At 54.1% G+C, this 218,263-nt stretch overlaps 3 protein-coding genes across 28 annotated transcripts; 2 read left to right on the plus strand and 1 right to left on the minus strand.

Annotated features, from left to right (window-relative positions):
- The first annotated feature begins 11,601 nt into the window (after positions 1-11,601).
- On the plus strand, positions 11,602-31,859 carry CDC25A (cell division cycle 25A). 4 transcript variants are annotated; one of them, XR_013960950.1, is made up of 16 exons: positions 11,602-12,196; positions 13,123-13,196; positions 15,162-15,204; positions 16,249-16,285; positions 16,720-16,821; positions 18,586-18,696; positions 21,515-21,649; positions 21,998-22,072; positions 23,912-24,085; positions 25,650-25,748; positions 26,215-26,277; positions 26,373-26,471; positions 27,132-27,262; positions 29,693-29,761; positions 29,847-29,958; positions 30,178-30,762. XR_013960950.1 is itself a non-coding variant. In XM_080675355.1 (15 exons), the coding sequence occupies exons 1-15, from the start codon at positions 12,024-12,026 to the stop codon at positions 30,316-30,318; spliced, it is 1,569 nt and encodes a 522-aa protein (XP_080531481.1). In that variant the 5' UTR covers positions 11,602-12,023; the 3' UTR covers positions 30,319-31,859. The 4 variants fall into 4 exon arrangements, 3 of the variants coding, with proteins under 3 accessions (XP_080531481.1, XP_080531483.1, XP_080531482.1); XM_080675355.1 differs by lacking the exon at positions 29,693-29,761 and having other exon boundaries at positions 30,178-31,859; XM_080675357.1 differs by lacking the exon at positions 29,693-29,761 and having other exon boundaries at positions 29,847-29,926; positions 30,178-31,859.
- Positions 31,860-68,106: 36,247 nt separating this feature from the next.
- On the plus strand, positions 68,107-188,362 carry MAP4 (microtubule associated protein 4). 21 transcript variants are annotated; one of them, XM_080676131.1, is made up of 19 exons: positions 68,107-68,237; positions 111,319-111,560; positions 119,103-119,171; positions 143,143-143,265; positions 144,446-144,559; positions 147,100-147,231; positions 147,993-149,075; positions 150,001-150,123; positions 171,437-171,558; positions 172,540-172,755; positions 174,667-174,850; positions 175,414-175,473; positions 175,583-175,875; positions 177,274-177,387; positions 178,936-179,028; positions 183,998-184,079; positions 185,394-185,506; positions 186,684-186,873; positions 186,996-188,362. In XM_080676131.1, exons 2-19 carry the CDS (start codon positions 111,338-111,340, stop codon positions 187,001-187,003), a joined length of 3,342 nt encoding a protein of 1,113 aa, XP_080532257.1. In that variant the 5' UTR covers positions 68,107-68,237; positions 111,319-111,337; the 3' UTR covers positions 187,004-188,362. The 21 variants fall into 21 exon arrangements, with proteins under 21 accessions (XP_080532257.1, XP_080532261.1, XP_080532260.1 ...); XM_080676135.1 differs by having other exon boundaries at positions 68,234-68,345; XM_080676134.1 differs by lacking the exon at positions 68,107-68,237 and adding an exon at positions 93,579-93,719.
- A 1,092-nt stretch (positions 188,363-189,454) lies between these two features.
- DHX30 (DExH-box helicase 30) lies at positions 189,455-213,012 on the minus strand. Of its 3 annotated transcripts, XM_080676113.1 has the most exons (23): positions 212,906-213,012; positions 211,016-211,110; positions 208,948-209,002; positions 205,670-205,765; positions 204,700-204,728; positions 199,846-199,976; positions 199,277-199,387; positions 196,532-196,818; positions 196,079-196,199; positions 195,411-195,560; positions 193,592-193,744; positions 192,546-193,379; positions 192,297-192,372; positions 192,066-192,170; positions 191,660-191,835; positions 191,253-191,459; positions 191,054-191,135; positions 190,786-190,979; positions 190,523-190,682; positions 190,284-190,441; positions 190,093-190,196; positions 189,874-190,013; positions 189,455-189,778 (listed from the first exon to the last, which is right to left on the minus strand). In XM_080676113.1, the coding sequence occupies exons 5-23, from the start codon at positions 204,704-204,706 to the stop codon at positions 189,525-189,527; spliced, it is 3,450 nt and encodes a 1,149-aa protein (XP_080532239.1). In that variant the 5' UTR covers positions 204,707-204,728; positions 205,670-205,765; positions 208,948-209,002; positions 211,016-211,110; positions 212,906-213,012; the 3' UTR covers positions 189,455-189,524. The 3 variants fall into 3 exon arrangements, with proteins under 3 accessions (XP_080532239.1, XP_080532238.1, XP_080532240.1); XM_080676112.1 differs by lacking the exon at positions 204,700-204,728; XM_080676114.1 differs by lacking the exons at positions 204,700-204,728; positions 205,670-205,765; positions 208,948-209,002; positions 211,016-211,110; positions 212,906-213,012 and adding an exon at positions 201,495-201,740.
- Between the last annotated feature and the right edge of the window lie 5,251 nt (positions 213,013-218,263).

The raw sequence follows: 218,263 nt of genomic DNA on the forward strand, positions 1-218,263 counted from the left end.
GCACAAAGAAGTGTGAGGGTCAAGGCCAAGGCCAAGACCACAGACGCATCGGAGCTGCGAGACACCAGCTCGGAGAGTAAGGAAAGGCTCAGAGAGGTGACCCGATAGCTCAGGGCCACCTAGGAAGACACCAGCCCGCGGGCGTGGCTCAGCGGTGGAGCGTCAGCCCAGGAACCAGGAGGTTCCATTCCTGCAGGGCACATGCCCGGGTTACGGGCTCAATTCCCCCGCAGGGGGCGTGCAGGAGGCAGCGGGTCCATGATTCTCATCATTATGGTTTCTATTTTTGTTTTGTTTTTAAATTTATCTTTATTGTTGAACGTATTACAGAGGTCCCCCTTTTTCCCCACTGACCCCTTCTGGCCTGACCCCACCCCCCCCACCCCAGCCTTCACCACACCGCTGTGTCCAGGGGTTACGCAGATACACATTTAAGTTCTTCGGTTAATCTCTTTTTTTTTTTTTTTAATATATTTTATTTTATTTTTTTTTTTTTAAAATATATTTTATTGATTTTTTACAGAGAGGAAGGGAGAGGGATAGAGAGCTAGAAACATCGATGAGAGAGAAACATCGATCAGCTGCCTCCTGCACGCCCCCCACTGGGGATGTGCCCGCAACCAAGGTACATGCCCTTCATCGGAATCGAACCCGGGACCCTTCAGTCCGCAGGCCGACGCTCTATCCACTGAGCCACACCGGTTTCGGCTTCGGTTAATCTCTTACCACCCACCCCCACCCTCCCTCTGAGGCTGTTTTTCACCGTTATTGTTTCTCTCTCCCTCTCCCTTCCTCTCTGAAATCAATAAAATCATTACATTTAAAGGAATAAAAGGGTGAGCTCTCACACCATGCACCAAGGAGTTCCATTCCGGGGTGTTCACTGTCAAGTGCTGAGAGCGTCCGTCCACACCCGTGGTCGGCAAACTGCGGCTCGAGAGCCACAGGCGGCTCTTTGGCCCCTTGAGTGTGGCTCTTCCACAAAATACCACGGCCTGGGCGAGTCTATGTTGAAGAAGTGGCGTTAGAAGAAGTTTACGTTTTAAAAATGTGGCTCTCCAAAGAAATTTCAATCGTTGTCCTGTTGATATGTGGCTCTGTGGACTCATGAGTTTGCCGACCGCTGGTCCACACAAGCACCGTGCAAGGATGTGCGTAGCAGCTCTGCGGGAGGCAGTCAGACCCCGCGGCTCCTCGGACCGGCCAGCCACGCCGGTTCCTGGAATGCTGCTTAACCAGGGAAACGCACCAGCTGTGGGCGTCCGGTCTCCGGTGACGCTGGCAAACACGAGGCCAAGTGCCAGCAGGCAGGGGCCACACGGCAGGATCGTGGGGTTCTGCTCCTGTGAGGTCTCCGAGAAGGCAGGGCTGCAGGGAGAGGAGGTGGACCCGTGGCCGCCAGCGGCCGGGCAAGGCCGGGGTTCATTGCAAAGGGCCCACGTTTTGGGGAAATGGAAGCATCCCGCATCTCGGCGGCGGCGGTGACACAACTGCCTGCACCCGTCGGCGCACGTAGGGACACTGGAGATGGAGGGTTTTGTGGTGGATGCAATGCCTGTGGTCCAGGTTGCAGAGCGGTGGCCACATGTGGGCAAGTCTTTCCCCAACTCCGCGACCTGAGGGGGGTCCAGGGGTCACGGGGTCACGAAGGCGGGGGTGAGGGGTGAGGGAAAGGAGGAGCCCTCTGCGGGGCGCTCTGAGTGTGCCCAGGGAAAGGAGGCCGGCCCGCGCTCAGGAGCCCCCCAACAGGGACCGGGCCAAGCCCTTCTGTCCTGTTTCCTTGTCTGTGAAGAGTGTGGGGCCTCATTGGAGAAGAAGTGGGGGGCACTTCTCAGACGGGCCTCTCTTCACAGAACACACAGGCACCCAAAGGCCCAGGCTTGCCTCTGTTGACGTAAAAAAAACCACGGAAACCTGTAAAGAATTTCTGTGAGTTTATTTGAGCCAAACTGTCGACATATGCCGGGAAGCAGAACCTCAAGGAATTGAGATAATGCTCCGGAGATTGGCGGGTTACATCTGTATTTATACATTGCAATCAAAGGCGGGACATAGGTGGGTGACATGAAATTCATTGGGGAGGTGGGATAAAGCAAAGTGGGGGGGAAACCCCTGGGATTGGATAAAAAGTAAAATGATGGACACACACTTAGGTGGGTGCAGGAACAATTAACATGACAATGAGGGGATCTGTGGTCTCTGTCCTGGGGCCCAGCACATTAGGCTGTGCCCCAGGGGCTCCAGAAAAAGGGAAGTTACAACTTACCCAGACATTTCAAGGGTGTGTTGTCATAGATGCAAAAAGACAGCCAGGCTCCATGAAGGTAAAGGTTGACCTTGTCAGGGAAGATACCGGCCTAGGATGGAACCACCCTCCATCACTGCGTTTAAAGTTTAATTTCAGACCATCCTGTGGGGTGACGTTAGGTCTCTGAGTTTGCAAGACGGCCACGCAGGCCTCCCCTGAGCTGTCAGGTCAGCGTGTGGCCCCTTCCGTCCACACCTCGGAGTTTGGGTTTCAGGCTGGAAGGATTGCAATGGGTCCAGCCCTGACGCCCTCGAGGGCAGGCGTTACCGTGGCTGAACAGGGTTCAGGCCTGGAAACCAAGACCCCCCCCAGCCCCCACCCCGGCATCTTGCCTAATGGGGGCCTTTGTCAACCCGCTAACAGGCGGCTGGTGCAAGAGGCTATAACTCAACCCCAGGAGCAAGGTTACCGGGAGGCCCGGGTGGAGGAAGTCTGGGCGGGCACTGACACCACAGGCCCACCCTGCTGGCCTCCAGCCCCTCCCAGCCCCCGCACAAGGTTCTCTTTCCTCCCAGGACCTTCTGGGGTGGGGGGCCAGCACCCCAGTGCAAAGGATAAGGAGGCGCAGCTGCTGTCCAGGACCTCTGACCTCCAGAGGGAGCACCCCAAGAAACCTCACAGGAAAATGTGACCCTTTGGAGTGCAACGTGCGCCCTGCTCCAGAGCCTGCTGTGGCTCCCCATTGCTCCAGTGGCTGCCCTGCCCGGCCCTCTGCCTCTGCCCTGATTCAGCCTCATCACCTCCACCTGCTAGGGAATCCCCTCTCCCAGAATGCCCAGCGCGGGCACTCACTCGCTGTAGGGTACAGCGAGCAGTGTGGCCCACTCAGCAGCCACGGGGCCACAGGGCCAGGGCCAGCGCGAGGGCCAGCGAGGACCGGCCACCTCACGTTTCTCCACTTTATTTCAAACTTCCAGAAAGTGCCTACACACGTGCTCTGTTCTCTCTGCCCACGCCTCTGGGTGGTAGGCTGGTGAGGGGTCCTTCCTCCCATTTCCTTGAGGGGTAAAACTGAGAACAAGTGTGGTCGGTCCAGAAGCTGACATGTGAGAAAAGGGTCAGCGAAGGAGATTAACAACAGGGGTTGGGGGCCCCGGCCCTGAGCACGCCCCACCCTGCAAAAGGCTCTAGAAACAGATCCCGACACGTGTGTGTGTGGGGGCCACACTCCGTTTTTCCTTTTTAAAAAAATATTCCTTAAAATTGATTTCAGAGCCGAAACCGGTTTGGCTCAGTGGATAGAGCGTCGGCCTGCGGACTGAAGGGTCCCGGGTTCGATTCCGGTCAAGGGCATGTACCTTGGTTGCAGGCACATCCCCAGTGGGAGGTGTGCAGGAGGCAGCTGATCGATGTTTCTCTCTCATCGATGTTTCTAACTCTCTATCCCTCTCCCTTCCTCTCTGTAAAATACCAATAAAAATATATTTTAAAAAATTGATTTCAGAGAGGAAGGGAGAGGGAGCAAGAGAGAGAAACATCCATGATGAGAATCATCGATCGGCTGCCTCCTGCACCACACACACAGGGGATCCAGCTTGCAAATTGGGCAGGTGCCCTGCCTGGGCATTGCACCGTGACCTCCTGGTTCACAGGTCGACGCTCAGCGACTGAGCCACGCTGGCCGGCTAGTTTTTTAATTGCAGCTGACATACCATATTATATTCGTGTCAGGTGCGCAGCGCCGTGGACGAGACATTCATGGACCTTACGAAGCGATCGCCCCAATCATTCCAGGACGCCGTCTGACGCCACAGAGTCGTGACGTTACTGAGTGTGAAGACTGTGAAGACTGTGAGGTCCAGCGTGTTGCCCTCTGCTCCTCTGTCTCTACTCCCAGCAAACCTGTCTTCCCCACGAACATTCTGCTGGGAGACCAGTGCCCTCTGGCGGCCTCCTTGGGGACAGCCAATGCCCACGGGGGCGGGGCGGGGCGGGGGAGCCGCAGAAGAGTCCTGGACTTACTAGAATTGTTTTGTGATATATTTTTATTGATTTCAGAGAGGAAGGGAGAGGAGAGAGAGAGAAACATTAATGATGAGCCCTAACCGGTGTGGCTCAGTGGATAGAGCGTCGGCCTGCGGACTGAAGGGCCCCAGGTTCGATTCCAGTCAAGGGCATGGACCTTGGGTGCAGGCACATCCCCAGTAGGGGGTGTGCAGGAGGCAGCTGATGGATGTTTCTAACTCTCTATCCCCTCTCTGTAAAAAAAAAAAAAAAAAAAAAAAAAAAATCAATAAAATATATATTTTTAAAAAATGAAAAGAAAAAAAAAAAGAAACATCAATGATGAGAGAGAATCATGGATCGGCTGCCTCCTGCACGCCCCTACTGGGGATCGAGCCCTCAACCCGGGCCTGTGCCCTGACCAGAATCGAACCTGGGACCCTTCAGTCTGCGGGTGGATGCTCTAGCCACTGAGCCAGGCCGGCCAGGGCAGGACTCTTCCTTTTAAAACTCGATGTCCAGGGGATGGAGTGGCATGTGCTTTCGGTGTCTGGCTTATGTGGAACACCAGTCCGTCCGTCCGTCCGTCCGTAGCTGTAGACCGGTCTCTGCTTGGGGCTGAAGTGAATGCTCAGAGGCGCTCGGGGCACTTAGGAACCAACTGCACCTTCTGGGTCCCAGAGCGCGCCCACGGCCATTTCCTCCCTCTGACCTCTCCCACCCTCTCTACACGACCTCCGTGGGGCACCCTCAGGGCTCCCTTCCTGGGGGTGGGGACCTCGGACCGGCCACACCCCCCTCCGGTTCCTTCCCCAGAACCACCCCCGGGGCCTCTGCTACACCCAGGCTTGCGTGCTGGCGCCCCCCCCCCCCACCCTAGGACACTGCACACCCTCAGGGGACAGCCCCGCCCCGGGTAACGACCCCGAGTCTCTCTCCCGAGCGCCTGCCCCTCGCAGCAGCAAGCACAGAGCTGAGCTCCTTCGGCGCCTCCGGGAGGATGGCCACCCGACGGGTGCTGACGTCCTCCGCCAGCATCCTCCCAGGCCCCCTCCCGCCCCAGCCTCGCCTCAGCTCCGCACTAGCAGCAGGCGAACTCGCTGTAACGGGACACCCCAGGGGTCCGGCGGCCGGTCACGGCTCCAGCCAATGCGGCAGAGACAGGGTGGAATCCTGCCGGCAGCATGGGGGAGCAGCAGGTCACCCACGAAAATCTGCCCCTAACACTGCCTCCCCGCCCGCCCCCCAATCCCTCCCTTCCTCCAGTGGTTACCCCCCACCCCCCGCACTGTTTGCACAGCCCCCACCTCTTCCTGGGAGGCAGTTCTGATCCCATTACCACACCCTCTCCACACCCTTCACTACGGGGTGAGGCCAAGCCCTTGGGGAAGTTCTAAGTCCGCCAAGAACTGGCCCCTGCTCCCCCTCCCAGGGGCCCAGGACTCAGAAGAAGCTTCCAGGAAGCGCTGGTCTGCCTCCCTGGCCTCCCGGGGCTCCTTCCTCTCCCTACAAAGCACCCACCTCTTTCAAACAAGCGAAGGAAAATGAAGGAAAAAAAGACAGACAGGCAAGCACCCCACCCCAACCCGAGTTCCCTTTCCCAGCAACCTGGGCCCGGGAGATTCAGCAGCTTTAATCCCCTTTTGGAAATTGCCTCCCCCCACCCCCAGCATTCCCAGTCTCTATCTCCCGCCCCTCCTCCAGGTCCCAGCAACCCTGCAGGTGGCCCCGCAATTACCATCCATTAAAGGAATGTTCCCCACGCAGCGATGGGCAGAGGTGAGCGCCTGAGGGTAGGCATTGTGGGGTTTGGATCCAGCACTTGGGTTTGTTGTGAGCCATGAAGAAGCAGTCGTTGAATGGATGCCTGCAAGAACAGGGATGTTGAGTCCAGTATTGAAGGACCTGCCCGTGCCCTAGCTGGTGTGGCTCAGTGGATAGAGCGTCAGCCCGAGGACTGAAGGGTCCTGGGTTCGATTCCAGTTAAGGGCACGCACCTCCATCTCCTGCCCTTGTCGGGGAGAGTGCAGGAGACAACCAAACATTGTGTCTCTCTCACATCAATGTCTTTCTCTCTCTCTGTCTCTCCCCCTCCCTTCCACTCGCTCTGAAAATCAATGCACATATCCTGGGGCGAGGATGAACAAAAATAGAGATAAATTAAAGGAGAGGGGAAGTTTACAGTCAAACTGTGTGACCAGGCGCCTGAGAGCCAATTCATTAGGAGTCCTTCATTGAGCACGGCCCAGAGGGAAGTGTCTCTTCCAAACCTCTGAGCACCGCATCCAGGAAGTGTCCCCTATTTATAAAGCCTCTTTGTTTGCAGGTATTACACAGGGCTCGTGTGAGTTATCCTTACAGACAGTTGTAACCTTGAATACATAATGAGTTTGTACTTGGCATTATTATCAGTATTAGTCTATTTTAGTCTATTACATTGGATGGCTACCTTGCAAGGTCAGACAGTTAAGTTTATCTTTTTCTATTATTTTTTTAAAATATATTTTATTGATTTTTTTAACAGAGAGGAAGGAAGAGGGATAGAGAGTTAGAAACATCCATCAGCTGCCTCCTGCACACCCCCTACTGGGGATGTGCCCACAACCAAGGTACATGCATGCCCTTGACCGGAATCGAACCTGGGACCCTTGAGTCTGCAGGCAGACCCTCTATCCACTGAGCCAAACCAGTTAGGGCTCTTTTTCTATTATTTAAACTAAAAAACAGCCCTGACCGGTTTGGCTCAGTGGATAGAGCATTCGATTCTGGTCAAGGGCATGTACCTTGGTTGCGGACACATCCCCAGTGGGGGGTGTGCAGGAGGCAGCTGATGGATCTTTCTCTCTCACCGATGTTTCTCTCTCTCCCTCTCCCTTCCTCTCTGTAAAAAAAAAAAAAAAAAAAAAAAAAAAAAAAATCAATAAAAAATATATTTAAAAAATAAACTAAAAAAACAAAGTCATTTTACAGAACAGCAGACTCTCTTAGAGTGACAGAGTTTGTAATGACAGAGTTTATAGTGACTAGGGACTATCTAACAATAGCAGAGAGTTTCAAACAGCAGGTTTTTATACAAGATGGAGGTTACTGTGCTTCAAAACCTCGCTGCAAGACCGTCTCCCATCTCGCACAATTTCGGCTCTCAGTTGTCTTCACAGAAAAATGTCTCGGTTGTCGACCAAAACTTCAGTTTTCCATCTGGCAACCCTCTTCTCTCGGGGAACAAACCAAGGAGAGAAAGCTTTCGTTGCTGACAATTTTAAACCACAAAGAGACCATCAAGAGTGCTCTTGTCGCTAAGGATGTGAACGTGCTCGCAAAACAGCAATCGAGGGGCACGGGCGAGGTAGAAAAATTGATTGGATAAATGAAGAGCAGTTAGCCCGTGATCGAATTTCAGAGGCAGTGATGTTTGCAAAATCCCCTTAAGGCTAGTAGGGGGTGGTCTGATAAATATAAGAAATGTTTATTTGTGCCCTGACCTGTGTGGCTCAGTGGATAGAGCATCGGCCTGCGGACTGAAGGGTCCCAGGTTCGATTCCGGTCAAGGGCACATACCTTGATTGTGGGCACATCCCCAGTGGGGGGTGTGCAGGAGGCAGCTGATTGATGTTTCTCTCTCATCCATGTTTCTAACTCTTTCTCCCTCTCCCTTCTTCTCTGTAAAAAATCAATAAAATATATTTTTTAAAAAAGAGAAATGTTTGCCGAAACCGGTTTGGCTCAGTGGATGGAGTGTCGGCCTGCGGACTGAAGGGGCCCGGGTTCGATTCCGGTCAAGGGCATGTACCTTGGTTGCGGGCACATCCCCAGTGGGAGGTGTGCAGGAGGCAGCTGATCGATGTTTCTCTCTCATCGATGTTTCTAGCTCTCTATCCCTCTCCCTTCCTCTCTGTAAAATATCAATAAAATATATTTAAAAAAAAAAGAGAGAGAAATGTTTATTTGTGAATTAAACAGCACATTAGCCATGTACTGCATGTAAGAAAAGTTAAAACGGCGTCATCAGAAGCGCATTAGTTCAATTGACATTATTTCTACTGGGAGAAAGGGTTCTGTTTCCGAACAAATCGCTTCTCGAATTATGTTTGAGAAGTGAGGCTCCATGGCACGTATGTATCATGTATAGTTATTTATTTTTGCTTTTGTTTTTAACGAGGGGAATCCCTTCTCCAAACAGAAGGTACGGGGCATGGAATGCAGATGTAAAAGCCACGTTTTATGTTGGTGGCCAAGGAGTGGCAGGGAGGAGCCAGGAGCCGGCCGGCCGGGTATCTTACTGAGAAGCACAGTGGAGTCCAGCTCTCTCACCCCCACAGGGGGGACCTGAGGCCTCCTTTCCCCTCTGCACCGTCCCGTCCCCTCCCTAGTTCGTAGAGGACCATGGATGCCCTCCAAAGGGGTCCCCCAGCTCTACCCATTGCTGCTCTCCACGCCACTCTCCACCCTGGAATCAGGGTTACCTTTTAAAATGTAAACATCAGCTTTTCCACCGTTTCCCATTGCCCTGGAGAGAGAAAAGTCCCAGTTCCGGCGTGTGGTCTGCCAGCCCCTGGGGCAGCCGTGGGCAAACTACGGCCCGCGGGCCGGATCTGGCTGTTCTATCCGGTTCTCTTGCTCTCCCCTCCGCTCCTTTACTTTGAATTTATATTAGTTCACACAAACACTCCATCCATGCTTTTGTTCCGGCCCTCCGGCCCAGTTTAAGAACCCATTGTGGCCCTTGAGTCAAAAAGTTTGCCCACCCCTGCGTCTGGGGTCTCCTAGACCAGTGGTCGGCAAACTCATTAGTCCACAGAGCCAAATATCAACAGTACAATGATTGCAATTTCTTTTGAGAGCCAGGTTTTGTTTTTTTTAATATATTTTATTGATTTTTTACAGAGAGGAAGGAAGAGTGATAGATAGTCAGAAACATCGATGAGAGAGAAACATCAACCAGCTGCCTCCTGCACACCTCCCACTGGGGATGTGCCCGCAACCAAGTTACATGCCCTTGACCGGAATCGAACCTGGGACCTTTCAGTCCGCAGGCTGACGCTCTATCCACTGAGCCAAACCGGTTTTGGCAAGAGAGCCAGATTTTTTAAACTTAAACTTCTTCTAACGCCACTTCTTCAAAATAGACTCACCCAGGCCGTGGTATTTTGTGGAAGAGCCACACTCAAGGGGCCAAAGAGCCGCATGTGGCTCGCGAGCCGCAGTTTGCCGACCACTGTCCTAGACTCAGAGCCTGAACAGTCTTTCCTCCCCACCCCAAGGATTGGACCCACCGCTTCTCAGAATTCCTGACATACCAGATCAGGTTCCCGTTTTAAACACTCAGAGCACTCACACCTTTTCTTTGCGGTAAGCATTCCGTCTCCATGTCCCGAGGGGTCCCCTGACCCAGGCGGGCCCTGGGGTGGTACTGAGTCGAGAAAGGGAAAGGCAGGGCCCCTACCCTTTTGAGTTTGCAGTCATTGGGTGAACAACCCCGGTGAAATAATCACGGAAACAAAAGTGGAGCCTGTGGCCCCTGGAAGGCAGACGATAACGGGAATGTGTCTGTCAGGGCGTCGGAGCAGAGATGTCCCGGGAAGCTCAGGGGTGTGGGCAGGGGCGTGAGGGGGTTCTTCCAGCATTTTCCAAGGACGTGTTGACCTAGTCGGTCTGGATCTAGCAAAGTGGTGGGCTCTCGGTAGAGACTGAATGAAAGAGCAACTGACCTGCCCCAGAGCAGAATCCAGTAACTCAAACCTCCCCATTCACAGGGCAAGGCCCTTCCGCCCCTCCTGCTGCTCAGGGCTTGGGCGAGCAGACCTACATGAATGGGGAGGATGTGGCTAAAGTATGCTTTATTAAAAAATATATATATATCTTGCCAAAACCGGTTTGGCTCAGTGGATAGAGCCTCGGCCTGCGGACTGAAAGGTCCCGGGTTCGATTCCGGTCAAGGGCATGTACCTTGGTTGCGGGCACATCCCCAGTAGGAGGTGTGCAAGAGGCAGCTGATTGATGTTTCTCTCTCTCATCGATGTTTCTGACTATCTATCCTTCTTCCTTCCTCTCTGTAAAAAATCAATAAAAAAAAAAGTATGGCTCTGTCTTAAAATATATATATATATATATATATATATATATATATATATATATATATATATATCTTTATTGATTTCAGAGAGGAAGGGAGAGGGAAAGGGAGATAGAAACATCAATGATGAGAGAGAATCATGGATCGGCTGCCTCCTGCACGTCCCCCCATAGGGATCAAGCCCACAACCCAGGCATGTGCCCTTGACCGGAATCGAACCTGGGGACCCTTCAGTCCGCAGGCCGACGCTATATCCACCAAGCCACACCGGCCAGGACTAAATTATGCTTTTCCTTTTGCTCCCGTTCACCATTGAAGATGGCCCAACATTATAAAAAATCACCCTCAACACTGGCGTCAACCTTTAAAAAGAAAATAATAATAATAATAATAATAATAATAATAATAATACAGATAACGCACTTGGAAGAGTGCCTGGCAGCGAGGCACGGCACGTGTCAGCCACGATGACAGCGATGGCGTGGCTAGGAGCTCCCCATCGGGGAAGAAAGGGTGGACGAGAAGGAAGTGAATCTCAGAAAACATAGAGCTAAGATGGAGGCGAGCAAAGGATGCTGAGGCCCACAGCCCACGCCTTTCTGCAGGGTCAGCTCAGCCGCAGGGTGTGGGACGGGGGGCTGGGCCCTGGGGTTGGGAGGGCAGCGCCCAGTCCAGGGGTCATTCGGTTCCCTCCCTCGTTATCAAATATAACACCGGGGCGTGGAGGCCCGTGCGGCAGCGAGGGGCCCGCAGTACTGCCGGGCTGGGCTCGGCCTGGCCTTCAAGGGCCCGGAAGGCCGCCTCCAGCCCGCCCCCCGCCCGAGCTCAGGGGGTGGGGTGCCGAGCCCCGGGGCGAAGCCTCTGCAGCCCAAGCCGGGCAGGTAGCAACCGGACGGCCGCGCGGGCTGAGAACTACGCTCCCCAGCATGCAACGGGCCAAAAGAGCGGCCATTCCGTCCCGACGGCGCCTCGCAAGGTGCTGCTGGGACTTTTCATTGACCTCGGAGCTCGCTCCCGTTCGGATCCGCTCGGGTCTCCCCGAGGCCCCGCCCCTTTCGGCGAGCACGTGACCTCGCTGGGTCCCGCGAGCTGCGTCCTTTGCCCCCTCTCCGTGGTTCAGCCCGGCTGCCAGTCGGGAGCCAGGGGGCAGGGCTGCTCACTGATTGGTGGGCTCCGTTTGGCGCCAACTAGGAAAGGGGGCGGGGCGGGGCGGAGGCGGGTCCTAGGGAGCAGCTATTAGCGCGAAAGGGCTGAGCGCCGCGACAGTCCACGAGCGAGGAGGCAGGCGGCAGGTCGCTCCGAGGTCCGGGCGGGCGAGGGGCTGAGGACGAAGCGAAGGCAGGGGTGGGCCCGGGCGGAGGCCTCTCCGCTCAGGCCGCTCTCCCTCGCCGGCCCCCGCCGCGTTTGTTTGGATTTAACCTTCAGGTTGCCGGCGCCCGCCCGCCCGCCGGCCTCGCGGGGTGAGCGGGAAGCACCCGTGCGTGGGGGTGGCGCCTGCTGGGGCCGGACACCCGCCCGCCCGCCCGTCCGCGCCGCTTCTTCCGCGGCAGCCGCGTCCCTGAACCGCGGGGTCGTGTTTGTGTTTGAGCCGAGGGCACCGACGGCGGGGCGCGCGGCCCAGGCCAGTGCCGGCGGGGCGGACGGGCGCCGCGGAGGCAGAGGGAGCCGGAGTCCCTCCCTGGGCGGCCGGGCGCGGCCATGGAACTGGGCCCGGAGCCCCCGCACCGCCGCCGCCTGCTCTTCGCCTGCAGCCCCCCTCCCGGGCCGCCGCCCGTCGTGAAGGCGCTTTTCAGCGGCGAGCCGGCCGCCGGGGGCCTGTCGCCTGTCACCAACCTGACGGCCACCATGGACCAGCTGCAGGGACTGGGCAGGTGAGGAGGGGCGGGCGGGGGGGCTCCCAGGCGGCTCTCGGGGTGATCGGGCCGCAGGAAGGGCCAGACCTGTCGCCGTCCGGGGGCGGCCCTGCCTGGCGGGGGCTCGCCATGTGCACCCTTCCCCCCCAGGCGGAATGCTGGGCGGGAGAGGCCGTTCGGACCCTCCCGGGCCGCCGTCAGCCCTGAGCCAGGCCCGGCAGGGTGTGGGGGCGGCCTGCCCCCCCCCCGCCCCCCGACCTTCGCTGCTCTGGCCTTTCGGATTGCCCTGCCTTGCCCGCTTCCGTCCTGGTCCCAGGAGGCTGTTTGGGGACCCCCCCCCCACGCCAGGACCCCCCCCTGGGCAAAGACAGGCCCTCCGAGGCCCCACTTGCACCCTTGGCCGCACCATCTGGCAGGATCCTCCGTTCCTGTGAGCTTCGTTCCTTCTCAACAAAGGAACGTGGCGTTTTCTCTCTCTCGGGGTTTTGTGCAAAACCCTGGCGGGGGGTCCCTCGCCCCCTGCACATCCCTGATGTCCACCCGCATGCGTGCGGAGAGCCAGGCCTTTATACTCAACTTCCTGTACTCAGTTCTCTGGGCTTCTCGGAGGAAAAAATAAATTTAAAAAAGGATCCCACGGTGTTTGCACGGAGCTGCTTTCCCTGCGACCTGGGACGTGGCGCTTCCTAAGGAAGCACGTGTCCTGCAGGTTTGTTTTCCTGTGCGTTTCACGGCTGCTCCTAGCTCTGTGTTTGCCCACAACACAGCTCTCACTGCCGGAAGCACTCCACATTCATCCTGGTCCTCCTGTCCTGCACCGGCCCCTTCCTCATCCTTCCTGTCCCTGAGCTCTGCGGTGTGAGGCTGCTAAGGCCCTCGTGGCCGCTCTGGAGGTAACCCGCAGCTGTGGCCGAGAGACACACAGATTTTCCTCTTGGTTTCAGTGCGGGCGAGCAGCCGGCGGAGGCGAAGAACAGCAGTCTTCAGAGAATGGGCTCCTCCGAGTCAACAGATTCAGGTACTCGTCCTTGCGGCCCGTTCATCCTGTGCCGCTTGTGTGGGGAGCGGCCTCGCTGGAACCTGCGCTTCCACCTGGCAGCGGCCTGCACGGCGCGGTGGCAAGGGAGAACACCAGTCAGGCGCCGGCACCCAGCTGCCTGGCGGGTCCCTGGGATCCGCCACGGTTGCTGGGCGCCGTCCGCTTGTCCGTGCGTTCAGTGGTTGCTTCCCCCTGACCCGGGATCCGACCCAGCAACCGATGGATGCCTAGGGAAGGGGAACCACAAACCCACCTCTGGCTCTCTGAAGTAGATACGTAAATAAATAATCAATGAATCCGCACCCCAGGACACACGTAGAGAGAGGAAAGGCTGCTAGGCAGGCTGCTGATCCGGGCCGTGCAGGGCAGTGGTCCCACCTGCTGCCTCTGAGGAGGTGGGCACCTCCCTGGGTGGTGACTTGTTGAAGGCAGTAAGTGCCTGACTTTGTCACATGCCATGGCTGTGCTTCCCGAACCCCCGAGTTATGCATAACGATCTGACAAGATAAGGTATTTGAAATCAAAACTATGCCAGGCCCAGCCGGTGTAGCTCAGCGGTTGAGCGTTGACCTATGAACCAGGAGGTCACGGTTCGATTCCGGGTCAGGGCGTGTGCCCGGGTTGTGGGCTCGATCCCCAGTAGGGGGGGTGCAGGAGGCAGCCGATGAATGATTCTCTCCCATCGTGGATGTTTCTATCTCCCTTTCCATTCCTCTCTAAAATCAATTAAAATATATTTAAAAAAAAAAACAAAAAAAACTATGCCAGAACATTGGTGCTGGAATATTCTCTCCAGGGGTTGGAACTCCCAGAAAGTTACTGGGTAACTTTCCAAATAACCACAAAGTGATGAGAGGGTTCGGGCTAATTCATGCCCTCCTCAAATCCCATCTTCCTTGATGGTATTTGCAAATAGGCCAGGGGGACTAGTAGATATACCATGAAAATGTGAAGTTTCTGACAATCATACTAGTATAAAGACCCGACAAAAAACTAAAAATGGAACTCGCATTTGGCCCAGTGATCGCACTTCTAGAAACTAGAAACAGGAATCAGAAAGGATATATGCACCCCTATGTTCATAGCAGCACCATTCACCATAGCTATAAGATTTAGAAACAGCCTAAGTGCCCATCAGCAGAGAGTGGATTAAAAAATCTGTGGTACATCTACACAATGGAATACTACGCTGCAGTAAAAAAGGAGTTCTTACCATTTGCAACAGCGTGGATGGGGATGGAGAGCATTATGCTAAGTGAAATAAGCCAGGCAGAGAAAGATATCACATGATCTCACTCATTTGTGGAAAATAATGAACAACATAACCTGATGAACAAAAATAGATCCAGAGACAGAGAAACATCGATCAGACCATCAAACCTCAGGGAAGGTAGGGGACGGTGGGGGTAAGGGGGAGAGATCAACCAAAGGACTTAAATGCATGCATGTAAGCCTAACCAATGGACACAGACAACAGAGGGGTGGGGGCATGAATGGGAGGTGGGGGGTAATGGGGGAATAAGGACACATGTAATTCCTTAGTCAATAAAGAAATTAAAAAAAAAAAAAAGACTCGATTTTATTTTTGGCATAAAGTCCAGGCCGTCTTTGTGGACTGGTCTAAAACAGTACTAGGGAGTCTTACTTTTATTTTTTTTAAAGATATGTTTTATTGATTTTTTTACAGAGAGGAAGGGAGAGAGATAGTTAGAAACATCGATGAGAGAGAAACATCAACCAGCTGCCTCCTGCACACCCCCCACTGGGGATGTGCCCACAACCAAGGTACATGCCCTTGACTGGAATCGAACCTGGGACCTTTCAGTCCGTAGGCTGACGCTCTATCCACTGAGCCAAACCAGTTAGGGCTAGGGAGTCTTATTTTAATGACAAATGGTATTTTGTGTACTCGTTCCTAAAAGATACATTTTTTATCTCCCACAGGCTTCTGTCTGGACTCTCCTGGGCCCTTGGACAGTAAAGAAAAGTATGTATTCACTGCTTTTAAATGTTAGTGCTTAGAAAAAACTTCCCTTAATGTTTTGATGAAATTGGTCATGCTCTGGATTTAGCTGTCCCTAGTAAGACTCCTCCTGGATCCTATGAACAGTCTGGTATCTTACCATTATTATTATTATTATTATTATTATTATTATTACTACTGTTATTTTTTAAATCCTCACCCAATGCCCTGGTGGGGATAGCTCAGTTGGTTAGAGCATTTTCCCAATACACCAAGGTTGCTGGGTTCAATCCCGGGTCATGGTGAAGCAACCAATGAATGCATAAATAAGTGGAACAACAAACCTCTCTCTCTAAAATACATAAATAAATAATCAATAAGTTGTCACCCAAGGATATGTCCATAGAGAGGAAAGGAGGGGAAGAGAGAGAGAAACATGGATGTGACAGAGAAGCATCTGTCGGTTGCTTCCTGTATGTGCCCAATCCCGGAAATGCAGACCACGGCCTAGGTATGTGCCCTGACCGGGAACCCAGCCCTTGACCTTTTTGGGGTATGGGACGACGCTCCAACCAACTGAGCCACCGGGCCAGGGCAACAGTCTGTTTTTGTTTTTTTTTTAAAATATATTTTATTGATTTTTTACAGAGAGGAAGGGAGAGGGATAGAGAGCCAGAAACATCGATGAGAGAGAAACATCGATCAGCTGCCTCCTGCACACTCCCCACCGGATATGTGCCTGCAACCAAGGTACATGCCCTTGACTGGAATCGAACCTGGGACCCTTGAGTCCGCAGGCCGACGCTCTATCCACTGAGCCAAACCGGTTAGGGCAACAGTCTGGTTTTTTATTTAAATATTTTTTATTGATTTCAGAGAGAGAGAAACATCAGTGATGAGAGAGAACCACTGACCAGCTGCCTCCTGCACGCCCCACATTGGGGATCGAGCCTGTATCCTGGGCATGTGCCTTTGACCAGAATCGGACCCAGGACCCTTCTGTCCACAGTCCTGATATGCCTGCCTCTTTACTTTATTCTCATGATTTACCTTCTGGTTTCATTGCAGTCTTGAAAATTCCATGAGGAGGATAAATTCCCTGCCCGTAAGTTAGTCCTCTAGTATATTTCTATAACTGATACCTGTTTCCTCCCCCCCATGCTCTTAATCGTAGATGTGAATTTAGACCATGAAGTCCCTTTTCCTTAGTTTCAAAAGCGTTCAGACATTCCTAAAAGCTACTTCACATCTGCCTCTTTTCCCTCCACCTCTCATTATCAGAGCTTTATGGAATCGGGAGGGGTTCTTCTTGTGCAAACGATGTTACTGGGAAAGGGTGATTTGTCAAACCTAAATGCCTGCCGAGGGCTGTGGACCTTCGGGGAGCACACGTAAAGCCACGTAGAGGGAACTCAGGTTCTGGCCACGTTACTGCAGTGAGGGTGGGTGCCCCACGCAGCTCCCTTGTCCTGTCCTTTGAGAGCTGAGCTGCCGTTGCCTTTTCACGTACGTACCTCACTCCCTCTTCCACTTGGGCAGCCGAAGCTTTTGGGATGTAGCCCAGCTCTGAAGAGGAGCCATTCAGATTCCCTGGACCGCGGTGCCTTTCAGCTGGTGGACCCGGAGGAGAATAAGGAAAACGTGAGTGCCGCTCCGGGGACTGAGGTGGAGCAGAAGCAGAGCCCACGGGCAGCGGCTTCGGGACGGGCTGGGCTGCTTCCCGGGAGAAGGCCCGGCGGGCTTGGGCGGCAGAAACGGGGCTTGCATCCTGCCGTGCGCGTTCTTTCTTCCCGTAGGTTTTGTCTTTGTGCGTAGGAACAGCAGGGTCCCGTGGGGCTGTTGTGGGAACTCGGTGCGATGACACAGAGGGCCTTCCGATGGTTCAGGAAAGCAGGCATTGCTCTGCCGGGAGCTCTTAGGAGTGTTACATCCGTGAAGAGCTTATCTGGGAGGGTCTGCCCAGGCCTTCCTTTCCTCCGCGTGTGCTGATCCCGGCCTGGGCTGGCGGTCGCCTTAGGAAGAGCGACCTGACAGCGTTTGAAAGAAGAGAGCGGGCGAGTCCAGGGAGTTTCAGTCACTGGAACGGCAGCTCAGAGGCTGAGCTGTGCTTGCCGTCCAGAAGTCCAGGCTTCTAGCTGTATTTCCCCATCTCCTCTCCCCTTCTCCTCTCCCCGCTAAACTGCCAGTCCGTCCTCCTTACAACCTTACAGACTCAGTGGGAGACCTACGGCTTTCACGAGCTCTCCCGTGATGCCTTGGCCAGCTTGTGAGAGATCGGGAAGAGAATGAGTTCCTGCCTTCAGTGCCTGCCAGGCTGCAGCCTCGGAGTGGCTTCTACCTGGACCAGGCGCAGACCTGGACCAGGCCTGGTGTCCGGGTCCCCCTCTCCCTCCCAGCCTTGGCTTCTCCCAGGGTGGCCTGCTTGGAGCCTCGTTCTAGAAGGGAAACAGCATAGGTTAGTGTTGTCCTGGCTGGCTGTGAAGCCAGATTTCAGGCACATCACAGCCTGTAAGGTCTCGTCCAATCGAAGGGGGACAATCGGGTTGTAGTTGATGGTTGGTGAGCTGATGCACAGACAGCACTTGGTCCAGTGCTGGCACCCGAGGCCTCTGGTGTTAGCTGTCACTGCCCTGAGCGCGGGAACAAGCTGTTAAGTGGGCACGTTAGGAAAGGGTTATGAGTGCTTTCAGATGTGCAGTAAACGGAACCACACCGTGTGTGTTCTACCACTTCCGACTTCCTTCCCGCAGCATTTTGTGAGATTTGTCGTTTGGTTTCCCCCCCCCCATTGCTTTTAGTACGGAATACAATAATTTTATATTTAAATGCGTTTTTATTGATTTTAGAGAGAGAAACATGGTTCAGCTGCCCCCTGCATGCTCCCTACTGGGGATCAAGCCCCCAACCTGGGTATGTGCCCCAACTGGGAATCGATGGTCAACTGACTGAGCCACTCTGTCCAGGGCTGGAATGCAGTAATTTTACGCAGGGGAAAAAATTATCTCGGGAGGAAGAAGGTGGGAAATGTAAAGCTCTCAAACAGATGTGCAGTGAAGAGCTTTGGCTCCATGTACAGGCATGTTGACTTGGCTTTAGATTTTAAAAATGGTTGACTAGCTTATAAGTCAGTGTTTTGTGGACTTGGCAGTGACGTGCTTGTTAGGAAATTCAGCCTGGTGAGAAAAGCAACGCTGTGTTAGAAGTCAGCTGTCGACAGCCTTTGAAATTCTTAGCTACACAGACCCAGTGTTGGAGTTAGATCGGAAATGTGACAGTCCTTAGTTTGGAGGCTTTTACAGAAGTGACCAGGGCCCACTCCCTTGTCCGTCTCGCCTGAGGTCTAGCGGAGGCCCTAGCGCTGGTGCCATAGACCGTGGAAGATGTCTCGACTGTACTGTCTTGCAGGAAGCCTTTGAGTTTAAGAAGCCAATAAGACCCGCATCTCGTGGCTGCCTGCGACGTGAGGAGGGTAAAGATCTCTTCACCCAGAGGCAGAGCTCTGCCCCAGCCCGGATGGTACGTGCTCTGGCTCAGGGACGTTTCCCACGGGAAGAGAATTCAAGCACCTTAACCCGGAATGGAAGACACTGCAGCAGCTCTTGTCTTTACTCGGACCTTGTCTTTGGAAACTAGGTGGCCACATTTTTTGGTGTTTTCACTGTGTCTGGAGAGGAGACAGGCAGAAAGCTGAGTGAGAGGTGGTCTGTTTGAAATATTGGACTTGAGCAAAGGCTATTGGACCTGGTCAGTTCTGGGAAGATAATGTGCAGGCTTCCTGGGTCATTCTGTCTGTGGGGGGTTACACGTCTCACGTAAAACCTGCTCTTTCCCCGGGCATCCTGGTGCGAAGAGGCACTGACTGCTGTTTGGGGGGAGACCTGAGCTTCTGGCTGGGTGAGTTGTGGGTTTCGGGAAACCCCTGTCTCTGGGCTGCTGGATAGGGAGGGGCCGCCGGCCCCAGGGGCACTTGTTTGCCAGACAGAAACTGCCATCACTTCCGAGGTTTTCGCCTGGTGGTCTGACTGCTGTGGACGAGAGGCCGGACGTGGACAGATGATCACATTTAGTTTCCGGGTTTTGCTGGGAACGTGCTTCTGAGAATACAGCTCTCCACACTGGCTTGTGGTCTCAGGAATGTGTTCAGCCAGTATTGCTGTGTCTGGCACTAGCACAAAGCGTTTTTAAACATGTTTTTATTGATCTGAGAGAGAGGAAGGGGCGGGGCGGGGGAGAGAAACATTGACTGGCTGCCTCCTTCACGCCCCTTCCTGGGGATCAAGCCCACAACCCGGACATGTGCCCTGACTGGGAATCGAACCGGTCATCTCTCAACTGTGCCACACGGGCCAGGGCAGCGCAGAGCACTTTTATGTTTTGTCTGTTTGTTTTTCCAAATTATAAGAGAAAGTTTACTTGAAAGTTAGAGGTGGTAGAAGCGAGCCCGTTGGGCTGCGGAGGCTCAGGAGACAAGGTACAGAGCAGAAGGGCCCCTGGAGCTTAGGCGGGAGAAAGGGAACGTGCTGGGGGGACCGAAGGGGAGGGAAAGGCATGGCGCCCGCTGAGGGAGAAGGGCCTCTTCTCACCTTCATCTCACCAGTCTGGGAAGTAGCTGGCCTGCCGTGGTACGCATTGGGAGAGTGGTCAGGGCGTTAGGTGATTTGCCAAGGGACACGGTAACCCTTTGAGAGCTGGGTATCCAAACTGAACATGCTTCGTGTGCGTGCATGCGTGTGCGTGCGTGTTTGAAGCCAGCATTTCCTGTGACCACCTGGCTGCCCCTAATTGCAGCCACTGCGGTGTAAGCACAAGGACAGGCAGTGCTAATCTCACGGGGTGGGTTTTGCTCGTGTTGGAGGGTGTTTGCTGTGTACCCTTTTAGTCTGCGAGCACGGCTGTCTCCTCGGATGGTGGAGGAATCGTGGAGGAAGAGGATCTGTCCAGAGATTTGTGTGCCGTTTTCTGTAGCACATCTGCACCTGGGGAGTCAGGAACCTAGGTTGCAAAAACTGGTGTTACACCCAATGTGAGCATCAAAGGGTGTTGTCCGTGGTCGGTTCCTACCCTGCGTTCTGCTGGGTGAGACCCTGCAGTGTGCCCGGGGTGCTCAGGTGCACCTGTAACTGGTGTTACACCCAATGTGAGCATCAAAGGGTGTTGTCCGTGGTCGGTACCTACCCTGCGTTCTGCTGGGTGAGGCCCTGCAGTGTGCCCGGGGTGCTCAGTGTGGGCGACCAGAGAGCGCCAGGACTGGTTTATGTTGAGAAGCAAAGCGAGGGCCAGGACAGCAGGCTGCTGCAGAGGATGCTGGGAGTGATCTGCCCGGGGCCACTGGAGGATCGCATGCCCCAAAGGGATGTGGATCTTAACGATACTTGTAGGGCTGATGTGGGGACCGCCTTGTTCCCGCGGAGGAAAACATGTCTGAGCTACTTCCCTGGCTTTGGAAAGCACGTAGAAGAGAAGTAAAGTGTCCGCAGTGCTTGCAGAGCGGCTTAAATTTCCTGTGTCTAATACACGGGTTGCCTATGAGATGCCCCGTGTTCACTCCAAGAGGTCTCTTTCCTAGGGAGGGGTGGTGGGGACCGAGTGAGCCCTGTGACCTTTAACCTGCGTACGCATTGCTCTCCTGGTTGGTTAAGTAAAAGGGAGGCTCGCCTTAGAGTGCTGGAGCCTTAACTGGGAACGTGCAGTGAGGATAAGACTCCTCTGTGGGACTGGCCTTACCGAAGCCTTTGCCGGGCCACTTGGTCTTGGTGAGACGGCACCTTCTCGCCTTCCTCATTCCGGCCGGTTGTCATCTGGTCACAGCCCTCACGGTGCTCTGTTCACTGGTTACAGCGCTGATGAGCCTTGTCCTCCCCAAAGCCTATCCCTGGGCCCTGCTGTCGGGAATTGCTTCGGGGAAGGGTTCTTTGTGGAGGCTACTTGGCCTCACACCACTTAGTACTGTATGTGGACATCGAATCGTTATTTTTTCAAATATATTTTTATTGATTTCAGAGACGAAGGGAGAGAGAGAAACAGTGATGAGAGAGAATCATTGGTCAGCTGTCTCCTGCACGCCCCCTACTAGGGATGGAGCCCGCCACCCAGGCATGTGCCTTGACAGGAACTGAACCCGGGACCCTTCAGTCCATAGGCCGATCGATGCTCTATCCACTGAGCCAAACCAGCTAGGGTGACATCAGATTTATAACCTGGGGTTCATATTCCTTTGATGAGTAGTGCTAAAATTTTACTTAAATATATATACTGTGTTTTTCTCATAACTAATGACCCATCCGAGGAGATCAGAGCTGATCGCTTACTAACAGGCATGACTTCTGTCTTGTAGCTTTCCTCCAACGAAAGAGAGAACAGCGAGCCAGGGACCTTCATTCCTCTCTTCATGCCCCAGTCACCCGTGACTGCCACTCTGTCTGACGAAGATGATGGCTTCATGGACCTTCTTGATGGAGAGAATCTGAAGGTACTGTGTGTGTTTTCCTGTCCGTTCCACTAACTACCCCGGGAGAACTCGTGTGAAAGAGTATGGTGGGGGAAAAGGTCCAGCGATTCCCCAGGGCTTGAATGAGCTGATGTTTTGTTTATTTGGTGAGGATTTGAAATGTCCTTCCAGATTAAATTCCGTACCTCCTCCTGCATGGATGGGGGGCGCTGTGTTCAGATGACTGAACTCTAAAATGTGATCCTCTTCTCACTGTAAAATGTCGGGGAGTGGGGAAAAGAACAGTAGATGGTATGTAGGCAAAGTCACACGAGCATTGAAACCAGTGCTCATCTCTGCGGCCCTTGGTCACACGTTCTCTCTCTTTAGAACGATGAAGAAACCTCCTCCTGCATGGCAAGTCTCTGGACGGCTCCCCTTGTCATGAGAAGAACCACAAACATGGTGAGTGATTCTGGTGGGTCTGAGGGGCCCTGAGTCGTTGGGCTTCTGACAGCTGGACTGGAGCAAACAGGAAGTTAACCCTTCTGCTCACAGCACCACAGGAATCAAAAATCGCTTCATTTGAGATCTGTTTTGGGGTCTCTGGCCCTTGACTGGTCACTAGTCTTTTCTCGTGTTAATGCGCTCTGCCTTTTACCTCCCTTCACGTTGTTTGTCCTCATTAATGTGTGAGGAGTATCAGTAATGTGTGTGCTTACAGTTCTTGTTTTATAATTTCTCCTTCATCCCAACCATTCTTGGTCAGCTAATACCCTTTCTGTACAACCCTGACCTCTGAACTCCGTGTGAACTAAGATACTGGATGTTATCTGGAAAATATCTGCTAAATCGCACTTAAGAAATCAGTTGTTCTTAAACGACATAAGATGGTATTGGCTTGGATTTTTTTTTTTTTTTAAATATATTTTATTGATTTTTTACAGAGAGGAAGGAAGAGTGATAGATAGTCAGAAACATCGATGAGAGAGAAACATCGATCAGCTGCCTCCTGCACACCTCCCACTGGGGATGTGCCCGCAACCAAGCTACATGCCCTTGACCGGAATCGAACCCGGGACCCTTCAGTCCGCAGGCTGACGCTCTATCCACTGAGCCAAACCGGTTTTGGCTGGCTTGGATTTTAATTGAAAGCTTTCTGAGTGAGTAACTTGTCAGCAGCAAGAATAGAAAGACTCCAGCACAGACACCATCCACACCCCCTCCCCCAGCCGTGAGCCGCAGCCACAGCTCCTCCTCCTCGGAGAGCCCTGGTCCAGCAGAGATGATGCAGCCTTGCCCTGTTTCATTAGGAGGGAGGGCCTGCTGGACTGCCACGTGCTTTCCTGTCCACGGAACGTGGGAAGACGGGAGCACAGCCAGGACACTACGGACACTCAGCCATGAGCGATGGGGTGGGCTGACGGGTGACGGGTTGGGACAGGGCTGCATTGGAAGAGGAGTGAGGCTGTTCCTCCTGCAGAAAAAGAGCAGCTGGTGCGGAGCCACAAGGCTTAGCAGAGCGAGGGGCTGGCCTGCAGGAGCTGGCAGGGCTGTTCGTGTTGAGCGGGAAGATGAGCTGAGGCATGGAGAGTCAGGGCGCCTCACGGTGGGGAGGGGAGGCTGGCGGTCATCCAGGAAGGAGTGCTGGAGACGGGGACCAAGTATCGGCTGAGGTTCCGCCCAGCGACAGTGATGCATGGCCCTCAGCACCAGCTGTGGGTGCGGGTGGGAGTGGAGGGGTGGCCCTGCGGAGCCGTGTTCACGGGCGGTGGCCCTGGTCAGCCTCAGAGCAGCTTTTCCCCAGGAGCGCAGAGGAGCCGGCCCCTCGGGCACTCAGCTCTCGGGGCCGCCGCTGTCTTCTGTCCTGGGGTCTCTGGGACCTTTTTTTTTTTTTAACCCTCATCCAGGGAGGGAAGATACGTTTCCATTGACTTAGTGGAAAGGAGGGCGGAGAGGGAGAAAGAGCGAAATATTGATGTGAGAGACACAGTGATTGGTTGCCTCCCGCACCCGTCCCAGCCAGCGTCCCAGCCAGCAGCAGGGATCGAACCTGAGACGCTCTGGTGTGCAGGCCGGGGCTCTAACCACTGAGCAGCAGCCAGAGCTCCTGGGCGTTGTGTCCAGGCTTTTCCACATTAGCACAATCGGCCCAGCGTCTGGAACACGGCTTATCTCTGTTTTGTCTCAGGGGTTCTGTTTTCCTTCTAGGTGTCCCACCTGGAGCTGAGTCAGGACAGCTGTGGAGCGTGAGGTGCTGGGAGCAGGGCCTGTGGATAATGGGGTTTATGTGTTTTCCCAAAGGGCAACCGATGCCAGCTGTTTGACTCCACTCCCACGGGCAGCCCCGCCCTGCGCTCCGTGCTGAAAAGACCAGACCGATCCCGAGAGCCGTCCCCACCTGGAAACACGAAGCGGAGGAAGAGTGTGCTCAGGGCCAGGCCCGGGGCGGCGGCCAGTCCGGAGAGGCCCGGGGAGGTGGGTGCTGCAGGGAGCGCGACGCTGTCCTTCGGTCCTGAGGCTCCCGCTGGGCTCTCTGCTGAGGCCTGCCTGCTTCTCACCCGCTGGAGTGTTCGTAATCGCCTCCTGACGCGTTCGGGTGCCGCTGCTTTAAAGTCTTTCTCAGACGCTTCCAGCATCCATCATGGTGCTGGCTGCTGTTGGTTGCCTTTCCTATTCAAGTGGAGGTTTCCTGGTACTTGCTCTGACAAGTGATTTTTCAGTTGCATCTGTGTATTTTGGGTGTTTTGGCAGGTCTCCTCTGACAGTGCGGGGAAGGTGGGATGGACGTTCAGGTTGAAGTCACTGCCCCAGCTCGGCCTCTGGGCATGGTGTGGGGGGTGGAGAAGCCTCATTCTGCTGGGCAGGGGTGGGATTGACCTCCCTGCTGGCCTCCACTGACACCATCCAGTGGAGGGGAGATTGGGCCACTTCCTTACAGCTCGGCAAAGGCACAGCTCTAAGCTGCTGTCAATCCTCGCCCGGGGCACTTTTCCTTGATTTTAAAGAGGGTGGACGGGAGAGGGAGAGACACATCGATGGTTGCCTCCCGCAGGCTCCCTGGCCGGGCCGGGGATCGAACCTGCAACTGAGGTAACCTTGACCGGAATCAAACCCAGGACCCTTCAGTCTGCGGGCTGACAGTCTGTCCCCAGTCAAACTGACGAGGGCTCATCCTTTCTTCTGACCGCCAGCCACGCCTTTGGACGAGTGACCTGTCTCCAGAGTCCTGGCTCCCCGGGCAGTGAGGCCTCTGCACCCTGCGTCCCTCACTGTTTCCTCCGTGAGCTAAGCCTTGGGGACGGGATTGCATCCCAGCTGGGAGCACTCCATTTTCAGCGGCCGTTTATATATGTCGGCTTCATAGATTTCCTGGTTTTAAAGCCATTTTTCTTCCTGAAACGTCATGTTTGGCTTACTCCCAATTGCTTTTGTGTGTACAACTTCCCTGCATTGCACTGTCCTACAGGTTTTGATATTAGCGTTAGACAGTAAGCTGGGGAAGAGCCTGTGTTTTCTGGAGCGTGAAAAGGTTTGACTCAGTAGCCGTCGTCTGAAAGGCTCTATCGCAGGCATGGGAACATCTAGGCCGATGCCTGTATTTCATAATTACTCTCTTTACTGAAGTTTGTTTTTTCTAATTGAAAGCGGAATTCCAGGTTAAAGGGCACGAACGTTTATGAAACTTTGTGTTGTATACATGTCAACAAATTGCCTTTGTCTTTCAAATCTGGATCTAAAGAAGGTCTGTACGTTGCAGTTGGTTGAGAGGCCTCTTATCTAGACCCAACCTTACTTTTATTCCTGCTTGGGGGAGGGGCAAGGAAAACGTAGTTTCGGGGAAATTCAGTTAGACGCTGAAAAAAATAGACCTAGTTAGTGGGCCTTCTTTTTTCACTCCAGATTCAGTCAAATACGAAAAACCTTCATTTGCTAAGTATGAACATGAACATTCCAGTCTCCTTGTGACATGTTCCGGGGAGTGTTCTCAGAAGTCCTGTTTAAAACCCTGGCCTCACTTCCCACCTTTGATTTGTTACAGATTCTACATCTGTCTCCAGCCTTGGCATCTCCCCCAAAAGGCACCATTGAGAATATTTTGGATAATGACCCACGGGACCTCATAGGAGACTTCTCCAAGGTAATGGCAAGCCTCTAGCTATGATGCAGGGTGGATGGGGTTACCCCCCCGCCTCCCCCCTGCACCTTCCTCCCTCTCTGAGGTGGCTCCTGGGGTGTCCCCAAGGGGACACAGCTTGAAATTGTTAAAGGTCTCTGGGACGGTAGACCTCACTGGTGCTGATCAGAGTCTAAGCAGGAGCCGTTCTCCAACCCCAGGGCAGGCTCTCGGGGCTGTGCTGCTTATTATAGACAGAAATGCGGAAAAGTGTAAGCAAGCAGAACTCTAGCCTCACCACAGATCTGTGTCAAAAGGTTTTTAAAAGGTCCAGGATTAAAACGGAAATTCTCACCTGGACATGTGCCCTGACCAGGAATCGAGCCATGGCCACCGCTCCACACTGGCCGGGCGAGGTAGTGTTTTAAAGCTGCCTCTTCCAGGCAGGTGCGCAGCGTGAACGTGTGCTGAGTGTCTCTCTCTCTTGAAGGGTTATCTCTTCCACACGGTCGCTGGGAAGCATCAGGATCTAAAGTACATCTCTCCAGAAATTGTAAGTCATGCTTTTGGAACCTGCCTCGCGTGAACTGTTTGGTTCTCGTTATTTCCAGCAGCCAACGCTGATTCTCCTGGCCTTTCCCTCCACAGATGGCATCTGTTTTGAATGGCAAGTTTGCCAACCTCATTAAAGAGTTTGTTATCATTGACTGCCGGTACCCCTACGAATATGAGGGCGGCCACATCAAGGTAAGGGTTCCTGAGGCTGGGGGTGAGCCCTGCTGTCGTGGGAGGCATAAAAGGGGCCCTTGGCAGCATCTGTGGGGACCCCTGGCTGCTTGTGAGCTCACAGGCTGGTGCAGAATTGAGAGGCTGCTGTGGAAAAGGCACTTGCCTCCCGGGTGCTCACAGGCTGTTCTGGTCTGCACGGCTGCCACCTCGTGCAGCAGGCGCTCCGTCACCCGCACGGCACGTTCGGGCGGTGCCCACTGCTCTCGGAGCCAGGCCTGCAGACCCCGGGCCTGGCACAGGGCTGTTAGGCCACCTGGTGGGAAGGGGTATGGGGACACACTTTCCTGGAAAGAAAGTGACTGCTTGTGCACTTCAGTCTTTTAACCAATAAAACGGTGTTGAAATGTGGTGCGGGTGCTTTAAAAACGCTGTTCGTGTTTGTCACTGTCGGTGGCTTTGGAAAGTCCCCAAATTCACGCAGCGCTCGGGAAGCACGCGCAGTCGTAGCACAGGGAGGCCCGTGTGAGAGCCTGCGTGTGGAGTCGGCGCGCCGTGTGAGGCGGTGCTGAGCCTGTGTCTCCGCAGGGCGCGGTGAACCTGCACATGGAGGCCCGTGTGAGAGCCTGCGTGTGGGGTCGGCACGCCGTGTGCGGCGGTGCTGAGCCTGTGTCTCCGCAGGGCGCGGTGAACCTGCACATGGAGGACGAGGTGGAGGACTTCCTGCTCAAGAAGCCCATCTGCCCCGCCGACGGCAAGCGCGTCATCGTGGTGTTCCACTGCGAGTTCTCCTCCGAGCGGGGCCCGCGCATGTAAGTCCGCCCGGGCCGCCCCGGGCGTGGTGGCGTGTGCTCGCCGCAGCCCGAGTGCCGGCCCCAGGTCATGTCCAGGCCTTGGCGGGCACCCTGGCATGGGGCTAGGGCAGCGGTCGGCAAACTCATTCGTCCACAGAGCCACATACCAACAGTATGACTGAAATTTCTTTGGAGAGCCACTTTTTTTTTTTTTTTTTTTTTAATATATTTTATTGATTTTTTTTTTTACAGAGAGGAAGAGAGAGGGATAGAGAGTTAGAAACACCGATGAGAGAGAAACATCGATCAGCTGCCTCCTGCACATCTCCCACTGGGGATGTGCCCGCAACCAAGGTACATGCCCTTGACCGGAATCGAACCTGGGACCTTTCAATTTGCAGGCCGACGCTCTATCCACTGAGCGACACCAGTTAGGGCAAGAGAGCCACATTTTTTATTTATTTATTTTTTATTTTATTTTATTTTATTATTATTTTTTTTTTTTGAGAGCCACATTTTTTAAACTTAAACTTCTTCTAACGCCACTTCTTCAACATAGACTCGCCCAGGCCGTGGTATTTTGTGGAAGAGCCGCACTCCAGGGGCCAAAGAGCCGCATGTGGCTCACGAGCCGCAGTTTGCCGACCCCGGGGCTAGGGGTTCTGTGAGGTGAGAGCACAGAGCCCCTGCCCGTGTGGTAGGTGTTCTCTGGAATGCTTCCCCGCTCAGCAGCCATTTGATGCCACGAGCAGCTTCCTGGTGCGGAGCGAGTGGGCGTGGCCTGGCCGTCCGGTGCAGGGGCTTCTCCAGGGGCTTCTCCGGTCCCGCTGCCTCTGATGCTGGAGGTGCCCCTGCATCTCCCCGGGGCCTGGCCGCTGCCGGCACCCCACTCCTGAGAGTCCCTGTCACTTGAGGTGTGGCTCACTGCTCAGCTTCCTTCACATGGAGGTCGACCCCCGCCTTCCTGTGTCCCCGCTGTCCTTCCTTCCACCCTGAGGTGCAGTGTGGTGGCTCTGGGTTCACATGCCAGGAAAGCGGGGCGTCCTCCCTCGGAACTGGATGTGCTGCTTGAAACTCTTTTTTTTTTTTTTTTTTTTAATATATTTTATTGATTTTTTACAGAGAGGAAGGAAGAGGGACAGATAGTCAGAAACATCGATGAGAGAGAAACATCGATCAGCTGCCTCCTGCACACCTCCCACTGGGGATGTGCCCGCAACCAAGTTACATGCCCTTGACCGGAATCGAACCTGGGACCCTTGAGTCCGCAGGCCAACGCTCTATCCACTGAGCCAAACCGGTTTTGGCTGCTTGAAACTCTTGTCCAGTCCGTGCTTACGAAGGAGTGGGCTGTATGCTCGCACATTATTGCCACATTAGGGGGAGGGGCGAAATGCCCCACACATCCCCCTCATTAGCACACACTTCCGTTGGGGCTTTGGTGTCTAAGGCCCTGTTGTTACCAAAGCATCTTTCATGCCAAAATAGGTGAAAGTGTGGTTACAATAGAGCAACATTCACTTGAGGTTTGAAGTAATATCGGACGCTCACAGCATTCTCCGCACTCGCTAACGGAGCAGGGCTGTGCTGGAACGGCCCGAGGTGCTGCTGTTGAAAGGTGGGGGAGGGGCAGGCAGCTGCCCAGCCATCGTCCATGTCCCTTCCAGAGGACTGGGACGGGCCAGGTGCACGGTGGCAGTGAGCAGGTCTGACGGGACCCGCTGCAGGGCGCCCCAGTAGGGAGACAGGATGACAAGGGCTGACAGATGAGCGGTGGTGGCAGGGCGTGCAGCTCGGCGAGGAGGTTCCGGGAGACTTGTAGCGCCATGGTCTTGGCCACCTTTTTATCTCGGACCATTGCAAAGCCCCAAAGGGTATTCCTGCCCGAGGTTCACCTGATCTCGTCAGCTGCTAACATGTCCATGCATTTGCACACACAGAACCACTCACACAACCACAAGAACTTGGCAGGTGTGACCGTCTTCCTAAGTCTGTCAGCAGCTGTCTCCTGGGGGGGGGGGGGTGGGGGGCTTTGCCGTGCAGCACACAAAACCAGGGTCACCCACAGCGATGGCAGTTAGCAGACCTGACGCTCCTCCGAGCGGGGTTCTGCACTGCAGGTCCTTGCTGTTCCCTCTCCGGTGCTGTTCACGTGTGGGAGGTAGCAGCGACAGGACAGCCCCTGCCTTTAAGGAGCCCGCGTTTCAGGATAGTCAGGGACCAGTCAGCATCATAAATGTGTGAACTGTGCCATCCTTAGGAAGTGCTTCTGGGAACAAGAAGAGCAGAGGCGGGGCTCCCGGCTGTTGGGGCAGCAGCGAGGGGGCCGCAGTGGCGGAGGGGAGGGGAGGGGAGGTGGAGGCCAGTGGCCGAGGCGCGAGGCGAGGCTGGGCGTGCTGGGCTGTGTCACTCGGAGAAAGGAAGTGGGAAGACGTGTCTGCCTTCCAGTGTGAAGCAGTGGCACTGGCTGTGACACTCGGAGCTCCCACACGGAGGCCAGGATCGCGCTCGGCACTGGTGAGTGCTGCGGCCCCGCCTGCTTTGCCAGGGAGCGGCTCCCGTTCTCTGCTGGAGGCGCTGACCTGCGCCTTCTCCTTTGCAGGTGCCGCTACGTGAGAGAGAGAGACCGGCTCAGCAACGAGTACCCCAAACTCCACTACCCGGAGCTGTACATCCTCAAGGGCGGCTACAAGGAGTTCTTCCTGAAGTGCCAGGTGAGCTGGGCGCAGGGCGGCCCCTGGCCGGCGGGGCGGTGGGATCTGCCCGGGGGTCAGGGCCGGTTTGCCGGGGTCTGGGGATTTGCCTGGCGCAAGAGGGGTCCTAGAACCCACTGGCCAGCTGCATTGGCGCTCAGTCTCGCAGCCCCCGGGGGGGAGGGAGCAGGGTTAGGAGAGGGGCAGATGTTCCCTGACCTCGCCCGCCCTGTGCCCTAGTCTCACTGCGAGCCCCCCAGCTACCGGCCCATGCACCACGAGGACTTCAGAGAAGACCTGAAGAAGTTCCGCACCAAGAGCCGGACCTGGGCCGGGGAAAAGAGCAAGAGAGAGATGTACAGCCGCCTCAAGAAGCTCTGAGTGGCGGCCGGCGCCTGCTCCGTCTTCGCTGCAGAGAAACGAGCGAAGGAGCCAGCGAGGGCTGTTGGGAGCGAGGCCCGGGCTTCCTCCGTACCTTCCACACTCCCGAGGATGGAGCCAGAGCACCCTGCTGGCTGCGCCTTCTCTGTCCCTGCGTCAGGACCGTCTCCCGGGCTGTCACAGGCCCAGCTCTGCCTCTTGGTCCCACAGCTGGAGGAGCACCGGGACCTTACTGGGCCTGGACCCCTCAGGAGGGGAGGGGAGGGGGAGGGGAGTGGGGAGAAGTAAGACCACGGAAGCTGCTGGCCCAACTCCAAAGGCAGCTGGGAAGGGATACCCACGTCTTAATTTATTCAGCCTCATCAATCACTTTATTGTTACTCTTAACTCCTGGAGACGTACTGAACTGCTTCTTTAAGTCACAATACTGCCATTTATCATCCCAAGACTACCTCTGCTTCTAATTAAGAAAGGAAAGGAGGGGAAGGAGAGGCAGCGGTGAGTGCGGGCCGGAACTCACTCTGTCACCAGGAGGCACTGCGGTCCTGGGCTGCTGCTATTTAAAGCCAAAGACTGAGATGCGGTGGGAGCGGGCACTGGACTCAGCCTTGGCCACGGGGCGTACGCTAACCCGCCGGACCTACCTCGCGGGCCACAGATCTCCTTGGGGGTGGCCCTGCCCTTGCCCCAGCTCCCGGGACGTTGCCTGGTCTGGGCGTCGATCAGGAAAGCACTTCAGGCAGCCTCCACCGGCACCCCTGGTTCGTGTGGAACATGGTAGCAAAAGTACCCCAAAGTGGGGGGCAGGGAGGGGGGCTCTGGGACGGGGCGGGGTGGATACTGAGTGTCTTCCTTCTGGCACTCGGGTAGCTTTGAACTTTCTAAAAAGAGTCATTTTATGAGTCAAGGAATATCAAATCAGTGTTAGTGGGCCCCCCGAGGGTGGCAGCGGGCTGGAGCCCTGGCATTGAGGAGGGCGTGGGTGCCGGCGTGCGATGACTGGAATGTTTCTCAGGCGGTATGGTGGGGTGGAAGGTGGAACTCGGAGTTTATCATGTTTTCCTGAGGGGCAGGGAGTGAGTGATGGGCCGCATCGCCAGCTGCCTCCTCATCCAGCCCCATGGAATGGGGGTCTCCAAGGAACACGCCCGTCCTCGGAGCTGGGCCGGCTGACGGTTCTGGACAGGCCCGTTCGGCTCCTGCTGGTGCCCGCCCTCAGACGCCAGCCCCTCACCTCCTCCCTCAGGGTGCAGCCAGGTTTCTTCTACACGAGTCACCCCTCTGCCTCGGCTGCCTGTGGGGGGGAGGGAACCAGTGGTGCTGGGGTGGCTGGTGTGTTCTGGGTTTGAGTTGTGTTTGACTGTAAAACAATCTTGTTAGAAAAGTGGGGAGCAGGAGGGGAGACCTCCACTTGGTCTCTGGTCTTGTTCTGGGGATTCTGTTGGTTGAGTGCCTGGGCGGAGGTGGTGGCCTTCAGGTTGTACGGCGTGGCCAGCACCGCTAACCAGCCATCACAGGCTCTAAAGTAAAACCAATCTTGAACCCACGCTCGGCTTCGTGGTTTTTTTGCCTAATCGGTTCAAAGGGAATTATTTGCCTTTAAGTTTCGGGGACTCCACGGGACTAAACCAGTGGCTGGACAGCCACCTTCCTCGAGGCCACAGGGCTCTGCTCCAGTTAGGCCCCGAGTCCAAAAACAAACAGGTTGAGGTTGCATGGCCTGACGAACAGGGACAGGGCAGCTGACCGCAGGCGCTCCCCACGAAACCCGTACCTGTGGAGGAAGCAGCAGCCAAAGGGCTTACAGAAGAGGGTTTTGACCTTTTGTTGTTGGCCAGAGGCCTGATGCATGAGAATTCATGCACTGGATGGGGTCCCTCAGCCCGGCCCGCCCCCTCACCGTCCGGGAGCCCACAGGGGCGGGAGGCGATCCGGCGGTCAGGGGAAGGCGATGCCCCATCACACCTCTGCTGCTGCCACTGCCAGCAGTGCAAGCCTTGGCCGGCCCTGGTTACCTGAGCCTCAGGCAGCCCTGGGCAGCTGAGGGCTGAGGGGAGTGGGGGACTCTAGAGCAGGGGTGGGCAAACTTTTTGACTCGAGGGCCACAATGGGTTCTTAAACTGGACCGGAGGGCCGGAACAAAAGCCTGGATGGAGTGTTTGTGTGAACTAATATAAATTCAAAGTAAAGGAGCGGAGGGGAGAGCAAGAGAACCGGATAGAACAGCCGGATCCGGCCCGCAGGCCGGTTTGCCCACGGCTGCTCTATAGGCAGGCGCGCACCTGCCACCCTGGTGAGGCTGAGGGGACTGGGCGCCGCCATCTTTGAGGGTGGGGCAGTCAATTAGTGTACTCCTTCCTTATTGGCTGTGGGTGCCACCATCTTGAGGGCGGGACAGTCAATTAGCATGTTCCCTCCTTATGGGCTGTGGATGCGACAGCATGAGGGTCCATTAGCACATCCCCTCTTTATTAGATAGGACAGTGTTACAGGTCCCTCCTGTTTCCCCCTGGAGTTTTGACTTCCTCATGGACCAGGGAGGATACAGAGTGAACTAGGACAGATGGTAAGTCATGGGCCCCCATGCAATGTTGGGCGTGATGGCCAAGAAGGATAAACGCTGGAGCAAAAGTTACAGAATAGTGACGCCTGCCCGGGATGGAAAAGAACGATTTTTAAATCTTACGTACATGTAGCAAGTGCTAAAATCTAAGCTATTTCACTCGGCTTAACGGAGACAGTGTGCTCCCTTCTGATTTGTAGGAATAGTAGAATAATAGACGCATTATTCCACCCTTAAAACGTATAACATGTAAGGAAAGGAAGTCCTTGTAATACCAGCCAGTCTCCAGGGAGTGTCACTGTTAACGAGTTTCTATGTGAGGAAGACGGAGGAGAGAGCAAGGCCACAGAGGACCACAGGGACGCTGCTCTCCCTGGCACCCCGATTCCTCTCCCAGATGGTTTTCTAACCCAAAGGGACACCGCGTGGCGGAGCACCCCCACCCTGCTCTCCATGCCGTTCTTGCCACTAAATTTGGAAGTGCAGAGACTGGTATAGAGATGCCTTTGAACGGCACATAACCATTTGGCCATGCCAGCTGGTAGCTCAGTTGGTCAGACCATGGTCCTGGTACGCCAAGGTTGTGGGTTTGATCCCTGGTCAGGGCACATGCCCAGATTGTGGGCTCGATCCCCAGTAGGGGGTGTGTCTCTCTCATGGATGTTTCTCTCACTCTTCCTCTCCCTCTCTAAAAGTCAATAAAATCATTAAAAAGAGAATCAGCCAGTGAATGCATAAATAAGTGGAACAACAAATCAACCTCTCTCTAAAGTCAATAAATAAAAATAACTTGGAAAAAAAACATATGGCTGTACTCTAACCCATCCCATATTAGCACACCTTCCCAAAGACAAGATTCCATATCCCTAACGAGAAGATTTAAGAGTTTTAATTAGGCCTGGCCAGTGTGGCTCCGTGGATAGAGCGTCGGCCTGCAGATCGAAGGGTCCCAGGTTCGATTCCGGTCAAGGGCACGTACTTTGGTTGTGGGCTCCAGCCCCGGTTGGGGCGCATGCAGGAGGAAGCCACTTGATGTGTTTCTCTCACGTCGATGTTTGTCTCTCCCTCTCCCACTCTTTCTAAAAATCAATGGAAAAATATCCTCGGGTGAGGATTAACAAAACAGAAAGGTTTTGATTAATTTAACCACATAAAACTCTGTCTTATGGTGGAAATAGCCAAATATCTACTTACGATTAATATCTGTACATGTTTGAAAGCACATATAAGATGTTAATTTAAACATGCTGCTTAAATCTGTCGTGTAAGTGTCTATGATTTCTGCAAGATCACTGTTTTTTTTTTTTTTAAATATATTTTTATTGATTTTTTACAGAGAGGAAGGGAGAGGGATAGAGAGCTAGAAACATAGATGAGAGAGAAACATCGATCAGCTGCCTCCTGCACACCTCCTACTGGGGATGTGTCCGCAACCAAGGTACATGCCCTTGACCGGAATTGAACCTGGGACCCTTCAGTCCGCAGGCCGACTCTCTATCCACTTAGCCAAACCAGTTAGGGCAAGATCACTGCTTTTTTAATCATGGGGAACTTCAAACATTGTGGATGAGAAAGCAGTGCTGTGATCATAAATTCCCCAGTGGGCACGTCATGATGGACAGTCCCGCCCCGGCCTGCAATTTCTTCGGTGAAGGTTCTAAGCAAGCCCTGCCATTGTTCTCACACATCCAGGTCAACACGCCTTGGAAATGCTGGAAGTGAAACCTCATGCAGGCAGATCACAGAATCTTAAAACCCTGTAATCCGCCCTAACCGGTGTGGCTCAGTGGATAGAGCGTCGGCCTGGGGACTCAAGGGTCCCAGGTTCGATTCCGGTCAAGGGCATGTACCCTGGTTGCGGGCACATCCCCAGTAGGGGGTGTGCAAGAGGCAACTGATCGATGTTTATCTCTCATCGATGTTTCTGGCTCTCTGTCCCTCTCCCTTCCTCTCTGTAAAAAAATCAATAAAATATATTAAAAAAAAAAAAAACACAAAATCCTGTAATCCAGCGATTTTCAACCTTTCTCATCCCATGGCACACATAAACTAATTCCTAAAATTCTGTGGCACACCAAAAATCTATTTTTTAACATATTTTTTTTATTGATTTCAGAGAGAAAGGGAGAGGGAGAGAAACATCAATGATGAGAGGATCATGGATCGGCCGCCTCCTGCACGCCCCCTACTGGGGATCGAGCCTGAAATCCAGGCATGTGCCCTTGACCGGAATCAAACCCGGGACCCTTTTGTCTGCAGGCTGATGCTCTATCCACTGAGCCACACCGGCCAGGGTGGCTGTTGTTATTTTTTATTTATTTATTTATTTATTTTTATTGATTTTTTTTTTTTTTACAGAGAAGAAAGGAGAGGGATAGAGAGTTAGAAACATGGATGAGAGAGAAACATCGATCAGCTGCCTCCTGCACACCTCCTACTGGGGATTTGCCCGCAACCAAGGTACATGCCCTTGACCGGAATCGAACCCGGGACCTTTCAGTCCGCAGGCCGACGCTGTATCCACTGAGCCAAACCAGCCAGGGCTGTTGTTATTTTTTAAATTTGACAATCTAATGTAGCGGTCGGCAAACTCATTAGTCAACAGAGCCAAATATCAACAGTACAACGATTGAAATTTCTCTTGAGAGCCAAATTTTTTAAGCTTAAACTATATAGGTAGGTACATTGTTATTAACTTAATTAGGGTACATGGTATTTTTTTAAAATATATTTTATTGATTTTTTTACAGAGAGGAAGGGAGAGGGATAGAGAGTTAGAAACATCGATGAGTGAGAAGCATCGATCAGCTGCCTCCTGCACACCTCCCACTGGGGATGTGCCCGCAACCAAGGTACATGCCCTTGACTGGAATCGAACCTGGGACCCTTCAGTCCGCAGGCCGACGCTCTATCCATTGAGCCAAACCGGTTTCGGCATGGGTACGTGGTATTTTGTGGAAGAGCCACACTCAAGGGGCCAAAGAGCCGCATGTGCTCGTGAGCCGCGGTTTGCCGACCCCTAACTAAGGGGAAAGAGATCAGTGCCCCCGACTAAGTAGTCAGGTGTTGCGTGTTGTCCAGGTCCCCGCCGCACACCGGCTGGGAATCGCCGCAATCCAGCCCGCGCCTTGCTTGCTCCCACCTGCCCGCAGCCTCCCCGCGTCCCCTCCTGACGGCAGATGCATCAAGGAAGCTGCCGGTGCATTCCTCGGAGCAGCTGAGTGCTCGCTCCTCGGCGTGTCATCCGTTTGGAATCCTCTGCAGGTTTGGACGTTTCTGGCTTTTATTTTTTTCACTTTTAGAGCGGGAGAGGGAGCGAGAGAGGAACATCAACGATGAGAGAGAATCGTGGATCGGCTGCCTCCTGCACGCCTCACACGGGGGGTGGAGCCCACAACCTGGGCCCGTGCCCCGACTGGGAATCCAACGGTGACCTGGTTCATAGGTCAACGCTCAACCCCTGAGCCACACCGGCTGGGTGGCTTCGACTTTTCTTATGTCGACATTGTACTAGGCCCGTGGTCGGCAAACCGCGGCGCGCGAGCCACAGGCGGCTCTTTGGCCCCTTGAGTGTGGCTCTTCCACAAAATGCCACGGCCTGGGCGAGTCTATGTTGAAGATGTGGCGTTAGAAGAAGTTTAAGTTTAAAAAAATGTGGCTCTCCAAAGAAATTTCAATCGTTGTCCTGTTGATATTTGGCTCTGCTGACGAATGAGTTTGCCGACCGCTGGGCTAGACAAAGAGAGGCTGGGAAACTGGTCCCGGGTACAGGAGACTTTAGGCACGTGATAACCAGCCGGGAGTGGGGGAGGGCAACGTGATACATTCAACAATCAAGATAAAAATAAAAAAAGACACGACAGCTAACTGAAATAAGGATCCTAGACCAAGATTAACAACAACAACAACGCTATGAAAGACATTTTGTCTCAGTGTTGAATTTTCTGAATTTGGTAATTATATAAAGCGAATAAAAATACCCTTATTCTCAGGAAAGGCACTGAAGTGAAGGTGAAGGACTTTTATGTAACGTGTGTGCACCTGCACCTTAATGATGAGAGAATCCCTGAGCGGCTGTAAGAGAGAGACAGGAGAAAGCAAATGGAGGGAATGCTAAAGAATGAATGACTCTTGCCCTGACCGGTTTGGCTCAGTGGATAGAGCGTCAGCCTGCGGACTGAAAGGTCCCAGGTTCAATTCCGGTCAAGGGCATGTACCTGGGTTGTGGGCACATCCCCAGTAGGGGGTGTGCAGGAGGCAGCTGATCCATGTCTCTCTCTCACCGATGTTTCTAACTTTCTATCCCTCTCTCTTCCTCTCTGTAAAAAATCAATAAAATATATTAAAAAAAAAAAAAAAGAATGAATGAGTCTTGCCCTAGCCCAGGCGTCCTCAAACTATGGCCCGCGGGCCACATGCAGCCCGCCGAGGACATTGATCCGGCCCGCCGGGTGCCGCTGCCTGTCCTGCTTAGCAGCCGACTCTTCCCGGGCCCGCAGTGCACATAGGAATTTGTTCATAGTTGTTTTTTTTTTTAACTATAGTCCGGCCCTCCAACGGTCTGTGGGACAGTGAACTGGCCCCCTGTTTAAAAAGTGTGAGGACCTGCCCTGACCGGTTTGGCTCAGTGGATAGAGCATCAGCCTGCGGACTGAAGGGTCCCAGGTTCGATTCCGGTCAAGGGCATGTACCTTGGCCCTAACTGGTTTGGCTCAGTGGATAGAGCGTTGTCCTGCGGACTCCAGGGTCCCAGGTTCGATTCCAGTCAAGGGCATGTATGTTGGTTGTGGGCACATCCCCAGTAGGGGGTGTGCAGGAGGCAGCTGATCGATGTTTCTCTCTTATCGATGTTTCTAACTCTCTATCCCTCTCCCTTCCTCTCTGTAAAATATCAATAAAATATATTTAAAAAAAAAAAAAAATAAAAGGGCATGTACCTTGGTTTCGGGCACATCCCCAGTGGGGGGTGTGCAGGAGGCAGCTGCTTGATGTTTCTCTCTCATCGATGTTTCTGACTCTCTATCCCTCTCCCTTCCTCTCTGTAAAACATCAATAAAATATATTAAAAAATATTAAAAAAAAAAAAGTGTGAGGACCCCTGCAGCCGGTTTGGCTCCATGAACTGAGTGTCGGCCTGTGTACTGATGAAGGGTCCCAGGTTTGATTCCCTGGTTCTGGGCTCAATCCCCAGTAGGGGGCGTGCAGGAGGCAGCCAATCAGTGATTCTCATCATGGGTGTTTCTCTCCCTCTCCCTTCCTCTCTGAAAAAAAAAAAAAAAAAAAAAAAAAATATATATATATATATATATATATATACATTTTTTTTTTTTTAAAGAAAGGACAGTGTTCCTCAGTGCACAAACTGATGAATCTCATTCATTCATTTAAAAAATTAATGACTCTTGGTCAAGGGTACAAGGGAGTTCCTTGTACTATTCTCGCAATTTTCTGTAAATGAGATTATTTCAAAAGAAAGCCATCGGAGAGGAGGCTGCTGCATGCGGAGCTCCTGCAGGGGCGGAGGACTGTGCGGATGCCTGGGCTCCGGGAGGGACCCGGGTGCTCGGAGGAACAGCCAGGCTGGCGGCAGCAACTAGCTCCAAGTTTCCCACACGGCAGTTCAAGGGGCAGCTGTAGGCGAGGCCCTGGGTGGAGGCCAAGGGCAAAGGCCGGCAGCCGGGCAGGGCAGGCCGGACAGGGCAGGGAGGGAGCCGAGCGCAGGGAGGCAGGAGAAGGTGAAGGTCGCTGCCTGTGGCCGGAGGTCACTGGTGACCTTGGAGAACAAAGGCTTCCCGAGCTGGCGGGCGGAGGAGGGACCGAGAGGGAGGCCGAGCCCGCGGCAGGGCGAGCCGGGTGGCCCAGCAGTCCTCAGCTCTGTGGCTGACCTGGCCCGCAGTGTGGGGCGGGGGGTTTACCGTGAAGATTCTAAAATGTTAGGACCCGGGCCATTCTGGTTTCTAAGTGATGGAGCCTGGAGTCGTGTCCACCCAGCCCCCGGCTCCTGCTTGTACACTCCCAGCAGGCAGCGCCTTCCAGGGGCGCCCAGGGCCGGTCAGCTCTTCCTGGGCCAAAGTCAGACGCCCGGCCTGGCCCAGGCCACAGGCCTCCTTTGTTCTCCGCCGGGCCGGGTGGGGCTTGCTGCCGGGACCGCTGCCATGGCCGGGCCCGCCGCCAGGTGGCAATGGTGTCCCGGGTCCGTCCCCTCCAGCATTCGCCTTCCAGCTTCTCTTCCCCAGAACGGGAACCGGGAGGACCGGGAACCGGGAGGAGCTGGGGCTGGGGCTGGAGCTGCGGGAGCCCCACGCCCCTGGCTCCCAGCTGCATTTCAGGGCGCCCGCCTGTCCCGAGTGACTCTCCCCTGTTCGGGCCTCGACCAAGCATGTGCTTCAGGGACCTTGATTGGAATCGAACCCAGGACCCTTCAGTCCACAGGCTGACGCTCTACCCACCGAGCAAAATCGACAAGGGTGTCAGTGTATGTTTTTAATAAACGCACGGCCGGCCGGCGTGGCTCCGTGGTTGAGGGTCCACCTGTGAACCAGGAGGTCACCGTTCGATTCCCAGTCAGGGGCGCGTGCCCGGGTTGCAGGCTCCATCCCTGGCGGGAGGCGTGCAGGAGGCAGCCAATCGATGGTTCTCTCTCGTCATTGATGTTTCTCTCTCTTTCTCTCCCTTCCTCTCTGAAATCAGTAAAAATATATTAAAAATATGTGTATATTGCCGAAACCGGTTTGGCTCAGTGGATAGAGCGTCGGCCTGCGGACTGAGGGGTCACAGGTTCGATTCCGGTCAAGGGCATGTACCTTGGTTGCAGGCACATCCCCAGTAGGAGGTGTGCAGGAGGCAGCTGATCGATGTTTCTCTCTCATCGATGTTTCTGACTATCCCTCTCCCTTCCTCTCTGTAAAATATCAATAAAATATATTAAAAAAATAAAATAAAATAAAAAAATAAAAATATGTGTATATATGGAAAAGAATGCCTGACGGCCCCGGGGTGACTCGGTCGGTTGGGTGTCCTCCTGAGAGCACCTAAAGGTGGCCGGTTGGCTTCTGGTCCGGGCACATGCCTGGGTTTCCAGCTCCATCCCCAGGGGGCCCTGGTGGGCACGCAGGAGGCAGCGATTGGTGCTTCTCCCTCTCCCTTCCCCTCTCTCTAAAAATCAATTCAAAAATCTTAGGAAGGAAGGAAGGAAGGAAGGAAGGAAGGAAGGAAGGAAGGAAGGAAGGAGGAAGGGAGGAAGGAGGAAGGAAGGAAGGAGGAAGGAAGGAGGAAGGAAGGAAGGAGGAAGAAAGGAAGGAAGGAGGAAGGAAGGAAGAAGGAAGGAAGGAAGGAAGGAGGAAGGAAGGAAGGAAGGAAGGAAGGAAGGAGGGAGGGAGGAAGGAAGGAAGGAAGGAAGGAAGGAAGGAGGAAGGAAGGAAGGAAGGAAGGAAGGAACGAAAGGCCTAATGAAAAGCTTGAAGTCACAAAATCCGCAAAGACCCCTTGAATCTTGAGCAAAGTAAACGAGAGAAAGTCCTGGGCAGCACAGAACGAGGGAGACACGGGCTCGGGCGCAGGCTGAGCAGAGGACGTCTCCTCCCTCAGCACAAAGCAGCCCCGAGAGGGGGGGAGGTCAGGGGGGGAAGACAGAAGCTGGCGGCGGCTGACCCCCTCCTGCCCCCCCGGGGACCGGGACAGGCCGCCCCTCCGGGCCCTCAGTCCTGGACCTGGATGTCAGGTGTGAGCCCAGCAGCCTCCTCTGGGTGCCTGCAACGTGGCTGACGCCCCAGGAGACCTGCTGCCCCAAGTGAGGCCGGGAAGCAGTGTTCCCTCTCTTTCCCGGCTCCTGCTGGCTGCCGGGTGAATGGTCCCAACGGGGGTGGGACCTTGGACTGAGTTGGAAGAGGGAGGTAAGCTGCCCCTGGCTACTCAGGTCCCAAGGAAGCCACGTCTCTCCCTGGGCACCTGGACTCCACAGGCATTCCGCTCCCCGAGCCCGTTCCAGGTGAGTGATGCTCAGATTCGGCGGCAGGCCAGCCCGGCAGCTCTGAGCCAGGGTGACCCCTTCCTCTCCCCTACCCTGCCCCACGCCCACCCTGCACGGTGAGGGTGCGGCCAGTTGGGCCAGTGGAGGTGGCACCTGTCAGCACCCAGACTCCTGGGCGTGTGTGTGTGGGGGGAAGAATGACAAGCCTCTTCTTGGGAAGGTGGCCAGGCAGGCCGGGCTGAAGCAGGGTGCGTGTCGGGTCTGCAGGCTTCAGGCCTGCCCAGACGTCGGGCTGCCTCAGGAGGACGGGCGTGCTGACAGCTGTGGGCTGACCCCAGGCCCAGGGGCTGAGCGCCGGTGACCACAGAACTTGGCAGACAGTGGAGTGGATGAGGGATGGGTGGGGGACCCTCGGGCATAGCCTGCTCGCTGCGGGTAACAGCAGGGTGGTTTGAGAACGAGATGACATCAGGTGAGGGACTCGGTTCGGTGAGAACCCAGCAATCCCAGGTATGACTCACATGAGCCCAGCCCGCAGGGAACAGCTGTTCCACGTCCGGTCCGGCTGTCTCCCACGTCAGCACAAAAACAGCAAAACCAACAGCAGCAAAGATCAGCTCCACCGAGTCCTCCAAGCCCGGCGAGGCAGGGGCCCTTGTTGAGCCGTCTGGTAGGTGGGTGAACGGGCACCGAGGGGCTGGCTCACCAGGAACAGTGTGCCGGCTGCTGGTGGCCGCCTGTGGAGAGCAGCTACAGCGTTCAGACAGGTTCAAGCCTCGGACTAAGGAGAGGGCACGATCCTCTTGTGGCAAAGCCACCTGCAAGTCCCAGCACAGTTACAGCCAAAGGCTATGGTCGTACGCTTGACCTCATGGTCCTAACCCAGGGGTGGGCAAACTTTTTGACTCGAGGGCCACAATGGGTTCTTAAACTGGACCGGAGGGCCGGAACAAAAGCATGGATGGAGTGTTTGTGTGAACTAATATAAATTCAAAGTAAAGGAGCGGAGGGGAGAGCAAGAGAACCGGATAGAACAGCTGGATCCGGCCTGCGGGCCGTAGTTTGCCCAAGGCTGTCCTAACCTGTGGTCCCACGTGGCTGAGTAATGTGGGCTGTGGGAGATGCAGCAAGTAAACAAAGCTTGATCAGGTGCATGTAATTGAGTAGATTGGAACCAGCGAGAATGTTGTAAACATCTTGACTGCGCCCTTCCTGTGCCTCGTGGGATCTGGCTATAAAATAAGGACTCAGCTTGCAGGCCGTGGCGCTGTCTCTCCGTCAGAGAGCAGTGTCCCACCGAGTCCTAGCTTTCTTCTCTTGTCTGTCTTTTCTCAGTCCCTCCCGCCCCCTCTCGGGCTCACTGAACCTGGCCAAGCTGGCACAGCACAGATGGCGCCCAACGTGGGGCTGAGAATGCCATGGCCATGCCGGCTCGCCACAGCCGCCCAGCGCGGACGGGCACCCCTGGCTCAGGCTGAGCTGTTCCTTTCCTCCCTCCACCATCCCGCCCCCCTCCCCTCCCTCAGAAGCCTGCTGAGGCAGGTACCCGACCTGCTTTCCCAGACAGAGAAACAGCACTGAGTGGCCTGCCCAGGGCCCAGGCTACCTCCCACCCCCTGCTCTCCTTCGCCCCCCTGCTCCCCTTCACCCCCTCCTGGCTGAGGCCCCTGGAGAAGGCTCTTGGGAGGTGGGTGCCGCCCCTCTGCCTCCGCAGGACGTGGGTGAACCGGAGAGACTGGGAGTTGCTGCCTGAAGGTGTTGGCCTGAGCCAGGGGACACGGAATGAAGGAGGTACAGGATGCACCCGACCAGCCGTCATAGCCCCCGGCCAGGCCCCAGGCCCAGGCTCGGTCAGTCAGCAGCTCGGTCAGCGCTGGGTGTCGTGCCTGGAGCTATGGCGACCCAGAGAGGGCAGGGCTCGGCTCTTCAGATCAGAAGAGACAACTTCTAAGAAGCTCCATCTCGTTTCCTTCCATGTAAGGGGTCAGCCTCCAGAGGCTGGTGGCTCTGCGGTCCCTCCCGTCCTGGCCCTGCTCACACGGGCGCAGACCTGTGGGAAACCGTGGCTGCGGCCCCGCCCCTGCCGGCAACACGTGCACCTGGTGTGATGCGGACAGAAGGCCGCCGGGCAGCGATGGCGCTCCACATGCAGCTTCGTCTCGGCACACACGCTGGCTTCCCTGTCTTTCTGAAAGCTTTAAAATCGATTTTAGAGATTGAGGAGGGGGGCGGGGAGAGAGAGAGGGGTTCTTAAAGAAAACGTGTGTTTTTTAAGTTTATTTCAGAGAGGAAGGGAGAGGGAGAGAGAGAAACATCAATGAGGGAGAATCATGGGTCAGCTGCCTCCTGCTCGCCCCCCACGGAGGCTGAGTCCGCAGCCCAGTATGTGCCCCGACCGACCGGGAACGGCTCCTGGGTGAGACGTGGACCCGCCAGGTGAGGTTGATGCTTGTCTGTGCCCTGACCGGGGTCACTCTCACGTCCTGGGGGTGTTGGGCCAGGCTCCCATTGTCCTTCCAAATGCACACGGCGCCTCCACGTGTCAGGCTTCGGGTGGGGGTCCCCGCTGGACTGTCAAGCCGCGTCCTGCCCAGCGTCCTGTCCTGGTCGGCAAACTTCTCGGCGTTTCTCAGCCACTTGCCTGCTGACCGCTCGGTGCCCCCGGCCACTGCTTCCTCCTGGAACCGCAGCTCCTCCCGCAGACTCCCGCCTGTGCTCGGGCTCCGGCTCCGTCCTCCTGCACAGCCATCCCCGCCCCCCGCCCGCCCGCAGCGCCTCTCGGCTCCCTGTGCCCCCACTGTCCGCCCCCGCCTGTTGTCCTGGCGCCACTTCTCCTCCCTGTTCCCCGGGCGCTCCTTATTCTCGGCAGAGCTCACTGTGGAGAACCGAGCGGTAGAGGAGGTGCGTAGTAGTTTTTTTAGAAACTTGTATCAAATCAACTTTGTTTTTTCGTTAATCTTCACCCGAGGACATTTCCCATTGATTTTAGGGAGAGTGTGAAAGGGAGAGGGAAAGACAGAGAGAAATATCCATGTGTGAGAGAAACACATCCATGGGCTGCCTCCCGCACGAGCCCCGACCAGGGTCCAGGCCGGGGAGGAGCCTGCAACCGAGGTCGTGCCCTTGGCCGGAATCGAACCCGGGACCCTCCGGTCCGCAGGCCACACGGGCCAGGCAGCACCCCGTCTCCTTAGCCTGGAAGGACGTGGAAGGCAGTGCGTGGGGAAGGGCGTTGAGGATGGCCGAGCACTTGAGAAAGCCTCCCTTCTCTTTACTCTCGAGAGCATTTCACAGATTCTGCCTCCGCTGGCACCTGACGTTTCTGCTGAGCGAACGAATGAGCGAGCGAGCGAACGAGCCGACGATGACTCGATGGGCAGTAGGCGCCCAGGAGATGCTTCACGAGAAACAGGACGCGAGGCTGGGCGCACCGTCGGGTGGGGGGAGCCGGGACGCCAGCCTCTCACCCAGGGCGCACCGTCGGGGGTGGGGAGCCAGGACGCCAGCCTCTCACCCAGGCGCACCGTCGGGGGGGACCCGGGACACCCAGCCTCTCACCCAGGCGCACCGTCGGGGGTGGGGAGCCGGGACACCCAGCCTCTCACCCAGGGCGCACCGTCGGGGGGGACCCGGGACACCCAGCCTCTCACCCAGGCGCACCGTCGGGGGTGGGGAGCCGGGACACCCAGCCTCTCACCCAGGGCGCACCGTTGGGTGGGGGGAGCCGGGACACCCAGCCTCTCACCCAGGCGCACCGTCGGGGGTGGGGAGCCGGGACACCCAGCCTCTCACCCAGGGCGCACCGTTGGGTGGGGGGAGCCGGGACACCCAGCCTCTCACCCAGGCGCACCGTTGTGGTGTGGGGGGGGGGGGAGCCGGGACACCCAGCCTCTCACCCAGGGCGCACCGTCGGGGGTGGGGGGAACCGGGACGCCAGCCTCTCACCCAGGCGCACCGTCGGGGGTGGGGAACCGGGACGCCAGCCTCTCACCCAGGCGCACCGTCGGGGGTGGGGAGCCGGGACACCCAGCCTCTCACCCAGGCGCACCGTTGTGGTGTGGGGGGGGGGGAGCCGGGACACCCAGCCTCTCACCCAGGCGCACCGTTGTGGTGTGGGGGGGGGGGAGCCGGGACACCCAGCCTCTCACCGAGTGCTTGGTGACCTTGTGAGATGGTCGCTGCCACGTCCCAGGTGGGGGCGCGGGGCGGGCGTCCAGGCCACAGCAGGCAGCGGCTGAGGCTCCAGGCCCCGGCCGGTCCTCGCCTCCTCCTGTGGCCCTTTCCGTGCTGTGCGCACAGGCGTTTCCCGTGAAGCAGGCGTCACCCCCGCTCGGAGGCACCTCCCACGCCTGGCGCAGGGCCCCTGCTCAACTTGGCGAATTTGGGGAGCACGTCCAGGGTGGCAGCCTCGCTTCCACCCTCCCGGGGGCCAGGAAGTCCTTCGGGCTCTCTGAACCCCTCTGCCAGGGCCCACGTAGGCCCCCCCCCACCAAAAGCAGGTGCACCCCACCCATCCCTTCCTGTCCCCGCCGCTGTCCCCGAGCCAGGCGGACGGAAAGCATTACCCCTGTCGAAGGTAGAGTTCAAGGTCACGGCTGCCCCAGGTTCGTACAGACTCGGACCCCTGATCTCCTCACCGAGGCCTGGCCTAGGGTTCGAGCCCAGAACTTGCCTGGACACAGAGGGGTTCCCCTGGCCTAGCTCAGGGCCAGGGGCCTCAGACCATCCGCCCTGGCTGTCGCTGCCTGGGGTCCGTGCAGGGCCAGTGCGCGCAGTGTGGTGTCTGTCCCTCCTGTGGCCGGCGGAGGGATCGGGGTGGAGCGGGAACAATGCTCTCCAGGGCCGGGCAGAGCCTGGGTGTTGCAGGCATAGCGGCGGCCACGCCGGGAGCAGACAGGCAGCCCAGCATCGGGGCCTTGGGGTGCAAGGCCGTGCAGTAGAGAGGATGCTACGTCTGGACCAGACGGTCCTCCACGGGGACATCCCAGCCCCAGTGATGCTCCGAACGGATGAGGAACCCCGGGACTACAAAAATACTTAAAAATTGATTTTTAGAGAGAGGAAGGGAGAGGGAGAGAGAGGCACACTGAGGTGAGAGCGACATTGATTAGCTGCCTCCCGCACGCCCCCTTCAGGGATGCAGCCTGCCGGTGCCCTGACCGGGAATCGAACCCGCAACCTTTCGGCGCGGGCGACGCCCCGGGAACTGAGTCACAGCGGCCAGGGCGAGCCCAGGACTTTCGAGAAATCTGGGTCAATCCCGTTTTCATTCTCTTCCCTGCTGGCGGCCTTGAGCAGTTCAATTAAACTGAAAGGCAAAATCCTTCCACCACCAACTCGACGTCAAGGAACGGTGTTTGGGGCGACGGGCGGAGGGCAGGGGGTCAGCCGAGGCTGCGGGGTGGCAGGGCCTGGGCGGAGGTCTGAACCTGAGCTCCCGGGCTGGGGCCGGCTGCGGAGGGTCCACCAGCCTCGGAAGGGGTCTCCCTGGTCCTCTGACAGCAGCCGCGACGCCTCGGGGCTGGGGGTGGGGGGCCTGGTAAGTTCCGGCTGACCTTTCACGCCAGAACGTGAAAGCAGCAGATCCACGGGGCCTGCACATGAGTGACCCCAGCAGCATTATTTGTAACAACCCCGACCGGAAACGGCTCCAGTGTCCATCTCAGGGGGCGGGTCAACCCCGGGGACACACCGTCGATGGGCGTGAAGAGGCATGAGCTCCTGACACGTGTCCCAACACGGATGGACCGCAAACACGTCATGCTGACTGCAGGAAGCCAGACACAACAGAGCATATTCTGGGTGAGTCCTGTGTATGAAGTTTCTAGAAAAAGCAAACCTCGGGCCCTCGGCCTGTGAACAGAAGGGTCCCGGGTTCAATTCCCCATCAGGGCACATGCCCGGATTGCGGGCTCGATCCCCAGTGCGGGGTGTGCAGGAAGCAGCTCATCCATGATTCTCTCTCATCGTGGATGTTTCTACCTCTCCCTCTCCCTTCTTCTCTGAAATCAATAAAAAAATAATTTTTTAAAAAAAATATATTTTATTGATTTTTTACAGAGAGGAAGGGAGAGGGATAGAGAGTTAGAAATATCGATGAGAGAGAAACATCAATCAGCTGCCTCCTGCACACCTCCTACCGGGGATGTGCCCGCAACCAAGGTACATGCCCTTGACCGGAATCGAACCCGGGACCTTTCAGTCCCCAGGCCGACGCTCTATCCACTGAGCCACACCGGCCAGGGCAATAAAAAGATAATTTAAGGAGGAGGCAGCACTGGGATCAAACACCCACGTTTCTGATTTGAAACAGGCCCGCTCCACTCCCCGACGAACCCTGTGAATGTGAGCAGCACTCTTGGCGCCTGGGGGCCCAGAGGGGGGCCAGGAGGCTCTGCCCGGGAGCATGTGGCTGTGAAAAAGGAGTGGTGAGTCCGCCGGGCCCAGTGGCTCCTCTGGGCCAGGCAGCCAGCGAGCAGCCTTTGTTTAAGGTCATATTGTTCTCTCCCCAGGGAGGGGAGGGGAGGGGGCGGGAGAATTCAGAAGGAGCTGCTTGGACCGCTGCCCAGAAGGTCCTGACTCAGTTCCTGGGGAGCCTGGAATAGGAGGGTTGGGGATACGGAGAGCGGAACTCGGGGAGCCTGGCCAGAGAGCCGAGAGCCTCCCGGGGCCGGAGGGCGGGCCTGCGGTTTCCAGATGCATGAGTGACATCATGTCTGCCTGGCCACGGCTGGCTACCGCCTGCTGGAGTGGCCTCCCGGGCCTCAGGGCCAGAGGCCGGGCCGGGCGGAGCTGCTGGCGGGGTGGGTTCTGTGCTGGAGCCGCTTAAGAAACTGGGCCAAGCCCTGACCGGTTTGGCTCCGTGGATAGAGCGTCGGCCTGCGGACTGAAGGGTCCCGGGTTCGATTCCGGTCAAGGGCATGTACCTTGGTTGTGGGCACATCCCCAGTAGGAGATGTGCAGGAGGCAGCTGATCGATGCTTCTAACTCTCTATCCCTCTCTCTTCCTCTCTGTAAAAAATCAATAAAATATATATATTTAAAAAAAAAAAAAAGAAAGAAAAGAAACGGGGCCGAGCAGCCGGGGCCTTGCCGAACCCGCACCGCCAGCTTGGCTCCACGCCACAGGGCGGGGCGCTCCCCGTCATTCAGCACGGCTCCCCGCGTCCCTTTGGTTAGGGCGCGCCCGTGAGGGGGGGCTCGCACCCCAGCGTTTCCCACCGCTCACCGCTGACCGTCAGACTCAGAGAAGGGGGCCGGGCCGGGCCGGCGTGGCTCCGGGGTTGAGCACCGACCTATGAACCAGGAGGTCACGGTTCCATCCCTGGTCAGAGGCACGCCCCACACTGGGGATCGAGCCTACGACCCAGGCATGTGCCCAGAACCTCCCTTCCTCTCTGAAATCGGTCAGAGCATCGTTCCTGTTCCGTCCGCAGGCCCACGCGCTATCCACTGGGCCACACCAGCCAGGGCCCGAGCGGAGCAGCCTTGGAACTGGGGAGGCGGCAGGGAGGACAAGCCGCCCACCACAGCCCATTCGTGGAGGAGGCGTCCGGGGCGCGGAGAGGGACGGGAGGAACGTGGGGCTGCGGGCCGGTCCCGGCCTCCCCGTGTTCTTGCTGAGGGCCCTGCGGGCGGGCTCCATCCCCTGGGGTTCCCGTGCTCTAGGGAAGGGTCTGAGGGCCCGGTCTCCGGTCCGGGACAGGCAGGGACAGGCGTGGCTGCCGCGTGGCGCCTGGTGGGGTTTCGGCGCGGTATCTGGGTCAGGGCTTCGCTCCCACGTAAATCCTCACGGCGGCCCTGGGCAGAGTTCTCCTCACCTGGGCGCCTCGGAGAGCCACGCCAGGCTGCCTGTCACAAGCCTCCGTGGGCTGGTCCTGGGCGTGCGTGCCAGCTGCCTGGGATTCCCCGCGGACGTCAGTGCCCGGTGACGTGAGCCCGGAGGAATGCCCGCAGGAGGTTCTTACCCACGGGCTGGCGCAGGGACGGGCGGGGCCTGTCTCCACACAGGAGTCAGGTGTGTGTTCCTGGCGAGGGCCCCAGACTCCCCGAGGTCATCTCTTCTGAATTACCTGCCCCCCCCCACACACACTTTAAAAAAATTAAAAAATATATTTTCATTGATTTCTGAGAGGAAGAGAGAGAGGGAGGGAGGGAGAGAGAGAAACAGCAACGATGAGAGAGAATCATTGATGGGGATCGAGCCCACAACCAGGCATGTGCCCTGACTAGGAATCCAGCCCGGTGACCTCCTGGCTCCTGGGTCGATGCTCAACCACTGAGCCACGCCCGTTTGGGCTTAAAAAATTTTTTTTATTATTGTTTGAAGTATTACAAATAGTAGTACATATGTCTCCTTTTTTTTTTCCCCCATTGACCTCCCCCCGGCCTCCCCTACCCCCCAGTACAGGCCTTTACCTGCCCCCCCATGGGCTTAAAATATTTTAAAATAATTTTTCTTAGTAAAGTAACTTCGATGTGTAACATTGTGTAAGCGTAAGGTGTACAGTGTGTAACTTTGGCACTTTGGCATACCGTACCGTGATCGCCGACGAATGATATTTCTCACGTTGCAGAATTAGAGCACCATACGATGGGTTTATAGTCGTAGGGCTCACCTGCATCTTAGGGTGACTTTCCCGGCCCAGAACGGGTGCCGACCAAGGGCTACATCCCTTCTCTGTCCGGGGAGGACACCGTCCGCAGGCTCCTACCCCGGGGAGACTGGCGTGCGTGACCCTAAGCCCAGGAAGAGGGGGCAGGCTGGTCGGGCTGGCTCCCTCCCTGCCTGCCACACCGCGGGGTCTGGCCTGGGTTGGCCCGGAGAAGATTCCAGTAAAAATGTGTAGCTTTGAACGGTGAGCAGGTCAGTGTGTCTGGAGACCGGGGGCCCTAGAGAGAAGCCGGGGGAGGGATGATGCCTCCAAGTCCCCCGCAGCTCAGAGGCCTCGTTCACCAGGACACCTTCATCCTCCCGCCCGTCCTACAGAGCAGGGACGCGGGCGTGGCATCGCCGTCACTGTTGGCCCGGCCGCAGTCTTCTGGCTGGGGGACCCCTTCCCCGCGGCCCCTCGCAGGCCTGGCACGCTGGCCGGCTTCCTGCCCCGAGGGCCTCCTCACCGGGCCATCCGGGTGACCCCGGACCTGGCTTCCCTGGGGGCGAGCCGTGGGAGAGAGGCGTCAGGCGGGAGCTGTAACCTTGTCATGACCACCGCTGCCGCCGCCGCCGCGCTGTCCAGGTTCGAAGCAAGTCCCTAAGTCCGCCCTCACCCAAGGGCAGGGGACCCGACTCCATCGTTGAAAGGGAAACTGTCCAGGAGTTTTCAGACCTGTTTTATTTGTTATTTCGGTTGGTTTTTTTAATTCTCACCCAAGGATACTGTCCCATTGATTTTAGAGAGAGTGGAAGGAGAGGGAGAGACGGAGAGAAACATGGACGTGAGAGAGACACATGGACTGGCTGCCTCCACTGGATGGAGCCCGCAACCACGGTACGTTGCCCTTGGCTGGAATCGAACCCGGGACCCTTCAGTCTGAGCCGATGCTCTATCCACTGAGCCAAACCGGGTAGGGCTTTTTTTTTTTTTTCCTTAATCTATTTTTATTGATTTCAGAGAGGAAGGGAGAGGGAGAGAGAGAATCAGTCATCAGTTGCCTCCTGCATGCCCCCCACTGGGGATGGAGCCTGCAACCCGGGCCTGTGCCCTGACCAGGAATCCAACCGTGACCTCCTGGTTCCTAGGTCAAAACAACCACAGAGCCACGCCGGCCAGGCTTCATACATATTTTAAACCACAGATCCCGGGGGGAGGTTTGTCTGTTCAGAATCTTGGCCTCCCAGGGACCCAGCCGTCCTGCCTGGATGCTGTCTCTCTGGGGACTGAGCCCTGAGCCCTGAGCCCTGGCAGAGGGCACGGCACGTAAAAGAACAGCCCGTGAAGGAAGACAGCCACACTCCGCCGGGGCCCGACCAGGGCAGGAGGCTCTCCTGTCTGGCGGGCACGTTACCGAGGACACGGTCCCCTCCCCCGGGAGCCGGGAGGGCCTGGCGGGGTTGGCATCTGAGCCGCATTCTTCCGAAGCTCATACTGAGCCCACACGTGAGGAGCTGGTTATCCACAGGGGCTGCCGGCTGGGGGACCCTGGGGGCCATGCCCAGAGGCAGGCCTGGAGGGACCGCCTCCCCCACAGCAGCTACACTGTCTCCACCCCACACCTGGGAGCCCTTATTTTCATTCATTCATTCATTCGTTCGTTCGTTATTTTTTTTTAAATATATTTTATTATTTTTTTACAGAGAGGAAGAGAGAGGAGAGGGATAGAGAGCTAGAAACATCGATGAGAGAGAAACATCGATCAGCTGCCTCCTGCACACCTCCTACTGGGGATGTGCCCGCAACCAAGGTACATGCCCCTGACCGGAATCGAACCTGGGACCCTTCAGTCCGCAGGCCGACGCTCTATCCACTGAGCCAAACCGGTTTCGGCTCGTTCACTCATTATTGTTGAAAGTATTACATTTAACTCCTTTCCCCCCATTGTGGTCTTCCAGCCTGCCCCCCAGTCCCCACCCACACACTCCCACCCCCATTGGCTGTGTCCATTGGTTATGCTTATATGCATACAAGTCCTTTGGTTGATCTCTTAATCCCCCACCGCCCCCCTCCCCTGCCTTCCCTCTGAGGTTTGACAGTCTGTTTGATGATTCTATGTCTCTATTATTTTTAAAATCTATTTTTAAATTTATTTTTAAATATTTAAAAATATTTTTTAAAATATATTTTATTGATTTTTTTACAGAGAGGAAGGGAGAGGAATAGAGAGTTAGAAACATCGATGAGAGAGAAACATCGATCAGCTGCCTCCTGCACACCTCCTACTGGGGATGTGCCCGCAACCAAGGTACGTGCCCTTGACCGGAATCGAACCCGGGACCCTTCAATCCACAGGCCGATGCTCTATCCACTGAGCCACACCGGTTAGGGCTATTTAAAAATATTTTTATTGATTTCAAAGAAGAAGAGAGAGAAACATCAAAGATGAGAGAGGATCATTGATCGACTGCCCCCTGCACATCCTTCTCCCCCTCTCCCCCACTGGGGACTGAGTCTGTGTCCTGACCCGGAATTGAACTGTGACCTCCAGGCCCGTTGGTCGATGCTCAGCCACTGAGCCCCCCGGCCGGGCCTGCTGAGAGCCTTGGACGCTGCTGCTCGCTGGAGGCACACGCTCTTCCGATGGCCCCGGATTCTCCTGTCCATCTGCCATGGAGCTTGTGTGTTCAAGCTTCTGCGGCCCGTTCCCCATCAGAGGGCCTCCCCGCCCCAGACTCCCCTCCCTCTCCACGCGCCTCTGGGAGCGTGGGCCCTGCGCCTGTCCGCTCTGCCCCCCCCGCAGCTGACCCCCGGGTGAGGTGGTTGCGTCTGGAGGACTCCTACCGCCCCCGGGAGCAGCAGGTGTCATCTTGGGGCCTTTTGCCGGCACAGACAGCTGAGCCACGCCCTCCCCTCCCCCCACTCGCCCCCCCTCTTCCCCTGTGGGCGCCAGGACGCTTGGGTGGGCTCCTCCCCTTTGGATACGCCCGCTGTGAACCCCTTGGCTCGGGCTGTGTGACCTTGGGCTGGCTGCACAGCCTCTCGGAGCCTTATCTGCCAGAGGATTGGCAGCAGGTGCTGAGGGTGCTGGGCCGGGGAGGGCCGTGCCGACCCGGTGCCCTTCTCAGGAAGTCACGCCACGTCTGTGAGCTTTGGGACGTGGAGGCACAGCTTGGAGGAGGGAGGCCGAGGACCTGGGATGTGGGCTTGTACACACCTTCCTGGTCCTGTTCTTCTCCACAGCCCCGGGGGGCGGGGGGTTAGTCCTATCACATCTTCAGAGACTCCGGGCCTTTTGGTGGTTGTTGATCCTCACCCAAGGATGTCTTTCCACTGATTTGTTATTTATTTTAAAATATATTTTATTGATGTCAGAGAGGAAGGGAGAAGGAGAGAGAGAGAAACATCCATGAGAGAGAATCATGGATCGGCTGCCTCCTGCACACCCCCTACTGGGGATGGAGCCTGCAACCTGGGCCTGTGGCCTTGGCTGAATTCGAACCTGGGACCCCTCCGTCCGCAGGCCGACGCGCTATCCACTGAGAAACACCAGCCAGGGCCGGAGCGGAGCAGCCTTAGAACTGGGGAGGCGGCAGAGAGGACAAGCCCATTCGTGGAGGAGGCGTCCGGGGTGCGGAGAGGGACGGGAGGAACGCGGGGCTGCGAGCCGGTCCCGGCCTCTCCGTGTTCTTGCTGAGGGCCCTGCGGGCGGGCTCCGTGGTCTGGCCTGTGGCTGAGGGCCAGAGGGAGGTCAGCGGACAGCCCGGCGCTTCTAAGGGACAGGAAGTCTTTCAGGGTCCAAGTTCCCAGAGCTGGAAACTAGGACACACCAAGTCATCTTCCTGCTCTTTAGAGCCCCCTCGCCCTGGCCGGGAGCTCCGCTGGGGAGAGCGGTGCCCTGACACGCCAAGGTCGCGGGTTCGATCCCCGGTCAGGACACACGAAAGAAGCAACAATGAATGCACAAATAAGTGGGTCAGCTAACTGATCTCTCTCTCTCTCTCGAATCAATACATTTAAAAACCTTCAGGAAGGTCATGTCTTGGCCGCATTCTGTCACAAAAATGGCCCTTGCTTTCAGCTTGCTGATAAAAGCAACCGAGCCAAAACCGGTGTGGCTCAGTGGATAGAGCGTCGGCCTGCGGACTGAAGGGTCCCGGGTTTGATTCCGGTCAGGGGCATGTACCTTGGTTGCGGGCACATCCCCAGTGGGAGGTGTGCAGGAGGCAGCTGATCGATGTTTCTCTCTCATCGATGTTTCTAGCTCTCTATCCCTCTCCCTTCCTCTCTGTAAAATATCAATAAAATATATTAAAAAAAAACAAAAAGCAACCGAAAACCCTACCACAGCCTGGCTGCTCTCCCCACTGCTGGTCCCCACCCCCACGCCACTGTCCTCTATCCGGGCTGTCAGATCACACACGCACACGCACATGCACATGTGCAAGCACACACACATATGTGCAAGCACGCGCGCACATGCACATGTGCAAGCACACACACGCGCAGGCACACACATGCACATGTGCAAGCACACACACGCACAGGCACACACACGCACATGTGCAAGCGTGCACACACACACACACACACACACACATGCATGCACACCCGCTCTGCACACGCATCCTGCTCAGTGGCTTCCCGCTGCTGACTGAGTCCACACCAGATGCCCTTGTCTGTCGGTCAGGCTGTCGCGTCCTGGGCACAGTCTGGCTCATCAGCCCCCTCTCCCGCCATTCTCTGCTCACCTGCAACTTCCCAGAAGGCCGTGAGTTTCCTGTCTTTCCTACTGGGATGCCCCCCCCACCCCACCCCCGCCTTTAAAAATCTTCCCTTTCAGGGCCATTTCCTAGGTCGCCTCCCCTCCGAGCCTCTCCTGACCCTGCCTCCCTCCGTCCCCGCAGAAACGATCGCTTGCTCCTTTGTGCTCCCACAGAAGAGAAGGCTGGCTCTCTCCCACGCCCGTTATCCAAGTCCAGCGTGAACTATAAAGCATTGTCTCTCCCCCAAAGTTTTATCATGAAACATTTTAAAAGTACAGCAAAGTGTGGGGCGTGCAGGAGGCAGCTGATCCGCGATTCTCTCTCGTCATTGATGTTTCTCTCTCCCTCACCCTTCCTGACATCAATAAAATATAAAAAAAAAAAAAGTGCCCTAACTGGTTTGGCTCAGTGGATAGAGCATCAGCCTGCAGACTGAAGGGTCCCGGGTTCGATTCCGGTCAAGGGCATGTACCTTGGTTGCGGATACATCCCCAGTGGGGGGTGTGCAGAAGGCAGCTGATCGATGTTTCTCTCTCATCCATGTTTCTAACTCTCTCTCGCTTCCTCTCTGTAAAAACATCAATAAAATATATTTTTAAAAAATGATCTTTAGAGAGGAAGGGAGAAGGGAGAGAGAGATAGAAACATGGATGAGAGAGAAACATCCATCGGCTGCCTCCTGCGCACCCCCTACTGGGGAATGAGCCCCAAACCCGGGCATGTGCCCTGACCAGGAATCGAACCTGGGACCCCTCAGTCCACAGGCCGACGTTCTATCCACCGAGCCAAACAGGCCAGGGCCAGGGCCTGATTTTTAAAAAAAATATATTTGTATTGATTTCAGAGAGGGAGAGGTAGGGAGAGAGAGATAGAAACATCAACGACGAGAGAGAATCATGGATCGGCTGGCTCCTGCACACCCCCCAACTGGGGATCAAGTCCGAAACCGGGACACGTGCCCTTGACTGGAATCGAACCTGGGACCCTTCAGTCCGCAGACTGATGCTCTATCCACTGAGCCAAACCAGCTAGGGCTTAAATATATTTTTATTGATTTCAGAGAGGAAGGGAGAGGGGAGAGAGAGATAGAAACATCCATGATGGGAGAGAATCATGGATCAGCTGCCTCCTGCATGCCCCCCACTGGGAATCAAGCCCACAACCCGGGCCTGTGCCCTTGACCAGGAATTGCACCGTGACCTTCTGGTTCATAGGTCGATGCTCAACCACTGAGCCATGCTGGCCAGGGTCCCAATGAGCCTTTAAAGTAAGAATTAGCCCCATTACAAGTAAGGAAACGGGTCAATGAGACGCTAGGTGAGCTGTGGGAGGTCACTAAGCAGGCGAGAGGAAGAGTCAGCGTTGGGCCTGACCTTTGACACTGACATGGTGAGGAGCCCCTGCACATTCCTCTAGCCACGGCCTCCCCGAAGGCCTCACTTCTTTTTTTTTTTTTTTTTTTTAAATATATTTTATTGATATTTTACAGAGAGGAAGGGAGAGGGATAGAGTTAGAAACATCGATGAGAGAGAGACATCGATCAGCTGCCTCCTGCACACCTCCCACTGGGGATGTGCCTGCAACCAAGGTACATGCCCTTGACCAGAATCGAACATGGGACCCTTCAGTCCGCAGGCCGACGCTCTATCCACTGAGCCAAACCGGCCAGGGCTGGCCTCACTTCTTGAGCCAGCCGTTGCAGGGACCGTCCCTGTTTATCCTGAGCCGCTCTCAACGCCTCGCCGGGTGGCTGCCTCTTTCCCCTCTGCTGCTATTACATGGGAATGACTGTTCGCTAGCGGGACCCCGGCCTCCCTCAGCTTGATAGACCTCAAAACGGCACCCTTTGCCCGGCCGGCCTGGCTCAGTGGTTGAACATCGCTCGACCTAGGAACCAGGAGGTCACGGTTTGATTCCCGGTCAGGGCACATGCCCGGGTTGTGGACCTGATCCCCAATGTGGGGTGTGCAGGAGGCAGCCGATCCGTGATTCTCTCTCATCATCGATGTTTCTCTCTCTCTCTCCTTCTCCAGTCCTCTCTGAAATCAATAAATATATATTTTTTAAAAAAACTGCACCCCTCGAGAAGGGGGGTGAGGTATGGCTTACGTCAAAATGCTTCGTGTCAGCAGGCACATGTGGAGGGGGAGGTGGGATGGAGAATCGTCGCCGTGAAGGCTTGGTTCAGGCAGGAGTGGTCCGTGGAGGCTATATTTAGGGAATGATTTGATGGAAGCAGGATATAAGAACGTGTCAAGTTTTTCTCTCCACAGCTTGCCTATTCGTTGAAAGGGAAAGAATAGTAACAGCACCCGAGAGAAATCAGATGTGAATGAAAATGAACATCGCCAGGGAGGGCCAGCTGGATGCCACATGCCTCCGGTAGGGTGTACTGAGGACACGCTATCGCGGGTGCAGTATTGCAGACCGGGACACGTCCGGAGTCTAACCATGAGAACCCTCGGACACCCAAATGGGACACATTGTAATTAAAAAAGGGGAGCTTGCCGAAACCGGTTTGGCTCAGTGGATAGAGCGTCGGCCTGCGGACTGAAAGGTCCCAGGTTCGATTCCGGTCAAGGGCATGTACCTTGGTTGTGGGCACATCCCCAGTGGGAGGTGTGCAGGAGGCAGCTGATCGATGTTTCTCTCTCATCAATGTTTCTATCTCTCTATCTCTCTCCCTTCCTCTCTGTGAAAAATTAATAAAATACATTAAAAAAAAACAAACAAAAAAAACGGGGAGCTTTGGCCCGGCCAGCGTGGCTTAGGGTTTGAGTGTCGAACTATGAACCGGAAGTCACAGTTCGATTCCCGGTGCAGGGTACAGGCCTGGGTTGCAGGCTCGATCCCCAGTGTGGGGTGTGCCGGAGGCAGCCAGTGAGTGATTCTCTCTCATCATCAATGATGTTTCTCTCTCTCTCCCTTTCCCTTCCTCTCTGAAATACATAAAAAATATATTAAACACAAATAAATACATAAATAAAGAAAAAGGAGGATCTTGGTCCTGGCCGGAGGCTCGGTTGGTGAGCGCATCGTCCCATACACCAAAAGGTTGGGGGTTCGATTCCCCGCCGGGGCAAGTATAGGAGGCAACAGATTGATGTTTCTCTCCCACATCCGTGTTTCTCTCTCTTTTCCTTTCTCTCTAAAGTCAATAAAAAACATATCCTTGGGTGAGGATTTTTGAAAAAAAAAGGGGGGGGAGCTTTAGTCTTCAAAAATATTAACGTCATAAAAGCACGCACAGACACATACACGAAGGCTGTGAAAATGCTCCACATGAACGGAAATTAAAGAGACTGCCGAAACCGGTTTGGCTCAGTGGATAGAGCGTCGGCCTGCGGACTGAGAGGTCCCGGGTTCGATTCTGGTCAAGGGCATGTACCTTGGTTGCGGCACATCCCCAGTAGGAGGTGTGCAGGAGGCAGCTGATCGATGTTTCTTTTTATTTTTTTAAAAAATATTTTTATTGATTTTAGAGAGGAATGGAGAGGGACAGAGAGATAGAAACATCAATGTTGAGAGAGAATAATTGATTAGCTGACTTCTGCATGCCCCACACTTGGGATCAAGCCTGCAAACCAGGCATGTTCCCTTGACCGGAATCGAACCCGGGACCCTTCAGTCCGCAGGCCGACGCTCTATCCACTGAGCCAAACCGGTCAGGGTAAGAGTCCCTTCTTTTTTTTAACCCTCACCCAAGGATATTTTCCCACTGATTTTAGAGAGCGTGGAAGAGAGAGGGAAAGACAGAGAGACACATCGACTGGTCGCTTCCTGCATGAGCCCAGACCAGGCCCCGGACAGGGAGGAGCCTGCAACGGAGATACGTGGCCTTGACCGGAATCGAACCCGGGACCCTTTGGGCCGCAGGCCCACGCTCTATCCTCTGAGCCAAAGCGGCGAGGGCGATGCCTCCATTTTTGTCTTTTCTCAGATGTCTTTCCCAGAGCGCCTCTCACCAGGCGAGAGGCTGTTGAAGAGGCCAAAGTTCCAGCTTCTGAGCGACCTGAGCTCTGGGGTCTGGGTCTTGGCTCCCGCCCCGCCGGCTAATCTGTCCAGGATGTGGGCCTCCTCCTCCGTGGGAAGAAGGGTTTGGAACAAAACACCCCGAGAACCACCAGCCCACAGATGTGTTCGGCCTACACAGCATTTTTTTTTTTTTTTTAAGCCTTGTCGAAACAAGGCCACCCAAAATTTTGGTTGCCTCCCCCAAAAAAAAATTGGGAGAGAGAGAGATACACAGTATTTTTTAAAACGTTTCATTAGTTGCCAACACTCAGCAACCAGGATACTGCACATAAAATGTGGGCCATCGTCCCATCTTCTCCCGCCTCACTGCGCCCACATTTCCAGCAACCGGTAGCGACCGGCTGGAGCTGGGTGTATGCTCTCCTGCTCCTCCTGCTCCTCACAGTCCCCTCCTCCTCCCCTTTTTTTTTTTTTTTTAAATATATTTTATTGATTTTTTACAGAGAGGAAGGGAAAGGGATAGAGAGTTAGAAACATCGATGAGAGAGAAACATCCATCAGCTGCCTCCTGCACTCTCCCTACTGGGGATGTGCCCGCAACCAAGGTACATGCCCTTGACCGGAATCAAACCTGGAACCCTTCAGTCCGCAGGCTGATGCTCTATCCACTGAGCAACACCGGCTAGGGCATGTCCCATCTCTTTAGGGACCTCAGATGCTGAACGCGAGGTTGGAAGAAGCGATAACAGAACCGAGACGAGGGTTGTTCTCAAGTCATTGGCTACAAAGGCCCACGTTCGTTCGGGTGCACGGTGTTGATGGGGCCCGTGGAGCTTCAGACGGGACGGGGTGCTGGGAGTCAGCGTCGGGAAGAAGCTAGGGGGTTGGATGGAGACCGAGGGTTCAGAACGGAGGATGGGAGGAGAACTGGGGGGAAGCCAGGTGTCTGCCCAGCCTGCCGGGTGCTTGGAGCGGAGGGCAGTGCTGTGAGCCGCCTTGAGATCACAGCGGAGGGCCGCTGTGGCTTGTCGCCAGGAAGTGATCCAGGACAGAGGAGAAAGGGGGCATCGTCAGATGTCGTGGGGAGAGCCCTGGGCGAGGGACCAAAGGATGCGGTTTCCAGTTGCAGAGCTTCCCCTTCCTGCCCGTGGGATCTGGGGCACAGCTCTCTGGGTCCCTGAGTCTGCTTCTCGTCTTCAGAACAGGACGATCCGTGCCCCGCCTCCCCAGGGGGCAGAGCCTCAGCACCTGGGGGCACCGCCTCGCTGAGAGGACGGTCAGGCGGAACCGAGTGTCCGGTGCCCGGGCTGACGGCCCCTGCGGGTCTGCAGCAAGAATGGACCCGAGGCCCCAGAGGAGGCCCTGCCCAGCGGGCTGAGGGCAGAGGGGCACAGCGCCCCCCTGGTTTTGGAGCAGAACCCCTGTGGCCTCCCCCTGGGGTATGTAAACGCAAGGAACCAAGGAGGAGAGAAGAGGGACCCCGCTGGGCTGCGTGCGGGGAAAGCCACCCCGCTGTGCCGGTCTCACTCCCTCGGAGGGACAGGCCCGTCCTGAGCCCGAGGCCACAGGAGCCAGGAGTCACCCTGCACGCGGACCCAGTGGTCGCCTCGAGGGGCAGAGGTCCCATCGGCACACCCACCGCTGCACCCGAGGTGCCAGGGAGCCAGGGGCGAAGGGACCGCCTCGTTCTCCCCCAGACAGTGGACAGCGACCAGGGACCCGAGGCCCAGACGGGAAACGGCGAACCCCAGCGCCAGGCCGCACGGCGTGTCCCTGGCGGCGCTGGGCTGGGTCCACCCCGGAACCAGGGGGACTGCGCTCAGCAGATTCCCAAGGGGATTTACGCCCGAAGGGTGGCGTGGGGTAGGGGTAGGGGTGGGTGCACAGCGAAAGATGGGGGTAGCTGCTGACAGGTGTGAGGGACCTGTCCCCCCCCGTCCCCTCCCCGTCTTCCTCACCCTCAGCCCCGGCTCCTGTCCTTATTGTCTTAAGATGGTTGCTGCGCACACCTGTAGGCACGGTGCCCTATCCGGGCGGGAGGAAGACATGAAGCTGAGTTTGTCCTTTTTAAAGGCTTACCTGAGCCTGGCTGGTGTGGCTCAGGGGTTGAGCAGTAACCTAGGAACCAGGAGGTCACAGTTCGATTCCCGGTCAGGGCACAGGCCCGGGTTGCGGGCTCGATCCTCAGTGGGAGGCGAGCAGGAGGCAGCCGGTCCATGATTCTTCTCATCATTGGTGCTTCTCCCTCTCCCTCTCCCTCTCCCTCTCCCTCTCCCTCTCCCTCTCCCTCTCCCTCTCCCTCTCCCTCTCCCTCTCCCTCCCGCCCTCTCCCTCCCTCTCCCTCTCCCTTCCTCTCTCTCCCTCCCTCCCTCTCTCTCTCCCTCCCTCTCCCTCTTCTTCTCCCTCTCCCTCCCTCCCCCTGTCCCTCTTCCTCTCCCTCCCTCCCCCTCCCTCTCCCTCCCTCTCCCCCTTCTTCCCTCTCCCTCTCTCTCCTTCCCTCTCCCTCCCTCTCCCCCTCCCTCCCTCTCCCCCTCCCTCCCTCTCCCTCTCCCTCTTCCTCTCCCTCTCCCTCTCCCTCCCTCTCCCTCTCCCTCTCTCCCTCCCTCTCCTCCTCCCTCCCTCTCCCCCTCCCTCCCTCTCCCTCTCCCTCTCCCTCTCCCTCTCCCTCTCCCTCTCCCTCCCTCTCCCCCTCCCTCTCCCTCTCCCTCTCTCCCTCCCTCTCTCCCTCCCTCTCCCTCCCTCTCCCCCTCCCTCTCCCTCTCCCTCTCTCCCTCCCTCTCTCCCTCCCTCTCCTCTCCCTCTCCCTCTCCCTCTCCCTCTCCCTCTCCCTCTCCCTCTCCCTCTCCCTCTCCCTCTCCCTCTCCCTCTCCCTCTCCCTCCCCCTCTCCCTCTCCCTCCCCCCTCTCCCTCTCCCTTCCTCTCTCTGAAATCAGTAAAAACACTTTAAAGACCGGGAAAAGGAAGACTTACCTGAAAGCCCCATCCAGTGAGGCTCTTCTCGCCCCAACTGCAAAGGAGCCTGGGCAGGTGGGTGGATGTGCTCGGGGCTTTGAGTCGCTGGTCCACTTGCCACGTCTCTGCACGTCACGATTTCAAAGGTGAAAGATGGGGTGGGTTCACAGGCACCCACCCGAGACTCGGAATATGAGTTCAAGTCTGCATTCTGCCACTTTCAAAAAATTTATTATTTTAGAGAGAGAGAGAGGAAGGGAGAGGGAGAGAGAGAGAGAGAGAAACATCGATGAGAGAGAACATCGATCGGCTGCCTCCTGCACTCCCCCCCCTCCCGCCCCGGATAGAGCTCAAACCCGGCGTGCACCCTGACTGAGTATTGAATTGCATCCTCTTGGTGCCTGGGTCAGTGCTCAACCACTGAGCCACACTGGCTGGGTTCTGCCACTTTTTATGGGTTCTTGACGTGACTCAATTATCTCACCTATTCAAATTCTAATCCATCCAATAGAATAAAAGCGCAATATGCAAATCGACCAAACGGCAGAACGACCAGTTGACGGGGGCGGGGGGAGAGGGGGGCAGGCCGGCAAGCAGGTGGCATCAGGCCAGCCAAGGCACGTGCCAGCGGGCAGAGGGAGGCCAGACTGCAGCTTAGGATGTCCCTCAGTAGGACATCCCCTGAGGACTCCTAGACTGTGAGAGGGCGCAGGCCGGGCTGAGGGACCGCCCCCCCCCCCCCCCCCCCCCGTCGGCAGTGCACGAATTTTCATGCACCGGGCCTCTAGTGTAATTATATTTCTCTGCCCCTATGGAATTCCAACATAAACATCATAAATTATGATAAAAATTGGTATGTAAAAATTGTGAATTTATCTGACAAGCATTGGTACTAAGAAATTTCAACCAGAGATTCTTACCTTGAAGGCATCAAGGTAATCTCTGTATTTTCTCTCTAAATTGCAGTTTTATAATGTTTTTCTATAGGAGTCTTATAACCCCACTAGAGGCCCAGTGCACAAATCTGTGCACAGGTAAGATCCCTCGGGGTGGCCTGCGGGGATCGGGCCCCAGCTCACACCTCCAGCCTCGCAGCCCCACAGCCCTGCCTGCCATCCCGCCATGGCCTGGCACTGCCCCCTCACCTGCTCCACCATCCCACCTGCGGGGTGATCAGTCGGGGCTGGGTGCCCACCCCCGCCCCCTGCTCCCTCAGTGCCTGGGAGCCGAGTGGCAGCCCCATTCCCTACAACCGCCACCACTGGTTGCTGTCTGCAGGGCTACCAGTGGGGTGATCAGGCCCTGCTCACACCTGCCCCACCATCCCACCACCGTCCCGCTCTCCTTGGGGCCCATCGGGGCCGGCAGCGCCTCCATGGTGGCCCGCTGCCAGCACCGCATCTCTGATGCCTGCCATGTTCTGCGCTGCCCCCCTGGTGGTCCGCGCATGTCATAGTGAGCGGTCAAACTCCCGGTCGGACAATTTGCATATTAGGCTTTTATTAGATAGGGTAGGACTGTTAGGTTTATTCCTAAGTACCATATGGATTTTACTGTTTCACGGGAGTGAAGGAGGTCTCTTTTTATATCACATTTTGTAATTGATGATTGGTATATAGAAATGCTATTCCTTTATGCATGTTAACTGTATGTGGTAACCTTGCGGAATTCTTATTAATTCTAATAGTTTGTAGATCAAGCAGGCCAGACTCGCATTTAACGAGGCATGCGGCCCACTGGCCATGACGTTGACATGCCTGTTGTAGACCTTCCCAAGTTTTCTGTGCAGAAAATTTTATTACCTACGAGTTAAGTTAGGATGTACAGAGGAATCAGCATGAGGAAGGTCCTGAGAGAGGGAAGCTCAAGAAATGAAGAAGGCTGGGGTGGTGAGCACACCACACAATACACAGATGGTGTCTGGAGCCTATGTAGTTTTATTAACCAATGTCACCCCAATAAATTCAACTAAAAACAGAAACAGAGCCCTAGCTGGTGTGGCTCAGTGGATAGAGCATCGGCCTGCAGACCAAAGGGTCCCGGGTTTGATTCCGGTCAAGGGTACGTACCTCGGTTGCAGGCTCCTCCCCGACCTGGGCCCCGGTCAGGGCGAGTGCAAGAGGCAACCAGTGGATGTGTCTCTCTCACATCCATGTTTCTCTTTCTCTGTCTCTCCCCCTCCCACTCTCTCTAAAAATCAATGGAAAACTATCCTCAGGTGAGGATTAAAAAAATTAAAAAAAAGAAACAGAGGAGGCAGATGGTGCTGGGCACAGTGAGAAATAAGGCCGATGAGGAAGCGAGATGGAAGAGAGAGACAGCACAGGGTCTGGAAAGCCATTGCCAGGATGTTAATGCAATGGAAAGCCACTGAAGAAGTTTACATTGAAACAGAAGAGATGTCTCTAGGTCAGGGGTGGGCAAACTTTTTGACTCGAGGGCCACAATGGGTTCTTAAACTGGACCGGAGGGCCGGAACAAAAGCATGGATGGAGTGTTTGTGTGAACTAATATAAATTCAAAGTAAACATCATTACATAAAAGGGTACGGTCTTTTTTTTTTAATTTCAATAGTTTTATTCATTTCAAACATTTTAACACCAGCGTTGATGCCAATGTGCAGTGGTGCATGTTAACACAAATGCCCTGTAGCACGCAATTTTACAGGCGCAAGGGGGAGAAGCAAACGCAGCGCAAAATGCATTTGTTTTGCCGCTAACACATGTGGTTAGTGGCCACGGTAGCGTTACTGATACCGCATCCGTATCAGCAAAAAAATGCAGCCGCAGCATGGCTAGTGTGACATGTCCTCTGTGTGTCTTTTTCCCTGCTGCGCGCGTCCGCAGTGGGAAAAAAAAAAAAAAACTGCAGTGGATACAAGCCCTAAAAGCTGAAAGTCTTTGTTGTTTTATTAACAAGTCATTGTGATGTACAGAATGTGGGAACAGGAAAAAATTGTGTTTGAGTAGAGCTCTTCATCTTACCTCAGAAAGGCTCTGATACTGTGCTCTCCAGGGGCGTGTCTCCCTCCATCACCGCGATGACGTGTCTCCGCATTCCCAGGGTGATGTCGGGGGACGCGTCCGCGGGCATTACAAGGAGCCTCTGGAAGATGGAGAGGTTGTTCCTTCTACTGAATGGGGGATATAAATCCGCCCACTCAGAAGAAGGAGCTGCGGCCGTGTTTCCCGACGTTGCCATGTTAACACTGCTGCTGGTGAAGGAGCGGAGGGGAGAGCAAGAGAACCCTCTGCTCTTTCGGCTCCGCGGGCCGGATAGAACAACCGAACGGGCCGGATCCGGCCCGCGGGCCGTAGTTTGCCCACGGCTGCTCTAGGTTCAACCACTGGGCTTTGCCCAACACTGTGGTCATAGTTTGGACGAATAAATATAGACCATGCTTTGCATGCATAATACACACATTGGAGAACTCTAAAATGTTGTTTTGTGAACTTGGAGAGCCTCAAGAACATGTCCTTAAACCTGGGACTGGACGTTTGTAAGACCCTTTCCGGCTCGGAGCTGCTGGGGATCTGTGCTCTCCCTCTTGGGTGTCCTGGAGCTGGAAGGAATGTTCTCCCCCACGGGCGGTGAAAGCAAGGAGCCGGTATATCGAGAAACAATCTACCAGGGCCGATGCCCATTTACATCAATAATTACCACGTGTGAGGTGGGTGCTGCCACAGAAGGGGCGCAGGAGGAGGTGGTGCAGAAGTTGTGACACTTGGACCGAGGACGCAGAGTGGAGGCGCGGGGCTGGGAGGGAGCTGTGACAGTCACAGGGAGAAGGGACGGAAGCAGAGCAGCATCCGGGTGATGGAGACATTCCTGACGCAGAAGCAGCACCGGGAAGGCCTGAGCGGGGAGCGGGAAGGGGGTCATTGAGAATGACTCCTGGGTGTCTCGCTTGGGATCCATGAAACACGGTGACATGTAACCTTAAAGAAGGGACGGCAGGTTCCTATACTTTTGAATGTTCCTAGCCATCCGGCTTGTGAGGAGCTTCAAAGCCAACTCCATCCATGAAGCCAGGGACAGCCCTTGGGGCTGGCTACTCCAGGTAGCAGAAGGGATCAATGGAACTTTTTTTTAAAAAAATATATTTTATTTATTTATTTATTTTTTAAATATATTTTATTGATTTTTTACAGAGTGGAAGAGAGAGGGATAGAAAGTTAGAAACATCGATGAGAGAGAGACATCGATCAGCTGCCTCCTGCACGCCCCCCACTGGGGATGTGCTCGCAACCCAGGTACATGCCCTTGACCGGAATCGAACCTGGGACCCTTCAGTCCGCAGGCCCGACGCTCTATCCACTGAGCCAAACCGGTTAGTGCTCAATGGAACTTTTTTTAGCTTCCACCCATGTGTTTTCCTACAAGAGTTAAGTTCTTGCTTAGACAAAATCTGTGGGCTTTGGTGTGAACTAACGCTGATTTCACCAGGACAGGAACCTATTTCATTCATCTTTGTACCAATGTCCCTACACGGCCTTCCTGATACGCAGGCGCTCAATCTGTTGGATGAATGCCTTCAGGCTTGCAAGGGCAGTCCGCCTACTGGAGCCTGGGTAAGTGTGACTGTGGGCCCAAGGCACCTGGCTTCTTCTTCTTCTTAAAAAAATAAAAATAAAAATATATGTTTATTGATTTCAGAGAGGAAGGGAGAGGGAGAGAGAGATAGAAACATCAATGATGAATCATGGATCATCTGCCTCCTGCCCACCCCCTACTGAGGATCAAGCCTGAAACCCGGGCATGGGCCCTGGGCCAGAATCGAACCCAGGACCCTTCCGTCAGCAGGCTGACGCTCTATCCACGGAGCCCAACCGGCTAAGGCAAGGCACCTGGCTTCTTCGTTGGTGTGTGACCTACATCAGTCATTTCAGTTCTCTGTAATTGGCCTGACGTTCTTTCCAGGGCTCCACGTTCATAGTTCTAGACCTTTTCCATTTAATTTCTTATTCTTCATCCCTTCATATTGGTACATGCTGTTAACACTTCGTTATAACCATGTAACAGCACTCTGTGTTTGCGAAGCCCTAGGCACCATTCTAAGCACTTTACTACCTGCATTAACACATTTGATCCACATAAAACCCTAACGAGGTAGGACCTTTATTACCTATTTCACAGTTGAGAGATAAACTGTCTTCTACACGCTCGCGTAACTCTTAAGTATCAGTGCGCAGGTCGCACACCGGGAGCCTGGGTCCAGAGTCCCAGTTTAACGACCTCAGGGTACTACCTCTAGGTCACCCCAACGGTGACGATGACAGAGGTTACGAACTGCGTTATCGCCGTTTTTATAAATAAGGCAACGGAAGCTTAACGTCTCTAAGGTTACACGGTTAGAAGGTCGCAGAGCCGGCCCCAGCTGGTTTGGCTCAGTGGATCGAGCCTCGGCCTGCCGGTTTGATTCTTGTCGGGGGGCACATGCCCGGGTTGCAGACTCCATCCCCAGGGTGGGGTGTGCGGGAGGCAGCCGATCAATGATTGATTCCCTGTCATCAGGGATGTTTCTCTCTCTCTCCCTTCCTCTCTGAAATCAATAAAAAATATATATTAAAAAAAGAAAGAAAGTGGCAGAGCCAGACCTGAAACCAGGGCTTTCACAAGTTCTGAGTTAAGAGCCTGCTCTCGAGGTGGAGCAGCGGCGGCCCTGGCCCCTGGCTGCTGCGTCAGCGCCTCCACTCTGGCGGGCTGACCTTAGGGAAGTCCCTCAACCTGTGTGTTCCCACCCCTAAGACGAGAATGAGCACCCCCATACCAACCAGCAGGCTCCACCATTAGAGGAGTTGTTGGGTACCACATGCTTACAGGGGGGCCTGGGACACAGGAAGCACTCAATGCGGGGTGTCTGCGCTCACTTTCCAGCCGGGACCAGAGCTACCCGGCAGAAATATAACGTGAGCCCAATAGTAATTGTAAGTTTCCGAGTGGCCACATTTTTTTAAAAAAATATATTTTATTGATATTTTACAGAGAGGAAGGGAGAGGGATAGAGAGTTCGAAACATCGATGAGAGAGAAACATCGATCAGCTGTCTCTTGCACACCTCCCACTGGGGATGTGCCCGCAACCAAGGTACATGCCCTTGACCGGAATCGAACCCGGGACCCTTCAGTCTGCAGGCCCACGCTCTATCCACTGAGCCAAACCGGTTTCCGCCGAGTGGCCACATTTTAAAAAGCAAAAAGACACACGTGAAACCTCTGTGTTCATGCTGACCTATGTCACCCCAATCAACTTAGTATAGATAAAAAAAGCAAAAAGAAACACGAAGTCATTTTAAATACATTTTACTGAATCAAATATGTACAAAATTGTAATTAACTTTGTAATCAATGACCCGGCTTATAGTCATCAATAGGAAAATTATTGAATGCGACGTTTTAGATATTTTTGGTATGAAACGTCGCAAATCTGGTAGGTTTTCTACACGGACGGCACCTATCAGCTCGGACCAGCCACGTCACTCGCGGCGGGTGACAAAGCCGCTCTGGAAAGGCCCCCCCCAGCCACGCCCTCGCCCCCCCCGCCCCCCGCGGGTTCCCTCCGGCGACCAGCTGGCCCGCCCCGCCCCGCCCCGGTGACGTCACAGAGCCCGCGGGCCGGGCGGCCGGGAGACCTAGCCCCGGCCGCGTGCTCCCGGCCGCTCGCGTTCCCCCTGCTCCCGACCCCCAAGTTCTAAGAGAAGCGACGACATCACCCGGGCGCCGGGCGGCGGGCCTGCCGCGGGCCTCCGCGCTAACGGGCGGGTCCGGGGAAGGAAGCAGGCCCCCCGGCGCTCCTCGCCCCCAACCGTCCTGCGCTCGCGCCGCTACTCTCGCAAGGTCGAGGCGGCGGGGCCGGCGCCCATTGGCCCGCCTGGCCGTGCGCCCGCCCCCTCGCCGCGCTCATTGGCCGGATCCGCGGAGCCCGCGGGATAGGCGGCGGCGGCGCCCCTCCTACGCGCTGGCCCTCAAGAGGGCGACGAGGAAGCGGCCGCCTCCCCGCGCCCCGCCCCTCGGGCTCGCTCGCTGGCTCCCGGCGCCTCCCGGCTGCTCCCGGCCCTGTCCAGGCTCCCTCGGCTCCAGCTCCGGTGCGGCGGCGGCGGGTAGGTGCAGCGGCAGGCGCGGCCCGTCGGAGGAGCGGTCTCCTTACCGCCCGGGGGCTGCCCGAGCCGCGCTCCGCGGTCGCCGGGACCCCGCGGGGTCCGCCTGAGGTGGGGCAGGGCGGTGGCCACCCGCCTGCGGGACGCGGGGCGGCCGGCGGGGGGCCCGCGGGCGTGATCTTCCGAGTCTTCCCGGCGGGACGTGGGGGCCCGCGGGGCGGGGCGGGCGGTCGGGCTGAGAGGGCCGCTCGCGGGGTCTGGAGCGGCGGGGCCGCGAGGCGCCTCGGGTTCGGACGGGGCTGAGCCGCGGGAGCGGGGCCGGTGCTGTCGGGGCCTGGGTGGGGCTCGGGGACGATGGAGAACGCGAAGGTCGTCCTGTGAGGACTGGGGGGTCGGCTGAGGTGGGGCCCCCGCGAACCTTGGAGAGGGTGTCTGGTCGGGGGCGGGGGGGGGGGGCGCTGGGAAGCAGGCCCGGCGGGGGCTGTCTCCCCGCGCGGCGGCCCTGACACTGTCTGGGGGGGACTCAGCATGTGTCTGGCCGCGGGGGTGCGAAGCGGCGCCGGCAGTCACGTTGGGGCGGGAGGATGGGGATCGGGGCCCGCAGGGCCGCCGGCCACGTTCCCGGGACCGAGGCTGCGGTTTAGCCCAGGTTTGCCGCCCGGCGCGTCTGGGGTGACATGAGCCCGCGGGGGGCCGCGGGGGGCCGCGCTTCCGTCCAGGGACGTGCACGCGACGACGTGCGTTTGGGAGGAGGCAGTGATTACACGGCGGCTCGCGCGTGGGGCCCAGCCCCGGGTGCAGCGTGCTCCTCGGGGAGACGAGGGTTCCCCAGCTTTCTCCTGGAAACCCCCGTCCTCCTCGCGCCCTCCGCCTCCGGTTACAGCGCCGCTCCCCGGGGCCTCCCGGCTCGCCGTCCCGGCTGCCGGGCTGTGCAGGCTTCTGGCGGTGAGTGCGCGTGTGTCTCCCGCCCACTTCCCCGCCGCCGCGCTTCTGGCAGCGGCCCCTGCTCTTTCCCAGGGATGGTTGTGGCATTGCATCAGGGGATATTTGTGCTCGCAATGTGCTCACTCAGCCCGGGGAGAGGCCGCCGCGCACGCTGCCGAGGGGCGGGGGTGCCGTCTGCGGGGCTGCGGAGGCCGGGGAAGGGCGTGGCGAGGGACTCCAGCTGCTCCCGGCCTGGAGGGTAACCCTGCCCGGCCATCAGCTGAGCGAGATGCAGAGAGCAGCGGCCGCAGCAGCAGCTATTTTTATAGATCGGCCCCCGAGTCCGAGCCGGGCACATGGATTTAGGGTGAACAGTTGTCCTGCGCTCCCGGTGACAGGCCCGGTGTTTGGTGGACAACAGTGGAGTTGCTAAGCGAGGCTGGCTCCCGCGGTGCAGCGGGTCCTGTGCTCTTCTCAGCTCCGTGCGTAGAAGCGGGGCGTCTCTCTGGGGTGGGGTGGGGTGTCTTTTACATGGATGTCCTTGGAGAGTCCACACTCCTTCCTTGCTTTTTAAAAGATCTATTTTTTATTGGTTTCAGAGAGGAAGGGAGAGGGGGAGAGAGAGAAGCATCAATGATGAGAGTCGTTGATGGGCTGCCTCCTGCACGCCCCCTACTGGGGATGGAACCTGAAACCCTGACCTCTCATTGAATCCATGACCTCTCATTGAATCCATGACCTCTTGGTGCATTGGTCACACTCAGCCACTGAGCCACGCCCGCTGGGTGGTGGGGAACTTCTTACCACGCTTTCCCCCTCGGTCTCAGTTGTGTTTTTTAAGTCATCACTTCACATATTTGTCATCCACCATATTCTTGTGTTAAAAGTTCCCACCAATATTAAGATAGGTGGACTAGCTTTAGTCAGAGAGGTGGTTCTTCCTGATCTCAGTATCGTGTTCTTTGATCTGATCTTGTTTCTGGATTTGAGGATCCATCCTTTGGCCCTGAAAACTTTTGCTGTTGACACTTTAACATTTAAAAAAATATATATATTTTTACTCTGCCCAGTGCATGAAAATTCATGCACTGGAGGGGGGACCCTGCCCCCTCTCACAGTCTGGGAGCCCTCAGGGGCAGGAGGCAACCCCGCGATCAGGGTAAGGCAACGCCCCATCACACCTCTGCTGCTGCCATTGCCGGCAGCACAAGCCTCGGGTGGCCCTGGGCGGCTGGGGGGCTGAGGGGAGTGGGGGACTCTGGAGGCAGGCGCGCAGAGCAGCCAGACCCGGCCTTGCCGTGCGCCTGCTGCCCTGGTGGGGCTGAGGGGACTGGGCGCCACCAGCCATCTTGTGGCTGTGGGCACTGCCATCTTTGAGGGCATGGAAGTCAGCATATTCCCTCCTTATTGGCTGTGGGCGCTGCCATCTTTGTGATGGCATGAGTGTCAATTAGCATAATTCCTCTTTATTAGATAGGATTGCCTTCAGAGAGGCAGGGAGAGGGAGAGAGAGAGAGAATCATGGATCGGCTGCCTCTTGCACGCCCCCTACTGGGGATGGAGCCTGCAACCCAGGCTGTGCCCTTGGCCGGAATTGAACCTGGGATCCTGCAGTCCAGAGGCCCATGCTCTATCCACTGAGCCACACTGGCCAGGGTGACACTTTACATTTTTGGCATGGCTTGCCCCTGTCTCCTGCCCCTCCTTCTTAATATTAAGCATGGGCATTCGATATGTAGGTTTTATTTTTCCTTAGGAAGCAAGAAAACATGAAAGGAGCATTCTGACCCAATGGAAGTCATCCTGTTGCTTCATCGGAATTTGTCGGTTTGAAAACGAAACGGAGTACACATCAGTGATTTCACTTGGTCTTTCTAACTGACACCTTTAGGAGCAGGTCACTGCGGACCTCTTGCTGGCAGGGAGTGTGCTGAGAGCAAATAGGGTTAAGAAAGGGGCCGGGCCGGTGTGGCTCAGCAGGTGAGCGTCAACCTATGACCAAGAGGTCACCGTTCCATTCCAGTCGGGGCACGTGCCCGGGCTGTGGGCTGGATCCCCAGTGGGGGCGTGCAGGAGGCAGCCGATCAGTGATTCTCTCTCCTCATTGATGTTTCTCTTTCCCTCTCCCTTCCTCTCTGAAATCAATAAAAATATATTTAAAGAAGGGGGGGAGTAAAGCAAACTGATGTATATATATGAGGGATCTTACTACCTTCCTAGAGCTCTCTAGGTTAACCGCTTTTTTTAAAATCATATTATGAGTGTTTATTCAATACTGCTGGCAGTATGGGAGAGCAGTAGGTTATCCACAAAAATCAGCTCTTCTAGGCTAATCTTTTAACATAGACCTTGTGGTGAAATATTTTGTGTCATTAAAATTTTAAACTTGAAAGTAAACCCACTTATGTGATTCTTTTTTTTCTTTTTTCTTTTTTACATGCCCTTGACCGGAATCGAACCTGGGACCCCTCTGTGATTCTTTATAGATTAAAAAAATTAATCTTACCTTAAAACCCATCTTATTAGTTTGCATATATTTAAATATCTTTTAAAATTTATTTATAAAGTTTCCTTGTTCTTTCTGATATTATCAGGAAAATGCAGTTTTAAAAAACATTTTATTTTGGCCCTAACCGGTTTGGCTCAGTGGATAGAGCGTTGGCCTGTGGACTGAGGGGTCCCAGGTTCGATTCCGGTCAAGGGCATGTGCCTTGGTTGCGCTGATCGATGTTTCTCTCATCGATGTTTCTAACTCTCTATTCCTCTCCCTTCCTCTCTGTAAAAAATCAATAAAATATATTTAAAAAAAAGAAAAAGAAAAAGATGATCACTGTAATTTAAAAAAAATATTTTATTTTGAAATAATTTTAGATTTGCAGAAGTTATAAAGATAATACAGAATTTCCCTATACTCTTCATCTAGCTTTCCTTAATGTTAACATCTTATATAAACATGATACAGTTATCAAAATTAGGAAATCAATATTAGTTTACTATTATTATTATTATTTCTTTAAAGTTAACTTTGTTAGTTTAAGACAGTGTCTGCCTGGTTCACTATAGTGGCTGTTGTTTTGTTTCCTTCATTTATTTGGTAGAAGCTGGAAATGAGTCGCCAAGTGAGGCCCACTCCAGGGGAAGGGGAGGAAGCTCCACTTGCTGAAGGGACGGGTATCAGACAGTTGGTTTGCACACGTTAGGATCTCCCACGGCAGTTAATATTGGAGGCGATTCTGTGGTGCTGTACCAAGGTCTGATCTGTCCTTTACGTGTCCTCACTGACTTGTCTGCAGCAGCCATTACTGCGTCATTCTGGTTGTGATTTCCTAGTTCCCTCATTCTTTCTACGTTTACCATTTGGAATTCTTCTGTAAGGAGGGTTGGTGCCCTTCTCCCATTATTTATTCACCATTTGTTAAATTCAGTGTGGATTCCTGAATTTTGGGGGGGTTTTTGTAATCCAGTACTATAATTTGTTGCTGATATTCTTTCAGCTTTGGCCATTTGGCATCTATGTTCTCTTGACATGTCCCTTTTTTTGGGTGGTGGGGGGAGCACTTTTACTTTTTTAAAAAATATATATATTTTGTTGATTTTTTTTACAGAGAGGAAGGGAGAGGGATAGAGAGTTAGAAACATCGATAAGAGAGAAACATCGATCAGCTGCCTCCTGCACACCCCCTACTGGGGATGTGCCCGCAACCAAGGTACATGCCCTTGACCGGAATCGAACCTGGGACCCTCTGGTCCACAGGCTGACGCTCTACCCACTGAGCAAAACTGGCTAGGGTGGGGGGAGCACTTTTACTTTTTGGTGTTGCAAGATGCTCCAGTCTCATCATGTATTTTTCCTACTCCAGCCCTAGAATCAGCCATTTTCCCAAGGAGCTCTGGTTTATTTTATTGGAGAAAAATATTTAGATGCCAAGATCTGGTTTCTAAATGAGGGGGGTGTACCTGTTGCTACTGGGATATCACTGCTCCTAGGCCCGCTTAGGGAGCAGAGCTAGGACATACATGCATGTACTAGTATAGTTACCCAGGTATACATACTTGTATCTGTTTATTTCTGCCTGTCTCTCCTCCTCCTCCTCCTCCTCCTCCTCCTCCTCCTCCTTCTCCTCCTCCTCCTCCTCCTCCTCTTTCTTCTCCTCTTTCTTCTCTCTCTCTCTCTGTATATGTATATTCTTATATAATAAAAGGGTAATATGCAAATTGACCAAACAGCAGAACGACCAGTTGCTATGATGCGCACTGATCACCAGGGGACAGACCTCAACGCAGGAGCTGCCCCATGGTGGTCAGTGCGCTCCCACAGGGGGAGTGCCACTTAGCTAGAAGCTGGGCTTACGGCTGGCAAGTGCAGTGGTGGTGGCAGGAGCCTCTCCTGCCTCTCCAGCAGCACTAAGGATGTCTGACAGCTGGCTTAGGCCTGCTCCCCGCAAGGAGCAGGCGTAAGCTGTCAGTCAGACATCCCCTGAGGGCTCCCGGACTGGGAGAGGGTGCAGGCCCGGCTGAGGGACTCCCCGCTCCCCCCGAGTGCATGAATTTCGTGCACCGGGCTTCTAGTGTACTAGTATATATATATATATATATATATATATATATATATATATATATATATATATATATATACTAGAGGCCCGATGCACGAAATTCGTGCAAAGAGTAGGCCTCCCCCCAGCTGCCGGCACCAGCTCCCTCTGGCACCCGGGACCCGGGCTTCCCTCTGGCACCTGGGACCCGGGCTTCCCTCTGGCACCCGGGACCCGGGCTTCCCTCTGGCACCCGGGACCCGGCTTCCCTCTGGCACCCGGGACCCAGGCTTCCCTCGCAGCCCTGGCTTCATCCGGAAGGATGTCCAGTCTAATTAGCACATTACGCTTTTATTATTATAGATTATTATTATAAACAAACATAAGTTCGTACTGGTCTCTGTGTCTAACTAGTACCACAGAGTTCATTTATCATTCCCCTCCTTGCTTATTTGTAACTTCTTTCTCTGATCGTGAGAAACGTGGCTCTTACTTATAATGGATTTACCTGGTATATGAGTAAAGTAGGATAATGCAGTTTTAATTGTCACAGAAATTTCCAGAGTATTTTGTAGTTGTTAGCTAATGTAAACTTTACTCCTGCATTGGGTATTTATTACTGTTTTTCGGCTCAAGTGGAGAGGTGAAGTCATTTGCTTTTGGCCAAACAGGAAATGACTATGGCTAGAATTGGCCTCTTCTTATTCCCAGGGCTAAGCTTGATCCCAAGCAAAGCGGTCTCTTCATATCAAATATCTTGGCTAACAAGTCAGCCTTTGTCCCTTCTTGGTGGGATTGCCCCTTTTAATGAAGAAGCTGCTGGTTTTTAGTTTTCAGTGTGTTTTTTTTTTTTTTTTTTAACTTTGGCAGTGTTGTGTGCAAGAATAGTTCCTTTTCTGGACTTCTTCCTTCTTGTGGAATCATGGGATTGGAAGAAATAGTGGAGATAATCCAGTGCAATCACAGTATAAGTGATTCCTCCAGCCTCTGTTCAAGTATTCCCCACGTTTGGGACTTCACAGCTGGTGGCTATCAATGCCAAGTTTGCAAATTTGTCATTTTATTTATTTAAAAAATACGTTTTTTATTAACTTTTAGAGAGAGAGAAGAAGGAGAGGGAGAGAAAGAGAAACATTGATGTGAGAGCGAAACATCGATCTGCTGCCTCCTGCATGCCCCCCACAGGGGACCAAGCCTGCAACCTGGGCATGTGCCCCACTGGAATCCGGAATCGAACAGCAAACTCGCAGTGCACTGGGCAACACCCAGCCAGCTGGACCACACGGGCCAGGGCGCAGACGTCGTTCTAGAAAGACTTCCCCGATGATGACCTCCCACCTGCCTCCCTGCAGTTCTTCTTCGCTGGTTCTAGTTTGCTGTCAACAACATTCCCTGTAGCTCCAGTCTCCACTTGACAGCTATTCAACGACAGTTACTCTGTCCCACTTAAGTTTTGTCTTTTCCAGACTAAACAGTTCTTTCCTTGCAGCCACCTCTTGTGAAATGTCCTCTCTGACCCTCTTTCCGTGTTGGGCACCATGCTGCAGACACGCTGCAGTTTGTCAGGAGGGTCTGATTCAGACGCTGGAGGAGGCGTTGGAAGTGAAGGGATGAAGGAAGCCAAAGGGTCCCTGCCCTTGGGGAGTTTGCCACTCACCTTCTGGCAGGGCTGCTTTGGAAGAACTCGGGGTCTCTCCTTCCTCTGCCCTTTCCACGTAGTTATACTTGTCCTCGGACTAAGCTCCCCTCTCGGACCCTTTCTCCAGAACTGATATTAACCCAGGTCTTCGTTTTTAGTTGGCTGGCTTTGCTTCTTTTTATTTTTTAATTTGCTTTCAGAACCTGCGTGGTTGATTTCTTTGTGTTCTTACTTTCTTGCTCTCTGTTGTTCCAAAGGTATTTTTGGAACCCTAATTCTATTACCATGTACCGTTGTTATCCTCCCCATGCCTATAATTTTGATACGTTCTTTCCATATTTTTACTTGAACAGGCTAAGGAAATACCTAGAGAGTGCCAAAAAAAAAATCTTAGTATGCAATGAGAGACAAAACTTCATGCCTTATTTTCTTCTTTCTTCTGACTTGTATGACTTCAGTAGTTCCAGGAGATCTTGGTTCTGATTTTCTGCTATAGTTTGCATGCCAAATTGTAATTACTAGTAAAATGTTTTATATCTTACTACTCTGAAGGCCCAACTAGTTTTTTCTAATGGTAGTTATTGATTATTGGTTGAAGTTAGGTTATAGGATTCTTTATCATGACCACGTATAGGTTCTGACATAAATTATTCACATGTGAAGTAGCTATAGCTTTTGTCTCACTATTCCGCACCCCCACATGTTGAGACTGCTGTGGAAAATGTAAAGCTTTTCTATTCTAAAGAAGGAAAAATGGAAAAAATTAGGGGAGATTGGGGATGGGTGATAGTGGGAGTGGAGAATAGAGACTTTCAGAACAAAGTTGCTTCCTACAGAGACTCCTCTGAGTTTTATTTTTGTTAAGTTGTCTGAAATCCTCAGTCAGATGTTCATTTGAGTTAATTCATTTTCTCTTTTAGGCACAGAAAGACATTGGGAGGATTCAAGATAGCTCAGTCATTTTCATGTAGGTAGAACACGCTTATTGAGTATAATTGATTGGAATAATTTTTATTGGGGAGTAGTTGTGTGACAGGTAAGTGATTTCTGAGTTTAGAGAGAACTGGGGAAGGGAGGGAGGGAGGGAGCAAGGGACAAGGCCGGCTTACATCCTTACTTCCCTTAGGGTCAGCTCAGATGCCCCCTTTAGGAAGACGGTGTGACTAGTTTCTGCCCTTGTCTGGGTGAAGTAGTACTTGTTGGTATTTTCACCAGTGTGTGTGTGTGTGTGTGTGTGTGTGTGTGTGTGTCTTTTGAGTAGATGTCATTTCATATACTTAAAAAATGAAGATAATTCACATACAGTAGAATTCGTTACTTTATTTTATTATTTTAAATATATTTTTTATTGATTTCAGAGTGGGGGGAGAGGGGGGGGAGAGAGAGAGAGAGAGAGAGAGAGAGAGAGAGAGAGAGAAAAACATCAATGATGAGAGAGAGTATTTGATCGGCTGCCTCCTGCACACCCCTCACTGGGGATCGAGCGCACAACCCCCGGCATGTACCCTGACCTGGAATCGAACCATGACCTCATGGTTCACAGGTCAATGCTCAACCACTACGCCACGCTGTCCAGGCTAGAATTCGCCATTTTAAAGCAAATAAGTCATTGTGGGTTTTGGTATTTTTACAGTATTTTGCAGCCGTCACCACCATCTAATTCCAGAGCATCGTCATCATCCCCCAAAGAAATCCCAAACCCGCTAGCAGGCACTTCTCATTCCTTCCCACTCTCCCAGCGTCTGGCAGCAACCACTACTCTGCTTTTTGTCTGTGGATTTGCCTGTTCTGAACTCATCTTTACTGGAATCTTACAGTAGATAGCCTTTTGTATCCGGCTTTTTTCACTCAGAAATATTCCAAGTTCATCCATGTGTAGCATGCATGTATCAGTACTTCATTCCTTTTCATGGTTGAATATACTCCGTTGGCGGGTCACCACATTTTAAAAGTTCTTTCATCAGTGGGTTGTTTCCACTTTTTAGCTGTCGGTATTACAAAAGGCCTGTGGCCCTAACGCCGTAACCACCAAAGACCGTGCAGGTGGGCGGGGCTTCTAGTTATTTCACGCGCTGGGCTTCTAGTTATGAATAATGCTGCTGTGAACATTTTATACGAGTTTTGTGTGGATATTTCTCTTGGGTATATACCTAGGCTTGGAATTACTGGGTCATATGGTAACTCTAACTTTTTGAGGAACTTCCGGACTTTTCCAAAGTGGCCACATTATTTTATGTTCCCATTAGCAGAATATGATAGCTCCAGTTTTTTTTGGGGGGTGGATCTGGTTACCTCACAATTTCTTTTCTATTTTTTTAATTATTTTTTTATTTTATTATTTTTATACATATGTATCCTTATTCCCCCATTTCCCCCCACCCCCCAAGCTCCAGTTTTTCCTAAATTTTTTTACTTTTTGATTTTAGAGAGGGAGAAGGACAGAGAAACATTGATTTGTTACTCCCCTTATTTATGCATTTATTGGTTGCTTCTTGTATATGCCCTGATGGGGATCGAACCCACAACAATGGCCTGTTGGGACAGTACCCTAGCCAACTGAACTACCCTGCCAGGACCAGTGGGGTTTTTCTTTGTCTGCACTCCTGGGCATTTCTGGGTTGCCAGACTTGTCACCTCCAATTTTCAGGTACATAAGGCAAAAAGAAAACCACGGGAACTCGTCACTGCGTTGTTCCTCCCTCCCAAAGCCTGGGCTTGCCCTCCTCGTCCTCCTGCCGTCCAGAGCTTTGAGTTTGTTTTAGATACAACGAGAGGCCCAGCGCGTGTGAAATCGTGCGCGAGGAGCTCGCTTCCGCTTGCCTCAGCCGGCCGCTCTGCCCGTCTCCACTTGTGCCCCCTGTGCTACGCATAGCTCTCCGCCGAGCCCCACCCCGCTGCTGCTCACGGCCCGTGGGGAGGGACCGAGAGGTGCTCAGTGCACCTCCTGGTGACGGGTCATTTGGTCGTTGGGTCCTTACGGTGGGCGGTATGGTGTTACATAACGGCCACGGGCCTTTTATAGTATGGATGTCCAGGGCTTTTAGTTGTACGAGTGGGAGGAGTAGGGAAAAGTAGTTCTTCATCTTCCCAGGAGCAGAAGAGTCTACAGAGTTTTTTAAATGACATTTATTTTTCTATTTATAAGAATATAGATTTGCCGAAACCGGTTTGGCTCAGTGGATAGAGCGTCGGCCTGCGGACTGAAGGGTCCCGGGTTCGATTCCGGTCAAGGGCATGTACCTTGGTTGCGGGCACATCCCCAGTGGGGGGTGTACAGGAGGCAGCTGATCGATGTTTCTCTCTCATCGATGTTTCTAACTCTCTGTCCCTCTCCCTTCCTCTCTGTAAAAAATCAATAAAATATATATTTTTAAAAAAAGAATATAGATTTAATGTAGAAAATTTAGAAAACACCAAAGCTATAAAAGAGAATAACACTTTAATATATATTTTTCTACTGTTTACGAATCGTTTATGCTATTGGTGAACTTTCCATTTCACTGTAGTATAAGCATGATTCCTTGTCAATAAACACGTATAATACTGTTTTTTGTGTGGTATCAATTAGGAGGTGCTGTGTGCGTCCAGAAGATCATTGGTGTGTGTTCCTCCCTAGTTTAAGTTCCGGAAAGAGACTTCCTATACACATAAAGGCTACTCTGTTTCACATGAATCTCAGTGTTCAGCGATTGCTTTTTCACTAAAGGGAGTCTGAAGTAATCCAGATTTAGCCATTAGTTTCAGAAACTCTGGGTGTTTGGGTAGGTATTTAGATTTTGAAATTGAAAAATAAAAGTATCTACGTGTCTTTACAAGTGCTAGTGTGATTAAAGTTCTGTTCATATTGTCATAGTACCAGAGGTCATATATTTTTCTGAAGAAAATCGGAGATAATGATGGCTTTCTTGTTTTTCCTTGGAGGGAATAGGAGATGCTCGCAGTGTGTGTTTCAGCGAACCCTAGCATTAGTTTTCTGCTGGAATTTGCGAAACATAAGCTAAGATGACTTAAACCTTTTTCTTTTTTAAAATATATTTTTTATTGATTTCAGAAAGGAAGGGAGAGGGAGGGAGAGAGATAGAAACATCAGTGATAAGAGAGAATCACTGATTGGCTGCCTCCTGCATGCCCCCCACTGGGGATGGAGCCCGCAACCCGGGCATGTGCCCTGACAGGGAATCTAACTATGACCTCCTGGTTCAGAGGTCCACGCTCAACCACAGATCCACGCTCAACCACTGAGCCACATCGGCAGGGCAGATCTCTTTCCATAGTACAACTTTTTCTGATCGCTGTGTAATACACTTCCACATGTTCAGATTTATTGGGAAGTTTAGATTTCATAGATTGGGGTTTTTAGTATTCGTGATCCAGATTCACGTAACAGGTCTAGTTAAAAACTAATACTCAGATTTTCCTCCACGTTGTGAAATATTTTCCTTTGTGTGATGGGAGTAGCTGCAGTGTGAGTCACATCAAAACCAGTCCAGTAGTCCCCCCTCACCTGCAGTTTTGCTTTCCGTGGTTGCAGACACTTGAGGTCCACCGTGGCTTGAAAATGTTAAATGGAAAATTCCACCTCTTTATCTCATCACGTACGCAGTGTATCATCTCATATCATCACAAGAAGGATGAATACAGTACAAGATATGACTTTTATTACAGAATATTGTTATAATTGTTCCATTTTATTAGTTATTGTTGTTAATTTCTTACTGTGCCTAATTTATAAATTAAACTTTATTGCATGTATGTATTGGATAAAACAGTATATATATATATATATATATATATATATATATATATATATATATATATATATAGGATTCAGTGCCATGCACAGTTTCAGGCATCCACTGGGGGTCTTGGAACGTGTCCCTCATGGACAAGGGGAACTACTGTAATTATAAAATCACTTTGCAAATGAGCATAGATGTGGAAGTATATAATATCTGGAATTGTTTTAGTTTCTGTTTCTTTTTTATTATTTACTTATTTTTTAAAACATTTTTATTGATTTCAGAGAGGAAGAGAGAGCTAGAAACATCAATGATGAGAAAGAATCATTGATTGGCTGCCTCCTGCACGCCCCCGATTGGGGATCAAGCCTGCAACCCAGGCATGTGCCCTTGACCGGAACTGAACCCGGGACTCTTCAGTCTGTAGGCTGGCGCTTTATCCACTGAGCCACACCGGCTAGGGCTTTTTTAAAATAGAATTTTATTGATTTCAAAGAGGAAGGGAGAGGGAGAGAGAGATAGAAACATCAGTGATGAGAGAGAATAATTGATCGGCTGCCTCCTGCACGCCCTGCCAGGGGACCACCCGAAACCTGGGCATGTGCCCTGACTGGAATCGAACTGTGGCCTCCTGGTTCATAGGTCGACGCTCAACCACTGAGCCACACCTGCTGGGCAGTTTCTGTTTCGTGAAACGTGAATATGCATATGTCTTAATTTGTTTAGGAAGCTATTCTTTCAACTTAACATGGAATCGTTAATTAAACATGAAAGTAAGGTTGTTAGTGATCATATTTTAAAAACTTAATAATTATATTTATTTACTTTTTTTTTGCAAAAGTGATAAATAATGCTATAAAAATTAAGTTTAGGAAAATTGGAAACAGTTTACCAGCTTACCAGTTTCCATATACTTTCACCAGCAGCTGACCATTGAGAAGTGCCAGCAAGGTCTGTTTCCCTGTGCCAGTCTCCGCAGCTTGTGGTTTGGGATGTTTGTCACTGTCAGGCACTTGAGCCCAGGTGCCCCAGACCAGCCTCATTGGATTACCTGAGGGCCTTTTGAATAGTTTGGCTTCCTGCCTTTGATTTCTAATTCGTTAGATCTGAGTGGGATCCAGAATCAGAATTTTTTTTTTTTTTACACTTGTTACCTGGGAGACTGTAATTCAGAATCAGAATTTTTTAACAGCTTTATTGAGATACTAGGGGCCCAGTGCACAAATTTGTGCACTTTGAAAGGAACTGTGGGCTGCAAGGCTGTGGTAGGCACAAGTGCAGGTCTCAGCCCATCCTCTGCGGCCCCGCCCAGCCCCTCCAACCGCCCCCCCCCCCGTCCCCTGTGTGCCGGCACCCCGCTCCCGCCACCACCTCTCCCACACGCTGATGGCGCCGCCCTGCTCGCACCTGCTGACGGCGCGGAGCAATTGGGGCCAGCACCAGCAGTGAGTGCGAGCAGGGCTGGTGCCATCAGCGGGTGTGAGTGGCGGCTCCGGCGCCAGCTGCAGGTGCAAGCGGGGTCAGCACAGCAGAGGGTGTGAGCAGTGGCTCCGGCGCTGGCAGCGGGTGCGAGAGGCAGTTGCAGGCCCTGATCGCCCCTCAGGAGCAGGGGCATGTGGAGAAGCCCTGAGGGGTGATTGGGGCCAGCAGTCGCACTTGCACCCATTGACAGTGCAGAGTGATCAGGGCCAGCGCTGGGCGCCTGCAGCGGGTGTGAGCACCGGGTGGGACCGCGGCGCATGGGAGCAAAGTATTTTCAGTAACCACCAGAGGCTCACCCCGATGACAGCGACGGGCGCCCCTCCTTGGTCGGCTGCCCCCGCTCACCTGCTCCACCATCCCGCCTGGCCGACGCCTCCCCCGGTGGTCAGCCCACGTCATAGGACCGGTTGTTTGCTTGTTCCGGTTCCGCCATTCGGCCTGTTTGCATATTAGCCTTTTATTATGTAAGGTAATTCACATACTGTACAGCTCACACAGTTAAAGTGGGTATTTCCATGGTTTTTAGTATTTTCGGAGTCATGCATTCATTACCACAATCAACTTTAGAACATTTTTAATAGACCCCCCCAAAACCCTCACTCAGCCATCACCCCCTTATTTATCCCCTATCACTCACTCCCAATCCCCCCACCCCTACCTCCCAGCCTAGGCAAGCACTAATCTACTTCCTGTCTGTAGGTTTGCCTATTCTGGAATCATACAGTAAGTGGTCTTTTGTGACTCACTTCTTTACTTAGCATAATGTTTTCAAGGTTCATCCGTGTTCTAGCATGTATCAGTACTTCATTCCTTTTTATGGGCACATCATGTTCTGTTGCAGGGGTGGGACCTTTCTCCTGCCCAGGGCCATGTGGGTATTTATAACATCATTCACGGGCCATGCAAATTTATCAACTTAAAAATTAGCCTGCTCTGTTTGGTCAAACACTTAATGAACTCACCCTAATACCTTGGTAGGCCCAGACCAAATGATGTCACAGCCCTTATATGGCCCGCGGGCCGGACGTTCCCCATATATGAATAAATAGTGACATACTGTAGTACAAGCATGTCAGACTCGCAGTTGGTAGGCCACATGCCTCGTAAACGAGTTTGACATGCTTGCTGTAGTATATCAAAACCAGGAAATTGACACTGGTACATTACTGTTAACTGGACAACAGATCTTATTCAGTTTTCACTATATTTCTATTACTTAAAAAAATATTTTTATTGATTTCAGAGAGGAAGGGAGAGGGAGAGAGAAATAGAAACATCAATGATGAGAGAGAATCATTGATTGGCTGCCTCCTGCATGCCCCTACTGGGGATCGAGCCCACAACCCGGGCATGTGCCCTTGGCTGGAATTGAACCTGGGACCCTTCAGTCCACAGGCCGACCTCTACTCGCTGAGCCAAACCGGCCAGGGCATGTTTTCACTATATATATATATATTTTTTTTTAAAAATATATTTTATTGATTTTTTACAGAGAGGAAGAGAGAGGGACAGAAAGTTAGAAACATCGATGAGAGACATCGATCAGCTGCCTCCTGCACGCCCCCTACTGAGGGTGTGCCCACAACCCAGGTACATGCCCTTGACCGGAATCGAACCCGGGACCTTTCAGTCCGCAGGCTGACGCTCTATCTACTGAGCCAAACCGGTTTTTGGCTGTTTTCACTATATTTTTAACCTGTATTCATCCCTCTGTGTTCGGTTCTTACAAACCCCTTTCCTCATCTGTCCTTGTCCTGGCAGCCTCTAATTTGTTCTCTGTCTTTAGAGTTTTGTCATTTTGACAGAGCCATAAAATTGGAATCATACAATATGGGACCTTTTGAGATTGGCTTTTCCCCTTGTGGCTCATTCGAGTTGTTTTGTATATCAATAGTTCGTTCCTTTTTATAGCTACGTGTGGATGTTGTATGTGTAGTCTTACATTGTTGAAAGCCATTTGGCTTGGTTCATATTTTGTTGTTATGAATAAAGAGCTATGAGCATTTGTGTATAGATTTTTTAATTTTCTTTCGGATAAATACCTAAGAGTGAATACTGGGACGTATGATAAGTGTATATTTATTTATTTTTTTAAATATATTTTTACTGATTTCAGAGAGGAAGGGAGAATGAGAGGGAGATAGAAAGCTCGATGAGAGAGAATGATTCATTGGCTGCCTCTTGCACGAGGATCCCCACCCGTGCATGTGTCCCTACCCGGAATCGAACCTCAACTTCCTGGTTCAGAGGTTGATGCTCAACCACTGAGCCATATCGGCTGGGCATGTGTGTTTATTTTTTAAAGAAACTGTCAAACTCTTTCCTAGTTGGCTGTGCCCATTAACAGCCCCACCAGTGTATAATAGAGATCCAATTTCTCTGCATCCTCACTGGCATTTGATACTGTCACTGTTTTTTATTTTAGGTATTCTAATAGATGTGCCCTTATTTTTTATAGTTCCTAAAATAAAAAGAGCAGACAGCTCATTAAATAAAAACTTCACATACCTTGCCCTAATCGCTTTGGCTCAGTGGATAGAACGTCGGCCTGTGGACTGAAGGGTCCCAGGTTCGATTCCAGTCAAGGGCATGTGCCTTGGTTGCGGGCACATCCCCAGTAGGAGTTGTGCAGGAGGCAGCTGATCGATGTTTCTCCCTCATTGATGTTTCTAGCTCTCTATCCCTCTCCCTGCTTCTCTGTAAAAAAATCAATAAAATATATTTTTAAAAACACAACTTCACATGCCTTAAATTTATAATTTTGTACTTTGTTTTGTACTTTCTGTACTTGCATTTAAATTTTCAATGTTTTATTGAATGTGTGTACACTAAGGCTTTTTCCTATATGGGTGTATATTATATCACATTGCTTTTAAATTTGTTTTTTTCTTACCCACTGTGCTTTATCCTGAATCAAATTTTTTTCCGGGGTATAAATTTTGCACTTCTTTTGTTAAATTTATTTCTAAGTATTCTTTTGTAAGTGAAATTGCATTCTTAATTTCATTTTTTAAAAAGTTTTAATTGATTGAGAGAGAGAGGCAGGGAGAAGGATAGAGAGAGGAACATCACCGATAGGCTGCCTCTTGCCCAGCCCCCACTGGGGATCGAGCCCGCAGCCTTGGCATGTGAACGGAGGAATCAAACCGGGGACTGGGCATTAATTTCATTTTTAGATTATTAATTTGCAAGTGTTTTGTGCTCTTTTAATATTGAGTTTGTTGAATTGAAAACTTTCCTGAATCCAGGATCTTCTTACTGGCTTGTTATTACAAGGAATGGAGGCTTGTGTCGCAGGGTGCTCTGACAGAGACTTGGTTCCAGCATTGGCTTTCAGGCCGTTGTGGTCACACTTCGCGCTATTAGCGATCATGTTTTTGTTTTTTTTAAAATATATTTTATTGATTTTTCACAGAGAGGAAGGGAGAGGGGGAGAGAGTCAGAAACATCGATGAGAGAGAAACATCAATCAGCTGCCTCCCGCACACCCCCCACTGGGGATGCGCCCGCAACCAAGGTACATGTCCTTGACCGGAATCGAACCCGGGACCCTTGAGTCTGCAGGCCGACGCTCCATCCACTGAGCCAAACCTGTCAGGACTAGCGATCACTTTTTAGGCCACTTGTGCTTAGGCGTTCCAAACTGGTGACTGCATGTGCTACTTGGATGGTCAGTGTGACTGGTTTTCAAAAGCCCTTTCAGTTATAAAGCAAAGGACTTGCAACAAAAATGCCTTTCATTCATATCATTCTTTTGTTTTCTTGGTGGGAAGAGCCAGAAGAGCCAGTTGAGAGGAACAGTTAGATTTTCAAGGTTTTCCAAATTGCATTAGAGGAAGTCTATAAAAGGATTGTTGAGCCGGCTTTCAGATGAAAAACCAACCTATTAGCAAGGCAGGAACCTCTGCAGATACTTGGTTAACCTGTAGTTTCCTAGAAGAAGAGTTGAAACCCTGACTGTTGAGACTAAATCTTAAGTCATCTACTGTAGGTATCTTTATGGTAAGTACTAGAGGCCCGATGCACGAAGATTCGTGCAAGAATGGGCTGCCGGCACCGCCTTCGCTCCGGCCCGGAGCCGCCTTTCCGCCTTCCCACGCTGTCCAGAGGCCCGGAGCAGCTGGGGGGGTGCAGAACGCCTGCATCGTTGCCATGGCGATGACGCAAGCGTCCCGCCCCGCCCCTGGCTGCTCGGTGCCTGGGCATGCAAATTAACCCACTATCTTTGTTGGGTTAATTTGCATACTCACCCCTGATTGGCTGGTGGGCGTCACAAAGGTACGGTCAATTTGCATCTTACTCTTTTATTTGTGTAGATAGTTTTAGCATCTATATCAGAACCAGTTGGACTTCTTTGAAATGCAGATTCCTGGGCCTACACCCGGATTTATCAAACCAAATTCTGGGAAAAGAACTTAGTATTGTATTTCATTCCTCATCCAAGGATATATTTTTATTGATTTGAGAGAGAGAGAGAGAGAGAGAGACATCAATGTGAGAGAGAAACATGGATCGTTGTTTCCCTGACTGGTAGTAGAACCCACAACCTTTTTGGTGTATGGTTCGACTCCAGTCAACTGAACCACCTGCCAGGGCTGAAATGTATTTTAAACCATCTTCCCAGGGGACTTTCACACTAAAGTTTGAGAACAGCTTTTACTTTTGTACTTCCTTCTCTTAGGAGATGGTTTCTACTAGAATTGAAAATTTCAAGTTGTAGGTCACAGGCAATCCTTAAGAAAAACAAAAAGCAGGAACAGAAGATACCAATACATTTTTACATACAAACTCCTATTTCACTTACATGTGAATGTGTGTGTAAGTAAATTTGTGTGAATAAAATGAATATTTCCCCTAGGGGTTGTGATCACAGAGAAAAACTGAAGACCTCAAGTAGAAAAATGTGCGGCGCATTTTACTTTACATTATTTGTATCTGCCATGTCCCTGGAACTGGGCTTGGTGCTGGTGAACACCCACAGGTCACGGAAAACCCTGTTCTTGAGCTCGCAGTGTACGAAGGGGAATAGGCACGTCATAGTAGTTCGTCAGCCGCGTACTAGAAGCTCTGCAAGTCATGAGGCTTCACAGAGAAGGAGATCGTGGAGGGGGCCTTGGAAAGGTGGAATAGAAAAACGGCATTTTACACCAATGGACACAGCACTGGGGGGGTGGGATGAGGGCATGCGACGGGGTAGGTTAGGCTGGGGGAAGGTCAGTGGGGGAAAAAAGAGATCTATGTACTACTATATGTAATACTTTAAACAATAAAAAAAAGAAAAAAATGGCATTTTAGTTATTAAGTGAGAAAAATTATTTTTGGATTGAAGAGGAAGACCTGACATAAATTATTCCTGATTCAGGGTATGGATGTACTCATCCACTCATTCACTTGTTTGGGTTTTTTCTTTGTTTCCTCAATCTCTCCCCCCACCCCCTCTTCATGTTACACTGTCTGATGTAGTCCTGAGGGCATGGGGTCTGGGCAGTGGTCAGGGGATGAAGGGAGGTGCTAGGGCTTTGTAACAGCTTTCCTCTTCCTGGGACACTCCTCACTGTCCTCAGAGCTTTGTGCTAGAGTTTGTTTCCTTTTCAGATTGTGTTTTGTGATTGTGTGCCTGTCCTCACTGAATGAGGGCCCAGGCTGGGGAGGTCAGTGAGATCTGGGAGAGCGTGATGCATTTCAGAGAGCCAAACTCCACTTTGTCCTCAGAAACGAGGCTCTAGGCCAGCGCCCTAAGCGAGTCTGTCTCCTGTGGTCTTTGTAGCCATCTTTTCGTTTTCTGGGACTTGAAGACAACAGTCACCTTTGGAATGTCAGAGAGCTGGTTCATAAACCAGAAGAGATTGTTAGCTTTGTTCCTTATCTTTGCTGGGGATCCTTTGTGTAAAGTTTACACCAGGCACCTTCAGCCAGTTGATTCTGACATGCATTCTGACACATGCAAATCTAGGGTGGTTCACTCTAACAGTGCTCCCCATCTGCTGTGTGTCTCCCGAGTGCTTAGAGCAGAGGTGGATCACCGACCACCTCCCGAGCAGGAGCAGCTGCTCGGCCAGTGTGGGGGGCTCGCCCTCTGCAGAGCGATGGCCTGGCCCCGTGCCCGGCAGTGTGCCTGCTGGAGACAAGCAGAGAGAAGGCGCACCCCTGGGCTTCGAGTACCCAGATGTGTAGGGTGAGTCACATCTTTCTTTAAGAATAAAACGATGGGCGTGGTGAAGGTCATAGGTGATGAATGCTAACGGATGACAGTTTCACTTCTTCACTAGACACTGAAAGAGGTTACTTTTGGGGGTGAGGTCACTAGTGGTTTGGTAAGGGGAGCTAGCTGGCTACCTGCCTTAGGGTCTAGGTTATAACCTTCAACTTCAGAGGCGGGCTTTTCCAATGAGGCAGACTTGGGTGATTAGAGTGCCACCTTTCCTGTTGCATTCCTTCCTCCCACCCCAACCCGTGTTGGCTTATTCTAAATGGGAAGGGTAATGGGTGAGGATGGATTTAGAACAAAGGAATACAGTTTGGGGCTATTTCATCTAAACTCTAGATGAGCCAGACAAAATACCTCTTCCCCCAGCAGAGAACACTTTTTTAAAAATATGGTTTTTTAATTGATTTTTAGAGAGAGAGGAAGGGAGAGGTATAGAGAGATAGAAACATCGACGAGAGAGAAACATCACCAATCAGCTGCCACCTGCAGATCGTGCCCATAACTCCAGGCATGTGCCCGGACCGGGAATCGAACCAGTGACCCCTTGGTTCATGGTCGACACTCAACCACTGAGCCACACCAGCTGGGCCAGTGACTAGATTGCTTATGCTTCCCAGATCCTCGGAAAAGAGTGAAATAATACTGAGATTTTGCTTTTCTGAAAACCCGCTTTTCCCTACATCTTTGGGTGTGCTAGCCCTTCCCCATCTGGAGCATCTTCTGTCACAGAGCGAGCTGGTCCTCGCATTTGTCCGTGTGCCGGCTGCTCGTTTTCCTCTCCCCGCTACCCTTTACCTGTCCGCTGTCGATGTCTTCTTATCTGTTTTGGGGGCTGGGAGTTGTGCTCTCGGATTGTAGGTGGAGGTGGCGGGAGAGAATGTTTATATTGCTTCCGACTTTCCAATGTATTTAATGATATTTTAGCTCTGCTTCAATACAGCAATTATTGCTGTAAAAATAATTGCAAGTTATTTAACCACTAAGTGCCTTAGTGTCCTCATTTTAAACGTAAATAATATACCTACATGCTAGAATTATTCAACATATTAATCAAATTAATATGTGTAAAGTGACGAGTATCTGAAATATAAGCACTCAGTTGATGTTGAAGTGATGCTGGAGAGGAATCCTTGTTTTTTCCTACAAGTCATACCCAATGTAGGTTTAATATTGGGACTAGAATAGGAAGCTTAAAGTTTTACAATAAAACAATTGTTACAATTATTTTTTACTGGCATTAAATAATTCTGAAAGTTTTTTTGTTCACTTGTAGTGAGATAGCGAAGAAAGGGGAACATTCTGTAGAATAAGTGATTTTCAGAAATGGTCAGTATGAGCTGTTTTCCCCCCATGATTCTTTCTGTTGCCCAGATAGTGAAAATAGATCTTGTTTCCTGGGTTATCACAGCTTGTAACAAAAAGCTTTTTGATAAAGTTTGCTGTTAGGTCAGTGGGATGAGGTCATTCCTTCCTAAGTAGTTGTAATGTCAAAGTATTTGTTGAAACAAAGCCTGCTGGGTAGGCCAACCACACAATACCCTGACTTTGTGGTTGCGCAGGGCAGGCGTGTGGGTTTCTGTGTGACAGAATACACTGATAGGGAAGGTGAAGGCGCTTGGCACAGTCCCGGGCACTCTGGCTGGCCACGTGCAGAAGAGATTAGGGTGATAAAGGGGTTCAGGATACACTTAGGGTTGGAACCTGGGCTCAGGCCTTCCTTGAGAGGCGATGAATTAATTGAAAACAGAGTAACTCTTCTACGTTGGGATTAGTGCATCTCTAATTAAAAATGAAAAAGACATTTTGAAACGAGAGAGGTGGATGCCATGGAATTGTACACTTTAAAGTGGTGGTTTGTTCTGTACATTTTACTTCAATTAAAAAAAGTGTTAAGGCCAACGGGGAGAAAAATGGATTACTCACTTTTCTGTACCAAATTAAATTGTACACTTAGGAACGTTAACCAAGGCTTCACCTTCACATCGGGGATATTGACTAGTGGCACAATGCAAGAATTGAGAGGTAAATACGAGACAAAAATCTGTAACACATAGGCATGACATTTAGAAAAAGGATAGCTATTTGGTACTATTTCTGATAGGTGGACAGGGCTGCCTTACCTGTGGACCCTGGAGAAAGTGAAAGCATTCTAACCTCGTACAGAAAATGGTCGGGATTGTAATCCCCTTATCTCTCACTTGCTTCCTGCTGTGGAATGAATGTAGGACTGAGAGGAAATCCTGGTTCCAGTTGAGACTCAAGGATGACCTTGAACAAATACCTTTGTTAATGCCCTTGGCCCTTTTCTCACTTATAAAATAAGGAGGTTGGATTCAGTTGCCCTTTTTAAAGTCTTGTGATTCAGCTGGAAGTATTAGATACACATTGCTAAGTTGTTTTGTTTCTCTGAAAATGAATAAGTCCTTGTTAGCGATGGTCTGTGAATCAACAAGGTTAAGTTGGTTTTCCAGAGTACCAGTGGCAGGGCCTCAGGTTTGAAGCTTTAGTGGAGAGCCAGTTTTCAGTGATCAGAGACTTGGAAGACACTTTTTTTTAATTCTCACCAGATATTTTTTTTTGGCAAGAGTGGAAGGGAAGGAGAGAAAGAGAGAGATAACATCAATTTGTTGTTCCACTTATTTATGCATTCATTGGTTGATTCATTCATTGGTTGATTCTTGTATGTGCCCTGACCGGGGATTGAACCCACAACCTTGGCTTATTGGAATGATGCTCTAACCCAGTGGTCGGCAAACTCATTAGTCAACAGAGCCAAATATCAACAGTACAACGATTGAAATTTCTTTTGAGAGCCAAGTTTTTTAAACTTAAACTTCTTCTAACGCCACTTCTTCAAAATAGACTCGCCCAGGCTGTGGTATTTTGTGGAAGAGCCACACTCAAGGGGCCAAAGAGCCGTATGTGGCTCGCGAGCCGCAGTTTGCTGACCACGGCTCTAACCAACTGAGCTACCCAGTCAGGGTCAGATTTGATTTATTATTATCATCATCATTATTATTAGGGTTTCTTTTGGAGGGAGAGAGGGAAGGAAGGAGGGAAGGAGTGAGAGAGTGAGCGAGAGAGAGACATTGATCCGATGCCTCCTGCACGCATCCAGACCAGGGATCGAACTCGCAATCCAGGTATGTGCCCTGACCAGGAATGGAACCTGCCATCTCTGGTTTACTGGACAGTACTCCAACCGCCTGAGCCACACCAGCCAGGGCTGTGGTTCTGGTTTGGAGAGGAAGATTACAGAGGTAAATGCCATTCCATCATGTCATGTCAGGGTACATCCTGTCAGCATGACCTCGTTACATGCCAGTCTTGATCACCTGGCTTAGGTAGTGCTTGTCAGATTTCTCCTTGTCCTTCCTTCCCTTCCTGTCCTCTTCGGAAGGAGGTCACTGTGTGCCGCTCACACTAAGGACTCGGGCTTGGTGGGTGTCCCCCCGGGAGGGTGGGTCCATGCCACTCTGGAGTCTTTCTTCATGGAAGATATATTGATTCAGTCATATCAGTGTGGGTTCATCAGTGTTAATTGTGTGTATATATATATATATATATATATATATTACGTTTTTATTGACTTTTAGAGAGAGAGGAAGGGAGAGGGAGAGAAAGAAACATCCATGATGAGAGAGAATCATCGATCAGCTGCCTCCTGCATGCCCCACACTGCGGATCGAGCCCGCAACCCAGGCCTGTGTCCTGACTGGGAATCGAACTGTGACCTCCTGGTTCATAGGTGGACGCTCGACCACGGAGCCATGCTGGCCGGCTAATTGTACATTTTTGGTTACACTCCAATGCCAGCGTTTGCTGCTTATGTTCCAGCTTTGGTCATTGGAAGCTCTTTCAGTTGGCTCCTGTGTTCTTTGCGCATGCCCCTTTAATTTTTTAAAGTAATCTCCTAGCTTTCTTACGTGACAAGATGCTTCAGGCTCTGCTTGTGTATTTGCTGCCCCAGTCCTAGATTTAGTTCCTGCCCCGAGGAACTGGCTCCTTCACCAGAGGATGGTATTGGAAACTGAGACCTGAGCACTGGGGTGCTCATTGCTCACTGGAGTGTCCCTTAACGATTTTAATTAAACTATTTGCAAGGAATGGAAATGCCACATTTATGGGGAAAATTAGGTTTGTTCCTAATTTAGACATTTTTCTCCCAGTCTTTTCTCTTTTGTGCCTACTTTCACTATGGTTCCATTGCAGTATAGTAGTACTAAGTCTTAAAAATACTTTAAAAGTGGCATTGCACTAGTGGTCTGTAGCTGTAACATACAGGACTTTAACCATTGAGGTTCCTCAGTTGGGAAGTATGAGCATGCGTTCTTGCCTTTTCCTTAAAGCGGGGGGGGGGGGGGGGGGGTCGGGACAGTTCTTCAGGTCCTTGACTAAAGCTCTTGGAAAAGGACAGCGGCTGTTGCTTCCTAGGAAAGGAAGACCTTTTGGATGTGTGGGCCAAGTTCTGATTATGCTCTAAAGGAATTACCACTGAATAGTAGGTGGCTTTTTATTTTATTTTTTATTTAAAATTTTTAATTTAAAAATTTATTGTTTAAAAATATATTTAATTAATTATTTACAGAGAGGAAGGGAGAGGGATAATAGTTAGAAACATCGATGAGGGAGAAACATCAATCAGCTGCCTCCTGCACACCCCCAACTGGGTATGTGCCCGCAACCAAGGTACGTGCCCTTGACCGGAATCGAACCTGGGACCTTTGAGTCCGCAGGCCGACGCTCTATCCACTGAGCCAAATCAGCTAGGGTGTAGGTGGCTTTTTAAAGTTGTTTCTCTTTCTCCCATCTTTCCTGTATATCCACTTTGTGCTTAGTTAAACCCAGCCACTAAACCCTAGCCAAAGTCTACTCCCGTAAGAACTGTTTATGATTAAATAGCTCTCGTGCAGGAATCTCTTACTAAACTCCTACGTCCCCTTACAGCTGAAGTGGGAGAGAAGCGGGCTTGGAATAAGATTGTGCCACTACCCTGAGCGGGTGCGCACCTGAGGCAGTTCCTTCTCAGCTCCCGTTTATTGTTGCTCAGTGGCAATGCATGCTGGTTGTCCCATCTTTTTTTGAAAGAAGCTGCCAATCTGTATTTTCATGCAAAAATGCCCGGTTTTTGAGATGGTGGCACAGTTTTTCCAAAACACCGTGTGGGCCGCTGCACTGCGGGCCTGTTTGGTCCTGGCTTTCCCCGTGTGCAGGTGGGCCGGCACTCCGCCGGAGGAGCTCTGGGCGGGTGGCATGTGGAAGACCTTGGTGCCGATGGTAGCTTTGCCACTCACTGGCTGGGTGCCTTTGGGCAAGGGGGAACTCTTTTGTATCTTACTTTACTAGTTGTAAAATAGGAGAGGAAACTAGGTAACTCCAGGCGCCCCCTTACTCTTCATTATTTTAGTTTTTATGCACGTACTTTTTCCATTTTAATAAATTTTCTGGGTGAATTGGTTAATGAGAGGATGTACGTTTTAAGTGTACAATTCCATGAATACATCATCTGTATATTGTGTGTGTGCGCCCAAGTTGTCTCCTTCCGCATCATATGTTTGACGCCCGTGGCCCTCTTCAGCCCCCCCCCCCCCCCATAACCACCACACCTTTGTGCCTGCGTTTTGTTTGTTTGTTTTTTTGTTGCTTTCTGACTTTATCTCACACATGAGGGCAACCCTTTGCTTCTTGTCCTTTTCTGTCTGACTTACTGCGGTTAGATGCTTTATGCACGTCTTCGCTCGAGCTGTGAGGCAGTGAGCAGCCGTGACTCGGGATGTGAGGACGTTTGAGCAGTCCCAGCCTTCAGTCACGGGGAGCCGTGCTTTCTCCGGGAGCAGCTTGCTGTAGGCTGCGGAGGGTTCTCGCTCTCCTCCCCTCTCGGCAGGCTGCTGCCTCAGTCAGAATGGGGCAGATGTGCCCTATTAACGGATGATGCATTTTCTGTTTCTGTTTCTTCAGGTAAATGGTAAATTGACTAATGCGGCGAAAGCTGTATTGATGGGTGTGTTGATAGGTGGGGGTGTGGGGCGTAGATGTGATGAGTGGAAATAGTAAAGCTGACAGTGGACATTATCTTCTTAGTTATGGAGAACATATCACTTTTAGTTTGATTTGTTCCGTTTTATTTAGGCTGATGGATTGGTGGCAGCTGTGTAGGGGAGTAATGATATTTGGTGTTCGTTGCTTAAATGAACGTCCTAAGATCACAGGATGACGTCTGTGAATTACTCTAACTGCAAATCTGAAAAACTGCATTTTGGAAGTTAGGCTACAGAGGTAAGAAAAGACTGTTACCTTCTCTGACTCAGACTTTTTTTTAACCAAGAATGTGGTTTCATAGGAAAACAAATTCTTTTAGAAAAGAGTAAAGGCAATGGAAGTAAGTTTTCATGTCCTCTAAGAATACAAGCTAATGATATTTACTTTACATATTGAGGTCAGCCGTCACATGCTTGTAAAAATATGTCCCTTTGAAAGGAGACATAGGTACTACTATTCATAATACTTTAAACAATAAAAGTAGTATGTCCATTTGATTCGGGGGTTGTCCTTGGAATAAAGTGTCTTGATGTAAAATGATTGGGTCAGGAACATACCTCTGTCCCGGGAACAGTCTAATTCCTGTTCTGTATGGATGGACAGAGTTTTCAGAGAAACCTTTGAACTTACTGGGATGTAATATGAGCTTTCATAATTTAGTCTTTTATGGGAATGACTAGCTATTTACAAGGAATTCAATCCTCTGTGAGTCTGACAGAAATTTAATCCTAAATCTTTATATAGGAGTCTAAACTGATGGGATACTGGACAGGTAGGTTTTATGTTTTACACAGTAACTGCAGGAATCTTGGACAAAACATTTGAATTTGGTATTATGGTCCAATATATCAGCTGACGTTGTGTAGTTTTTTATAAATAGACATAGTTATAAATGCTCAGGAGAAGAGAATACGTACAAGTTATATAAAAGGTTTCTCTCTTCAGATGGTAGAATTTGCTCTCCGCTTCTAATGACATCAGTTTAGGTGCTCCTAAATCAGCATACTGGTTTTTCTAAAAGGTGTGTGAGTGTGTCTGTGCCTAATAAAATTCGTACTTTCAAAAACGTAGTGTGTGGCATTTAGTGTTAAGGCAATTCTTACAAAGATGCAGTTTTTATAGGTCAGCAGAGGCAAATATCAGTAATTTTTATGGTTCCACCTAATAATTAAGTATTCAGTACATTTTGTTGACCTGAACAGTCAAATCATAGTCAAAATGATAGGCTTAGCCCTAAGCTGGTTTGGCTCAGGGAATAGAGCATCAGCCTGCGGACTAAAGGCTCCGAGTTCGATTCCGAGTCGGTGCCTGGGTTGTGGGATCCATCCCCCTAGGGGGCGTGCAGAAGGCAGCTAATCAAGGATTCTCTCTCATCATTGATGTTTCTGTCTCCCTCTCCCTTCCCCTCTGAAATTAATAAAAATATATTAAAAAAATAAAAATAAATAAAATGATACGCCTAAAAAAGACTGTGGATAATTCTCTTTATACAAATTAAGCGAGGTGACTTGCCCAAGATCTTATATCCAAGGTCTTATATCCAGCTGTGACAGAGTAAAGAGAAGCCAGATGGCCTGCCAATGATGAATTACTTGAAATCTGAGTAATTGTGAAAAACTTGGGATTTTCTTCTTCTTCTCTTATAGAAAAAAGGTATAATCAGAAGCTATGTATTCAGAAATGATCACAAATACCACTTCCACGTGATATACTTACGTAGTATATAATACTTTAAATATACTCCGTAGAAAATGAGGGTAATAGAGTAACAGATTATATAAGGTTTTATGTAATGTATTAGTCTGTTGTGATATATGAAATCTCTAATAATTTCAGCCACATTTTACTGATACATGTCCAAATGAGAGAACCAGTGTCTGTCATAGTAATTGGGATGGATGTCTGTAAGATTTTCACAAGCATTTCTGTAGAAATTTAAGGTCCCTCATGTTGTACGGGAAACTGACTACTGCCTTTTTTGTGGTCTTATAACAAAAGACGAACCTGGTTCTTCTGTTAGAGTAATTTTTGGAAAGTCTCTTTATCAGTCGTTTGTTTTAATTTGTAAAATGAGGAAGTTAGATATGTAAGATCGTCGTATTAATTGGGTAATTAATGCTATCTGCTGTAGCTTATCTAACATTTTAATGGCTTCACACAATTAGGGCTTATTTCTTTTTAAAATTTTTTGATTTTAGAGGTAGAGGAAAGGAGAGAGAGAGAGAAACATCCATTTGCTGTTTCACTTATTTATGAGTTCATTGTTGATTTTTGTATTCGCCCTGATGGGGGATTGAACCCACAGCCGTGGTCGCAAAGGTTTATGTCTTGCTTCCTGAGATGATGGAAGAATTCCGGTTCCTTCCATCTGGTGTCTGGGAGCTTCCACTGGACCCTTGCTGTTTACTTGGTTGAGAGCAGAGAGCACCAGCAAGGACGAGCTTCTTTCGTGTTGGGGTGAAGCACGGGACTGCATCTTGCATTCCACTGACAAAGCCCAGTCAGATGGCTCCGCTTATCACTGTCAGGGCGGCGGGGGGCTACGGGGGGGGGGGGGGGCCCTACGGGGGGGGCCCCCCTAGGTGTGCGCTCCCAGAGAAGGACGGGACTGGCCCTGAGCACAGGCTGCCACACTCCGTGCGGTTGGCACGTTCCTCGATTCTAGACTCACCACCAAAATCTTTCTCCTGATCGTGATAGGGTTGTAGCTTCGATTACTTAGAACGTACTCCAGAGTTTCTTGGAAGAAATTTAGTTTGGAGTCTTTGTAATTTCAGTTTGTAAACTCTTCGGTGCTTGCTGTATTTAGGAGTTTCCTCCCCCAGTGGTCATATCATGTTATTTTCTTTTGTGATTTCATTTGTGGTTTAAACTATTTTATTTTATCATGCCTTGCTTATTTTTGAAGGATTAAAAATGCATTTATGCCAAAAATCTTCCAGTGCTCGTTCAAGAAATAGCATAGGATATTGAACAAAGCCGATATCAGAGCCACCAAGTCGTTGTCTACCCATGTTAAGTCTGTCAGCCCACTAGCAGAAGGCAGAACAGACAACCTTCATACTCTCTTAAAGGTCAGCACATGCAGACTTGCAACCGATAGAGAAGGCACATTCCAGTGAGGAGGCAACATTCCCTCCGCTTTCTGCCCACTGAGGATTAGACTTGGAGAGTCAGCAAAAGCCTTTGGCTTTGATTTCAAAAGCTGCTGTTTTAGAATTAGCCCCCACCTCCCTTTTTCTGTGATACAGTACATATACACCCTTTTGTTTTTATTTTTTTAATATATTTTATTGATTTTTTATAGAGAGGAAGGGAGAGGGAAAGAGAGTTAGAAACATCGATGAGAGAGAAACATCGATCATCTGCCTCCTGCACACCTCCCACTGGGGATGTGCCCGCAACCAAGGTACATACATACATGCCCTTGACCGGAATCGAACCCAGGACCTTTCAGTCCGCAGGCCGACACTCTATCCACTGAGCCACACTGGTTATGGCCATATACACCCTTTTACACCTAAGTACCAAATGTAATTCTTCATGAGTCTATCTGGTGTTAGTAAATCTGATGAGAATGTTCTAAGTATTAAATGCATTCTTTTCTTAAAAGATATAATGAGCTCAAAATAATGCCATAGTACAGGTTGCATTGTAGTATTTGAATCAAACGTTCTTGCTGAGTTCCCCTCCAGTAACCTCCCTCTCCCCAATTTTTACTTGTCTTTTGTTCTTGTTGCTAGAAAAATGTATGGCATCTGTACACATAGGTAAGGGCTTCCAGCTTTTGAAAATTATACTGCTTGTGGAAAGGCTAATTTTGGACAGTTGATCCTCAGCCAGTTTCTCAGTGGTTATGTCTCTCTCTCATATAGATGTTTCTCTCTCTCTGTCTCTCCCTCTCCATTCCATTCTCTCTCTAAGTTAATGGAGTCCGGCTGGTTGTAGATTAGGGGTTGAGCATCAACCCATGAACCAGGAGGTCACAGTTCAATTCCTGGTCAGGGCATATGCCTGGGTTGTGGGCTTGATTCCAAGTAGGGGGTGTGCAGGAGGCAGGCAATCTATGATTCTCTCTCATCATTGTTTCTCTCTCTCTCTCCCTCTTTTTTCTTCTCTGAAATCCATAAAATAAATTTTTAAAAAGTCAATGGAAATAAATATTCTAGGGTGAGGAATAACAACAACAACAAAATTTAGATAGTTGTTTCTAGACCCAATGCATTGCCATCATCCTAACTAGTGACCCGGTGCATAGATTGGTGCACATTGAAAGGAAATTAATTAGGAGGTGGCCAGCCGGTGGGGAGGACTGGGCGAGATGGGCCGGACACGCCCTGGAGCCAACCTCCCGTGGCCCCTTCCTGGCCAGCCACACCTGGGGTGGTGCCGTGGCTCGAAGGGCGTCTGCGGAGTGAGTGGGGTCCTTCTGGCAGGGGGCCGAAACCGGCTCTCCGACATCCCCCAAGGGGTCCTGGAGTGCGAGAGCTCCCTCCTCTCTGGTTCCAGGGTGCGTCACCTGAGAATTGCCGCTGCCAAACCATGGCAGCTTGGCAGCTCCTGCGTTGAGGCCTGCCCCCTGGTGGTAAGTGCACATCATACCTACCGGCTGGTCGGTCGCTTAGCCTTTTCTATATATAGATGGTGCCATTACTTCAATACTGTGGCTTTCCTGTGATTCTGTATTCATTTGTTGTTTTACTGGAATTTGTGCTGAAAGTTCATTTTCAGAAAGCGTTTCTGGAAAAGAAACGTTTTGGATTTATTGCATGTTTGAATTTGCAACTTGGGCTTCACTTGATAAATGGGCTGAGATAAGACTCTAGTTTAAAATTTGTATTATTTTTATTTTTTTTAAATACATTTTTATTGATTTCAGAGAGGAAGGGAGAGGGAGAGATAGAAACATTGATGATGAGAATCACTGATCATTTGCCTCCTGCATGCCCCCCACTGGGGATGAGCCCACACCCCGGGCATATAGCCTGACTGGGAATGGAACCATGACCTCCTGGTTCATAGGTCAGTGCCCAACCACTGAGCCACGCTGGCTGGGCTAAACTTTCAGTTTTAAAAGGCATCACTCCATTGCTTCCTAGCATTTCGTGTTGCTATTAAAAATCAGAAGACAACCTGTTTTTCATAACAGGTACCACTTGGGGAACTTTCTTTTTGTTTTTCCTTTTCCACTTCCTGTCCTTGTCTCTTAGCTCCCTCCACTGTCCTTGTGCACGCAACCTCTCCTTTCTGCTGTGATGTCATATGTACCTTTAAAAAAATGTTCTTATTGATTTCAGAGAGAGGAAGAAAGAGGGAGAGAGGGACAGAAACATTAATGATGAGAGAATCACTGGTCAGCTGCCTCCTGCACGCCTCCTACCGGGGATCTAGCTTGCAACGTGGCATGTGCCTTGATTGGGAGTTGAACCGTGATCTTTTGGTTCGTGGGTCAACATTCAACCACTGAGCCATGCTGGCCCGGCATCATATATATCTTTTTTATATAAAATATATATGCAAAACTTAAAGAGTAATAAAAAGATAAATTTTCATGAATTTACAACCCAGTTTACAAAATTGGACTTTCCTAAGCTCCTTGTTTATCCCTTTCCTATTGAAATTTCCCCCCAGAGTGTGTCACTACCCTGAATTTGGTGCCCTTCCTTGTGTTTAATAGTTTGAATATAAATACATGACTCCTTTAACACCATGTAGCACCATGTTGAGGGGTATATCTGTAGTTAATTCATTTTCAATGCTGTATTGATTTTATTACATTAATATAAATTTTTTTACATTAATATAAATTTTAATCTATTCTCTATTGATATACATTTGGGTTGTTTTTAGATTCTTGTTACGAATAACGCTACTCTGACATTTTTGTACATGGATGCAGGAGTTTATCTAAGATACATATCTAGAAACAGAAAGCCTGGGAAGGAAATGTAGAAATTCTGCCTTATAAATAATGACATACTGTTGTCTAAAATGATAATCAATTCATAGCAATGCATGAGAAGTACCATTGCTGTTCATCCTTTCTGACACCTTTGGCTTGCTTTTCGTCCTCTTAATGGTATATTTGAATGGACTTAAATTCTACCTTTAATGTAGTCCAGTTTACCATTTTTAGCTTTTTATGGTTAGTGATTTGTGTGACCTATTTAAGAAATCCTTGCTTACCCCATGATCATAAAGATATTCTGCAGATTACCTTCTAAAAGCTTTATTGTTTTATCTTTTACTAGTGGCCTGGTGCATGGATTCGTGCACAAGGAAAGGAAATTAATTAGAAGAAATATTTTAATATTGCTATTTGCCCTTTCTCTATAATAGAAGTGTCAACCAAATTTACGATTGACAATGACAGCCCGAAACACACGGGTGCGATTGGTGCCAGCGAGAGCTTTGTGTGTATCGCGCATGTGCGAGTCAACTTAGCCTTTTACAGATATAGAATAAACTTGCTTAATTAGACCTGCTTTCTGACGTAGCTAAACTTTTTCCAGCCCAGTGAAGCACCCCAACTCCTCTTTCAGGTAATTGTCAGCAACACAGCAATAAATATCAACATGAAGCAGATTATTATTGTGGATCACACAGGGAGAACAAAGGGTAAAATATTTAACTGTATCAGTGTCTGACTATATTCAGTGCAGTGAGAAAACCTGAAGTCATTTTCAAGGTCCATCATTTCTTACTTCTTTTCAGTCGGGTCAAGTTTTTAAGCTTTCTAAATCTCTGTTTTCTGGCTAATGAAAAGAAAATAGGATTCTACTGAGTCTCCTATCTACCTACTCCAGGACTTCTGTGAGGATCAAATGAGACGAGGCAGGGAAAACGCTTCACAGACATTTGGTTAAAGTGTAAAATGTTTGCACCTGGCTGTAAAGCAAGTCGTGTTCCTGGGCTGAAGAAACTCCAAGGAGGCTAGTCGCTAGGGAGAGGAAGCCGGGCTTTGCTACGTGACGTCATTACCTGGTGCCCATAGCGACCATTTGCAGGCTGGTCTGGGCTGTGGGCCACATTTTGCACCATGGGGGCTCGGCATTGTTGGCTGCGATTTGGTGGGCTGTCGCTCAGGGCTGGTGGTGGGGCCTGTGTCCCACTTGGGGGAAGCCGAGTGTTGCTTTGCCAGTGCCAGATCTGCGGCGCTGTTTCTCTGTAAATGGCCAGTGCGCGTCATGACTGCTTTTGCGTTGAGTGTCTGCCCCCTGGTGGTCAGTGTGTCATCGTGACCGGTTGGACGGTTGGAGGGACCCTTACCATATTAGACCTTTATATATATAGATGTTTGGGACTGCCATTCACCGGAACTGATCTTTGTATACAGTGTGAGGCAGAACTCAAAAGACATTCCCCCAGTAACTGGATCTCCCATTGACACAGCACCATGTATTAAAGAGAGTCCCCGCACCGCGCACAGCGCCACGTCTGTCCTCGGTGAAGTGTGCGCATGTTGTGGCTCTGTTTTGAACCTGTTCTCTTGTGTTGGCCTCTTCCTTGATGGTTGTGCCGTATACAGTGTTATTAGATGCAACTTGTGTACTGAGCTGTTCACGCTGCGTGTCCTTACTGATTCTTGTCTACGGGATGTGTCAGTTACGGGGAGAGGTGTGTTACCGTATCCCCCTCGGAAAAGGGCTCATCCGTTTCTCCCCGCACTGTCAGCTTTATGCATTTTAAAACAGCTCTGGTGTTGGGCTGTACAAGCTTAATATTTAATGTTGAGAACTCCCCTTAGCGAATTAAGCTTTTTGTTACTTTATTTCTTTTTGCTTAGAGTCTATTTTGCTTGGGATTTATATGCCTGCTCCAGTCTGCTGTGCTTTTTGGTGACACAGGGGATCCTTTTGCAGTAGATGGTGCTGGTGCCCTGTCTAGATTCCCTTCACCGTGGAGTGCACACTCCCCGTCATTCCCTCCCATCCTGCTAGCGGGTTAGCTGCCTGCGGCCCCAGCAGGGAGACGCCCCCTCCCCAGCAAAGCTTGGGACGTTCTGTCCCTCCCCTCAGCCATGACTGCCTGACGCAGGGCCCCTCAGACATGGCGTACTGCGGCTCTGATCTGCAGCGAGAAGCTCACTTTGCTTGATGGAGAGGCTTTTCTTACATGAGACGGTTTTTAAAGCTGACAGCCAGTGAGGTGTGAGGGCGCTTCCCTCTCTCCCGTTACCACCTTCTCCAGACCGAGTCACCCTGAAATTACATAATGGGTTGTCCTTGGGCAGATGTGAGCTGATGCTATAGAGACTTAACATCTGAATGACGTAAAGTCCTGATCCTTACCGTGGTGCTAACTCATGTCGATGGCGGCAGCAGTCTGCCGTCTGAAAGCCTAGTTGTTGCTGCACGTTGCATCATGTTGCTGTGTTCTCTGCAAGCAGAGCTATTTTTATTGCCCGGCCTCATGGGGACGAGATGAGCAGCGTGGAGCTGGCGGTGTGGTGACTGCCCGTTGGCTTCCTCTCCATGATGGCTCTGGCATGGGTTTGGAAAGCAGAAGGAATGAGGTAAATGTTCGTAAGTAGTGATGATCCTTCAGTCTTGACTCGATTTATTCTTTTTCCACTTCTGAAGAGTGTTTGTCGTTTTGACACGTCCGATTCATTTCCAAGTAGACCTTTAAAAAAACGTGACTCCGTGGCACCGTTTGAGAACCGTGGAGCTGGTCCAGAGGGCAGCACGGTGGGTCTGTGCCGGCTAGAAGAAGCACAGGTGCTGAGTGTGGGTTTTGAAGGGCACCGGGAGAACTGATCTGAAAGCTAATCACGGAGGTGATAGGGTGTGGACCTGCATTTGGAGACTTGGACAGACAAGGAGGGGGTGGGGAGGGCTTGCTCCGTGGCCAGCAGTGTCAGCATGGTGGGGCGGGAGGGAGCCTTCCTCACCCTCAAGGTCGGGGCTGGTCTGACAGCACGGGGACGTGAGACAGTGAACGAGGAAGACAACCAAATTTAGTACAGACCTGTGTATGGGAGCCCCGCGTGCACGAGAGTCAGAGCCCCCACACGCCCGGGAGGTGCCGAGACGGGCAGGGAAAATGGGTACACAGGACCCCTGAGCGGGGGATGAGGTCATGATGCCCCAGGTCACTGCAGAGAGCACATGTTGAGGAATTCTTAGTTTTCCCTGCCGTGTAGATAGGTAAGGCCATTTCTGATTTTAACTCTTACCCAGGCCCGGTTCCTAATTTAACTTCTTCTAGATAAGGAGGCAGCAGACGTTTCTTTTGAGTCCTCAGGTTCGGGGTGCCTTTAGCTCAAAGCAATCCGTATGCCACAGAGGCACACATTAGGGTGGCTCGTTCCGAACCTCTACAAAGTGGTGATGTCTGGCCTGCTTGTAAAATGGCAGTTGTCTCATGCCACTAAGGTGTAGGGTGACCCTACATGGAGCCCTCATTGATGGTTGTGACAGGTGACAGGACTGGGTCTTGTAGGGTTGTGTGGCTTTGATAACGTACCAAAGAGTTTGCATTTCTTCCATTTTCAATTGGCATTAGGGTTCTTTTAAATCAACTGGGATGTTCTCTTGGTGTTAGGACTCTTCCCAACTGCCTTGGTCCCTCGGAGAAGAAAAGATGGGGCAAATGTGTCAGACGGAGGCAGAGTCTATGAAATGCGAAGGCTCGGCCTGTCTTGCCGCACCCACTGTTTCTGCTGCTCTCGTCCCTCTCGGCTGGTGCTGCCAGGCCCAGCCCCGGCATATGTGCCAGGTCGCCCCTGCTCTCCTTTCTGCCCTCTGCAGGCAGGGAGCTGGTGGCTTTCAGCTAGCCTGGAGAGAGCTGAAGGGGTAGAAATCAGTTTTGGGTAGGTGTAAGCAAACTGATTTTTTTTTGTCTTGGACTGAGGAAGAGTACCTGGGATGAATAGTAAAGTTTAAGAAAACACACTTTCTCTTTTTCCAGATTGGGGCATCAGGCATTGAGAGTCCTCTTAAACTTTGCCCCCCTCTCTCTCTTTTAACTGAGGTGGAATTGGAGAGTCACCCGGCAGGATGGCTGCATCAGACATGTAAGTGCTGTGTCATTGTCTCCAGTTCTGGCCACATAGCCAGCCCAGCAGACTGGGTCACATGGCTGACAGTGGGAGGCGTCTGGTGCGATGATTATTCTGGGAGAAATAGATTTAAATTCACGTAGAAATGTGACAGACGGGCGCCTTGTTAGAGGTCTGCCCTGCATTCTGGAGGCCTGACTGCCAGCTGCCCGCGTAGCTCCCGGGAGCAGGTAAGCGAGGCTTCGCGTCTCGTGCTGCAGGTGGTGTGGCGTCAGGACGTGTGTGCCTGTGGGTGCAGTGTTTGTGTTCAGAGGACAGGGCCCCCTCAAACAGCGGTTGGAAAGGAGCTCTTTGTTGGGGGACTACCTGGAAAGAAAACGTCTCAGCTGGGCGACGGCCTCCGCTCTTCCAGGGAGGAGGGCTCTCCTGTTGCTGAGAGCACAGGACCGACGGGAACCCTGCCGAGCCTGGGAACCCCGTTCGTTGGTAACAACACAGCTTGTCCTTGTCGTGTACGGGGAGGCACCTGGGGGTAGACCGTTACTATGTTCTCCTGGAGTTTGGGGTTAATTGCTCAGGGCAGTCAAGGTGTTGCTGAACTGTCTGTTGCCATTTGCCAGTCTGGGTCTGAGGATGAGCAGGAGAAGTTCAGATTAGCCTGGGGGATATATGTGCCTCTGAGGGGCAGGAGATGGTAGCCGAGTCCCCTAGAGGTCTTTCATGAAGATGTGGTTTTACTTAGAATAAAATGTAGTTTGGGCCCTGGCCAGTTTGGCTCAGTGGATAGAGGGTCGGCCTGTGGCCTGCGGAATCCCGGGTTCGATTCTGGTCAAGGGCATGGACCTTGGTTGTGGGCACATCCCCAGTGGGAGGTGTGCAGGAGGCAGCTGATCGATGTTTCTCTCTCATCGATGTTTCTAACTCTCTGTCCCTCTCCCTTTCTCTCTGTAAAAATCAATAAAATATATTTTTTAAAAAAAATACATAGTTTTGATTGAAAGTATAAATCAAGGTTTTCCAGTTAATTAAATTAAAAACAGAACACAGCTGCCAGCAAACAAGGGTCAGCTTGATATGCCCTAGATGTCTGAAGGGATTGATATGCCCTAGATGTCTGAAGGGATTGATATGCCCTAGATGTCTGAAGGAATTCATCACCACAGATCTGAGGAGTGACGTCCCCATTAGTAACGGGAAGCTTGCTGGGCCACCTGAGAAAGCCTCGGGGAGAATGGGAGTCCTCACGATGCAGGCTGTCCCTCCCCGTGGTGCCGGGTCAGAGGTGGTCCTCGCAGCTCCTGGGCCTGGCTGGTTTCCCGGTGAGAGGCCGCAGACTCCCACACGTGTGCTAGGTGGCAGCTTGGATGGTGGCTTCATGCAAAATTCCCTCCTGTGCCGCATCATGGTGACACGTCCCTTTCTATTGCCTTGCTTTACCCGTTTTCGAACCCTCTAGAATGCCAGAGCGTTTCACTTCAGACACGCCGTCAGAATGAGGAGCAGTGTCGGAGGTGCTACGTTGAAAGTGTTCTCTGGGTGCCGGGTTAAATACATGGGCTTATTAGAAGAAAACATTAGCCCACATATCTTTCCCGTTCTGCGCCTTGTCCATAACTCAACCTTCTCCCCCACCCCCCAAAAAAACCCACCAGGACAGATAATCACAGAAAATTGAAGTGAGCATTATGAGCAGTCTCCTACTTTTAAGAATTATTATTAAACATTTATTTATTAAACTAGAGGCCTGGTGCACAGAATTCATGCCCTGGGGCGGGGCTCAGCCTGGCCTGCGCCCTCTCACAGTCCTGGAGCCCTTGGGGGATGTCTGACTGCCGGAGGGGGAGAGGCTCCCGCCACCGCCGCTGCACTCGCCAGCCGTGAGCCTGGCTTCTGGCTTCTGGCTGAGAGGTGCTCCCCCTGTGGGAGCGCACTGACCACCAGGGGGCAGTGCCTGCATTGAGTGTCTGCCCCCTGGTGGTCAGTGTGTGTCACAGCGACCGGTCATTCCACCGTTTGGTCAATTTGCATATTGGCCTTTTATTATATAGGATTGGTTATTTGAAACTCAGAATACAAAGTTTCCCTTCGATAATAATGCTATAAATGAAAATTTTATTTCTAAACTACCGTAGTCCAGGTTATTGAGAAGAACATTTCTTTTTTCCTTCAAAAATTGTCAGGAGGCGGTATTTTGAAAGACGTCAAACTTGCCCTTGGCCATGGTATTACCTCCCTTTTTTTACTTTTTAAAGTTTATTTATTTCCTCCTTCCTAGGGCCGACTTGCCCTCTCCTCCCAACTTTGATATCTTTTCCAGATCGGCTTTGTTCCCTGAAGTATTCCGTGTTGCTAAATTAGTTTTCTCCCTTTTCATACTAACCCAGAAACTCAGACACTTTCTGTGGAATTTATCTCTGGAATCAGGAGGAAAGCTACTAGATAAGAAATGTCTTTGTATTTAACCCTTTCTCCCTTTTATTTATTTTATTTTTTAAAGTATATTTTTATTGATTTCAAAGAGGGAGGGAGAGAAACATCAGTGATGAGAGAATCTTTGATCGGCTGCCTCCTGAACCCGCCCACTGGGAATCACGCCCGCCACCAGGGCATGTGCCCTGACCAGGAATTGAACCCTGACCTCCTGGTTCATAGGTTGATGCTCAACCCCTGAGCCACACCTGCCAGGCTATCCTTTCTCCTTTTTGAATTATGAATTAGGATTCTATACTTTTTAAAAGAGAATGCTGGCTATCAAACGAATCTTGGTAGAAGTTTGGCTAATGTAACAATAAAATAAAAATACTATAGTGTTAGGAACAGGGACTGCTTATGTTGATGGAAATAAGGCTTCTGTTCTTCCTTTTCACGCGTTTTCTTCTTCCACGTTAACTCCAAGCAGCATCTTGGGGGGGAGGACAGAGGCGACAGCAGGCCATTTGCAAACTTGATGGCTGATTTTTCATCAGAAAGAGAGAGCAATGTGTGTAAGTCAGATGTGAACACTGGTTGATCTCTGCAGGCCTAGAAAACGTTGTCAGTTCAGTAATTACTTCTGATTTGTGATCTAAAGTAAACCATGCCACGAGAAGGTGCTTGTGACCTCATTGTGTATTCTTATGTGCGCCGTGTGAGTCCAGAGCTATGAATAGTGAGGGGCAGTCAACAGACCAGAATTCCCTCCTGTGCCGCATCATGGTGTCACGTCCTTTGCTATTGCCTTGCTTTACCCGTTTTCGAACCCTCTAGGACACCAGAGCTTCACTTCAGACACGCTGTCAGAATGAGGACAGATGTCTGAGGTGCTCTGTTGAGACTGTTCTCTGGGTGCGGTGTGGGTTAAATACAGGGGCCTCTCCTCTGGCAGAACGGCGTCCCGTCTCCTTTGTGTCAGCTGGCACTGGGCGGGGGTTCTCAACCGCTGGTGAGGTTTGCTCAGACAGGGCCCTGTGCACTGATGAGTTTTGGTCTTCCTTTTGCTAAAAAGCTTTTTGGTAAACCTAAACCCAGTTATAATTGAGAGTACCTGACATAGAAAATACTGATTTAATAATGCGAGTTTACATTTACATTGAGGCTCTATATGAAGTTTGTTTGTTTATTTCTAACGTAAGTGATGGAATGGAATTCTAAGTAGCTTATATAGGCTGGTCAAGCTCAGGAATCGAGTGACAAAACTTTCTCATTTTACCGATTAGGGAGCTCAGCCCCGGAAGGTGACTCACTCAAAGCCACAGTGAGAGTCCGAGTAAATGGTGCTTCAGCGAAGCAGAGAGACTTCTGTACCCAGCTTTCTTTTCTTGCCTCCGATGAACACATCCATCTGAAGTTAACTTTCTTTATGAGCTGTATGGATAAAAGACAAATAGTATAAATAGCAAGAGATATTTTTGAAAAGTAGATAATTATTCATTCGCAAGGGTTCACTTTTGGATCTGACCATTCAGATTTGAGACTAACACTGTGTTGTGTCATCTTTTTGTCCATCAACTATATGCCTAAACGTTTTAATGCATAAATGAATATTAAGTGATCTCAGATGAGTCTGTATGAGAATGAATTTGTTCATGCATTTATCAAAGTCAATTCTGGAATACGTGCAGAACCAGTTTAACAAATCCGCATGTCACTAACGGAATTCACTGTACACGTTTTAGAAAGAACTACACAATGGGCGATCTCTTCAATGCACTGAAAAGCGGGCCTTTAAAGAACCAGTTCTTTCCCTTCCAACAGCACGAGCATTGCTTTTCCGGGGTCAGTTTCCGTAGGAGACATTGTGTGGCTGTGTGTGGGTGTGGGTGTGTCTGTGTGTGTGGCTGTGTGTGGGGGTGTCTGTGTGTGTGTGTGTGTGTGTGTGTGTGTGTGTGTGTGTGTGGCTGTGTGTGTGGGTGTGGGTGTGTCTGTGTGTGTGGCTGTGTGTGTGGCTGTGTGTGTGTCTGTGTGTGTGGCTGTGTGTGTGGGTGTCTGTGTGTGTGTGTGTGTGTGTGTGTGTGTGTGTGTGTGTGTGTGTGGAAGTCGTACTTCTCTTTACATTTGGTGACAGGAGAAGAATGGCGACACTGTTGAGCTGTGGATGCTGTTTGTTGGCTAAATGCACACAGAGCCAAGTGACCTTCCCATCTCCCGACTAATTTCCATCAGTGTTACCCGTTAGGCTGAGTTTAAACTGCTGTTCGTGCTCCAGGACCGCATGCCGGCCCAGGAGCGGTTTGGGAAGTGCTGGTGGTGGGCACGGGGAGGGAAGGTCACAGTGGGTAAAGCTGCTCTCTGAGAATCTGCACTCAGACACGTGAGGTTTAAAATGTGTCGCTGGGTTTTCTGGACTTTCCCATGTGCTAAGTTAGAAAAAGTTTGAGTAGATTGTGTGAAGTAAGTGTCATAGTTATATATTTCTGGCACAGATAAATCTAGTTGGCTCTTAGTGTATGTTGTTAAAGATAGTATAGGTGTCCTTTCAAATTCTCTTTTGATTATGAAACTAATTATGGACATTCTTTATTGTTTCTGGTTCATAACAGGTTTCATAGCCTAACTGATAATGATGGTTACCATAGGTAGGAAAGAAAAAAGCAATTACTTCTGTTGTTCTTAATCCTCACCCGAGGATATTTTTCCATTGATTTTTAGAGAGAGTGGGAGGGAGAGAGGGAAGGATGGGGAGGGGAGAGAGAAACATTGATGTTGAGAGAGACGCATTGATTGGTTGCTTCCCGCTTGTGCTCCAACCAGGCCGGGGATGAACCTGCAACCCAGGTACATGCCCTTGACCGGGAATCAAACCCGGGACCCTTTTGTGTGGGGGCTGACGCTCTAACACTGAGCAGCACCGGCCAGGGCAAAAAAGCAGTACTTTCTATGGAACCCTTTACCATCGGAATTTGTCAGGCTTTTAAAAAGTGAGTCTTGCTTTGGGGCTTATCCCCTCTGTGCTCTGTTTCGTGTCTAGAACTGAGCTTACAATCTCCGCTTCCACTCCTCCACTTTCCACAACGTTGAGACTCAGCAAACCCTCTGAGGTGTGGGGTTTGGGAACTGGAGATGGGCTGGCTTCTGCCTTTAGAATGCTGCGAATGCCTTTGCTTTGTGCATATTTTATTATTCCTGGTCTTACAGCTTCGCCTTACGGAGAACTGAGAAGAAATGATGATGGAAAGAGGGTGACTTTCATATGTGTCACAGGGAAGAGAAAGTGGGCGGGGAGTGTGTGGGGCAGAGATGAGGAGAGGGTGACTGTTTGGTGCTGTGTGTATGTCTTCTTCCACAGGAGAGGTGTTGGAGGGAGGGTGACAGTGGAGGAGAGTTTGAAAGGAGAGCCTGACCCTGAAGTGTCTTGAATCAGCAAATTTTGTCTTTTTTAAAAATGTAGGTTGGGGGAAGACTGTGTTTATTAGTTGAGATTGTTCAGTCAGCAGAGATAGATTGACTGCATGAGGCAGGAGGCAGCTTGGCAGGCTGCTCACTTCGGCTTGAGAAAGGAGACTCTCTCGTGGGTGGGCCTTCTCGGATGTAGTCACGAAAGGGCCCTTTCTAACCATTGTCTTCTGATTGGCCAGACTTCGTCATGTGCCTCTGGGGCACTGGTGTGAATGAGGGCCGATGAGAAAGAACACATTTCTGGGCAGACAGCGAAGATTGCTACTTGACGTACGTTCAAGCTCATACGTCTCTCCACCCTTCTGTACTTGGAGTTTAACTTATTATAGGCCCATTGGCTCTTTGACTACGTTATTTCTGTATTTCCTTGACTGCTCACTCACAGTTTCACCTATAATAGATTACACTTCCTAATTTCAGGTTACGTTTGAAAATTGAGAACCTGCTGTTCTGTAAAGATGGTAATGCACATGACCACAGAGAACTGCTTCTCTTGGGTAATTCGGGGGCACATCTGTATTTTTCATGCCAGCCTGGTCCAAGTGTGGCTTGGTGTGGACACAGCTATTCACAAGTGATTCATGGAGAAGCAGGGCTCACCTCGGGACGAGGCCCATACTCACAGTGTTTGGTCAAGAAAGGTGGCTTCATTTGCCTGATAGTAATGTAGCCTTTAAAAATTATATACATATATATGTATTTATATTATATATATATATATGTAATTGATTTCAGAGAGGAAGGGAAAGGGAGAGAGAGATAGAAACATCCATGATGAGAGAGAATCTTCGATCGGCTGCCTTCTGCATGCCCCCTACTGGGGATCGAGCTCACAACCCGGGCATGTGCCCTTGACTGGAATCGAACCTGGGACCCCTTCAGGCCACAGGCTGATGATGCTCTATCCACTGAGCCAAACTGGCTAGGGCAGTAAACCTTTTTAAAATGGGAATCTAATCTCATCTGACCTCTCTGTTTATTCTTTTTAAAGAATTATTCTGGGATATGACTTGGAAATTAAGTTATATGGAATATTTGAAAGGGTTATAAGACTGGAAATCAAAAGACCTGATTTGATCCTCAATGGCTGTAATCTAGGATAAACTGATTTTTTATTTTATTTTATTTATTTATTTATTTATTTATTTATTTATTTATTTAAAATATATATTTTATTGATTTTTTACAGAGAGGAAGGGAGAAGGATAGAGAGTCAGAAACATCAATGAGAGAAACATCGATCAGCTGCCTCCTGCACACCTCCCACTGGGGATGTGCCCACAACCAAGTTACATGCCCTTGACAGGAATCGAACCTGGGACCTTTCAGTCTGCAGGCCGATGCTCTATCCACTGAGCCAAACCAGTTAGGGCTAAACTGATTTTTAAAATATACTTCATGTTTCTTACCAATGAAGAGGTCAGAATGGCACCTGCTCTGCTTATTTCCCAGAGATGTGAGAAGAAAGTGTTTGCCTTGGCTGAGCCATTTCCTGAGCTTTAATTTCCTAATTTGTAAATGCGGCGGCCCTTTCAGATCTAGAGGTTTGGATATTGTTTGTTGTTTAAAAACGACCAGAGTTTCTAGGAATGCTTCCCCCTTTGCAGAACTCATCATGTGAACGTTTTCCCTCTTCACCAGGCCGTTGCAGGGCTGCAGAATGGCTGACCTCAGTCTTGCAGATGCATTGACAGAACCTCCTCCAGAAATTGAGGGGGAGATTAAAAGGGACTTCATCGCCACACTGGAGGCAGAGGCCTATGACGATGTCGTGGGAGAAACTGTTGGGAAGACAGACTACATTCCTCTCCTGGATGTTGATGAGAACACTGGGAATTCGGAGTCAAAGAAGAGACCATGCCCAGATCCCAGCCAGGCTGAAGGTAGGTAATTAAGCCGCGCTGGTACGTGGTGCAGGAAGTAGGTGAGGGATTATGCTCTGGGTTACAGTCTTGGAAACCCTGAGGACACTGGACCGAGTTGTTAAGTACAGGCCAGTAACTTGCCCTGAACCTAAACTTCTTTATTTGAAACCAAGGAGCTAGGTTCATACGCTTTAATTGACTTGTTGTTCATTATACTGTAGATTACTTTTTAAAAACATACATGTTTTTATTGATTTTATAGAGGAAGGGAGAGGGGAAGAGAAATAGAAACAGCAATGATGAGGGAGAATCATTGATCGACTGCTTTTTGCAGGCCCCACACTGGGGATCGAGTCCACAACCCAGGCCTGTGCCCTGACGGGGAATCCAACTGTGACCTTGTGGTTTGTAGGTCGACGCTCAACCACTGAGCCACGCCCGCTGGGCCTAAGGTTACTTTTAACCCTAGGTTTCTTCTGTAGCGTGTCAACTTCTGTATAATCTTCCTCTTAATTTCCTACATTAAACTGGCTGCTGTGCTTTTTCTTTGAAAAGTTATAGACATAAAATTTTGTGTTTACATGAGGACTTCATTTAGAATGGAATCAGATGCCACTTGACTCTGGGAGTAATATCAGACCTGGATTAAAACATGATTAAAGGCTTTATGAGGGATTTGCTGCTTTTATATAGTGTTGGATCAGGTTTGCTAATATTTGAGGATTTTTTGCATCTGTGTTCATGTAGGGTATGAGCATGTTGTTTTTTTGTGAGGCTTCTGTCCGGTTTCAGAATTGAAGTCATGCTGGCGTCATAAAATGACTTAGAAAACTTTCTGAAATCGTTTGTTTAGAATTGATGTTTTTTCTTTAATGTTGGATAGACTTCCTCCATGTAATCTTGTGGATTTGTTTCTTTCTCCTTTCAGTCCTGTTAGTTTTGTTTGATGTATTTGAAGATCTGCTGTCATAGGCATATACACGTAGACTATGTCTTCTGGATGGATTGACCCTCTTATGATCCCTCTTTATTCCTGATAATATTGTTCTGAAGTCTTATTTTTGTCTTATATTAATATAGCCACCATCGCTTCCTTTTGATTAGTGTTTGCAGGATGTAGCTGTCTTCATCTTTTTACTTTCAACATATTTCCTTTTTATATTTAGTAAAAGTGGGTTTCTTATAGACAAAATATAGACATGTCTTGCTTTTTGGTCTAAAGAGCCCTGTCTTCTAATTGATGTGTTCAGACAATTTACATTTAATATGGTTATTGGACTTAAATCTATCATTTTTACTAGTTGCTTTCTAGTTCTTTCATCTGTCTTAATTCACCTATTTTTTGTCTGCTTTTGGATTAACTGAAGGATATACTACCGGTACACTCTTTCCCATCTTATGCTCCGCCATTTAGTTTTGCTTCTACAAGTATGTTATCTTAGCATTGCCACCACAAAACGTCTAAATAGTTAAATATATGGAAGTAAAACTGATGTCAAACCACTTCTAAAATTCCCTGTCACCTTGGGAAACAATTCTCAAAATACTTTTTTGGAACATAAGTACTAGTGCTTGATTTTTTTCTTCATAAATGTTATCTTCCTAATAAGTGTTCATTATCAGCTCTAATCAACTCTATATGCCTCTGTTTTCTGGGCTAGGGAGACAAAAGACATATGCTTTGTCTTAGATGTGACTAACAAAGCAATAACATGTCTGTGACTATTGTTCATTCAAAACATCATCATAGATGTTTGAATGAACATCTAACACATTGTTGGCCCTTAGACACAAATAGTTGGCAAGTTTGTGAGCAAGTCACTTAATTTTTGTATGCTATGGGTGCTCAGATAATTCTACTTGTGAGATTGAGAGAATACTTTCTCCCCAACATTCCAGGAAGTTTTTTGAGGTTAAGAAATTATTTCTATAGAATGTTCATTATTATTATTTTATATTTTTTTATTGATTTCAGAGAGGAAGGGAGAGAGAGAGATAGAAACATCAATGATGAAAGAGAATCATTGATCGGCTGCCTCCTGCACGCCCCCTACTGGGGATTGAGCCCGCAACCCAGGCATGTGCCCTTGACCGGAATCAAACAGGCCAATGCTCTATTCACTGAGCCAAACCAGCTAGGGCTCTATAGAACGTTTTAATCTAAGATAGTGGTTCTCAAAGTATGGTCCTTGGACCAGCAGGATCAGTATTACTTGGGAGCTTGTTCAAGTTGCAATTCTAAGGCCCACGGGGAATGAGAAGCTCTGGGGATGGGACTCAGCAATCTGTATTTTAACAAACTATTGCTGGTGACTTGGATGCATGTCCGAGATGGAGAAACTTGACCCAGGAGAACGGGTTCGCGTCAGTCGTAGAAAGGATGACAACTGGGTGCTGCAGAATTTCTTCTTGTTCAGCCTTCTGTTGCAGAGCATCACAACCCACTTTAGTTGGCCACCAGAGGGCGAGATTGGCACAGGCCTCACTTGCACAAGAAGGTGCCCTTGCATTGGGACCATGCTGAATCTTTCCCGTTCTGCCCAAGCCACATGCTCTCTTCCTCACAGCACACATGACCTCTCAGCACGTTGCTGCTTCTCTTCTCTGCCAAATTGGTTTGCCAGCTGTGGCACTCTGAAATCTCTCGTGGAAAAAGAGATTTAAAAAAACAAGTAAATTAGAATATTCTTCTATCTCAGAGCACGCGATAAGTTAAAAAAAACAACGTGTGTTGTCAGCGCTGTATGTGTTTCGCTGAGAGAGTTTTCATTTCATGAAATGGGAGTCCCTCTGGGGAGATCCGTGAAAAAAGGCAGGAGAGCATCTTTTGAATTAGGACTTGCCAGTAATGCCAGCATCCCAGTGATGAGGCCAGCAAGTCTCGTCTGCAGGGAAGCGTGCAAGCCTTTTTCTTCACTAAAACCTAATGCTTTTATGTTGCAGGGTGGTTTCCGTTCTTCTCTCCTGAGTTTAGAGTTTTAGAGCATTAGATGTGTGCATGGTAGAATCTCAGTCTCTCTTTTATTTTCCATTTTCTTGTAACCCCTGTTTTGCTGCTATTTCATTTTATTCTGATAAGTTGCTTGTATATTAGTATCACAATTATGGCCTAGTCTAGTAATGTCATTTATGTTAGATTTTTATATAAGGCAAAAGTAAATTTCAGGGTTTTCACAAGGTTACTTTATAATTTAGTGATTGAATCTGTAGTTATCTATAGTTGGGCTATAGTTTAACCAATCTATAGTCAGTCAATCTGCAGTTATTAACAATCCTATATAATAAAGAGCTGATATGCAAATGGTCATTATGCCATCACGCCATAAAGGCTCAGACACTCAACACTGGGGATAGAGGAATGGGGACCAGCCAGGCTGTGGCCTGGGAGAGGGACAAGCCACCCGCCCCACGGTCCCCTCGGCTGTGGCCTGCCCGGGTGAAGCCGGCCGGGGTCCTGGGTGCCAGCGACCGGCCAGAGGGAGGGAAGCCTGGGTCCCAGATGCCTGCAACCAGCCAGAGGAGGGAATCCTGGGTCCCAGGTACGGGGCGAGGCAGAGGCGGTTAGGGATGATCAGGCCAGTAGGGGAGCAGTTAGGGGTGATCAGGCAGGAAGGCAGAGGGATTAGGGGCGAGCGGTTAGGAGCCAGCGGTCCCGGATTGCGAGAGGCAGTTGGACATCCCCTGAGGGGTCCCGGATTGGAGAGGATGCAGGCCAGGCTGAGGGACTCTCCCCCGCCCCCCTGCACGAATTTTGTGCACTGGGCCTCTAGTGAGAATAATAATAGCTGATTACATTTACTTAACAATTGACACAGTACTGCCTCCAGTATCACTGCACTTAGTCCTCATGATAACCATGGGCGGTAGATATTGTTCCATTTTCCAGTTGAGGCTGTTAAGGCTTAGAAAGCACGAAGGATTTGCAATTGATCATTTAGTTAATAGTGACAGAATCATAACCTGTGCCCAGATTTTCTGACTTTAAACTTATATTCTTTCTGTGAAACCATACTAGCTTCATGCATACTTTCTGCTTGGTTTAATGTCTCATAGATAATGTTTTTCAAAACTAAAGATTCACTTATTATTAGACATACAAATATTATGTCCAGGAAATGTAACAATCTTATTTTATTTACATAAAGAACATGAACTTGAGGACTCTGCTATGAATTCATAGGCATTTTTAGTCTTCCAGTTTTCTAGACAACTACTCCACATCTTCTCCTCTCTGTTCAAACCTCCAGTGCTTGCTCCCCGTTCACAGTTTCTGTTGACCTTGAGAAAAGAGAATCGGTAGTCTCAGCCCGAAGAGCACGTCCTTACCCTCCCCCATCCTCTCCGAGCCCACCTTCATCTTCGCCCTTCACTCTGCGGGCTCTCACTGTGATGGGTGAACTGCTTGTACTCGCACTCAAGAGCACTGCTTACAGCAACGATCTCTCTGTCTTCTGCATCATCAGCGCCTCTCTCTTCACTGGGTCGTTCACCAGCATTAAACATACATAATCTTTTCCCTCATTGAAAGAATGCTGTCTCAACCCCATGTGCATCTCATCAACTCACTGATCTCTGAAAACGCTCTCTCGCAATCCCTTTCCTCATTCTCTTTTGAACCCACTCCCGTTTGACTTGCACTGATGCCCTGCCACCAGCACTTCCTTTTAGGGCACAGGACCTGTTTCTTGTCCACGATGAGTCCAAGGGGTTGGGCCTGAGAAACTGAAAGGAAGGAATTTCATAAAGAATCAGCATGAGCCGAAACCGGTTTGGCTCAGTGGATAGAGCGTCGGCCTGTGGACTGAAGGGTCCCGGGTTCGATTCCGGTCAAGGGCATGTACCTTGGTTGCGGGCACGTCCCCAGTGGGAGGTGTGCAGGAGGCGGCTGATCGATGTTTCTCTCTCATCGATGTTTCTAGCTCTCTATCCCTCTCCCTTCCTCTCTGTAAAATATCAATAAAATATATTTAAAAAAAAAAAAAAAAGAATCAGCATGATATTTTTAAAAAAATTATGTTTTCATTGATTTTCAGAGAGAGAGGAAGGGAGAGGGATAGAGAAACATCGATGAGATGAGAGAGAAATCATCATTGTTCAGCTGCCTCCTATATGCCCCCTACTGGGGGTAGAGTGCCTCCCTGGCATGTGCCCTGACCAGGAAATCGAACCCATGACCTCTTGGTTCCTGGGTCGACGCTCAACTGCTGAGCCACACGGGCTGGGCAGCGTGATATTTTTGTAAAAATAATGTCTTTAAAATTTTTATTTGAAAATATATCTCTTAACTAATTTCTTTTGGGAAAAGAAAAAGAAATAGTACCAAGAGTTACCCTATCTAATAAAAGAGTAATATGCAAATTGACCGTCACTCCAACACACAAGATGGCTGCCCCCATGTGGACACAAGATGGCCTGCAGGGGAGGGCAGTTGTGGGCAATCGGGCCAGCCAGGGAGCAGTTAGGCTTCGATCAGGCTAGCAGGGGAGTGGTTAGGGGGTGATCAGGCCGGCAGGGGAGTGGTTAGGGGGTGATCAGGCCGGCAGGGGAGTGGTTAGGGGTGATCAGGCCGGCAGGGGAGTGGTTAGGGGGTGATCAGGCCGGCAGGGGAGTGGTTAGGGGGTGATCAGGCTGGCAGGGGAGTGGTTAGGGGGTGATCAGGCCGGCAGGGGAGTGGTTAGGGGGTGATCAGGCTGGCAGGCAGAAGCGGTTAAGAGCAATCAGGCAGAGGCAGGCGAGTGGTTGGGAGCCAGCAGTCCTGGATTGTGTGAGGGATGTCCGACCGCCCATTTAGGCCTGATCCCGGTGGGTCCCAGATTGAAGAGGGTGCAGGCTGGGCTGAGGGACACCCCTCCCCCTGTGCACGAATTTCGTGCACTGGGCCTCTAGTAGTTCATAATTACGGTACTCTAGTCTAAAAGAAAAGCAGAGCCCTGGCCAGTGTGCCTCAGTTGGTTGGAGTGTCATCTCATTCTCCAAAAGGTGGCGGGTTCAATTCCCAGTCAGGACACATACCCAGGTTTCGGGTTCAATCCCTGGGCGCGTGCAGGAGGCAACCAATCAGTGTTTCTCACTGACGGCGATGTTTTTCTGTCCCTCCATCTTTCTCTCTGTCTCTATGTCTTTCTCTAAAAATCAGTTAAAAATAAAAGAAAAGCAGGCATTTCTTAAAGAGGTTAATTGGTCAGGTTCTTCTGCAGCTGAGAAATTGAGTTGCACAGGGTAAAGATACCAAAGATATAAACTACCTACCTGTAAACTACCATCCTAACCCAGCTATTTTCTGTGTCTCCCCCACCCTTTTCCTTCACCTAAAAGCTTCTATTCTCCTTAGGCACAGATTCTACCTGGGCCTGGAGAACATTGTTTCTTACCAGCACATTTCTGAACTGGAAATGGGGCGGACCTCTTTATGCTGGCCTGGCCCGGGAAGCACATCCGTCTTCCTGCCTCCCCATTAGGGCGAGTCTCTGGTTCTGAAAACAAAGAAATAGCACATGACTCGTGGTCTCTTGGTGTTGATCTCGTCTGAAATCTTGTTAATAGCTTTGTTCCCCTGATTATAAAAACAAATTTAACTGTTTGTGAAGAAATCGAAAATTAAAGTATTTTCAAAAGTATGACCTCTAATATTTGGTTTCATTTTCAGAAATTTTAGATTAACTCGGGTGTTTCTTGACTTGCACTCTCCCTCTTATCTCCTGTTCTGCCACCCTCATACCACTGGCAACCAGTTTATTCCAATTCATTCATCCTTTTTTTACTTTTTTTTAAAAATTGATTTCAGAGAGGAAGGGAGAGGAAGAGATAGAAACATCAATGATGAGAAAGAATCATTGACCAGCTGCCTCCAGCACGTCCCCTACTGGGGATCAAGCCCGCAACCAGGCATGTGCCCTTGACCGGACTCGAACCTGGGACCGTTCAACCCACAGGCCAATGCTCTATCCACTGAGCCAGACCAGCTAGGGCTCATTCATTCTTTAAGCAAATGCTTATTGAGAACACTATATCGCTACAGAGGAAAAAAAGGAACCCCAAATTAGGACCGTAAGGAGTTTACAGTTCGTTAGGGAAGATGATCAAGTGCCAGAAGCGAGGGGCGAACAAAGACTTGTGAGACGTGAGGGGTGAGGGCGTGAGGTGAGATCTGATTGCAGCTCCAGGGAGAGAACGGAACCCTGTCTTGGGAAGGGAGGGAAGTACAGGGCCCACGCACAGGGCAAGACTGCGTCTCAGGGCACATGCTTCAGGTCTGTGTGTGTGGGAGCCGGAAGGAGGAAGGCAGTCTCTCTGGCAGTTTACAGAACAGAAAAGAACGCGGCTTGCTGTTAGGAAGTGCCTCCCCCACTGGGGGTGCTCAAAACAGTTTGGGGCTGTGGGAATGAATGGCAGTCCGTTCTGTTCTAGGTTTCCTTCCCTGGGATCTTTAAATTTTGGACTGACTTTTATCTGCTGTAAGCTAATGCTGTGACACAAACTCTGCCAGCCAGTTAGACAGCAGCTCGATTTGATTTCCATGCTTCATTCTCACATGGTGACTCTTCTTTGTGCTGGTTGCAGGCACTCCGTCTCCCAAAGCAGCCGTGCTGGCCAACGGTGACCATGGCACTGAAGGGGAGGGCACTGCAGGTGAGTGGTTCCGGGGTCCCCAGTCACAGTGCACCCTGGGGGAGCTGCTGAGGAGGGGACAGGAGGCCTGGGGATGGTTCTGTGTTAGGGTGTGCTGGTTCTGGTTGGATGTGGTTAAACCAGGGCATCCTTCACGTAACAGCTCCAGCAGTGGGAAGGGGAGAGTGGCTGTCCTTTGCAATATATTCTTTGAACGTTTGTTGTCGTTGTACCAAACAAGGACTGATCGGCCTTAAAAACATGCTTATGGAGGCAGAATAGTCGTCATGGAGATGAGGCCTCCGGTCCCGCCAGCTCTGCAGGCAGGTCTCTCCCCGAACACACTGCACTCAGTCTGCCATGGCTCCGCGTAGGGAGCCTGTGAGCCGCAGATTAAAGTTCTTTTCTCCTCTCTTTTGCCCTCAGTCTGCTTTTCTTTACTTTCCCCTTAACTGTTCACTTTGAAATCGGCCTCTGACTTTCGCTCGGAGCCTGTGACGAGGCTTGGCTGTCTGTCAGCCAGCACTGAGGGCCTGTGGCTCCACCTCAGAGGCAGCCCGTCCCTGCCCCAGAGAATCTGTAGGGAGCGGAGTCCTCACAGCAGCAGCCCGCGCCCCGGGGTGAGCCCGGTCCTGCTCCTGGGGAGCTGTGGGAAGGCAGCTGGGTGGTTCTGACCCACTACTTTCGCTTGCAGTTGTGCTCAGGCTGGACTTTGGCCCAAACAAACAGTCTTCTCTGTCGCCGTGTGTGCTCCTCACGGCGGGGCCGACGTTGGGTTCCCATGTCCGTGTGGGCGAACACGAGCGGGGCCTGGCCATGGTTCTCCTCCTGGACGCAGCCCTCAGCCTCGAGAGCCTCCCCCTCAGGCCCTGCAGGCTCAGGGTGACGCTCCCAGGAAGCCTGGCCGCAGCCGCACTGCTCCAGGGCGTCCTCCAGCAGCCGCTCTGCTCCAGGGCGTCCTCCAGCAGCCGCTCTGCTCCAGGGCGTCCTCCAGCAGCCGCTCTGCTCCAGGGCGTCCTCCAGCAGCCGCTCTGCTCCAGGGCGTCCTCCAGCAGCCGCTCTGCTCCAGGGCGTCCTCCAGCAGCCGCTCTGCTCCAGGGCGTCCTCCAGCAGCCGCACTGCTCCAGGGCGTCCTCCAGCAGCCGCTCTGCTCCAGGGCGTCCTCCAGCAGCCGCTCTGCTCCAGGGCGTCCTCCAGCAGCCGCTCTGCTCCAGGGCGTCCTCCAGCAGCCGCTCTGCTCCAGGGCGTCCTCCGGCAGCCGCTCTGCTCCAGGGCGTCCTCCAGCAGCCGCTCTGCTCCAGGGCGTCCTCCAGCAGCCGCTCTGCTCCAGGGCGTCCTCCAGCAGCCGCTCTGCTCCAGGGCGTCCTCCAGCAGCTCCTCTGCTCCAGGGCGTCCTCCGGCAGCCGCTCTGCTCCAGGGTGTCCTCGTTCTGTGGCCCCGAGAGGCTGGCATCTGTCTTGGTTCCTCAGGTTTATCCATGACGAGGTTCTGCTTGTTGTGACTGTTCGTTTATCAGTGACATTAGCATCCTTATTAGCAATTCATGAATTAGGAACTCTTCACCTTAAAAGCAATAAGCGACCCGAAGGGCCACCGTAGTTTTGTGAAATGAAATTTTTGTTTCTTTGATAATCGTCGTTATGTGTGGTTCTGACAGTCTCTGTGCGGCTTTGGAAACAGAGTCATCTGTGTAATCTCGTTCTCAGAAAACATTTGTGATTAAAGAAGCAGCTTGAACATGAACTTTAAACACGAGTAAATGTCACTTTCCTCAACCAGGAGACAGTGTGCGGGGATGAGCTTGTGGGAGAGGGGATGCCATTTTCACCGGGAAGGGGGAGCTGTCCCAGCTAGAGGTGTCTTCTCCAGCAGGGTGTCAGGGGCGATGGCACGGTATGTGGCAGTTGCTCCCCACTGCCAAGTCTTACAGGCAGCAAACAGACACGGGGAGCGTACAGGCCTTCCTGTCCCAAGACGTCTGGTTCCCTGGTTGCAGAGCAGAACCTGCTGGCTGTGCACTCGCCAGTGAGGTGATGAGAGCAGGTCCTCCTGCTTCCTTCGGGAGTTCAGCTCGCACACTGGGAGGGGTTTGCCTTCTGAACCGGACGCTTGACCGTATCAGAGCAGACGCTTTACTGAAAAGCGGTGTTTTGTTGGGGGTGGGAACGAGCAGGAGGGAACGAAGATGCATGTGTTTGGAGCACGTGTGACTGCATTCTAATCTGGCCACCGCTAACTGGAGCCATTTTGAGAACTCCCCTTTCTGCCTCCTTCAGAATGTCCTCTCCCGTCCTGCGGGAGCACAGCCCGCTGGTGGCGTAGGATGGGGGTGTGAGCCTCTTGCTAAGTTGAACTTGCTGTTGACTAATGACCTGTGCTTTTCTGCCCCTCCCCCCCTCCTTCCTCCCTTTCTGTTCTCCTCCTAGAAGCCTAGTGTCTCTCAGCACTGGGGCTGCGGCACCACCAGACCAGTGGCCTTTCCTAAGCACCGTCACTCTGCTAACACCTGCAGCATTGCAGAGCTTTGCTTTCCCTCCCTGGACACGTAGAGAAGAAGCGGAGGGTGGTTCTTCGGGGCCTCTTTCTGCTGATGCTGAGCAGCCACCTGCTTCTCTTGTCCTCTGAGGGCTCGCTGGAGCCTCCTCCCCCGTGAACGCCAAGTACAAGATGGAGTCTTTAATTGTGGTCTTTTTATAAGGGTCACCGAATGTTTCTCATTTCTTGTTCTCTTTTTAAGTTGATTTTGTCATTTAATTCGCTCTCACATTTTTCTTTTCTTTAAACATTTTTAGTTGGCGTTTTTCTTTTGTTTTTTCTTTTTTAAAATATATTTTATTGATTTTTTACAGAGAGGAAGGGAGAGGGATAGAGAGTTAGAAACATCGATGAGAGAGAAACATCAATCAGCTGCCTCCTGCACACCCCCAACTGGGGATGTGCCCGCAACCAAGGTACATGCCCTTGACCGGAGTCGAACCTGGGACCCTTCAGTCCGCAGGCCGACGCTCTATCCACTGAGCCAAACCAGTTAGGGCTTTAGTTGGCGTTTTTCATTGGGTTTTCAGATCTCCCACCCGAATCAGGATATGGTAACACAGAGGAGAACGCGAGCTTTCGAAAGGGCTTGAGTCCACCGGATGGCAGGGACCCCCCTCTCCTCCCCTTGCTCTCTCCCTCCGTGAGCTGGCTTCTAGGAAGGGGATTCTCTTAGGCACCCGAGTTTCTCTCGCCCTTGCTAAGAGCTGAGTGATGACTGCTATTTAATTTAAAGTTTTCTAACAGAGCAGCTCTGATGAAACTTCGAAAAGTATTTCCTCAAATTAAATTGGCCTTTGTTAGTTGCAAGTTGGGCCAAAATGGTCTCCATTATGAAATTACCTATTTGTCTAGGTTTAGATTCTCCTGAAAATTAACAACCTTATTATTGTGTGTGGAATTTTATAAGCAAAGTACTTTCTTCACATGATCTTGAACTATGAGAAGTTAAGGAAATGGAACCCAGTATTGTCAGAATACTGGCTGTTGGTACCGATAGAAAACAACTTCCCTGTAACCACACAGGCGAACTGACTGGGAACACCGTGCAGGCCAGCCGTTTGTCCGGTTCCTCATGAAGTGGTTGTCTGAGTGGACTCGGTCTCTAGTCGGGGTGAGCACCCTTTGCGCTCGGGAGGTGCTCTGTGCAGCGTTCCAGGCTTGGGGTCATGTGAGGCCCCGTATGTCAAGTCCTTCCCCACGAACGTTAGCATCTGTTTTCCCACATTCCGAGGATTGTCTGATGGGGCTTCCTTATTTCCGTTTCTCATATTTTCAGACGAATAGCTAAAAATTCTGGAAGCATTTGGGATAAGTACTATGGAACCTTTCAAATGATAAGCTGTTATTGGATCTTTAGAAATAGAATATAAAACATGGGCCATGTTTTGGAATCTTAGAGGAATTCTGGTTTAAGATCTGAAATGTGAAATACTTTTAAAATTATTTTTTTGTTAATTCTTACCCGATGATATTTTTTCCATTGTTTTCTAGGGAGAGTGGGAGGGAGGGAGGAGGGAGAGAGATGGAGAGAAACGTTGATGTGAGATAGGTACTTCTGTTGGTTGCCTCCCGTGCGCACCCTTAACTGGGGCTGGCGAAGTATGTGCCCTTGACCGGGAATCGAACCCGCGGCCCTTTGGTCTGTAGGCAGATGCTCTAACCACTGAGAAACCTGGCTAGGGCACTTTTTACATTTTTTTATCCTCTTACAGACTGTGCATGTTTTTATAATCACTAAGCTACTGATTATTTCAGTTAAAATAAATAATTGTTACTGTGTCCTGCGGAAGAGTTTGAGATGTACGTAGTTTAGATCTTACACAGAGCTGCCTGTGGGAAGGTAAAATCAGAACATTACCGAAGTTTACACTGAGTCCCTGCACCGACTCCTGGGACTTAGGAAGCACCCCTCTTCTGGGCGCAGGGCTCTGGGCACGTGGGGGTTGCTCTGCCAGGAGTTTCTTCCAGGGGTTCTGGTGAGAAGACACAGAGGGAGGAGTTTTATGCTGACTTCTAAGCAGTTGATCACATATGGAAACTGTTACCAGGGGAGCCACACCATGAGCTAAAACACAGCTCTTTCCCTTTGAGGTGTGGCCATTTGTTTCCTGGTGGGGGTTTTTGGTTAGGGACCTTTTTACAACGGGTAGTGCTAACTTTTTAAAGGTATGGCATCTTTCTGTCGCTTCTAACCAGTCTCTGCAGTGCATGTGAATGACAGGTGGGTGGGGAAGGCTGGGTGAACCCTGCTGTGGCCATGGTCAGAGGCACACCCACGCCATTGTTGATGTTGATTTAGTCTACTTTTATCTATTTATTTATTTATTTTTTAGTCCACTTTTATCTATCTATCTATCTATCTATCTATTTTTTTTTTTAGTCCACTTCTATTTCCATCTTGTTCGTGTTTGTTTTGTTTGAAATTTATTTTTATCTAAGAGTGTTTTTTTAATGTATGAAATTGAAAATTTCTACTAACAGCCTGCTAAAATTTATACATTATTAGCTCAGTCTGTTGCACTTGGATGTTTCATTTTGAAAGAAATACGTTTGATGTTTTACATGCAGCTTTATATGAAGTAGCCAGTCCTGTAATGAAATGCTGTGTTGCCATGATGGTTATACCTGAGTGGCCCAATATTGCCCTGCTGAGATGACCAGGCTGGTTAGAATTGCTCTGTTGAAATGTGCTGTATCTTATATGTAATCAAATCAACCTCTCCCTTCTCCTCTCTTCTCTTCTCTTTTCTCCTCTCTCCTCTCTCTTCTCTCCTCTCTCCTCTTGCCTAATGTTGAAGATGTAGACCTTTGTTTTTAAAGATTTTTATACCTTTGTTTATGCACCTAAGTTTATATTTTTTGTGATTTTAGACTTCAGCAGTTTGTACATTGGAACATTTTAATGTAATCATTGTGCTAATTAAATTACACTAATAAACATCTTACATTAACATCTTACAGACTGGAATTTGGTTGGGGTCTAAAGATTGAAGTGTAATGTGACTAAGACGTGAGTTTGGTAAATAAAGATCCTTGAGGCGTGAGTGCTCAGTCTAACAAAGCTACTAACCCCACTCCTAACAACCCATATTGCACGGGCTTTCTACTGTCACCTACATTGCCGCTTTTGATTCTCAGAGTAACTCTTCTTTCCAAAATCTGTACGCGTTAAGTCCAAATGACTACTTGATATTTTATAGCATCTGGTGAGAAAGACAGTTGGCAGAATAGCAATGTGCAGCTATTCAAAAGGACAGTGTCATGGCTATCCATTATGGGTAGATATTTTCTTTTTTAAAAAATACATTTTTATTGTTTTCGGAGAGGAAGGGAGAGGGAGAGATAGAAGCATCAGTGATGAGAGGGAATCATTGATTGGCTGCCTTCAGCATGCCCCCCACTGGGGATCAGGCCTGCAACCTGGGCATCGAACCATGACACACTCAACCACTGAGCTATACTTGCCAGGCTATTGTTAGATATTTTCTAATACTACATCTATCTTTGGTGTAGTCCAATTAAAATTCATGTTCACAGTCTTTCTGAATTATTAAATAAACTTTTACATTCAATAGCATTTTAATTTTGTAACATTATTTATATATATAAAAGGCTAATATGCTAAGTGTCCGACTGTCCGACCAGTTGCTATGACGCGCACTGACCACCGGGGGCAGACGCTCTATGCAGGAGCTGCCGTGATGCGCTCTGGCCATTTACAGAGAAATGGCACCGGGGACCTGGCACCCACAAAGTAATACTCAGCTTCTCCCAAGTGAGGCACAGGCCCCGCCACCACCCCAGAGTGACACCCCACCAAATCGCAGCCGACGCTGCCGAGCCCCCATGGCACAAAATGCAGCCCACAGCCCAGCCCAGCCTGGAAACGTCACTGTGAGCGCCGGGTAATGACATCACGTAGCAAAGCCCGGCTTCCTCTCCCTAGCGACTAGCCTCCTTGGAGTTTCTTCAGCCCAGGAACACGACTTGCTTTACAGCCAGGTGCAGACATTTTATACTTTAACCAAATGTCTGTGAAGCGTTTTCCCTGCCTCGTCTCATTTGATCCTCACGGAAGTCCTGGAGAAGGTAGGTAGGAGACTCAGTAGAATCCTATTTTCTTTTCATTAGCTGGAAAACGGAGATTTAGAAAGTTTAGAAACTTGACCCGACTGAAAAGAAGTAAGAAATGATGGACCTTGAAACTGACTTCAGGTTTTCTCACTGCGCAGAATATAGTCAAACACTGCTGCAGTTAAATATTTTACCCTTTGTTCTCCCTGCGTGATCTATAATAAGCTGTGTGTTGATATTTACTGCTGTGTTACTGACAATTACCTAAAAGAGAAGTTGGGGTGCTTCACTGGGCTGGGAAAAGTTTAGCTAAATCAGAAAGCAGGTCTACTAGTAAATAAGCAAGTTTATCTATATATATAAAGCTCTCGCTGGCGCCAGTTGCACGCGTGTGTTTCCATCTGTCATTGTCGATCGTGAATTTGGTTGACACTTCTACTATAGAGAAAAGGCGAATAGCGATATTAAAATATTTCTTCTAATTAATTTCCTTTTCATGTGCATGGATTTGTGCACTGGGCCACTAATCCTATATAATAAAAGCCTAATTTGCTAAGTGTCCAGTCATTTGTTCAACCAATCAAAGTGTAATATGCTAATGATATGCTAAGGCCGCTCAACTGCTTGCTATGATGTGCACTGACCACCAGGGGGCAGACTCTCCAACCGGTAGGTTAGCTTGCTGCTGGGGTCCGGCCGATCAGGACTGAGTGAGACAGGCCGGACACGCCCTGGAGCCCTCCCACGGTCCCTCCCCAGCTGGCCAACCCCCTGCATCCCTCCCTCGCCCCGATCATGCATCAGTGGGGTCCCTCAGCCTGGCCTGCACCCTCTTGCAATCCGGACTGAAGGACCCCACCCCACCCCGCAAGTGCATGAATTTCGTGCACCAGGCCTCTAGTTATTTGATAATATAGTATACTGGATCTGGGAAGAATTCTGTGGAATGCCCAATTCCCTAGTCCCGTGGTCGGCAAACTGTGGCTCACAAGCCACATGCGGCTCTTTGGCCCCTTGAGTGTGGCTCTTCCACAAAATATCACAGCCTGGGTGAGTCTATTTTGAAGAAGTGGCATTAGAAGAAGTTTAAGTTTAAAAAATTTGGCTGTCAAAAGAAATTTCAATCGTTGTGCTGTTGATATTTGGCTCTGTTGACTAATGAGTTTGCTGACCACTGGCCTAGTCATTCTGCGTTAGTGTTTCTTTATAGCAGTAGATAGATTTGCAAATGCAATCTGTTGACTGAATTAAGACATTGAAAAGATTCTATGCCTGAGGTAATTTGGATGATAGAAGTTTTTTAGTTGCTAGACATTTCTTTTTATTAAGACAGCTCAATTTAATATTCTGTTTCCTTTTATTAAGAGCTTAATAACCTATTCTTATGTTTAAAGTACAATTATTCACAATCACTGATTTTCTTAGAAGATGGAGACAATTCTTGGATGTTATTAGTACCTTTATTTTGCTGAAAGTGAGATGAAATCTGGCTACCGTTGATTCATATGGTGGAGCTGGGAGGTGAGAATCCTATTTTGGGCTGGGCTGGTGGGACACAGCATTATTTTAATTTCTGAGGCATGTATAAATCTGGATTGATCTCAGTTGTATATTGGTGCTGTTTCCATTACAATGAAGGCTCACCAGCACTTAATCACAAATTACTTGTGGAATAAACTTCTGTGCGACCCTGGGGCAAGTTACTGTGATTTCCACTGTGTGGGGCTAGCCTGCAGTACACTGAGTGCCGCAAATGGCAGGGTCCCTGGTGGTTTCCATGGAGATCGAGCAGGGGCTTGTTAGGATAACTGTTCTGGGTGTGAGGGGATACCAATCCCTCAGGTCAGACCAGCAGTAAAACTAAAACTGCTTTGTTAGAATGTCCTGAAACAGAAGATGTTCTGGGTGTTTCAAACTGTCATCATAAGATACAATGCATTCAATTTAGCATTAGAATAAATGTAAGGCACCAAAAATGTGAAATATTAACAGAAAATATATCTGTAATGTTGGAATGTCTGAGCAGCATTTACAGCTAACCCATAAGTTGGCGTCCTATATAATAAAAGGGTAATATGCAAATTGGCCCTAATGGTGGAACGACCGGTCGCTATGACACGCACTGACCACCAGGGGCAGATGCTCAATGCAGGAGCTGCCCCTGGGGGTCAGTGCACTCTCCCAGGGGGAGCGCTGCTCAGTCAGAAGCCAGCTCGTGGCTGGCCAGCACAGCGGCGGTGGCGGGAGCCTCTCCTGCCTCTGTGGAGCGCTAAGGATGTCCGACTGATGGCTTAGGCCTGCTCCTCACAGGGAGTGGGCCTAAGCTGTTAGTCGGATATCTCCCAAGGGCTCACGGGCTGCCAGAGGGATGTCTGACTGCCAGCTTAGGCTCCACCCCCCAGGGAGCGGGCCTAAGCTGGCAGGTGGACATCCCCTGAGGGGTCCTGGACTGCGAGAGGGTGCAGGCCGGGCTGAGGACCCCCTTCCACCCCCCACAAGTGCATGAATTTTCAGTATATCCATTTTTCATTTGAAGAAGTTAAAGTTAGGTTAATAATGGAGCTCAGAGTTGGACCTAGTCTGATAAGCCTTGATGCGTTTTCTACCACGTCATGTCATGTCACGGGGGATCTTCTTACGATCCCCTTACAGGCCATTTCATTGCTGTAAGGTTGGTGTTGATGCCTCCTCTTTTACTTCTGAACATAGTAATTTAAGTCATTTCTCTTAATCAGTCTCGATACACTTGGTCCATTTTGTTGAACTTTTCAAAGAACCAACTTACAGTTTTGTTGTGTTTTCTCTATTTCCCTCTAATCTGCATTCGCTTTAGGTTTACGTTTGCTCTTCCTGCTCCGGTTTCTTAAGGTAGAAGGTTACGTCATTGATTTGTGATTTCCCCCACGTTGGATGTAGGTGTTTACAGCTATAAATTTCCCTCTAAGCACTACGTGAGCTGCATCTTGTACGTTTTGGTGTGTTACGTTTTCATTTTCATTCATCTCAAAATATTTTCTAATTTTCTTTGTGACTTCTTTGCCTATTGGTAGTTTAAGAGTCTGCTGTCAATTTCTACATATTTGTGAATTTTCCAAACTACTTCCTGTTGTCATTTTCTAATGTTATTTCATTATGGTTGCAGAACAAATTTTGTGTGATTTAAATCCTTTTAAAGGATTGTTTTAGGGCCTCACATATGGTCTGTCCTGGAGAATGTTCCATGTATACTTGAGAAAAATGTTTATTCTGCTGTTGTTGAGTGGAGTTTTCTTTAAAATGTCTTTTATAGTGTTATTCACGCCTTCTTTTCCCTGTTGGCACTCTGTCTAGTTGTTCTGTTTATTCTTGAAAGTGGGGTATCGAAGCCTCCAACAGTCATTGTTGAATTATCTGTTTCTCAGTTAAGTTTTTTCTTTATATAATCCTCACCAGAGGAAATGTTTGTTTGTTTTTAATCTTTTTGTAATTCCATAAGTTACATATAAATACAATATATATAGAGAGAGACATTGATGTGAGAGAGAAACATCGATCTTTTGCCTCCCATACCTGCCCCGATGGAGGACTGAACTGGGAACCTCGGTAATGTGCCCTGACCGGGAATCGAACCCACAACCTTTGGTGTACGGATGACAGTCCACCAATGGAGCCACCCCACCAGGGGCAACAGTTCAGTTAATTTGTGCCTCATGTATTGTAGGGCTTTCATTCTACTGTTTTAAAGGAGAAATTTGACTAACTAACTTTTATGTGCTTTTATCTTCAAGGATTGATTCCTTGTGAAAAGTTCTGGGGTGTGGATTAGAGGATGTTTACAAATGATTACTACAACTGTGAGCTTCCAGGAGTTTTCAAAATAGAGTGCAATGTCCGTTATGGGGAGGAAGATTTAAAGTGCTTTTTCAAAAGATGATTTTCTTTTCCTCAAAATCCCAGCCACCATTTTTGTAGAAATAGGAAAATCTACCCTAAAATTCATATGGAATTTCAAAACAATCTTGAAAACGAATAAAGTTAGAGGTTTCACACTTCCCGACTTCGACACCATATCGCTGCAGCGATCAGTGTGGGCCTGGCACCGTACCGCTGCAGTGATCAGTGTGGGCCTGGCACCGTATCGCTACAGTGATCAGTGTGGGCCTGGCACCGTATCGCTGCAGCGATCAGTGTGGGCCTGGCACCGTACCGCTGCAGTGATCAGTGTGGGCCTGGCACCGTATCGCTGCAGTGATCAGTGTGGGCCTGGCACCGTACCGCTGCAGTGATCAGTGTGAGCCTGGCACCGTACCGCTGCAGTGATCAGTGTGGGCCTGGCACCGTACCGCTGCAGTGATCAGTGTGGGCCTGGCACCGTATCGCTGCAGTGATCAGTGTGAGCCTGGCACCATATCGCTGCAGTGATCAGTGTGGGCCTGGCACCGTATCATGCAGTGATCAGTGTGGGCCTGGCACCGTATCGCTGCAGTGATCAGTGTGGTCCTGGCACCGTATTGCAGTGATCAGTGTGAGCCTGGCACCATATCGCTGCAGTGATCAGTGTGGGCCTGGCACCGTATCGCAGTGAGCAGTGTGAGCCTGGCACCGTACCGCTGCAGTGATCAGTGTGAGCCTGGCACTGTATCGCTGCAGTGATCAGTGTGGGCCTGGCACCATATCGCTGCAGTGATCAGTGTGAGCCTGGCACCGTATCGCTGCAGTGATCAGTGTGAGCCTGGCACCGTACCGCTGCAGTGATCAGTGTGGGCCTGGCACCGTATCGCTGCAGTGATCAGTGTGAGCCTGGCACCGTACCGCTGCAGTGATCAGTGTGAGCCTGGCACCGTATCGCTGCAGTGATCAGTGTGGGCCTGGCACCGTATCGCTGCAGTGATGAGTGTGAGCCTGGCACCGTATCGCTGCAGCGATCAGTGTGGGCCTGGCACCGTATCGCTGCAGCGATCAGTGTGGGCCTGGCACCGTACCGCTGCAGCGATCAGTGTGGGCCTGGCACCGTATCGCTGCAGTGATCAGTGTGGGTCTGGCACCGTATCGCAGTGATCAGTGTGAGCCTGGCACCGTATCGCTGCAGTGATCAGTGTGGGCCTGGCACCGTATCGCAGTAATCAGTGTGAGCCTGGCACTGTATCACTGCAGTGATCAGTGTGGGCCTGGCACCATATCACAGTGATCAGTGTGAGCCTGGCACCATATCGCTGCAGTGATCAGTGTGAGCCTGGCACCGTACCGCTGCAGTGATCAGTGTGAGCCTGGCACCATATCGCAGTGATCAGTGTGAGCCTGGCACCGTATCGCAGTGATCAGTGTGAGCCTGGCACCGTATCGCTGCAGTGATCAGTGTGAGCCTGGCACCGTATCGCAGTGATCAGTGTGGGCCTGGCACCGTATCGCTGCAGTGATCAGTGTTAGCCTGGCACCGTATCGCTGCAGTGATCAGTGTGAGCCTGGCACCATATCGCAGTGATCAGTGTGGGCCTGGCACCGTATCGCAGTGATCAGTGTGAGCCTGGCACCGTATCGCTGCAGTGATCAGTATGAGCCTGGCACCGTATCGCAGTGATCAGTGTGAGCCTGGCACCGTATCGCAGTGATCAGTGTGGGCCTGGCACCGTACCGCTGCAGTGATCAGTGTGAGCCTGGCACCGTATCGCTGCAGTGATCAGTGTGGGCCTGGCACCGTATCGCTGCAGTGATCAGTGTGGGCTTGGCACCGTATCACTGCAGTGATCAGTGTGAGCCTGGCACCGTATCGCTGCAGTGATCAGTGTGAGCCTGGCACCGTATCGCTGCTGTGATCAGTGTGGGCCTGGCACCATATCACTGCAGTGATCAGTGTGAGCCTGGCACCGTATCGCTGCAGTGATCAGTATGGGCCTGGCACCGTATCACTGCAGTGATCAGTGTGAGCCTGGCACCGTATCGCTGCAGTGATCAGTGTGAGCCTGGCACCGTATCGCAGTGATCAGTGTGGGCCTGGCACCGTACCGCTGCAGTGATCAGTGTGAGCCTGGCACCGTATCGCTGCAGTGATCAGTGTGGGCCTGGCACCGTATCGCTGCAGTGATCAGTGTGGGCTTGGCACCGTATCACTGCAGTGATCAGTGTGAGCCTGGCACCGTATCGCTGCAGTGATCAGTGTGAGCCTGGCACCGTATCGCAGTGATCAGTGTGGGCCTGGTACCGTATCGCTGCAGTGATCAGTGTGAGCCTGGCACCGTATCGCAGTGATCAGTGTGAGCCTGGCACCGTATCGCTGCAGTGATCAATGTGAGCCTGGCACCGTATCGCAGTGATCAGTGTGGGCCTGGCACCGTACCGCTGCAGTGATCAGTGTGAGCCTGGCACCATATCGCTGCAGTGATCAGTGTGGGCCTGGCACCGTATCGCTGCAGTGATCAGTGTGGGCTTGGCATAAAGACAGACAGACAGACCCAGGAATAGAATAGAGCCCAGAACTAAACCCTTGCATGTATGTTCAAGTGGTATTAGGAAGGGGACCAAGACCATTTAATGGGGAAGAGATAGCCTTCCCAACAAACGGTGTCAGGAAAGCTGGGTATCCAGTTGGACCCTTATGTTACTCCTTATACAAGTATTGACTTCAAATGGATCAAAGACCTAAAAATCAGAGCTAAAGCTATGAAACTCTTAGATGGAAACAGAGCATAAGCCTGATGGCATTGGATCTGGCTATGATTTCTTGGCTTGGCACCAAAGCACAGGCAATAAAAATAAGATAAACTGTACTGCATGAGAACTAAAAACCTCTGTGCATCCCAGGACACTATCAATAGAGCAGAAAGGCAATTCACGGAGTGGGAAAAAATGTTTACAAAACATGTGTCTGAGAAGGGATTAGTATTCCGGATATATGAAGCACTTCTGTAACTCAGCAACATCAGAACAAATGACCTGATTGAAGATGAGCGGGGGACTTGAACACACATTTCTCCAAAGAAGATACACAGACAGCCAAGAAGCACATGGAAAGAAGCTTTCCATCACTGATCATTAGGAAAATACCAATAAAAATCCAACGAGATGCCACTTTACACCCATTAGGGTGGCTGTTACTAACAAATACCAGGGCACCAGCTAATAATGCGGATTTTTTCCAATAGATGGAGTTACACCTATGTTGATATATATGCGATTTGATACGTATGCTATTTTGTTGTATTGACAGCAAGCTTCAAAACTTCATATGTCAAATTTTCAGAAGGTGTTAACATCCTAGATATTTTTACGCTTAAAAATGTCAAATTTCATGCCAAAAAAATGCATTTGCGGCAAGTTTTAATTCATTACTTAATTTTGAAGAAAAGTGCTGCTGAAAGTTATCGTATACTTCAGGAAGCTTATGGTGAACATGCTCCATCTCAAGATAATTGTGAACGCTGGTTTAAACGCTTTAAAAGTGATGATTTCGATGTGAAAGACAAAGAACGTCCAGGTCAACCGAAAAAGTTTGAAGACCAACAGTTACAAGCATTATTGGATGAAGATGAGTGTCAAACTCAAGAACAACTTGCAGAAAGATTAAACGTCGCTCAGCAAACAATTTCTGGTCGTTTACAAGCAATGGGAAAGATTTTAAAGGACGGAAAATGGGTGCCACATCAACTGAACGAAAGACAGATGGAAAACCGAAAAGTCATCAGTAAAACATTGCTTCAACAGCATGAAAGAAAGTCTTTTTTGCATCAAATTGTGACTGGCGATGAAAAGTGGATTTATTTTGAGAATCCCAAATGCACAGAATCATGGATTGATCCAGATCAACCATCAACATCGACTGCAAGGCCAAGTCACTTCGGAAAGAAGACACTGCTCTGCGTTTGGTGGGATCAGGAAACCATTAATGCTGATCACTACTGACAACAAATAATCAGTTTGAACCACGCTTTGATCATGAAATGACCAGAATTGCCATAAGACACGGCAAAGTAATTTTGCTTCTTGATAGCGCACCATCACACACTTCAAAACCAGTTAAAGACACGTTAAAAGACCTTGCCTGGGAAGTATGAACCCACCCGCCGTATTCACCAGACCTTGCTCCTTCAGATGACCACTTGTTCCCATCGATGGCACATGCATGTTCTGAGCAGCACTTCAAAACGTACAAAGAAGTGGAAAATTGGGTCTCTGCATGGTTTGCCTCAGAACAAGAAAAGTTCTATTGGGACGGTACCCACAGATTACCTGAAGGATGGGGGAAATGTGTAGCTAGAGGTGGACATTACTTTGAATAAAGCACTTTTGATGTTTCTCTTGAAATTACCTTGTTTTCTTTGATGACAAAATCGGCATTATTAACCGGTAAAGGGCCAATCCGCACTATTAACCGGTCCACCTGGTAATGTGGGCAGTTGGAACCCTTTGGCACTGTTGGTAGGACGTTGTAAATGGTGCCCCCTGTGGGAAACATCTCCACGGGCACACATGCCAGCCTCAGATGTGCCATTTAGCTCGTGTGCTCTGGTGTTCCTTCCCCTCCCCCCGCAGTGTTAGCTTTACAATGGTTTCCGTCTTCCTGTTTACCTCACCCATCTTCATGGCTGAAGCATTGTTGCTGAATTTGAAAATATTGTTGTAAATAATCAAGCCTTGTGCTGTGATCTTTCTGTGCCATTGAAAAAATTACAAACGTTAATCTCGACCATATGGCTGTTGTGTTTAACGTTGAGAAGAGCAAGGGGCCACCTTGCTGTTTTGTGTGTAGACGGCAAGGTGATCTGACCAACTTCGTACACTGTGAACTTGCACAAGGCGCTTGGTGGTGCTTCTGTCCCTTCTCTTCGGCAGCATTTTTTTCTAAGTGGGCGATTCCGTTTCAGGCCTCACACGGGGACACACAGTTAAGAGCGAGGCCGGGTAGAATTGCAGTTATTTTTGCCAGGTACTGGCACATGTCTTTTCTAGAAGTAAGTTCCCCTGAGTGATTTGTTTACCTTCGAGCAAGCTGCCCGAAGAGCAGGCGTCGATCTAACACCTCCCGGCTTCGGCCTCTCAGGCAAGCTGTTTGCCCTCTTTAGCCGAGGTTCCTCCTCTGTAAAAGGCGACCTGGTGATACGGTAATTGTTGGGGTGGAAGGGCAGAGAGCACACCCATGCTTTGTAACTGGCTGAGGGGCACTAAGTGTGCGATGACACTAGGAGAATGGCGATCACATAGAAGATCTTACAGCTTCAGCCCAGGAAGTGCTTTTGCCGAAAAGTCATTCTGTGGGCCCTCCGCTCCTTTTCCCGTTGAAATGATCGTGTGGCAGAGTTTGAACGGGATGTAACCAGAGCACGTCTGGTGTCCGTTTTGACGTTGGAGATGCTCTGTTTCTAGAGGACAGCATTGAAGGGGGACTTGAAAAGAACTCCGGGCACACTGCAGGAAGAGCTTTTGTTTGTTATTGTGAGGAAACTAATTTAGGGCTTTGTCGCTGCACAAACCTGGCTAGCTGCTTCTCCAGGAGGCCTTCAGCGATTGGAAATGAGATGAGACGGTCCAAAGCCTTCATGCAAATCTGAGTATGGACATCAGACGCCTTGGAGGGCTTCCCTGAAGGGGCTGCTTCCTGGTTTCTAAAAGCTGGTCTTTCTGGTCTGCAGTTTCTTGGTAAAAGGAGGGGTTTCGCCGCCGCCGCTGCTGCTGCTGAGCATGTTTCCTCCTGCACTTACAGCCTTTGGATTGGAGAGTAACGTGTGCCTTCCCCTTTCTGCTTTTGGTTTAAACCTCTCACTCATCCCCCCCCCCCTTTTTATCATGTGAATTTAAGCCATTGCACTGTTTTTAATTCTCGGTATATGTATCCGCCAAAGTCTGGTCAGGAGACATAAGCCACACAGTAATTTGAACAGAGAATTTACTGCCGAGGGGTAAAGAGAACTCCAAAGTACACAGGAATGGAAGGCATGGGGCGCAGTTACTACCCCGAGTGCTCAGGCAGAGCTCACCAGGGAAGAAAAATGTGGGAGAGTGCACTGCTTCCCCAAATCTGGTTTCTTACCTCGGATTTCTTCAGTGGGTGGTGGTGATTTTTGTTGAGGTGCTGCTGTGGGCTGAGGTTGCAAACAGGAATCTGTACAGGGAGGGGCTGCTGCATCCCCGGGAGGCCACTGGGCTCCGGTGGGAAGAGGCTCACGGCGGGCCCACTGAACACGTTGGGGTGAGTGCCATTGTGAGCTCTGCACCCCAGCAGAGCCCCACGGAGAAGAAGATGGAGAAGCCCCTCCTCCAGCGCCCTCCGAAGCCTACTGTCACGCCAGCGGACAAAGGAGAAACCTGTATAGGGTCCAGCTCCCTTATCGCAAGCAGGGCAGCGAAGGGGAGTGAGCAGCGGAGAGGCAGGAGCCCTTTGGCTACTGTCATCAAGAGACTGATAGTGAAGTTAATTTTCGACAGTACACTAACGGGAAGGAGGAAGAGAGGAAATGGTTAGAATATACTAGCAAACGTAAACCTAACAAAATAAAGCCGCCACCGTTCTCATTTCTGTCACTAGTCATGAGACCATGGTTGATACCTAGGCCTTCTTCTTCTACCCATCGCAGTCCCCTGCCCTCAGCCCCTGGTGCTAACACCAATAGCAAGTCTGACGGGAGCTGTTCCTCAAAAGGGGGAAGTTGTTTGCTGCTTCCTACTCTTCAGATCCAGTCAGTTTAGTGGGCTAGTGTGATACTTCCTGGAATGTCACAGTGTTCAAGGTCCCTGAGCATCTGATGGTAGAATTGCTGTAGCCCTGAGGCAAGGCTCATATGCATGTAAAAGCAAAATGCTTCTGGTGGTCCTGGCCGATGGATAGAGACAAAAGAGTGATGGCATTAGCCAGGTCATTAGCAGGGCGGGACCCAGTGGGGTCAGGCTGCCGGGTGGGATCATCTGTTGAGTTAGATAGGTCACAGCCATTCGCCAGCACCCATCTGACTTCTGCCCAGGCCAGTCTAGTTAAATGGGGATGTGACAGATATCACCACCTTTGTTTCTTTCAAGTCTTTGAAGTGGCATTAAATTCTTTAATTATCCCAGGGTACGATATTGCTCCTGTTAAATATCTTTTTAAAAATATGTTTCTATTAATTTTTTGGAGGAAGGCAGAGGGAGAGAGAGAAACATCGATGAGATCGCTGCCTCCTGCATGCACTCTCCTGGGGACCGAGCCTGAAACTTGGGCATGTGCCCTGACCTGGAGTCCAATCAGTGACCTCTTGGTGTATGGGAGGGTGTTCAACCAGCTGAGCCCCATCAGCCGGGGCTGGTTAAGTGTCCTGGTGGAGAGGGGCAGTCCTAGTGGGTTCCCACCAGGTCTCTTCTATATGACCCTTGTCAGTGGGCCAACTAGTTGGCAGTGGAGAGCCAGTGTGGGCGGCAGCCACTTGTCAAGTATGTCTGTTGCCAGGTCGTCCAGGAGTTGAGGAATAACCACAGTCAGTGCGCGGACCAGCTGGCCGCTGTGCGTGGGACTGGAGCGCAGCACCCACCTGGTGCCTGACGCCCTCAGCCCTCCCCTGGACTGGTGAGCCACCGTGGCATTCTGAGTCACCAAGGGCCTGGGGGCTTCCTTTTCCCTCATCGGCAGTCACTCTAGCACGTGGCTGGGGGAGCTGGGGAGGAGGCGCAGTCTGCCCTGCGGAAGCAGGCAGGGCCCTTCCGGAGCAGGTTCCGCCTTGGCTCCGTTTCTAGAATCGGGTCAAGAAACTGATTGGAAGGTTATGGCTTTTCAAGAACGGTTATGACTCTCAGAGGTAGAGTTCCCCCTGTTACATGGGTCAATCCAGGGTTTAGTGGGCTGCCTTTGGAACACTGATCAATTAACTGCCATGGAATTACTGACACACCCTGCCTCTGTTAGTGGAAGATGCACCACCTTGTCTTGGTGAGTAAGGACACCCAGCTGGGCGAAAATCTGTACCTTCTGACTCCCCAGAACTTCCCTACCAGTGGCCTTACTGATAACATAAACAGTCTGCGAACAGGCATTTCCTATGTTATAGGTGTTATATACTGTGTTCTTACAATAAAGGAAGCTAGAAAAGAGAAACCATTACTAAGAAAATCTCGAGGAAGAGAAAGTACTTTACAGTATTTATTGAAAAAACCCTGCATCTAAGTGGAACCGAGTAATTCAAATCTGTATTGCCCAAGGGTGTTGTGACAGAGACTATATGGTCTGCAAATCCTAAAATATTTACAGTATTTGCTATATTCTAATAATAATAATATATTGGCAAAAACTGGGGAACGTGTGTGGGAGTATATTCTAAGGATCTTGGACCAGGGAGGGCAGAATATAGTTCTGTGTTGGGCCTGTTTATTCATACGAGCTCCGTCAGTAGAGTCCACATTTAATGGATTGGCGTGCGCAGCTAGGAGTGTCCCCAACAGCGCACTCAGCTTATGGACGTTTGGACTCAGCGGTGACCTGCGTTTAATGAGGTGGAGAGCCAGAGCTTCCCTGGCAAGATGCAAAGGGAGGGACCCGGAGGCTTGGGGAGACCGAGCACAGGGGCACAGAAAACACCCCTTCACTGAGAAGCACACTGGGGGGCGTGTCTGCCCGGGGAGCGCTCCGTGGCCCTTCTCCTCTGTAGCGTGGACCTGACTCCCTACACCTGGGCTGGCAAACGGTAATCTGGAAAGGACCACTGCTTCTCCCAGTTATTTCACTGTTTTTTAAAATAGCTGGTTTGTTAAAAAATTGGAATCTTAATTTCTTTTAATCATAAATTCCTTTATGGGGAATTTTTTCTTTGATACCATTTGGATCTTGTTTGTATTGAGGATGCTAAAGATTTAGCCATGCTTATGACCAGGGGAGGAGACGTGAGGAAAGAAGGGATGAAAAAGCAGGTCTAATGGTCGCACTCCGACGCGGAATCTAAGTAACAAAATAAACTGATGAACGGAGAGGGTCCAGAGACATGGATGCAGGGAACAGAGTGCGGATCCTCAGAGGGAGGTAATCAACCAAAGACCTGTGTGCACATAGGCATCAGCCATGGACACGGACAATATGGAGCTGAAGGCCTGGGGCGGGGGAGGGGGGCGGGCTGGAGGGGGTCAAAGGGGGCATATGTAATACTTTCAACAATAAAGATTTATTTAAAAAATAAATAAAACCGATCAATCTGACTTAGCCCCCCCATTCCCCACAAAAAAGCAAGTCTAGGAGGTTGAAGGCTGGGTCGCACGGGAGGTGACGAAGGCACGCTTCCCCAACGGCTGTCCTTAGGAAGGAGGAGGGCGTGGGTTTCTCATAGTCTCTGGTCTAGCCTTTCCCCTCGAGTTACCACAACCAAGGTGAGGGTTGTGCTTCCCGCACCAGCAGGAGGGAAGAGGTGAGATGGCCCCTGGCCGGTGAGCTCAGTGGTTGGAGCACTGGGCTGTGCACCCACAGGTCATGGGCTTGATTCCTGGCCAGGGCAAGGACCTGGGCTGCAGGTTTGATCCCCGCAGGGCTCATGCGGGAGGCAGCCAGTCAACGTGTCTCTCACATCAGTGTTTCCCTCCCTCCCTCCCTCCCTCCCTCCCTCCCTCTTTCCCTCCCTCCCTCCCTCCCTCTCCCTCCCTCCCTCCCTCCCTCCCGCCCTCTTTCCCTCACTCCCTCCCTCCCTCCCTCCCTCCCTCCTACTCTCTGTTAAAAAATCCATGGAAAGAATATCCTCGGGTGAGGATTAAAAATGAAGTAGTGATGAACTCACATAGTTAAGTTTGCAGGAGAAGAAAAGGGCAGTTGAAGAATTTTGTTTTCTATAAAGTAAGAGCTTGTGTGTGTCGGAATAGAGGGTTCTGGAGAGTATATGTAAAACCCGCTTTGGAGAACGAGAAAGGAAGTCGTACAGAATACGTGTTTTATAAAGTGCATTCAGCACGACAGTAAATCGAGTGTCTGGGAGGCGGAAGGAACCTCTGAAAACAGGGTAGGGTACAGCTGACCGACGGCCAGCTCAGGCTGCATTCTGGCCTCGGTCCACCTGCACGTGCGCACTGTGGGACGCACCTGCAGGATTTCTGACGGACGCCGCAGTCTGTTAGGGTGCTTGTTTCTCCGATAGTGAACCAGAAAGAAACTGCTGACCCAAAGGCGTCGTCTCTGTCCCGTTTGAGACCCTCCGTGAACGCTCGGTGTTTTCAGATGTTGTTAGAACTCTGCGCTCTTAAAAAAAAAAGTCGCCCCACCATTTTAGGGGTGTCAAGTACCATTGATTTCAATCAGGAAGGCTGGTAGCCTGTTTTTGCCTGTTTAGGAAAAAAAGACACCCCAATATTGTTGTACATGAACATCTTATTATAAAAAGTGGAGTTGACTGAAAATCTGAGGAGTTAGCTTCTGTCACTTAAAGGTTTATTTCCAAATAATTTCAAGTGTACAAAAAAGTTGAAAAAATAGACTTAAAGAACTTTTGTATGTTTTTTTCGGATTTACCAATTGATAACATTTTGCCACAATTGCTTTATCATTCTATAACATATGTACGGATGTACACATACTATTTCCCTGGTCAATTTTATCTTTGTAATCATAATCTAGAGCAGTCCTTCCATGATCTAGATGGGACTATCGAAGTTCAGGGGAATTGAGTGAGTTAACTAAGGTCCTGCCGAGGAGCTGGGCCTCTAGTACCCGAGTCCTCCGTCCCAATCTATGTTCCTCTTCTGCTTTGCTATCTTTTTACTTGACTCTCCAGATAAATATGTATTCTCTACAGATAGAAAGAATGTCTGCAGATGCTCTTTAAGTTAAGTCATCAGTTCTCAAACGTTTTAGTACCAAGACAATTTTCATGCTTAAAACTGTTGAGGATGATGAGTATGTTCATTCTCTTTTTGTGGTGATGGCGTACATATGTTGAAATTTATCCAATTGTACACTTTAAATATGTGCAGCTTATTGTATGCCAATTGTACCTCAGTAAAACTTTATAAAATTAAGGACCCCAAAGAGCTTTTTTGTTTATATGGGTTATATCTGTCGGTACTTATCAAACTAGATATCAAGATGGAGGGACTTTTAAACTATTATCTCTCTATATAAAAGCCTAAGCAACTGTTAGGACTGGACGACTGGCCGGTAGCTATTACCAGGGGGGCGGTCAGCGCGCTCCCACAGCCAACTTCCCACGGCTGGCCGACCTCTCGGGTCCCTCCCCCGGCCGGCCAGCCCAATCGGGACTGGGCGAGACGGCCCCGATCCCGGCCAGGCCGAGGGGCCCCACCCGTGCACGAATTCATGCACTGGGCCTCTAGTTTTAAAATAACAATACTAAACTTAATGCTGACATTAACGTTTTTCATAGGCGTAGTTACAAAAAAGGAGTTTAGTAGTAAGGCTGTGTTTTCCATTCCTCTAAGGCTCTTTAACACTGCTTTGTGTGTTTGGTCTGTCACAGTATGTTGTTTGAGTTTGAAGCGTATGAAGAAGCTTCGCTTCACATGTATATGCCCTTAGGAGGAGGAACCTTTGATAGTGTTTTTCAGGTAATAGGTATTCATCTTGGATTTGATATCAAATCTTGACAAGTGGTTGTTTCTTAAAGGTTCTTGCAGTGTATAATCCGAAACAATGAACTTTTAAAAAATATATATTATTGATTTTTTACAGAGAGGAAGGGAGAGGGATAGAGAGTTAGAAACATCGATGAGAGAGAAACATCGATCAGCTGCCTCCTGCACACTCCCTACTGGGGATGTGCCCACAACCAAGGTACATGCCCCTGACCGGACTCGAACCCGGGACCCTTCAGTCCACAGGCCGACGCTCTATTCACTGAGCCACACCGGTTAGGGCAACAATGAACTTTTTGTTTTCTATTATATTAAAAGCCATTGGTTTATTTGCACTTGGAATGGATCTTACCTGATAGAATTAGCCTGGCTTTTATATATAGACTAGAGGCCCGGTGCATGAAGTTTGTGCACTCGGGGGGTGTCCCTCAGCCGGCTTGCGCCCTCTCGCAGTCCAGGAGCCCTCAGGGGATGTCCTACGGCCATGAAGGCGGGAGAGGCTCTGCCACCGCCACTGCGCTCGCCAGCCATGAGCCTGGCTTCTGGCTGAGCGGCGCTCCCCCTGTGGGAGCGCATTGACCACCAGGGGCAGCTCCTGTGTTGAGCGCCTGCCCCCTGGTGGTCACTGCGTGCCATAGCAACCGATCGTTCCACTGTTCAGTTGATTTGCCTATTAGCCTTTTATTATATAGGATATTACTACTTGATTGGTACTTTTAATATTTAGTCACTTGCCTTTTCTGTTAAATGCCCCAATTTCTCAAATATAGAAACTGGGCCCAGCCGGCGTGGCTCAGTGGTTGAGCGTTCACCTGTGAACCAGGAGGTCACGGTTCAGTTCCTGGTCAGGGCACATGCCCAGGTTGTGGGCTCGATCCCCCAGTGTGGGACTTGCAGGAGGCAACTGATCAGTGATTCTCTCTCATCATTGATGTTTCTCTCCCTCTTTCTCTCTCTCTCTCTCTCTCTCCCTCCCTCTCTCTCTCTCCTCTGAAATCAATAAAAATACATTTTTAAAAAATAGAAACCAGCCCCTATGTTTTCCCATTTTACTTTTATAGGAGAACCAAGGTATCTAGACTTGTTTCCATTGCACTGTGTACATGGCTTTTTGTTGTGAATTTCATTTTTCGCTCTTTTGCTGAAGTAGACTCTGAGTAGACTGCGGTTATGATAAAAACAAAACAAACCCACATTTATTCTGAAGGCTGTTGCTCCTGAAGGGCATTTGCCAGCTCTGCTGAGGAGTTCGGAGAAGGAAATCCGGTCGGTAGCAGTGAATGAAGATGCGGGCTGAGCCTCTGTCAGACAGGCTCACTGATGAGCTGTTGGTGGAGGCGGCTGTTCTCAGCGCTCTTCCTGAGAGCGCTCTGGGCTGGGCGGCCGTCCTGCTGGGGGGGTGACCAGTGCCATCCACACCTTCAAACATCCTTCTCAAGGATGGGAGAGACAAATGTGAAATCGTGGGTTTTTACCAAAGGGTAAGAAATATAAGCAGAAAGAAATAATATAAGCAGAATCACTAGTCTCTTAAAGTTTATTTTAGAAATGATCCTGAGCCACACCAGCTATGGCTTATACCAGGGGTGGGCAAACTTTTTGACTCGAGGGCCACAATGGGTTCTTAACCTGGACCGGAGGGCCGGAACAAAAGCATGGATGGAGTGTTTGTGTGAACTAATATAAATTCAAAGTAAAGGAGCGGAGGGGAGAGCAAGAGAACCGGATAGAACAGCCGGATCCGGCCCGCGGGCCGTAGTTTGCCCACGGCTGGCTTATACCCTTTTAAAAGTTTTTGTCTAAGGCACTAGCAGGTCTGACGGTCTATGTTGTGCTCGCTCTGATACAGAAAACTGCTAACTTGTGTTCATGTTTCTATTTGCAGGGTCTCCAACTGCATTTCTTGAAGAGAAAATGGCCTTCCAGGGATATCAGAACAACCAGAACTGGCCAGAAAATACAAGCTTTTACTTTGGCCCCGAGCAAGCGGTGAACCCTATCCAGACTGGTAGGTGCAGGCTTGCCTGTGACTGCTGAATGTGAACTGACATAAGCATGAACAGCCACAGCCACCACTCACATCAAACATTTCAGCCCAAATATAGCTCGTGAAGTGCAACCCTCCTCCTCTCCGTGCCTCTCCGTCCCAGGCACAGGCCCTCTGGCTCTCTCCTCTGCAAAACCTTTTTGAATAAAGGAACTGGAATTCATATTCATTGGAGTTTAATTCTTCTCAAAGGAAGTATTACTGTAATAGCACAATTTTTTCCTTTTCATTGAATTTATTGGGGTGGCTCCGCTTAACAAAATCATACAGGTCTCAGGTGCGCAGTTCCAGGACACATCGGTACACTGTGTGTGCTGCGTGTTCACCACCCAGGGCAGGTCTCCGTCCATCAGTCACCAGTTTTTTTTTTTTTTAAATATATTTTATTGATATTTTACAGAGAGGAAGGGAGAGGGATAAAGAGTTAGAAACATCGATGAGAGAGAAACATCCATCAGCTGCCTCTTGCACACCCCCCACTGGGGATGTGCCCGCAACCAAGGTACATGCCCCCGACCGGAATCGAACCTGGGACCCTTCCGTCCGCAGGCCGACGCTCTATCCACTGAGCCACGCCTGTTAGGGTCGTCAGTCACCATTTAACAGCACTGTTTGTTGAATGCCTGTTTTGCGCCAGGCATAATGCTACAGCCTTTACATATAGATTACCTGTGTTTCTTACGTAACTCCGCCAAATATATATTATACTCGTTTGACAGAAGAGAAACCAAGGCTCAGACCCACTTCCTATAAAATCCAAAGTAATCGATGGAGTCAGAAGGCGTGTCTGAGTGGGAGCGGTGGAGGAACGGATTGCAGAAGGGCCTCCATGTGGCAGCCTCAGTGCCTCCGGGTCCGAGTTACCGGCTGAGAGCTCACGTTGCTGCCACTGAGATGTGGCTTTTTTTTTTTTTTTTTTTTTTTTTTTTTTTTGCCATTGGTCTTATAAGGGGGACACATAGCTGGTTTCAAATTAGTGACTATTTATTGATTTCTTACCATGTGCAGTGACATTATCTCAATTTTTTTAACTTACTGTTGACAACACACGTGTAACGAGTCAGCACGCACTGGGTGTAAGGAATGCTGTCTTTGTAGCAGTGTTCACTGGGGCTGAGTCTGAAATCCCTTTTCGCTCCAGATCCCTACAGGACGCCCTGTGGTGATGGCCTGGAAGACCTGCTCTTCTTTCCCAGGGGAACCAGCCATGCCTCCGCGCTGACTCGGCAGAGTGGCCCTCTGACAGACAGCGATGGTACGGCTTCTCCAGCTCGGCTTGTTCGCACTGCAGATGGTTAATGTGGCCTTTCCCCATCACCGTGGGAGTTACAGGCAAAGCACGCTTAGGGGCTGTGGCTGGGAGTTAATGTGGCCTTTCCCCATCACCGTGGGAGTTACAGGCAAAGCACGCTTAGGGGCTGTGGCTGGGAGTTAATGTGGCCTTTCCCCATCACCGTGGGAGTTACAGGCAAAGCACGCTTAGGGGCTGTGGCTGGGAGTTAATGTGGCCTTTCCCCATCACCGTGGGAGTTACAGGCAAAGCACGCTTAGGGGCTCTGGCTGGGACAGGGCGCTCTAGACCAATCACAGGGGAGAGTTCAGGTGGGCTTTCTGGCTGCTCGCCTCCTGTGAGGGGATCTTGGACTCTATTCCCACGGCCACACTCTGTGTCCACATTTCACTGCCTCACTCAGTGGCCTTGGCACGTTTTGTTTATCTGTAACGTCAGTTTCTTTTATCTGATAATGGGGCCAACAGTAGTTCCTACATTAAAGATGAGCTAAGATCAAATAAAATTATGTAAAAGTATTTTGCATATTGTTCATTACATAGTAAACATAAACAGATCTTAGTTATTAATTGGGAGTATCCTCATTTATGGTGCTGCATAACTTTTAAACAAAACTTTACTTCTACTTATCTTGGGTTTCCAGCTGGACTATTTAACAAAAAGACAGGCGAACAGAGAAGAATAGTTTATTAATGCATGTAGCATTCATCATGCAGGAGAAAAGTAGCTCAAGGTGGTTTCCTTAGAATTTCTCTTTCTGGAGCATCTTCAATAAGAACATTAAATTTGTAGAGAAATGGCCCTAACCGGTTTGGCTCAGTGGATAGAGCGTCAGCCTGCGGACTCAAGGGTCCCAGGTTCGGTTCCGGTCAAGGGCACGTACCTTGGTTGCGGGCACATACCCAGTAGGGAGTGTGCAGGAGGCAGCTGATCGATGTTTCTCTCTCATCGATGTTTCTCTCTATCCCTCTCCCTTCCTCTCTGTAAAAAATCAATAAAATATATTTTAAAGAAATTTGTAGAGAAATGACAGGACAAGGAAAGCAGTTTTAGACTGAAGAGGGGCAGCCTGCGGGGAAATGTGCAGATTGCTCTGGTGCCCTCTCGGGCCGGTAAGTTTAATCTCAGTAAAAGGAGGGTTGATACCCTGCCCTTCGGCCGAAGTGGGAGAGCCTTTTCCAGGTGTGCTGTTTCTCAGTTGCCTTCAACTCAGAGTAATTTTTCAGTCAAAAAGGCATGTTTTGGGGTGACATATTCTGGTTCCCTTCACTGGCCGGCATCAGTAAGTCCCACTTCAAACAATGCTTATAATCCTGTATTTGTAAGAGCCTGGCTAATAATATGTTTCATTAGGTTTTTCTTTGGACTCTGGGGAGAAGGATGTCAAATGAGTTGACTTTGATGTTATCCATCTCGTCTCCTGAGACTTAGATTCTGGCTTTGACTCCGTGTTTTATAGCTCCTTAGTGAGTGAGGCATTTAGAGGCATTGAGGTCTGTCTTTACAGCATCTTTCTTCTCTCTTTTGTGCTCCCTCACTCTTTCCCAGTGTACACCCCTGTCACTCCACACCCAGCCCCCTCCGTCATCTCCTGACGGAACTTCCAAATCCATCCTGAATAGACCGGAAATATTGACCCTCTGCGTCCTGTCTGTTTGTCATCCCATCTTCATGAGTAAGACTCAAGGCGCCCTATTTGTTTTCCCTCCTCAGGCCTAGCTCTCTCTGGCTTTCCCGGTCCCCTTTGTTCGCGCTGACTGTCTTTCCCTTGCTGACACGCAGGATGAGATCAGTCTGAGTCAGACTAACCTCATAGTCCCAGAAACATCTTGTCCTGTTGGCCTCTCCATACTGTTTTTTGCTCAGGGTTCTCCATCCTTGAAATTGACTCCCCTCTCCTCTCTTCTTGCTCTTGCTTCTCCTCTGAAGCCTTCTCTGACTACTCTGGTCCTCATGGTTGATTTCAAACGCTTACAGCGCCTCGTTCATACTGTATCTTCCATATTATTTGATCTATGTCAAAGATCTTGCCTCTCTACCTAAATTGTAATAATCTTGATGGCAAGGGGTTATTAAATACACTGTTAAGTCTGGCAGTGGACAGCATAATAATAATCTTTTGACATTATCTAGTTCTTAATAATTTACAAAGCATTTCCACAAAATGTCCCTAACATTGGAAAAGGGGGTGTTAATCTCCTTTTATGGGTGAGAAAATTAAGACCCCCAGTTCCTCACTGTCCGTTATGTCGTGTCAGTGGTGATGCTGAATCTCTGAAATGCACTCTGGGAGGCTGACTCACAGCACTCCAGGGGTATGGCGACATGCACAGCCTGCAGATTAGCCAGAAAGCTGGGGACCGTCAGCAGTGTTTGCCTCAGGACTCTGCTCTGTCTGCGTGGCCGAGGTCTGCATGCTCGGCAGACATAAAGCTCGCTTCAGCGTCAGGTACCCCCCCCCCCCCCCCCCAGTGCTGACGTGTGTGTTTGTGTCTCACTATTAGGCCACCTTCCCTGCGACATGTTTGCTTCTGAAGCTGTTGCACCTCAGGCCTGGCCTGTGCAAGCCCCGGACTCGCCCCTTGTGGGGGCCTTCACTTCCCCAGCGGCCACACCACCGCTGCAGCCCACAGCAGGTGAAGTGTTAGAGCCCCTTTATCGGTGTGTGGTTGCAGGGTCAATAATCAGTATAAAGCATCAGACGTATTTTTTAGCAGCATACAGCAGTATAGACAAAAATGTCAGAATTGTCACAGATATTTTTAAACTTGTATTACTGATTTCACAGCTAGAGGAAAGAAGGTGTGGTTGAGATATAAGACTTGGGATTAATGGGCAAAGAAAATCCCTTTTTAATTTGGTGCAGACTTCAAATTCCAGGGTCCCATATTCCCTTTCTGACATAATTACATGCCTGTATTGTTTTCTAAGCATTGGGTGTTTTTTTTCTTCTTTGCCTTTTCTCCTCCATTATTTGTTCTCCCCATAGCCTAGTCCAGTGGTCGGCAAACTCATTAGTCCACAGAGCCAAATATCAACAGTACAGTGATTGAAATTCCTTTTGAGAGCCAAATTTTTTAAACTTAAACTTCTTCTAACGCCACTTCTTAAAAATAGACTCGCCCAGGCCGTGGTGTTTTGTGGAAGAGCCACACTCAAGGGGCCAAAGAGCCGCATGTGTCTCGCGAGCCGCAGTTCGCTGACCACGGGCCTAGGCTTTTAAGTATTGGGACTGTCAGAGTAGGCGCAAATGCATTAAACTGCCAGCTTCTTAGTTATGTTTGGGGTGTTGGGGTCACAAAAGCCAGATATTCCTGTGCTCTAAGAGAGTGAGTTTTGAATGCAGAGCTCTGAGCAGACTCTGATGGCTCCTAAACTTCCAACGTGTTTCCCTTAGAGCCAGCCGGGGAGGCAGACATGGCATCAGAAGGAGAGAGGGCATCAACCAGAGCCCTGGAGATGATGATGGGCCTGCAGGCTGCTGGCAGGGCACCGTCTGGAGAAGCAGAGATGGCCCTGGCTCAGGACCTGGCACCAGTCCCAGGAACAGAGGTGGCGTTGGCCAGAAACGTGGCATCGCCTACCAAAGAAGATGTGTCATTTGCCAAGAACACGGAATCATCCACTGAGTCAGACATGGCTGTAGTCACGGACGTGGTACTCCCTATAGAATCAAAAGAAACCCCACCCAAGGATGGAATACTATTCAGAGAGACAGAGAGGGCACCACCCATCAACATGGATGTGGCTCCAGCTGAAGGCATGGTCTCACTCACAGAAATGGAGATGGCGTTGGCTAAGGACATTGTATCACCCACAGCCAAGGAGTTGGCCTTGTCCTCAGAAACAGAGGTGGCCCCGGGCAAGGACATGGCTCCGCCCCCAGAAACAGTGGCGGCCCTGGGCAAGGATATGGCTCCGCCCCCAGAAACAGAGGTGGCCCTGGGCAAGGATATGGCTCCACCCCCAGAAACAGAGGTAGCCCCAGGCAAGGATGTGGCTCTGCCCCCAGAAACACAGGTGGCCCTGGGCAAGGATGTGGCTCCGCCCCCAGAAACACAGGTGGCCCCGGGCAACGATGTGGCTCCGCCCCCAGAAACACAGGTGGCCCCGGGCAAGGACGTGGCTCCGCCCCCAGAAGCACAGGTGGCCTCGGGCAAGGACGTGGCTCCGCCCCCAGAAACACAGGTGGCCTCGGGCAAGGATGTGGCTCCGCCCCCAGAAACACAGGTGGCCCTGGGCAAGGACATGGCTCCGCCCCCAGAAACACAGGTGGCCGTGGGCAAGGCTGGGCCTCCGCCCCCAGAAGCAGAGACATCCCTGGCTAAAGATGTACCACCTTCAGAAACAGCGGGGGCCCCAGTTCCAGTGAAGGACGTGGGAATTGTACGGACACAAGGAAAACGGAGTGAGGGTTTCCAGTTAGCGTCTCTCCAGAGCGAGGGGCCTTCAGCGGTACCTACTTCCAGGATCTCACCAGGTACGGCTCCCATTTGTTCCAGCATTTCTGCCTACCAGGGTGAGTCTCCCGCAGGGCACGGGACACGCGCATGCCAGATATAATAAACACAGTACTTTGCACATCTGCACACATTCCTCCTCTCCCAGACAGTCACTTCTCACCTCCACCCTCCTCCAACACCTTCTTCATCCTTGCTCTCTGCTGATCTTGTTTTTCTTATAGATCAGGAGGCAGTAAGAAGGGACATTCGCAACCTCACTCCTCATCTACCTAACTGCTTGTGTCTGTGCCCAGAGACACTGCCCCTCCTGTTACTGGGAGTAAACATCCCTGCTTCTGATTAAGGCCACCTCCCTATTTTGTACTAGATCCCATCTCTTCTTGCTCTTCTTGTATATTGCTCTGCTCTGGTCATTCTCTCTCTCTCTCTCTCTCTCTCTCTCTCTCTCTCTCTCTCTCTCTCTCTCTTCTCTTAATCCTCACCCAAGGATATGCTTCTGTTGATGTTTTCAGTGAGAGAGGAAGGAGGGGAGAGAAAGATGAGAGAAACACTGATGTGAGAGAAACATCATTGGTTGGTTGCCTCCCCCATGTGCCCAGCTGGGGATCGATCTGCAGCCAGAGGTCAGCCACAGCCTTTGTGGGCACAGGCCGAGGCTCCGGCAAAGAGCACTCAGCCGGCCTCTCCTCTCCTGCTCTCAGCAGTGCTTTCCGGCCCGGTGGACCCTGCCCGCCAGCATGCAAGCATCTGCTGCTTTCCTCATTTACAGACAGACAGACCGAAGCCCCTCCAGTCCCACCGCCCCGCCCGCTCCCCTGTCCGCTGCGCTGACTGCAGCGTCCCTCCTCCTCCAGCGCTTTCTGCTTCCAGCCTCTGGAAGGTGGAGAAGTAGCTGAAGCCGTGCTTCTCTCAAACCTGTGTGGTTCTCGCTGTCGCCTTTAGAACCAGCCACAGCCGCGGGCCAAGCCTTCACCTTGCCAGCGGACGAGGCCCCTGTGCTCGAGGAACCAGAGCAAGGGAAGCCTTTCAGCAGTCAGCCTTCGCAGCCCTCTGCAGAGCCCTCAGGTAGGTCAGGGAGTGCGTGGACTCTGGAACCACTGCCCCTGGGAGGGCTGGGTGCTGGTGGTAGCGCTGTCCCTGGTCACAGGTGGTGGCCGGCAGCACCGTTGATGAGGTCAGTTCTCCTAGGTTTTGTCTTGTTTGGGCAGAAAGTCAGCTTGTTACCTACTTTTCAGTGATCAGCACGCCAACCCAGGGCACCCAGTGCAGGTCAGCGCTCCCCGTTCTGTCCCTGTGGTCTCAGGCGGGGTCCTGAACGGCCCTCGGTTTGCTCGCTGTGAGAGGGGTATGTTGGTCCGTGTTCCGTAAACCCCCTCGTTACCGTGTCACAGCTGGCCCATCGGCATCGCCCGGGAGCGCGTCAGAAACGCACGATCTCGGGCTCCACCTCAGCCTCCCAAGTTTCCCAGATAATTCTTAGGTCTTACCCTGTAGGGACCGCTCCCAGAGGCTTCGTACCTTCAAGTCCGATTACTTGTGAGCTTCAAGGCACATGTTCTCATTGTGAGCCAGAAACACGTGCCTGTGATGACCATCGCGAGTCTCTGCGTGCTTTTCCATGACCGATGAGCATGTGAGCTGCGGGCAGGGACGGGGATTGACTCCACTTGCAGTCCTGGTGCTTTGCACACCGAAGGAGCTGGTACCAACAAGGAGCAAAACTGAGTTTAGGTTTAAAAATGTCGTTTTAGTGACTCAGCATATCAGTAAAGATTTATCAAGTTCTTAACACGTACAGAACACACCATGCTAAGGCATAGCGATCGCTGAGTCCGGGCCCTCGCCCTTCTGCCGCTGTATTACAGCCTGGGTGGAAAGGGAAGGTCCCAGGCATGAACACTGAAACCAAAGGTTATGTAATTGAACTAGTTTAAGAGATGGCACCGAATGCTGGTAGCTCCTGGTTAATGCCAAATTACAGGTTACAAATGCTGTAGGGCTCGAAAGCCTGGCAGTTTTTTTAAGAGAAGCAATTACTGATCTGAGGTATTAAATAAAGGTAAGGTTTGGAGGGTTGGGTGGGTAAGGAAAGACAGGAGATGCTGTGAGTGTTCTGCTATGCTCCGGGTCACTTCCTGGGCCGGACCTGACGAGAACGGGCCTCCACCTGCTTGACGGGCCCTTTCTTGGAAGCAGGTCCTCGCAGCCTTGACGTGGAGGCAGGCGGCCGGAGCAGTGACTTCCTGAAACACTTCCCAGGTGTTTCCCCGGTTGTGTTCCTTCACTGTCCTGCTGGCAGTAGGGCTAGTTCTCTGACTTTGGAGGAAGTACACTTGGGAACAGAAATTGAAATCTAACACGTTTGTCTTTTGAAGTAGGAGGTTCTGGTTCTGGAACGATGAGATGATTTCTCTGGCCCAAATACGAATTCAGATCTTTTTCTTTTCCTTTTCTTCCTCTTTTTTTTTTTTTTTTTTTTTTTAGTAGTACAAGTCTGGTCTGTTTCCCAGAATTTATCTGGTTAGTTTGATAACTGATTAGTATAATATTGGTGACAGACTCTTAGAATTACAAATTCTGTCCAAGATCATATGTATTTTATTCAATTCATAAATAAATGTCACCAAAAAGAAATAGGAGCTTACCATTTTATTGCAGAATTGGGAATTATGTGCCTAATTAAAACAATGACCAATATAAACAAGTATCAGATGAGAGTCACAGGCAGTAAATGCTTATTATAGGGGTTAGGAAATCTCTGAGTTTCTTTTCTCCAGTTTTAAATACTTCGTAAATATGTTTGAAAAATATTTAAGATGATGATTTTTGTTAAATATTTGCTAATCCCAGTTAAGGGTGAGAAATGTTTCAGAAAAAACCTTTTTCTGAATGAATTACTGTGTGGGTTGGTGACAATAGACTACTTCAATGAGCCAGTAAGTGGGCTCTTTAAAAGAAGCGATAACAAGGAGTGTTCTGTCTGGAATCTTGGCCATCTCCGTGTATTGCAGGTACCCCTCCCACACAAGCCAAACAGGTGTGCGGACCCAGGGGCCGCCCGGCCGCCCGGCCCAGGCCTGCCAGGCTTCCTTCCGAGCTGCTGGGAGGCTCTGCACGGAAGACGCTCGATCCCGGGCTGGGCCCCTGCTCGCCGCCTGAGGCGGGTTGGGTCTCTGGCTCATTTTCCGGTGCTGAGCCTGGGAACCAAAGGAGCGCCATTCCTGGTGCCCTCCTGGAAACACAGAGGGATCTTGGCAGGGAGGCCTGGGCTGCAGACAGCACAGCAGGGATGGCGAAGAAGAAGAAGAAGAAACCAAAGCAAAAGAGATGCTCTCAACCCCGGGTTGGGGGGCCCTGGGATGATGACAGTGCGAAAGGGGCTAGCGGTCACCCCTCCGCAGCTGACCCGCAGGCGCCAGGGGCTCTCCCCAGCCCGTCCGCCGTGGTGGGCGTGGACCGTGGCCTGGCACCCAGAGAAAACCCGAGGAAGGGTGGTGGGATCGACTCCAGGACAGCCGCACTGGCAGCCGAGAGCTTTGTCTCGGAAAGCCCCCGTGTCCCTTCGTGTCCTTCGGAAGAACCCCCGAAAGCCGCAGTGAATTCTCAGCGCAAGCTGAGCTCAGAGGCAGAGGTCAGAGGTAACAAGTCAGAACCACAGAGCCAAGACAGGAGCGCTGTGCAGCAAGGTGAGTGCAAACCACACACTGCTCCCGACCTGGCGACCCCTGGGGGCGAGGGCCCGGCCGTAGGCCCTCTCAGACCCAAAGGGCCCCTGACGGGAGTTTCTGCCCACGAAGTGGAAGTGCCTTCGGAGGTCAGAGCCCAGGAGCGCTGCTTTCCTGTCTCGGACCAAGAGGCCTCGGGGCGAGTTTTAAAGCCCACGGCAGCCGAAGAACTGCCTGATCCGACACGCACTTTGACAGCAAACGCCCCGTCCGAAAGCAGCCGGAAGGAAGGGGATGCCGAGAGGACAGGGACCGCGCTGCAGCCTGGCGGACAGCCAGCGCTCTCGGAAGCAGCTGGGCGAGCTACAGAGCTCAACGAGGAGGCTTTCCCCACGCGAGCACAGGAGATGAGCGTCTCAGCCTCTGAGCGGCTGCCGCAGGGCAGGAGGCAGGCTCCCGGGCCCGGGAGTGACCCGCTTAAGAGAACAGCGGGCGATGGCCAAAGCAGGAAGGGAAGGGGCAGTTCTGGGAAAGTGAGAGCGAGTGCCGGCAAGGCAAAAGCAAGGGGTGAGCTGCCGGCCCTCCCAGGCGGCCCGGAGGGTGGCAGAGCTGCCCCTGGGCCATGTGAGCCAGCCCCCACGGCAGGAAGCACGGGTGCTGGGGGCGCGAGGGGGGAGCTGAGGCTGGATTCTTCCAAGCAGCCAGGAACCACGGCTGCTCTCCCGGAGGCAGTGGTCAAGGGGGCACCTAAGGAGACGGACCCGGAGGCAGTGGTCAAGGGGGAGGCAGTGGTCAAGGGGGAGGCAGTGGTCAAGGGGGGATCTAAGGAGACGGACCCTAAGGCAGTGGTCAAGGGGGGATCTAAGGAGACGGACCCTAAGGCAGTGGTCAAGGGGGAGGCAGTGGTCAAGGGGGGATCTAAGGAGACGGACCCTAAGGCAGTGGTCAAGGGGGAGGCAGTGGTCAAGGGGGGATCTAAGGAGACGGATCCTAAGGCAGTGGTCAAGGGGGAGGCAGTGGTCAAGGGGGGATCTAAGGAGACGGACCCTAAGGCAGTGGTCAAGGGGGAGGCAGTGGTCAAGGGGGGATCTAAGGAGACGGACCCTAAGGCAGTGGTCAAGGGGGAGGCAGTGGTCAAGGGGGGATCTAAGGAGACGGATCCTAAGGCAGTGGTCAAGGGGGAGGCAGTGGTCAAGGGGGGATCTAAGGAGACGGACCCTAAGGCAGTGGTCAAGGCGGAGGCAGCGGTCAAGGGGGGATCTAAGGAGACGGACCCTAAGGCAGTGGTCAAGGGGGAGGCAGTGGTCAAGGGGGAGGCAGTGGTCAAGGGGGGATCTAAGGAGACGGATCCTAAGGCAGTGGTCAAGGGGGAGGCAGTGGTCAAGGGGGGATCTAAGGAGACGGATCCTAAGGCAGTGGTCAAGGGGGGATCTAAGGAGACGGACCCTAAGGCAGTGGTCAAGGGGGAGGCAGTGGTCAAGGGGGAGGCAGTGGTCAAGGGGGGATCTAAGGAGACGGACCCTAAGGCAGTGGTCAAGGGGGAGGCAGTGGTCAAGGGGGGTTCTAAGGAGACGGACCCTAGCCTGGCAAGCACCTTGCAGATGTTGATTCCTTTGGAAACTGGGTCAGGTGTGACACCGCCTTCCGGCGCTGCAGCAGACAGAGCAGCTGTGGCCGTCGATCTGGGTGTCAGTAACCAGAGCAAAGAAGGAAAGTGTCCGTGGATGGATCGCGAGGCAGCTCCCAGGGTTTCTGAAAAGCCTAAAAAGAGAAGCAGTGAAGGCAAAAACAAAAAGTTTAAAAGTAACTGTTTTGCACAGCTTGCTAGTGGGGAGAGCCAGGAGGAAGCCCTCAGCCCACCTTTCCTAGGGAAGGGTGCCCATCCACACCAGGACTCAGGACTCCCTTTCCCCATGAATCACGAGCCTCTGTGCTCACAGACGGCAGAGGCACCCACAACGGAGGGAGCTGACCGGAAGGGTAGAAATATTGAGGTTCATTCTTCTGAGCTCCGGGCTCTCGGTGGGAACAAAACACACACAGTCAAGGGTTCTGCTCCTCCTGAAGTAGCTGCCCAGGTGACAGCTGTGAGCGGCCAAGGCCAGCGCCAGGGGGCAGGGCTTGTTCCTGCGGTCCCGCCTGTGGAGTGTAGGACAGATGCCGCCCAGGGGCACCCTGCCCGGAGGGACGGCCCGCCTGTGGAGCATAAGACAGATGCCGCCCAGGGGCACCCTGCCGGGAGGGACGGCCCGCCTGTGGAGCATAAGACACATGCCCCCCAGGGGCACCCTGCCCGGAGGGACGGCCCGCCTGTGGAGGGTAAGACAGATGCCGCCCAGGGGCACCCTGCAGGGAGGGAAGGTCCGCCTGTGGAGCATAAGACACATGCCGCCCAGGGGCACCCTGCCCGGAGGGACGGCCCGCCTGTGGAGGGTAAGACAGATGCCGCCCAGGGGCACCCTGCCCGGAGGGACGGCCCGCCTGTGGAGGGTAAGACAGATGCCGCCCAGGGGCACCCTGCCCGGAGGGAAGGTCCGCCTGTGGAGGGTAAGACACATGCCGCCCAGGGGCACCCTGCCCGGAGGGACGGCCCGCCTGTGGAGGGTAAGACAGATGCCGCCCAGGGGCACCCTGCCCGGAGGGACGGCCCGCCTGTGGAGCATAAGACAGATGCCGCCCAGGGGCACCCTGCCCGGAGGGACGGCCCGCCTGTGGAGCATAAGACACATGCCGCCCAGGGGCACCCTGCCCGGAGGGACGGCCCAAGTGAAAGGAGTGATGGTGGGAAAAGCAGACGGGGTGGGAACGGTTTTTCTGAGAAGCACGTTGTGGAGAGTAAGACAGATGCAACCAAAAGACACGTTCCCAGGGAAGCCACAGGGGACCACAGAACGGAAGGGATGGGTGGTGTGGATGAAAACAGAAATATTACATTTACCTGCCCCCGAACACCACCAGAGGTCAGGGGTAGGTCAGCCCCTCCCAAGGCTCTGGATTCAGCAGCCTGTGAGAAACTGCCCACCCCCAGTCCTCACTTAGTAAAGGGAGGGGAACCCCTTACAGGCACCTTGGCAGAAAGTAGGCAAGGGACAGCTCTGGCCCCGGCCTCCGAATTAGTGGTGGGTCATTGCAGCAGAGATGGAGCCCCAGAGCAGGCAAGAGCCGCCGCCTCCTCCGCTGCCCTGCCCTTCCCAAGCCCAGGAGGTGCCCTGCCTCTCGCAGCAGCAGCCGCAGAGACAGGGACGCGCCGTGGGGACAGCTGTCTTGAGAATAGAGGTGAGCGTGCTGATCCCGTGGGAAACGAAGCAGGGAGAGACGGAGGGCGTGTGGGGGGAGAATCGGAGTCAGTGCCCAGGGGGGCAGCTAAGCATCCAGGAGAGAAAGTCACAGAACCAGCCAAGGGCCCCCGTCCTGCAGCGCCCACGGAAGACCAGAGCCTGCCACGCGAGCTCGGAGGCCTCGGGGTGCGTGCCGGTGGGAGTCGTGTGCCAGCGTCTCCAGCAAACACGGGGAGAGAGGCTGAGGAGGGTGCTGCTTCCAGTCACACTCCCCGCTTCCCGGGAGACGAAGCACAAAAGCTCCTTTTCTGTGAGGACCAACGTGCCGGAGGCAGGGGGCCCAGGGGCCCTGCTGGTCTGGATGAGGAGGCGGATGTGACTCTTTTGACTCCAAAAGGTGACAAGGATAAACTGGAAGGAATCGGCCTGGCCTCTGCAATCACAGCACTGGCAGATGCTTCCTTGCCAGCACCAGCGCTCCAGTCACGTTGCTTGGACGGCCAGGCCGGAGCTGCCCCCGCGAGTGCGGTGGATGAGGCCACAGTGACTGCTTGCCAGGGCCTTCCGCCCCCCGAACCCAAAGAGAAGGCCTCGGAGGCCCCTGAGAACATGACAGCACAAGCCGGACCGGAGGCGCTGGGTGATGGGCAGAAGGAAGCAAAGAGCGTGGCAGAGCCGCTGAAAGGCTACATGAGACCCACCAAGTCCCGAGGACTTCCTCCACTTTCGCCAGAGGCTCCAGCCCAGGAGCGAGAGAGACCTAAGCCAGCCACGTCCAGCGGTAGGAGCCCGCCAGGGCTGTGTGTGCTGTGGCTTGTGAGTCCGCATCAGAGAGGCAAAGAGCTTGTGCTTTGGTTCCATCGGACTTTGATTCTCCTTGTTAATCATTGGTTTGTTGGCATGAAAGACGTGTAGCTTCTAACTGTGTGTTTCTGCAGCTAAGGCATGTCTGTGTCCAGCTTCAGGAGCTGGTGACCGCTGCATGCCTTTTACCCAGCAAGGAGCCCTGAGGTTTAGGTGGAGTTGAATTTTAAACAGTGAATTGTTGAGCAGAAGGCTGTCCCTATCCACCGCCCTTACTTTTTTGTTTAAAGTGTGCCTTGTATGTGCAAAGGTCCCAGCACATTTAATCATTATTTGGTGTACGGAGGAGGAAGCATTTTACATCGAGCTGCGTGCATGGGGTTTGCTTGTTAGTATGTACCGGAGCGGGCAAAAGCAGAGTTGCAGTTGTGAGTATGTAAAACGGTTTATTCTTATAGTGTTACTTATTAATTATTGTTACGGCATGATCATTGCATGGTATTAACTCTACGCCTACTCGTGCCCACCCTGGAACGTCCCTTACGCTGGTAGGACGGGCTGTCCGGCCGCTCTCGGAGGGAGTGGAACGGCTGCCAGCTGCGGGAGGCGCAGACGTCACTTGCGCTCCAGGAGAGATCAGGGAAGGGGCCATCGTGACGCAGCCCCTCATTCACAGTTCGCTGCTGCCAGCCGTTGGCCCCCGTTGCCTGTGGGGTAGAGCTTCGGGCACAGACCGTGTCCATCCAGCAGCCGACATCCACGGGCAAGTCTGTGAAACTTGCCCATGTGGGACTCCTCATAATTTTGTCATTTTGGGCTCTAATCAGTCAAGTGATTCACATGAGATTAAGAAAGATGATTCCTTAAAGACTTAGAAATGTTATCCCTCCCCCCACACACACACACACCCTGGAAAGGTATACATCTACTCTGACTTCCCCGAGCCTGACCTCCAAAAACTGGTTCCTGGCCTTTGAGGCTCTCACAGCCCCAGATGATGCTGTTTCTCAGCCACTGTCTCCCAGCGTGCACCACGCAGCTGCCAACTCCAGAAATGGAGGAGGCGCACTGGGCCTTCGCAGCCAGTTCAGCGTTGGGAGCTTCGCCATGGATGGTGCTGGGCGCGCTGTGGGCTTGTTCGGGTGAAGCGTGCGCTGTGCATGCATTTGCTCCCAGGAGGGGGCGCTGCTGTGTGCGTGCAGGATGCTGGAGGTGGTTCTTGGATAAGATCTTCTGTTGGCTCTCTTGCTGCCAGTGCAGAAAATGAAGTCGAATGCAGGGAGCTTCCAGCGTTGGTGAAGGTTCCCAGGGCTCTGTCCAGGGCTTTCATTTAGTTTATCGATTGCGGCTCGTTTGGCAGGGATGCGGAGGGTACGGAAATTTTCTGAAACCTAGCCATCTCTTTTTGTTCGGTATCTTCCAAGGGATGTAGGAAGAGCGTTTGTCCGCTTTGGAAGGAAGCAGACGCTGTACAGCCGTGGGCCGCCTCGGCCAGGCCAGGCTCGGAGGCTGTGAGGAGTGGCCTCGCAGAGGGGCTTGCAGAGAGGGAGATGGATTTTGGACAGAAGGTGTTGTTTCTTCTCTGAATTCTAGAATACCTTCCCCTAATGTGAACGGCATCCATGCACTTTAATAGTTAAACACTCCTTGTACTCGTTTTGAACAGGTAGTACAGTCACATGATACAAAGTGGGGACACAGTAAGATGGAAGTCTCCCTCCCCAGGGACCCCTCCCATCGGAGCACAGCCTGTGAGAAAAGGGCTTCCCGTGGGCTGTGTGGGGTGACGGTGAAGGGGTGACGGTGAGGGACCCCGTGCGTGCTGTTGCTCCATGGAAGCCGCCCTGGAGCCCAGGAGAGCTGAGTGCCGGGGCCCGTGGCACCTTGTGCTCCGAGCGGGACCGCTGTGGACGCCTGTGCACAGGCCCTTCCCCGGCGGTGGCAGCGCCCGACCCCTTTCTTCCCCAGCTTCCTTCTTTTTCTTTCCTGTGCTTGAGCCATCGGCTGCCTTCATCAGCGGGGAATGTCAGTGTATGTGGGAAAGGCTCTTGGTGTGAGACTTTATAAATCCCAAATCCTAACAGTTTCAGGGTCCTCGTACGTAAATAAACGGCGTGCGGCATGTGGAAAGCAACGGGTAGTTTTAGGACTTGCTGCGCTTACAGCCGGAGAAGTGCCGTTGGTGACGTTCCTGGCCTTACTGCTTCCTTCCCACTTACTCTCTCCGTCGGTGGCTCTGCTCGTCTTCCCAGCTGAAGAGCAGTGAGCTTATTGAGAATTCTGTGTACACCCAACGAGAGAGAAGCTTCCTGTCTGCTCAGCACTGTCCCAAGCGGTTTTCGCCCTTAACCACTTCTCTTCACCTTATTGCAGTGAGAGCATCTAAATACTCTTTGAAAGGAGTGCAGCACATGTCAGCCCTCCACTTTGAAAGGAGGTTCTTCCCTTGCACCCCGCCCCCTCTTTTACCCTTTGCCCTCTGCTGGCAGGTGGCCTGGGAGGAGTCAGAAAACCAGTGACAACATCCGAGCTGCTGACCTGGGCTCTTGCGGAGATACCGACTTCCTCCGAAGGCGAGGGGTCCCGCTCCTGGGCCAGGACACGGGTGTGGCCTCCATTTCTGTGGGTCCCGATGTGAATCACCTTGGTCAAGGATCACATAAATCGGATCACTAGCTCCAGTTTTCTTCATTTGTCGGTCTGCATCCCAACTTTGGAAAGTTAATCAGGGAGAACGTGATTCTCATGTACTAAGAAATGTTTCTAAAATTTAGTTGAATGTGGTTTTGAAGAGTTTTTGCAGGTAAGTAAAGAGAGAGCAATTTTACAGCCTTCAGCTTTTATGAGTGTCACAGTCATTGCGACCAGTAGAATTATTGACTTGTGTTGTCATGACGATTTATGGAAATGGTCTCCTGAGACAGTAACAGGGAACAGCTGGTCAATCTGGAAAGTAGCTTTGTTGCCTTGGTAACGGGTAAGGAATGCAGGGCAGCCAGGTGTGGAGCACATCAAACCCGAAGCCTGGACCCGTCTGCCAGTGCTTCGCCGAGACCGGCCCTGCGGGCGGAGCCAGCTCCCCCGAGGCTTGGCATGTGTGCCCTCTGGGGCCAGCCCTGAGACCGCCTCGAGCAGATGCCTGGGAGGGAATTCAGGCACTTTCCTCAGACCTGCAGAAAGGAACCTAAACATCTTCGGCCCAAGGGACATTTCAGATCAGCACCTGCCTCGGCGAGTGGGGGGGTGGGAAGATGAGGTCACGTGATGCAGCATCGGTGCAGCAGGAAGTCACCCGTCTGCCACGAGAGCCCGCGCAGTGTGCGCCACGCGCTGGGCTGGACACCGAACGGCGGAGTGGACAGGGTCACTCCCGCCCTCTAGACGCGCCCAGGAAAGGCACATAGACACGGTTGTGCTGTAGCTTCCGAATCCCGAGGAAGGGCAGGGCAAGGGAAGGAGCCAAAGCAGGAAGGAGCCATTTTGGGGGTGCGGTTGTTAAACCAACAGAACTTCCAGGGCAGAAAGCTCTTCGGAAAGAAAGGGTTTATTGAGCCAAAAGCTAGCCAGAAAGGACCGGGCCCTGGGGCACGCACGAGCCTAAGCCAGCGGCAGCCGGCGAGGTGGACCAGGAGCGGGGCGGGGCGGGGCCGGCAGCGTGCCCCAGTCCCGGGGTTGACAGGCACTTCCATACATTGTGTTGGGGGCGGCGGGGTGCTTTGGAAGAACTTCCATGGGCCGTAGAGGAAGGGTGGCCGAGGGAAGTGGGCGGAGTTCTTGGAGAGGCTCGGTCTTCAGGGAAGAAGTGTTCGCCGGTTCCGGTTGGCTGCAGGTCGTCCTGACAGTCACGCGTGTGCGGCGGGCAGTGCGCAAGGCTCCTTAGCGCCCGGAGGCGGGCTCACCCTCCCCCGTGCGTCAGGATTGCGGGCAGTCGTGTTGGTCGGCCACAGCCCCTAACTGCTCCCTGCTCCGTCTGTGATTTAATGGAGGACGTCTCGGAATGGTTTCTGTCAGCGTCCAGGAGGCTTCACAGAGGGGGTGACATTGCAGTGAGTTGTGAGTGGGTAGGAGTGAAACGCGGGGCGCGATGCTGGTGGCAGCGAGTCTGGAACGAAGTCTTCTGGGTTATGAGCGCCTCTCTTCCCCCGGGCATGCTCAGCCTCGAAGGCGGACGGAAGTCCTCACCCGCAGCCTGACGCATGGCGGTGCTGGGAGGTGAGCGTTGGGCGGCAGCGTGCCCTGCGTGCCCGTGCCTCCCTGGCTGCGATGACGCCCGCAGCTCCGGGCCGGCCTAGAGCACCGGCGGCCGTCAGGTGCCAGTTGGTCTGCGCTGGGCCCCCGGTGCTGGCCATCCAGGTAGCTTTCACCGCGTTCGGAGAGGAGCAGACCCATCCTCCTTTTCCTTTGTAAGACCGAGTTTGTTAGAAAGCCGTCGAGGCAGAGAGGGAAGGAGTGAGCGTAGGAGAGGCGGGCGCAGGAAACGCGGCAGAGGCGAAACAAGGCCTTGGGGTCCAGGAGAAGGAGAGCGGCAGGAGGCAGGCCCGGGCCCTGACCCTCAGCCCCGCTCCTGGCGGCCTCCTCCTCGGGGTGTGTGGCAAAAGTAACAGCCGCGTCAGACTTGGAGTCACCCTGCCTCTCCCCTCTGTACAGCCTCTGGGTCCTCATTTTTCTCTTTCCTATCTGATTGCGTTTGTTGGGGTGACGTCGGTGACTAAAACCCCATAGGCTTCGGGGCACAGTTCTGTACTGCGTGCTCTGTGTATTGCCTTGTGTTCACCCCCTGGGTTTGCACGCTTTCGAAGGGAAGCAGGAGGACCTGCTTACCCAGAAGCAGCCTGCGGGCGCCCCCAGGCAGGCAGGCCTTAGCACACGTGTGACTTCCTGTGAGAATGGAAGAGTGGCCCCAGATTGCTAAGGAATAAGTCACCCCGCCTCCCTCATTCTCCGCATAATCAACTCAGAACAAGCCCTGGCCGGTTGGCTCCGGGAGCGAGCATCCGCAGGATGGTGGGGTTTGCAGGTGGCAGGGATTGCAGTTCCCGCAGAGCCTGGCATTCTTTTCGGGTCCTGGGGGCGGGTCTGGGGAGGCGGTCCGGCTTTTTCTCCGCCTGGGCTCCTGTCCGCCCCTTCGGAATGTGGCAGCCGAGCCGGATCCCCGTTTTCTTCAGACAGGCTGCTCCACCGCAGGCCGCCTCTGCCAGCAGGTGGCACCTCGCGGGGAGGGCGGCCTGTTGGGCAGCCGGGCCCTGGAGCTGAGTGAAATCACCCTGGGTTGGACAGTGCAGCGCCTGTGGTTCTCGGGATGTGGGTCGGCCTTGTGACGGAGATGGGCAGTGTTAGGAATGAGACTAGAAGGCACCTAAAGGTGCCCTCACCTCATGGGTGAAGAGACTGAGACCAGGAGCCGTTGTATGACCCGCTCAGAGGCAGAACTGTTACGTGGCACAGAGATCTTCCAACGTGGTCTTCTGACTCCAAGCCAAATTATTTCCCCCCCACACACAAACCAAAGATAGAAGTGTCAGTAAATTGAGTGAGTGAGAGAGAGTGTGTGTGTGCGTGTGTGCATGTGTGCGTGTGCGTGTGCGTTGGGGGAGTGGCCCGGGGAGAGGGTGAGTTTGTGGACGCACACCTGATTTCTCTAAGGGATTTCCCCAAGCTTTGCCTCTGGCCGGTCTGGACTGCATTGCAGCAGCACCCTCCTCACCAGACTGCGTCCCTTCCTCGCATCGTGTACATACCCCGTTATCCAGCTGCAGGTAGGTGTTCACAGGAGGAGAGGCCCCGTGCACTCTGCCCGACCCCCTCCCCGATGCTGTCTGCACAGGGCTGCTCTCGCTCCCGTCACCGGTGAGCATCCGAGCTGCCGGCGCCCCTCCGGCTCATGGCGCACCGCGCTTCCCGTGCCCGAGCGAACGTGCTGTGCAGGGCGAGGTGACGGGAACCTGGGTGGTTCTCCGACAGCTCTCGCTACTAAACTGCTAAGGTCAAGAGGCAGGAGAGGCGTAGATGAGCTCAGGTTAAATGGAGTTTCGTGTTCTCCTCGCGTCGCAGCACCGCCGCTCCGACCACACAGCCTGTGTTGGGTGCTGACGCTGGGAGGGGCGTGAGGGTTGGGCCCTGCACGGCTGGGGCTCGAGCAAAGTGGCGAGTGGCCTGAGCAGCAGAGAAGGCGGGTGCTTGGAACAGAGGCTCCAGGGAGGGAACCGTGCTGAGTGGCCGTGGTGCTCTCTGAAGACCTAGGGGAGGGACTAACCCGGCCTTGTTTCTCTGAGAGCACCGTTAAAAACCGAATGACATCACTGCAGCTGATTGCAGATGGCTTTCAGAAAACCAAGCTAACTTTTCCTCATCTTGGGAAAAGATATCGAATGTATTCTTTTTTAAAAATATATATATATTTTATTGATTTTTTACAGAGAGGAAGGGAGGGGGATAGAGAGTTAGAAACATCGATGAGAGAGAAACATCGATCAGCTGCCTCTTGCACGCCCCCTACCGGGGATGTGCCCGCAACCAAGGTACATGCCCTTGACCGGAATCGAACCTGGGACCCTTGAGTCCGCAGGCCGACGCTCTATCCACTGAGCCAAACCGGTTTTGGCTCGAATGTATTCTTGATGAGTCTTTCACGCTCCTGTTTCAGTATAAGATGGTGACTCGAAGGCATGACCACTTTTGTTCAAGGTGGATGATGCTCTGTCCTTTAGTGGAATCCCTGCCCACTGAGAGTTGTCTCTGTGGATCCCTCCGTCCTGAACGTACAGTTTATAAGCTCAAAGGCCAGGGCAGCAAAGGACCACGCTGCATTGAAGAGGGCATGGGCTCTGCGGGGGGGCGGGGGGCAAACCCCAGCCACCGACGGCCAGGGTTCCTACCTTCCGGAGTCAGAGGCTGAACTGCCCACTGTTCACATGGCAACGGAATGCTCCGTGGGCTGGAAGGAGCAGGTGGTGCTGAGGGTGGAGACCAGCTTGTCCAAGGAACCCAGGGGAGCAGGGCAGGGGTGAGAATGTGAGGGGCCTGTTGTCACATGAGCGTCTTGTAACTGGATCCCTGTCCCCAAAGCCCCGATGCTGCCATGCCTTCTCGCGGGCCGTGTTGAACTGCCACATGCAGAGCGCCGACTAAGCTCTCCCTGGGCTCTGGGGACTCCGTTCGACTCTGTTTTCAAGGGCGTTTGGTAGGTTGCTATGACAGCAAACCCACGCTTCCTCTGAGAAATAAATGCCTCCAATTTTCATAGGACATTCGGGGATTAAGTGAAATTTTGAGCTATTTTCTGGAATCATTGTTCTTTAAGGGTATGGCTGGGGCTTGGCAGCTGCGTCTGGCTTATTTTTAAAACTGTTTTCTGAGTGGGTGCCGGTCGGATAAGGGAGTGCGTGGTGCCCGCGGCTGCACAGCCGTGGAAGCGAGTGACCCTGCCCTCAGCACCCTCACGGCTCCGTGCCGTGCGTTAGAGCGCAGCGCTGAACGGAGCGCTTGTTTGCGGAAATCACTGTTCACTTCACTGGGGTCACCGCACCCTGTGAACATGCAGAAGTGGCCCAGTTCGTCCCTTCTCTTCCCTTCCCTCACTCCCCTCCTTTCTGCAAAGCTCGTAACGGCTTAGCGCCCACCGCGTGAGCTGCGAGGAGCGGTGGGGGACGATGGGTTTTGTCGCGAATGCTGGGACTGGCTGTGATGTCACTGCCAGCTCCGAGCGCTCCTGCTCGCAGGCGGTGTCAGAGCTCCAGGAGCGGGGAGGCTGTGGAGAGACCGCGTTGCCCTGGGCCTCGGACAGCAGCTCTGTTGGGGCAAGCCTGCAGGGGGCCGATGGACGCCCCCAAAGAAATCAGCCACGCTGGGTTTGAGTGGCAGAGGACAGAGGGCAAACTGAATGACATCGGGCTCCGTGTCAGCATGGACGGGCAGCTGCAAGACGGGCTTGTGGAACACGCCGGCTTCCTGGGGCCGACGCAGCTCTGCTGCTTGGAGGGGAAGCTAGACAAAGAGCTGGGCGCTGGCGTGCAGAGCGGGGAGCACCCAGCGAGCTTGGGCCGCTGTGGCCGCAGGTATGTGGTGTCAGGCTCCTGCCGTGCCTCGGAGGGGAGCTCGGGTCACCAGAACGCAGCCCGCTTCCAGCTGGAGCCCCGGGAGGGGCCGGGCAGAGACAAAGCCTCCTCAGTGCAGGAGCTGGTGGCAGGGAAGCAGGGGCCGGGGACCAAGCGCCAGCCAGACCCGGATCCCCCCGGGGCTGCCGACCTCCCTGGGAGGGAGCCGGAAACCAGTGTTTGGAACCCCAGCGCTCACCCAGTGGCTTCAGGCTGGCCGGGCTCCAGGGCAGCAGCCCCAGGACAGGAGCATGGCACCGCTCCTGGCTGCCCGGGGGGTGAGGGGGGCAGTGAGACCTCGGGGCAGCGGGAACGTGGGTCCACATTACCTGTGGCCGTGGCCCACCCAGCCCCCACTGCCGAGCACCCCCCCACTGCCACGCCACCCGTCCCTCTGGTGGAGGTCCGAGACCAGGACAAGGAGCTGGAGAGGCGGAGTTCTCCCGAGGAGGGGGCTTTGTTCGCCCGAGCCCAGCAGAAGAAGGCCGTGCGCCGGGCCCTGTCTGAGTGCTCCCACCTCACAGTGCCCCCCGCTGTCAACCTCGCAGACAAGTACCCTGAGCTGCCCGCCCAACAAGAGCTCCCTCCTGGCCTGCAGCCTCTCCCCAGCAGCCCAGAGCCCATTCCTGCGCCCAGGACCCGGGGGGCTCCTGCCGTCAGGCGCTCCATGACCGTGGCTGAGGAGCAGACAGCTGGCTGCCGATTGAGCCCTGGGGAGCTGCCCATCCTGTCCACCGAAGAGCCCCCTCCTTCCATCTGCAAGGAAGCAGCGGCCAGGAAGAGGGGAGAAGCGACCCACTTGAACAGCAGCTGCAGCAGCAGCGCGGGGAGGAAGGAGCTGGGCGCTGCGGGGCTGTGTCTCCAGGGTGAGCTGGAGCGGATTCCTGAAGCGAGCAGCCACGACAAGGGGCGAGAAGATGTTAGGGGAGCCAGCACGGATTCATGCCCCCACGTCTGCCAGGCAGGTGAGCAGCAGCCAGGACGGGGGGCTCTGGCCGGGGAGAAGGAAGTCGAGGTCCCCGCTGCCCTGAGCGCCCCATCGTTCCTGTGCGAGGAGACCCCACGTGATGGTATGTTTCTAAACTCTGCCTCCATGGGACCAAGCAGGCGGCGAGGAAGGAGCCCGAGTGACAGATGGCCGGCAGGAGCGGCAGGCAGCCCGTCTTAGGCCTGGGAAGCGAATTCGCTGCCGTGGGAAGGTCCGAGGAGCGAACAGTGGCAGCACAGATAGTGTGGGCTGAGGAGGTGGGCTCAGGGTGGAGGGTGGGTGGGGTCAGAGGGTGGTGGGCATAAGAAATGAGCCCTTCCTCGACCTCTTGTCACCTCGTCCCCCCCCCTCAGCGCCCTGTCCAGGCCATGCAGTCACAGCTGACTTGCCTTCCTCGCCGAAACCTGCCTGTGCGGCGAGACGCACGCGGGGTTATCAGCGCCGACCTCCGCCCAGTAGCACAGTCCGGTGTACGCTGTTCCTTGTGCTGCTTTGGTTCCGGCTGGAGAAGAGCCTTTAAAGCCGGCTGTTCAATACTCCCTTCCTGTCCCTCAGGTTGGCCTGGCTTGCTTCTGGTTTTCTCTTTCGGCGTGCGGGTCGGAGGGTTTGTGGGAAGAAAAGGACAGGACAGAGGAGGCCTCGCTTCATGAGCGCTGAGTGCTGCCGTCTTGATGGCTGCCTCTGTGTCTCCCCCCCCCCCCCCCGCCCCGTCTCACTGGGGGTCTGAGAGCGCCGTTTTCCTTGAGCCCAGCTTGTACACAAAGAGCATCCTTCGCAAGCGTGCTGGCTGACGGGGATTTAAGGTTTTGTTTGTAAGAATGGCCTTTTCCTAGGAACTGTTTTCTCTAATACTTACCTCAGGACATTTCTAATGAGAGATTTTACTCTTTTTAAAGTAGATGTGTGATTTTCTAGGGAAGGGGTACTTGGAGGGGACCTTTAAGGCTGACAGGCGGTTTCTTTGTGATGGAGACGGACAAAGGAGCGCCCTGTGGCCCCAGTGGCTTCTTTGACTCCACGCTGGCAGGAGCGCAGGTGCCCTCGCGGGCTGGCTTTTGCTGTGGCAGAGACGCCATCGCTCGCTGCCTGGGTTCTGTCTCTGCTGATGCCCAAGTGCCCCGTTCGGTGCCAGAGGCCTTCGCGGTGGTGATGCGTGAAGATTTTTGTTTATTTCGGAACAAGTCCGTCTGAGTTCACGCTAACTGGAGTTCATGCTGATGGAAAAATTTTTAAATGACTGGCAAACCCCGCGGATCCCCTCACCCGGTAAATGTTTGCCGACTCCGCCAGGTGCTGTGAAGACGAACGCCGTCAGCATCCTGCCACACGCCAGCACCCCGCACTGTCTAGGTGCTGGCGCTGCCTTACCCGCCAGCAGCTTGTGACCTCGTTTCGATGGGAGTGCTGGCGAGAGGGTGTAAATCGAGGGCACTTCTGGAAAAGGTGGCCTTGGACCCCGAGGGTGCTGGCGATGCGGAGGAAAGCTTCCAGGCAGAGGGCCGGAGGGACGCGGCGTGCAGCCCAGACAGCATGCCTCGGTTAGAAGGGCCAGGGCGCGTGTCTGCGGGGCAGTCTCCTGAGAACCGTTCGGCCGGGAAGGACGGCTACACACTCAGCGGAACTGCCACTTACAAAGGGCTCATGACAGGCTGTAGGGAGTCCGATTGGAAGGGTAGCCAGCCTGCGGCCATGGTGTCTCTCTCGGGACCTGTGCTTCTCCCTCCTATGTGCTCCCCTCTTTGCCCTTCCAGAAACTGTTTTCTCCGCCGTCTCTTACTGTTTGCTTTCTTTGTGCCTCGGGTCTGTACGGGACATTGGGGTGACCTAGTCGGGGCTTTGTGTCCCCCTCTATGTTACCTTAAATCTCAGGGACCCAAGGTTCCTTCATTGAAGTTCTCCTGCTTTTAGAGAAAGAGCGAGTAAATGTATCTTATTGGCTCAGCTTGGTCCCGAGAGCTGCTTGCCAGATACCACAGGCTCATTACCCAGCCTTCGCCATTCAGATCTGTCACTTCCCCTGGAGGCTCCCGGAGAGAGGTGCGGGCTGAGCACAAGGCCAGGGCCACCGGCATTGCGGCCAGAAACAGTGAGGGAAGGAAATCTGGAAAGGGCTTTGGAGCCCAAGTTTCAAACGCCCTCATGATGTTTCAGGGTCACCTAGTGCTCAGAGCAGGGGATTGCCTGTGACATAGATAAAGACTCGCCCGTTCTCAGGAGACACAGTGCTGGGAGAGAGAAGATGGGTTGGAGGCAAAGGATCCTGTACGACCATTAAATTCAGTCCCAGCGTCACAACGGGAAATGCAGCGAGGTGGGGTCAGCTGGACCGGAACACTGGGTGATGTGTAAGGCGCGTGCGTGTGTGTGCGTGTGCGTGTGTGTGTGTGTGTGTGAGAGAGAGAGAGGTGTTTTGAACCCTGGGTTTCCCAGCAGGTGGTAATGGGAAGATCAAGCAGAAGGGAGCAGGTCTGTGGAGCAGTTAACGAGTTCTGTTTCACACTTTTTTCCAAATGGGGGGTGTAGAGGTAGTGGTCGCTAATGGTTGGCAGAGGATGTGGGTCGTGGCAAGAAGCACCGTCTGAGAGGGACACACTCGTGCTGTGTGTCGCTCACGTGCTCTTCGCTGGGGGCACCCGCTGTGCAGGTTGAGGGGCTGCACGGCCATGTCACGGGCAGTGGGGCTTGCAGGAGGTCGTGTTGGTCACTGAAGATCGCGTCCCCACGGGTGCGGGTAGAAGGGACACACTGGGTAACGCATCAGCTCTGCTGCGCGAAGGCGTTGCTGCCCACCTGGCACGATGCTGTTGTTTTCCTTTCTTCGCTGTACCTTTATTGATTTCAGAGAGGAAGGGAGAGCGGGAGAGAGAAACACCAATGAGGGAGAATCATTGATCGGCTCTTCCCTGCAGGCCCCATGCTGGGGAGGGAGCCCACAACCCAGGCATGTGCCCTGACTGGGAATCGAACCATGACCTCCTGGTTCATAGGTCGACACTCAGCCACACTGGCCGGGCCCAAAGATTTTAAAAATCACATACAGGTGTATTTGTGATAGAAATGTACTTTCTCCCTTCTTTTCTAGACAAACGGTTTTATGTTATGCATACTGTTCCGTGCCTGGCTTTTTTCTTCCTTTCCTTTTTCTCACTTGGTGCTTTTTCAGACTCTGAGTTTACGTTGATATAATCAGTTTCTGATTAATGTACTAGAGGCCCGTTGCACGATATTCATGCAAGAATAGGCCTTCTTTCCCCTGGCTTCACTCCCAGCCGCCCGGGAGCCGGCAAGTCCCCACTCCCCGGGCCTGGCCCTCCGGGAAGCCGGCAAGTCCCCATTCCCCGGGCCCGGCCCTCCCGGAAGCCGGCATGTCCCCGCTCCCCGGGCCCGGCCCTCTTGGAAGACGGCAAGTCCCCGCTCCCCGGGCCCGGCCCTCCCGGAAGCCGGCAAGTCCCCATTCCCCGGGCCCGGCCCGCCCGGAAGCCGGCAAGTCCCCGCTCCCCGGGCCCGGCCCTCTTGGAAGCCGGCAAGTCCCCATTCCCCGGGCCCGGCCCTCCCGGAAGCCAGCAAGTCCCTGCTCCTGGCCGCCCGGGAGCCTGCAAGTCCCCACTCCCCGGGCCTGGCCCTCTTGGAAGCCGGCAAGTCCCTGCTCCTGGCCGGCCCAGGAACCGGCAAGTCCCCCGGGCCGCCAGGGAGCCGGCATGTCCCCACTCCCGGCCCTCCCAGGAGCCGGCAAGTCCCAGCTCCCCGGCCCGCCCACCCGCTCCGGGCCCACCGGGAGCCGGCAAGTCCGGGGGAGCCAGCAAGTCCTCGCTTCTGTCCGAGCACGGCTCCAGTAGTTCCCGCCGCTGCCGCACCCCTTCCCCTCATAGCAGGCGTCATGCCCCACCCGGCTGCTCCGCACCTGCATATGCAAATTAACCTCCATCTTTGTTGGGTTAATTTGCATTCTCACTCTGATTGGCTGTGGGCGTAGCGGAGTGATGGTTAATTTGCATGTTTCTCTTTTATTAGGTATGATGTCTGGATTATTTCAGGCCTTTGCTTTTAATAACAGTGCTCTGATAAAAGACCACGATGTTGGCCCTGGCCGGTTTGGCTCAGTGGATAGGGCGTTGGCCTGTGGACTGAACGGTCCCGGGTTCAGTTCCGATCTAGGGCACGTGCCTCGGTTGCCGGCTCAACCCCTGACCCTGGTCAGAGGTAACCAATCGATGTGTCTCTCTCACATGGATGTTTCTCTCTCCCTCTGTCTCTCCTCCCTTCCTCTCTAAAAATCAGTGGAAAAATACCCTTGGGTGAGGATGGACAAGCAGAAGACCATGATGTTGCTGTTGTGCAGGTGTATGACTGCATCTCTGAGATGTACGTTTTTAGAAGTTAGGTTTCTGGATTAGAATTTATCTGCACTTGTCATTTTCAGAGATACTGCGAGAATGCCCTGCGTATGAGTTGTTCCGTTTCATACACGTGCCAACATGTGTATGTCCTCATATTGTCCCCAACAGTCACTTTCAAATTTTAGAACTTTTGACGCTATGGTAGGTTAAAAGTAGCATATCTGGGTAGTTTTAATTTTCATTTTTCTTAAAGACTGGACATAGTTTCTTACTTTCAATCGTGATTTGTATTTCTGTAAACTGTTCATACTCTTTGGCCATTTTTCTACTGGGTCGTTGGTCTTCATAGGAGTTGCTGATTCATAGGAGTAATTCACACAGTAATTTCTTTGTCTTTGATGTGAAGTTCACATGCTGTTTTTTTCCCTGCTTATCACTTGCCTTTTGACTTTTTGTTATTTTGGCCTCTGAGGGTTTTTTATTTTTCTGTAGTCTGAGTTACTTTTGTGGCTTCTGAATGCTGTGGCCGTTAGAAAGGTGTCCCTAGGCCAGGCCAAGTGCAGTGGTATTTAGTGCTCTGGGGGGGAGGGGGGGGGAGGTGTCTGTGGGGGCGTGGCCCTGTTGGAGTCTGGAGTGGCCCCCGCAGCGGTGCTGCTGGGCATAGCCCTGGGCAGGAGGCTTTGTGTCTGGCCGGGTCTGGTTTCCTGGGTCTCCTGCCGTGTTGGGAATCGGGGTCACTGCCGGAATTAGATCGCGCTAAGCTCACATCCGCGCACAGTGTGCTTCACAGGGAGAGGAAGTAAGAGGAGGACATGCGTGATCTCCTGGCACGTAGCCCATCGGTGCAGCCTTTATTCCGGCAGATACACGAGGAGAGGAGGCTGTCCCGGGTGCTCGGGAGTTCGTGGTGGGGCGACAGAACGCTTTGCCTGTCTGTCTCCAGGGAAGGGAAGCCAGACTTGAAGGCCGTTTCCTTCCCTTGATCACTTGTGCGAACCCCACTGAGGTTGCCCCCCCAGGGACAGGCTGGCCGGATCTCTGGAATCTAAGCCCCGCCGGCACCGTGAGGGGAGCGTGGGAGTCTTGTCCCATTTCAGCGGCACAGCCTGGGGACTCTCAGAGCGGAGTGCCGGTTAGCTGTGTGTCTCTGCTGAGACTCGCATTTCTGAAATGGGTGTGAAGACCGTTTGCTAGCATAGCTTCCTCTCCTTAGGAGTGTCCAAGCCAGAAGAAGGACAGGCTGCTGTGAGCGTGACCGGAAATGACATCACTGCCCCTCCGAACAAGGAGCTCCCGCCAAGCCCCGAGAAGAAAGCCAAGGCAGCTGCCAGAACGGTGGGTTACCTCTTATGCCGTCGCTTGGCGGCGGCGCCTTCAGCCGGTCTTGCTTGAATCGTGAGAGAAGTTTCTCTTTTCTGAGCTGTTACAGGTCTTTTCTCAAATTTGGGTTGCTTCATATTACGGTAATATCCCCATTTTACCACGTGGCCTAACTCACCTTCCTTCGCTGCCTCCGACCCTGTCACCCTGAGCAGCCGTAGAAATGTTCTGTGGAGGTTCTTTCTGCTTCTCCACAGCAGCAAAAGGAATTACAGAACGCTTTCAGTAGCCTAGCCCCAGCCGGTGTGCCTCAGTGGGTAGAGCGTCGGCCCACGGACTGTAGGGTCCTGGCTTTGATTCCGGCCAAAGGCACACACCTTGGCTGCAGGCTTGACCCCGGCCCTGGTCAGGGTGCGTGCAGGAGGCAGCCCGTTGCTGTGTCTCTCTCACATCGATGTTTCTCTCTGTGTCTCTCACCTCCCTTCCACTCTCTCTAAAAACCAATGGAAAAATAGCCTCGGTGAGGCTTAACCAAAAAGAGAAAAGAAATAGGTTCTAAAATCTGCATTATGAAAGGGAACACAAATTTTTAAGGTGAGGCCTAGCTTCAGAAACTAATTGGTACTAATGGCAAAGTTCAAGAGGTGCAGGTAATGGTAACCTAGTCGCCTGCTGGTCACTTTTCCATAGAATTGTCACCGCCACCAAAAGTTAGTTAATTGTTAAAGCTGCCACGGAGCTTAAATCTTGGGTGTCAAACGGCGGGAGTGGGTGGCACGTCATTAAGAAACAGTGCCCGTGTCTCTCTTCCTGGTGCCTTTCTGCTATTCACTGAGCTCAGAAAAAAGGAATGCTGGTTTTCAGTTGCATCTCTCCTCGTTGCTTATAATTTTGCTTTGAATTGTGCAGTTTATACTTTTTTTTCATTTTGTTTTTGTTCTTGCCTGTGTGTTCGATGTTGGCCTATTAAACAAAAAACAACAAACCAACTTAAAGCCTTTGGCCACGACTCCTCCTGCCAAGACTTCAACGTCCAAAGCCAAAGCTCAGCCCACTCCTCTCCCTAAGCAACCAGCGTCCCCCGCCTCGGGTGGGCTGGCGAAGAAGCCCATGAGCCCCGCCTCGGGCTCGGGGCCCGCGGCCCCGCCCAAACGCCCCGCGGCCACCACCGCCAGGCTTCCCGCCTCACCTGCCAAGGACGCCAGGCCCAAGGTAAGCGGCGCCCAAGCTCTGCGCAGGGCAGGCTTCCCTCGGCGTGCCAGGCCTGGAGACAGCTCCTGCTGCTGCCCGCGTGCCATCCGCCGGTGGGCTGGGGGCCGGGGACGGGGGCTGGACAGGCGGCCCGGGGCCCTGAGGCGGCCCCCCCACCCCCCCCAAGGCCTCTGTGCTTTGTACCTTCCCTGCCTGGTTGAGGCAGTTCTACATGTGCTTGGTGCTCCCCTTACTCTGCCTGCTCACACACTCGTAACCAGGTCCCCTCTCCTTCTCCACACACTGCCAGATTTTCATTTTTGTTGTAATTCCCGCATCATATCCCCAACCGGCTCCCTTCTCTGTCCTTCCCTGTCATCGTCCTGCGAAAGGGACCTGACCCCTCCCTTTGTGCTCAGTTCTTGCCGCTGGGCCCGCAGCACGGGATCACTTTCTTTGCTTTGACACTAGGCCACCCCTCGCTGGGCTGCGTCTGAGGCGTTTCTGTTTCCCGGTCACCCTCACACTATTGCCCAGAAAATGGTGGGTTTGGAGCAGCGTTAGCCTCACAGTCGCTCTGGGAGGAGAGGGCGGGAGCCGTCTGCCTTCACAGCTCCCTTTGTGTGAGAAGGCCTGGGCGTCAGCCTGATGTCTCTAAAGCAGGGGTGGGCAAACTTTTTGACTCGAGGGCCACAGTGGGTTCTTAAACTGGACCGGAGGGCCGGAACAAAAGCATGGATGGAGTGTTGGTGTGAACTAATATAAATTCAAAGTAAAGGAGTGGAGGGGAGAGCAAGAGAACCGGATAGAACAGCCGGCTCCGGCCCGCGGGCCGTAGTTTGCCCACGGCTGCTCTAAAGGCACCCTGGGGATGGGCTTCGTGGCGGTGTCTGTGTCTGGCTCGAGCCTTGTGAAGAGAGCTGGCGGGACCTAGGAATTGCAGTCCAGGCTGAAACCCTCTCATAGAGTCACTAGGATAATGACGTTGCAGCAGGGACGCTCTGTCCTCACTCACCCAGTTGACCGCTTTTCTCGATTTTGGAAAACAGTGTCTCCGAACTAGAGGGAAGAGGGACTTCTCCTGGGGCTCAGGCCCGGGCCCACGGGTGTGTGGCTGGGCTTCCTCTCCTGGGGAACAGGGTGCATGGTGCGCCCCGTCCTGTGGAAACCAGGCCGCGCTGGCTCCTTCGCTTCCTTGCTAGTGACGGCGGCCCAGGCTCCACGGAACAGCGACCAGGTGCCCGTGTGCCTGAGAGCCGCTCTGCTCCGTCCAGCTGGGCACCTGTGCTGCTCGTTCCCCGGTGGTCACCTCGGGCTCCCACCCCACCCTCTGTCCGCCGTCACCTGTGCTCTGAGCTGCCCTGGAGATCCTCTGTGCCGACCTGTGTGCAGACAGGACCTGAGCCCAGAGCGGCTCGGTGATTTGCCCAAGAACACGGAGTTGGGGGCAGACTGGGCCAGTGGCCGCCCCTCTGCAGCCCTGGCCGGTTCAGCGCCCACCAGGTACCTCTAAGCCAGAAGAAGGTGGACTGGACGTCTTTCTTCTTATCTTCACCGTGGAAAGTGTTACATGGGTCCTCCTTTTTGACTAGACAGCGTGTAAAGTTTGTGTTCTGTTTATGAATCTGTTTATTGTTGGCCAAGCATTTAATCCACTAAACACATCAGTGCTTAACGCCGTAGAGCCTGAGGCACGGGTGTGGTGAGGGGTACTTGTCAGGGCCATTCGTTCTCAGCAGGCAGGTTGGCTTGAGGTCGTGCGCTCACTGTTCCTGACCCCCCCCCACCCCCCAGCACCCTGCGGGCCGTGTGCGCCCTGCGGTAGCTCCGGTGGGCCCTGTGCCCTGGCTGTGCGTCGGGGGCGCGCCCTTTGCCGGGACTGGCTGGGCTGTGGCCACTGCGCAGCTCTTACTCCCGCTTCCCTGCTGTCAGCCTGTTGCAGAGGCAAAGGGTCCCGAGAAGAAGGCCACGCCGTCCAAGCCCGCCTCGGCCTCGGCCTCCAGACCCGGCTCCAGGAGCACCCAGGCCGCTCCGAAGGCCCCCGCGGCCGCCTCTGGGGCCTCAACTGGGCCGAGCAGCAGGAGCGCCCCCATGCCCCTGCCCAGGAGGCCTGCTGGTGAGTATGGTCACCCCCTTCCCTGCGGGACCGTGGGGAGGAGGGTGGGGACTTGACGCGGCCGCGCCACGTGAGCTGTGCAGGTCTGTGTCAGTCCTGGACGGGGTGTGGCAAGTGGCAGCCGTGGTCTCCCTGGGAGGGAGGCAGGCACGTATGTTCAGGAAAACTGAGTGAAGAGGGCCATCCTGAATTGTAGGGAGACTGATGATTCCTTTTCCAGTGTCTCCATGGCGCCAGCACAGGCCAGTCACGGGCTACCTGACAGGAGCTGGGCCTTCAGCTCCGTAGGCGCGTGCTGGCCGCCTGTCTCAGGCGTGTGGAAGGCGGTGCTGAGACCGGGAAAGAGGGAGACAGGATGCCCGCCCTTGTGCCCGCAGCGGGCGTGGCTTCACGTGGTCCTAACACACTGCTGTCCCAGAGGCCATCTGCGCCCCCGGCGCAGCGGACATTCAGTGACTGTTGAGTGAGTGAATGAATGAATGAATGAATGAATCTCAGTACTGGACGAGCCATTCAGCAGGGCTGTTGTTAAAGGCTGTACTGAGAAGTGCATGTTTGTGCAGGCACCAAGTCTGAGGGGAAGCCTGCGGACGTCAAGAAGACGGTGACGAAGTCTGCGCCAGGTAACGCCCCCCACCTGGTGGGGCCCTGACTGCAACCCCCACGCCTGCCGAGGCTTTAAGGCTCCCGTGGGCTCTCTCCCCTGAGCCCTTGTCTCTCCTCCCTTCGCAGCTGACGTGAGTCGCGCAAAGAGCACCTCCGGCAGTACCGCGAGGAAGACGGCCGCTGGCCCTGGGACCGCCTCCCCCGCGGGCACGGCTCCCAGTCGCGCCAAGCCCACCCCCGTGTCTCCCCGGCCCTCTGGGACTCTTGCTGTGGACAAGAAGCCCACGTCGGCCAGGCCCAGCTCCTCGGCCCCCAGACTGAGCCGCCCGGCCACCAGCGCTCCCGTCCCTGATCTGAAGAACGTCCGCGCCAAGGTCGGCTCCACAGAAAACATCAAGCATCAGCCTGGAGGAGGCCGGGTGGGTCCGGGGACTGTGGGTCCTCCACGTGCGGGCCCTGGCCTCTTTCCCCGCCACGTCCAGCGCTGTCCCCACCCATGTCCTCACCGCAGCCCCGGGCACCAGGGAGGGGAGGCAGGGCGTGGCGCTGGGAGGGGTGGGCTGAGCGCTGCGCCTTCGCTTCCCGTTGGCATCGGGCTCCTGCTGTGTGTGGGTTCAGCTCACAGCTCGCTTGGAGACAAAGGCTCCTTACAACACGAACAGAGGGGGCGCCAGGGCCGCGGGGAAAGGCAGGGGACACGGCTGGTTGGTCCTGGGCCTCACCTGCCCGGGGAGCGCAGGAGCGTCTGTGGAGGGTGAGGGTGTCCTGGTGGCTGTGGCTGCCCCACACGAAGGAACTGCTGAGGGTGTCGTGATGGAGAAGGCCCGCGGGCCTGTCTGTTTGGGTCCGTCCTGGAGTTACTTGTTAACTGTTAGCAACCAGGGCAACTCGGTGTGCGAAGGAGGTGGTGGCAGGAGTCCACTGCCCAGTCCTGAGAGCAACCTTGTCATCGACATCACGCCAGCCCCTCTCCGCCACCACCACTCCGGGCAGGACCCGTACCTGGCTTCGGTCCGAGCTGTTAGACACGGAAGAGGCCCAGGATGAGGCAGGACCCTGCTGCAGTGGGAAGGCGCTCCCGCAGAGAGGACTGGCCTGGGGTGAGGGCCTCGGGCCGGGCTCCGGCGCCCCACCAGGCCTCAGGCTGAGCTGCCCGGCCAGCCTCCCGTCCTGCACACCCCTTAGGCCGGGGTGGGCAAACTTTTTGACTCGAGGGCCACAATGGGTTCTTAAACTGGACCGGAGGGCCGGAACAAAAGCATGGATGGAGTGTTTGTGTGAACTAATATAAATTCAAAGTAAAGGAGCGGAGGGGAGAGCAAGAGAACCGGATAGAACAGCCGGATCCAGCCCGCGGGACGTAGTTTGCCCACGGCTGCCTTAGGCTCTTCGCGCAGCCGTGGGGGGAGCTGAGGGACTCGCTCGGCGGCTCCGTTTTTCCTGTCCCACACACCTGCAGGGCCTGACACTCCCGTCCCAGGAGTGGCTCGCTGTGACCACAGATGCCTGGGGCAGATAGAAGGTTGGAGTGGGAGGACATTGTGGTTGGAAAACGGCAGCCATGGCCACGCTCAGAGCAGAGCGGCTCATCGAGCCCCGCCCGCCAGGTCTCCGTGATGCCGGCTGCTGTCCTCCTGGCTCCAGCCTTGGTCTGCAGCTCCTCCCTCTGGCCGGTCTCACCTGGGAAATGGGGTTTTTCCCAGGAGCAAGGGTGACCTGCTTCTGCCTGGCCGGGATTCAAGCCCCAGCCTTCTTTCATTCTTGGCATTTGGGCTCTGTCCCTGTTTGAAATGTGCCCTTCCCTTATCTCCGTCTAGGCCAAAGGAGAGGAGAAAACGGAGGCAGCGGCTGCAGCTCGAAAACCTGAACCTCACGCGGCCACTAAGCCAGCTGGCCCAGGCGTGAGTGCGCAGAGGGCACCCGCAGGGAAAGTGAGTGTCCGGGGCCTGCCTCCCGCAGGTCAACGCACAGCCACGCCCTCCCGCTGCTCCTGTCCTTCCAGCTCCGCGCTCTCCCTGGCCTCCTCCGTGCTTCGCATCAGAAAAATTTCTTATCAACCCTGAGAGTTAACCTTCGGGACTCATTAGTGCTTTGGGGACTAAATATTCAGCTGGATCTACAGCTTTCAATCACTTCCTTCACACTGACCTTGATCTGACATCCAGCTGTTACCCGCGCACACTCACACTCACACTCACACCCTCAGAGCACCGGTTCTTCCTCAGGAAGGCATGGCACTGCCATCTTCTGGCACCTGGAATCCCGGAGACCCTGTGCTTAAGCTGAACTCGAAGGCCCCTCTCATAACTGCTGGGGATGGGGTGGCTTGGTTTGTCCTGACTCCCCAGGTCAAGTCTTAGCAGAAAGTTAGGGTGCTCATTACAGTGGAAGCGCACCCGCACGGCCGCGCACCAGCTGGAGGGCAGAGGCCAGCTGGCCCTGCGGGTTCTTGCCCTTCGCCCGCCGGGCACCAGGCCCTCCTGCTTGCTGTGGGAGCCTCTTCGCTGTGAGCTGGGTGGCCTCTGGCCCAAGGCTCCAGCCGCTAAGAGCCGGGATGGGTCTCAGCCCGCGGACGCTGTACATCAGGCGGAGAGGAAGGTGCCCGTGGCTCCTGGGTGATCCTGGGGGCCCTGGTGCAGACCAGGGTTTTTATTGGGAAGTGTTTGCAAAGAAGCCAGAAATGGCGAGATGTTTGGGGTGGAGTTTGTCAGCGTGGATTTCTCTACTCTGTGGGGAGCTGTGTCATTTGCAAAGGGCTCAGAAGGGAGTGGGGAAGGAAAGGAGGGAGGGAGGGAGGAAAGGAAGGAAGGAAACAAGCTATGAAGCTGGGAAGCTGGCAGCTGCTGCTTCTTGAGAAGGCCGCGGGAGAAGCCGGGCCTTGGTGTGCATTCCAGGGGCAGCCCCTCGCTCGTGTGCAGGGCCGTGTGCTCGGCCCACAGGACCGGGCGCCTGGAGGGTGGAGGACGGCCTTCCCCCTGGTCCCCACCTAACTCTCCATGTCCCTGGACCCTGGTGTCCAGACTGTGCCAGTGAGCCCACTGCCCAGTGCTGCTCCCAGCGGCCGGGCCGCCCACAGTGGCTCTGCTGCAGCCGCTCCAGGCCCCAGGCTGAAGGGAAGCACATCCCTGGGGAGGGGCTGGCCCAGATGAGCCCCAGGACACTGCGCTGAGATCTCAGGTGGGGAGCAGGCAGGCGGTGGCGTGTGGGGAACCACAGCCCAGCCCCTCCGGGCAGTGGTAGCGCCAGGTAGCACTTCTCAAACATCTGCTCTGTCCTAGTGTGGACTGTCCGCTCTCACCCCGTTTCCTCTCCTTCCGGTTCCTTCCTCTGTGCTCCCCACAGCTGTTCTGCTGGAGGTGGGGGCAGAGTTCTAACCCCACTCTCGGTTGGTCGGTCGTGTGATCACGTGTGGCCTCCCTGCCGCCCCGTGTCAGTAACCAGCCCCCCCGTGTTGTCTTCTCTGTTCTCCGACACTCCAGGTCCAGATAGTCTCCAAAAAATTGAGCTACAGCCACGTCCAGTCCAAGTGCGGCTCCAAGGACAACATTAAGCACGTCCCTGGAGGTGGCAACGTAAGTACAGCCTGGCCCCCGGCCTCGGCCGCTGGGCGCCTGGCCAGGCAGGGCCTCCCGGGCCATCCCCGTCCTTGTGGGGCAGGGAGTCCGTGCACAGCCCCTCCTGCCTCCCCTCTGCCCTCTCCGGCGCTTGCCCTCCTGCTCTGCTCCTCGTCTCTCCTGACCGCCTCTCTCTCTCCTCTCTGCTCCTTCCCCATTTATTCCTTTCCTGGTTCTTCCCTTTTTCAGTCCCTTCTTCCTCCTCTTTCTATCCCTTTCCCTGTCCCATCCACACATCCTTCCTGTCACGCTGCTCTTCCGTGCCAGCCGAGACCTGTGCTGGGGAGACGGGAGAAGTGTCTGTGGGTCAGTGTGGGAAGAGCACCCTATGCGTTTGCCTGTGTCCCTGTGACGGCGCAGGCAGCGGGGCTCTGAGCGCGGCCGGGGCGGGCTGGGGACTTCACGGGCAGCCCTGCCCCTCCCGCTGCGCCACCAGCTTCCGTCCCCTCAGTGCCTGGGCTCCTCGCTGTCCAGCTGGACAGTCCTGCCTGCTCACCCTTTTGCTGTCCAGGCTCCGTGCCCCTGCCCTTGTGTCCTGCCATCCTGCCCATGACCTGCAAGCGCCCTCACGGGCAGCTCTGGCGGGAGGACTGCACCCCTTCTTGCCCCACAGCCCCCCTTGTTGCACCTCCTTCCACGTCGCCTCCCCCCAGTGTTCCTCCCCGTGTGGGCAGGAGCTGTGGCTCTGCCTTCAGGTGGGGTAGTTGGCCAGACCTTAGCCAGCCTGGTGTGGGGTCAGCTGAAGTGGGCGACACTTGCTTTTTTTTTCCTTTTTAAATACTAGTATATTTTGCCCTAGCGGGTTTGGCTCAGTGGATAGAGCCTCAGCCTGTGGACTGAAGGGTCCCAGGTTCAATTCCAGTCAAGGGCACATGCCCTGGTTGTGGGCTCGATCCCCAGGAGGAGGCAGCTGATCAATGATTCTCTCTCATCATTGATGTTTCTAGCTCTCCCTCCCTTCCCTTCCTCTCTGAAATCAATAAAAAAAATATATATATATATATTTTATTGATCTCAGAGAGGAAGGGAAAGGTAGAAACATCAATGATGAGAGAGAATCATTGATCAGTTGCTTCCTGCAGGCCCCCTACTGGGGATTGAGCCTGCAACCCGGGCATGTGCCTTGACTGGAATCGAACCTGGGACCCTTCAGTCCTCAAGCCAATGCTCTATCCACTGAGCCACACCAGCCAGGGCTGTGGGCGACACTCAGAGGCCTGGCCCTCACTTTTCCTCTCAGCCTTGGGCCTGATGGAAACAGGGCGAGCAGGGTTTCAGAGGGAACGGGTGCCCGTGTGTGTGACACACGTGCAGTGTGTATGTTTTGCAGTGTATGTTAGAGCTCTGAAATAATCGTTACCTGTCACTGCTGTGGTCTTCGCACTCTGACACAAGGATCAGCAAGCCTTTCTTGGGGGATGTCCTTGGTTAAAGCATCTCCATTGGGGAGACTGTGACCAGCAGGGCGTTCAGACCCTGCCCGAGAGCTGTTTCCGGGGACCGTGAGTGTCCGTCAGCCCCTCCGCGAAGCCAGCACATCAGCACGCAGCTCAGGAAGGGCCGGCCTGGCCTGTGGGCCGGGGACGGCTCCGCCACAGCCCCTCCCTGTAGAGGTGCTGGCGTTCCCACTGGGGCGGGGCTAGGAGCAGGGTGACACTCCACTACCACCCCCCACAGACACCCCCCACCGCGGGGCAGAGTCAGGGGGACGGGGAGGGAACTTAGCAGCTACTTTTGTGGGTGATCCCAGCTTCAAACTTTGCAGCAGTTTTCACCCCGTTACACCCTCCCGAGGACGGGTGTGTGTGCCCAGACCGCTGGCAGGGTCACTTCAGTAGCGGGCACTGACACTGCACTGGCCTTGGGCGTCACCCCAGGTCCCGTGGCTGGGGGCTCGGGTGTGTGAGAGCACGGCTGTGGGGCTCCACTGGGGGGCCCTGGGGGCTGTCAGGGTCCAATGGGGGGCCCTGGGGGCTGTGGGGCTCCATTGGGGGGCCCTGGGGGCTGTCAGTGCCCAATGGGGGGACCTGGGGGCTGTGGTGCTCCATTGGGGGGCCCTGGGAGCTGTCAGGGTCCAATGGGGGGGACCTGGGGGCTGTCAGGGTCCACTGGGGGGCCCTGGGGGCTGTCAGGGTCCAATGGGGGGCCCTGGGGGCTGTCAGGGCCCAATGGGGGGGCCCTGGGGGCTGTCAGGGCCCAATGGGGGGACCTGGGGGCTGTGGGGCTCCATTGGGGGGCCCTGGGAGCTGTCAGGGTCCAATGGGGGGGACCTGGGGGCTGTCAGGGTCCACTGGGGGGCCCTGGGGGCTGTCAGGGTCCAATGGGGGGCCCTGGGGGCTGTCAGGGCCCAATGGGGGGGCCCTGGGGGCTGTCAGGGCCCAATGGGGGGACCTGGGGGCTGTGGGGCTCCATTGGGGGGCCCTGGGAGCTGTCAGGGTCCAATGGGGGGGACCTGGGGGCTGTCAGGGTCCACTAGGGGGCCCTGGGGACCAGCCTTTGACCGTGAGAAACACACCACCGGGGCCGTGGAAGCAGCACCTGGCGCCCTGAAGCTGCATGTGGAGGGAGGGCAGGAGCCAGGAGGAAAGGCGGAGGTGGCGGAGCCTTTAAAAACCTCGCGTTACAGAGGTTTTCAAACACATATAAGGGTACCGAACGGTGACGTGGGCTGGCTGTGCCTTCGCCAGCTTCATTTGTGGCCCATCTCCACGTGCCCACCCACTTCCTTTGGAGCCAGTCTTAGATAAGTCGTCCCTGTGCAGACACTCCAGTCTGCAACCCAAAAGGTGAGAAGCCCTCAGAACGCACGTGTGTACAGGCAGGAGGCCCCGCACGGGCACGGGTCTGCATGGTGAACCGGGCGCACCTGGTCCTGAGCTGAGGCGATGCTGCGTGTGCCCTCGCTCTGAGGCGTCCTGCCGCGCCGCCACTTCCAGCCTTGTTTCCTGGGGTCCCGCTGCTCGGGGGCCGGCCGAGTGGTGGTCCTGGAATCTGGGTTCTACTGGTTGTCGCCTCACGGAACACGTCCTTTCTCCTTCGTTGTCTGTAGGTTGATTCAGGCTTACGTTTTCTTACCGTTCTGCTGTTGTTGATCCTCACCCGAGGATGTTTCCATTGAGTTCTGGAGAGGGTGGGCGGGAAGGAGGGGGAGAGGGACGAGAGAGAGAGAGAGAAACACTGATGTGAGAGAGACACCAATATTGATTGGTTGCTTCCCACACATGCCCCGACTGGGCTGGGGATTGAACCTGCAACCCAGGTCTGTGCCCTTGACCGGGAGTCAAACCCACAACCACTGAGCCACCAGCCAGGGCTCTCTGCCGCCTGCTATGACCCTCTCCCAGGTCGTGTGGGTTCAGGAAGCAGGTTGTGTCTCGTTCTTCTGGTCATTTCTCGTGATGTTGTCAGCTGTGGATGCCCCACACTAAGCCCGTGAGCGCATCCGGTGCACGTCTCCCGTCGTTCCTGGCTGGGCTATATCTTCAAGTGAGACTCCCTCACCCACTGCTCTTTGAGAAGGAGGCACAAGGTCAGGGAGTGGAGGGTTCGAGGGCAGACCCCGTCAAGGAACGTGTGGGCTCCACGCTTCGGGAGCGCCTCGCAGGGGGCGCAGGGACACGCACGACAGCTGGTTCTCAGCAGAAAGAGGCCCCTTCCGTGGGCCCTGGCAGGGAGCAGTGCAGCCTTGACACGCGGAGGAGACCAAGCGGGCTCTTGTCTGGACGGTGGGAGGTGCTCTGTGAAAGCTGCTGAATTCCTGCAGCAGCCGGTGGCCAGTGGGCGCCGATGGCCGTCCAGGAGGCGTGTGCAGAAGAGGCGGAGCGGGGCTGGAGCCGGGGAAGCTCGGCGAAGGCGGCCTCGGCGAGCGTGCGGGCTTGCTGGGCCGGGGGACAGCAGAGGGCTCCGTCGGAGTGGGACGACAGCTCAGGCAGGCAGCCTCCAGCAGCGTCAGGTGGCCGCGGCGAGGACTGATGCTTCCAAATCCATTTCTGTGCGCATGTGCCATGGGCGGGCCAGACGGAAAGAGAATTCCTAGAGGCCGCCTCCTCTCTGCTGAAAGGAAAGATGTGAAAGGGTCTACAAAATGCAAGCCTGGGGCTCAGACAGGCTGCTGATGGTGGGGCCTACTCCTGCCAGGCCCGGGGCCGTGGGCGGGAACTCTGTCCCCTGGGCACAGGTGGTGGAGACCCTGGTTCCTGACACAGAAGCAAGACAAGGCCTGGGCAGCCGGCACTGGCGCTGCGGTGACAGCCACCAGGAGGCGGGAGGCTGTGGCTGGCGGCTCTGAGGGCCCCTGCGCGGAGGAGGGGGTGTGGAGAGCCAGGCTCTTCCGCAGAAGCAGCTGCCACTCGCAGGCACCTGGGTCCCGTGTGGGGCTCTGTCCACAGAGGCTCTTTCCTCGTTAAAGACATGCCTGCAGCCCGGTGCCACCATGTTTCTGCAAGGCTCCTGCACGGCAGGTTCGAGGAGAGCCTGTTGGCCGTCTTACCTAATGCGTGTATTGATAGATGATTGACAGATAGTAGATACCGGTGCTGTCAGCCTGCAGGGGGAGATGCACTGGGAGGAAACAGGCGGGGACGTCGCTGTAGTGACCTCTGGGCGAGGAGTGGGCAGGGCGGGTTGGAGTGGAGCAGGAGGGGTGTTTCCGGAGAGGTGGATCCAGAAAAAGGGGGGGAGGCTGTCTGGCGGTTGCCTGGAGAGGCGCGTGGAACAGGGTTTGGACTGGCTACACGCAGGGCCAGGATGGATCCAGGGCTCTTTCAGGCACTTTTGGGCGGTGACCCTGACCTTGAACAGACTACGACAGGAGCTCACAGAGGGGAGAAACACGAACGTGGGTGCCAGGGTTGTAAAGGGGTGTGGCCTTGGCCTTGCCGGCACGTTCTCCCTGAGGCAGTGCTGGTTTTTGTCACGTTCTTCCCAGGTTCAGATTCAGAGCAAGAAGGTGGACATCTCCAAGGTCTCCTCCAAGTGTGGGTCCAAGGCCAACATCAAGCACAAGCCCGGTGAGCGAGCGCCCCCTGCCTGGTGCGTGGCCAGCGGGCGTCACCCTGTCCGCCACTCACAGCGGTCCGGCCCGCCTGCCCCGGGCCTCGGCGCGGACAGTGCAGTCCTGGCCCTCAGGCAGCGGGAGGAGCGGGAGGAGCGGGAGGAGCGGGAGTCAGGCTGCGTCTGCGGGGGCCTCCTCTGGGGGCGCGCTGTGGCCGGTGCTGCGGACCAGGACCTGGGGAGGGCGTTCCGGGCTCCAGGGCGAGGCCGGACGCGGTCAGCTCAGGAGGAAATAGTCCCAGCGGTGCAGCGCCAGCCCCGGCTCTGAGCTCCGCTGCAGCGGGGGGCACACTGCTGGCGGGTGCAGGCCTCAGGCAGTCGCGTGGACTGCTTAGGTGACGGCCAGGAGCGCCCTGCCCTCTCGTCCCTGGTAGAATGCTTCCCTCGACAGCGATGGAGATGGTTCAGCCCCAGCCAACTCCTCCTTCCCCTCTTCCATCTGGAACCCCCTCTTCCATCTGGAACCCCCTCTGGGAGACCTCCCAGGGCCCCTGCGGCTGGAGGTCAGCTTTGCGGGAGGCGGGGCTCAGTGTGGAGGGCCCCTGGCCACGCGGCAAGCACCAGGGGCCAGTGTGTGACGGGAGAGCTGGGAGGAGGCGGCTCGAAGGAAAGCCCCCTTTCTAGGCTTCCAGGCCGTGAGGGTGGGCTGGCCCTTGACCCTGCGCCCCCCTGTGGCCCTCCCCCGCCCAAGGCGGGGTCCTGGTGCTGGCCCCGCCTTTTCTCAACTCACAGGCCCCAGGCCTGTGCCTCCCTCTTGTCACTACAGTGTGACTGGGGGAGACGCTGAGCCCACCCACCTTTCCATCCTGGCTGTCAGTCACTGGTTGGCGGTGACTTTGGACAAGTCGCTTCCCAGCTCAGTGCCAGCAGCTGTGGGACGAGGGCCCTGTCCCTGGGGGGCGGGTGTTCATGCGCAGACAGGAGGCCGGTGCACCCCGCACAGTGTCAGGGAGGAGCCAGCTGGCCCCCTAGAGGCCCGGCCAGCAGCTGTGCAGCTGTGGCTGCGATCCTGCGAGGGGGACGGCCTGCCCTGTGGGGCGGTGCCTCTGGGTGAGGTGTGGTCCCAGCCTGACAGACAAGCAGCCCTGTCTTGACAGCATGTTCACCGAGCCTCCTTGTCTGCCCTCAGCCGCTGGGAGCAGGTCCATGTTCCCGTTTCTGCACTGAGCACTGGGCCAGGCCTTGGCCACGCTGGGATTCCGTGCCCGGCTCCCGGCCCTGCCCACGGGCATCTCTCTGCCACCTGAGTAACCGGTGCCTCTTGGTTCCAGGTGGAGGAGATGTCAAGATAGAAAGTCAGAAGTTGAACTTCAAGGAGAAGGCCCAGGCCAAGGTGGGATCCCTGGATAACGTGGGCCACCTGCCTGCGGGCGGGGCCGTGAAGGTAGTGAGTGGGTCCTTGGGGGACGATGCTGGGAGGAGTGGGGGTGCAGGGGAGCTGGGTCCCAGCGGGTGGGCCTGTCGCCGCCCCTCAGTCTCTTCAGGAGTCATGTCCCCCACACAGTGCCGTTCCCATCGTCCACCATCAGTCCTGGCGAGGCAGGGGAGTGAGACCCCAGCGGGGACAGACTTGTCCTGGGCCGTGGCCGGCCTGCCTGGGGCTCTTCAGCTCGTGCAGAGGGATGTGGGCTGGGCAGAGGCCGCACCGGCGGGAGGTCTGCACGGCACACAGTCCCGCCCCCTGAGGGCTGTGGGTACGGCCCACGCCGGCTGCACTCGGCCGGGGGCAGGAGCACACAGCTCCCGCCCACAGCAGGCCTGGTGGCCCGGCCTCTGGACGGACCCCTCTGGAGGGACCGGGTGGTGAGCCCTCGCTCCCTGCAGAGCGTCCCGTTGGCCTGGCTGGGCCTCTCCTCCCTGCCCCTCCTCTGTCCTCCCTCCCTCCCTCCCTCCCTCCCTCCCTCCCTCCCTCCACTGTCCTGTAAGACCCTCCTGTGCCAAGAGGCTGTCTGTCCTTCCCTCCATGTCATCGGCGGGTAGAGGGCATCGCCTCCAGCTTCTGCGCTGGAAAGGAGCAGAGGAGAGGGACACACACACACACACACACACACACACACACACACACACAAGGGCCTGCGCTGGGCCCCGCCCTCCCTGTGTCCCGCCCTCCCCGGCATCTAGACCCACCAGCGGGGGCGCTAGCTGGTTGTAGTCACTTGCCCGAGGCCTCGCGGTTCACACTGGCCTTTCCGACCCCACGTCCTGTGGTCTGGTCGTTAGTCGCATTACGTCCCTTTCTCTGTTGCTGTTGAGATCAGTTCCCGACACTGACCGGCCGGGCCCGGCCGCCGACCTGCTGTCACGGCTGCCGTTGTCGGGGCGCAGGCTTGGAGCAGAGCCCCCCTGTGCTTGCAGAGACCCCGTGCACTGCTCTGCCTGCGCCAGGCCGCCCGCCAGGAGCCCCTCAGGGGTGTGGAAGGGTGGGGGGCACCCGGCCTAGCGGCTCCTTAATCAGAGGGGGTCAGGGCCAGCGGAGCGGGGGGAGCTGTGTGTGAAACCCGCCGTCACTCCATCCCACTCCCTCTCGGACTGACCCTGCACTGTCCACTGTTTCATTGTAGACTGAGGGCGGCGGCAGCGAGGCCCCTCCGAGCCCGGGCCCCCCCGCTGGGGAGGAGCTGGCTGTCCCTGAGGCTGCGCCCGAAGCTGGCGCCCCCACTTCAGCCAGTGGCCTCAGTGGCCACACCACCCTGGCAGGGGGTGGTGACCAAAGGGAGGCCCAGACCTTGGACTGCCACATCCAGGAGACAAGTAAGTGGCTGGGCTTGGCCTGCGGGCCAGCCGGGGGCCCCGCCACTGGCTGAGTGGAAACGCCTCTGTGTGCTGCCTGGAGTGCGGCCTGAGTTTTAACGCAGCGACCTTTTATTTTCCAGGCATCTAACGCTGACATTCTGGTCTCGTCTCCGTCCCCTCTGTTGCCCTCTTGTCTCCCTCATTCCCTCTCCCGTCCCGCCTCCCGTGTCCCTGCAGATTGAGACCTACAGGCTGACGTTCCGGGCAAACGCCAAGGCCCGCACCGACCACGGGGCCGACATTGTCTCTCGCCCCCCCCACTTCCTTGGTGGCCCCAACTCAGGCACCTGGGCCTTTGGCTCCCTCCCCCGGGCTGCCCACTAGGCCTGACTACTTGGGTGCAGGGCAGCCCTCTTGGGCTCCCCCCCTCCCCGCCCCCGCTTGCCTAGGGCAGCAGCAGTGCCCCACACCTCCTCCAGCCCCTGCCCCAGGCCCAGCTCCTGGCCGTCCTCGCATCACTGCTCCAGGGGGAAGCTGGGGGAAGGGGGTAGGGGAGGCTCAAATGGGATCTTGGGGGGTCTCAGAGGAAGGAACCAGATTCCAACCTCCTCTTTGTTTGGGTTTTTTGGACCAAACCCAAGAAAAACGGACACACCCTCCCTCCTTGCTGGGTCCACCTGGAGGGAAGAGGGCGTGTCCACGTGATGGACGCCCAGCCCCGAGTGTCCCCTGGAGCTCGCTAAGCCACTGCCTCTCCCTTTGCCCCACACTGATGCCACCACAGGGGCTGCCCGCCCCCCCCCCCCCCCCCCAGTGAGGGCCAGGCTGCCTGTCCCCGCCGCCTCCCGCCTCTAGCTGCTGCCATACTTTTTCCTTGTTTTACCCATTTTTTAAAGTAACCTAAGAACTGGCCGAGTAGTTGTGCAGGTTGAAGTCATGTTAAAGGAAAGTCCTCAGCAGGTGTTTTTAAAGGAAACCGGGAGGGGAGATCCCCAGACCCCCAGCCCGGTCAGGCTGGGCCTGGGAGCTCGGGGCCCTGGGCGGTGTGGGCGGGGCAGGTGGCGGGTGCGGGGTGAGCAGGTAGAGCCCGCGAGGGGCTGGTGAGTGTGGACGGGTGGCTCTGGCATTTGGCATGGATGCTGCTTTGCTTCTCTAACCAAGAGGCTGGTGTTGGCACGTCAGTCTCATTCCTGGGACCTGGAGGGATAGGTCAGTGCTGGGAAGGGCCCTGCAGGCCTGGGACACTCGACCCTCAGCCCCCAGGGAGCCGAGGTGTCCAGACGCGGGTGGGTATTTGGGGAATCAGGTCCAGAGATTGAAAAGTAAAGGCATGAGACCGAGGCCACCCCACGTCCCTGTAGCCTGAGGAGGAGGGAGCGAGAGGCGAAGCGAGGTGCGGCCAGCCTGCAGGGGTCCCAGCCGGGAATCACTGACGCGAAGGTTCTGACTGCACTTGTACTTTTTGTATTAAAGTTTGCATGGTTTCTAATAAAGGATTAAACCTGCCTGTTCGTAGTGACATGGCCTGGAGTCTCAGGGCTTCTCGGGACTTGGCGCCTCGCCCTCCTGCCCTTGGCCCTGTCCCAGAGCTGGGACGGTGGGGGTTCTGATGTAAAGGGAGGGCGGGGTGTCTCGCCACTTCTGCAGCATCATCTTCCGTGGGGGGTTTTGTCCCCACATCCCAGCTTCCACGCGCAAACCCAGAAGCCGCAGGTCTTGGAGAGAGAATGCAAGAGCCAGACTGTCTCCAGGATGCCGACGGTGCAGGGCAGTCAGGGCACATGTATTGTCAGCAAGAGGAAGGGGCACGAGAAGCTGGGGAGACGAGAAGGCGGGGGGCGGGGGGCAGGAGGGGTGATGGGGCCTGAGCGTCCCTGTGTCGGTCCGCCAGGACGATCGATGCCCAGGTTGACAAGACTGGCTCCTCCCACTCCGTTAGTTGTGGGTCGGGAGGTGAGCCCGCTGGTCCCAGGAGCCAGAGGCCTGCGCTGGGCACTGCTCTGCGCCACCAGGCGGGACGTTCCTGTGCTGCCGATGGCTGTGGCTCGGCCGTGACGTGACCGTTGTAACCATTTCAAGAGTAAATAAAGCTCACGATGCCCCACCTGAGCCCTGTCTCCTGTGTCCTGGTGTCTGCCCTCCAGCATCACGACACCCCGCTTGTCCTCTTGCGTCGAAGGTGGCGTGCACCGTGTGGCCTCATGGCTGAGCTCCTCCTCTGAGCTGTGGCCACGGCTCAGGGCAGGCCCAGATGTGACAAGGCTGCCGCGCAGCCGGAGGCCCCGAGGGTGCAGGCCCCAGAGCCACGGCTGCCCGCGGAGCCTCCCGTCTGCCTGGGCCCGGAGGTGGCAGCCAGGCTGACCACTGCCTCGGGAAAGGAGACCAGGAAGGACTTGCTGGCCCCACCTGCAAGGACAGGGACAGCTGTGACAGGCCACCCGCATGGGGATTACAGGAGCAGCTGTGACAGAGGCTGAGCTGGCCCCGCGGCCCAGCTGGTTAGCATGGGCAGCCACGCTCGGGGGTGGATGCTAGCCCCTTCCTCCTCAGACCCGGGGCCACAGCCAGTGCCCCCGCGGGCCCCCGCGGACAGCGATGCTCACAAGGGATAAATAGAACTTTATTTTAAATAAACATTTGCACTCTGTACACAGCCCTCAGAGCGGGGCTCAGTCGTCGGCCGCCTTGCGCACGTCGAAGCTGCCGCAGGGCCCCCGCAGCAGCTCCGCCAGCAGGGCCAGCAGCTGCCCGTGCTCCTGCTGCACCTCGGGGGGCAGTGCGGCCAGCTCGCTGCGCAGGCTCCGCTCCACCATGCGGCCCAGGGCCCGGCGCAGATCCCGCAGCAGCCGCACGGTGCGCGAGTCGCCCTCCAGCCTCAGCAGGTCGCTGTCACTGAGCGAGATGGTGGCCCGGCGCCCGTCATCTGGGGAGGGAAGGATCAGGAGCCACGTGAGGCCAGGCCCGAGGGCAGCCAAGCCCGAGTGCGGCCGTGAGGGGCCAAGGCCCGTGGGCACCCACCACGGATGTGGACGTCCCCATCGGTCAGGAGCAGCACAGCGAGGGGGTGCACCTGGGAGGAGTCCCGGACAAAGACGCTGCCGTTGGACTTGACGGCCATGAAGTATGTCAGCCATCGGCTCCGCAGCCGCGTGGCCTCCCTGAGGAGGGAGGAGCTGGTGAGGCGCCGCTCCCGGCCCCCCCCCCCAGCGGTCCCCCGAGCCTTCCCTGCCCCGCCACCTGTTAATCGTCGACTTGTGCAGCAAGATGTTGCCGGATTTGGTCCTGTATGTGACACTGTTGGGCTTGAACTTGCCCTGCCGGGTCACCTTGCCCTGGCGCACCTGCAGGTGACAGAAAAGGGCGGGCTCAGCCAGGAGCGGAAGACGGGGGAAGGAGGCGGGGCCCGGGCAGCCTCCCCGGGGCGGCACCTGGATGAGGTTGGGGTAGAGGCCCGCCATCAGCACGCCCTTCACCAGCTCCTCCTCCTCGCTGTACTCGTTGCACTGGGCGGAGGCCAGGGTGCAGTCCGAGGGCTTCCCCACCAGGAAAGCCTCGTAAATGTTCTCGGAGAACTGCTTGATGAGTCCTGGGGAGGCAACGTTGGGTGACTGGGGCCCCGCAGACAGGAGCCCGGGGCGGGTGGGGCGGGGACCGGGGCGGCGCTGACCGTGGATGAAGCGCAGGCTGGGCGCGTAGAGCAGGTTCTCCTCCAGGTAGTTCTCGCGGGAGCCGCGGTCCTGCCAGCGCAGCACCTCCTCCCAGCCCGCCACCGCCCGCACGAAGGCCAGGTGGTCGCTGCCGCTGTCGTGGCTCAGCAGCGCCTTCACCTGGGAGGGCAGGGCACGGGCAGGGGCTGCAGGAGGCCACCCTGGGGCAGGGGCAGGGGAGGGCCGCGGGGGAGCGCCGGAGGCCGGGAAGGGCTGGTCTGACCTTGTCCACCTCCGCCCGGTTCTGCAGGCTGCTGCTGAAGGGGTCCCGGGTGAGGCAGGACACGACCACGAGCAGCGGGTGCAGGCACCGGAAGATGGCGGCCAGCACGATGGCCTTGGCCAGCCGGGGGTCCGTGGAGATGTGGGCCAGGCGCTGGCCCAGGGTGGTCAGGTACTCCCGCTGGTCCAGCACCCCTGCGAGAGCCCCGCCGTCAGGCCCGCCCTAGGCAGCCCCTCCGCAGCCCAGCCGGCCCCGGCCCGGCCCTCACCGATCTCCTGGAGCAGAATCACGGCCTCGTCCACCGCCTTGATGTTGGGACTGTCCACGGCCTTGGAGAGGAACTCCACCGCCTGTGGCAGGAGCGCAGCAGAGCCGTGAGCCCGCACCAGTGGCGCCCTGGAGGCCCTCCCGCCCGCCCGGCGCCGAGCCCCGCCCGCCCTCCTGCCCAGCGCCGTGCCCGCCCGCACCGTCTTCTCGGGCATGTGGATCTTGGCCTGCAGCACCAGGTTCTCGAGGGGCGTGCGCAGGATCTCTGGCACTTGGAACGGAACCATCTTCTCCAGCCGGCTCCGCGGGAACAGGTGGTAAGCAAAGCCCGACTGGCAGCGGCCGGCCCGGCCCCGGCGCTGGATCACGTTGGCTCGTGACACCCACACCGTCTCCAGGCAGGACACCTGGGAGCGGGGCAGGTGAGCAGCAACACAGATGCCGCAGGCCTGCCTCAGGGTCCCCGTGCCTGGCCGTCACCTCACTAACCCTCAACAGCCCCCCGCCCCCAACAGGAACACCGAGACCCAAAAGTGGGGCCTTCCTCGGACACACGGCAGGTCCGAGGCTGATCGGGGCAGGACCACCTGGACCCTGGGGGGTGCACCTTGGTCTTCAGGTCGTAGCGCTCCTCCTTGTGCAGACCGCTGTCCACCACGTGCACGATGTCGTTGATGGTGATGGAGGTCTCGGCGATGTTGGTGGCCAAGACGATCTTGCGCACGCCCGCGGGTGGCTGCTGGAAGATGGCCTTCTGGTCCATCATGGGGATGTTGGAGTGCACTGGTGGGCGGCAAGCACATGGTTACGGGCACGCTCCGCAGACCCCCCTGCTGAGGGCAGGGCAAGGACTTGCACCCCGTTTTCCTGACTGTGCTCAGGGAAGGCTGCAGAGCCAGCAGAAAGGGGGCAGGCTGGTCAGAAACCCTGGCCCCTCGAGTCCCCATGGGTCAGGCAGTCCCCAAGGCAGGGCAAGAGGGGCACCTGGCCGGGGGCCTGTGCGTGGCGCTCACCTGGCAGGATGAGGTACTTGCTCTCGTGCAGGCCCAGGGCCTCCTGCAGGCGCTGCTGCACCCCTTTGATCTCCTGCCAGCCCGGCAGGAAGCAGAGGATCCCACCTGTAAAGGGTCCTGCAGGCATGAGCCACTGCTCCTTGCACATGGGGGGCACAGGGCCGAGGGGGGCACAGGGCCGAGGGGGGCACAGGGCCGAGGGGGGCACAGGGCCGGGGGGAAAGCACCCACCTGGCTCCCCGCGGGCATCGATGTGCAGAACCAGATCGGTCACGAGGTCCAAATCGAGCGCACATTCATCCTCAGACTGAGAGGGAGGAGGGGCCGGTCAGCCCGGGGCCAGGGGCCAGGGGCCAGGGGCCAGTGGGGCCGAGGCAGCGGACACCGCACCTGCCACCCTCCCCGCCCCCCACAGAGGAGACCAAGGCCCAGGCCTGGGGGCGGGAGGCGGCTCTGCCCGGGACGGAGCGGCGCCCTCACCTCGTGGTGCCGCCGGTGCGGGTGCGGGTGCTTCCCCAGCCTCGCCAGGATGTCCTCCAGGTAGTGCTCCTTGACGGGGTACATGAAGCCGGGCACCTTGATGACAGGGCAGCCCCCGAAGTAGCGCGAGAAGCGCTCGTTGTCGCCGGTGGCGCTCATGAGCACCAGCCGCAGGCCCGGGTTCAGGCGCTGCAGGCCCTTGAGCAGGATCAGCAGGAAGTCCGTGTTCACGTCGCGCTCGTGCACCTCGTCCACGATGACGTGGCTCACGCCCTCCAGGCTGGGGTTGCTCTGCAGCTTCCGCAGCAGGATGCCCACGGTGCAGAAGAGCAGGGCCCCGCCCCGCGCCGGCGGCTTGCTCTCCAACCGCACCTGGAAGCCCACGTTCCGGCGCAGGGCGGGGCCCAGCTCATGGCCGACGCGCTGCGCCACCGACACGGCCGAGATGCGGCGCGGCTGGGTGATGATCACGTTGCAGCGGGCGCCGCGCCCCTCCGTCACGTAGCGCTCCAGCAGCAGCTGGGGGATGCGCGTGGTCTTCCCGCAGCCCGTGTCCCCCGAGATGACGACCACCGGGTGCCGCTCGATGGCGCCGAGGATGGCGTCCCGATGCGGGTCCACGGGCAGCTGCGGGGCCTCCTGCCAGACGGGCCCCCGCCGCCGCCACAGCTCCAGCAGGCTCTGGCTCAGCCGAACCTCCTCTGCTTCGGACAGGGGCAGGTAGGGCTTGCCGGTGATGGGGTCGCTCAGGGGCCCCGCGTCCTTGCCCAAGGGCAGGATGTCATCGCTCTGCAGCTGGAGCTCCGGGGAGACCCAGGCGTTGTCCACAGGGCACTGGGGACAGGAGGCGAGCAAAAGGGTGAGAAACTTCCCTCCTCACCCGCACCCAGCCCTCCGCCTGCTCCTCGGCCGCCTGCTCAGGCCTGAGCTCTCGGGGCAAAGTGCTCCGGGCCCCGCCAGTGGGAGACGGGAGTGCCTGCCGCTGTTGCAGGTGGAAGCGTGCGGCCTGGAGAAGGCGAGGTGGCGGGGCAGGTGCGAGGTCTCACCTGGTTCAGAAAGGCCTCGATCTTGCGGAGAATGGGCTCCGGCACCTGGATGGCGCACGGCCGGCGTTGGGTCTCGCCCAGCTCGCGCAAGGAGGCCAGGTTGTACATGGCGTGGGTGAGGGGCTCGTTGTTCCGGTCCACCAGGCCCAGGCTCTGCAGAGGGGACACGTACACCTCGTCCAGGCCCCACCCGCCTGGAGCTGGCCCAGGCGGGCTCAGGAGCCCCAGAGAGCTGTGCAGAGCAACCCCTTTCCTGAGAGAGCTGGGTTTTCGGCTGACGTGACGCCGGAGGGAGAAGTTAGGAACCAGGGAAAGTGAATTACCCCCAAAAATAGTTAAAATTAATGCAAGAAAATCAAGACTCTGAGGACCCCCTGAGCAGCTGGAGCCCAGTCTCGCCTCCACGAATACCCACATCGACCCAGAAGACATGCACCCGGCCCCTGCCCCCCCCAACTCCCCGCCCAGCTCCCCCTGCCTCTGCGGCCTCACCAAAGCCACTGCCTCGGCTGGCATGCACAGTCCACCGGACCCCGCCCTGCACGTGCGCAGGGTTTCTGTTCCTGCAGCTTGACCAGCCACCACTGGAGGGGACACACTGGGTCCTCACTCCCTGCACGCCGCCCGCCAGCTGACCAGACAGACAACCCGGCACCCCACATCCCGGGCACCCCACACCCCCGGCACCCCACACCCCGGGCACCCCACATCCCGGGCACCCCACACCCCGGGCACCCCACATCCCGGGCACCCCACACCCCGGGCACCCCACACCCCCGGCACCCCACACCCCGGGCACCCCACACCCCGGGCACCCCACACCCCCGGGCGCCCCACACCCCGGGCGCCCCACACCCCGGGCGCCCCACACCCCGGGCAAGTGCGCAAGCCAGTCCTCCCCTAGTCGTGTTCCCACCTCCTGTGAGGTCTAGACTCTGCGCTCCCTGCAAAGCCCCGGCCAAACAGTCCCTCCAGGTTCATCCCGCGGGGCTAACCCCTCCGGCTCCTGGCAGGCCTCACGGGCAGGGATCTGATCCCTGGACCACGGGAGGTGCCACCACAGCGTCTCGGGAGGAGGCTCCGCCCTCTCGGGGTTGCCCCTCCCACCCAGCCCTGCCCAGGGCCAGCCCTCTGCTCCAGACACAGCGGCCCCCGGAGCGGCTCTGCTCCAGACAGGACGCCGCCAGTCGAGGCCTCTGGTCACCAGCGGTGCCCAGAGCCGAGCTCAGACTTCCGGTCGTCCCCTCAGTGAGCCCGTCCATCGCCTCGTGTTCCCCGAACCACCCTGTGCCCTTCCCATCTCCACGCTCCCTCCCTCGTCGGCCGTATCCAGATGCAGTTCCGAGGGCGGGCAGACCCTCCAGTAAAGCAGGCCACTTCCCGTCTGGCTCTGCACACTAACCCCTGGGCTCAGAGCAGTAACTTCCCAGGCAGCCACGACCTAACCCCACCGCCGGGACCTGCTGACCCCAAGCCGGGTCAGGAACTGCCGAGGCGGGCCACGCTGCCCGCGCCGAGGGTGCCCGCTCTCGTCCCCGTCCCAGATCAACGCCTTGTCCTCCTGGGGCCTCCAGCCAGGTTCTGAGGTCTCAGACACCACGTCTGCCAAGCAACAGGCCCCTTTCTCGTTCCACGCTCTTCAGAACGGGGCGCTGTCGCCGGCCGGCGTTCCCCGGCTTCTGGCCCCCAGTGCAGCAGCCTCAGCCTGGCAAGGGCTGGGCCGGGGCTGCTGGGCCGGACTCACTGCCTGGAAAAGGGGACCGTCTGCCCGGGCCGCAGGGGCTCCAGGACGGCTCTGTTCACCGGCCCCCGGGCTCACCTTCAGCTTCTTGCAGGCCAAGGCCGCCGCCTTGTTCTCGGCCTCGGCTTTGCGGCGCCCTTTGGCCACGAAGGTCATGGGGCAGGGCCAGAGCAGGGTGAGGGTGGCCAGCTTGGTCTTGGTGCCCACGGTGTGGAACTGCATGAGGTTCTGCGAGGAAGGAGACAGCGGTGACAGGCAGGGTGAGCGCATCTGTGCGTCTCAGAAACCCGGACGTGCAGTTGGCCCCCAGCTCAGCGGGCCAGGTCCCGGGCGTGCGAAGTGCCACTGCAGACAGAGCCTCCGCTTCCCTCCGGCTGGGCGTTCGCAGCCGAGGACGGTGTCCGGGCCAGGCCACTAGCTGCCCCCACCGTCCTCTCAGCACCTTCCAGGCAACAGTGTGACGGTGCCGTGGCTGAAGCTGTCGCGGCTAAACCAGGCGCATCCCGGGAGCCAGAAGGCCCTGGCCCTGGAGATGCTCTGCTTAACCAGAGCCTCGGCCGGCCGGCAGCAATTCCCACCTGAGCAAGCCAGCCAGCCGCCCGCCCCCCGCCCCTCTCCCCTCCACGCTCAAGCAGATATGGGTCTCCCACTCCCAGTCCCCAGCCCACTCCAAGCCTGACTCCCACTCCGCACCTGCTGCTCCCCCTCCCACATCTCCCCTCCTCCCTCCCCGGAGACCAGCCCACCTTAGCCGTGGAGGACGAGGTCGCGATCTGGATCACCTTGGCCAGGAGGTTCTTGGGAAGTGGGAACTGGGTCAGAGCCCTCACCGCACTGTCGTCGTCTGTCATTTCGAGGGAACCGCCCCTGAGAGGACGGAGTCAGGTGAGTGAGCTCTCCCCAGGGCCCGGCCCCGCCTCCTGCCCCGGCTCAGCGTGGCTGACGCTCCCTCAGCCCCTGACGGCAGGGGCAGGGGCAGGGGCAGGAGGGTGGCTGCTGGGCCGCTGAGGGATGGGCCGTGCTGCTGGGCACAAAAGCCCAGCTCAAGTACAAGCCCCCAGCGGCCCCAAAATGGGCAGGCGCACCGACTACCGGGCCCAGGCGAGACGCGGGGCTTCCTTCTCAGAAAGGCTCCCGGGAGCCGCCCCATTCCCACGTCAAGGTCCCAGCCTCCCGGGAACCCCCGCCTCCAGCTGCACCTGAGTGGGGTGTCCTGCTGGGTCAGGGACAGAAAGTCGGTGACATCGATGGTCCCTTCTTCTAGCTCTTCCTCCTCCTCCTCCTCTTCCTCTCGGCCCAAGGAGCGGGACAGGCTGCCGGGTGCCCCTGGCCGGATGCTCTCAGGATTCAGCTGCCGCCAGGAAGCGGGTGGCATGGCGGGCTCTGGGCGCCACCAGCTATCCGCTGGAGAGCCGAAGCGGTCGGCGAGCACTCGGTACTTGGCTGCGTCAAACAGCTCATTCCGGGGGCCCAGCAGGCCCCAGCCCTGGGGGGAGGGGCATCGTGAGGGTCCATGGCACCCGCACTCCTCGGCCTGCCTGGAACCTGCCCAGCCACACCCACGTCCCCGTGGGAGCCACGCCTTTCCACCCGCCCCGCCTCGGGTCCGAGGCACAGAGAGCCACGGAAACGGCCGGCTCTGACCGATGGCGCCAGGGACTCTCGCGCCTGTGGACAAAGACGAAAACAAACCCAGCCCAAACCCCACAGGGAGCGGACACGTCACTCGTGATCTGAGGAGCCTCAGGGGGCTTGGCAGCTAGGACGCCGGGAGCCCCCGTCACACGCCTCCCGACAAGGAGCCCGGCTCCCGAAGGCGCCGAGACCCGGAAACAATGCTCGCGAGGGGCCGGCGTCACGGACGGTCGGCACAGGCTCCCAGGCCCTGCCTCGGGGGAGCAGGAAGGACTGAGCTGGGCCGTCCTCCACAGGCACGCACCCGAAACCCATCTGCAGATGCACTCGCGCGTCGCTGCCTTCTCGAGGAAACACCGCACGGCGCCTGCCGGCCGGCGGGGCATCGGCAGGAGGGGGCCCGGTGCCTGCCCCAGGAAGCTCGGCACCCAAGGGGCAGAACAGAAACGCAGGCGACCGGGTGTAAGGAACAAAGTGTGAGCGGGAAGCTGGACCGAGGAGCCGAGTGTGACTAAAGCCGACATCGGAAATAAGTCGGGAGCGGCCAACGTACCGGCAGCGTCTGATGCCAGGCCTGGCGGCCCCCGGGAGGCGCAGCGCCACCCGCTCAGGACCAGCTGAGGGACCGCCCCTCCTTAAAACTCCTCAGGCTTCTGAAATAACCAACTGTGAGCTTTTTAAAACTCCTTCCCAACAGCCATAAAAACCGCAACCCGCCGAAGGTGGACCTAAGAGAGGTACAGGCTTCCTTTAAGTACAAAGCTGGGCAGACGGACCTACGTGCAGGGGCCCCTGTTCCTGCACGGTCCGCTCTCACACACAAGAACAGGAAAACCGAAATCCACACAAGTAACGAGGTTCCAATCAGAGTCCGGCAGCTCCTGGGCTTGACGAACTGTTTCTAAAGTTTGCAGACAAACAGATGCAAACAGCAGGGCACCCACAGTCGTCCAGGGAGCGTGGGGTTCCACAGAAAGCAAAAACAGCCCCCCTCATGAGGGCAACGCTTACTAACCACATCTGGTTGCGGGTGAGTGGGTGGGAGGGAGGGACCCGAGGAACTGGGGGTGCAGATATTAGGGAATAAAGGGCCATGAAGTCCAGAATATATAAAGAACTCCTATAACAACAATAGGAAACTCCCAACAGCCCAAGCAGAAGACCTGACATTTCTCCAAAGATGATAACCAAGGGCCACAAGCACGTGGAGAGATGCTCAGGGTCATTGCTCACGAGGGAAATGCAAATCAAAGCCACAGCGGGACACACCGCACCCCACCAGGGTCTGCTGACGCCGAAGAGCAGGGAGAGGAGAGCCGGCAAGGACGTGGGAAGACGAGCCGAGTCACTGCTGGCGAGGAGGGAAAAGGGCGCAGGCACTGCGGACACACCACGGGGTTTCTCAGAAAACGAGAGCAGGATTACCACACGATCCAGATCCCGCTCTGGGAATGGAAGCCGAGTCGCAAAGAGACACGTGCACACCCACGTTCCAGCAGCATGCAGGCCGCTGACGGGGCTGGTCAGCAAACGGGGTCGAACCACACGACGGCACAGGAAGGAGCCCTGGCCCGGGCCAGCACACCGGTGCACCTCGAGGACGTTACGTTAGGGAGAGGCCAGTCACAAAGAGACGAATACTGGATGGTCCCACTCGTGTGTTACGTAACGGAACTCCCCACAGAAGGAACGGTGGCTGCGAGGCCGGGGGCAGGGGGCGGGCTGCTGTCTGTAGTGGGTGCAACGGTGAAGCCCTGGGCGTGGGTGGCACAGCAGTGGGCTGTGCTCAGTATCACTGACCCGTACACTTAAACCTGGTTCAGACGGTGCATTTTACATGAGCCTTTGCCAGAATCAAACACACGAACCACAGAGGCTAGGGCACAGGTGGGTTCCCAGTGCCTTCCAACTCCCAGAAGCAAGAATTACGTCCTCAGCTCAGCACCACGCAGAGCCCAGGAACAGCCCCGGGCAGCGAGAGACGCGGCCACCACGCCTCCCTGTGAGTAAGGGACCCTCTGGCGACAGGGAAGCCGCTGGAACAGCGGGAAGAACAACAGGACCCAAGGGAAGCGACCCAGGTGCTGCCCACGGGGCTGCTGCCCACGGAGGTGCTGCCCACGGGGCTCCTCTCTGTGGGCTGAGGCCACGGAGGCGGCCGTCACAGCGGGAAATCCATTCCCCATGTGGCTAAAGCGCCGGGAGGGAGCCAGGCGGCGGGAAGGGCGCCGGACAGGGGAGCGGGGGGCACCGTCAGCCTCTCCCTGAAAGGCAATCAGAGCGGGCGAGGCACTCTCCAGGGAGGTCACCTTGAACAGCTGGCAGGCGGCGGCGGCAGCCTGCCGCTCAGCGTCGATCTTCTTGCTGCCATAGCCTTCCACCTCCACGCTCTTGGGCCACTTTATGTGGAGGGTGACTTTCTGGGAAGAGAAGAGAGCATCAGGGCCCTTGCCTCTCCGGGCGGCAAATCCCAGGGGGAATCCAGAGCCCAGCATGGGCCTCGGCTGTTTGGTTTCTTCCAAGGGCCATGTTCTCGGCAGAGGGCAAGGCGGGACCCATCTTATCATCAAAGACCTTCCGCAGGGTCTGCCTGCCCGCTCCGGGGGTCCAGGGCCTGCAAGACCCTAGGAGCAGGAATTCCACACCAACAGTCCAGTCAGCCGATGGGGGACCAGAGCCAGGCTCCGTGCAGGGGCCCGCGTCACCCGAGATGAGCCTCCTCGCTCACCTGCCCTGTTCCCTAACCAGGCCCTTCCTCAAACCTCCTTTGCTCAGAGACAGTTTTCAGTTCAGAAACGGCCTCCTTGGCCTAGAAGTCAGAGGGAGGACAGGGCACCACCTCGTCCTGAGGCGGCCGCCCGCCCCGCACGTGAGTTACCTTTTTCTTCGGTCCATTCGTGTGCACGTAGACGAGTTTGTCCTTTGCGTGTGAGATGCCAAGGGCTCTTCCAATCACACTGTTGAGAAGGTTTTTGGGCTGTGGGAACTCTTTTAATAGGTCCCTAGAAGCTGAGGGAACAGAACAAGGCGTTACAGCTGTTCCCGTGCTCTGAAAGACTCCGTGGGGTGGGTGAGGGCAGCCCTGGGCTGGATGCCGAGGATGTCGGCTCATGACCCCAAACACCCAGGAGCATCCTGGGAAAGGAGGGGGTGGCTGGGGGCTTACAAGGGCACGTGCCCGGCCCTGTCCTGAAGGGGAAGGGCCAGTGACTGACACCCGAGGGGAGCCAGCCAGCATCCCCTTCCCACCCGTGTTCCTGACGGGCACGTCAGCCTCAGAAGCCGCGATGGCGACAGCCCTCCTCCGAGGCCTGGAAGAAAGCCCCAAACAAAACCCACCACACGCTGGACATCGGGACGATGCCAGGCCCCAGAGGCTGAATACCAGGCCCCACTCCACTGGGCCTCCCGAGTCAGGTTATGTGGGGACCCTGATTAGAGACACAGGCGTGAGCGAGTCCCCGTTCCCCCCCCCCCCCCCCCCACTTCACTGGAGGCAGCGATGGCACAGGCATCAGGCTCGGTGAGAGGAACCTCCCTTTCTTACTGGGTCCCCTGAGGGCAGAGGTGACTGAGGTGCCCACCCACGAGGGCGGCTGAAACAGGAGGCGGGGCCCCAGAGCCCCTGGTCTGAGCGGGAGATGGAAGCCTTGCACCCCACAGTCCGGCATTGCACCCCACAGACGGCATTGCACCCCACAGTCCGGCCTTGCACCGAACTCTAACCGGCCCGAAGGGAACTGCCCGGCTCACACGCGCGTGCTCTGCCCGGTCCAGCCCGAGGGAGGCACGATGGGGTCGGAGGGAACCGCGGCCCAGGCTGCTTCCGTGGGGCAGACTCGCCACCGGCCCGGCGGGGGAGGACTGGGTGGCCCCGGCCCCTCCAGGCCAGGGCACCCGGACGCTCATGTCATCCGAGGGGCCTCTCATCGCAACAACGACCTGCTCTCCTCGGCCAAGCGCGTCACTAGCGCCCGGGCCCGCAGCGCCGGGCCGACGGTGTCCAGGGCGGCCTCCGGCCCCTGCCCTCGAGGACACGCGCCAAGGGACCAGGCCCCGCGGCCACGCAGCACGAAGGCGACTCGCGAGGGCTTGGCCCGCAGGGACGCGGGGTTGGGCGGCCCCGCGTGTAAACACGGGCGTGCGCTGGGCCCTCCGTGGCGGGGCGGGGGGCAGCCCCGCTCTCCGTCCGTCCGTCCGTCCGTCCCGCCTTCCCTCCCCGCCTCTCAGGCCGCAGGCTTGGGCCCACGGGGGCGATCGGTCTGTGGGTGAGACCCTGGATTCCCGCGTGGGTTTGGGGCTCTTTCCCGCGCAGCGAGGACACCTCCCCGCGCGCTCCAACCCTGGCCTCGCCGGGCAGGAGCTGACGTTTCCCTGGTCTGTGCCCCTCGGGGCCGCGCCCCTCACCTGTCCTCGCCGGGGCGGGCGCTCCAGGCCCGGACCCTCCGCGCTGGACCCCGGCCCGGGGCCCCGTTTGAGCCGCCCCCGCCCCGCCCCGCGTCAAGGGCGCCGCGCCCGCCGCCTCACCGTTCACCATGCTGCCCTCGCCGGGCCCGCCGGGCGCCGCCCCTGCCTCGGCCTCGGCCGCCTCCTGCGTGGGGTCGGTGCGGGCGGAGCCCGACGAGAAGCCGCGCGAGCGTCCCTGTCGCCCGGCGGCTCGGGGACCTGCTGGCCGCAAGCGCGGAGAGACGCGGGCGGCCAGGGCCATGAACCTCCCGGCGGCCGCCATCGCGCTCCCGCCGGCCCCCGCGCCCGCGCCGAGCGGGGCTGGGAAGGCCCAAGAGCAGCGGCGGCGCCCCCTGCCGGGCGGGCGGACCCCGAGGCGGAGCGGGCGGCGCCCCCTGCCGGGCGGGCGGACCGAGCGGGGCCGAGACCCCCCCAGCGAGCTCCCGCCTCGCAGCCCAGGGCCCGCGCCCCACAGGTGAGGGCGCCCCAGGTGAGGGCCCGCCTGGGGGTCCGAGGCGGGAGGGAGGGGTCTCTGGGAAGCGCCGGCCTGGGCTCAGCGCCCCCAGGGCGCGAGGTGCCCTGCTCCCCCGCGGCTCTCGGGCCGGGGCAGCGCGGCTGGCACTGCAGCTCCGTCGCCCGGAATGGCGGGGAGCGAACCCGGGAACGTGGCGCCGGAACCTTGAACTCGGCCGCCCCGCTTACTCCGGGCGAGTCAGAGCAGCGAGTGGCCGCCCTGCCCCTGCCGGTCGGGAAGCGGGGGCACTCGGCGCCGAGCCGCGAGGCCTGGGTCCGCCCGGCCCTCCTGCCGGTCCGCGGGCGGGGCTGGGGGATGGGCCCGGCTCGGCGGGTGGGACGGGCCCGGACGGCGGGGAGTCAGAGGCTGGCGGGGCAGCGGGGGGAGGGGGTTGGTTGGTTTCTTGTTCAGTCCCAGATACTGGTGGCCCCCGGGAGGTGATGAGAGCCCCCCGTTTCTCACTCATGAGGTCTGGAGCGGGCCCCAACACCGGGACCTGCTGGCCCCGCGGGGCAGGGGCTTGGCAATGCCCAGGGGAAAACCAGGACCAACGCGCCCACCGCTGGGCATGGCCGTGGCAGGCCGCCAGGGGGTGTTCGGGCAGCTGAGCAGGGCGCGGAGTGCGGGGCGGACGCGGGCGTTGGGCCGGCTCAGCACCCGCCCCCCCCCCCCCCCCCCCAGGCGCTTACCAGGACCTGGGCAAATGGACAGGCAGCCTTGGCAGCAATGACCTGGCCTCCGGAGGGCCGCCACCATCTGCACCGCCCCCCCAAGATCTTCACGTTGGGTGGCTAGACCCTTGGGGCACACGATCCGCCCACGGCTCTGCGTTGGGCCAAGTGGCACTTTAATTCGCCCAAAGCTGAGGCACCCGGCTCCAGTACTTTTCAAGGGCTGTGAGCGGCCCAGATTCCCTCCGGAACCGGAGCTTCCAGACCAGCTCGTGGGGCCGGCCTGAGGCCACGTTTTGAAAACCTTGAAAACCGTGGCGTCTGAAAGCTGAAGCAGACAACGGCCCGGACAGAAAGACCGCGTCCGGGACACAGGCGGCCTCGCAGCCCCGCTCGGCGGACATCTATGCCCCGGGTCCGCTTCCAAATGGGGGGCTGGCCAGGAGCCGCTCGCTGTTCAAGCTGGGTACCAGGCATGTGGGGGTCCCGACACCAGTTCCTCTACTTCAGACACCGTATTTCAGGCAGATGTGTGAAACCTCCGGACTCCAAAGACGCAACAGGGGCGCCAACACAGCCGCTGGCCTCGGAGCTGCCTGACCCCTCCTCCTCTCTCGCTTCACCCGCTGATGTCACCCAGCAAACGCCTCACCTGCCAACCCGCTGCCTCTGGTGAGCGAGGGCAGCGCAGCCCGGCTCTTGGCAGCCTCTGGGCCTGTGCCTGCCTGGGCCTAGAGAGGGCTGAGGGCTCCTGCAGGCCCACCCCGCTGTCTGCTGTCCTACACGAGCTTCGCCGAGCACCGCCAGCTCATTCTGTACGTTTATCTATTGCGCTTTCAAGCTGTCAAGGCAGTGAAGTCGCTGCAAGAGAACCAGGCAGCCACAGAGCCTGGCACACTGACTCTGACCCTCACAGAAATGTTGCCACTCCTCTTTGGGGCCATAAGGAGAGGCTGTAGCAGGCCCCTCCTCTCACCGGCATCAGCCTTCTCCACGCTCCGCTCTTTGGGGACAGGGTGTGGACCGCTCTGCGGTGAAAAGAAGAAACCGCGCCACCCACTCTGGCGGATCCCAGCCGAAGGCCGGACGCGGGCCCTCCGTTCACTGGACCGAGCGCACGGCCTGGGACTGACGGTGCCGGCAGCATGGGAGCGGGGAAGGGTCTGCTGAACACAGGAGGTTCTCAGGGCCCTGCACGCTGGAGGCCAGGAGGAAGCCAGGAGGGAGCCCGAGACAGCCCAGACCCAGGGCTTCCGGAGGGAAGTGGGAAGCCAACGCCCGAGGACACGGTCTCAGCCAGTGTCCGCCGTCCCACTGCACCGGGGCTCCATCCTCACGGCCAAAACGGCGAGCAACGGCCCACGTGGTTGGCAACAAGAAAGGTGAGGGGACCTGCGGGGCGGGGCGGCCACCTGACACCCCACCGTCCTCATGGCTTCCCCACTCACAGGTGCACGGCACACAGCGAGAGGACGCGTCTGAGACGACGGGAGGCCCGTCCTGTGACCCAGGCCCCCGCCAGGACCAGCCCCCGCGCTTTCTAGGTCTGCATCTCGGGTGAGCGGGGGGAGCGGCAGGGAGGCTCAAGGCGAGTGTATTTATCCCCTTTACCTTGGACGCGGCCACCGGGACCTATCCGAGGCGGGCTGGGGGAAGGTGATGGTGTTCAACTCCACACCTGACCCGGCCGGGCACCGGGACCTACAAGTGGCCACGATTCTGAGCGCGGCTCTGCTGTCTGAGCAGAGACTGCTCCTGCCCCCCGCTTCCTTCTAGGGCGAGGCCCCCACGCCTCTAGGGAGCAGGGCAGAAAGGCCTCGGCACAGGGGGACCAAGAAGTCTTTCTTCTGACGAAGGAACGGAGACAAGAGCCCTACCTGGCTGGGGGGCGGGGAGGGAGAGGGTAGAGACCCACACACCCATGGGCGCCGTCTGGAGGCGCTGTGAGGAGACCGTGGGGCTGGGGTCTGTGCTCCCCGGGGCAGGGAGTGGGCCTGCTGGCCCCCAGGCAGCGGCCTTGGCCTCCGGGCGGGCTCACGGAGCCACGGCCTGCCCACCGGCCTGCTCAGCCCCAGCACGTCTGACGCTCGGAGCCACTCACCTGCCATGTTGGAAAGGTTAACGTTCAGCCTTTTCGAGTTACAGGGCGTTTTAAAAAAGAAAAAAAAAAGGGCGATCAACTCTTGCTTTGGCAGTGGTAGGGGTGGCATTTCTCTAAACCCAAGTCAAACGGTCAGAGGGGCTGAAGTGCTTATCTAGACGGCTGTCCACAGGGCCCCGGGCAGAGGGCGGTGTGTGAAGCCGCTGGGACATGGGTGCCCGCTGCTGCTCCCTGCGCCCTGCCTGCGCTCCTGACCTTCAAAGCACTTTACGGGCAGAGCCTGAAGGGGACGTGCTGTGTCCAGGAGGCAGACCCAGGACGGAGTGGTTCTTCCCGAGGCACCTGGGAGGGCTGACAGGCAGCCAAGGGCAGGGAAGGGCAGCGCCAGGCCCGGAGCAGCCACCAGGAGCCCCGAGGCTCCAGGCAGAGGTGCCCCCGGGCCCCACCACGAGGCCTGCCCTGGCACCACGGGGCCTGAGGGGAGCTGTCACCTGTCTGGGCTCTGACGTTCTCCTCCACCAAAAGGGACTGAGAGGCAGGTGGTAATACCAGTAAAGTGCTTTGAGGGGCCGGGACCCGTGTGCCAGGATCCCCAACGCCTCGAGGGAGGGCACTAGGCCAGTCAGGGTGCCCTGCTCCGGCCCCGCCCTGAGCGCCCCGCACCTTGGGGCCACCTGGGCCAGGGCGACCAGGAGAGCACGCCTCCGGGTCCTCCACGCTGCTGCCCAGCGGCTGGACGGGGCCTGGGCTTCACTACGGCTCACGCGGAGACCCAGGGGCCGCAGGGTCTAAGCCAAGTGGCCAAGGGTCATGAAACCACCCAACCCTTCCCCGTGGCCTCACCGCAGGCTCCGGCTGCTCTGCTAACCCCGCTCTCCTCACTCGCTTCCCAGAGGCCCCGGCCCCGGCCCCGGCCCCGGGCTGCCCGGCTGCCCCACCCCGCAGACCTGGAGCAAGGCTCCTCCCTTACCTCGACAGATGGTCCCTCCGGGGGCAGGGTTGACACACATGGGTGGGAGGCGGGGCGGGGGTAGTTTGCACTGACGTTGCCTGTGCTGGGCCCGATCTGGGGAGAGAGAAAGAGGGCATCAGGGTGGCACAGGCCCTGAGCTGACTGGCCCAGAGCGTCCGTGAGGGGCTCCAGGCAGCGGGGCTGCTGGGTGGTCTCGGGAGCCGGTCACGGGTTCTGAGAAAGTGTCACCAGCGCTGCCCAGAGAAGGGCCATCGCCTCCTAGGGACCCCTCCCCTCTCCCGGCGCCTCAGCCGCCCTCGAGCTCACGCCCACGCTGTGGCCGGCTCCCTGGTGCTGAGCCGTGAGGACGAGACGGGACAACAGCTGAAAACCAAGAAGCACGTCCACCCCTGGGTCCCCGCCTGCCTCCCGGTGGCGTCGGCTGTGGGTTCCCCGGACGGCACGGCAGCCAGCAGGGCCCTGCTCTTTCCCCGGGAACGGGCAGCGGGGCCCACGGACTGCTGGGGCCCTGCAAGCCCAGACCAGGGCACCCCGGGCAGCCGCCCTCCCTCCAGAGCTGGCGGGTCGCCATCCCCAACGGCTCCACTTGGAGCCTCTGCGCTGCTTCTCCAGCGGCTTCCGAGAACGTTTCAGCAAGTCCCGAAAGTGACACGGTGAACTACCCAGGGCCCCGCCTGCGTGCTGGGAGGGCTGGGGTCTTTCAGACCCGCTAGGTGGGGGCCAGGGCGGAGACTCGCCGGCCGGGGGGAGCAGGAGCCTCGGGCTCTTGGCGCCACCGCTGTGGTGAACACACGAGGCGGGAGGAGCAGGGACACCCCGTCCACCCGAGGAACAGCCCGCTCTGCACAGCGATGCCCGTTTCTTCTTTTTGAAATACGTTTATTTTTATTGATGTCCCAGAGGTGGGAGAGGGAGAGGGAGAGAAACATCAATGATGAGCGTCATGGATCATCTGCCTCCTGCACGCCCCCCCTGGGGACCGAGCCCACGACCTGGGCCTGTGCCCTGACCGAGATCGAACCGTGACCTCCTGGTTCAAGGCTGACGCTCAGCCACGGAGCCGCGCTGGCCGGGCAGTGACGCCCACGTCTATGACGTAAAGGAGCTTCTCGACAGCACCAAGGGGCTGACACAGCGACACAAGGGACCTGGGAAGGCGGGAGCGGGACGGTAATTTCCGGCAGGAAACGTAAAAGCCCTTCAGCCACGTTTTTCCAAAACTAAAGGGAGTTTCTCTAGAGTTGAGGTGGCAGGGGCAGTGTTTTTGAAGATTTTATAACGTGCTGGGGGGAAGGGCACGTATCTGCACTCAGGCCCGCCCCCCCGGCTCCCAGGGGCACCCACTCGGCCCCTGCGCTGGCTCGGGCTCCCCTCCCCCGTGCAGCCTCGGCCCCTGGCAGCGCCGTTCTCATGACAGCGCTCGTGCACAGGCCGCCTGCCTCGGGTCCAGGCACAATGACCACGTCTGTCCCACTCTGGCCGGCACGCTGTGGCTGTCCTGCCTCGATGCCGTTGTCCCCCAGGCCCTCTTACATCCCAGGCGTGTGCTGGGCAGAACCCGCGAGCGGCACGGCAGACACGCCTGCAGAAGCTTCTGGAGCAAAGCGCCAGGACCAAGGTGTGTCTCCGCGGTTCCAGCTCAGTGACCAGCTCGCCCTCCATTCCTGCCCACAGGGTCCTTACTCACGTCCAGGGACGCCAGGGTTACAAAAGAAGAAATGACTTGAGGATCACGGATGATCTCATGAAGAAGCATTTTCAGAATCGGGGCAAAGTTGTTATCACCCCAAACCACCTCCACGCCCTCGCCTGCCACGGGGAGCAGTGTTTCAGTTCTGTGCTGCCTGCAGAGGCCAGCTCGCTCTCTGTGGTCTGATTCTGACGGCGCCGCCGCCGAGGAAGAAACCTGTGTACGAGGCCACTTCCCGGCACATAGCTCCAGCCGGAAGGGATCCCAGCTCGGCGGGATCACATCACAGAAGGACAGCTGCCACAGGGAACTGCTATGGCGGTCACCATCAGACCCACCACGGGGCCCCTCCCACTAGACTAAGCCCCCGAGGCCCAGGAAGTGCCTCCACCCCAGGGTCCCACAGCAGCAGATGCTCAATCCTGCAGCCACACAGCGCGCAGCATGCAGAGGCGGGCCAGCGCCCTCCAGCAAAGCATCGGCCACCGTCTGCCCCCCAAACAAATCAAACCTCCTCATTTATCAGGGACCTGCCAACCCAGGACCAGGGCTGGGGACGGACCACCAGCCAGTCTGTCTCAGGAGCCCCAAGGCTCACATGACTCTTCCTCTCAAGGTTCAGGACACCCGAGGGAGCTTGTAATCTCATCAAGAGAAACATAAGCATCGTGAGAGGCAGCGGAGTGGCTCCGTGGCTGAGCATCGCCCTGTGCAGGGAAGGCTGCGGGTAATTCCCGGTCAGGGCACGTGCCCCGGTTGCAGGTTGCCTCGTACAGAAGGCAGCTGGTCGACGTTTCTCTCTCTCCCTCTCTAAGCATGTCCTCAGGTGAGGATCAAATAAACAAACAGACACATAAAACACACAAAACCAAACACTCCGCAGGAGATAAAGAACAGCCTAAGTAACAAAAGTATCGCAGGCCACACCAACGAACTGGCAGGCCCTGGTGCAGACCACAGCGAGCCCAGCGTTCAGGAGGCAGGACAGGGCGTCAGCCTCACGGTCGGGTCTCCGGGAGAAGACGGGTTTGCCTGGAGCAGGGTTAACGGTTTCCCGAGACCCCCACGCGTCCAGTGGTTGTTGGTCAGCACCCAACACTTCCCCGTGGGGAGAGCAAGGCCCCGAGCAAGACCGTACTAAGTCCCGAAGCTCCTTGACTAACAGGGATCTCGAGTTTACCAGGTGTCAGCCCGCTCTAAGCTCCCCACAGGGTCTGCTCATCGGATCCTGGAGCCACCCACCGATGGCGTGGGCGTGGAGGCGGCGAGGGCAGAGCCGCCCGTGAACAGATACCCGGGTCCAGAGGTGCTGCTGGGCGAGGCCGCCCTGGCTCCCGCTGAGCCGGGTGCTGCAGTGTCACCCTATGAGAAGCTCCCAAGCAAGGCAGTCCCGGCCTGGAAGCCACGTCACAGACACGACGAAGGCATTTCCGAGGCCGGGCCGGGGTGGCCGGGGGGCTCCAGGCCGGAGGAAGAAGCCTGGAAAGTCACTCTCAGAAGCGACCCAGGGACTCCCGCTGGGGAGGCTCGCAGCCTCCGCCCGGCCCGGGGAGGACGGACGGACGGCCGGGCCGGGCCCTCTTACCTTTTCTGAATGAGTCCAGGCTGAACATCTCTGGCCAGGAGGGAAAGCTGCAACCCTAGAAAGAAGTGCGGCCAGAGGCGGTGGTTAGAGCTCCCGGCAGGGCCCTCGGCGGAGACCTCGGCAGCAGAGGATCGGGGACTTAAAAAGCCGCCGCTGTCCAGACGCCGAGGGAGTGAAGCCCTGCACCAAGGAGGGAGGGAGGGCCGGCTCCGCTCTAGGGCATCGGGCTTTGTTCCTTCCTCCTCTGTGCTAACGTCCGGAACCCTGCACGGAGGCGAGGCGCTTCATCGCGGGACCCCGAGTCCCCGCTCCGGGAGACCGGCCTCCCGGGACTTCCAGGAGGAGCTTCTACAGGGACCCTTTCTCCCGTGGCATCGGGAGATGGGCTGATGCCTGCCCTCCGGACCCAGGTAAGCCTCTAGGGACGGTGTGACCAAGCAAAGACGAGCGGTCAGGGCGCAAAATGCAAAGCCGTTCACAGGAGCCGCGGTGAGATAAACGGTAAGTTCAAAGTTCAATTGTTGGCAAAAAATGGAGTCGCATTTTGCTCATTAGTACAATTAACCGAGGAATCTACCTTGTGACTTAAAAGAAAGTAACACCTCTGGTTTAACAACTTCGTTTTAAAAAGCAGTTAAACTCAGAATGATGGATGTTTTTAATGCAGTTTCCTGGCGCTGTAGCGCTATGTGGCCTTAGTTTAAAAACATCACACGAGGCCTCAGCAAAGCAGGATCATGTCCACGTTCCCAGGCGTCTGCTGGGCGTGGGCGCCTGCTCCTGACCACTGTTCCCTCTCACTGTCAGTCATGGGCGGTGGGGTGCAGGGCTGACCGGCCGAGGCGCTCCCATCCACAGCAGGTCTGCCCTGATGCCTTCCTCTCCCCCAGAGACGCCAGGAACTTCAGCCGCTGGGATATGGCAGCTCAGAGAGAAAACTTCAACACAATACCAACAAGGATTCAATTTACTCTAAGAAATTACATTCCATAGACTCCTTCTGTCCAAAATAAAAGAAAAAAAGGGTGTAATTTGGGATTCTAATTTTAAAGAAAACCTGAATATTATAAAATCTAAAATACCTAAGTGATTATTTAAGAAACAATACTTTCTTGCCAAAAAATTGTAAGTTAATTTGCTTGTAAATGGACTTCTGGTTTTGCTTTTCAAAAGTCCCCAATCCTCTTCATGCCAAGATGAACTCATATAACGTGTCATGTAACACTATCTTTTCCTGTATCAGTCTAAAAATACAGTATGATATTCAAGGTAAGATCTTTTTTAAATATTGACTTTAGAGAGAGAGAGATGGAAGAGGAGAGAGGGAGAGAGAGAGAAATATCCATTTGCTGTTCCACTTATTTATGCATCGTTGGCTGATTCTTGTATGTGCCCTGACCAGAGATGGAACCTGCAACCTTGGCACATTGGGATGGCACTCTAACCAACTTCCAGGACCCAAGAGAGGATCTTAAAAAAAAAAGAAAAAAGATCTTTTATTGGTAATATTTTACAGAGCTCTATGTCACAGAGATCAAAAAGAAAGCCACCTTCCTTGTTGGAAACCTTTAAGGTTCAGCGTCTCTCTTAAGTAGTTTAGAGACAAGTAAAATAATCGTATATCCGGTTTTCTGCACAATGGAACACCACTTAACTCCCGGTAGGGCCCCCATGCGATGATTCAAGGACAGAGAGCTTCCATAATGACTAATTAAAAATGATACCCTGGCCCTAGCCGGTTTGGCTCAATGGATAGAGCATGGACCTCCAGACTGAAGGGTCCCAGGTTCTTCGATTCCTGGTCAGGGCACATTCCAGGGCTGCAGGCTGGATCCCCAGTGGGGGGCGTGCAGGAGGCAGTCGATCAACGATTCTCTCTCATCATTGATGTTTCTCTCTCTCTCTCTCTCCCTCTCCCTTCCTCTCTGAAGTCAATAATTAAAAATATGTTTTATATGATACCCTTCTTCCAAAACAGTCACAAATGAATGTAATTCACAAATGAATTGCTTTACAGTGTGTCTGAGCATGAGACCCACCAACTGCTTTGTGCCCGTGGCTAACTCACCTTACAAGAGCAATGAAAACCTCCGCGTCTGCAGGCGTTCGAACTGGAGCTGAATCCTCTCCTTGCTATTCCTCATCCCGAGCCTGGGCCTCCTCCTGGGAAGTACAAGGCTGGGTCACTGAGAGAGGCGCCCCTCCCTCCGGGAAGGAAGTCGATGGGTCATTGAAATTCGCTTACTACTTCCCGCAACGAGGACAAGTTTTGTTAGTGGCATGAAACACACACACGGAGACACTGGCCTTGCTTCCGGACCTGCCGTGACCCACTCTAGACTCACCAAATCGTGAGCCGCCCTACGTCATCACCTCTAAGATGCCAAGGAAGAGACCTCCCGCAGCAGCGGCAGCTTTTAAACGTGATGAGTTCTGCTCCCATCACGACTAAGGTTCACCAGAAGCAGGTAAAGCAGCTCTTGGAGTTTGGGAGAATAACAACTAGACCTGGAACACCTTTTTCATAGTTTACCAGGGACTTCTATAGACGTCATCTCACGTCTACGCAGCCGCCCAGCGAGGCGGGAGGAGTGCTTTCCCGGAGCTTACACAACTGGCCCAGGATCCAGCCGCTGCCTCCCGGCACAGGGTAAATGTGCAGTTAGGGACTGAGCTCCAAGGCGGCCTGGCTTATGCTGCACTAATTCCCCTACGTGCTTTGCCCAGATGGCCCATGGGTGTTGGAAATAACTCTTGATAATAGCATCTTCACAAGTTGAAAGAGGCAAGAAGTGTCCAACGGATAGACTTTGAACCACAGCTACGGAAGTTCAAACACATGGAGAGTAAATGCCTTTTGGAGGTACAGGCGTACCCCGCACAGGATGGAAAAAAAAAAAAGCAGCAAACAATGTATTTGCTGCACCTTAAACAGCGACACAAATAGAGAGCACCATCCTAAATCCTAAGAACTAAGAGGGGGAGGGGGGCGCCGCCGCCTCCTGGAAACTCCAAACCTCCAAGAGGTAAGTGTACATTATACCATGTGGTCAACACCCACAATGACAGTGGGTTACTTCTTTCAAAGAAACTGCAAAAGGAAACCATCAGACAATGTCTCATTTACTCTGCCTAGTAAGTTGCAACCAAAAACGGGTTGAGAGTCTGCAAGTGGCCATCTGTGGTCCACCTGCTACCGTGTATGGCAAGCCCCTGTGGGCTGGGGGTGCAAAGTGGGACAACCCCCGCCTTGCAAAATCACAATTAAGGTGACGGATGCTGCGACAAGAAGGCTAGCTAGGCAGCGTGCTAGCGCCATACTCCTGGCTTGGGGGGTTCTGAGGACCCCTGGGACTCCAGTTCACTGCAAACAAAGAAACCCAACATGCATGAGGTCTTCCCGTGCGAAATGGGACAAGGCACCAGCAGCAAACAAAGAACACCTCACCCCTTGGCCTCCCCCCGTGACAAGGTGGGTGCAAAAGGGGGCAAACCAGGGGGGCCCGATTGCACCGGGCCTCCCTTTGGGCGAACGGCCCAGGCCGCACGGGGGGCAAACAAAGGTCCCAGGGCACTCCAGGGGCTTCCTCCAGGCCCTGTCTCGGGAAACGGAGCATCCCCGGAGGCAGAGGCGTCGATGCGCCAATGAAGCGGCCTCTCCCGCGGCCTCAGCAGAGCCCCTGGCTACCAAGCCCGCCCCAGCGGACCTGCCTGGCCCCCGCCCCCGCCCCGGCTCCATGGCAACGGCAGGCCGAGGCCTGGCTGCCCACGGCTCGGCCCAGCCGGCTTCCCGGGCAGGCCTAGGATGCCCGGCCTGCTCCCCGGGCCCGCCCGCCTCTCCGCCCCACTCTCCGCCGAGCCGACGGTCGGACTCGGACCCCGCCTCGCGCCGATCATCCCCGGCTGCGGTAAGCTCCTCCAGGGGGCACCGAAGGGGAGAATAAAAAGCCCAATTCACCTGTTGTTACAGATGTGAAACAAGCCTCGATGCACCGCGCATGAGCCGCGGGCCCCCCCTAACCACGGCCGGACTACAACTCCCACCAGCGGCAGCGCGGAAACTTCCGGGTCCCGAGGCGGAAGTCCCGCCTGCCGCCCCGGCGCGCCCCGCCCCTCACTCCGGCCCCACCTCCCGAGTCCGCCCCTAGGTCTCAGCGGCTCTCGACCGGGTCCCCTTCCTGGGGTACGCAGGGGTCGCCTGAGGCTGACGCCGGCGGGCGGCCTACCCGCGGCCAGACCCTGGCGCCGGGCCCAATAGGGGGCGGCGGGGCGGCCGGGGCCGGGACTTCCGGCCGAGCGGCGTTGGGGGCGCACGGGAAGCCGTGGGGTCGCCTGGGGCTGCACGTAGCCGCGCCTTTCGGGGCCCCGCAGCATCCGGCGGAGTGAGAGCGGGCGGAGGCCTTGGCCCCGCGCCCCTGGTGCGAGTGAGGAGACCAGCCGGGTCAGGGCTGAGCCCGGGACGAACCCAGCTCGGCCTCCGGGCGCCCGTCCGCTTCCCCGCCACCGCGCGCGGCCACGCCTCCCCTGCCCCCGCCCTCCCACTTCTGAGTTGCGGAGGTTGCGGGAGGCTGGGAGCGCCGTGCTGGCGCGGTGCCCGTGCACACGCTGGGGCCGGGACTGGCGGCCTCGTGGGCGCGGGGCCCGCGGTCAGTGCTGCGGGCGGGGCTGGAGTCCGGCCGCCCGGCCGTCGCCTCGTGAGAAAGGGCATCGTCCCTGTCGCGTGCCGCGGCCCTTTCGGTGCGGCTCCGGTGCGAGTTCCGTGGGTCCAACTTGGAAAGGAGGGAACAGGGTGGGCGGCTCCGAAGCTGCATCCGGATTTTACAGCCGGGAACACCCAGAGCATGCTTTTAAGACGTAGCCTTTCGGGATAGAGGAAGCATGGGTGCCACATCCCGTCCTTCTTGTCCAAACAAATTCAACAAGCATTTATTATCTCCTTTCTTGGCACGGCAGAAGGGTGGGAGAGGTGGGCATGGGCGTCATGCATTCAAGTAATTGTCCCCCCGCTGTGAGCGGGCCTGGTGCTGGGGGGTGGGGGGTGGTCCCTGCGCAGGGCGTGGGGGAGCAGCTGCCAAGCAGGTGTGGAGGACACAGACCCTGTCCTCGAGGGGCTTTGGGCTGAGAGGAGATGAAAACATGGCGTGAAGCAAATCAAGTGGGACGTGCCCGGCTGGCAGGGCGTGGGGGTTGAGCCAGGAGGCCCCGCTTGGACTCCCGGTCAGGGCACAGGCCCGGGTTGCAGGCTGGATCCCCAATGTGGGGCGTGCAGGAGGCAGCCGATCCACGATTCTCTCTCAGCACTGATGTTTCTCTCTCCTCCTTCCTGTCTGAAATCAATAAAAAAATATATATTTTTAAAAAGTGATAGATGCTGGAGATGAAATAGAAAGGGTTAGAGGGTTCTGGAAAAAAAGGAGTATACTCCTGACACAACAGGGAGAAAGAACCGGTGTGAGCAGGACATTGGAGGTGGGACAAGGGCAAATCCCGAGGATACACAGACGGTCCAGGACAGGCTGCCCTGACTGCTGGATGCGGGTGCCAGTACAGGCTGGAGAGGAGACCGACAAAAGAGGGTTGACTGCTATGCCAAGAGATTTTGACTTTATTTGTAACAAAAGATTTATTTCGGGTCTAAGCGGGAGAGTAAAAGAACTGCTTTTAGAAAGTCAAATAGCTAATTTTTGTTTAATCCCCACCCAAAGATATTTTCCCGTCGATGTTTAGAGAGAGGGAAAGAGAGAGAAACATCCATCTGAGAGAAACACGTTGATTGATTGCCTCCTGCACCAGTGACCAGGGCCCAGACCCCGGGGAGGAGTCTGCAACTGAGGTACGTGCCCTTGATGGGAATCTAACCTGGGACACTTGGGTCTGCAGGCTGATGCTCTATTCCAGCCATGGGCAAACTACGGCCCGCGGGCCGGATCCGGCCCGTTCGGCTGTTCTATCCGGCCCACGGAGCCGAAAGAGAGGAGGGTTCTCTTGCTCTCCCCTCCGCTCCTTTACTTTGAATTTATATTAGTTCACACAAACACTCCATCCATGCTTTTGTTCCGGCCCTCCGGTCCAGTTTAAGAACCCACTGTGGCCCTCGATCAAAAAGTTTGCCCACCCCTGCTTCGCTGAGCCAACCGGGCAGGGCTAAACTGGCTAACTTTAGGAAGGTTATTCTGAAAGTGTGAGAGGGTAGAATTAGCTAGAAAAATAGAAGCTAGGAGACTAATTAGCTGAGAGGTCATGGATTGAACTCCACCCACCAGTGAAAAAGGCGAAAAGGAAAGATGGCAGAGCTCCAGGCTGCTCTGTACCAGGTGACTGGAAGGGTTATACGCCGTTAACGTAATGAAGAGAGGCGGGGTCGGCGCTGATGGATTCGGCTCCATGCACACTGTTTGAAATGCTGTTGTGAGTGAAGTGATAAAGACCTGATCCTCACCCCAAAGGAAATTCTCACCTGGGAGAGAGGATGAGCAGAGCGTGCACCGAAGTCTGGAAACCTACAGGAAGTCCTGCAGAACGGGCGCCAGTGGAGCATTCTTAATATTATAGCTTTTTTTTCTCTCTTTTTGTTTACTTCAGCCTTTTGCACGTGTTATGTTTGCAGTTTTCTTTCAGAAGATCTTTTCCTTATTCTTTTTTTTTTTAATATATTTTATTGATTTCTTACAGAGAGGAAAGGGAGAGGATAGATAGTTAGAAACATCGATGAGAAAGAAACATCGATCAGCTGCCTCCTGCACAACCCCCACTGGGGATGTGCCTGCAACCAAGGTACATGCCCTTGACCGGAATCGAACCCGGGACCCTTCAGTCCGCAGGCCGACGCTCCATCCACTGAGCCAAAAACGGTCAGGGCTCTTTTCCTTATTCTTGAGCCTTGGACTTTTTAACGAACAGTTGTGTCTGTTCAGATGCCCCTCGTACTGAGGTGGGTGCTAGTCAGTGTATCTCTTCCCCTCCCTCCCACATGGCTCACCTCTTGTTCCTGGTAACTTCCTTAGTGCTGCCTTGTTTCCCTTCCTGGGTCCAGTCTCCAGGCCTTTGTTCTCTGCTACCTGCTCCTTCTGCCGAAGCAGGAGAATTGGAGTGGCAGACGATCACCTTTCCGGGAATGCAGCAAACGTGGTTATAAAGTCAGTCATTTTTTTTTTTAATATATTTTATTGATTTTTTTACAGAGAGGAAGGGAGAGGGATAGAGAGTTAGAAACATCGATGAGAGAGAAACATCCATCAGCTGCCTCCTGCACACCTCCCACTGGGGATGTGCCCGCAACCAAGGTACATGCCCTTCACCGGAATCGAACCTGGGACCCTTCAGTCCGCAGGCCGACGCTCCATCCACTGAGCCAAACCGGTTAGGGCTAAAGTCAGTCATTTTTGACGGAAGCTCTCGTTATGTCACGGCCAAATTGTACAAGTCAGCTCTTCTCAACCTTATAAAATATTCATTAGCAAAAGTGGAAGGAGGATGCGTAGGCCCCGGCAGTTTTCTGCCAACGCTGTTAACCGCGGTACCGCCAAAGGACCAACATACAGGCTTTTCGAAACATGGGAATGAGCCCTGGCCAGTTTGGCTCAGTGGCTAGAGCATCGGCCTGCAGACGGAAGGGTCCCGGGTTCGATTCCAGTCAAGGACATGTCTCCTCCCCGGCCCAGGCGGGGGTACGTGGAGGAGGCAACCCATCCATGTGTCTCTCTCACATCGATATCCGTCTTCCCCTTTCTCTTCCACTCTTTAAAAAAGTCAATGGAGAAATATCCTTAGGTGCCCTAACCGGTGTGGCTCAGTGGATAGAGCGTCGGCCTGCGGACTGGGGGGTCCCAGGTTCGATTCCGGTCAAGGGCATGTACCTGGGTTGCGGGCACATCCCCAGTAGGAGGTGTGCAGGAGGCAGCTGATGGATGTTTCTCTCTCATCGATGTTTCTAACTCTCTATCCCTCTCCCTTCCTCTCTGTAAAAAATATCAATAAAATATATTAAAAAAAAAAAAAAGAAATATCCTCAGGTGAGGATTTAGAAAATTACATTTTGCATTGTTTTGGGTGTTACCGCTTAGTGGTTAGCCAGGGGTGGGCAAACTTTTTGACTCGAGGGCCACAATGGGTTCTTAAACTGGACCGGAGGGCCGGAACAAAAGCATGGATGGAGTGTTTGTGTGAACTAATATAAATTCAAAGTAAAGGAGCGGAGGGGAGAGCAAGAGAACCCTCCGCTCTTTCGGCTCCGCGGGCTGGATAGAACAGCCGAACGGGCCGGATCCGGCCCGCGGGCTGTAGTTTGCCCACGGCTGGGTTAGACAATGATAATTTACTTAGTGTTCCCCTCGACGTTTATGTCACCCAGCTAATAAAGTCTTCAAAGACTCCTTTTCTTGTTTCACTGACCGCACTGCACCCCACTTTGGGACCTTACCCCTGGCAACGGGAAAAGAGTCCACTCTCAGGGCGATCACGTCCCCCCGGGGTTCAGGCGAAGGTCTTACTCGGGAGGAAGATGGACCGGTGTCAGGCCTGCTCTGCCCTTCCCCTCCGCTCCCCCAGGCCCTTACCTTCGCCTTCCTCTCTCCTAAGCTCCAAGGCCCTTCTTCCACTTCTGGAACTTGTTTCATGAGCCTACACAGCCCAGGTGGCTCACTTACACTACCCCTGAAACTTCCTTTTTGATGTAACTTTCTAAATAAACTTATCATTTGAAGGAAAAAAACAACAACAAACCACAGTAATAACTTAGGATTTTGTTAGAAATTTTATTTAGAATGCGTAAAAACAATGTAAGTGTAATAACTAAACAAACAAATACAATCCATGGCTTTTGAGCCTGTCAAAGGGAATTAAAGTATTAATGGAACAGAACAGAAATTAGGAGAAAAGAGAAGCAAAGAAAAAACATGGTAAACAGACAATAAACATGTAAGGTGATAGCAATACATCAACACATCAGTGATCAGAAAACAAAACACATCGGTGATCGAAATGAATGTAAAAGGCTTCAGCTTGCCAGCTTGTTCCCCTCACCAATCAGTGACCAGCCAGCCAGGGATTTTTTTGGTGCCCGGCCTCTCTTGCTTGGGGTCTTTTGAGGGGAAATGTAATTCTTCTATCCAGCCCTAGAGGTCAGCAACGTCCATGACTGCATTCCTTTCCCTGTGATATTTGTGTGTGTGTGTGTGTGTTTTTAAATATATTTTATTGATTTTTTTTTACAAAGAGGAAGGGAGAGGGATAGAGACTTAGAAACATCGATGAGAGAGAAACATCGGTCAGCTGCCTCCTGCACACTCCCCACTGGGTATGTGCCCGCAACGAAGGT

This window comes from Plecotus auritus (genome assembly GCF_963455305.1).
Source record: "Plecotus auritus genome assembly, chromosome: 6".
NCBI lineage: Eukaryota > Metazoa > Chordata > Mammalia > Chiroptera > Vespertilionidae > Plecotus > Plecotus auritus.

Excerpts from the sequence above, each read along its gene's own strand:
- CDC25A (XM_080675357.1), top strand. The coding sequence starts at position 12,024 with ATGGAACTGGGCCCGGAGCCCCCGCACCGCCGCCGCCTGCTCTTCGCC. Across the intron at positions 26,472-27,131 it reads ATGAGGGCGGCCACATCAAG|GGCGCGGTGAACCTGCACAT; the intron begins GTAAGGGTTCCT and ends GTGTCTCCGCAG. Across the intron at positions 27,263-29,846 it reads TCCGAGCGGGGCCCGCGCAT|GTGCCGCTACGTGAGAGAGA; the intron begins GTAAGTCCGCCC and ends TCTCCTTTGCAG.
- MAP4 (XM_080676117.1), top strand. Across the intron at positions 149,076-150,000 it reads TACTTCCAGGATCTCACCAG|AACCAGCCACAGCCGCGGGC; the intron begins GTACGGCTCCCA and ends TGTCGCCTTTAG. Across the intron at positions 150,124-171,436 it reads GCCCTCTGCAGAGCCCTCAG|GAGTGTCCAAGCCAGAAGAA; the intron begins GTAGGTCAGGGA and ends TCCTCTCCTTAG.
- DHX30 (XM_080676114.1), bottom strand. The coding sequence starts at position 201,696 with ATGGCGGCCGCCGGGAGGTTCATGGCCCTGGCCGCCCGCGTCTCTCCG. Across the intron at positions 193,745-195,410 it reads TGGCCTGCAAGAAGCTGAAG|AGCCTGGGCCTGGTGGACCG; the intron begins GTGAGCCCGGGG and ends TCCCCTCTGCAG. Across the intron at positions 189,779-189,873 it reads TGGGGACGTCCACATCCGTG|ATGACGGGCGCCGGGCCACC; the intron begins GTGGGTGCCCAC and ends TTCCCTCCCCAG.